The 230,123-nt window shown below is 41.9% G+C and overlaps 1 protein-coding gene and 2 non-coding genes across 4 annotated transcripts; 1 reads left to right on the top strand and 2 right to left on the bottom strand.

Annotated features, from left to right (window-relative positions):
* Window positions 1–2,623: 2,623 nt before the first annotated feature.
* On the bottom strand, window positions 2,624–178,879 carry GRB10 (growth factor receptor bound protein 10). Of its 2 annotated transcripts, XM_049777476.1 has the most exons (17): window positions 178,756–178,879; window positions 154,876–154,973; window positions 126,227–126,320; window positions 80,659–80,875; window positions 71,616–71,757; window positions 54,982–55,138; window positions 45,333–45,448; window positions 43,379–43,447; window positions 39,273–39,410; window positions 37,001–37,111; window positions 35,090–35,188; window positions 22,768–22,845; window positions 21,126–21,242; window positions 19,428–19,494; window positions 19,135–19,222; window positions 8,092–8,185; window positions 2,624–5,574 (listed from the first exon to the last, which is right to left on the bottom strand). In XM_049777476.1, the coding sequence occupies exons 2-17, from the start codon at window positions 154,924–154,926 to the stop codon at window positions 5,428–5,430; spliced, it is 1,785 nt and encodes a 594-aa protein (XP_049633433.1). In that variant the 5' UTR covers window positions 154,927–154,973; window positions 178,756–178,879; the 3' UTR covers window positions 2,624–5,427. The 2 variants fall into 2 exon arrangements, with proteins under 2 accessions (XP_049633433.1, XP_049633434.1); XM_049777477.1 differs by lacking the exon at window positions 178,756–178,879 and having other exon boundaries at window positions 154,809–154,967.
* On the bottom strand, window positions 125,350–125,456 carry LOC126015151 (U6 spliceosomal RNA). Its single transcript, XR_007498044.1, has one exon. It is a non-coding gene; the product is annotated as a U6 spliceosomal RNA (small nuclear RNA).
* Window positions 178,880–182,927: 4,048 nt separating the features above from the next.
* On the top strand, window positions 182,928–183,034 carry LOC126015064 (U6 spliceosomal RNA). The gene has a single exon (XR_007497966.1). It is a non-coding gene; the product is annotated as a U6 spliceosomal RNA (small nuclear RNA).
* Window positions 183,035–230,123: the final 47,089 nt, after the last annotated feature.

The raw sequence follows: 230,123 nt of genomic DNA, 5'->3' as shown, positions 1-230,123 counted from the left end.
TGAGAGAAGTAGAATGTCTATCCTGAAAACAATCAGTGGGGAGGGAAGAAGAAGGTGGGAGACATTGGTGGTGGGAAGGTTGTACTGGTGAAGGAGGCTGTTCTTTTTTATAGCCAAAATCCAACTACATACATGTTTGTAATCATGGTACCTAAATAAAGATATTAATTCAAAAAAGGTGTTTCTGAAAAGCTTGTTTTAATTGTGTTTGTATATCACCACATTATAACATTCATTTCATACTGTAAAGTATGGAATGAAATAATTCAAAAGCCAGTATGGACACTTATTCATAGAAATATTTATAGCATCAAAAGGATTGTAAAATAAAAAATAATGACTACCAAAAATAGAAGGCAAAACTTATTAGGAACCAAATACTTCTAGATTTACTTTTCATCTAAAAAACAATACTTTTATGCCTATTTTCAATTGTAATGCTTTATCTGAGTTTCTTGGTTTCAATTCCCTTGTTCTTGTTTTTAAAGTCAGGAGTGAAAAGAACCCTGTCTGCACAGTGATGAGAGCTATTGATACACCAATGGAGATGGATCCCTATAAGGAGACCTGCTGGCCGATTGCTTCATTCAACTACATTTGATATGTGATCAGAGACCAAGTGATCTGCTCATCCACTCTTAAACTAATTCTAATTAAGCTAAAGTGTTTCACTTACATTGCACATGTATTCTGGTTTGTGCCTTCCTGGAAAATAGGCAGAGATGGCCCTGCTTCACCACTGAGGAATGGGTAGAGACAGAAAAGGCTGGCAGGCTGGAGTGTGCAGCTTGGAAAGAGGGAAAGCTGGTGCCACAGAGAACGGTGTGAGAATCTGTCTGTCTACCCACCTCACTACAGGTTCCATTGAACAGTTGGGTCACTGTGAGACCCAGGATCAGGGCAGATCCCATATGCAGAGAGAATGACTATAAGGGCTGAGAATTGGGGGACTAGGGTCCTACCTGTGCAGATCCTGCTGTGACTCCTGTGAACAAGACCAGGGAGTAATTTGCCCCTCTGTGAGGGCCTGGTGTGCAGTGGTGTTCAAAGGCTGGTGACACAGCATGGGCTGCACTGCCTGTCATCTGGTGGTACCTATCTTCACAGAAGGGTCAAATGTGTCTGGGATCAGGCAGCAAGGGGCTGGTTCTGCCAGGGCCAGATGAGGCCACACTGTGCTCATTTGAACTGCTTTTACCACTTTGAATCGAATCCTCAGTCTTTCCAACCTTAGTCTCCTACTACCACTAGATGGAGAACCTGAACATTCCTGATGTCTTGGGAAGAGAATCTCATGGTTACCTAAATTGCTTTAGGTTTTAAGTTTGATGCATACTTGGACCAAATGAAAACTCAAAAAGAATTTTCTTTTTGAAATCTCCATTTTTTTTCCCCTCCAAAGGCTGAACCAATAATATTCCCACCAGGTGAATGAGGGAAGGTTATTACACCACATCCCTGTTAACACCTGGGGTTTCCATTTTTCCCCCTATATGCCACTATCAATGATATAAGATGGTGTTATTGTCATTTTGAACTGTACTTCTCTGACAAACAACTTTCAACATGTCTATTGACTATACATGTCCTAATCTTAAAAGTTCATCTCTTCTTTCCATTTAAAAAATGTGATTAATAGATTTTTTTTTGTTTACTAAGCTTTATCAGCATTCTTTGTATTTTTGACACTAGCCCTTCATCTGATATTCTGTGTATATCAGATACTGTGTACATATATTTTCTCCTATTCGGTAATTGTTAGGTCACACCTTGCCTTTACCCAAAATAACGGCAGTCCCCCATCTTCCTCTTTCTATTCACCTATCCCTTTGATGTGTCAATGTCCTCCAAGACTGGAGTAGCTTGATATAGTTACCTTTGTCACTCACTCGACCCTCCTCCTCCTGGTTGAGAAATAAAGGGGTTTTGATTTTCGGCTTGGAGCATGGAGGGAGGCCATGAGGAGAGAAGCCAACCAGACTCCAGGATTCTCCCGGACTGGCTTGGTTTATTAATTCTCTGTGGCTATTCTGCATCAGGCTAGTCCACCTGGAATTGGAGATATGGTGCATGGGCCGATTTTCCAAGTAATGTGTTTATATTTTAGCCAGAATTTTTTTATGTCGGTGAACTTCTCCCATTCCCTCTCCTCCCATCCATTTGACAAACTTCTAAGTTAATGTTCTGTTTAACTAGAAAACTCAGGGAAGAATCTGGGCCACTTTAATCATTCCACTGTAGTGGGAAAAACTGAACTTTTCTGAATTTCTTAATTTATTTATTAACCCCAGAGAACTCTGAGTGAAATTCTGGGTCCCTCTGGCACATGTGGGTCTGTGGATCTTCCAGTACAGGAGCAAGAAGGGGCCAAGGTACAGGTGGGTCTCTTGAGGGCACCAAGGCAGGGCAGAGCAGCAATACTAGCAAGTCTGGTTGGGAGGAGGACCCATGTGTCGGCAGGCTCATGCAAGACCCAAGTCACACAGCAATTCCTTTTCAGTCGGTTTCTACCCAGCGGAAAGAGGCATGTTATTAATATTCAAATTTATTTCCAAAGGCTCTCAGTGGCTGGCTAACAGGAGCATTGTACAATTTATAAAGAGACAGAAAAAGCAATAGAAAATGAATAACACTGTATTTATGTTTATTTCTAATGACAAGAAACAGAACATCAGTCCCTTATTTGTACAAAAATACCGGAAAGTTTACAATTAAGTACACAAGTCCAAGAGTTATGTACAGAATAAAGCAAAGCACATGGAATAAAGGTTTTGTCTCTGAAGTTAATACCTGCTGCGTTCCCTGAACATTTTTACATGGTCGCTGTGGCTTTGCTGTGACATTATAAATTCCACCCTTAAACAATGTGCTGATTGGTCAAACTGTCAGGTATTAAGTGCAGATAAGAGAAGACAAAACATCTAGACTGAGGCACGTATTTTTTCAAGGTTTAGCAAATGAAACAAACGTTCTGGAACTCAAATTCCTAAGGTAACAGAGTTCATCTATCAAACCCCAATACCGAAATTATTTGGTGTTTTCCTTCTTAACATATTCCAGACTGCTGGAGTTTTCACTTGAGAGAAAATCACAGGCAACGATTAAAAAAAAAAGTCAACAGGCTCCAAAAAACGACCCTGAGCTGTCCCATTTACATTCATAGCATTAAAATACAAAAATAAAAGTTGAATGTCCTTCGGCCCCTGGTTGATTGGGTTGGAAGCCTGCACCCTAGAGGTACTGTTTCCGGCGGAATTCCCAGCTGCCCATCGTAAGGGCAGCAGCAGGGGTTATGGGAACTTGTGGGAAGTTTACACTCTCAAAACAATTCACTTCAGCTGGAAGGTACAAAACACTACATCAAACCAGCTACATATAAAAACTGTGACCCAGAGTCAATCTTTTGTTCTATTAAATAAAATGTGTATCTATAAATATGAAATACTGCAATACTAGCTGTCTATTGGAGAGGGCAGGAGAGTCTCGCCTCACTGGTGAATGGTCTATGTAAACAGAAAAAAAGAAATGAGAGGTCTTTTATTTTTTTTTTCCTAAAGTTTTACTTCCAACCAGTGAAGAGGGAAAAGATACAACAGTGTCTCTAGAGCATCAATCCCCAAGAGAAGTTCAGTGAAAGCATGCTAGGTGTGATGACCTAATTAATATTCAATGGTTTGAAAGACTGGCTATGAAAAGCAGAAAATGCGATGGGATTTTTATGGTTGAAAACGTGTCCTATTGAAAGATCCTTCATTGAATGGAAATCAGCTAGTGTGGTCTGTAAACGAAAATACAGTGTTTCTAAACCCTAGCTATGACTTGTCGCAAAGATGCATCACTAAACCTATTATGATGGTTCTAAACTATGTGTATACGCTCCTTGAGGGGCGTTGAAGCAGACAGGAATTTAGGCAGTTCAGTTAGCACACCTTTAGGCTAGTTCAGGCGAGCACACCTTCAGGGCCAAAGTTGACTTGAATCTCAGAACTAAGAAGAACTAATTTCTCAGCATAGTCAAGTATGCTGCTTAGGGAGCCCTTTCTGCTTTGCGGAATTCAAAGGCAAAGACATGGCAACTCTCATGCTTGGAAACTCAGCTAAGGGGACAGGGTTGGAGGGGCCAAGGGAATAATAATAGCTCAAGCCCCATTCTGACTCAGCTCCTAGAGTAGGTAGCAGTGTTGGGTTTATACAAGTCTTCAATGTCTACACTGCTGTGAGGTACTTGTGATTGTAGGCCAAAAAGAGGAGGAGCCTCAGCTGCCTCATGGGTCACTGGCCTACAGGGGGTTTTCAGCAGGACAGAGGTCATCGAGCAAAGACCTTTTCAAGGTCTTTAGAAAGCTGCAGAAGTGCCCTTTTCAATTATTCATCGTCACCACCATAGAAACCCATGGGACACCGAAGGAGGGCCAAGCATTCAAGTGCCACTTTTAATATTTTTTAGATTCTTTCGTCCCCAGGAGGGAGAATAGCCAAGAAAGGACTCACACCACTGCAGGGAAGGGCAGTGATTATTCCTGAATGGGCTGAAAGGTATCCCAGGTGGGCAATGCAGCGTGGCATCCACATCAGACAGTGGGCTGTGGGTGCCTCTTAAGAAGGCTGGTCTGCATTCCACCAGAGCCAGGACTCTCGGTCCTATTGGGTTTTCAACAGCGAAGAAATGTTTTCCAAAGAAATCAAGTGTCCGAAACTGTGGAAGACGAGACACGTGAGAGGATAGGATATCTGTGCATATGGAACTGATCGACAGACTGTCATCACTGATGGGGCCGCAAAACATGCCAAATGCCTACCACAGGTGACACCTTTGACTTTAAAGGAGCTCTTCAAGTATATTTGTTGGGAAGGACTGGGGGTGCTTCATCATTGGGGAGTGGAATCCACCCATGGAACCCACAGAGGGTCGGGTCCCCTCTGGAAACAGCTGGGGGGGCCCATGTTCAATCTCTTAAGGCTGCCCATTCTTTCTGCCTTAGATGTGCTGAAAAGCCACACCCCTCCTACCATAGGCTGAATACAATTTTAAACATCAAGAAGGAGTGCAAAAAAGTGATCAATACAAAAAGTAAACATATCAGTTTTAATTGTCAAGATTATTCCAGGGCAATAGTTCATTTCCAATGACTTCTCTCCGGTTCTTTTTCCTACGTGGCCCAGCCAAGATGATCATTCCAGTTTATTATCAAATTTGCGCTTGCTCTTCTTTTCTTGCCCTCCCTGATTTGGTCAGCCAAGAGGAAGCCATCCTGTTGGATACGAAGCAGCAAATCGTCGTTAGGTCCAACTAGTCAAATCTTGGTCAGGTTGGCACCAAATGAACCGAGCGCATTCCAACGTCCAAGGTGCAGAACAGATGCATGGATTCTTCTTCATTCCAGTGTCAACTTTCTCCAGTCTTCGGCCGAGAGTAGAAGTGTGAGGTCATAAGGCCACGCGAATGCAGTGGTGCTTGAGTTTGCAAGGCAGTACTCCTTTGTTTAGCTGGTAAAAGTCCACCAGCTGGATCAGGTCAGAGAATTTGGTATTTCCATCGTCAAGGCTGAAAAACATTTGTCCGTCATCCTCGCACTGGGGGGAGAGACAAGAACCAGTCAACTTAGGGGTCACAGTTCAGGGACCAAAGTAGGACTCATGGTCAGAATTAACTTGATCTGCCCCTAATGTGGCTTTTCAGGATTACGTGTGGAGTTAACAAGGTGACCTAGAAGACAGTGGGGGATGATAGAGGTGAGCTAAGAGATGGGGAGTTGTTTGTGCTGGGGCACAGCTAAGCTACTAAGTTCTACCAGGGACTGCTAGCCGTCAGTTCCTGTAGTGCTGGTTCTCTCTGCATACGAGGCTGTGGTTGATTGCCTCTGAATTGATGACCTCTGAATATCCACGTATACAGCATGCTCCATGGATGAGGGTGAGGTGGAACAGTTAACCTGTTGTGTATCCAGCTGGGTCCTATGAGAGAGTATAAATTCTGGATCCTTACTTGGGGAAATTGCCTTAGCCACAAATTCATCCCCAAGTATATTTTGCTCTCTTGTGAAGCAAATGTTGGATTACTATGATAACTTAATAAACTCTTGATTTTGGTAGCTATTTCTATTAAGACAGAAGCACTCCATAATAACCTACCAGAAAAAAAAAACTCTACTCCCAATGTCTATTTTTTTAATCTATCTTCCATTCTCTGCTCTTATTCCTCTTTAATTACAGGATAAACACATATGTCAATTTTACACAATAATTTTTTTAATCCAATTACTTTAATACAAAGCAGGGTGGGGGAGTTCACATGGAAAGGCAGCTTTAAATCTTAAATAAACTTAGCCCTGCTGGAATTATAAGCACTACCCAGGGTCATTTTTGGACACAGAAATCAGTCTTGTTGCTGGAAGCTTTGAATTACAATCCTTATAGTACTCCTAGGAGTGGAGGGACTTAAGAGATGACAATTCATATTCTCATGCCCACCACATAGTACTCTTTAAGAAAAAGAAAAAGTGGAAACATCCCTGTCAATAAGAAAATACAGGGCAAAAACAAATACAGTCCTGAACAAAGTACCTTCTCTCTGAAAACAATTTACGGGTTTATATAGGATCTGGGAAGACTATTCTCAGTCCACACTTCATCTTTGATCTTGGCCCAGGGCAAGAGCCTGAGGGCCATGGGTGAGCCATCCAAATGCAGGAGGCAGCCAGTACACACAGACGGTGGTCAGCATGTTTCCTCTTAGTTCACAAAAGTTAACTAAGACCACTCTCTGTAGCCTACACTGTGCAGTTCCCATCAGTACAGTTCTTGAGGAGTCAGGCTGAAGCCTTACGCTTCAAGTCCATTTGGAGAATACCATGTTCAACTACTGAGGCAGATGGATACACTCAATGCATCAAGAGTTCTTACAGCTTCATTCCATGCACAGACAGACTGAGTTTCTGAGTGGAAAGTTTGGGCCTCACAGAAACAATTCATACAATGTGTACTGATTCATGGAGAAAATATTTGAGATTAATTTGGAATCTCTCCTCTCAATTCTTAAACTCTTGGAGATAACTCCCCCATAACAACCAAACTAGGAAGTAGAATCTGAACTTCCGAAACAACAGTCTTCAGTTTGGTAATATTGTGACTCCACTTCATGAAAAAGACTGGTACTGATTGATAATAATGATGATAAATAAATAAAAATGATGATAGCATCATTGGTAATGATTTTTTGGGGGAAGAATTCAAAGGTAGAATCTGTTCTCTCATTCAAGGATAAAGATAAGGAAGCAACAATTCTCTTTGGGGCAATACATCACTGCTGGCTAGTTCCTGAAACCTTTCTTGGTCTGAACTTGGTACAAACTAATCCAATCATACACTTCCATGCAGGCAGGTACCCAATAGTACATCTCACCATCCAATGCCTATTTTCATAAAAGTTAGGAGTAAAGTTCTAACAATTGAGTCTACTATGCAAAAATTATATTCATCATAATTATGAAGCTGTAACAGTTGAACCTGCTGTACCTTTCTTCTCCAAAACACTTCTGCATAAAGTCACAAGAGCTAATCCAACTCTATGCTTGTCTATCTAGGCACACTACTGGTGTTGGCTTCTGGCTATCTAATGCTCACCCACATCATATGACACTCCTGGTTTCCATGAGACTATAACCATGTAGAACAATGTTCCCATTTTCAGTCATTATACCAAGCAAAACCCCATTTCCAATTTTAAATCACAAATCTTTAAAGAAATTTCTAAAGCGATCTCATATGAGAGCTTGGAACTGTTAGTTAATGATATGTACTCATATAATTAATAATTCATAAATGGCAAAAAACAAAATAGGAGGGTTATGGGCCAAAGAGACTTGTAGATGGTAAGACCTGGAAGGGCCTATCAGGCCAAAGAAATTTAGAGGTGGGAAGGCCTGGAACACCAAAGAGTTTTGTAGGGGGTAAGCCTTGCACACAACTGCTTTGGGGAGGGTCCAGGTTCTATTACTGGCAAGACATAAGGTCAGAATTAGCCCCTTAATGCTGTGGAGTGTCTTAACCCCCCCCTTTCCCCAATAGGCATATTAATATGAAAATACGTACTGGCAAGATCTGGAAGTTTTTAATTTTCTGGTGATGACACAGTGTGAGTACAAATGCCTTTGGATTACTCTGACTGTCACGAAGAAGAAAAAGTCTGGGGAGAGAAAATAATTTCATCGTTAATTTAAGAGCTAGATGTGTGTGTGTGTGTGTGTGTGTGTGTGTGTGTGTGTATGTGTGTGTGTGTGTGTGTGTGTGATATTTCCCTTTTCTGCCCTTTTAAGAAATAAGCTAAAACCCATAACAGTTCTGTGCACAGCAAATGGTAGTTTCTCCCTGTCCGAAGATTGTGATCACTGACTGACTGTGATTTCCATTAATCAAAACCTAGGCCCGGTGAAGTTCTGGCTAAAACAAAGGCCAAACAGGAAAAGATTAAGGTGGATTATTTTGTAACAGAATTATGTAAGCAATTAACAAATGACAGTCCTGCAAGTCACTCTGTTTGACATAAAATCAAAGAGTATGGTACAGGGTGTTATAACAAAATAGAGTGAAATAAAAGAGGAGACTAAGAGTTCTTTCCTTAGGGCAGAAGGTTAAACAAATAGAAAAGGAAGCAGGAAACAGAAAACCATCCCTGGGAGATTGCCACAAATTCTCATTCAAAAGAAGTCTCTCCAATGGACGCCAACACCAGTGGATCAAAGTTGGATAAAAAATGAATTATTCTCATTGTCCCTTAGTATCTTCCAAAGAGAAAAATCAAAGCTCTACAGTAAAGAAATTGGTGCATACCTTCTCTATAAAGTAATCAAGCCAGCCTGAGTGTATCCAGAGAGGACATGTACTAAAAACCACACAGTAGCACCCCAGGGGAGTTCCTGGTAAAAGGGGAGCAGGTGGAGGCTGGAGTGATAGCACAGCGATAGAGTATTTGCCTTGCATGCAGATGACATGGGACAGACCTGGATTCGATCCCTGGCATCCCATGATTCCCCGAACTTGCTAGGAGTGGATTTCTGAGCACAGAGCAAGGAGTAAACCCTGGGCATGGCCAAGTGTGACCCCCAAAAAAACAAAAACAAACAACAGACAAAAAAAAATAAATGTGAGCAACTGAAATCCTGTCACGAATAAACAGATTCAACCTAATGAGATACTTCCCCAGGGACTTCTACTCAGTACAAAGGAAGGCAAGATGACAAAGAGATACTATATTCAATATATATTGATATATATATGATATTGGCATAAAGAATATTTAGGATCAAGACATTTTTCTCATTTGCATAAAGGACCACTGGTAACATTTGACTGTGTAAACTTGAGGCTAGAATTCATGGTTAATTGTTTGAGTTCAAGTAGTGCTGTTTGCTTATCTGTTTGTATGTTTATTTATTTATTTATTGGTTTTGGGCTCCATTCCCACAGTGCTCAGATCTTATTCCTGGTGGGCCTAAGGGAACATATAGGGTTTGAGGGATTGAATCTGGGTCAGTCTTGTGCAAGGAAAGTGTCTTACCTGTTGTACTATAGGTCCATCCCAAGTACTGTGTTTATTAATTGAGGTTCTTGCTCAGAGAAATTTTATGCTTGAAATAAACCTAATCCCAAATAGTTCAGAACAAAAGACGGAGGAGGAGTAATTGATTTCTGAGCACAGAGACAGAAATCAATCCTGAGCAGTAAGAATTGCCCAAAAAGAAAAAAAATAAAGTGAGTATGTACATGAGTGGATATGCTGGAGCAGAAATATTAAATATACCTACAATGTTTACAACTGGAATACTCAGAAAAAATATAACCAAGTCCATTGTATTATTCTTATAAATTTTCTATAATTTGAATTTTTTTCAAAATTAAAAAATGTCTGGAAACAACCAAGATGCCCTTCAACAGACGAATGGCTAAAGAAACTGTGGTACATATACACAATGGAGTATTATGCAGCCATCAGGAGAGATGAAGTCATGAAATTTTCCTATACATGGATGTACACGAAATCTATCATGCTGAGTGAAATAAGTCAGAGGGAGAGAGAGAGAGATGCAGAATAGTCTCACTCATCTATGGGTTTTAAGAAAAATAAAAGTCATTTTTGCAACAATCCTCAGAGACAATGAGAGGAGGGCTGGAATTTCCAGCTCACTTCATGAAACTCACCACAAAGAGTGGTGAGTGCAGTTATAGAAATAACTACACAGAGAACTACCATAATCATGTGAATGAACGAGGGAACTGGAAAGCCTGTCTGGAGTACAGGTGGGGGTGGGGTGGGGAAAAGTGTATTGAAACTAGACAAGCATATGGGCCAAAGAGAGAGTCCATAGATCTTGCATGGGCTGACCAGGTTCGATTCTCAAGCACTATCAGGTGAGATCCTGAACATAGATAGCTGTGTGTATCTAACACAATCCCATCCATCAGAAAAAAAAGAAAATAAAAAATAAAAACACCATACCCAACCAAAGAAGAAAACAACAACATACCAAAACCAGCCTAAGCACAAAAAAAAACCAAATCACTGCTGCTACTTGTAACATGCACAAACCTAGAACTTGCTAGCAATTCCTTCATAATTATACACTAGAAAGATAGAGAAAAAAGAGTCCCATACAAACCAAGTCATAAGTAAGAAAGAGAGGAGGAGACGTTTTCTGGAATCAGAAACCATCACCTGTTTCTAGAATTGCAATCTGAAGAAAGAAAACAAGAGTGGACAGGCCCGTTTTAAAGGGGTAGGTAAAGTTTTACTTTCTCCTGTGAATACCCATCATTACTCCAGCAGACATTTTCCAGTTCACTGTAAGCCATATCGACCCTTTATGTATGAAGACAAATATTCTTCAAAATATGCTCATGGAGGCAGCAACCAGAGTGGAGCTATCTGTGCAGCACAGTAGGAAATTATAATCTGGAGTGGAAAGTGTTCCCTGTAGCAAAGCAACAAGTTGAGAAGGGTCCTACAATTCCTGGACGGAGCTGGGTTGGGTTTCCAGCCGGGCTGGACCTCGATCAGCAAGCAACTTGGGAGTTTAGAGGACCCAAATGTTCCTGGGAAGAGTGGATGGTAGCGGGAGAGGGTTGATTGTATTTCTCACTGGTTACTTTTGCGATGTCACCTCTATCTCTGTCTAGAAGGGGAAGCCATGTGGCCCGGATCATGTTCTTCCCTAAGAAGCTGGAGAAATGGTCAAGTTTGAGGAAAGAGTCTTGGAAAATGTGGAGGTTATCCCAAAGGCCCAAATGTGTAAGAAAAACATTCTGAAATCTGGGCCGGAGTGGTAGCACAGTGATAGGGGCACTGGCCTCGCTCATGGCTGACACGAATGGACACAGGTTCGATCCCTGGCATCCAAGATGGTCCCCTGAGCCAGGAGTGATTTCTGAGCACAAAGCCAGGAGTAACCCCTGAATGCCATTGGGTACAGCCCCCCAAAACAAACAAAAATCACAAAAACAAAAATTCTGAAATCTTTACTAATAGAAAAGGGCCTAGGGGTCTGCAGGATTCCTGAATTTCTTTCTCTTCTCTTTTTTTTTTTGGGGGGGGGGGAAGTACACCTGGTGACGCTTAAGGGTTACTCCTGGCTCTGTGCGCAAAATCACTCCTGGCTTGGGAGACCATCTGGGACGCCGAGGGATCGAACCGGGCTCAATCCTAGGTTAGTGCCTGCAAGGCAAATGCCCTACCGCTTGCACCACTACTCTGGACCCAGGATTCCTATATTTCTATAATGTAGCTTTCTACAGGACTGCAGGACTTTCTGCAGGACTGGCTAGAGAGCACTAAGCTGGAGTAGACAGCACTCTGCCCATAGTCCAAAATACACAGTGGTGAAAGAAGAAAGGTGTCCCAAGCTGTCTAAGAAATGGACTCCAAGCAGCTTCAGCGTGCCAAAGAAATAGCCACTAGCCTGAGAAACTCCAATTGGAACTCCAAGAAGAGAGCAGCAGGGTTAAGAAAGCCCTCACCTTTCTCCAGACTGAAGTCACTAGTAGGAAGGAATCTTCCAGTGTGGTCCCTAGCTCACCCCAGAGAGAGAAGAGCCACCGGTACTGGAGATTGAGAATAATCAGAAGAAACCATTCAGCTCAGACTTGCACCAGAAACAGTGCTTGAAGAGGTGTTAACTCAGTTCCTACAGCGACTCTATCATTTGCCCACATATGGCGGAGGCGGAACGAGAGTAGAAAAATAAAGCAAACTCCGCGAGTCCACATAGCCAGCAGAAGCCAAAGATAAATCTTTGGTAAAGTAGAAGAAAATGTTTAAGAATATATGGACAGATGTTTCTTGGCATAAGAAAGGGTGATATTGGGGCCCGAGAGGTGGCGCTAGAGGTAAGGTGTCTGCCTTGCAAGTGCTAGCGTAGGGCGAACTGCGGTTCGATCCCCCGGCATCCCATATGGTCCCCCCAAGCCAGGGGCAATTTCTGAGCACTTAGCCAGGAATAACCCCTGAGGATCAAACAGGTGTGGCCCAAAACAAAACAAAACAAAAAAGGGTGATATTGTGCTAAATCAATTTTAAGTTGAAAACCAAAAGGGTGTATTTAATATACCTAACCTTCCAAAACAACAAATGTAGCTTATTGTTTCATTATCTTGGCACCTTCAAAACATGCCTCACACACCTGAACATCTGGGTAAAATCTTCTAGCACAAAGCTGATTTTATTATCAAGTACTGCCTAAGCTTAGAGACAAGATGTGTTCTTTAGACACACAGAGGGGTGTGCAAAAAAAGACAGAGCCAAGTATCTTAAGAAAAACTGCTTATAAACAATCCTGCAGGGACAATACCATACCTGAGGCTTAGAATATTAAGAATATTGGTTATTTACTCTGGCTTATAGGAAGGAGCTGAGGTTGGCTGCTGCCATCCACTGTCCAGAAAAAGGATCGTGCAGCCCATTAACCAAACAGTGGGGAGATGTGAAATCCCCAAGGCAAACACGACTTTCATCTGGATGTGTACAGCTGTTTAAATCACTGTCTAGGGAAATATTCAGCTAAACCATCATAGGTTTAATCCTTGGCCTGGGAGCTCTGTTTTGGCCTTTTCTGGGTCTCCTGTTCAGGCCAGAACAGCAGCCTTCTCTCTGTCCAGCTGGAAGGAAAGTTAAAAAAAAATTGAAGCTTTGAGGTGCCAGAGCAATAGCACCGTGGGTAGAGCATTTGCTTTGCATATGGTCAACCTGGGACTAACCCAGGTTAGATCCCCTCCCCCCCCCCCCCCCCGCATCCCATATAATCCTCTGAACCTGCCAGGAGCGATTTCTGGGCTCAGAATTAGGAGTAAGTCCTGAGCGCCACTGGGTGTGACCCAGAAGCCAAAAATAAAATAAATAAAGCAAACAAATAAATAACAAGCCACGTTTAAAAAATGATTGAAGCTTTGAACAGTTTCCGATCAACCACTGGAGTACAAGCAGAGGGTCCAGAACTCGCAGCGGGCACAGAGGTTGAGGTGGGATAGCAGAAGGGGAACATGGAAAACATTGTAAAGGCTGGATAGGCCAAGTCATCTTTCCGGGCCCTGGAGGCGATGCCAGCGCTTTATTTGTAGCTTGAGGGAACTCTTTAGGCTCTAGAAGGGGCAGTGGGTGGCAAAAGGAAGAGGAAGCAGGGGCACGGGATCAGTGTTCAGCAGGAATTCCAGACGGAATAGAAATGCAGGAACCTGTGTGTGGGCTGCCCAGAAAGGGAACTCTATGTAGAGCCCTCTAGGCTTTTCTCAAACATGTTGCCTGTCTCTTTTTGGACTGTCTCTCTCCCATATTAAATTTGAGAATTTGAGCTAAGAACTCTTCTTTTTTTTTTTTTTTTGGTTTTGGGTCACACCCGACGGTGCTCAGGGGTTACTCCTGGCTCTGTGCTCAAACAACAACAACAACAACAACAACAACAAATAGCTCCTGGCAGGCTCAGGGGACCATATGCGATGCTGGAGATGGAACCACCCTCAGTCCTGGGTCAGCTGTATGCAAGGCAAATGCCCTATAGCTGTGCTACCTCTCCAGCCCTGAGGTAAGAACTCTAAAGGGCATGCTCTACAGTATACCTAAACTCACCAAACTTTGCAACTTTACAATTCAATAAAGAAAAAATTCAGTGGATTTCATGAGCTAGCCAGCCCATCACCAAGGCCCCAACCATCAAGGTAACCCCTTTACTGCAAAGTGACCATGGATCTCCTCCAGGGTTCTGAGGAAGCTTCTTTAACGCACACGTGGCCTTCTCTGGGGCTGACACGTAAGCACTACATATACCTACAGCCTTGGATCCCAAGGACAACAGCGATGGCCAGGTATTGACTAAATGCCCGGTTGATGGTATAATTAGCAGTGATGTTTCTTGAGCATTCTAGGGCTTATTTCTGACGCAGCTCAAAAGCTGAAAATGGGTCACACCCGGATTTGAAGCCTATTTTCAACGGCCAAGAAAAAACACACACATACAGAAGTCACGACAAATACAGACGACTAACTGCAGAAAAGGAGGCTTGCAAATGAAAAATAAAAAACAACCACCACTAATTTTGAACACTGGGGAAAGGAAATAAATAGGTCAGAATTGCAGTGAGAGAGAGGAGAGAGAGAAAGGACAGAGAGGAGAGAGAAAAAGAGAGAGGAGAGAGAAAGGAGAGAGAGAGGAAAGAGAGAGAGAGAGAGAGAGAGAGAGAGAGAGAGAGAGAGAGAGAGAGAGAGAGAGAGAGAGAAAATAGGAGATAAGGCGTTTTCCTTGCACTAATCAGCCAGGACTGCATTCAGTTCCCTGAGCTAAGTATTCATTAAAAACATATGGAAAGAGGCATTAGGCCCCTTCCAGAAACACAAATTGCAGTTTCACTCTCAACTTAAGTCCAAAAGGCAATAGAAAAGAAGAGCAGCAGAATTTCTCCTGTTCTTTAATAGAAAGCTTGCCACTGGATTACTGAGGGGGATTAACTGGGGGTGGGAACACTATGGCAATGGTGGAGGGGAAAAGTGTTGGTTCTAGAGGCAGGCTGGGAAATGGGGGAGAAATTGGGGATACTGGTAGAAGGAAGTGGACAATGGTGAAGAGATGGGTGTTGAAACTGTGTGTGCTTAAAAATTAATAATGAATGACTTTGTACTGTTGTGATAAAAAAAAAAAAAAAGGGACCGGAGAGATTGCATGGAGGTAAGGCGTTTGCCATTCATGCAGAAGGTTGATGGTTCGAATCCCGGCATTCAAGATGGTCCCGAGCCTGCCAGGAGTGATTTCTGAGCATAGAGCCAGGAGTAACCCCTGAGCGCTGCCAGGTGTGACCCCCTAACCCCCCCCAAATTAAATAAATACACTAAAAAGTTGTGGGCACATGGACTCACTCTAGTGGATTTGGGGTTCACTCTGGCCACACAACGTACTGCTGCATCTGGCAGTTCTTTGCACGGGGCAAGTCTTTGTTGTTGTGCTGCTCACAAGATCCATCAATAACACCAGGAAGTGATGGAGCCGGGAAATGTTGGCACAGCCTAGAAATGATGAACATGTAGCCCTGCAGAGCAGCCCTCCGGGTAGCTGAGTGATGGATGGTAGAGTTCAGAGCACTGCGAGAAGAGTGCTGAGGCTGTGTGTGACCCACCAGCATGAGTTCAGAGCACTGCTTGAGAGGCTCTGAGACTGCCATGCGAGACATATCGCTTGACCTGGACAGCTGGAGACTTATGGCTCAGCCTCCATCTTTGTAATGAGGGTTCATCTGACCCTCCCCAACTCCCAGAAACAGCATAAAGGACAATACCTGGAGCTACATTGGTAAAACGGCCCATGATATCAATAATATCCTTGAATGTTAATAGACTAAACTCTCCCCATCAAATGGCATCAGAATAGAACAGGAAACAAAACCTATCCATTTGCTGCTTACAGGAAACACACCTAAAATCTCAGTATAGCACAGGCTCAGAGTAAAAGGATGGAAAACAATTATACACTCATTGGAAAATATATAAACAAAAAAAAGCTGAAATAGACATACTTACAAAGCGACAAATATGGATACTTAATTTTGGTAAAGGGTATGATAGCCCAAGAAATACTAACTCTAATTAACATGTACACACTCAATGTTGGATCAGCCAGGTTTCTAAGGTATTTCCTCACAAAATCTAGAAAAACACATGGATGGAAATGTAATAGTAGTGGGAGATTTCAACATGCCTCTCACCACTGAATAGATCCACTAGGCTGAGTAGCATACAAGAGTATAAAATGTGAAATTAAAAGAGCCAGGACTAATGGATTTATACAGGATCTTACATTCTCTAAAGGCTGAAACATGTTCTTTTCTAGTACATATGGAGCATTATCCAGGATAAATCACATTTTAGGACATAAGTCTAACTTATGTAAATTCACAAATGATAAGAATCACACCAAGTAGTCTATCAGACCACAATGCCACAGAGATAGAACTGACCATAAAGAGATGTGGAGAAACTATAATACCTGAAGGCTGAACAACATGTTGCTTAATAATAGCTGGAACAAAGAGGAAACCAAGACTCCTTGAGACTAATGATAATGAAGAAACAATTTACCAAAACCTATGGGTCACAGCAAAAGCAGTAATTTTGGGAAAACTCATAGTAATATAGGCACACATAAGGAAAGAAGAAAAAGACAGAACCAACAACCTAAAAGCACACCTCAAATATCTGGAAAACAAACAACGAAGAAACCCACACATTAGTAGCAGAAAGGGAATAATAAAAACCAGAAGAGAAATCACTGATAAAGTAATAAGTTTACAATAAAGTAATAAAAAGAAATGATGAAATCAGGAGCTGGTTCTTTGAAATAAGCAAGTTAAACACACTACTGGTAAAACTCACAAGGAAATAAATAAAAGAGAGAAAGTGCTCAAATTAATCAGATGAGAAATGAAAGGGGAAGAAGTATAACGGGACCTCCAGAAATCTAAGACCTCATGAGAGCTTATTATGAACAATTTTACTTTGGGAACCTAGAGAGCTGAGAAAAAGTGGACAGATTTCTTGAAACCCATAATTTCCAAAATTGAATGCAGAGGAAGTAGATAGCCTGATCAAATCAATCACAACCACAAACACAGAAATAGAAACAGTAATTAAGACTCTTCCAAGAAAGTTCAGGCCCAAATAGATTTATTGTGAGTTTTATCAAATATTCAAAGATTTACCACCATCGATCCTTAAACTCTTCCAAAATATAAAAGAAATGGGAACTCTCCTTAATACCTTCTACAAGCTAAGATTATAGTGATACCCAAAGCTGATAGAAATACTACCAAAAGAAAAAATTTCAGACCAATCTTTTTGATGAACATTGATGCAAATATCCTCCATAAAATCTTAGCAAACCAAATCCAACAGCAGATCAGTAAAAGTTGTACATCATGAACTCACTGTTTTCACTTAAAAAAAAAAAAAACCAACACATGTTCCAGTTTTGTTGACCAAAAAGACTTATAATAGATGCTACTGCAAGATATATGATCCTTTAGAGAAAACTAATGCTCCTGAGTGACATGTTTTCACATGTGACTCAATGCATCTTGTTATACCTGAGAACAGTGTCCAAATAAATCACGCAGGAATTAACAGGAAAGCCCAATGATTGATGCAGGCAGAAGGAAGGGAGGGAATAAGGAAGGAAATTGAAAGATTAATGACCTCCTTTTCTCACATGTAAATTTGAAAATTCCTATAAAAAAGCTTTTTATAAAAGAAGGGCAAAAGGATAAAGTTTCAGGAACCTGAGTGGACAATTCCAAGAAAGGAATGGACTGGTCCAAAGTCTCTCTGTTGCCATATTAGCACTAGTATCAGCATTTATGTTTCTATTCTGGGTCATGGAAGATGCTAGAGATTTCATGGCTGTTGCGATTTGCATCTCCCTGATAACCAGTGATAAAAAGTTTTTTTCCAGAATCTAAGGTTCAAGTGGATGAGGGAGGGGAGGTTATCATGGAATAAAGGTGGAGGGATCTAGGCATTTTGGTGCAGGCCAAGGTATAGTAACACTGCAGGTATAAAACAGCAACATTGGTTGGATTGTTAAAAATTAACAGACTGGGCCCGGAGAGATAGCACAGCGGCGTTTGCCTTGCAAGCTGCCGATCCAGGACCAAAGGTGGTTGGTTCGAATCCCGGTGTCCCATATGGTCCCCCGTGCCTGCCAGGAGCTATTTCTGAACAGACAGCCAGGAGTAACCCCTGAGCACCGCCGGGTGTGGCCCAAAAACCAAAAAAAAAAAAAAAAAAAAAAAAAATTAACAGACTGGTCTCAAGGTAATACTGACTGTATTAAGGATGAAACCAGAGAGTTTCCAAGATCATGGCAAGCTGAGCAATGTTGGATTGTAATAGCTACCCTGAACTCACCCCTGGGACAGAGCCCTCCCACACTGATGCTTAGGTGAGCTTTGCCATTGGATTTGTCACAGATAAGCAAACAAATGTGATGCAAGGTGGCTAGAGTTGATTTGAGGCGTGTGTTTGTGTGTGTGTGTGTGTGTGTGTGTGTGTGTGTGTTTTAACAATCCTCTTCTGGAGATCCTGTTATGGTTCCAAGCAAACACCCCAGCCAAGGCTGCTGAAAATGAGTGCCTAGCCACCCCTTCACTATTGCCAACAGCTACTGGACATGTACACATAAAGGATGCCATTCCAGCTTCATAGAGCTGACCCAGATGGAAGATACTTCAACTGCAAAAAGTCAGAGATTTGTTAAATTTGAACCCACTGAGAATTTGGGGTTGTTTGTTTCTTCAGACCAAAGAAAACTGTTGGAATTAACAAATCAGAATGTGGGGTTATATGTAGACATCTATATAATCAAAGATTAATTAGCTTATGTTCCTTGTTCAAAATTTCCTAAGAGATAGGAAACAATTATAGAGTTGTCAAAAGTGGAATGTCATTTTTCTTCAACCAATTCTGAGCCATGCCAGCTTGTCAACCTTACCATCTCCCAGCCAGATTGTTTTCTTTGAGATGAGGCCCGAAGTCTTGCCTCATATACCAAATCCAGCATGCAACCCCCTGTCCGGTCTCCCCTTTGTAAAACAGCACGAGACATCTCTTACCCATCTACCAGCCCTTGCTGCTTAATGATCCTGTGCGCCTCTTCCCTGGAAATCCTGCCGTGGAACCAGTGCTGAGTCTTATGAATCACTGGGAGAGAAAAAAAGGAGAATGGTCTTGATTCCTATGCAGAGGGGAGTCCTTGGAACCACAGCTAGCCTGTGAAAGTGGGGCCCCAATTCCCACAGCCACACGCATCATGGTACGTTCTGGGCCCAGGCAACTGTGAAGCTGGGGGAGAATTTGGAACTGTGTCCATCACATAGACAAAGAGAGCAGGCCCCAAAATGTTTACCTGTGCTTAGGGTAGAAGGGTGGAGGGGACTTTGGCTACCTAGGATGTTCATCCGCGTGCTTCGCTTCTGCAAAAGAAATCCCCACGTTAGCATTCTAGATAGTAACCTGACATAACCCATTAAGTCACACATACACACACACACACACACACACCTCTCTCTCTCTCTCTCTCTCTCTCTCTCTCTCTCTCTCTCTCTCTCTCTCTCTCTCTCGGAAGTAGCCTGGGGTGGGTGAGGGGAAACTACCTAAGATAACAACCCTAAATATACTACAGATGCCTGAGCCCCCTATCATACTATATGAAACAATTCATAGGCGACAGTTGTCAAAAATAGAAATGATGGCTGGAGGAATAGTTCAAGGGGTGGAGTTCATGCCTAACATACATGAGGTGGTGTCCAATCTTAAGTGTCACTAAGTAATAAATAGCTCAGGTGGTCTGCAAACACTGTTGGGTATGGTCAAAAGACCCAGTATCATGAGTTTGAGTAGCCCAAGTATGAGAACATTAAAACACACAGTCAGGGCAGATACTAAAAGGAGGATTGCAGACACTCAAAGTCCCTCAAGGGAGGTCTTATAAAACAACCCCAAACAGACTGGAGAGACAGCACAGCAGTAAGGCATTTGCCTTAGACACAGAAGGACGGTGGTTCAAATCCCGGAATCCCCTATGGTCCCTGAGCCTGCCAGGAGCGATATCTGAGCACAGAGCCAGGAGAAACCCCTGAACGCTGCGGGTGTGACCCAAAAACCAAAAAAAAAAAAAAAAAAACCAGCCCCAAACAGGAAAGTTATCTTTGTGCAGTCTGAATGATTCCAGGATTAAAGCAGACACTTTTGCTTATCATACAGAATATATGAATAGCTGTATTCATGTATACAGAATAGAATCAAAATGCCTGGTTCTTCTTAGAGGAGGAAAGAATGAGTTTTTCACGGAATTGAGAACAATCTGAGGGGCTGGAGAGACAACACAGTGGTAGAGCATTTGCCTTGCATGCATGGCCTACCCAGGACAAAACTGAGTTCAATTCCCAGCATCCTATATGGTTCCCTGAGCCTGCCAGGGGCAATTTCTGAGTGCAGAGCCAGGACAACCCCTGAGTGCCACCGGGTGTGGCCCCCAAACTAAAAAAGAACCAGAAAAAAGAAGAAAAATCTTCAAATATTGTCCTTGCTGTCCAGTATCCAGTGCTAGAAGGGGTTTTCTCATCTTTCATTCATTTGGAAGCTGAAGCCTAGTTTTGAGCCAGAGCTGAGTGTTCATGTTTGCTACACTTTCTTAAAATCTAAAACCATCTTCAAAGCAGGATTAATATTCTTCCTGGCTAGGAATTAATGAGAGTAAGAAGTGAAGGGATCGTCAAAGGCTACAAAGATGTGGGCTGATCTATGGTGTGAATGCTTGTGGCCTAAATCTTCTCAGACCTAGAGGCTGAGATGCAGAGACACCAGGAACACCCAGCAACAGGAAATTCAGTGTGACCTGAAAGGTAGGCTGAGCATTTATTTTCTTCTACTCCTTCCACGAAGCCAATGGCACAGACTGGGCTGGGTGTGGGAAGGAGGCGTCCATGAGACCTCTGGCTTCCTGCAGGGAGACCTCAGATGTCCCTGTCCAGGGTCCCTGTCCTACCCCCTTGCCAACAACTACAGAGACGGTCATCCTTGCAGCTCTCAGCAGATTTCTTACCCTCCAGGCATGGCCTTCTTCCAGGGCCGCACTCTGAGCTTCGGCCGGGTTTTCGATCACTCTGCCTGTCTGCCCAGAAAAATCCATCGCCACCAGAGAATTCTCAGAGACACTGCGCTAGAAAGCAAAGTCTGGGTTTGGATAATGATTCTTTTAAGGTTGCAAATAAGCTGCAGCAGCAGAGGGGGAACTCTTGGAGGAAACCTTCATAAAGGTCAGGCAACTTTCTAAGGTTCAGGCTTGAAAGCCCTTCGGTGGCTTTGGATGTTCTTAAGATAGGAAACCCAACGATGAATAACTTTGTAATTTTCTGTTTGTTTGTTTTTTTGTATTTTGGCCACACCCGGTGACGCTCAGGGGTTACTCCCGGCTATGCGCTCAGAAATCACTCCTGGCTTGGGGAACCATATGAGACACTGGGGGATCAAACTATGATCCGTGCTCCGCACCTCTGTGCAGGCCCCATAACTTGGTAATTTAATGGTGACTAAATTTAAAAAATTGAAAAAAATAAAAGAGAAAACAAGCCATTTTTATTTTCATAATTTTCAAAGAGTGTGGGATGAAGACCAAATGTGCTGACCAGATGGAGAGCTGTGGCCCTTCTCATGGTCTGTAACTTGGGCTGCACATCTGAGACATCATATTGGACCCAGTCTTCTGCAGGCATCTGGTCCTTCCCGCAATAGCTAGTTCAAAACAGGGCAAGAGTGATAGCATAGCGGTAGGGTGTTTGCCTTGCACGTAGCCAACCCCGACGAACCTGGGTTCAATTCCCGGCATCCCATATAGTAAGTCCCTCAACCTGCCAGGAGTGATTTCTGACCACAGAGCCAGGAGTAACCCCTGAGGGCTGTCAGACCTGACCCTCCCCACCACCAACACCACCACCACCACCCCAACAACAACAAGGAAAACTCCACGGATTCTCTTGTGGCCAACTGTCACTTCTCAAAGTCAAGGTTTCTAATGAAATTCTATTTGAAAGAATAGTGTCCCTTGACCTTTATGAAAAAAAAAAAAGTACATCTTAAAAACATAAGAGGATGCATTATGATCTCTAAATGCATACAAATGATTCAAACAAAATAGTCAAAAGCATCAAGGATGCCATGGGCAAAAGGGACAAAGTCAAAACTGGGAAAGGGAGCTCTTTCATAGAGTAGATAAATACTGCTTGAGGTTTTGAGCATTTAAAAGGAGCCATCTGGGAGCCAGACTGGTATCAAAGTGGTGGGGCATTTGCCTTGAGTGTAGCCAACCCAGGACGGACACAAGTTCGATCCCTGGCATCCCATATGGTCCCCTGAGCTTGCCAGGAGCGATATCTGAGTGCAGAGCCAGGAATAACCCCTGAGTGTCACCAGGGCCCAATACCAATAAAATAAATATCAATACCAATAAAGTAAAATAAAATAAAAGGAGCCATCTACCTAAGGGGTGGAGCAGGGATAGGGAGAAAGGCAGGCATAGAAACTTGTTCCCAGCTATGAAACAAAATCCCCTCTGAGGAAGTATGATTTTTCAAAACAGTGGTGTCTTTGAGACCCACATTCTCATCTAAGCTTCTTAGGTGACCTTGTCAGAAATAAGACACCAAGGGCATTACTGAGGTAGCAGCCTATATTGCAGCTTTACTTACCACTGGAGTTGAGAAGGGGGAGAGCAAGGGCTTCCTCTGCTGAGGGATTCGGTAGTTCTGGTAGAGAAGCATTCCATACTGAAGGGGAAAGCCAGAATCAGAGATAAGGATCTGAGCAGGTGCTCACAAAAATCCCAGGACAGGCAAACCAGTGGATGCCAAATGGTAATAGTTTGCTAGCAATTCTGGACTGTAGTGAAATGCCCAACACTGCACATTCGCTCAGTTCTACCATAGATGGAAACAAATGACTGGCTTTGGAGTTCTGAGTGAACAGGGCAATAAAATAATAATGAAAATTAACAATCATATAAATCTATCATTTGTATAACACATTATACATAATGTATAAGACACAATATTCTACTATCATTTACTGTTAATTTTACTTATATATTATATAATTATATTGCATTATATTATACTATAATAACAATATAATCACAATATAATAAAATTAATAATGAAAAATCAAGCATATCAATAAATATTACTGAATATTGCTGAAACTTTTGTTTATGACTGAACCCTCCCCGTTTTATGGACCATGTGCTTTTATCTTCACTTTACAAACAAAAGTGAACACAGATTAGTGCAAGTAGGTTTGTCTAGTTCTAATGTATGTAGCACTCATAATTTCCATGGATGAGCCTATTCCCAAATCAGTGCTCACTAGCTGATCAGTTTAGTCATCATACTTTGTTGTTACTTTTGCTAGGTTCTGTTTGTACTCCAACAATAAATTCTAAGAGTTCTCCAAAATTGAGTACACTTTCAACATGCCTAGTATCGTATCTTTTGTACCATAAGACACACTTTTCTACCCCTCAAAAGATGGGGGAAATGTCTGTGTATCTTATGGAGTGAATGCTAACTCTAGTGATGAGGAGTTCTTGGGGTTCCAAGAAAACTATAAGAGTCCTCGAAACTTAAACTCTCTCCACTTGTTAATGACAGTCATTAATGTCACGCTGACTTCTGTTCACTTAACATGGTTGAAATATTATTCTGTTATAGTTTATTAAATTTAGAATATTTTTTCTAGTTTTCCTCATCTAAAAACTATGTGCATCTTATGGTTGGAGCATCTTATAGAGCAAAAAATATGGGACCCTATTTTTAGATATATAGGTAGTTAAAATGAAAGTTGAGTATAATAAACAAGAAGTGGCTTAAGGTATGTAGAGAATAAAAATATAGTTAAAGAATATTTACAAAAAAGCGATGAGATTAATGTCTGTATATTTACCTGAAGATGGCAAAAATACTAGAGCACATGAAATTTTAATAAATAAAAGATGCACCTACAACCTCTAAGGTAGCCACTAAAATTAATACTAGAATGCACAAGCAAAAGATTAACAGCAGTGAAAAATAAAAAAATATTTAATAAATTTATTTTGGGGAGGGCTGGAAAGAGATAGAATGAGTGAGAAAGGAAGAAGCAAAGGATAAGAGGGAGAAGGAGAACTGGGACACAGGTAGGAAAAGCTAAAAGCAAAAAAAAACAAAACACAACTGTAGGTGACAATTCATCAAATCATGACAAATACTCCAATGAAAGGGGTGAAGATAATCAGAGGGGAACTCAGACAATTATATTTTGCTTATATTATCTTTTCTGAATATAAAATGCAGATGATAAAAAGGATGAAAAGAGAAAAACCATGGGGCTGGAGCAGTGGCGCAGAGTGGTAAGGCAATCTGCCTTGTAGGCTCTAGGCTAGGATGGACTGTGGTTAGATCCCCTGGCGTCCCCCAAGCCAGGATTGATTTCTGAGCGCATAGTCAGGAGTAATACCTGAGTATCACTGGGTATGGCCCAACAAAACAAAAAACTCCAAAAAAACAAAAAAGACAAAAACCAGGCATGCCCTGGGTATAAACATATAGTGCTGTAAGCAAATTGTTATAGGACAAGCTTGACTTTAAGGCAAGTTACACTGGTACACATAAGGAAGAGTATTTCAGAGAAATAGCATATTGAAAGGATATGTAAGAATAATAAAACTAGGCACACACTTATGCGCTATCACATGAATGTAAATATAGTGTATGTTGATATAGTGTGTATATGTACTACACACTGTCTATAGTTCTATGTAAACATCTATCTTGCCAAAGAAAGGATTGGCCCATGTCCTGGAAGGGAAATTTAAGGGCTCTTGAAATGTTCATTTTAGTATGTCTGCTGGTTTCTAACAGAAGGCCAAGAGGCACGCGAAAAAATGCTTTCAAATGTCCTTGAAATCCAAATCAAGACAACAATGAGGTATCATCTTACACCAGTGAGGATGGCATATATCAAACAATCTCTATTGCTGGGGATGTGGTGAAAAAGAAACTCTCATCCACTGCTGGTGGGAATGCTGCCTGGTTCAACCCCCATAGAAGACAGTAGGGAGGGTTCTCAGTAAATTCAGAATCGATCTGCCATATGACCCAACAATGCCACTTTTGGTTATTTTTCCCCAAGACAGAAAAATACTGATCCAAAAAGATGTATACACACTGCTATTCATTGCAGCACTCAATCTAATAGCTAGAGAGCTGGAAATCAACCTACATACCCAAGAACAGATGAGTGGATCATGAAGATGCAGTACAATGGACTATAACATAGCTGTAAGGAATGATGTAATCATGCAATTTGCTGCAACATGGATGGAACTGGAAGATAGTAAGTTAAATGACGTAAGCCAGAAGAAGGATCAATACAGAATGATTTCACTTATTTGTGGTATTTAGAATAACTGCATGAAGAAATGCAATGGTTTAAATGGAAGTAGTCTTAACATTCTTGGCCCCAGAATAGAGTGAGGAGAAAGAAAGAAATTGAATGGAGGAGGAAAAACACAAATATGAAAGGCTGGGGGTCAGGGGCTAAGTGGCCTTAAGTGCACTGACAGTGATAAAATAGGACAGAAATAAATATCCAAGCCAAAGTCAATAACAATGAAGTCAAGAGACCCAAACTTTAACAATCAAAACTTAAAATGATCCTGTTATGATGGCAGACTGGGGGGGATGGGATACATTCTGCGAACATTGGTGGAGGAAAGTCAACACTGGTGATGGGATTGGCCCTGATTTATTGTACATTTAAAACCCAAATATGAAGGACTTTGTAATTCATAATGGTTTCAATAAAATATTTTTTAAAAAGAGGGTCTACTGGTTTCCGAGTCTCCAACTAGGTCTCATGGTCTGAGACAAATGTCTTGGTTTAGTTCTGAAATGTTACTTCTTACCTACAGTAGTGAGCTCTCTAGAGCCTGGAAAAAATACAAATTATGTGGCTGGACTCCAGTAAGAAGAAGTCAAGAAAACCTCCCTGCTTGGTGATACTCTGTCTTGCTAAAGAACAGTATGTGGGGAATGGCCCGGAGAGATAGCACAGCGGCGTTTGCCTTGCAAGCAGCCGATCCAGGACCAAAGGTGGTTGGTTCAAATCCCGGTGTCCCATATGGTCCCCCGTGCCTGACAGGAGCTATTTCTGAGCAGACAGCCAGGAGTAACCCCTGAGCAACGCCGGGTGTGGCCCAAAAACCAAAAAAAAAAAAAAAAAAAAGAACAGTATGTGGGGAATAATGGCTATTCACAAGACCCCAACAGGAGGGCAAGACATGAAGCTCACAACTGCCCTTCTGTTGGGATCCGCCATGTTGACTTTAATTTGTGGCCTTTCCCCCCATCCCGAAGCCTACCCTACGTCCTGAGAGGCTACTTTGGTTGTCTGGTTTTGGTTTGGGGCTGTACCTGGCTGTGCTCAGTCATTCTCATGCTGCATTTCAGGGATCATGTCTGGTGGAGCTTGGAAAACCATATGTGGTGCCAAGTATGGAACCTGGTAGGCAAGTACACTACCTGCTGCATGGTGATCTCTTTGGCCCCTCCTGGCACTGTTTGGAGTACCAATGTGCCAGGATCAGACCCAGCACTACCATATGCAAAGTATGTTCTCCTGTGCTCTGAGCTTCAGCCTGTATTTCTTTGATTATCTGAGCGCCTCACAGAGTTCTGAGTAATTTGAAGGAAATTACTGAAGCTACAGTTGGTCTTAAAGACTTCAAGAAACCCTTGTGTATGGAGATGTATATTTATCCTTTTCTTTCATTAACAATAATAGGAAGCTCACTGATTTTTGTCTTAAATTTATTTTTGCTAATCAAGACAAACTTTGCTTTATACATTACTTGAAACTTGTCACATTTTTATAATTATTTGATTAGAAAAAATCTATATATATTTAGTTTGGGGGCCACACTTGGCAGTGCTGGGGGTTACTCCTGGCTCTGTGCTCAGAAATCACTCCTCGTGGGAGCAGGGGACTATATGGGATCCTGGGGATCGAACATGGGTAGGTTGTGTGCAAGGCAAAACACCCTACCAGGTGTGCTACTGCTCCAGCTCCTTGATTTAAGGAGCTTGTTTTCTTACTGCTTAACTAATTTGTCCTCTAAGTCATTATAAAATTGTGTACAACTTAGATTGTACTTTTAAAGTTATGACTTTAATTTTCCTTAATTTTTCTTTCTCATTTCAAAATTTATGCCATCTAGGTACAAACCTGCCTAATTTAAGGTGCAATCATTACTAATTTCACAGATCAATAAATAGCTGATTAGAAATTTAGTATTTTCTACATTATCTACAGTTCTATTACTATGATTTCATGTTTCTTTTTTTTAGCATTTACAAATATTAGTGCTTTCAAAATGGCAGTTCAGTTTTTTTTTTTCGTTAGTTCGTTTGGGATGCTACTCAGAGCTTACTCCTGGTTTTGTGCTCAGGGATCATTCCTGGTGGTGCTTGGTGAATATGGTACTGGGGATAGAACCAAATTGTAAGAGTACAAGGTAAGTAATCCACTGTACTATATTTCTGTCACTAACAGTTCAGTATATCTGTACTTTTCTCATTGCATTCCTTTTATTTTATTTTTTAAAGGCTATATTTATTTATTTATTTTTGGAGGGTGGGGTTTTGGGCCACCTGGCTCTGCGCTCAGAAATCGCCCTTGGCAGGCTCGAAAGACCATATGGGATGCTGGGACTCGAACCCAATTCCATTCTGGGTCAACTGAATGCAAGGCAAATGCCCTTGAGCTGTGCTAAATGCTCAGGCCCCTGCATTCCCTTTAATTTCATTGCTGCTTATGCAGGCTATGGTGAGGGCTAGCAATTGCACACATTCTTTTTTTAGTTTGTCACAATTATGTAAATTATAATACTATGAAATAAAAGATAACAAAATTGTTTTCCAAAATGTTGTTCTAAGTTCAGTTGGGAAGCACACCTTGGCTTACTCTTGTGACATTCCACTATGGTAATTGCTTTCCCTAAGGTTATCTTCCTCATTTCACACTGCCTAGCCCTGTCCTAATCGCCACTTCTACTTCTTTTTCTTCTTTATTTGAACATCTTGATTACATAAATGATTGTGATTAGGTTTCAGTCATGTAAAGAACACCCCCTTCACCAGTGCAACATTCCTACCACCAATGTCCCCGATCTCCCTCCATCCCATCCCACCCCCACCTGTACTCCAGACAGGCTTTCCAGTTCCCTCATTCATTCACATGATTATGGTAGTTCTCTGTGTAGTTATTTCTATAGCTGTACTCACCACTCTTTGTGGTGAGCTTCATGGAGTGAGCTGGTGTTCCAGCCCTCCTCTCATTGTCTCTGAGGATTGTTACAAAAATGACTTTTATTTTTTTTAAAACCCATAGATGAGTGAGACTATTCTGCGTCTCTCTCTCTCTCTCCCCCTCTGACTTATTTCACTCAGCATGATAGATTCCATGTACATCCATGTATAGGAAAATTTCATGACTTCATCTCTCCTGGCCTGTCTTTATTCCAATGCCATGCTATTTTGATAACTATTGCTTTGTAGTAAAGCTTAAAGTTGGGGAAAGTAATTCCTCCCATATTCTTTTTCCCAATGATTGCTTTAGCTATTCTAGGGTGTTTATTGTTCCAAACAAATTTCAAAAGTGCCTGATCTACCTCTTTGAAGAATGTCATAGGTATCTTTAGAGGGATAGCGTTGAATCTGTATAACGCCTTGGGGAGTATTGCCATTTTGATGATGTTAATCCTGCCAATCCATGAGCAGGGTATGTGTTTCCATTTCTGCGTGTCCTCTCTTATTTCTTTTTTTTTTAATTTATTTTTATTTTTTTATATATTTTGTTTAAATACCTTGATTACATACATGATTGTGTTTGGGTTTCAGTCATGTAAAGAACACCACCCATCACCAGTGATGGGTGAGAAAGTCAGTCTTTAAGAAGTTAAAAAACAAATCTCCTCACTGCCATATGATATGCTAACATAAATAAACCAACATATATATATGCCCATTCCTTTACCTTGAAACTAATACATCATTGAATTTTTTTGTTCTTCAGCGAGAGGGGGTATAAATTTATTTTTAAATAAAACTGGCACAAATATTTAGGATCACTGGTAAGAGAATAATTTTCATTATGGGCTCAGCTGCAGGGACAAAAGTTAAATGAATGGCTGGAATGATAGCACAACAGTAAGGGATAAGGAATTTGCCTTGCATGTGGTCAGCCTGGGAAGAACCCAGATTTGATTCCTGGATCCCATATGGTTCCCTGAACCTGCCAGGGGCAAATTCTGAGCACAAACCCCTGTGCACTGATAGATGTGGTCCAAAACAAACAAAAACAAACAAACAAAATCCTAGCTTTTATGTGCTTTCTTCTCTACTCTTGATCTATGATAATCCCTTTTTATTTCATCTGCTAACAGAAAAGACAAAGGTATCTCTGTGTGTTCACTGTCGATGCAGTCAAGATGGCCATGTACCCTCCATGTGGAACATCAAGATGGTCAGAGACAGACAAGGGTAGTACAGGCAGGATTGACTTTTCAAACCACTTTACAACAGAAGTGCTTATATTCATTGCAGTGCTATTTACAATAGCCAGTATCTGGAAACAGCCCAGATGCCCGACAACAGATGAGTGGCTAAAGAAACGGTGGTACATCTACACGATGGAATACTATACAGCTGTCAGGGAAATAATGAAGTCATAAAATTTTCTTATAGGTGGATGCATATGGAAACTATTATGCTGAGTTTATATAAGTCAGAAGAAGACAGATAGATACAGAATAGTCTCACTCATCTATGCGATTAAAAAAAATAAAAGACAGTATTGTAATAACAGCCAAACTCAACAGAGGGCTTAGAGGACTGGCCAGGAATGAAGATCACCACAAAGAGTGGTGAATGCAGTTAGAGAAATAACTACACTGACAACTTCATGACAATGGGAGTGAGTGAGAAATAGAATGCTATCTCAAAGACAGGCAGGGGGTGAAGGAGGAGGAAGATGGGTACAGTGATTGTGGGAAGGTTGCATTGGTGAAGGGGGGTTTTCCTTTTTCTGACTGAAACCCAACTACAAACATATCTGTAACCATGGTGCTTAAATAAAGATATGCATTTAAATAAAATAAAAATAGAACAGAGGTGTTCTGATGACCATACCGCTGGGGCTTGTCTCTGAACAAAAATCTAAACTACACAGAGAATGCGAACACTGGAGAGAGTGCCACGTATTTCTGCTTCTTTGGTTTCAGCTAAGCAGGGGCAAGGGGCTGCAAAGGGCAACATGCCCAGTCTTGTCTCATGATGGGGACATGGATCTCATGTCACTGACCTGTGGCTATCTAGCCTGACTCTTCCTCCCTTCCCTTCCCTATACTGAGAGAGACTGACAACATCTGGAATGGCATTGCTTTCATAGCCAGTTCCAGGAGCAGCACAGAATTGTATTTGTTGCAGCCATTAAGATTGGTGATTACTTGTCATTAAAGACAAACTGCTACAGCATAGAATTTGCACAATTTTCCCCTTTGTTCTAAATATTTGTTTTGTTTTTGTTTTGGGGGCCACACCGGGCAGTGCACAGGGGTTATTCCTGGCTCTGCACTTAGAAATCACTGGGATACTGGAGATTAAACCCAAGTCCATCCCAGGTCGTTTGCATGCAAGGCAAATGCCCTACCGCTATGCTAGAGCTCTGGCCCTCTGTTCCACATATGAAAGAATTAGTAAAGACTTTTCCTGGAAATCTGAGAAAAGAGCTGAGAAGCACTACATTGAAAAATATCTAAAAAGGTACAAATCGGTGATTTTCATGCTTTCATAGTTTACAAAGGGAAAAATATGGGGGAAAATTGGTAAATGCTTTAAACCCAATCGGATGAAAAGATAAATTCATTTACAATAATAAATTTATAATAATACTGATAATAATAAACAAAACCAGAGCCCTGGCCAGCTTACAATGTGCTTATTGGTTTCACTATGCTGTCGAAGAGAGCAAAGTTCTTTTTTAGCCCTCAACAAAGGCCCATTGGGGACCACAGTTCTGAATTCTGGCATCCAAGGAGGCTATGGCAGTGGACAGTCAGTGGTAAAGTGCAGGTCAGTAGGCATCACCCTCTGAACAGGCTGGCACCCCACTGCGCCCTCTGCAGGTCCCACAAGGAATTCTAGGCAGCCATTTTGTGACCTGTCCCAGGGTGTTATCTCACTCTCTCTTCCTTTGTGGCCACCACCAAGTGTTTTTGAGGATGCTTTGAAGACCCATGACATGAGACAACACAAGTTTCCAGTGCTGAGGTGCTTTGCTCTGCACAATCTTTTCATTCCCAATGACTATGTTCTTCTGAAGAGCACTAAACAGTGCTTGTAAAGGAGGCCCAATTCACACCTCAGACAAAGGTCCAACTGAACATCTATTTTAATTGCATTATCAAAATCAGGTTGTTTGGAACCTAAATAAGTGCACAGTATAGAATCTTGCATCAATGAGGCAACACTTCCCTCTAAAATAGTTTGGTTTTAGGGGCCATTTCCAGCAGTGCTCAGGCAGTGGCTTACTCTTGGCTCTGTGTTCCAGGACCACTCCTGATTAGCTCGAGAGAATCATGGGATGCTGAGGATCAACCCCAGGTTGGCCGTGAGCCAGGCAAGTACTATAGCCACTGTGTTATCTCACTGGGCCCCTCTACAGTAGTTTAAGAACATTCTATAGATACCTAAAACTCTTTTGGAAGTTTTAAGATGAATGTTAAGTTGTCAGGGGACAACAGCTAATGAAAGGAAACACTACAGTATCTACAGAGTTAGGTAACAAATATTAGCAAAGTGTGAGAAACAGAAGCAGGTATCATCTAAAAACACCCATAAAGTTGAGCCCACCACAATGTTTTCCTTTTACACATTTTCAAGCTATGGTTTTGTTTTATTTTTTATTTTTATTTATTTATTTTCTTTGGTTTTTGGGTCACACCCGTTAGTGCTCAGGGGTTACTCCTGGCTCTATGCTCAGAAATTGCTCCTCGCAGGCTCAGGGGGACCATATGGGATGCTGGGATTTGAACCACCATCCTTCTGCATGCAAGGCAAATGTTTACTCTATCTCCATGCTATCTCTCCGGCCCCCTTGTTTTATTTTTTAAAGTGACTGTGGCAAAGTAGGAGAGACTGGATGGTGGAGAGAGAAAGAAGGAGGGGAAGAGAGAGACTGAGAGAAAACCAGAGTGAAAAGAATCGAGTACATGCCTTACGCATGAAAGACCCTGAGTTTGATCCCTAGTATCACAGGCACAACTCTCGTTGGGCACTGTCATGGAGAGCCTTGGTGACCCTCAAGTAATACGGTCAGGTCCAATTAATACCAGAATCATCCTTGGGTCCCTAAGCACAGCAAGGGACGATTCCCCCACCCCCAAACAAAGCATATTTGTATGTCACTGAAAGACACAAAAGGCCCAAGATGAATGACAAACCCAGTGCTCCTCTGAATAAATCAATGGGATGTTTCTTTTCTTTCCTTTTTATTTTTGTTTTTTGGGCCACACCCAGTGGCGTTCAGGGCTTACTCCTGGCTTAACACTCAGAAACCGCTCCTGATTCAGGGGACCATATGGGATGTTGGGGACCAAACCTGGGTCCATCCTGGGTCAGCAAAAAGGCAATTGCCCTACCACTGTGCTACCCACTGGCCCCACAATGTGATTTTTCTACATTCCCAAGTCCAAAGTGCTATTATCACCGTTATCTACCATACAAAGATAATGGCTAGATAGTTAGGGATAGAAGAAGCAAAACTTGATAGTTCAAGGTCCTGGGTTTTCCAGGCTAATGTTAACCATGGCATAAGAAATCATCTTTGTTCTTTAAGATAAAGAGATAGAGAACACAATGATCTCACACTGGGGAAGAGAGGTTCTCTGGGGCTAGTACTGGAGGAGCCTCTTTCTACTACATTTTTGATTACTAATAAAATGATTCAGCCTGATATTTTCTGTGCCAACAAAAAACACTACCACTTAAAAACTGGACCCTGCAGATGTTCCAGCCCTAAGCAACATAGGCTGGTCTGCCAGTCCCATACAGGTCATTCTCAGTATGAGACCAACATTTCTCAGGGCACTTACAAGGCAAGGGGGATCAGGTTTCAGGAAAAGAAAGACCAAAGCTAGTCATTACATTTGGGCTGGCTTCCACTTTCATTCCGGCTTTCTGAGCAACTCACTAAATTCAGAGCATGAAGCAGTTGCAAATCTCAATCCCATTAAAAAAATCAACAACAACTTAGAATCAGAACAGTTTCCTAAGTAAAACAAGCTTAGCTTGGTTTAGATAATGGGAGCTAGTTAACATGTAGCCAAGCAGAAAACATTATGCTATGGTCCCTCTTAACAGGTTAATTTTTCTTCAATGCTATATATTAAAATTGCTTCCTGATTTCCTACTGCCCATGGCCACAGCTATGTAAATGTTCCAGGGTTCTGTCTTTTTATTAATTTCTAAAAATGTCTAAGTTAGATTCTATGATGTAAAATGCTATTAATAATCATTTTGCATGCAATAATTCCATGGGTTTACCACTAGTGTACCACTCTCTGGGATCTTAACCAACATCTCTGTCTCAATCCTTCCCAAGTCAATTGTGTGGATATGTTCTTCCATCATGTTGCCTTTGGACCCTTTGTTACTACCTTGCTATTTCCCTTTGTCCTACTTATGAGATCTTTTTTTCTTTTATTTTTATTGAGATCAATGTGAATTACAAGTCTTTCACAGTTTCAGGTACATAGTGACAGTGAATTAGGGCCTTTCCCTTCAGTGATGACCTCCCTCCACCATTTGTCATGGGGACTTGACTCAGACCTCATGTGATATGACATCGACTGTCCAAACCTGAACCTCAGATCCTAACCTTTAAACTGGCACAGTTCCCTGCACCAGCACCAGGAATCAAACATTCCAGGGGGTGGTGGGGGGAGGCCCTAATACTGCTCTGGTACAAACTTGCACCATAGTAGGTTCATATGATATCCTGATGAGGAAACAGCAACAACTTGATCTAAGGGCAGGTTGCCCTACCTCAACCTAACGGTGAGATGAAATCAGAAGTCCCTCTGTCCTAGGACCTGTGCAAAAACCAAGATCATTTTTGTACATATTTCTTTCCTTCTAACTAACTTCACTTGGTATGATATCCTCTAGTTCCATACATGTTGCTGCAAGTTGCATTTTTCTTTTGTCTTTTTGGGCCATATCTGGCAGCACTCAGGGGTGACTCCTGGCTCTGTGTTCAAATGTTTTTGGGCCCCACATGGTAATGCTCAGGGTTTTTTGTTTGTTTTTTGTTTTGGGGCCACACCTGGTGAGCTCAGTGGTTACTCCTGGCTATGCTCTCAGAAATCTCAGAAATAGATTGGAGGGACCATATGGGATGCCAGGGGATTGAACTGCAGTCCATTCTTGCACCACCACTCTGGTCCCTCAGCAATTCTTCTTAACTATACATTCAGCCATTATATCTGGTGGTGCTTGGGGAATCATATGGAATTCAGTCACATGCAAGGCAAGGACCCTACCCAACCATAAGACTTACTAACAATTTCTGTTGACTCAACTAGTATGGGGTGTTTTGGCATCTAGCAGGGAGATTGGGGATCCACTCTCAACTCTCTGACACTCAGCACAGTCCATAGCAAGCCAAATGATAGAGATCTGAGGTAGGAAGTGATTCTCTGGTCGAATTGTCCTGCATGCAACCAATCTGGGAAAATCGCAGGTTTGTTAATCCCCAGCACTGCATAAGACCCTGAGCACAGAGCCAGTCGTGAGCCTTGAGCACAGTTATAAATGTCCCCTCCCACACACACACAAAAAAATAACAGAAATTGATGTGATAGAAAATGAATGTGGACATGCAGATTATTGAGGCATAACATAGGGGAGAGCAAGATACCTTGATCAGTCTGAACGCCATCAGCCAGCATGTCCGGCCATGCTCATCTTCTGCACACAGCAGTCGCATCTCTTTTGTGTCACTCCTCACTTTATTTGGCTGTAAAGAATGAAGAAGGCCAGTCAGTGGGACACAGTGGCTCAGAGGCATACTCAGGTTAAAGATCTCCTTATTAGACACAACAGAGGTAGGGACAGGTAACATCATAGGGAGTTTCTCTTCCTTCCTCCTCCACTTGACCAGGCAATCAGGAACCAGCCCCTGGGATGCATTCCATGATCGTTGTGTGACTGAATGACTGGCCGTCTTCTGATCAGGGTGTCCCAAGGAGAAAATGAAAAGGCAATGGACTGAACAAAGGTCACTGGTAGGACAAGAGTTGGTGTGAGGAACTAAAGGAAGTATCTCTGGGGCTGTCGAAGAACAGCTGGTTCAATGATATAAGACAAGATTTCTGGGAAGACCAAGAAAGCAGGTGGAGGGAAGGTACTTTAGAGACTCCAAGTTTAGACACTATCTCTATGGCCTCAAGCGAAAGGCCCAGAGGGGGACTTAATCCAGAGAAAGGAGAATGATGAAGCTATGGAAGCTAGATTCATGTGGTAAGAGTAAAATCAGTGAAGGATTAAGCTTAGCTGGGATTCAGCATGGGTCTCTGATCCAGAAAGCACCAGAAAGCTTGCCAACTTGGAATCTACAAGGGCAGCTAAGCGGTGTTGACAACTTTTCTTTGAGAGACCAACACTGAAGGAGAAGCAGAACCCACTGAGTAGCAGTCATATGAGCACACGCATGCAAGCAGTGGGAAGACATGGCAGCCTCATCCGTAGCTATGTTTCCATAACCTTAAGAGGCTGTGAATGGGAGTTGCTCACACTTGTTACCCAAGAACCATAGCCAAGTGATAGAGTCTGACAGAGTTAAGACCTGTCTTGTCCTGTCCTGTCCTATCCATGCTGCCTAGCCTCTTCCAAGAGTGGGTGGATTCCTGACCCAGAGGGCAGCTGGAAGCCTGATCACTCCATGATACTGACAATAAAGATGCTAGAACATTCAGTCCGCGCCCTCTGAACACCTGGGAAAGCTAAGATGATGGAAGTGTAGTGACACCAACAACTTCCATGACAATGGTAGTGAGAGAGAATGCCTGTCTCGAATACAGGCAGGAGGTGGGGGAGGATGGAGATGGGGGCATTGGCAGTCAGAAGGTTGCACTGGTTAAGGGGGGTGTTCTTTTTTAATGACTGAAACCCCCTACAAACATGTTTGTAATCATGATGCTTAAATAAAGATATTAATAAGCACAGACAAAAAAAAGAAGTGTAACTGTCAGCAGGGGAGCTAGATTGAGGTGACATTCAATAACAGACTAGAATGAGGATAAAGATTACAAAAGCACAAACAAAAATGAGAAGAGAGAGAGGAGAGAGAGATGGGTCCTTCCCGTTGGCATGTGGACATATGCATGTCCATGTATCCGTGTACATATGTATTTATACTGGCATGTACATTCACGTGGCGCAGGTGTCTATCAATATATGTATCTATGTTGGTGTAGGTGAGAGTGTGTCTCATATGTATATGGTTGAAGGGAGGAAAGCAAGCACTGTGCTCCACACGTAGCTCACTTGGCAAGTTTGTTGGAAAAGAACCTGGGAGTCTACTGCCAGACACCATCTATTCATCCTCTGCTCAGCTTCCCCTAGGCTCATAAGTCACTTGAAGACCAATCCACCCAAATGTTTAAGAAAATACTTTTACATCCATGGGAGGTGCCAGTGTTAGGCCTAGGCCTTTGCTGGTCTTTTAAAAAATTATAAAAATAAAAATGGCGATAATAAAGAGTAACTTGCTGAAATAATCCCCAAGTTCCCAGTGGATGTCAACTGTGAGCTGCAGCTCTAGCTGTACCTTTATGCAGAAGCCGAAGTCCGTGGGGGCGCCATACTGTTTCTTGCCAGCAATCAGGGTGAAGACGCTGCTGTCCTCCAAGTCTGCCAGCAACTGTAGGTGTCGGGGTTCCTGGAAAGGAAGGTGACACTTCCTGAAGAGAAGTCACTGAAGAGCAAAACATACGCATTTCCAAGCCATCTCAGTGGCCTATGAGGCTGAAGCAATAGCACAGCAGTAGGGCATTTGCCTGCATGTGGATGACCCAGGACAGAACTAGGTTCTATTTCCAGCATCCCTGACAAGAGTGGTGGCACAGAGAATGGGCGTTTGCCTTGCACACGCTAACCTAGGATGGACCACGATTCGATCTCTGGCTTCCCATATGGTCCCCCAAGCCAGGAGCGATTTCTGAGCGCATAGCCAGGAATAACCTCTGAGCATCACTGGGTGTGCCCCCCCCCCAAAAAAAAATTCTCCAGCATCCACACGCCAACCCCAGGTGAACAAGCCAGAATCAGGGTTGCAGCATAAAATAATTCAGACCAGGCTGATGGTGAAACACGTGTAGTCTGGCAGTCTTCTACCTCCTATCTCCACTAGGCTGCCTGCCAGAACTGCCATTTTCATTGAGTCCAGAGACCATCCCTGAGTGGGGCAGTAAGGACAGAGTAAGGACAGATAGCTCAGGATATCCTGAGCCAGTCCCACCCAGGTTTACAAGCAAGACAATCTCTGTTTTGGGGTCAATCCAAGTTGTAAACAAACATACAAAGGAACCAGGGTTGCAATTTGTTTTAGTTAAAATAAGGTGTAACCTAACAAGGCAGACTACTCATGCATTTAACACATCCCTGACATCCCACTCATAACTGAATTACAAAAAAGTGGTCTGATGCCAAAATCCACCTGTCAACTCTCAGACGCAAGATATAGACAGTATGTGACATGACTGTCAAGCCACAATTCTACGTAAAATATTCAGAAAGAAAAACAAAACAAAACAAACAAACACACACACAAAAAAATAAAACAGGAGAAAGGCTGACACTCTCAGGTCAAAGTTGAGAACGCACTTTCCAATGCAGCACCCAATCCTTGTTTGCCAGGTGACCTGCTTGGCATACAATGGGGTCCACAATTACCACCCAGCATGGAACATTGCTGTCTTCACCTCTGTTTAGTCTTGGTGCCTGCTCTGTTCTGAAGATGTCCCTGGACTCAGGAGCCACATGGGCAGTGACTAAACTAAGGCTCTGCATGGGAAATGACAAAGTCCCCCATGCAGAAACTGTAGCATAGAATCTACCTACTCTACCCACACAGAGCAAGCTGGCACCTCTGACATACCATACAACATCACTAAGACATCACCCTCTGCCTGACTCCCACCTACTCTTCCTTCCTCTCTTGTCAAGAGAAAAAGAGAGACCAGCTTTCAGAAGGTGAAGGCATAGGATAAATACGTTGACTGGGTTCCTCTTGTGACATTAGAAGAAAATGAGAGCGCCAAGGCACTGAGCCAAGGCAGGCCTGAAACTCCCTCCTAAATGGAAGGAAGCCTTAGCTGTTCCCACATCTCATCCCTTTTGTCATTCCAGATACAAGGTACCATATTTTTGGTACTATAAGATGCACCTGACCATAAGATGCATAGTTTTTAGATGCCCTTCTCCCCTGCACTCAGGTTTCAGCTGCAGGTGGCATCTGCTACATAAGACACACTTTTGTGGGGGGTGTTGGAAGGACTGCGTCTTATGGTATGAAAAATATGGTATGTGAAAAACTGCCATTTAATTCATTAAATATTAAAGGTAATACTTAATAGAATATGGCGATAATCTCTCCAACATCTTTAGCATGAACCTTCCAAATTAAGGAAAGTAACTCAGCTTCTTTTAAGTGACTCTGGTAGCACTGAAGGCTATAGCCCCTGGTTCTAGGTAGTGTGGCCTAGGATGGTAAACATGGGAATGGAAGAGGAAGCAGCCAGAATACAGCCATGTGTGAAAGCCCTCGTTTCTGAGTCTTAAGATGGATTTAGAAATAAAACCAGTGTTCACTTCAAAACTTCCATGCCAGTGGGGAATGGAGATAGAACAGGGCACTTGCTTTTTTTGCATGCAGCTGAACTGGGTTTAATCCCCTGCACACCATATATTTCCCAAGACCTGCGAAGAGTGATCCCTGAGTGAGGAGCCTGGAGTAAACCCCACACAACGCTAGGTCGAGTCCCCAAACCAAAACAACCCCTGAGCCCAAAAGACGAGTGGTGGTGGGTTTAGAAACTTACCTTAGAAACTCCTTTGGTGGAGCAATAGAGGCCTGATCGCCGCAAACACACATACAGCTTCTTCCAGGACTTCCTTCCCAGCTCTTTCACGTGCAAAAACCCTTGAATTTCAGGACAACTACTGGAGTTCAGGAAATTCTGTTAAAGAATAAATTCTAAAGTAAGACCTGGCCCACACAGTGCAATGAAAGCAGAGAAGACTATTCAGCATCATGACATTTTCTGAATTACTCAAAGACCTTCTTTTGGTCAGTTTTCAAAAGATAATTACTTATGAAAACTTAAAAAAAATCCAGTAACTTTGGCATTGCATGGAGCATATTTTGTGCCAAATACACACACACACACACACACACACACACACACACACACACACACACACACACATACAAATACATTTTTAACACTGTTGAGAATCCAAGTCATAAAATGTCTCCTAAGGCAGTATGTTTAGAGATCCTGCCATTTAGTCTAGTTTTCCAGTTTCCCCAAAAATGTCTGACTGGTTTGTTAGAGTGAGAAAGAACAGAAAACCCTGAGCAGGTACATGTGGGCTGACAACAGATTTGCCTGTCTGAATGCCCAGTGTCTTCCAATTGGAAGGGGTGAAGGGCCTCCTTAGTGGCCTTGAATTTTTATGTATGTATGTATGTATGTATGTATGTATGTATGTATGTATGTATGTATGTATGTATGCTCTGGTCTATACAAAAAAACCCAAACAAACCAATAACTAAAAACATAAAGCATAGTAATAAAATACTGCCAGATTCCTCCCTCACAACACTGGTGATGTGTCTGAAACAGGAGGGGAAGATAATGCCCTCACTGCACACCAGAAGGGTCAGCCAAGAGCACTTCTCAGGGGGCAGCTAGGTTAGCTGTGGCAGAAAGGGATGAAGAACTGTCCCCAGACCACCCCAGAGGGGACCCTGTCTGACTGTGTCCACTAGAGACAGGTCTCATGTCCTGGTGTGCGTGTATATGTATGTGTGTGTGTGTGTGTGTGTCTGTGTGTGTGTGTGAGAGAGAGAGAGAGAGAGAGAGAGAGAAAGAGAGAGAAAGAAAGAAAGAGAGAGAGAGAAGGAGAGAGAAAGAGAGAGAGAGTGTAGCTGAGGACAGAATCAGCATTCAAGTGTAAAACTTGGTGGCCAGGCCAGGGGCTGGAGGAATGTGGGGTGTAGAACCCCAGGCCAGAACAAAATGCAAGAACTGGGAGCTGACAGCTCTGTTCCAAACAAGGCCCTGGTAGCCTCTTGGAGGTCCAGGGCAGGGTGGGACAGGGGTCTCTGCTCCCCAGTGCAGGCACTTCTGTCTCTGGGAGACCCTCTCAGAGGAGAAGGGACAGAGAGGCCTGACCCCCCCTCCCAGGCTAGAACCACTCCCACAAGCCCGCCTACACCCTCTCCCTCACCCGTGACTTGGCCAGTTCTGTCCCAACTGACTCCTCTCAGAGGCAGACATGTCTTAGGAGCAAGAGGTGAGAGCTCAGTGGGTCCAAGCCCCTGGTTGGAGCAAGGACACAGGTCCTCCAGCAGGTACCGTGGGGACAGGGACAGTGTGATGGGAGCTGATACCCCCATTCAGGAGGCTTGGAGGACACCGGATGGTAAACCATCTCAAACCATCTCAAAGTAGACAGCTGAAGAGTGATTAGTGACTAATACCACAGTGCAGGCTGCCATGATTAAACAGACACTTTCACGCTAGAAGAGATGGTGGTACTGCCATGCAGGTTTCACTGAAGCTCAGCAGCACAGAACCCACAAGTGACCCCCACCCATTTAAATCTTTATTTTTTGGAGGGGTCCACATCCAGTGATGCTCAGGGGTTATTCCGGCTATACACTCAGGAATCACTCCTGGCTTGGGGGACCATATGTGATGCCCGGGGATAGAACCATGGTCCAGCCTAGGTTAGTGCATGCAAGGCAAATGTCCTACTACTGGCACCATCACTTAGGTCCCTTAAAAAGAATTGTTTTTTTAACATTCTCAATGTTTTCTTTTGTTGCACATGACGCAGACAACGTTGCGTAAACACTTTTACAAAAGGAGAAAAGACTGAAGCAAGATTACTTCCCACAGAAAAATAATCTATGGGCTGCCCCATGAACTTATTCAGGGCACCATTGCTACTTGCTCCTCTGGTACCTGGATTTAGAGTTAAAGTTTCCTGAAATCCAACGACATGTTTTTAATCATGGTGCTTATAAAAAGATATTTAAAAAAAAATAAAGTTTCCTCCATGCCTCTAATGAGACAAGTCCAACTCCTTCCTTTCTTCAAAGGATGGACCAACTTGATACTGTTTAGGGGCCTTCTTGCTCAGGTTGGTGAGTTCCTGGTCAAACACAGATTTCTTCCCCTGCCTTTGCTTCTTGTGGGGGACCTCTAAAAGTCTCCTCCTCAGGCACTGCACAGGCTGGCTTGGCTCTGTGATTCCTCTTGGCCAACAGCTCCACCAACATCTGTGCCTTGAGAATTCTGAACTGGGACCTTTCTTCTGCTGTCATCTTGCCCTTTGTCTTGGCATCCTTCATAAACGTCTTCCTTTACTTCTTTCTTCTTAAGGCCAAGGCAAACTCCTGCAGAGCCTTGGCAAATGTTTCCTTCTTTCTGCTTTGGTCTAAAACCAACTCTTCTCAGGCTCTTGGTTTCATGTCTCCTTCCCTTTTGTCAGGAGTAGCTAGTCGGGCTGATCTGGAGCACAAAGCACCCACAGAGCACCTGTGCTGGAAGCAGAATTGCCTGAGAACAGATTTAATGTTGCTTTTCTCTTAGATGGCCCTGGAGGGTAGCCTCTGCCTTGGTGAGGGGGCTGCTTTCTCATGGAACATGCTATAAACACATCTATTTTTAGGTGCAAGGAATCACTCAACTTAGGTAAGAGGGACCTTACCTAAGGAACTCTTCTATAGAAAGGAGCACGGTCAAGGCCATCTTTTCTTGGAACAGACTTTAGAAAGCAGGCTTCCTTATTTCCTTTTGGGACAATTTAATGGAAATCTTTTTTTTTTTAATTTATTTAAACACCTTGATTACATACATGATTGTGTTTGGGTTTCAGTCATATAAAGAACACCACCCATCACCAGTGCAACATTCCCATCACCAATGTCCCAAGTCTCCCTCCTTCCCACCCGACCCCCGCCTGTACTCTAGACAGGCTCTCCATTTTCCTCATACATTCTCATTATTAGGACAGTTCAAAATGTAGTTATTTCTCTAACTAAACTCATCACTCTGTGGTGAGCTTCCTGAGGTGAGCTGGAACTTCCAGCTCTTTTCTCTTTTGTGTCTGAAAATTATTATTACAAGGGTGTCTTTCATTTTAAAGCTTTTTTTTTTTGTTGTTTTTTGTTTTTTGTTTTTTTTGGGCCACACCCGTTTGATGCTCAGGGGTTACTCCTGGCTAAGGTCTCAGAAATTGCCCCTGGCTTGGGGGGACCATATGGGATGCTGGGGATCGAACTGCAGTCCTGATTCTTGGCTAGCGCTTGTAAGGCAGACACCTTATCTCTAGCGCCACCTCGCCGGCCCCTTGGAAATCTTTTTATATAAATCACACTCAGTGTTTCCACAGGCAGGCAGAGGCCTAGTGCAGAGGCCTAGACTGGGCCCAGTGCATGACAGAAACATTATGAGAGCTTCCAAGTCTTCCCATACTCTGGAAAAACCCTAGGTCAGGGGTCTCAAACTTGCAGCCCGTGGGCCGTTTGCGGCCCTCTGTACAACATTTTGTGGCCCTGCCCTAGAGGAATCTTTTTTTGTTTTGTTTTGTTTTGTTTTAGTTGTTTGGGTCACACCCCCCAATGTTCAAGGCTTACTACTGACTTTGCACTCAAGGATCACCACGACTTTGCCTCCTGCAGCCCCTAGGTAAATTGAGTGTGAGATCCCTGCTAGATGCAGATGAGTGAATCCTGGGTTAACATGATTTCCCAGTTAAACACTCTTGCCAATTACTCTCAACTTTACTGGAAATCTAGGTGCATATGCAGTTCAAGTGGAATAACTTCAAGTTTTTTATACCATCATCAATAGAATACACAAGGATTTCTACCCAGAAACTCTAGCTGAGTGAGTCCAGGAAGGCCCCGTACCTGTAGAAGCTGACTCTGACCGCCGTTGGAGTGCTGGCACCAAGTCACCATCTGTTCTGGAAAGAAATTCTATAGAAATGGAGAAACAGAAGTCATTAAAGATTAGCACTAAAGTGGGGGAAACATATATGGAGAGCCATGGTTAAAGCCATTTAAAAATTAATAAGCATTTTAATGGAACCTCTGTGAGAGACACAGTTGTTCATAACTGAGATTCAAGCATACAATGTCCAACACCCATCCCTTAACCTGTGCACAGTTCTCTCCATCATGCCACCAGTTTCTATATGCCTCTCTTCCTCTTTTTTCCTTTTACACATTGTGATTTGCCATACGGTACTGAAGGGGTATCATAAATATCATCTGACCTCCTTTTAACACCCATTCTTGTTCAGAGTGATCATTTCCAACTATCATTATCATAGTGATCCCCTCTCTGCCCTAATGGCACTTCCCTACTTTTATTCGTTGTACGTTTTCTACCACAGACTGGTCCTCGTGGCCTTCATTGCTATAGTCCTTGAACATTACAACCACAGTGCCTATTTTTTTTTTAAATATATTCCCATCTGGTCCTTCAGCCTGCCAACAGGTGATTTCTGAGTGCAGAGGCAGGTGTGACCCTTGAACACCACTAGGTGTGGCCCCCAAACCAATCAATCAATCAATCAACAAAGTTTAATAAAAATTAAATATATTCCACAAATGAGGTGTGATTATTCTATGTCTAGCCTCTTCCTCTGATTCATTTCACTCAGGATAATATTCTCTATATCCATCACATGTAAGTGAATTTCATGACTTCATCTTTCCTAACAGCTATATGGTAGCTAAAATGATACTTAATATGATTATGTACAACTTAATGTGAGGTTATGGCCCCTTTATTGCCCTTCCACTGCAGCAGACATTCCTATTCTAGAAAGTTCTGGTCAAAACCAGAAATGCTGGATTCCAGTTTGGCATGCCTGCTGCTTTATGAAAGTTCTACCTCCCTAATGCACTAGGTCAAAGAAGTACAGCCATAGTGTTGACCTGGGTCAAAGCCATGGTGGTAACATGTCGAAGATTATGAGACAGAGTCCTTGGAAATTAAATGTTGAACACAGGAGCATGAGTCTTTTGTGATATGCTGCCCAGAACCAGTTTTTTCCTTTCTTATTTTCAAATAAAAGGAAAATGTAATTAAGATAAAAGAGTAAGAGTGAGCCCCGAGTCTTGCTCCTAAGTCTCTGGAGCTCACTTCAGGATTCAGAAAGACTTGTCAAAATAGAAATCCAAGAAACTTAACTCAGTATAAATGGGTATGACTTCTCTTCTCATTCTTCTATAAATAATCAAAAAATAACATATGCTACTTATATGTTATTCTACTACTCATATAATAATATAATCTTTGCTATCTGCAGTTCTTATTCTGCTGAGCAGGATCAAAACATTTTCTTTTTAAACTTTATTGATTGATTGATTGGGATTCGGGTCACACCCAGTGGCATTCAGGGGTTACTCCTGGCTTTGCACTTAGAAATCGCCCTTGGCTGATTGGGGAACCATATAGGTGCTGGGAATCAAACTGGGTCCCTCCCGGGTTGACCGTATACAAGGCAAACGCCCTACCACTGTGCTATGTCTCCGGACTCAAGACCAAAACCTTTTCACTTTATTAAGAAACATTAAAATAGCTGAAAAGGCCAGGCCTTGCCTCTCTTGGGACTTCGGGCTAAAATGCCATTCTCACTGTTACCAGCACAGAGGGCAGTATTACCAAAACCCTTAAGCTTAAAGGAAATGGGTTTTAAGCAAGGATCACTAAATTAAAGAGGATCCCAGAGTCGTTAACTCACAGGCTTCCCCACATCTGTAGCACCTACCAAATGCTACTTCTTAAACCCAGGTGAACACTGCAAGATTCCCAGAGGCTTACATACCTCAAGCACAAAGAGAAAGGGCTTACCACTGGGTTTTTGAAAAACTCGTACTTTGCATAATTCTTCCGGAATAAGAATTTACTTTCACTCGCCATCGTGCTCTCCACCTGTGCCACCAGTTCATGATCTTCTAAGCACCTTTCTGCAGAAAAATTAATTCACATGAAAACAGGCAGAACATTCAAGATGGTTCTAGAACCAGTTACCAAACCCTGGCTGGCTCTGCTCTTTCAACACTGTACCAAAGTCGACATGAAAAGAGCTCGTTTATTGAAGGCACAATGCAACCCGAGAGAGAGGTCTTCGTAGACACAAAGCAAGGGCTAATCCTTTCCTTCACAAGGTGTTTCAATTTGGCATATACAAAATAGAAAGGAGAGTATTTTGGGGGGGAGCACACCCCATGATGCTCAGGGGTTACTCCTGGCAATGCGCTCAGAAATCGCTCCAGGCTTGGGGGACCTCATGGGACGCCGGGAGATCGAACCATGGTCCTTCCTGGGTCAGCTGCTTACAAAGCAAACACCCTACCGCTGCGCCACCACTCCAGCTCCAGAAAGGTGAGTATTTGATCAAGAAGCCAGAACACTGTTTGTTCTTAAGTTAAGGAAGTTTACCTCTTGGAAAGAACCTGGACACAGAGGACTGGGAGACCATTCAGGGGCAGAGCAGAGGGAGGCCCTGAATGAGGAGGTGCTGATAGGTAGCTTGGAGAGAGAAAGCAAAAGCCATAACAGACAGGTGTGGTGGCCCCTATGACCGGGGACCTTGTGCTTGAACTGTGCTATGTAAACAAACAATGTGAGATGAGAAAAGCTACAACCAGACAGTGACTGAAGTCCGAAACAACTAGATTTCATAATGTTCTCATGGTGGACAAGGGAGGAAACTGGCGTGACCTAGCATTTGTTAACTCACGTGTGTGTGCACAGGAAGACATGTGTTCACACACTCACACAAGCAGACCCACTCCAGAGCAGGCCAGTAAGTGCTATGATCATCCCCATAAAGAAGAGCTCCTGGCACCAAGCCCTCTGGCTCCAATGCAGCAGGAAGCTCTCGAGGTGGCATGCTTCTGCTTCTGTGCTGTGTTCCAGTGCCCTGGTGAATCTCCCCAGACTTGATTACTGTGTGTTGATCATATTAAATAGTGGAACCAGCACAACAAGGAAACCCACAGCAGCTTCAACCTCTGAGGTAGCAAGAGGGTCGAGACTGAGATGCTACAGCATCAATAAAACCATACAACATGAATGATCTGGTTCTGCCTCACATTTATATGTCTTCATACAAAATGAGAAAAAGAAAAAAAAAGTAGATGGGACCCAGGGGCCAAATGGTCCCAGGAGCACAGAGTGGAAATGAAAAAAATGCTCATACCAAAATACCAAACCAAAGTCAATGACAACAGAATCAAGATACCCAATCTGCAACAAGCTATACAGGAAAGGGACCTGATACACTGGCAGTCCAGGGGGCAAAGGGTGGAGGTAAAAGGTGCATGCTGGGAACTAAGGCGGAAAGAGGTCAACACTGGTTGTGGGAATGACCCTATTCACTGTTACTATGTGCCTGAAATACAACTGTGAAAGACTTGTAAAAACTTAAAAAAAATTAATTGAAAAAAAAATGGCACTCAAATCCTCTTTTTTTCCCATGCCCGGATTAAAATCCCTGGGATAGAATCAACCTGGGTGTCCAATGATTGATGAATGAATTAGGCAGATGTGTATAAATTCACACCTGAGATACTACACAGTGGCAAGGAATGATGAAATTATGTAATTTGCTGCAACCTAGTAAAAATTCACAAATATCACATTGAAATAAGCCAGAAGAAGAAAGACAAATGATGATCCAGTTTATCTGTGGTATATATAATAAATGGATGAGGAAATGTAATGTAGTAAAGAGAAGATACCTAGATTATCCTTGGCCCCAGAGTTTGGGGGGGGGGGGGGACAGAAGGACAGAGAAGGAAAGGAATCAAGTTGAGAGGAAAAAAATAAGAAAGGGAAATACCCAACCAAAAAAGAAGAAGAAAGGGAAATACCAAAGGAAGAGGGGCCAGGCCTTTGGTTAGACCAGTTATATGGGAAAGGACACAGCTGTCTATCCAAAGCAAAGACCCAACAACATTGAAAACATGAGATCTGGGGCCGGGCGGTGGCGCTAAAGGTAAGGTGCCTGCCTTGCCTGCGCTAGCCTTGGATGGACCGCGGTTCGATCCCCTGGTGTCCCATATGATCCCCCAAGCCAGGAGTAACTTCTGAGCATATAGCCAGGAGTAACCCCTGAGCGTTACCGGGTGTGGCCCAAAAACCAAAAACCAAAAAAAAAAAAAAAAAAGAAAACGAGATCTAAGCTGCAACCACTGAACTCTGTAATGGGCTTTTCAAGGTGGCAGGCAGCTGATGGGGTGGGGTGACGGATGACAGAGTATGGGAATACCTATGGTAGGAGTTGACATTGGTGGTGAGATTGATGTTGAAATATTATATACTTAAAAATCAAATATTAGTCATTTTATCTTTTAATTTTATCGAAACCATTGTGATCTACAGGGGCCTTCGTAGTTGAATTTCAGACATACATGCCTCAGGGCCCTTCCCACCACCAGTGTCAACCTCTGTCCACCAATGGTCCCAGAGTGCATCCTATCCCACCACCTTTTGCCCCCTGGCCTGCCAGTGTAACAGGCCCCTTTGAGTTTAGATTGTTAAAGTTTAGGTCCCTTGATTCTATTATTATTGACTTCGGCTTGGATGTTTAGTTCTGTCCTTATTTATTTCCCCACCAAAGAACACTGATCCCTGGCCACCAGCCTTTCTTTATTCCTTTCTTCTTAGTTTTATAGAAAAATGCAGAAATATGTGGTAAAATCAAATAATCCGTGTGCCAAAGTTCTATGAAAAAATGGGAGCCCCATTTAAAAATAGAGATAATTTCATCTTAAAAGATCTCTTATCTTTTAAATGTTAGTAATTTTTTTTTTTTGGTTTTATTTTTTGGGTCACACCTGGTGGCACTCAGGGGTTACTCCTGGGTCTGCACACAGAAATCGCTCCTGGCAGGCTCAGGAGACCATATGGGATGCCAGGGTTCAAACCACCATCAGTCTTGTATCGGCTGTGTGCAAGGCAAATGCCCTACTGCTGTGCTATCTCACTGGCCCAAATATTAATAAATTTTAAATCATGATTCTTCATTTAACTAAAAAATTATTTTATACATCCCTAAAAAGATTACTGAGTTTAGATACTAAGATAAAGTCAAAATGTTCCTTAGTCAAAGTGATCTCAGAATAAGGAAGAATTCACCTCTATGAAGGGTGACTGTTCCTATGAATTTACTCCTCAGAGAGGTCACTCAGCATGTGCTGAACACACAGCTCCCTCTGGCTTTCCTAAACCCTCTTCATGTTTCTCTGGACACAGAATGACTTTTGATTTCAAATTAGACTTTTCTTATCCTCAACCAGGTAGTTACCACCCTGATATTTCACTTCTCGTTTTCCTAATAAAATTGGGCAGTGTTGAAGAGACCAAAATGTTAGAGCCATCAGGTATTAAGGAGGCTGGACCAAACTTGGGGCTTCCACATACAAACCCTCTGAGCTACTTATCCTAGTTCCGATCTGTTAAAAATCTTATAATTGGGGCCGGAGAGATGGCATGGAGGTTAGGCATTTGCCCTGCACGCAGAAGGATGATGGTTTGAATCCTCGTACCCCATAAGGTCCCCTGAGCCTGTCAGGAGCGATTTCTAAGTATAGAGCCAGGAGTAATCCCTGAGTGCTGCCGAGTGTGACTCAAAAAAAAACAAACAGAACAAAAATCTTATAATTGATAAACTAATCTCCAGCAGGTTATTGGTTCTTGGCTTTTCCCTATAACTACAGGAATTGTGGCCAACCACAGGTAGGGGAGTTTTCTACAACAATCCTTCTTTCTTTTCTTCTCAGCCTTCACAAGACTGAAAGTGTGCATAAAGCTTCAATAGAAAGGAAGCATCCTGTCAGTTATGCCCTAGGACAGAAGGGAAGAGAGTAGTAAGTGAACGTATGACTCTTCAAAGGGTGTGTGTCCCAGTCTCCAAGAGACTCCTGGAGCTGCAGGATGTCAAACCCCGACATTGAGAGCACTGGTCATATGATGTCCATGTACTGGGAGACCCAGGGTTCGCCATCTATGTCCAACCACCATTAGATCCAAACTCTCTGCTCTACTTTTTAAACTACTCCAGGATTTTAAAGATATACATTCAAAAGACCTTGGGTGGTGATAGTAAATACTGTGTGATTATAGTAAACTTGCATAAAACTGGAATGCTAGGTTTCTCCAAACAGGCTATTTGTATGAATGGAAGTATTGAACAATCCTGGACATGTCACTGGACTTTTTACATTTACGGAAGCAGGTTCAGAATTTATCTACCCTGGTTTACTTAAAATAATCTTTTGAAAGCAGATGACTCAAAGTAGCGCATCTTCCTTCTGTGCCTTAACATAAAAACTCACGATTAAGTAGGCAAGCTGAGACCCTACACTGGCAGGATGAATGGCATCATCTTAGTGTAAGCCACACAGGCTTGCACTGCCCAATGCAGTGTGAGCACTGGCCATTAAGTCGAGGACATATGATGTCTTTCAGATGGAGCATCAGGAGCAAAACAGAGAGAATATATCTGCCAGGCCTCTATAGGCAGGCATGGATACATGCAGCCAGCTTCCTCCTCATATCTTCTGTATTCATGATTCATAAACATGTCTGTGCTCAAGCTAGCAGGTGGCAGGGTAGGGCTGTCCCTGCCTTGTTACACTGAATCACCATGCAAGTCCCAATAGCCCAAAGAAGTCTGTGTGTACTTCAAAGAGCCAGTTGGGACCTCCTGCCCAACTGTGTCCATTCAAGGCTCTTCAAAACTTCAAAAATAAAGTCTCGGTGGCAGTGCAAGGCTGTAATTTCTTATGCAAGGGGAGCCTTCACTAAAGCCTTAGCACATATTCTCAGGACAGATGGAGGCAACGCTTTCCAAAATGGCACCCACTCCATTGGCAAAAGTGACAACTGCCAAGTGTCTTGGTCAGGGATATGAGGAGTTAGCAGACAAATACTGAGTCCAGGGGCCAGTGAGAGCAAAGCAGTAGGGCATTTGTCTTGCACGCAGACAACGTGGGATGGACCCGGGTTTGATTCTGGCATCCCATATGGTCCCCCAAGCCTGCCAAGAGTGATCTCTGAGTACAGAGCAGGAGATCTGCTGGTGTGGCCCAAAAACAAACAAACAAACAAAACCAACCAAATACTGAGTTTAAAATCCATGACAACAGAAATTGGGGAACTCACCAACACAGAAAGAGATAAGAGAAAGGGATATTGTCCCTGAGATTCAACCCTAGTAATCCCATATATGAGCAAGCCTACCAATGACCCAGACCACTAAGTATTTACATACCAACCTACCAGACCAAGGTTTATGCACCAACGTTTTCTAAATGATCTAGGAGCAGAATGCTGGGATTAAGAAGGACCAGTTGACTTAGTCCTGGCAATAGACACTATGCAGAGTGAGGGCAGGGAAATCGTACTAGCTTAGACGTGTGGCATTGCAAAGTGCCCGCATGCTGACACTGTCCTGCCTACTGTGGAAGTCCAGTCACAAAAGGAAGTCTTGGGAAGCTTAGGACACTCCTATGCAAGAGTGGTCCCAGAATGTCACCTCATAATGGTCTTCTTGGGAACTGGCCCACCTTTTCTTTTTCTTTTTTTTTTTTTTAGTTTTTGAACCACACTCAGCACTGCTCAGGGGTTACTTCTGGCTTTGGGCTCAGAAATCACTCCTGGCAGGCTCAGGGAACCACATGGGATGCCAGGAATCAAACCCGGGTCCATCCTGGGCCCTACCGCTGTGCTAACTCTATGGCCCTTGACCCACCTTTTCTAAATCATCACATTTTTCTGTGTGTGTAGAAAGGAGTTTTGTAAAAATAATCAGTAGAAGCTTTAGTTTTGAATTCTCCATTTTTGACTCTAAGAGCTACTAAGAGCTGCTGGCTCACTTATGTACTGAGTTATTGGGAGTCCTGTAACTGTTTGCCTCTACTGTCTCCCAAATCTTCAACCATTTTCTACCTTCTGCCCAACTCACCAGCCTCATGGTAGGTCCCAATCGCATCCTCATCATAGGGCATTCCAGTGACTTTCTGAAAGGACTGAGAACAGAGAACGACTGTGTGTGCCAGGTCCCAGGAAAGCGCTGGCACATCACCCATCACTTAGGAGTCAAGAGGTGAAAGGACCAATGGACCCAACCCCAAAGTATTTAGTATGGAAACTTCAAGGGGATCTCAGAAAGGTGCACCCACAGCTCCCCCTACAGGTGGCAGCAAAAGAATCCATACTCCAATTTCTCCCCATGAGGATGTTTGACCACCAAATGCAGGTAAGTGAGAGCAAAACACCTGAATTTTCACCATAACAGCCACTCATTTAACTTTTTAAGGCCAGAGAGATAGTACAGGAGATAAGGTGCTTGATTTTCATGCAGCCTATTCTGGTTTGATGCCCAACACTCTGAGAACCACCAGGAGGAAGCCTTAAGTACCACTGGGGTGTTGCCACCCTCTACTCTGATTCCCAAAAGATCACAAATGAAAAAAGACACAGATATGGGTGGATGCAGAACTCACTTTTAAAGCTGTAGATGGTTTGTCTGGGAGTTGACCTAAATAAAAGGGAGGTGGGCCTCAGTGTTTCTAATAACTTGTGAATTACTCTATTAAAAAAAAAATAAGGCATAAGGAAGTATGCCCAGACACAAACTCTGGCGGGAGGAGGGATCCAAAATTTGATTCACATAGTTTTCTCCCCCTATAATTCCACTACACCTAACCTTTCATTTTTCCTTCACTCAATTTTATAGTGGAGACTGTCCTTAAGAAGAAACACTAAGAGATACCCTATTCCTAAAACCAGTGCACAGGTCCTTCTTTCTACATCCTCAGAATCAACTGACCTTTATTCAGAATAACTGGACAAGAGAATGCAATGTTTGACTTTGGCCCTAATATCGGGGGAGAAGGTGAGAGAAAGAAAGAATTTGAGTGGGGACAAGATATTGATGGGAAGTATGGGGAAGCAGGGGTCAAGGGACTGCGTACACACCGTATTTTTTTTTCTATAAGACACACCTGACCATAGACGCACATAGTTTTTAGATGAGGAAAACAAGGAAACATAAAAGTCGCAGCAGCAATCAAATAGTCTTAAACAAAAGTTCTATATGTCACGGTGAAAGTGCCTTAACCTGATTGCTCATACTACTGTACGTCTATGCAAAGGCGTGTAACACTTTTCCCCTATCTTTTTTTGGGGAAAAATGCATCTTATGTATGAAAAATATGGTAAGTGATATAAAACAATGGGAGAGATAAAAAAAATCAGTCAACTAAAGTAAAAGTACCAACTAAAAGCATAAACTTAAATATATGTTTGTCAACGTGATGTGCAGGCGTGGGGTGATGGGCCTGGGTGGGGTGAATGTGGGGTTGATTAGGAGGAAACCTAGAAATTCTGGTGGAAGAAGACACTGGTGGTGAGATTGGAGATGGAACATGGTATGTCTAAAACCGAACAATGAAAAAGTTTGTATACCACGGTGCTTTAATCAAATATTAAGACAAAGCATAAACTGTCATTCCTATGTTTGATCACTTCCAAAAATTAATGTGATCGACATGTGACTGAGAAAATAAAATGGGATCAGAATTAAAATAGACCCTGAATTAAAATTAAAATATTAAATTTTCTGTGTATCTAAGCATGTACAAGTCTATTAGTGTAGCTTATCTCCCATAATAAATCTTAAATTAAATTGGAATGGGCTTTCAATAATAATTATATTTGGAATATGTATGCAGACACTTAGTAAAAAAAAAGCTCATTATATATGCATGATTAAGTTTATGGACACATTCAGACACATGTATGAGTCCATAATGTGTACAGACATGTGGACACATATACCGATATTCAATCTCTACGCTACTTATGAATCAACAGACGCTTTGGAGGGCTCCATCAGACCACAGTCAAATCCATCTATAAATGTTTTCCCCAGGATTTGTCAGGCCAGTGTCCAAGGAACAGTGGTACCACCTGTCACTGCAATGAAACACAGAGGTAGCAAGTGAGGAAAGTGTCTGCTAGAACACAGTACATAAAAATGGACCAAAGTGGGAAATAAATGAGTGAATTCTGATGCTTCCTTCAACTAAGCACCGCGCATCAGAAAATAAAGGGCAATGGCTGGATGTCAACTCACGCTTAGCTTAAAGCACTAAAACTTAGGGGCCAGAGTGGTGGCACAAGACGCAGGGCATATGCCTTGCATGCGCTGACCTAGGACAGACTGTGGTTCGATCCCCCGGTGTCCCATATGGTCCCCCAAGCCAGGAGCGATTTCTTAGTGCAGAGTCAGGAGTACTGTGTATGGCTCAAAATAATAATAATAAAAAACTTAGTGGACATAGCATCATTGAGAGGATACTACCCAGTCAAACAAATATTCTAGACCTAAAGATTTAGGTTCCATGTCCTTTCGTGCACAAAGATTGCTGTGAGAAATTTAGTATCGTAGGAAGAAGTATGCTGTTGTATGAAGTTTTGCTCTTTCAAAAGACATGGAAGACAGTGTGAGCAAGCTGGAAACTAAGAAAAGTAATCTGGTTTTGGGGCTGAAGCAATAGTACAGCAGTAAGCCATTTATTTGCTTTGCATGTAGTCAACCTGGGACAGACCTGGGTTTGATCTCCAGCATCCCATATGGTCCCTTGAAGCTGCCAGGAGCAATTTTTGAACACAGAGAGGCAGGAGAAACCCCTGAGCACTGCCAGGTGTGACCCAACCCCCCCCCCCCAAAAAAAAAGGAAAAGAGAGAGATAAGTATCTGTTTTGAACTAAGAATACTATGATAAAGGTGAGGTGGGAAGGCACTGTTATTGTGTTGGAGTATCTTATGTATAAAAATTTATCAGAAATAATACTGATCTGTAGTATTAATGCCTACAATAAAAAATAATAAATACCAGGATAATAGCATTAATGTTTAACATTTAGAGGAAAAAAAGAAAGATTTTTATGCATGTATCCCTGGATATGTAAGCACCATCCTTTATGCAATCATTAACACAAAAGTTTGAAAAGTTTCTTTCCTAAAATAAGACTACTGGAGCAAAAGGTCCACAACCACCCAAAGCCTTCCTAAAGTTCTAAAAACAGAACAAGCTTCACATTGTTCTCTTGTCCTTTTTCTCCCAGTAAGATCTGCTCCCTCCTTGCACCCAAATGAAAGACAGCAAGTGTTAACTAAAGTGCTGCTTTCTGGGCCTCTTTTAGCTCCCCTGAAGCCTGTCCCAGGCTACCCCAGTGCCTTCTGTCAGCAACTTTTGCACAACCAGATCTTCCAGACAACTCACTGCCCCTCTCCCATAGCCCCCTGCAAGGCCCTAAGCTTCATCTTCACAGTTCCAAAGGAATAAACAGTGGGTAGATGGCAAGAGGAGGCAGGCGTGAAGGGGAGTGTGCAGAGGCTGGCAGCTGCAGGGCAGGGGGTAAGGGGGTTAAGTGTGAACACCCGTGCCACAGAGGTTCCCAACTGACTTCCAAACCCTACCGAGTCCCAGGTGTGGGTGGTGCTCCACCAGCGTCCAGCTGTTGTCATCCACACAATGACTTCTGTACACCAGCAACTGGCACAGGTCCCTGGCTGTCATGTCGGCTAAAATCTCCACCACTTTGCTCGTCCCATCTTCACTAAAGACTTTAACATCCTGCAACATACAAAGGGGATATTATTGGAGGGGCGCCTTGGATTTTTCATAAGTCAGAATGGAGGCAAAGGTAATCATGAAAGGCACAGACAGCAGAGCTCTGGCAGGAAGACTTGAGCAAGTACAGCAGCAGGGAACTGGCAGCAGCAGATAGAGTGACAGACAGAGGGACTGCCTCCCCCCTCAGACCTGGGCAGAGATGAAGGTGACAGTGGGACTTTCTCAGCCAGTCTAGGACAAGGTACAAAAGACAGAAAATAGAAGCAGAATGTGCAGAATGCTTACAAAAACCTGGTCTCAAGTCGGAGAACTTGGTATTAAACTTTGGCAAAAGCTAAAGAACCAGGAACCAGATTCCTAACCATTCATGCTGCCACCTGCTTTGCTGTCAGGGATTTGGGGGTGCCGAAGCAGCACCCTCACCACCTTTCCTATCCCCCCTCTCCCACCCCAAAGGCATCTGAGCTCTGGAAGAAGCTGAGAAACATTCTTGTGTCTCTACTGCAACATCAACTAGCAGAATGCAGGGCACAGAGAGAAGAGTGCCACAAATATTCTGGCCCCGACTCACTACCAAACTTACAAGCAAGTTGCCGGTGTCCAGATAGAAAGGAAAGTGAAGGAAAAAAAAAAAACTCCAGAGAATGCACAATATATTCTGCCGTGGCTCTAAAAACCAGCAGGGATACGATCTTCGGGAGAATTCCAGACACTGTTTATTCAAGAGCTTACCTCGATGGCTCGGAAAAAGCAGTCCGAGGAACACAGAGGCATTTTAAATCATAACTGCCTTTGGAAAGGAATGTAGTCCCAAGGAAAACTGGGACCCCCTCAGGCACTCAGTGTGCCCTGGCAGGACATGAGAACTCAGTGCTGGCTGGCAGGGGTCTGTGCCCAGTATTCTAGGTAGTAGAGTAGGCCACCAATCAGGTCCTTCCCTGCGCCTAATGCAATCGCCACCCCACCCCCCTGGACCCACATCCCTGGCTCCACTCCTGGAGTGGAGGTGATAACACCATCAAAACAACAGACCCACAAGCCAGACAGATCCCGGCTGATGTTTTCCTGTGGCAGGGAAATCGCATGCCAGGACACAGCCCCCAGCACGTGTCCTGTGTCCTCTGCACCCAGCCTGGCTGCCAAGTCTCTTAGAAAACCCTGCCCTCCCTCCCTCGCAAGGCTGGCATCAGAGGGGCTGCTGGGAACAGGCTTCAGCTGGCACCTTCCACGGGCTCCTGTACCCTGCTCTCGGGTTGCTGCCCAAGTATTTCTGTTTTGAACACTGACTTTCTGCAAAGAGGAGTCCAGCAGGACAGCGAGGAAGCAAGAAGGGGCTCTCCGGTGAAGATTTTTCGCATGCTTGCCTGGCACCATTCAGGTTTCCCAGCCCAGGAGCTGGGTAAGGACTGAGAACCCACATTCACTTAGTTTCCAAATCTAGGATTCCAAAATCAGGAATGTGCATTTTACCCAATGAAAAGAGGATACTTGTATAAAACAACAAAATATTTATATGTGGTGGCTAGGATGGACCAGACATTTTAATTAAAATTATCTCTATCGAGGGGCCAGAGCAATAGCACAGTGGTAGGGCATTTGCTTGGCATGTGGCCACCCAGGACAGACCCAGGTTCGATCCCGGCATCCCATATGGTCCCCTGTACCTGCCAGGAGCAATTTCTGAGTGCAGAGCGAGGAGTAGCCCCTGAGCGCTGCCATGTGACACCAAAACCAAAACAAAACAGAACCAAAACAAAAAAAAGTTATCTCTATCTACAGGTTAAAAAAACTTTACAAGACAAAGGCAGAAAACATAAGCAATAAAAATTGAAAATGTATGAGGCCCGAGCGATGGTGCAGCATTAGAGTGTTTGCCTTGCACGTGGCTGACCCAGGAAGAACAGCGGTTCAATCCCCTAGTGTCCTTAAGCCAGGAGCAAGTTCTGAGCGCAGAGCTAGGAGTAACTCCTGAGCATCACAGGGTGTGACCCAACCCCCCTCCCAAAAAAAAGAAAAGAAAATGCATCCATAACATATTTGCATTTCTTAAAGATAGGCTAGCCACACACCCGCCATGTTTTCTCTGCCAGGATCTGCTTTCAACTACACAAATCTGCATGGAGCTAATTTTACCTTCTCCCCTTTCTAAATGTGTTGGTCTGCTCTTACCAGAAACACGATCTTTTCTAGAAAATTCAACTCATGTTTTGTGTCCATATATAATGGTCACTTTTCCAATCTTAAATCAGCAGGCAGCAGCTTCTAAGTTATCTTTTCAGCCCTCGAGCACTTACCCCCCCAAAGTTCTATCTGTAGTCTGAGCAAGATGTGCTTTGTCATACGGCCACATCCACTACTTTCACATTCCCAGAGCAGGGCCTGGCAGGGCCAGGAGAAGAGGGGGCAGCTTAATGGCAGCACTGCAGGCTGCACGCACTTGTGCCTAGAATAGTCCCTCAAATCCTTGGCGCCCCTCCAGCCACCTCTTCACACTCTCCAGATAAAACAAAGCTCCAAGATAGAAAACTGAAAACAAGAAGAAAAAGAAAAAGCTTGTTGGCTTTATTGAGTTGCCAGCAATTGTCCAACTGGGTACTTGTCTACAAATAATATTTGTCACGCTTACTATACCTGGGCCACCAAGGAAAATGGGACCCCCAAACACCCTACAAACTAGCACCAAGCCTCCTTAAAACAGATGTTCTAGGACATTTTGCAAGATGCCATCTGAACTTTTAGTGACGGCCTGGGGAGTTCTGGGTACTCATTCTAAGGTTTATAAGACTAAGGTTTATATCTCAGCCTTCCAGCAGGGGGCCAGGGAAATAGCTCGAGTACAGACAGGCCCCTAGTCTGACTCCGAAGGCTCCACAAGTAATCTCGGTTGTAGCTCTGGATGTTTCCAGGCACCTTTGTGGATGGCTTCCTTGGAACTCAGTAGCATTGCTTGGCTGTCGCAGCTTTGAATTATCACTCCTGTTGCCAGGAATAGGCCCTGGGCCTCCTAGGTATTGCTTGAGAACCCCCCATCATACACACAAATCTAACAACAAAAACAATAACAGGGGCCGGAGAGAGCACAGCAGTAGGGCGTTTGTCTTGCATGTAGCTGTTCTGTTCCCAGCATCTCATGTGGTCCCCGAGTCTGTCAGGAGCAACTTCTGAGCACAGAGCCAGGAGTAACCTCTGAGCGGTGCCACTGGGTGTGGTCCTTCCTCACCCCCCCCCCAAAAAAAAACCACTCCAAAACCCCCCAAAACAAAGGAAGTCCAAAGGGTACAGGGATTTAAGACGCTAGTTCAATCCCTGAGCACTAAGAGTGACCCTGAACGCAGATGTAGTAACTGGCCTGGAGGACTGAAGACCATGCTCACCCTCACCATCCTCCCTATTCCAAAGAACCAAAAGAACAGAATCAATAACCAAGCCCTCAAGTAACAGGCCTGGTACACCAAGGTCATGCAGCGGTGGGGGTGGAGGACACACTCCTTTTGAACCTGATGCCTGAATTATCTTGCCCCGGGCAATACACTGGTTCCACCAAGGACGATGCCACAGTTCCACTGAGGCAGCCAAGGCCTCCTCCTGCTATGACTCATACACTTCAGCTGGGAGAAAATCTCTCCAGGGTTATTTTTTCCCCAAGGTGTAGCCTGTGGTTAGGAATATATGAAGCTAGGGTATAGCAGAATGGGAAAGAACTAGGAGCATGGAATTACAGAACCAGCCATGTACAACCACCTGTTGGCTCTGAGATATGAAGGTTTTTATTTTTGTTTTTGTTTTGGTTTTGGTTTGTGGGCCACACCCAGTTGCTCAGAAATCATTCCAGGCTCAGGGGACCATCTGGGATGCCAGGGGATCAAACCATGGTCCCTCTTAGGTCAGCTGCATGCAAGATAAACGCCCTACCACTGCACCACTACTCCGGCCCCTGTGTTATTACTGCTGCTAATATCTGCAGCAACCTGGTTGCAATCCTAACCAGCACAAGGTTGGGGAGGGCCTATGCCTCATCTGTACAATGGGAATAAGAAGCAGTATTAGCCTCGAGCACTCGCCTGGCCTACACTAATGAGACCTTCTCCGGGAGAGCCAGACAGCAGCAGATCCTGCTGAAAGCCTCTGATAGAAAGACCCTAGAAACAGCTTCAAGCAGAGGTTCAAAGTTTCCTAAGAAAGCAAAAGCGAGGCCTGATGATTCAGCTGCAAATGCCCGGCCCTGAACTTTTTAGCAATTTTAGTTTTTCTCTACTGCAAAGTAAATAAAGTAAATGCCTTTAAGAATCAATTGTACCATTAGAGGTCAGAGTGGTAGCACAGGGGTAGGGCGTTTGCCTTGCACGTGGCTGACCCAGGCTGGACCTCGGTTCGATCCCGGGCATCGCATATGGTCTGAGTGCAAAGCCAGGAGGAACCCCTGAGCACTGCCACGTGTGGTCAAAAATCTAAAAAAATAAAATAAAAAAAAATAAAAAATGTACTATTAAAGAGACATAATCACGTTTCCTTTTAGGAATCACCTCAGAGTTAGAACAGGTGAGGAAAGCCTTGGAACACTGCTCTTGAATGAGGTTGGCACTGAAGTCTCTTCTCAAGTCCCAGGATTCAAGTCTCTGGCATTGCATTTTGTGCCTTCCCTGGGCAGAGTGAGAAGCAAACTTGAAGCAAGGTGCTTGGGAGCAACTGGGGCTGAGGGAACTACCCATGTCTCATTCTTTGGGGGAATCCTGGATTTTTGTCTCGGTGCTCTTGACAGGCAATGAAATGTCACCTCCTGCTGTCTCTTCACCTCAGCTCTGCACTAAAAACACCATTTCAGGTCAAAAAAATCTCACACACTCCGAAAGACGTCTTGGTTTGGGTTATCTCCTTGTGAAAACAGAGGACTCAGCAGAGCAAAAAATGGCCCTCCAAACCTCTGACTAGACACCAAGTGAGCTTAGAGGACTGGTTTATTGAGTTTTGTTTTGTTTTTAAATATATTCAGGCACCACACATTTGTAGTTGGGTTTCAGTTATAAATAAGAGCACCCTTCTTCACCAGTGTAACCTTCCCCCCCACTAATGCCCCTCATTTCCCTCCTCCCCACCCCTGCCTGTATTCAAAGCAGGTACTCTCTTTCTCTCACCCACTACAATTGTCATGGTAGTTGTCAGTGTAGTTATTTCTTAACTGCACTCACCACTCTTGTGGTGAGTTTCATACCATGAGTAGGTCCTTTCAGCCCTCATCTCTATTGTCTGGGTATTATTACAATAATGTCTTTAATTTTTCTTAAAACCCATAGATGAGTGAGACTATTTTGTGTCTATCTCTCTCCCTCTGACTTATTTGACTCAGCAAAATAGTTCCCATTTCCATCCACGTAGAGGAAAATTTCATGACTTCATTTTTGCTGATGGCTGCATAGCATTCCATTATGTATATGTACCACAGTTTTTACATTCATTCATCTGTAATCGGGCATCTGGGTTCTTTCCAGATTCAACCAATGAGTTCTTCTTCATCAGGGTCCAATTAAATTCTTAGTCAAAAGTCCTCTTACATCCATCCTAAATCCATTTTTCAAATGACTGAGGAAAGCTGGACTTCAGCAACTCTCAGACGCGGAAAAAAAAAAAAAAAGAGGAGGGTTCACTGTATGGACAAATCAGGCCATATTTCATAGGAAGTCAGGGGTCATATAATTGGAGATGGTCATTATATGAGATTATTCAATATATTATATAAATTATAATATATCATACATGTTACACAATATAAATTATTATACGAATATGCATTATATAATTATATAATATAATAAAATGATTACATATTGTATATGAATATATATGTGTGTGTTCACTGTATGGACAAGCAAGGTCATGTTTCATGGGAAGTCAGGGGTCACTATCATTGGGAATGGTCAATATTATAGTATTCAATATTACTGAAGGCAGCATAAGAATGAAGGGCACGAGGCAAGGCAATGCTGCTGTGATTCTGTTCCCATTCTGACCGGCAAGTTCATGGCAGCTGGCCAGGCAGGGGCATCACTGCTGAGAACCACATCCCACAATGGCATTCCAGTCAGGAGGGGAAACTCTACTAAGAGCCACAGCTGCTGTCATGAGGACCAGTAGCAACAGTTAGATTACTGAGACGAAGAGCCATGCCAAGATTACTGGAACCAACTTCTAGGAAGGCATCACTTAAGGAGATGGCAGCCCCTGAGGTAGGAATTGAGCCAGCTGTCCCCTTTCTTGTCTGACAGCTAAATACTTGCCTGCCAGAAGTTCTCTTGGAAACACAAGAGTCAACTTCTCACACAAATCAGAGGGAATTCTATAGTGTGCTCATTTAAAAGATATCTCCCCTCACCCTGTAAAAACCACTTATGTAACCCCTACACAAGATAATCTCTTAGAAGAAGCAAAGGCTCTGCTGAGATCTCCCTGGCAGTGGGGAAGACTGACAGTGACTTAGGAAAAAGGCACCTTGGGATGACAAAAGGAACCATGGTAAAGTCCAGCACAACTCCACCAGTCAGTAGTTATATATCCTGCCTAAAATGCAGTTCAGAGACTACATTAGAAATGCTTATGAAGTTCAACAAGTTCAAAGAAGCAAAGGGATGTCCTGCCAATAAAACACAAGAGGATACAAGAAAAATAAAAATAAAAATGTCACAACTACAAAGGTGAAATGAAAAATTTATTGGAAGGCCTCACCAGCAGAGCAATAGCTGCAGACGACCTAATCGGTGAGCTCAAAGACTAAGTACAGAAATCCTTTAGACAACAACAGAAGATGGAAGAAAGCTTCAACACAGAGAAACTCGCGGCAACAGAATGTTGGGATAAACACAACAGAAACAATGTAAGAATCATTGGGTCCCAGGAGAGACAGGAAGAAAATCTCTATAGATAGGCAACAGTCAAAGACATTATTGCTGAGTGAGAAGTTCGCAGAGCTAACAAATGAATGTACCCGCATCCTAAACACTTGAGTGGTACCAAAAGAGACTCAAGTAAAAACACCCCAAGGCCCACCCTAGTCACAATGATGAGAAATCATGGAGACACAACAATGAAAGCAGCAAGATCAATAAATGAAGTTACATACAAAAGAGTATCCTTATATTTACAGATTTGCCATAGCAAGGCACTGGTATAATATAATGAAGAAATACACTATATACAAAATGATTGCCTCACCAAGAAGAAAGATTTAAAGGCACAATACGTAGTTTCATGGGTAAACAGCTCAGAAACTTTTAAAGACTCAAAATCAACTTTAATAGAAGAATTAATTAATTAATTAATTTTAAAAAGATGGCACAAAATCTTTATGGATTTTGTACAAAACTTTATCATAGTTTCTTCTGTAGCCCAAAATAATAAAAGATTATGACAATCTCTTTGATTGTCAATGGACTAAATGCAGCAATTAAGAGACAGAGTGGCTGCCCACAAAAATATATCTGAATAGTTAGCAAAAAGAGACACAGTCAAATGTTGGAAGACAATACTTCAAGCAAACAACTCCTTTAAAAATGTTGGGGTGACCATATGACAGACTTTAGATGACATAGACTTCAGAGTCAAAAAGCTTATAATTAGCTCTCAATGGAAAGGACATGAGTAACTTCCTGGGTGGGATACCTCTGGCTTAGAGTCAGGGCTCAGAACTCTGGAAGCTCACTCAAGTTTGCAAGAACACTGACCCAATAAGTTACGACAGAACTGTACAACAGCCATGTGTGCATAGTATCTGGAGTTAGTTCAGGGACTAACTCTGAAGGTAAAATATTAAAATTAGACAAAAATGGCATAACAGTGGTCAAAAAGAACCACTAATAGCCATAAGTCATGCAACCAGGAGGCATATGGTTTCACTGTGGTGTCCCAGAATATTTTAAGAGAGAAATAAGTGAAAATCAAAAGAATGGAATCTATGGCACAAGGCAAGGGGCCAAAAGATAGTACAGTAGTAACAGAAATGAAACAAGGCCATAAGGGTGATAAGAAACACTGATTTATAGTTCTGACAACTTAAGCAGCCACAACAAAGCATGTAAGTTTAACATAAATCCTTGTCCATAGTGCTATCAATCTGTTAAGAGTGCTCTTCAGAAGACCATGCTAGAAAATAAAAGAAATATTAAATAGAAAAGTACCATATTTTTCCTACACACACACGCACACACACACACACACACACACACACACACACACACAAACAGAGTAGTGTGTCTTACAAAGCAAATGAGGCCTGGAGCTGAAACCTGAGTGCAGCGGAGAAGAGCATCTGAAAACTATGTGCGTCTTATGGTCAGGTGCATCCTATAGAATAAAAAATATAGTACCTAAAATTATATATTTTGACCGACATCAGAGGACTTGGAACTACACGAAACTGTAGATAAATAGAAATAGCCGAGATTTGTCCTTTAATATTGCTCAACGATGTGTGGGTAAAGTTCAATGATGAGAGCAGAAAGGAGGTCAAATTAATATTCCAAGGTTTAGAATGTAAATGGCCATTTGCTTGTTTATCTGAGTGTTTTCCTGACACAGAGGCAGAACCATGTCCTCTTCCTCCTCCTTCCTGGTATTAAAAAATAAACAGATATATTAAAAATTTGAATTTCTCTGTGCAAAAATCAAATGGTGAATGGGAAAGAATCCAAGGAATTGAGACAAGGGAAGACTGTCACAGGACAAAGAAGATCATCACAAGGCATCAGGTAAAAAGTAGATGGTTGGTTTGAAGTCACTTTCTTTTAGGGGAGGGCTCCGTCAGGTGAGCACTAAGCTCAGCTGAGTTGGAAGAGGCCCTTGGATCGGTCATCATATTGCTTTCTAATTAGATGTCTCTCAATTGGTTCCTTTGGTTTTCTTGTTAAAAAGATGTTTTCCCATTGTCTCCTCATCTGGCTTTTCCCCATCCCCTTGGGGTGGGCTTTGTGTTTTCCCTATAAGGGCTGCTTTGAAGGTCTGGAGGAGGAGCTGCCATCTTGGCTCGTGGTTCCACGTGATGGAGCAACTGGCTTGTGGGTGAACAGCTTGCGGTGTGAGTTCCTGGCCTGCTATTTCTTCTCAACTGCGCATAGAGTTGGAATTGCTGCTGGACCTGTGTCTCTTGTCCTACCTGGACTAGGGGAGTGGGTTTCTGTCTCCCTCTCTGAGAATTGTGGAATACAAGATCCACCATTTCACACAGCTGGTCAGTTAACTCCTGAGTAACAGACTCAAAGACTCTGCTTCTGGAAGAGCTGATGTTGCTGACTGATATGAATTGTCATCTACCTATATTTGCACAGAGTTTCTCTAGAAAGAGGAGGCCAAGGCTCCAAGTTTTTGTTAAAAGGCAAAGGATTCTTGGTACTGATGCAAGGGTGAGTATGAGAAAGCAAGTATTTGGGAGTAGAGTGAAATGTAAAACCTCTTGTCATGAGCATATGGCTCTCAATTGGGGAACTAAAATAAAAATACACAGTAGAGATTTTGCACTTAGAATCCTTTCTCAAGGGGCCAATGTCTATGTTCTCCTTTATAGAAACTGTTTTTCATGCTGGCTGTCAAGGAGTGAAGTGAGAGAATAGTGCACAGAGAACAGTAACTCTAAGAAGCAGAGAGAGGGATGGTGTATGGGGGACACGAAGGATTCCGCAGGAAAGAGAGCAACTCTAGAGCCCAAGAGGTGATTAAGTCCACTATGGCCAGTGAACTCCAGCTTCAGTTCCTAGAGGAGGTCTGTGGTGGTGTGGAAGTAGCTCCTGAGGTGAAAACAAGGACAGGAAGAAGAAAGGAAAGAAAGGGGCAGAAAAGGTTGGGGCAGAGAAGGGCAGGGGTTGAGGGGAAAGGACGGAAGCAGAAGGGAAAGGAAAGGAATGGAAGGGAGGAAAAGGAAGAGAAAGAACTGGAGAAGAGAGGAAGAGAAAAGGAGAAAAAGATAAGAAAGAAGAGGGAAAGTGAAAGAAGGAAAGGAAGTCAGATAAGGAAAAAGAAGGGAAGTGTTAGAGAGAGAAGAAGAGAGGGTAGAGGAGAAAAGGGAAAACAATAGAAGGAGGGGTAGGGAAAAAGGAAGGAAGAAGGAAGGAAGGAAGGAAGGAAGGAAGGAAGGAAGGAAGGAAGGAAGGAAGGAAGGAAGGAAGGAAGGAATCTCCTGAATACAGAAGAGACTATAAAAGGTGATGATGAGCTAACAGGTCTTCAGGACCTTTGATAAAGCCACAAGCGGCCAGCACACCACAGCCATCTCCTGTTCTGATGGGAAAGACCACTCTCTGGTTCTGGTACTTCCTGTCCCATGGCTATGCTCCTTGAACACAGTAGCCACAGTTGTCTGGCCTGGCACCAGTGTGGGAAACATCTGAGCAGCCCCGGCTCTGTGTCTGACTTTGGGGTGCTTCCATAAAAGATAAATGGACACACTCTGGAGGAACTGGGCAGAGAACTAATGCAATTGCTAGAAAAGAGTTCCTGCAGGCTCCATCCATGCCACACAGAACAGAAGCCGTGCCCCACCCCTGCTGCCAACCGCCTCAAACACGCATGCACAGCACTTGCCACAAACTGCCAAGGGGGTCTGAGGCCTCTGCACATTCACTGGGGCTCAGTGAAACTCCATAAGCCCCAATCTGGATCATCAGCTAAGCGCATGTGCAGAACCCTATACAAGAAGGTAATTATGTTCCAGAAAATTAAGCTTAAAGAGGATAGTAGAGCTGGCTGGAACTAAGGAAGTCTTTGTGCCCATTTATATCAGGGTTACAATGTGTGACTAATTGTGTCACTGCGTTACATGATAATGTTTACAGCTGAGTGAATGCAGCCAGCCAAAACTACCCTGAACCAACTACAGAACCCCTAGAGCATCCCCCCCCCTCACATACACAGACACACTGCAGAAATGGAGCCCAGGCCAGGAAAGAATGGGGCCTATGTTGTAAAATCACCCCCACATGCCTTATCTCCAAGCCCAGGTGAACGAGTCTGAATCAGAATCATGCATGAAACAATTCAAACCAGGCTGAGGGTGAAACACATATAGTCTGGCCATCTTCTACCTCGTATCTCTGACATGTGGCCTGCCGAACTGCCATTTTTATTGAGTACAGTTGAGTCCAATAAATGGATGGGCCTTAGTACCCAAGTAGGGAAATGAACTCTTCCGTGGAGCATATGAAGGCTCTGGAAGTATATGGAAGTAGTAACTGCCACACAACAGAAGTTAAAAAGAAAGGTACTTTCCTGAGAAGATTCTGCTGGGCCTGTGTGTGACGGGTGCAAAATGATCCCATTCACTTTCAGCCTTTTCCTTGTCTTTTCTGAGAAAGCAGAGAAGTTGATCCTTCTACATTCTGGTGATTTTCCTAGACCCAAAGATGTTAGACCCTGAAGAGAAACTAACCAACCTTGGTGACACCCCACCTACAATCGTTTGTGCAGTTTCTTTTGTTTAGTCTTTGTTGTTGTTGTTGTTGTTTTTGGGCCACATTCAGCAGCATTCAGGGGTTACTCCTGGTTCTGTGCTCAGAAAATCCCTCCTGGCAGGCTCTGGGGATCATATGGAATGCTAGGGGATCAAACCTGTGTCCATCTGGGTTAGCCACATGCAAGTCCTACAGCTGTGCTATGGCTCCAGGCCCCCTACAGTTTCCAATATGTGCTTGCACAGAGTTTCCTTCAAGGTCTGTCCATGGAAGGATGAGGATGAAGAAGGCTGGGCACAACCATTCTGCAGTGGATTCCAGGACACAGGAAGCTTCGCTTGGAAGGGCTGAGGACATGTATAGTGGTAGCAGGACAGAGAAGCCGGAGCAGCCCCTCCATCGGGGCTCTGACAAACCTGCACCACCAGAATCCTGTTAGGATCCAGAAAAGACATGTTCCTGACCTGCGTACATATGTCCTGCTAAGAACAGTCTACATGCCCCCTAAGACCTTCAGCACTTTGTAGCATCTCCTCACCCTGCTTGCCCGTACACCTCTGTCCTTGGCCCTGGGGGTGGATTTCACATGTTGAGTCCTGCTCATAGTAACAGGGACCAAGACAGAAAATAGGACAGCAACAGGCTATAAAAAAAAAAAAACCAATTCTGGTTGGAGCAGAGAGCAGATCTGCTTTTGGGGGAAAGCACACTGACCTTCTGGCTCCAGAGAACTATCCTCCAAACCGCCCTTCTTCCCCAGAGCAACGAGTGAGCAGAGGCCACACTCACACCTGTTTCTGCCCCTTCTCCAGCTGCCAGTGCACAACGTTATTTTTAAACCCAACTACATGTAGAAAGCTCTTTGTGGATCCGGGCTGTTCCTATTTAAGAAACTCTTTGAATTCCTGGTTCCTATAACCTACCACTGAGCACCTACTCTGTGCCAGAATAAAACTGACTCACCAGCGGAAGTGATAAGTTCTAGCTGAACCCAGGAATAGGAGTAAGAAAATTAAAACTGTAGGGTCAGAGAGATAGTCCAGTGGTTAGGCATTTGCCTTGTGTGTAGTCAACATGGGTTCACGACCTGGCGTTCCAAATGGTCCCCCAAGCACTATTAGTAGTGATGTTTGAGCAGAGAGCCAAGAGTAAGCCCAAAGCTTTCTTGGCTGTGGAGAGAGGAGAGGAAGGAAATGGAAGAGAGGGGAGGAGAGGTGAAGGGGGAGAAGGAAGGAGAGGAGTGAAGAGAAGATTGGACATTGCTAAGGAGAATTTTTATTTTAAAAGTGCAAATAAGGGGCTGGAGAGAGAGCACAGCATAGAGCATTTGCACACAGCCAATCCAGGACAGACCCAGGTTTGATTCCTGGCTTCCTATATGGTCCCCCCTGAGTTTGCCAGGAACGATTTCTGAGCACAGAGCCAGGAGCAACCCCTAACCACATCTGGGTGTGGCCTAAAAACAAAAACAACAACAACAACAAAAGAAATTCTGCACTCAAACAAGTAACTTTTCTATCTGCTTTTCTGACCAGTCACAATGCAGGCTTGACAGCAGTTGTAGTGTTTTACTACAAAAACACACTTTCCCGGCATCAATTGACTTCATTCTTCAGAAACAAAATTACTATTGGGGAAAAAAAAACAGATGAAATGATATTCAACAAAAAAATCAACTTATTAGATACCTTTTCATAAATGATGGAAAGATCTGAACCTTCAGATGAGAGTCGGGACTGTATCTAAAACAGTTCAGGAACATCGTGTGCCGGCAACATGTGGATGGAGAATTACTAGGTCACTGTCCCTATGCTCTCTAGGGCCAGGGAGAGAGGAAGCACACCGCCTTCTCTCTCCAAACACATCCAGACACAAGTGAGATCGTTCACACAGAACATAGAACCTATGTTCGCTGCATAGTCCAAGCTCTGATTTAAATTATTAGCAAACCAAACAGTGCCGCTAAAATTTCATATATTAAAAGGAATAGTGCAAAGCCTAAGAAACCTGCATCACAGACAGAAGACCCCCTGGAACAGGCACATAGGACTCTGGTATCACTTAAGAGGAATCCTGTAAAATCACCCCTTGCAGTGTATCTCCAAGCCCAGGTGAACGAGTCTGAATCAGGTTCGTGCATGAAATAATCCAGACCAGGCTGAAGGTGAAACACATATAGTATGGCCGTCTTCTACCTTGCATCTCCACCCAACTGCCTGCCAGAACTGCCATTGTTATTGAGTGCAAAGACCACCCCTGGGTGGGGCCGAAAGGACATATTAAGGGCAGATACCTCAGACTATCCAGAGCCAGTCCCACCTAGGTTTACAAGAAGTCAATCCAAGCTATAAGCAAACAAACAAAGGAACCAGGGATCATCTTGGTTTTAGGTAAAATAAGGGGGAAAGTAATAATTTATTGGGTGAAAAGATTCTGTATGGATGTAACACTTCTAGAACCTTCTGCAGGGCACCCACTTGGCAGGCTTACTGAATCAGTCATGGCAAAGAAATAGATGGGGATTGTGCCAAAGGTTTGGGCCAAAGGATGGGGTCCAGAGCTTGGGAGGCCTGAGAAGGTGAGATCCAAGGCAGGTGACACTTTGGAGCCTGGAGTGCACCATCACTCTTGGAATTTCTCCTGTCCCCAAGGCTGCTGCAGTAGGCCAAGGAAAAAGCAATTCAGAGAGGTGAAAAGAGTTTTCCAAAGTCTCCAGAGTCTTGAGAAATGACTATCAGAATGTCTCCTCCCTCTATTCTCTCCCCACCCCACCCTGCTGCCTGCTCTCCCCCTCCCATTTCTTGCCAAAGAGGTTTTACATACACTATTCCATTGTACAAGCATTCTCACTGATGTATGTGCAGTGAGGGGCCCCACACATCAAGTTCATGCCACCAAATTTTACAACCACTTAGACTCCTACGTGAACATTCCTGTGGCTTCCTGGAACTTTGCACGCAAGGGAAAAAACCTCCAAATTTTTCTTCCTCCAAGTAGATGGAAAGGCCAGTGGTAGCACAATGGAAGGGCGTTTGTATTGCACGTGGCTGACTCGGAACAGATGCAGGATCAATCCCCGGCATCCCATATGGTCCCCCAAGCCAGGAGTGATTTCTGAGCGCAGAGCCAGGAGGAACCCCTGAGTATGGCTAGGTATGGACCCACCCACTCCCCCTAAAAGAAAGACCAAGCACAAAACCTTCTACAGCTCCCAGAAGGCCAAGGTATGGCAGCTGCCTAGAATTGCCTGCTAAACACTACCAGCAAAACACAATGAATGGGGACTGTGAAGATAAAATGTCAAATTGAGAGTCCAGAAGACAACTTAGAGGGCATGTGGGCAACCAATGTATAGTCTTGGGTACAAAAGTCTTCCTAGCATGGCTAGTAGTAGTCCCCAAGGACTGCTGATTGTCCTCCCCATAACAACAAAAAAGCAAAAGCAAAATCAGACCTTAGAGTGGATAAAGAAATGGCCTTTATGCCAGTAGAAACAACAGACATGCTCAGCTCTGTACATCAGTACTAAGGGGGATCATTCTCCATGATCCCGCCCATGAGAGCAGCCCACGGGCAGAAGACACTAATGCCACATGTTCAAGGAGAGCAAAGTCAGGATTCCAAGAATTTCTGGGTTCCTGATTCTGATTACAAAATAGGGACCATTCATGGGGCCTGGAGGCCCCTGTTGTGGCCAAATGCTGGGAAGTCCAGATAAGCTTTTCACGGTCTTATTTTAGGATGGCCGCTTCAGAAATAGCTCAGTGACCAATCCACAGCTTGTCTGGTCCCTTGAGCAGAAGGTCACACAGAGGCACACAGCCCACATGGACTTCAGGCATGTGACAATGGCACCCAGACAGGGAACACATCCCTCACCTCCAGGTGCTGCTGCTGATGGACAACAGGGCTGGTAGCCTGCTCCAGAGACAGGGGTGTGAAGTGAGAAAGGGAGTGGGGCTGGGAGGTGGGAGTGCTTAGAGGGAAGAGTCTCTCTCTGAGGAACAAAGACCCTGTGTGGCAAAGGCCAGGCAGACTTGCAGAGCAGGGGGGATTGGTGAGGGCAGACATGGGGGAAATACAGAGAGAAAAGCAATTCCAGGCATTCTAGAAAGAATACTGCTGAATGTCAACCATGTGAACTTTTTTTTTTTTTTTTTTTGGTTTTGGTTTTTTTGGGCCACACCCGTTTGACGCTCAGGGGTTACTCCTGGCTATGTGCTCAGAAATCGCCCCTGGCTTGGGCGGACCATATGGGACGCCGGGGGATCGAACCGCGGTCCTGATCCTTGGCTAGCGTTTGCAAGGCAGACACCTTACTTCCAGCGCCACCTACCCGGCCCCAACCATGTGAACTTTTATGTGAAAATTAAATATTGTTCATGAAATGAATGGCATTCATATGTAAGCGCCAAGTCATTGTCTGGTGCATGAGATTCTTTCAAAAACTATAGGTCCGTCATGAAATTCCGCACAATAAATTCAAAAGCCAAGTAAAGCAAGAAGCAAAGAAGTATGAGGTAAAGAATAAAAAGTCCCACAACTTTCTCCCCTTTTCTCCCAGTATAATGAGCCAGCCCATTTTTCCTAATCCCACAGTCAAGCCAGCCAAGGCTAAACTCAGCAAGGAACTCACCTGTTTGTTTGTTTGTTTTTGTATAATATATCTTTTTAAAAATATTTTATTGAGACCATTGTGAACTACAAGTCTTTCAAAGTTTATTACAGGCATATAGTGACAGTGAATTAGGGCCATTCCCACGACCAATGTTGACCTTCTGCCACTCTTCCCAGCATGCCTCCCACATGTCCACCCCTAGCCCCCTGGACTACTAGTATAACAAGTCCATTTTATGTGCAGCTTGTTGTTGTTTGGGTCTCTTGATAGTATCGTTGTTGGCTTTGGTTTGGGTATTTAGGTCTGACCAATGGTGTTGAGACCTTTTGGTCCATGGGCCTCATACACTTTTTTTTTTTTCCTTTTCTCAATTTGTAGGAAGAGATAGAAATATGAGGCTGGAAAAAAAAAAAAAAGATTCAAAGGAACTCACCCGTTTTGCAGCTCCCTGGATGGGAGATAGGGAGCCATGTGAAAGTCCAGTGGGGCTTCCTGGGCCACAGAGCTCAGGGAAAGGGTTCGGGATGGCTGGCAGAGATGAGGTTCGAAACTGCTGGTCTTCTTCTTGTAGGCGCCTGGAAAGAGAGAGAGAGAGAAGAGCTTTGAAAATCTGCCAGCCAATGCATGATCCAGCTTACACTTTGAGAACTGCCCAACAGAAGCACAAATGGGACTCAGATACGTGTACCTAGTTAGAAAAGTGATTATTCTGGACAGCTTAAAAAGGAGACCCAAGCCCAACTATTACATATTCTATATAAAATGGGCTCCATTTATGCAATGGAATATTATTTAGCCTTAACAAGGCAAGAATCTCACATTTGCTATAGCATGCAAGAAATTGAAGACAATCTGATGAGTAAAATAAAGAAGATACAAAAAGACAGATCTTGTATGATCCCACATTGTTCTATAAAGTACCATGACTATGAATTCAATCCATAGGAAACAGGATGGTAGATGCCAGCGTTGGGTTTGGATGAAGTTAATTGAGGGGGATTTTAGTTCGAATTCTGCCTGGTTAAAATTTCCTAGAGTGGGGCTGAGAGAGAGAATACAACAAGTAAGGTAGGTTTGCTTAACACTAAGTTAACCTAGGTTGATCCCTGACATCAGTGTTGGGAGTGATCCCTGAGCACTGCTGGATGTGGCTCAAAATCAAAACACGTAAAAATGTTCTAGAGATTGGTTGTAACAACCAAGTGATAATGAGACACTATAAAATAGTATTAATGGTTGAAATGATAAATGCATTTTGTGTTATGCATATTTCACCACAATTAAACAATTTCAAGAATCTAGAATCTGTCATTCACAAAAAAGGTAAAATGCCTACATATCATAAATGATTTTCAGCATAAAGCATGTACTTGTCATTTTCTGGAGTTTATGAGTTCTTTTTTTTTTTTTTTTTTTTTTTTTTTAGTTTTTGGGTCACACCCGGCGGTGCTCAGGGGTTACTCCTGGCTGTCTGCTCAGAAATAGCTCCTGGCAGGCATGGGGGACCATATGGGACACTGGGATTCGAACCAACCACCTTTGGTCCTGGATCACTGCTTGCAAGGCAAACGCCACTGTTCTATCACTCCAGGCCCGAGTTTATGAGTTCTATTCAAGCAATAGTTTTTGAGGGTTGTGAAATACTAGGATACATTTCTATTAAACTTCCTTCCTTCCTTCCTTCCTTCCTTCCTTCCTTCCTCCCTGCCTCCCTCCCTTCCTCCCATCCTTCCTTCCTTCCTTCCTTCCTTCCTTCCTTCCTTCCCTCCTTCCCTTCTTCCTTCCTCCTTCATCCCCCCTTCCCTCCCTCCTTTCCTTCTTCCTTCCTCCTTCATCCCCCCTTCCCTCCCTCCTTTCCTTCTTCCTTCCTCCTTCATCCCCCCTTCCCTCCCTCCTTTCCTTCTTCCTTCCTCCTTCCCTCCCTCCCTTCCTTCCTCCCTCCCTCCCTCCCTCCCTTCCTTCCTTCCTCCCTTCCTCCCTCCCTCCCTCCCTTCCTTCCTTCCTCCCTCCCTCCCTCCCTCCCTCCCTCCCTCCCTCCCTCCCTCCCCTCCCTCCCTTCCTTCCTTCCTTCCTCCCTCCCTCCCTCCCTCCCTCCCTCCCTCCCTTCCTCCCTCCCTTCCTTCCTTCCTTCCTCCCTTCCTTCCTCCCTCCCTCCCTCCCTCCCTCCCTCCCTCCCTCCCTCCCTTCCTTCCTTCCTTCCTTCCTTCCTTCCTTCTTTCCTTCCTTCTTTCCTTCCTTCATCCCTCCCTCCCTCCCTCCTTCCTTTCCCCTCCCCTTCCCTCCCTTCCTTATGTTTTCTCTCTCCCTCCTCTCCCTCATCCAAGGGTACTCAGTTCTGGTTCTGACTTCAGAAGTCACTCTTGTCAGGCTTGGAGAACCATATGGGGTGTCAGGAATTAAACCTGGGTTGGTAGCATGCAAGGTAAACACTTAGCTACTCTAGAGGGCCCAGAACTACAATTCTCAATGACTTTGAAATGAATACATATTCCAACACACAGAAATAATGAGTCTACACCAGGAGAGTCTCATCTGAATTCTGGAATGAATGCTAATTTATACACAAAGATTCTTGACAATGAGTTACTGAAAATAAATGCTTCATGTAATGATCCTCCTTGGAGTACATATCCCTATGTTTATGTCATTTCAAAACTATCCCTTTGTCTCTGCTCAGAGTACTAAAAGCCATGTGTAACTCTGCACTCTTGTCCCTTCGCAGACACCTCAGTAAAGCCGTCAACTTTCTCCACTCATTTGTGATAGAATAAAAAAAAATTATAGGCTGATGAACCAGATGCAAAAATAAATAAATAAAATCCAATGTCAAAGCCTAAACAAGGCAAGATGCCTTGTTTTCTTTTCTTTCTCTTTTTTTTTTTTGTGTGTGTGTGGGTGGTGCAGGGATTTATTGGCAGTTTTCTGTCTACACCCTAGGGTTTTCCAAGAAATGAGATCCCATCCCGAAAGACTAAAACTACATGTGAAAAGGATTATACCTCCAAAATCCAGGTTGATACCATGCCAGAAAGTGTAATTTTTTTTTTATCCTGGTGGTGCTTAGAAGGCTCAGAACCACTCCATACAATGCTCAAAAACCACCAACGGTCCCAAGAGGTGCTTTGAGGTCATGGAGGCCACATTCTGGGATGCAGAAGAGGCCCATAGGGCTGTACAAGTTAGGCACATACTTTACCACTTCAGCTATTCTATAGCCCTCAAATGTATAACAATGAAAAAATTTCCACTTGGGCCAGGGGTCTGGTTCAGCAACAAAGCATGTGCCTTGCATGAAAGAAAGCTGGGTTTGACTTCCAACATCACAAACAAACAAAATATAAAACCCCAAGCTGATTTTTCAGGGAGGGACTTCAGAGCATAAAAACCGGCTAACCTTTGCAAAAGCTGGCTCCCTGTGTGTGACACCAGGCGGGGAAAATCCGCGAGTGTACACCGGCCCAGTGGGGCTCAGCTGTGAAAGACTGTGAGTGTGACCTGTCTATGTCTGTCTACTGTCCTCTTGCGTGAAACTCTTGCGAGTGGGGCAAAAAGAGGCTCAGAGGAGCACGGCCGCTCCGCTTCGCTACGCGGCCGTGCACTCTTTCTAAGGAAAGAACTCCATTGCAACAAGAAGGAAAAATCACACTAAGAACGGCGCTATATCACAGAAGCAAACATTTCTCTCTGGACTGTCTTCTCTGTTGCATGCTCGGGCCTAAGATTTGACCCAGTGTGAGGCTTCATCCACGGAGGACTCCCCTCCCTTAGAGGCAAGTCAGCCCATCCAGAAAGGGAGGAGCCAGAGGAGTGTGCTGCCTACATCATATAGACAATGAATACCACTACAACACGTAGAAAAACCCACAATACAAGTGTGACAATGGGGAAACAACGCAGGCCAGCATCAGACATAGAGAATGAAGATGACAATTCTGAGGACCAGATAATGACTGAACAACTAATCAACCTCTCAGATAAGGACTTTAGACTAGCAATATGGAAGGTGCTCAACAGACTCCAAGAAACCATGGATCGAGTTGAACAGAACACTAATAAGAACCAAGAAAATATGAAGACAGAAATCACAAAACTCCAAACTGAAATAACATGTCAACTAACAGGACTGAAAAAGTCAGTAAACGAAGTGAATGACAAAATGGATAAGCTCTGGGACAGGGTATCAGAAGCTGAGAATAGACTTGGTGCTGTGGAAGATGAGATACATAACAATTCCATACAGCAGGAGAGATTGGACAAAAAACTTAAAGCAAATGAGCAGACAATGGAAAAATTAGTCAAAGAATGGGAACAGACGAAAATAGAAGTCTATGATAAGATCAACAGAAACAACTTAAGAATCATTGGAGTCCCAGAGACCCAGGAAGAAAATTTCCAGGAAGAATCAATGGTCAAGAACATCATTAAAGAGAAATTCCCAGAGCTAAAGAATATATGTGATCAAATCCTGCATGCCCGAAGAGTACCAACCAAAAGAGACCCCAGAAAAACCACCCCAAGACACATCCTAGTCACAATGACAAATCCCACAGATAGAGACAGAATTCTGAAAACAGCAAGATCAAAAGGGGAAATCATGTTCAAGCAAGCTTCCCTGAGATTTACAGCAGACCTGTCACCAGAAACGCTCAATGCCAGAAAGCAGTGGTGGGATATTGTGACAAGACTGAATGAAATGAAGGCTTCACCCAGAATACTATACCCAGCAAAACTCACTTTCCGGTTTGATGGAAGAATACATGGTTTCACAGACAAAAAACAGCTCAGAAACTTCACAGACACAAAACCAGTCTTAAGAGAAAAACTGAAAGACCTAATCTAAGACAAGACTACCCAAAAGACACACCAAATTTTGAAATAAAGATGGCGTTAAATCCCAGGACAATTCTTTCTCTCAACGTCAATGGACTAAATGCACCAGTTAAGAGACACAGAGTGGCTAAATGGATCAAAAAACTCAATCCAACCTTCTGCTGCCTACAAGAAACGCACCTGAATAGTCAGAACAAACATAGACTCAAAATAAAAGGCTGGAGAAAAGTTATCCAAGCAAACAACACCCATAAAAAAGCTGGAGTGGCCATACTAATATCAGATAATGCAAACTTTATACTCAGGAAGGTGGTAAGGGACAAAGACGGACATTTTATATTAATCAAGGGGTACGTAGAGCAGGAAGAATTCACTCTCCTAAACATATATGCACCGAATGAGGGGCCAGCAAAATATTTAATACAACTGTTGACAAATCTGAAAAATAATATCAACAACAACACAATAATTGTGGGGGACCTTAACACGGCTTTGTCAACACTGGATAGGTCAACCAGACTGAAACCCAACAAGAATATACTAGACCTGAGGAGAGAAATGGAAGAAAGAGGCCTAGTGGATATATATAGGACACTCCATCCCCAGAAACCTGGATACATATTCTTCTCCAATGTACATGGGACATTCTCCAGGATAGACTACATGCTGGCACATAAAACATACCTCCATAAGATCAAGAGGATAGAAATTTTGCAGACTACCTTCGCTGACCACAAGGCTCTGAAATTATTTGTGAACTCCAAAGGGTCTCAGAAGAAACACTTTAACACCTGGAAGTTAAACAGCCTCATGCTCAATAACCAGTGGGTCCGAGATGAAATCAAGGAGGAAATAAAAAGATTCCTAGAAACAAATGACAATAAAGACACAAACTATCAGAACTTATGGGACACAGCAAAAGCAGTACTGAGAGGAAAATTTATAGCTTTGCAAGCACACATCAGGAAGGAAGAAGGAGCTTACCTGAGTAGCTTAATGACACAGCTAATAGAACTAGAAAATGCTCAACAAAAGGACCCAAGAATAGGAAGACAGAAGGAAATAACAAAGCTGAGAGCAGAAATCAACGAAGTGGAAACTCAAAAAACAATCCGAAAGATCAAAGAAAGCAGAAGTTGGTTCTTTGAAAAAATAAACAAGATTGATAGACCACTGGCAAACCTAACAAAGAAAGAGAGAGAGAGAAACTTGATAACTCGTATCAGGAATGAAAAAGGAGAGATCACTACTGATATGACAGAGATTCAAAGGGTAATCAGAAACTACTTTGAAAAACTCTACGCCACTAAAAATGAGAACCTGGAAGAAATGGATAAATTCTTGGACTCTTATAATCTTCCACGGTTGAAGGAAGAGGATGTAGCATATCTAAACACCCCCATCACCATTGATGAAATTAAAACAGTAATCAAATGTCTGCCGAAAAACAAAAGCCCAGGTCCAGATGGATTCACTAATGAATTCTATCAAACTTTCCAAGAGGAACTACTGCCAATCTTGGCAAGACTCTTTCATGAAATTGAACAAACAGAAACACTTCCAAATAGCTTTTATGAAGCCAACATCACCTTGATACCTAAACCAGACAGAGACGCTACCAAAAAAGAAAATTACAGACCAATATCACTGATGAATGCAGATGCAAAGATCCTCAACAAAATCCTGGCAAATAGGATTCAATGCCTCGTTAAGAAGATCATCCACTACGATCAAGTAGGTTTCATCCCAGGAATGCAAGGCTGGTTTAACATCCGTAAATCTATCAACATAATACACAACATCAATAACAAGAAAAATAAAAACCACATGATCATATCAATAGATGCAGAGAAAGCATTTGATAAGGTCCAACACCCATTCTTGATCAAAACTCTCAGCAAGATGGGAATGGAGGGAACCTTTCTCAATATAGTGAAGGCCATCTACCACAAGCCAGTGGCAAATATTATCCTCAATGGAGAAAAACTGAAAGCCTTCCCTCTAAATTCTGGCACAAGACAAGGCTGTCCTCTCTCACCACTCCTATTCAACATAGCACTGGAAGTACTTGCTATAGCGATTAGGCAAGAAAAGGATATCAAGGGAATCCAGATAGGAAAGGAAGAAGTCAAGCTCTCACTGTTTGCAGATGACATGATACTCTACTTAGAAAACCCTAAAGACTCTATCAAAAAGCTTCTAGAAACAATAGACTCATATAGCAAGGTGGCAGGCTACAAAATTAACACACAAAAATCAATGGCCTTTCTATATACCAATAGTAATAAGGATGAAATGGACATTAAGAAAACAACCCCATTCACAATAGTACCACACAAACTCAAATATCTTGGAATCAACTTGACTAAATATGTGAAGGACCTATACAAAGAAAACTATAAAACTCTGCTCCAAGAAATAAGAGAGGACACACGGAAATGGAAACAAATACCCTGCTCATGGATTGGCAGGATTAACATCATCAAAATGTCAATACTCCCCAAGGCATTATACAGATTTAATGCCATCCCTCTAAAGATACCCATGACATTCTTCAAAGAAGTGGATCAGACACTTTTGAAATTCATTTGGAACAATAAACACCCTCGAATAGCTAAAGCAATCATTGGGAAAAAGAATATGGGAGGAATTACTTTTCCCAACTTTAAACTGTACTACAAAGCAACAGTTATCAAAACAGCATGGTATTGGAATAAGGATAGGTCCTCAGATCAGTGGAATAGGCTTGAATACTCAGAAAATGTTCCCCAGAGATACAACCATCTAATTTTTGATAAAGGAGCAGGAAATCCTAAATGGAGCAGGGAAAGCCTCTTCAACAAGTGGTGTTGGCACAATTGGATAGCCACTTGCAAAAAATTAAACTTAGACCCCCAGCTAACATCATGTACAAAGTTAAAATCCAAATGGATTATAGACCTCGATATCAGCCCCAAAACCATAAGATATATAGAACAGCACATAGGCAAAACACTCCAGGACATTACAGGCATCTTCAAGGAGGAAACTGCACTCTCCAAGCAAGTGAAAGCAGAGATTAACAGATGGGAATATATTAAGCTGAGAAGCTTCTGCACCTCAAAGGAAATAGTGCCCAGGATACAAGAGCCACCCACTGAGTGGGAGAAACTATTCACCCAATACCCATCAGATAAGGGGCTAATCTCCAAAATATACAAGGCACTGACAGAACTTTACAAGAAAAAAACATCTAACCCCATCAAAAAATGGGGAGAAGAAATGAACAGACACTTTGACAAAGAAGAAATACGCATGGCCAAAAGACACATGAAAAAATGTTCCACATCACTAATCATCAGGGAGATGCAAATCAAAACAACGATGAGATACCACCTCACACCCCAGAGAATGGCACACATCACAAAGAATGAGAATAAACAGTGTTGGCGGGGATGTGGAGAGAAAGGAACTCTTATCCACTGCTGGTGGGAATGCTGTCTAGTTCAACCTTTATGGAAAGCGATATGGAGATTCCTCCAAAAACTGGAAATCGAGCTCCCATACGATCCAGCTATACCACTCCTAGGAATATACCCTAGGAACACAAAAATACAATACAAAAACCCCTTCCTTACACCTATATTCATTGCAGCTCTATTTACCATAGCAAGACTCTGGAAACAACCAAGATGCCCTTCAACAAACGAATGGCTAAAGAAACTGTGGTACATATACACAATGGAATATTATGCAGCTGTCAGGAGAGATGAAGTCATGAAATTTTCCTATACATGGATGTACATGGAATCTATTATGCTGAGTGAAATAAGTCAGAGAGAGAGAGAAAAACGCAGAATGGTCTCACTCATCTATGGGTTTTAAGAAAAATGAAAGACACCCTTGTAATAATAATTTTCAGACACAAAAGAGAAAAGAGCTAGAAGTTCCAGCTCACCTCAGGAAGCTCACCACAAAGAGTGATGAGTTTAGTTAGAGAAATAACTACATTTTGAACTGTCCTAATATTGAGAATGTATGAGGGAAATGTAGAGCCTGTTTAGGGTACAGGCGGGGGTTGGGTGGGGAGGAGGGAGATTTGGGACTTGGGTGATGGGAATGTTGCACTGGTGATGGGTGGTGTTCCTTTTATGACTGAAACCCAAACACAATCATGTATGTAATCAAGGTGTTTAAATAAAAAAAAAAAAAAAAAAAAAACCCAAGCCTTACCACAATAGCTCCTCCCATGGCAAAGTGCCCGGTTGATGCAGGAGCCATTGGCTTACAGAAAAGAATTCTGTATGTGTTCTGTATGTATGAATTCCGATGTAGCTTGGTCGAGTGTCAGTATACCCCAGCCCATTATCAACAACCCAACCAACCCAGAGGAGTTTAGGTGTTTGTTTTAACTTGCTGCCACCCTGAAGCTGTTCTCACAATTTCACAATTGCCTCTCAATGCGCATTTAAGAAAGTCCTGTGTTTGGCACAGTCTGGTATCAAACAGGTCCTCCCTCAACATTATTGGAATCTAACCAGGTACCATATTCAACCCACCACTGCCTGCTGGCAGAGACAGGCAAGGCCCGAATTGCAAGTGGTGACCACTCCAGCCTCATTCCTGCCACAGATCCTTTCCCCCCAAGAAGCCCCCCGGGGCCGCACCTGACAGCGAGGATGTGCACAGGCTGGGAGCGCTGCAGCTTCTGTCGTGGGGATGCCAGTGGGTGGAAGGGCCTGGGTCCTGCGGGCTGCTGGCTGCGGGCCTGTGGGCTGCTCTGCAGAAGGGGCACGGTCTCCGACTGCATGCTACAGGAGGCGTACAAGCTTTCCAACGACGCATTCATGTCGTTCACCAGGGCCTCTAGGTCCACATCATCCTCTGGACATTCAAAAGCAAGAGCCAAAACAAAAACAAAAAGACAAAGACATTTGAGTAGCAGCAAAGAATCACAATCCAATTTAAGTATCATTTAATGGCATCTCAATAACTATGTTTTATCTATAATGCAAATTCACTTTTTGTTTGTTTGTTTTGGGGCCACACTTGGTGACACTCAGGGGTTACTCCTGGCTCTATGCTCTGAAATTGCTACTGGCTTGGGGGATCATATGGGACGCCGGGGATCGAACCAAGGTCCGTCCTAAGTCAGCCGGGTGCAAGTCAAACACTACTGCTACACTATCACTCTGCCTCCCCCTCCCCAATGCAAACTCACTTTTTAAGTTAGGTGAGGGTAGAAAAGCACAACGGAGAACAGTATCATCTTGACAGACATCTATGCTGTCTTCATGAATATTTTCTGACATTTGCGGCAATTCAAGTCCAGCTACATAACTGTCTGCAGAAGAGATAGCCCTCAGAGCCTCTGCTCAGTTCCCTGTGCCAATCACAGTTAGTGTGACATGTAGTCACAGCTACATAGCCCTAAGGCTCCTATGTGTGCCACTGCACTCAGGTCAGGGGTGAGTTGAACTCTGAGCCCCTTGTCTACTTCTAAACTCCCTGAAAAATGGGGTAAGCAAAAACAAAATAGTGGTTATAGCCATAGTTGAATGGACTGAGTGCCTGCAATGCAGGCTTCACATATTGGAGGCTCAAGTTTGATCCTTGGCACTGGGAAGGGCCCCTTCCAACAACCCCTAGTACTAAACAAGTGGGCCCTGAGCATAGATTTGACAGCCCATGAACATTGAATGTGGCCTAAAGAAAAAAAATAAATAAAATAAAATAGAGATTGAAACAGAACCCAATACTAACAGCAGTCTTGGCCCACTAAAGCCTCTATGAGGAGCCCAGGATTGCCCAAAGCATCCTGGGCTATGGATAGACAATTTATCTGTAGTCCACAACAAGCCCCTCCCTGCCCTGTACTGGCCTGAGAACAAGGAAACCAAAAAGCTTCTTGTTCTTCAAAGGATAGAAGACAATACAGAGAATGTCAGAGAAAGACAGAAGTGACCAAAAAGAAAAAAGTGTGTAAAAACCAATGGACAATTTTATTTGCTAGTCAGTTGAGGTCTTGCATCACAAAGAGGCCAACTCATTGAGATAGTTCCAAAAGGTGTTTTGTTGTTGTTGTCATTTGTTTTGGGGCCATACCCACTGGCATTCAGGGGTTACTCCTGGCTCTGTGCTCAGAAATCACTCCTGGCAGGCTCAGGGGACCATATGGGATGTCAGGGATGGAACGTAGGTTCATTCCAGGTCATCTGCATGCAAGGCGAACAGCCGACCACTATGCTTTCGCTCTGGCCCTCAAAAGTGTTTTTTTTTTTTTTTTTTTTTTTTTTTTTTTGTGGTTTTTGGGTCACACCCGGCAGTGCTCAGGGGTTATTCCTGGCTCCAGGCTCAGAAATTGCTCCTGGCAGGCACGGGAGGACCATATATGGGACGCCGGGATTCGAACCGATGACCTCCTGCATGAGAGGCAAACGCCTTACCTCCATGCTATCTCTCCGGCCCCTCAAAAGTGTTTTTTAAATCATGAAACACACTTCAGTTGGAATGAAGCAGATCTCTCTCCATTACCAGAGATGGCCCTCATCCAATCAGTGGGGAAAAAAACTGATATTCTCTCCAGGAAGAGGGCCTCTAGCTCTCTGTCTGCCTCTTACGTCTCTGAAGAATCCTGACCAATAAACAATTCATGATGTAACTCAAACACAGCGCTAAGAGGTGTGAAAGGGAGAGAGGAAAGGAAATTAAATCATAAATTGGGTCCTGGGCCTGAGTCTGGGTGGCAAAGCACAGGTCAGCTTCCTCTCAGGCCTGGCTGTACCCAGGTGGGAGAACTCTGCGAAGCCTTTCTATACCCTACAATAAATAATAAATATCAAATGTGCTAGGATTGATGTTCATTGCAGTGCCAGTCCAATAGATGAAACACAGAAACAACCCAAATGTCCGCCTATGGATGAATGAATTAAGAGGTGCGGTATACTATGCAGTTGTAAGAAAAGAGGGGGTCATGCATTTGCTGTCAATTGGAGACAGCTCAATGGCACCAGAATTGAAACCAGTTAGGAGAGGGCCAGATACAGAATGATCTCTGTCGTGTGGATATAAAGACTCGTTGTAAAGGGGTAGCAAATGACTAGACATCAAAAAGAACATGAGGGCAATATGGTGGGTTATAGGTGTGGTGGTGGAGATGTATGCACAGAATTATCATAAACAGTACTGTAAATAAATCACGGTTCCACAATTAAGTCATTTTGGCTTAGATTCTATCTGTACTATTATTGGTATCAGTATGTAGTGATAAGACAAATTCCATTTTTTCTGTTTCGTGTGTTTTTACCAACCTGGCACAAGTAGGCGAGATTCATATTGATGCAGTGTTTTGCATTTCACATAATTCGTAGTCCCATTTCTCATCAGGCTATCTCCAACTGAGAGCTAATGTTATTTAACAAACACCAGATCCAGGGCCTAAGACAGCCTGGCCCTCACTGAACCCAAGCCACATGCTCCTGCAGATGGGACTAGAAACAGGACACAGGAGAACTGGCTGCCATCAACTCGCCCTCCTCCTGTTGGCTCTGGGCCTGGGGCAAAGGTTCCAGATCTCTGACTCTGATTTCTACAACTCTCAAGAGTAATAAGAGCAGTGATCCCATACTGTGGGTCTGTGAAGGGAAAGCTATCATCTGTTCTCTAGCAGAGATATGGCACATGGGAGACACCCAAGAAAGGGGTACTGGCTCTATTTCATTTCTGCCTCACAAGACCATATAAAATGGGGCCAATTAGTTGGCTTAAGAGCTTAAAAAAAAAGAATGACTAAATGTGTCTACAATACTAAGAAGCAAAATTTGAACTTGAAAAAGTATTTTGTAGCTACCGGTTTGCTCTCACACGTGTGCATTCAAGGAATGAGTTCATAATCTTTCCAGAAACCTTGCTGTTCCTTCTCTCTTACCACCCCCACATTCTAAAACTGATATGAGGTGAGGGGATACCAGCCAGTTGTGCCAAGGGGCTGCTCCTGGATCTGGGGACTATGGGAGCATAACTCAAATCAAGGCAATCTATAGACAAGGCAAGCACCATAAATCTATACAATCACTCTGGCCCTATCTCCAACCTTTTAAATACCCTATTTTTCACTCTATAAGATGCACTTGACCATAAGACAGATGTAGTTTTTAGATGAGGAAATCAAGAAAAAAAATTCTAAACAAATGGTGTGCTAAAATATTTAATAAACTATAACAGAATAATATTTCAACCATGTTAAGTGAACAGCATGCAGATGACCTGGGACGGACCAATGTTCAATCCCTGGCCTCCCCCAAGCCTGACAGTGACATTAAGAATCATGATGACTGTCAAGAACAAACTGAGAGAGTTTAAGTTTCGAGGACTCTTCTAGTTTTCTGAGAACTCCAAAAACTCCTCATTGTATTCTCTACATAAGACACACAGACATTTTCCCCCATCTTTTGGGGGCAGAAAAATGTGCCTTATGGCATGAAATATGGTAATTCTTCACTAAGTTATTTCTGAAATAACACTAAGTTCTTGCAAATATTTCACATGGTTCCCATTCCATGGACTTTCTCAGAGAGGTGGCGCTTGCATATATTCCTGGTGATCAATTTATGCAATGGTGAGAAGCTTTCTCAGGGTCTTACAGGTGGCAGCAGGGCATTAACAAAGCAGATGTTTCAGGCCACGAGCATTAAGGTTCCGTTCCTATTCCAGGCTACTTGATGCTAAACTATTTGCCTTCTGAAAGAAATACGGGAAGTCAAGGGCCACTTATTTTAAGCATCAAATTTCACTTCACGCAGACTGATGGGGATACAGTTACTGAATAAATAGAAGTCAGACAACACAGTTGTAAATCAACTTATTAATAGCGATTTTCCTTCCTAAAATAACTGCATCTGAGACTGGGCACTGACTTTTTGTCCCGTTTCTGAATAGCTCAGCTGATCTCAAACTCACAAGTGGATTCAATCTCTCTCTCTCTCTCTCTCTCTCTCTCTCTCTCTCTCTCTCTCTCTCTCTCTCACACACACACACACACACACACACACACACACACACACATATATCAGGGCAACTTCAGTTCTAAAATAGACAGCAATGCAGCTCAATGCATTCCTGCTTGGTTCATATATTAATCTGGGCAAATGCCATATTAACCAGGACTGGAAGAGGCCTCTTAGTAATAGGACAGCTTCCGCCAGGTCAAGAAAGGGAAAATCAACGGGGACCGCTGGACTTCCTTTTGACACTGTCTTGTGCAGGTCTGTGGCACCACCTAGTGTCTCCTTGGATTAAATGTCGAAGCTTCATCAAATTCTACTGGCACCTCAGAGAAATGCTATTTGCAGTAGGGGCTCAAGATAGATAGATCAGCATTACTGTCCTTTCTTTACAAATCCAAAAGGAGGCAATGTTTTCCATTTCCTCCCCTTTTTGATATAAAAGCTACATTTTATTTTATTTTATTTTACTTTACTTTACTTTACTTTGTTTGGTTTGGTTTGGTTCGGTTTGGTTTTCTGGGCCACACCGGCAGCACTCACTCATGGCAGGTTCAGGGAATCATATGGGATGCTGGGATCGAACCTGGGTCCATACTGGGTTAGTCACGTGCAAGGCAAATGCTCTACTGCTGTACTTCATTCTGGCCCCAAAAGCCACATTTTAAAGTACAGATGACAGTGAAGAAGAGAGTAAATCCTAGGAAGATCAATTAAAAATAGATTTTATTCCTGATAAAAAAAAGTAAATAATACTTGTAGAGGTGATGTGAGAAGAAACAATTTTTTTTATAATGTACTTTATATTGCTTTGTTTGTTTGGGCCACACTCAACTTGGCTCAGCACTCAGAAATTGCTCCTGGCAGACTCGAGGGACCTTATGGGATGCCAGAAACCGAACCCAGGTCCGTCCTGGGTCGGCTGCATGCAAGGCAAATACTCTGCCGCTGTGCTCTCGCTCGGGTCTAAGAAACATTTAGGTCTTCATCTTGGGCACACAGTTCCTACACCACCATTTTTACTTTTCTAAGATATCAGCGTAATGAGAGCACCTTTTAGCATAGTTGTTGTTCATAAATAACTCCAGAGTTATTGTAAAGTGAAAAAGAGGTTTGTGGGGTTGTTGTTGTTGTAATTCCTAACAAGCCCCTTTCACCCACATCAGAGTTACAGTGTTTAAGGTGCTTTTTGGAGAGCACCCAGATAGCCATAGAAGGCAAACTGGTTGCCAGAGAGACCAACCGTGTGCTTAAAGGGCCAGAAATTTCAGCCCCATACAGGCAGAAGAAGGGAAAGATTGGAATTGCATTCCTGTCCAATGGTTTCATCATGCATGACTATGTCACAGGGCTTCCAGACAGTGAACACAGAAATGTGATGGGAGATGAGCATACCTGGGAAGAAAAAGGAAGCCTTGCCCCACCCCTCCACTCTGTGTCATTTCCATATGGCTGTTTCTCAGCTATGTTCTTTATAAGAAATAGAATGGCAACAGTTTTTTAAAAATTCAAAACTTTGCACCTCCTTTCCTTCTTGTCAAAAGTGAATTAGACTCCCTAAAAGCCAAACTAAGCAAAACAAAAATACCAAAGATAATAGGCTTATTGTCTGAATATGGTGACAATAAACCCCTTACTGAGAACAATTAACATTGCATCCTAAACTCCTGGCTGAATAGGATTGGACCATAGAGGATGCACCATTAAGCTCTTCTTGAAGTTCTTCTTTTCCATGGCAATAGTGGGTTGGGAGGAGAAGAGGATGACAATTCTCCGCCATTTTCCATACATTCCATATATGATTCTGTGTGTTCACTGTCTACCTCGAGACTGTGATACTCAACTCATTGTTCCTTTCAGAGCTGTACATGAATTTTCCCTGGGAAACTGCTAACTGCAAACAGACTATCATGTCATCTTCAACCTACTAGACCATAAAATCAAAGTGAATTCTTCTTTCCCTTTTTGAAATTCGTACTTCCCAACATTCAAGCTGTCTTCTTGCCAACAACACTCAAAAATTTTGGACAAAACAGTAATTTGGAGACGCCGGCCCGGGTCCCTGCTCCTTTACACGGGCGCCTAGCCCGCCACATCCCCCGGAGACCCCAGACGCCGGCCCGGGAGGCCTGGGTGAGTCCCTCCTGCCTCACGCGGGAGCCTAGCTGGGCACATCCCCCGGAGACCCCAGACGCCGGCCGAAAGGCCTGCGCGGGTCCCTGTCCTTTACACGGGCGCCTAGCCCGCCACATCCCGCGGAGACCCCAGACGCCGGCCCGAGAGGCCTGCGCGGGTCCCTGCTCCTTTACAAGGGCGCCTAGCCCGCCACATCCCGCGGAGACTCCAGACGCCGGCCCGGGAGGCCTGCGCGGGTCCTTGCCCTTTCACACGGGCGCCTAGCCCGCCACATCCCGCGGAGACCCCAGACGCCGGCCCGAGAGGCCTGCGCGGGTCCTTGCCCTTTCACACGGGCGCCTAGCCCGCCACATCCCGCGGAGACCCCAGACGCCGGCCCGAGAGGCCTGCGCGGGTCCTTGCCCTTTCACACGGGCGCCTAGCCCGCCACATCCCCCGGAGACCCCAGACGCTGGCCCGGGAGGCCTGCGCGGGTCCCTGCTCCTTTACAAGGGCGCCTAGCCCGCCACATCCCGCGGAGACTCCAGACGCCGGCCCGGGAGGCCTGCGCGGGTCCTTGCCCTTTCACACGGGCGCCTAGCCCGCCACATCCCGTGGAGACCCCAGACGCCGGCCCGAGAGGCCTGCGCGGGTCCTTGCCCTTTCACACGGGCGCCTAGCCCGCCACATCCCGCGGAGACCCCAGACGCCGGCCCGAGAGGCCTGCGCGGGTCCTTGCCCTTTCACACGGGCGCCTAGCCCGCCACATCCCCCGGAGACCCCAGACGCCGGCCCGGGAGGCCTGTGCGGGTCCCTGCTCCTTCACGCGGGCGCCTAGCCCACCACATCCCCGGAGACCCCAGACGCCAGCCTGGGAGGCCTGGGTGAGTCCCTGCAGCCTCACACGGGAGCCTAGCCCAGCACATCCCAGGGACCACGAGCGCCTGCGAGAGTGATTTGGGCAAGTCCCTTCCCCCAGGTGGGTACCTGGAACGGCAACTTGAGCAACCCAAATAGACGGGGGGAGATAGGGCCACCCTTCTGGACTCGCAGGTGACCTAGAGCAGTCCACCCCCCTGGACCCTAGAGTGGACCAGGGACTCCCCAAGGGCGAGGGCAGAGCCTGAAGGGTCGGACTGAGGGAACTCCTTCAAGGGAAACTTGGAGGGGGCAGAGCTCCATTGACTCCCAGAGAAAGGAGGGGGGATTGGGAGCTAGGCTCAATAGCGCCAGCAACCAGTGTGGCCAGGAGTGGAACTGCACCGCCGACAGAAATAAGGAGTAGAAAAGCAATAATACCCACTGCAGGAGGGCCGAACTCTAGGTAGCAAAGGGGAGGAGAAAGAGCCAGGTTCAACAAGCCCACCCAACAGCATCCTCTAGAATCACCTTCAGGAAGGGGACCAAAGCAGGCCGAAATTAGAAGCCACAGCACTCCAAAACACACCATTAAATACAAAGAATTATGCGTAAATCAAGGAAATCCCTAATATCTGGAGACAACATGACAAACCCTATTAAAGTTCCAAGTCCACCAAAACGCACAGATCCATGGGAAGAAGACCTAAAAGCGGTCATGAGGAAGGAAATGCAAGAATTACTAAAACAGATGAAAGAAACCCTAGCAACCGAGTATAAGAAAGCCATGGATGAAAGAATCAGCCAAATTAAAGAAGAAATGTCAAAGAACATGAGAGATTCCATACAAAAAGAAGTGAAGGATTTAAAAGACAAAGTAACAAGCCTTACAAGCAGAAACACAGAGTTGGAGAAGCACATCAAAGAACTCGAAGGAAAACTGCAATCAAAAAATGATCAAGAAACCAACAAAGAAATAAAAGGCAAAGCACTGGAAGGAAAAGTCCAATATCTAATGAATAAAGACAAAAGAAACAATCTAAGAATTGTAGGTATACCAGAAGGGGAGGAAATAGGGAAGGGGGAAGAACAGGTAGTCAGGGAGATAATAACAGAGAACTTTCCCACCCTCTGGAAAGACAATTCAGGACAAATCCAGGAAGTCAAGAGAGTCCCTAATAAAATAGACCCTAATAAACCCACACCAAGACACATAATAATCCAAATGGCAAAAAACAAAGAGAAAGAGGAACTCCTGAAAGCAATAAGGGAGAAAAAAAACCTCAAGTACAAAGGAAAAGACATAAGAATCAAACCAGATCTCCCATTTGAAATAATTCAAGCAAGAAGACAGTGGAATGACATATTTAAACGACTGAATGAAAGAAATTTCCAACCCAGGGTCCAATACCCAGCAAAACTATCATTCATATGGGAGGGCAGACTAAAAACATTCTCAAATATGAACGAACTTGAACTATTTGTGCAAACTAAGCCGATACTAAGCGATTTACTCAGAGACGAATTACACAATCCAAACCCCCGATTGTAACAACAACCACCCCACACAATACAACTGCACAACAGTCCTCTCTATCAATAATTTCCCTAAATGTAAACGGACTAAACTCTCCAATCAAAAGACACATAGTAGAGAACTGGGTTAGGAAAAATAAACCGGACTTCTGCTGTCTACAAGAAACACACCTACAGTTACAGGATAAGCACAGGCTTAGAATAAAAGGATGGAAAGTAATCATCCAGGCCAATGGAAAACAAAAAAGAGCAGGGACAGCAATTCTTATATCAGATCAAATTGTATTCAACCTCAAGAAAGTGATCAGAGACAAAGAGGGTCACTACTTACTGATCAGGGGAACATTAGATCAAGAAACACTAACCCTGGTCAATATATATGCACCTAATCTAGAGTCAGCAAAATATGTGAGGCAACTACTGGCAAACCTGGAGAAACACATGAAGGGAAATGTGATAATAGTAGGGGACCTGAATACTCCACTATCACCACTGGACAGATCCACCAAACAGAAAAATAGCAAAGAAATAAGAGCTCTAAATGAAAAATTAGAAGATTTAGGGCTGATAGACTTATATAGAGCCCTCCATCCCCAGAAAGCAGAATACACATTCTTCTCAAGCCCACATGGAACCTTCTCCAGAATAGACCATGTCTTGGGATACAAAGCCAACCTATATAAGACCACAAAGGTAAGGATCATTAGAAGTACCCTTTCAGATCACTATGCAACAGAGGTTAAAATTGATATCAAGAAGAAGCAATGGAGAAAAACTAATACCTGGAGATTAAATAACATGCTGCTCAACAACACCTGGATCAAAGAACAACTCAAGGAAGAAATAAAAAGATTCCTTGAGACAAATGACAATGAAGAGACAACATGTCAAAATTTATGGGACACAGCAAAAGCAGTAATTAGGGGGAAACTCATAGCAATACAGGCCTATGTCAAGAAACAGGAAAATAACAAAACCAACAGTTTAAAAGATCACCTCAAAGAATTGGAGCAACAGCAACAGAGAAATCCAACCACAACCAGAAGGCAAGAAATAATAAAAACCAGAGCAGAAATAAACAACATCGAAACTAAGAAAACAATACAAAAAATCAATGAGACCAGGAGTTGGTTTTTCGAAAAAATAAACAAGATAGACAAACCATTGGCAAAACTCACCAAAAAAAAAGAGGGAAAACACCCAAATCAGTAGGATCACAAATGAAAGGGGTGAGATTACAACAGAACCCCATGAAATACAACATATCATGAGATCATATTATGAACAACTATACTCAACTAGGCTAGAGAACCCAGTAGAAATCGACAGATTCTTGGACAAACACCCTCTTCCAAAGCTGGAAAAGGAAGATCTAGAAAGTCTAAACAGTCCAATCACCTCAGAGGAAATTGAAGATGTAATTAAAAAACTCCCTAAGAACAAAAGCCCAGGCCCAGATGGATTTACAGGTGAATTCTATCAAACATTTCAAGAAGACTTACTACCACTTTTCCATAGGCTTTTCCAAACCATAGAAAAAACAGGAATCCTCCCCAACTCCTTTTATGAGGCTAATATCACACTCATTCCCAAAGAAGGCAAAGACACCACTAAGAAAGAAAACTACAGACCAATCTCACTAATGAACATAGATGCAAAAATTCTCAACAAAATCTTAGCAAACCGAATCCAACACTTCATCAAAAAGATCATTCATCACGACCAAGTGGGATTCATACCAGGAATGCAAGGTTGGTTCAACATACGCAAATCAATCAATATGATACATCACATCAACAACATGAAAGACCAAAACCACATGATCATATCAATTGACGCAGAGAAGGCGTTTGACAAAATCCAACATCCTTTCATGCTAAAGACACTCAGCAAAATAGGATTAGAAGGAACCTTCCTCAAGATAGTTACAGCTATATATGAAAAGCCTATAGCCAACATTATACTTAACGGCGAGAAACTAGAAGCATTCCCACTAAGGTCAGGAACTAGACAAGGCTGTCCACTCTCTCCACTCTTATTCAATATAACTTTAGAAGTCCTAGCAATAGCAATCCGACAAGAGAAGGGAATCAAAGGAATTCAAGTAGGGAAAGAGGAACACAAGCTATCTCTATTTGCCGACGATATGATGATCTACATCAAAAACCCTAAAGAGTCCACAGTAAAACTCCTAGAAACAATCAACCAATACAGCAAAGTGGCTGGATACAAAGTAAATACACAAAAGACAGTAGCGTTTCTATATACAAACAATGAAGTTGAGGAGAGAGAGATTAAAAATACAATTCCATTCAAGATAGTATCAAAAAATATCAAGTATCTAGGAATCAACCTTACAAGAGAAGTGAAAGACCTATACCAGGAAAACTTCAAAACACTTCAGAAAGAAATTGAAGACGATCTAAAGAAATGGAAGAACATCCCATGCTCATGGATAGGTAGAATTAACATAGTCAAAATGACTATCTTACCCAAACTTTTATATAGATTTAATGCAATCCCTATCCAAATCCAGACACAATTCTTTAAAGAAATAGAACAATCAATCACAAAATTCATCTGGAACCACAAAGACCCAGGATAGCCAAACACATATTGAAAAACAAGAAGCTGGGAGGCATCTCCTTACCTAACTTGAAACTATACTATAAAGCCATAGTAATTAAAACAGCATGGTACTGGAACAGAGACAGGACCTCAGACCAGTGGGTCAGAACAGAATTCCCTGACATAAACCCCCAGATATACAGCCAACTAATATTTGATAAAAGAGGCAAGAATCTGAAATGGAACAAAGAAAGCCTATTCAACAAATGGTGTTGGTACAACTGGAAAACCACATGTAAGAAAGTGAAAATCGACCCATATCTCACCCCTTATACAAAAGTCAACTCAAAATGGATCAAAGACCTTGAAATCAGACCCGAATCTATAAAGTTTATCGAGAATAAAATAGGCAGAACACTCGAAGACCTATATATCAAAAAGGTCTTTGAGAATGGAGCACCAATGGCAAGAACTTTAGCATGTAATATAAACAAATGGGACTACATCAAACTAAAAAGCTTCTGCATGGCAAAACAAACCCTACTTAACGCAAGAAGACAGCTAACAGAATGGGAAAAAATCTTTTCACTCGACATATCAGATAAAGGCCTGATATCTAGAACATACAAAGCACTCAGAAAGCTGAGACCCTCAAAACCAAATAAAGCCATAAAAAAATGGGGAGATGAAATGAATAGACACTTCTCTGAGGAAGACAGAAGGATGGCCAACAAACACATGAAAACATGCTCACCTTCACTCATCATCAGGGAGATCCAAATCAAGACAACAATGAGATACCACCTTACACCAGTGAGGATGGCTCACATCAAAAATAATGGAAACAACCTTTGTTGGCGGGGATGCGGTATGAAAGGAACTCTCATTCACTGCTGGTGGGAATGCCCCCTAGTCCAACATCTATGGAGAAAAGTCTGGAGAGTGCTCAAAGAACTCAGAATTGAGCTGCCATTTGACCCAGCAATTGCTCTCCTAGGCATATACCCCCAAGATGGAAGGGCATTCATTCCAAAATACGTATGCACCCCACTATTTATTGCAGCACTCAGTATAATAGCCAAATCGTGGAACCAACCTCGATGTCCAACAACAGATGAATGGATCATTAAGATGTGGTACATATACACAATGGAATATTACATGGCAGTCAGAAACGATACAATCACAGACTTTGCAGCAACATGGATGGACTTAGATCATGTTATGTTAAACGAAGTAAGTCAGAAGACAAAAGATAAACACAGAATGGTGGCACTATTCTGAAACACCTAGAACATATAGTTTAAACACAACTAATACCTAACAATCAAATAACAGGGTTTAACAGGGTAGAAACTTCGAACACTGTAATACTCAACATATACGTGGGAGCAGTGTCCAAAATTCATGAAAAAGGAGCAACACAAACACTTGACAACACATTATACCACAAAGAAAGCAGCAACAACAGAAACAACAGCATTAAGAGAACAGGTAAGTAATCAGACTTCCAAAACAAAGGCCCACAATAATCCCTTAGAGTTCGTATACAGGAACACAAGTATAGAACACCAAGGGAAATCACGACTGCAATGGCAGCATACCATAGCACTATGTTTTAATGCCTTTATCTTACTATATTTTAAATAACCTCTCAGCTTTTCTGTCCACAGGCGCCCTTGGATACAAAGGGCGGACAAACTAAGATGGCAACTCGGGATACCACACGAGATACCATACATAGCATGCACTACGAGAGGGCCACGAGAAAACTCTCTAACATATACTTTATCTCTAGGTTATTCCTTCTTTTAGGAATTGAAGCAAGTGACCAGTCAGACCACCGAAACAGTGCCTGTGAGGTACAGACTTAAACTACAGGCTCTATTCTTCGAACACATTCAACCTAACCAGCATTCCCTTGCTATTCTCCCCTCTCTTCTCACTACTTTTTTTTTTAATTCTATTCCTCTCTTTACTTTTTCCCCTTTCTCTTCTCCTTTTCTTTCTAAGGTATTTTCTCTTTCCTCTCACTGCATACCCCTCCCATATACCTTCCCCTGTCTCCCCTCTGGAAATCCAACTATCCCTTCACCCCTCAATTCCATCCAGATCTCCCACCATATTAAAACTCTTCACCCTCAATCCTTAATCTATTAGGCATCAAGGCCGACCTCCTACCCAACGAAACAGTACCCAGCACCCAGGCGAGGGGACACCCAGTCAAACCCACACCTCGTCTCCTGCAAGAAAAGACAGCCAACTCCCTGCGGACTCATGCTGTGCGGCCTTCCCTACCAACTCCCCCTAACGTGGACTGTTTCTTGAAACCGGATCTAGGTCCAAAAGTATCCCCAACGCAAGAACTCTTCCAAGACCTCCCTGCCACAAATTTTTACCAATCTGAAGAAGGTCAGGGGGTGGGATAGGAAGATGCCTGGGAACCCACACACCACAGGAAACACCCAAAAGACAATGGGAAAAAACTGTACCTCCAACATAGGCATAAGACTGGTAATACACCACCTCTTTACCTACTCTCCCCCAAATGTAAGGTAGTCTTTTGCACCACTTTGGTCCCTTAAAAAACCTCACTAACTCACCTTAAATTTTTTTTTAATTTTTTAATTTTTTTTTTAATTAATTAATTTATTTTTTAAATGTTTGTCCTACATATACATTTGTGAGCGCATACATTTTTATTTCTTTTTTTTTTTTCTTTTCCTCGCTTTTGGGTATGTGACCTGTTTCTGTTATCCCCTCTGTCCACCCACAAATACACAGACATTATAATGTAGCACCACTTCCCCCTGCAAAGGCACACCAAATAAAGGGGAAATCTTACATATAAAAAAAAAAGAGCTCTTGTCTACTAGAGATGGGAACTCATAGTTGTTTACAAAACAGGGATATCTCCTACCTTGAAAATATGTCATGTGGAATCAACTTAGACCTCAGGTGATCAGATACCATTCATCCAGCCTTGAACCCTGGATCCCAGACATAGAAACGGCACAGTTCCTCACAACAGTGGCAAGAAACAAATCCCAGCCGGGACTGCCTTAATACTGCGGGGTCAACAACAAGGGCCAACTCTAACATGATTTCCTGACAATGAGGAAAATCTGAACATCCTGACCTCAGAGCAGATTAACCTACCTTACCAGCTAACGACAAGACACAACCAGAAGTCTCGGCACCCTTTGGTAGGTCCAAAAGCCAAGATCGTGATTTATAGTTGACTGGCTGCTAGAACTACGACCAGACGGTATACATCTTGGGACCAAAAAAAAAAAAAAAAAAGCCCTAGTTTAGGGTTTGAACTATGACCTGCACAATAACCAGGATCCCCAGTCCCAAAGGTCCGGCAGAGAAAATTGTAACGGAACAGGGCTTTTGGAAGCACAAAGAAAGATGCTATCCTAGGTGCCACCCTAGGATCAGGGCAAAGACCAAGATCACCAACCACAGAAGATGGTTTAAAATGATACGGAGGTAACAGAACCTCTAGAACCACAAAGACTGACTTCATCATAAGTCCCACCTCAGGAGCTGTGCAGATACTGAGACCTCTAAACACAGAACAGAAGTCTTCCACACACCAAAAAAAAAAAAAAAAAAAAAAAAACCACCACCGGGAGAGTAAAGGCTCCTGAGCAAAGTCTAGTGTTGATCCCATGACAGTATGCTCCAAGGACGGAGAAACCCCATATCTCTTAGGCCAAGTGAATTCCTTTTCGAATGACCCCAATATTTACTGTGCCAGGGCAGGAGGGAAAAAATAAAAATACAAAAAGCACAAAACCTTGGTTATTATCTATATATTTTTTACCTCCATTTATTATTGTCGTTATTATTTTTATTCACCTATCTATTTTGGTCGATTTCTCTGTTTGGGAGTGATTATTGAAACTGTCCCCAACCATACTTATATTTTCTCTTCCTTTCTTTTCTTTCGTTATGTGCTATGCCATGTTTCTCATTTCAAGACCATGGTGTGTTTTTTTTGTTTGTTTGTTTTTGCTTGTTTTGCTTTTTGTTGTTTGTTTGTTTGCCTGTTTTTTTTTTTTTTTTTGTGGTGCTTATCGATACAGCTCAAGCCCTCACTAGATATTTGACACTTCTTTTGGTACTGGTGGAGTGTTTCACCTTCTTTTTCTCCATCTCTCAAAACGATGATGAGAGCCTCTAGAAGGATTCCGCCCAGTTTCGGGGTATTAGATCCTTACCCCAGTTTATTACTTTTCTCTTTTTCAAACAAAACCACGCAACTTGAACTAGCTAGTCCTGCCTCCAGTTAGAGGGGGGAACTAAGGGAGGCATCAAGACCAAACAGGTGCAAGACTACTAAGTTGTGGGTTAGATAAAGAGGGGACCACATATTCAAGCCGACCTGGGATGAGGGAAGAGGAAATGGGAGGTAGGACAGAAATGGAGGTGTAGGGAGGACAATTTGGTGATGGGAATCCCCCCTGATTTTATGTAAATATGTACCTAAAATATTATTGTCAACACTATGTAAACCATTATGATCAAAATAAAAATTAAAAAAAAAAAAAAAAAAAAAAAAAAAAAAAAAAAAAAACAGTAATTTATTTAAGTTGTCCCTGAGATGTGTAGGTTGCCAAAAGAGAGATTGAATTGATCCTGTCAGGACCGAGCTGAGATGTAGGATACCCAGTTCATGTTGGGAATATTGATGGGGGAAAAAGCTTTAAGTTTTCATACTTCTAGGAAGTACGGAAATTTTCGATCAGAGAAGGAGAAGAAAGTGGTTCTAATAATAACATACCTAAAATGTTGCAAATCGATGTGAAATGTCAAAGGTCTTAAACATTTGTATTTGGCAAGAACTAAAAAGTTTAGCCTCAAATATTTAATCTTAAACTGTGTTTCTTTGTAAGCTTTTTAGCTGAACTTTAAACAATTTAATGTTGTGCAAATATAACTCAACATTTAATAAATACCATATTGCATACCAAATGATCTTCCATTCTTATGCATTCCAGTTACATGAATGTAATTTTTGATATGTAGATGTTTGGATATAAGAAAGCAAAAAGTATTCATTTATTGGATGACAATATTCCTTTCTATTCTATTCATGATATTTAAGTATATTCAGCAAATATAAGAACAAGTCACCTAATCAGAACTCCAAAAGCAAATTATAATTAAAGTCACTAAAAAAATACTAATCAATGGAGCTGATGCAAGTAGCAGGCTTGCCTTCCACACAGTCAATCTTGGTATGACCCATGATATCCCGTATTATCCCTGAGTCCTACCAACAGTTATTCCTAAGTACAGAGCCAGAAGTAACCCTGAACACTACTGGGTGTAGCCCCCCCCCCCAAAAAAAAAAAAAAAAAAACAAAGCAAAATAACAGAAACTCAATGCTTTAGTTTACTGGGTAAAGGCCAGCAGTTTGGGACAAGAAAGTAAAACACTTCACAATTAGTAATTTAGCATAGAAATATAAATACATACATCTACTGTGGAACATGGCATTTTCCCTGTTTCATCCAACTCTCAGACAATAGAAACTGTCACTTTCGATGTCTTTTAACTGAGAAAATGTGTAACAAACTGATTAATAATCTATTAAGAACTGGGCTGGAGAAAATAGCACAGTGGGTAGGACATTTGCCTTACATGTGGCTGACCTGGCATCTCATTTGGTCCCAGAGGGTGCCAGGAATATCTTCTGAGCACAAAACCAGAAGTAACCCCTGAGAGTCACTGGGTGTGGCCCAAAAACCAACACACACACACACACACACACACACACACACACACACACACACACCAATCTATTAAAGAATTGGGCCATTGGTGGTGGAAAAGTTGACTGATGAAGGGGTGGAGGTATTCTTTTTTATGACTAAAACCCAACTACAAACATGTTTGTAATCATGGTGCTTAAATAAAGATATTATTTTTTGTAAAAAATTAAAGAATTGGGCCAGACTGGTTCCCCACTATGATTACATATATTAGAGGAGTCACACAAACATTCACACTTTGTGTATAGTTACAGGAGTTCCCGAGGCATCTGATGCACAAGGAGATACCCCACAGCTCCAGACCCTGCATTCTCTGGTTACAAGGGCAGAATCATCATTTGAAGCATCTTTTGGGTTAGTTAAGTGGTGACCTGAAAGTGGATGGAGACACACAAACACACACACACAAACACAAACACACACACTCATATACTACACTTAGAGCTAAAATCAAAATAAACTTCTCAATTTGTCAGAAAGGTCAGTTTGTTCCTTGTCTCACCTTTACTGATGGCATATTAATTATTTATCTTGGTACACCTATCCTACCCCAATTGAAATACAAAGCAAATATTCTCTGAAAGACTACATTCATATTTTGTCATGCATCTAATTCCATGAGAAGACTAGCATTTATTTTCCCCTGCATTTTAGAACTCCATACATAGAAAATCAGATGAAGACCAGAAGGGTCCTACCTGTAGGTCATACAAATTATAAAGTCCTCTATGGCTTTGCTTTCAACAAATCTGTAACTTGCTTTCCATAAAGTTCCCTAAGTCTATATTTTGAGTAAATATCATATTTTTTCATACCATAACATGCACACACCCCCTCCCCAAAGTGCATCTTACAGAACAAATGCTGCCTGGAGCCGAAGCCTGAGTGTAGGGGAGGAGAGCATCTAAAAACTACGTCTTATGATCAGGTGCATCTTATAGAGTGAAAAATACATTAAGTACTCTTCCTTAAGAGTACTTAAATTCCTATAGCTTTCTCTCATATTCAGAACAACCAAGAGACTTAGAATCAAGTCTTTATCTGTGGTTAGCTACACAGAGTACTTGAAATGGTACTTTTCCAGACTAGTATGTATGCAGAGTCAGGGATAGAAAGATGAAGAAGACATGCCACTTTCTTTAAAAACCTCATACTCTTTACCCAATACTATTTATTCTGTAGAAGATCAGGCTTGACTTTGGACAAAATGCCTATATTCAGCCTTCCTCTGTGCCCACAAAACTCCTAAGGTGCTGATGAATCTGGTACTCTCTAAATTCCTTCACTCTTTTGCTGATCTCTGAGGGTCTAACAACAGATAGAAAGTCAGTACTTTACAGAAGAGTTACTAAAACCCTGTCTCCCTCATGGAAGGTAAGAAGCCCAACAATTCAAAACTCAGAAATCAGAAAGTACTAAAGTTACAATCAGTCCCCTTTGTCCATGTGCACACAGAGTGAACCATAAAGACAGTACTATAGGTGCAAGTATTATAAAGTTCGTTCAAAATGTCCAAATAAACGATGGACAGTGATTCTGTAGGGTCCCGTTTCCAGAACATTCTCTTTGCACAAGTACATAGATGAAACTTCCCATTAAATTACTTTGTGCCTTCTGTATACCTGGTAAAAAGAAGTGTAGCCCTATGTTTAGGAAAGTTAAAAGTCAGAGGTGATCATGAATAATCTACAAACTCTTATGGCAGTCAGGTCAAAGAGGAAAAGCTCTACATGCAATACCACGAAGGTTTAATGATTCAACAACTTCTTAGAAATTAAGAGGTACTCCTGGACATGGGGAGAAAGGAACTGTCATTCACTGCTAGTGGAAATGCCATCTAGTCCAGCCTTTGTGGAAAACTATATGAATATTCCTCAAAAATCTGAACAATGAGCTCCTATATAATCCAGCAATATCACTCCTAGGGTATATTCTAGGAACACAAAAACACAATACATTACTTTCCTCTGCACTCGTATAATCATAGCAGCATTATTTACAATAGCCAGAATCTGGAAACAACCCAGACGCCCAATAAGAGATGAGTGGCTAAAGAAACTGTGGTACATCGATACAATGGAATTCTATGCAGCTGATAGAAGATATGAAGTTGTGTAATTTGCTTATACATGAATAGATTTGCAGACTATTATGTTGAGTGAAATAAGTGATAGGAAGAGAGATGGGTACAGAATAGTTTCACTCATCTGTGGGATTTAAGACATATAAAAGACAATATAATAATAACACCCAGAGACAATAGAGATGAGGGCTAGAAGGACCAGACCAGGATAACAAGCTTATCACAAAGAGTGGTAAGTGCAGACAGAGATATAACTACACTAACAGCCACTATGACAAAGACTGAGATAGAAATACAATGCCTGTCTTGAAGAGAGGCAGGGAGTGTTGAAAGGTGGGAAATGGGGCGACAGTGGTGGTAGGAAAGTTGCACTGGTGAAGGGGGGTGTGCATTTATAGCTGAAACCCAATTACAAACATGTTTGTAATTGTTATACTTAAAAATGAAATTATTCAAAAAATTAAGAGGTCCAGGCCAGAAGGTTTTGTGCTACACCATCCCAGGCTATGCTTTCCTCTGCCTGACCTCACTGGACCTAATCAAGAATGGGAGGCAGAGCTGCTCCCTTCCGGCTGGATTCCAGCAGACTCCAAACCTGACCTGAACCATGAAAATTGGCTCATGTCACAGTTCCTGCAGTGAGAGATCTACTCAACAATTATACTCTGCTTAGTTATTTTTTTCCTGTAATTTGATGAAGATAAACAAAAAAGAAAGAGAGCATCCCCAACCTAATCCCTCAGCAGTTTCCTGGGAAAAGAGAGACCAAAATATAACTACTCATCCCAAGCATGGTAAGAATACTAGAAAATCAAAGGGAAAATTTTACATAGAAGTTCAAGAAGCTCAAGAGCAAAATCTGTATCAGTGAAGGCAAAACTACTCTAGTCAATCATCAGACAATATTTTTATTGACACCATGATGAGGATGCTCAAAAATTCAAAGAAATGGTAGCACAGGTAGTCAGCAAAGCACATGTTAAGAATGAGGGTATTTTTGTTTTTAAGACCACAACAGGTGACACTCAGGAATTATTCCTGACTATTCACTCAGAAATCGCTCCTGGCTTGGGGGACCATATAGAATGCTGAGGGATCGAACCACGGTCTGTCCTAGGCTAGTGCAGGCAAGGCAGACGCATTACCACTTGTGCCACTGCTCCAGCTCCTGGTATAAGGGTTGAAATGAAATGCCTACTACAATCAGAAGTAGGAGAAATGAAGATTCAAAAATCAATAGACACTCTGAATACCAGAATAATAGAAGCTGAGAAAAAGATCACAAAGCTCCATGATGAGGGGTTGGAGTGGTGGCGCAGCAGTAGGGCATTGGCCTTGTACATGGCTGATCTAGGACTGACTGCAATTTGATCCCCCGGCATCCCATAAGGTCCCCCAAGCCAAGATCAATTTTTGAGCGCAGAGTCAGGAGTAACCCCTGAGCGACATAGGGTGTGGCCCAAAAACCGAAAACCAAAAAAAAAAAAAAAAAAAAAACCTCCAAGATGAGAGGAGGAGGAAATAGCCAAAGGTAGAAAATAGTCTAAGAAAAAAAAAGAAAGAAAGTATACCATATAAGAGGAACACTATGAGAATCATCAGAACCCTGAAGAACAGGAAAGCAAATGTGATGAAGAAACAAGAGTTAAAGAAATCATAAGACTTTTCCAGACAGGCATCAAGTCTAAGAGATCTAAAGGTTGTTTAAATAAAGATATAATTAAAAATATAAGATATATAAATATATAAATATAAATGAAAATAAAAATTCCATCTTAAATACAGGCAGGGGGTGGGGGAGAAGTGAGATGGGGGCAATGATGATGGGAATGCTGCACTGGTAAAGGGGGGGTGTTCTTTTTATAACTGAAACCCAACTACAAACATGTTTGTAATCATGGTGCTTAAATCAAGATATTATTAAGAGAGCTAAGGGGTCCAAGAGAAAAAAGTTCGAAGACACATTGTACTCAAAATGTAAAAATTCAAGATAAAGTCAAAACACTGAAAGCAGCAAGAACAAAAAAAAAAAAAAAAAAGGAAGTTATATACAGAGGAAAATCTATAAAATGTACAGCAGATCTATCAAATAAAACTCTATGAGCCAGAAAACTAGGACTCAAAAAGCCAATAAAATGAACCAGCTATCCATTTCTATCCAGCTAGAAATGTTCAGAGTTGAAGGAATGATACAGAGCTTCATGAAGAAAAAAACAGCTTAGGGAATTCAGTCTTGAAACGAGTTTTACAAGCAGCGTTATTAAAAGAGCTTCTCATAGGACAGAAAAAACTTTATAAGAAATGGCAGAGTATATACGGCTGCCATGAACTATATTAAGAGAAAGCTATGGTTACTCCTATCTTGCTAAGGGATTTTATCAATTTTTAATAATGAATTGATGTTAGGCTTATATTGGTTAAACCACTTAAAATTATTCATCACAAGCTGACTTCTATAGGTATAAGTCTAATATTGTCATTTGCCATTCCTTTAAGACTTGTTGGATTAAGTAATATTAAATATGTTACCATATTTTTCGTATCAAAGAACGGGGGAAATGTCTGTGCATCTTATGGAGCAAATGCTGACTCCAGCGATGAGGAGTTCTTGGGGTTCCCAGAAAACTAGAAGAGTCCTCGAAACTTAAACTCTCTCCATTTGTTCATGACAGTCATAATAATTCTTTTTTTTTTTTTTTTTTTGGTTTTTGGGCCACACCCGGTAACGCTTAGGGGTTACTCCTGGCTATGTGCTCAGAAGTTGCTCCTGGCTTGGGGGACCATATGGGACACCGGGGGATCGAACTGCGGTCAGTCCAAGGCTAGTGCAGGCAAGGCAGGCACCTTACCTTTAGCGCCACCGCCCGGCCCCCATAATGATTCTTAATGTCAGGTTGACTGTGTTTATTTAACAAGGTTGAAATATTATTCTGTGATAGCTTATTAAATATTTTTGTACATCATTTGCTTTAGAACAACTTTTTTCTTGTTTTCCTCATCTCAAACTGTGTGCATCTTATGGTCAGGTCCATCTTATAGAGCAAAAAATATGGTAATATGCCCATCAAGGGAGCAGGCTGTGGGGGTGAGAGGGAACTTGGGGAAGAAACTAGTGATGGGCCTGGTGTTGGAATGGTGAATGTCTGAAACAATTCTATTATGAACAGCTTTGCAAATTACGGGTCTTAATAGAAGTTCAAAGAAAAACAAGAAAACTAAAAGATACGAAGTAAAAATCTCAATTAGGCAAATAAAGTCTAAAGAAGAAGCAGTCAGTTGTGCCACAAGGGAGACTGATGACATCACCAAGGGCTGGTATCGGAGCTGTGAGTCTTGAAGAGTTCTGCCTACATTTTCCTCTCAGTATCTTCTGGATTCAGGTCTGATATCAAGGTGTTTAATCCATTTTCAGTTTACTTTTGTGCACGGTATTAAAAAGGGATTGGAGGTCATTGTTTTTGCTTGTAGCTGACCAGTTATCTCAGCATCGTTTGTGGAAGAGGCTTTCCTTGCTGCACTTTCTATTTTTTTTGCTGCTTTATCAAAGATCAACAGATTATATGCCTGAGAGTCTATTTCAGGATATTAAATTATTTCCTTTTTCATTTTATTTTATTGAATTAATTGTGATCAACGGAATACTTCATAGGTTAATTTCAGATATACAATAAGTCAAGGCCCTTCCCACCACCACTGTCAACCTCTCTCCACCAATACACCCAGAGTGTATCCTATACTACTAATCTTTGCCCCTGGCCTGCCAGAATAATGGGTCCATTTGCATTTAAATAGTTAACATTTAGGTCCTTTGATACTATTATCATTGACTTTGGCTTGGATATTTAGATCCATCCTTCTTTATTTCCCCACCAATGCATCTGAGACCACTTGGCCCCTGGCCCCAGCCTTTCTTTAATCCTGTCTTCTTAGTTTTATAGAAAAATGTGGAAATGTGGTAAAATAAAGTAATCTGTGTCCCAAAGTTCTATGAAAAAGGCAGTAGCCCAATTTAAAAGATAAGAGATTTTATAAAAGTCTTAGGATATTAAATTCTAATCCACTAATTAAAGAGTCTGTCTTTATTCTAATATCATGTTGTTTTCAGTATTACCACTTTGCAGTACAGTTTAAAGTTAGGGAAAGTGATGTAGCTCATCTTTTTTTTCCCCCTAAGGACTGCTGAAAATATTTGATGGGGGGGGTATTGTTCCATATGGATTTCAGGAGTGTCTGATCTATTTATAGATAGATCCCTATGCGTACCCATACAGAGGTTGTACTGAATTTGTACTATGTTTTGGGGAATGTTGTCATTTTACGTACGTTAATCCTTCTAGCCCAAGAGCAGGGGATGTGTTTCCATTTCCTGTGTCATCTTACTTCTTTTTTTTTTTTCATCTTATTTCTTGAAGTAGAGTTTTGTAGTTTTCTTTGTATAGGATATTAAAAAAATGCTCCAATCACTAATTATGAGGAAGATGAAAATCAGAAAGATAATGCCATGTCATAACATGCCACCGATACTGGCACATACCAAACAGAACAAGAGCTATTAGTGCTGATACAGGCACGGGGAGAAAGGGACTGTCATTCACTGCTGGTGGGGATATTAACTGGGGCAGTCTCTTTGGAAATCAATATGGGCATTCCTCAAAACTTAGTAAATGAACTCCTATTGATCCAGCAATACCATTCCTGGGAATATACTAGAAACCCAATGCAGAAATGATATCTGTATGACTATGCTCATTACAGAACTATGTATAAGAGTCAGAATTTGCTAATAACCCAAGTGCCTGGGAACAGATGAGTGCATAAAGAAGCTATGGTACATCTACATAAGAGAATACTACACAGCCATTAAGAAAAAAATGAAAGTAATGAAATGTGCTTATATGTGGATGGACCCGGAGAGTATAATGGCGAGTGAAATGAGCCAGAGGGAGATGGACAGAAAGAATGATCACATTCACTTGTGGGCTAAAAAAAGAAAATCAGAGTATAATAATAATAATACTCAAAGATGAGAGAAACAAGAGGCAAGATGACTGATCCACAGTAAAAAGTCTGCCAGAAGGAAGAACGGGAATATAGTTAGGAGACAAAGACAATGATAGCTGGACATGATCCCTCTGGACAAGATGAGGATGCTGAAAGGATATGAATGAGACCCTTTTATGACAATATTGCAAACCACAGTGTCTAAAATGGAAAGAGCAAGAGAGAGAAAATAAATGCTTGCCATAAGGACAGGATAGGCGTAGGGTGGGGGAGGGGGAACTGGTAGCAGGAAATGTGTCCTGGGGAAGGGTTGGGTGTTGGAACACTGTACGACTGAAACTTAATCGTGACCAACTGTGTAACACCATGATTCAATTTTTTAAAAAAAATGTTAAAAAACAATTTTCCAGAGAACAGTACAATAAAGAAATAAAGGACAAAGGACGTCAATATTTCACTCAAAGAGAAACTATGCACGCATCTGCATTAGGCACAAAGCAAGAAACATCCCTCCAGTCCCCGGTCTGTTCTAAGAAGGGTTTCACTTCATTAATAATGCTATGGTGGAATCACTGTCTAATGAAATAGTCAATAATAAAACAATTAAAAATTAAAAACAAATTACAAAGAAGGGCATCACAACTCATACCCGTACTTGGATGAACCGAGAGGACATTCTGTTCTGTGAAATAAGCCAGGAACTAAAATTATGATGTGATCCCACTTCTGTGAGGTCCTTCAAACAGTCAAACAGCTGACAAAAATAGAATTGGTGGGTGCTAGGGGTGGGGGACGGCCAAAGGGGAGGGAGCTACTGTTTAAGGAAAATAAAGTTTCACAAATCTCACACAGAATTGTTTTAGCAAAGGAGTAAGAGGCAAAGGAGGAGAAAGAAAGAAGAGGAGGGAGTGGGAACAAAGAAGGAAATAGTGGTAGCAAACGAAGGAAAGAAGTTGAAGTACCACAGAAAAACTGTTTAAAAAGTTGAGAATGTTGGGCCAGAGAGATAGCACAGCCAGTTCAATCCCTGGCATCCCATATGGTCGCCTGAGCCTGCCAGGAGCGATTTCTGAGCACAGAGCCAGGAGTAACCCAAGTGCCTCTGGGTGTGGCCAAAAACCAAACAAAGAACAACAGCAGCAGCAACAAAAAATCCAAAAAGTTGAGGCTGTATCAGACAGGAACACAAAAGCTCTCTGGCTAGTAGACTAAGACGTAGATAGCTTGTGAAAACGCGAACAAGCAGCCAAGGCAGGTGCAGTGTGTCCCTACAGAGCTGTACGTGGTGTCCCCCATGTCCCAGCAGCAGACTGGCAAAGGCTGAAAGTGGCCCAGATGCTGACTAGTCTGGGCTGGGTTCCAGTCCCGGCAAATTCCTCATTCTCGGTGCTGGCACAGTGTGACAACAGAGACCTGCAAACCCTCCGGGGATAAGCAAGTCCCTGAGTCCAGGACAGAGCTCAGAATCAAATGCAGAAACCTGGCAGCGGGCGACATGGTCTCCACACGGCCTCCTCCACCAACATACACGACCAGCCAAGGGAGCTAAGAGTCGACTTGCCACTCTGGACTCTGGATTCCAGCAAACTTAATTCAGTGAATCTATATTCTAGAGAACTACAGATTATTTATAGCAACAAGAAAAAAAAAATAGGGAAATCACTCTTTGGGCTTTATGATTCTATACAATGAAATTATAAACTAAGATCCAACATCAAAGAACAGAATCTCGCATTAAGATATGCTCCACTTTGGACTTTTCTGCTTCCGGAAGCACACAGACATCATTTCCCTTTCCTTCAGTTCTGTTTTGGTTTGTTTTTATTTTTGTTTTTGTTCTTCTGGGACACACTCAGGGATCATTCCTGGCAGAGCTTAAGGAACCATATGCGATGCCAGCTGGGCCACGTGCGAGGCAAGCAACCCTACCCACTGTCCGACTACTCCAGTCCCTCCTTTGGGTCTCTAAGACTATTTTTACTCCACACCATAAACACAATAATTCAGGAATTTTCCACAACCAAAAAGTTAGAGCCTGACAGGCGAGAATGTACAACCTAATAAGCAACCAATTACCTTAAAAGCAGAGTCAGCTGTGCAATCTCTAAGTAACTCTATCTGTATTGTTTCTAGCTGCACTATTAGAAGATCGTTGGGGAAGTTAAAAGAAACACCCACAAAATAGCACAGAAAAAGAGCCTGAAGATTAACAGCATCTTTGTCAGATCTTCCTTAGCAATTTTGTATTTCATACTCTCAACCTAAATACAATTCCCAATTCTTCTATTATATCTTATGGTAGAAACCTGGATGTAAGACGCTATATAAATAGCACATTTTTCTGGAAGGTTCTCAACCCTAAAAATATTAGCCCAAGAACAGTGGACTTGAAGAGGGAAAATTTCTTTATTCCAAAAGTTCACTACTGGCCAGCACTGTGCTCCTGGAAAGGCAATGCTTTTATTCTTATTTGTTTGTTTTTGAAAGGCAATATTTTAAAAGTAAGATATATTTTAAATAAATATATTTAAATAAAAATAAAAATAAATATTTGTTTATAATAAATATTGATATATTTATAAATATAACTACATGTATAATGAATATATTTATTTTAATTTAGAAAAAAATTAGAAATATTTTACATTTATTTAGCCATTTAACATTAGCAATCCGTGGTTTCATGTATTTAATTCCATAAATTTAAAATCTATATACACAGCCAATTTTTTTTCTTCTCTCAGCGAGCATGCACTAAGAACAAATACATATCTGACATGTTAAGAGACTAGAGAAGAATTTCTGCTGCCTGAATGTAATTAAGTCTTAGGCAATAAGCTCTGGATATGGGTCACGTTGCTAAATATAAAAGAAGCAGGGAAAGACAAAGAACTTCTTTTACTACCTCTGGAAAAATAATCACCCCCTACAAAGAAATCAGAGCTTATTCTGGTTGAGGGGAACATATCCCGTAAGAAATAAAGTGTATTCTCATTACAGGAAAGAACACTTCAAAACTCATGGAAGAGATCCCAAAACTGTCCCATATGAATGGTCAGAGAACTTAGGGTAACAGAGGGGTGAAAGGTGGTGCAGGGTACATGTGTCTTCGGAGGAAAACAAACCCTGGCAGTGTCCAGGAAATGCCCAAAGCAGGAAAGTATCCCAGAGGCCAGAACTGTACCAGGAGGTTTTGCTCAGGAGCTGGCAGAAGGGAAAATTTTAAAACTGCCTTTTCCAAGCAAGACAGTCGAGGAGTAAGCATTCAGCTCTCAGAGAAGGGTCCGATTTCTAACATCTCAGGATGTGAAAAGCCATTCCAGGAGGAAAGTACTCAGCTTTTCCAAGAAATGGCTCCTCTCCCAGAACTGAGGAGCCCAGGGGACAGAAGTTGGCTTCCCAGGATGCAGCGGGAAACGGGGTTTAAACAGAAAAACATGGCACTGGGATGGGACAAGTAGGGCCAGGAATGTAGACTTGTTCCATCTTACTTAGAAGCAAGATCCCCTGAGAGGCATCAGTTGGTTAAATAAGTCTCTGACAACTCACCAGGGTCTATGCAGAATCGTAGAATCCAAATCTCTGGAGCTGAATAAGGGAAACTGGAGAGTTTTTCCCTTCAGTGCCCCAAACAAGAGAAATAGCAGCACAGGAGTAAGTGGTTCCTTCTGAAATGTGTCCTAGAAAAAGAGAGGCTATGACAGGCACTCAGAACCAGGTTGTTTGTTTGTTTGTTTGTTTAGGGTTTTTGTTTTGTTTTGGTCTTTGGGCCACACCTGGTGGCGCTCAGGAGTTACTCCAGGCTCTGCTCCTGGCAAGCTTGGAGACCTGCCAGGGATCGAACCCAGGTCCATCCTGGTCAACTGCATGCAAGGCAAATGCCCTACCTCTGTGCTACCTACCACTCTGGCCCCTCAGAAGTAAGTTTTGAGGGAACTGTGTGTGTTATGAAGGATCAAGTCCAAAGGAAGACATCTGCAGGAGGTCCCAAGGGGAAGAGGAAAAAGCAAGCTTGGATTTTTTATTCATTTTGTTATATTGTGCAATGATCAATGTTATATGTACAATGATCATAAACAACAGCTGCCCTTTTTTTTGGAACCCATATCAGACAAACTTCACAGCTTAAGCTATTTAGGATCTTTCCACCAAACCCACCAAGCGACCAATTTAACAGATTTCCAATGACACAATTCAGATCACTCAGCCAATGTGACACAGGGTCTCAAATCCAGGTCTGTTTGACTCTACATATGGGACACGCTACTGGCCCTTAATGTTTTCTTTGAACTTTCTCTTTCTATTTCATTCTCTGTCACTCAATTTGAATTTCTGGGAGACTGTGAGTTCAAGCTCTACCGCCTCATCTCACGCCTCGCATGTAGTAGTTGTGTCAGTTGCATAAACAGAAGGTGGACACACTGACTTCCGTATATCAATCAAGATGCAGAATTTTCTAGATAGAGTGCTAAGCAGAATTCCCATATTCTTTGGAGGCTGTGAGGTTCCAAACTTTTTCACTTGGGGGGAAAAAAGCCTGGTAAGGTCACACACAGGCCACCACACAAATGAATGCTAGAGTGAGTCATTCTAATGACAGATGGCAGGTGTCCAAAAACGACTTCCTAAACACATGCAGCTCTTAGTAGAAAGCATCACCTAACACTCACAAGGGCAGCTCATGCAAAGCTGACCCCACACCAAACACTCTAGCTCTTACCAGAAATCCACGACTCGCAGGAATTATCCTACTTTTTGTACCATAAGATGCACTCTCCTCCCCCCGCCAAAGATGGGGGAAATGTCTGTGCTTTTTATGGAATGAATGCTGAGTCTAGTGATGAGGCGTCCTTGGGGTTCCCAGAAAACTAGAAGAGTCCTCAAAAATGAAGCTCCATTTGTTAATGACAGTCAGAATAATTCTTAATGTCACATTGACTGCTCTTCACTTAACATGATTATTGTTTATCAAGTATTTTAGTACACCATTTGCTTTAGGATATTTTTTCTTGCTCTCCTCGTCTAAAAACTATGTGCATCTTATGGTCAGGTATGTCTTACAGAGCAAAAAAGACAGTAACTGCTGGCCAACAAACCACAACTATTCTGAAAGTCTCAATTCCGACTCCCACGTTTTTTTTTTTTTTGGGGGGGGGCGTCAAACCCAGCAGTGCTCAGGGATTACTCCTGGCTCTGTGCTCAGAAATTAATCCTGGCAGGCTCAGGGGACCATATGGGATGCCAGGATTAGAACCACCATTCATCCTGGACCAGCTGCATGCAAGGCAAACTCCCTACTGCTGTGCTATCTCTCCGACACCCTCCACCCAACTCCCACCTTTTTCAGAGAACCTTAGGACACAGATTACTTTATTTTACCATATATCCCCACATTTTTCTATCAGAGTAAGAGGAAAGAAATAAAGGTAACTTCTTCATATGGGTGTCTTCGTTGTCCTCCAGGGAAAACCTATGATTCTTATGGTATTCTTATGGTGTTACTCTTAAATTCATCCTAAAGTTCAACTTTCCTTTAGATTAAAGGAATCACGACCACTGGATAGCTTCCAGGAAACTAGAAAAAGAGTGGAGCAAGAATGTACATACTATATTGTGAGCAAAGACAAGGTGCGGCTTCTTTTTTAGAAGTCAAAAACACAGGAGCCCCAAGAAAGTAACTGAAGTCGTGGATTAAAGAGAAGGAAGCCATAGGGGAGGCAGCATCAAAGTCAGACTGACAAGAGCAACAGGACACATTGTGATTGATTAGAGAGAGCTAAGAGGAGGGCATGCACACATCTTCTTAGAGAGTTCAGAAGAGAAAGCAGTCTGTGCAGTTGGTAACCAAATGATGCGGGAGGAATGTGAAAAGAAGCCAGTGGGTAGAGGAATACATAAAATTCAGAGCCCACTTGCAGAGCTGGATATTCATCTATAGCAGGTAGTAGGACCTCAGGTATTTAAGAAAGAAAATGGAGCTCCCAGGCTCTTTTAAGAAAAACGGGTTGCTTCCTTTTTTCCTCCCCCCCCCCTTTTTTTTTGTTTTTTGGGCCACACCCTGTGACGCTCAGGAATTACTCCTGACTACGCCCTCAGAAATCGGTCCTGGCTTGGGCAACCATCAGGGAACCTGGGGATCGAACCAAGATCTATACTAGATTGACCACTTGCAAGGCAAAAGCCTTCCACTGTGCTATTGCTCTGGCCCCTCTTCTTCATTTAATTTTATTTATATTTTCTAGATTGGGGCTCCTGCCTTTTTCATAGAACCTTAGAACTTGAATCAATTTGTTCTCATATTTCTATGTCTTCCTACAAATCGAGAAAACAAAAAAAAAAGTGGATGGGACCCTTGGGCAAAGTGGTCTCAGGGCCATTGAGTGAAAAAAAAAAAAAAAAAAGATCAGATCAAATACCCAAGCCAAAGAAGTCAATGACAATAGAATCAAGAGGCCCAAACTACAACCAGCTAAACTGCTACATTAGCAGTCCAGGGGGCTAAGGGTGGAGGAATGGGAGGCATGCTGGGAAGAGTGGCCGAGGAAGGTCGACACTGGTGATGGGAATTGCCCTAAGTCACTGTCATTGTATGCCTAAATACAATTGTGAATAAAAGAAGAGTTCAAAGAACTGTCATTAGTTGGGGGAGGTTAAAGTTAATCACTGGCAACACCAGGTGGTCCCTTGAGGACCACTAGGATCAGTCCCTGGGCCTGAGCATCTCAGAGTGTGATTACCAAATGAGAAGAGAGAAGAGGAGAGAGAGAGAGAGAGAGAGAGAGAGAGAGAGAGACAGAGAGAGACAGAGAGAGACAGAGAGAGACAGAGAGAGACAGAGAGAGAGACAGAGAGAGACAGAGAGACAGAGAGACAGAAGAGAGACAGAGAGGGAGACAAAGATGGAGAGAAAAGGGAAGAGGAGAGGAGAGGAGTTAAGGGAGGGGAGGCAAGAGAACCTTTGGCTAAGGCAGAGATACTGGCCAGAAGATATAACTCATATGAACATGGAAGAGAACTGGGGGCACAAGTTGACTGTCCCTAGGGCAACCTGCCCATTCTGTGTGAGAGCTGAACACTGAGAAAAGGAAAGTTGTTTCTGTGCAGGAGGGAATGCACCCAGGCTATTAGGTTTGGAGACTGTGAGGTTCCAAATATTTTCATTTTTGAAAATAAGGCCTGGTAAGGTCACACACAGGCCACCACACAAACAAATGTAGAGTGAGTCATTCCAGTGGCAGGTGGCAGGTGTCCAAAAATGACTTCCTAGACACATGGGGCTCTTAGCAGAAAGCATCACCTGTGCAGGAGGGAATGCACCCAGGCTGTATTAGAGGCGACCACTTTAAGTGATCCCAGTGGAGGACAGCTGCCCATGCACGTGACCAGGCAATGTCCAGATAGGAACTCACCTTTAGGTTATAGGCTGTGCCTTGCTCTGAAGATGCACAGGAAAGAATGTCAGTCCACGTTAAGACTCAATGCCTTGGGTACTCAGATCCTTTGCTTCATGGGAAGTAAAATCATTTCACTGTGATAGGATGGATTCTGGGAACATGGGTGGAGGGAGGGAGATTAACACCCCATGGCACTTTGCAGGCGTGGGCCCAACCTCTTCAACAGAACGCAGTCCTAGTGCAGAGGTGACTTATGCAAGCCAACTAGGGGTCCTGCGCTCACTCAGATTATTATTTTGCATGGTTACAGTACAGCCTATGTTCCATCACTTACGACCCTGTCCGTCCACAGCCCTTACAAATATCAAAAACAGTATTAAAATCTTTGTCAGAACCAGATTGAGGGTCTAGAGGGTGTCCCTCATCCTGACCTTTCACACAAGAAATAGAAGCCATATGACCCTCACTCAGACACTGATGCTCAATCACTTAACTGAGAAATCTACCCTTCTGGGTAGTAAAGAGGATCCACTGGAAAAGTGACAAACATGCAGGACATACCTGCCCACACACAAGGGGCAGGACTGCTGCTGACATTTACCTGGAGAGAGGTCAGCTTCACGGTATGGGACAGGTATTAGCCATAGGTGTGATGAACAGTGATTTTAGAAGCACTAAAATGTTCATGACTTTTTAAATTAAATTTTATATTGAATCACAAGGATACACAGATAAAAAGATGTCCATCATTTATTAGGTTACCCCTTATTTTATCTGAAAACAAGATCACCCCTGGTTCCTTTTTATGTTTGTTTACAACTTGGTTTTACCCCCAAAACAGAGATGGACTTGCTTGTAAACCTGAGTGGGACTGGCTCAGGATAGCCTAAGCTATCTGCCCTTACTGAGTCCTCACTGCCCACCTGGGGATGGTCTCCATACTCAATAAAAACAGTTCTGGCAGGCAGCATGGAGGAGATACTCGTTAGAAGACTCTCAGACTCTACCTGTTTCACCCTCAGCCTGGTTTGGATGAATGATCCTGATTCAGCTTTCTTCACCTGGGGTTGGAGATACAGTTCGTGGGGGTGATTTTATAATGATTAAATTTCAGTCACATAATGTCCACCACCCATCCCTTCACCAGCATACATTTTCTGCCACTAACGTCCTAGTTTTTCTCTTGCCCTCCCCAAGGTCTTCCTCTATGAAAGACAGATTCTTTCATTTCCTTCCTTCCTTCCTTCCTTCCTTCCTTCCTTCCTTCCTTCCTTCCTTCCTTCCTTCCTTCCTTCCTTCCTTCCTTCCTTCCTTCCTTCCTTCCTTCCTTCCTTCCTTCCTTCCTTCTTCCTTTCTTCCTTCCTTCTTCCTTTCTTCCTTCCTTCTTCCTTTCTTCCTTCCTTCTTCCTTCCTTCCTTCTTCCTTCCTTCCTTCTTTCTTCCTTCCTTCTTTCTTCCTTCTTTCTTTATCTTTCTCTTTCCTCCCTCATTTATTACTCCTCATTTTTCCCTTATTAACATGTGAATTGCATTATTGTTAATGGAGGAGTATCATGCATATCACTTTACCTATTTTCATCACCCATTTCTCATCCAGAGTGATCATTTCCAACTATCACTATCACATTGGTCCCTTGTCTGTACTAACTACACCTACCCTAACTCTTTGTGGCAAGCTTCCTATCATAGAACAGTCATCCTGGCCCTTACCTTTATTATCTTTGGGTATTATTACTGCAAATATATATTTCTTAAAATATCCTACAAATGACTGCCATCATTCTGCCTATCCCTCTCACTCTGACTCATTCTGCTCAGCATAACACCCTCCATATCTATCCAAATATAAGCAAATTTCATGACTTCTTTTTTTCCTAACAGCTGCATAGTATTCCATTGTATAGATCACTACGGTTTCTTTATTCCACTGTGTTCTCAGGCATTTGCACTGTTTCCAGAATCTGGCTCTTGTGAATAGTTCTGCAATAAACAAAAAAATGCAGAGGGTTTGTCTTTGTGTCTCTAGGATATATTCCCAGGAGAGGTATTGCTGGGTCATATGGAAGTTCAATTTCTAGATTTTTCTTTTTTTGAGAACTATATCTACTGTTTTCAAAAATGTAAGGACCAGTCTACAATCACACCAGTAGTAAATGAGAGTAACTTTCTCCCTGTCCGCACTGGTTGCTCTTGTTCTTTGTGATGTGTGCCATTCTCTATGATGTGAGATGGTACCTCATTGTTGTTTTGATCTGCATCTCCCTGATGATTAGTGAAGTGGAGCATTTTTTCATGGGCCTTTGGCCATCTATAATCCTTCTTTGAGAAAGTTTTTGCTCATTTTTTCTACCAAATTTTTGATAGGGTTAGTAGGCTTTATTTATTTATTTATTCTTTATTTATTCTTGTTAAGTTCTACTAGTGCCTTACATATTTTAGATATTAATCCTTTATAAGATGGGTAATGAGTGGACAGTTTCTCCCAATAAAAGACAAGTCTTTATATCCTAGTCACCATTTTAATTTAATGGCCCATTTGTTTATCACTGCTTCCACTTGACTGGTAAGTGGTCTTTCACCTTGAGGATAGTGTGTTGCTTCAATGTCAAAGATTCCTGCCTACATTTTCCTGTATGTAGGAAACCTTGAAACCAGGTCTTTAATCCTTTTTGAATTGACTTTTGCACTTGGCATTTAAGGGCCATTTTATTATTTAATTCAACAGAGGTCCAAATTCTTTTTCTTTTTTTAAATTTAGATGACCAGTTTTCCCAACACCATTTGTTAAAGTGGCTTTCCATAGTAAATTTTGGATTTCTTGTTCCTTTGAATGATCAAAATTTTGAGTGAACAAAGATTATCTGATCATATACCTGAGGATATTCAAGGATATTCACGTCTATTTCACTGGTCTGAGGTTCTGTCTTTATTTAAATATTGCCTGTTTTAATTACTACCTCTTTATAGTACCATTTAATATTAGGAAAAGTGATGCCTATAATCACCTTTTTCCCAAGGACTGCTTAAGCTATTTATGGAAGTTTATTGTTCTATGAATTTCAGGAGTGTTTGATCTATTTCTTTAAAAAATGTAAAGTATATTTTTAGGAATTGCATTATGTATACAATAATTTGAGGAGTATTGCTATTTAAATGATGTATTCCTCCGAATCCATGAGCAAGAGATGTGTTACATTTCTGTCTATCCTCTGTTATTTTTTGAAAGGAATGTTTTATACATTTATGTTTTGGTGTAGGTCTTTTACCTCTGAAGTTAAATTGATTCTAAGGTACTTAATTTTCTGAGGTCCATTATGTGGTCTGTCTTGGAGAATGTTCCATGTACATGTGAGAAGAATGTGGGAAAGAATGAATAGCTCTCTCTATCTACCAACTCCCTGTCTTCCAATTCTTCCTTTAAAGCAGTATTTTCTTGTTAAATTTTAGCCTGGTGGATCAAGAGGTAGAAGTGTTTAAGTCTCCAACCAGTATTGTGGTGCTAGTAATATCTACTAGCAAATGTTTTAAGTATTTTTATGGCCCCCTCATTGAGTGCCTATGTTTAGGAATGTGATTCCTTCCTGATGAGCATATCCTTTGATTATTTAAAAAATGACCTTCTCTTCGGTCCGGAGAGATGACAAGGAGGTAGGATGTTTGCCTTTCATGCAGGAGGACAGTGGTTCGAATTCTAGCATCCCATATGGTCCCCTGAGCCTGCCAGGAGCAATTTCTGAGCATAAAGCCAGTAGTAACCCCTGAGCGCTGCCGGGTGTGACCCCCCCAAAAAATGACCTTCCCTGTCTCTTATAACCTTTCTGATTCTAAAAGCCTATGTCACCTGATACTGGTATGGCACCCATCTTTGTTAGAGTTGTTTCCTTAAAGGACTGCCTTCCAACCTTTGACTTTGAATCCATGTTTTCTCTGTTAAAATGTGTTCTTGTACACAGCAGAATGTAGGGTTCAATTTTCTAATTCATTTTGCCACTCTGTGTCTCTTAAGTTGATGTCTTTAGTCCATTGACAATGACAAAAATTGTCATGGAATTCTGTCCAATCTTATTATAGAAGTTTGATGTGTTTGTAGACTTTATCTTGTTTAAAGTGCTTCCTTTAGTTCTTTTTAAGTGACTTTGAGTCTATGAAATTCCTGAGCTGTTCTTTATCTGTAAATTTGTGTATTGTTCTTTTGAATCTGAATGAGAATCTTGCTAGATAAACTATTCTTGGCGAGGCAATTAATTTCATTGGGTTTCTTTTCCCCCACTATATTCAACCATTGCCTTCAGGTCTGGAAGGTTGACTGTGGTAAATCTTCTATAACTCTTAAGGACTCTCCTTGGCATGTGATTTCTTTCTTTGATGTTGGTGCTTTCAATATTCTGTGTCAATATATTTTTCATCATTCTGATTAAGATATGCCTTGGAGTATTCTGATTTGAATTTCTTTTAGCTGGTACTATTTTGGCATCCAGGGTGAAAGTGCACACACTTGCAGTTCTGGGAACTTCTCAGCAATAACTCTGACAACTTCTTCATACAGTGTCTTCATTGCCCTCCAGGGAAAACCTATGATTTTTATGATGTTACTCTCGAATTCATCCTCAAGTTCTCTTTTCAGTTGTCTGTTTCAATACTCTTTCCATCTCCTTGTTTTGTCTGGCACTATTAGGCAGCTCATCTTCAAATTCACTGATTCTATCCTCGACATCTTGACTCTGCTGGTGAGGCCTTCCAGTGAGTTTTTCATTTTCTCTACCAAGTTTTTCAGTTTTCTCATTTTTGTCTGAAGTTTGCTCATATCCTGTTGAGCTTACAGGCTCTCTATTCCTTGGTTTGAATTTCTAGAAAACTTCATCCCTAAAGTTCTTATCTAAGAGGCTACATACATAGCTGTCTGATACTGTTTGCGTCTTCGGAATCACCGTCTTTGCTGGCTGAGCAAGGTGATGTCCTGGGTTGATTTTCCATTATGACCTTTCCAGTCTGATGGGGTTTGCTATGTGTTGTGGTGTGCTTTACTGGATGAAAAAAATATGTGCATCTGAGGCTTTGAAAAGACTGTTAAGAGAAATAACTAGAACAAAAGGAATATTCTATCTTTTCTGTCAGTTTTTGGGACATAGATGATGTTGCTCAGGGATCATGACTCCAAGGCAGACTAGAGTGACCATATGTGATGTCGGGGACTGAACTCGAGTCAGCCACATGCAAAGGCAGGCAGCCTACCCACTGTACCGTCGCTTCTGCTCCCAAAACAATCTGTCTTGACTTCTTTCGACTTCCCTAACAGCTGACATTCTTTACTAATTTGGTCTTTTCCACTTGGCAAGCAGACCATCCAATAATATACTAAAATAGTCTCTTCCCATTCCACTTTCTGTTTCTCTCCTCTCACACTGTTACCAGGAAGAAACACACTCATCAAACATACTTCTACATGTTAAGATGCATAGTGACAATTGTAATTTTGTTTGGGGAAAAAAAATCAGGAGAAGGTACTAAAATCAGAAGAGAGGCGTTGGGTTTAGAAGCACTGTCAAAAATCAGAACCAGACAGCTTCTCCTGATTCTTGATGTCAAATGCTAGAGCAGCTGTCTTCATTTGAACCCAGAAGTTTTCCAGGGAGTACAGTGTTTTTTGCTCTATAAGATGCACCTGACCATAAGAAGCACATAGTTTTAGACAAGAAAAACAAGAAAAAATAATGCAAAGCAAATGGTGTATTAAAATATTTAATAAACTATAACAGAATAATAAGTCAATCATGTTAAGTGAACAGCAGTCAACATGACATTAAGAATCATTGTGACTGTCATTAATAAGTGGAGAGAGTTTAAGTTTTGAGGACTCTTCTAGTTTTCTGGGAAACCCAAGAACTCCTCATTGCTAGTGTCAGCATTCGCTCCATGAGACACACAGACATTTTAAATCCCTCATCTTTTGTGTGTGTCTTATGGTATGAAAAATACAGTAGGTTCAAAGAATTGAAAAGATTTGACTGTAATATATCCCCTTTCCACACAGATGTAGCCATGAAAACATGCATAAGTGAAGACTTTTGGAACCTGAATGACTTGAAACTTCTAGTTTCTTCGTACACCTGATCTCAGAAGTACAGGCTCAACTGGTCTAAGTTAAAAAAAAATAAAACTGCTAAACTCACAGAAACCTCACCCGAATCTCCTGTCTCAAAAATACTGTCAAGAAAAAAACTAAATTTAGAATCACAAAATTATTGAGCAATTCCACTGCTCAGCATGTATCTGAAATAATTGAAAGCAGGAACTCACAAAGTTGTGCTCATCCATATTTTTGTTTGTTTGTTTGTTTTTGAGTCACACCCAGCAGTGCTCAGGGGTTACTCCTGGCTCTGTGCTCAAAAATTACTCTTGGCAGGCACAGGGGAGCATATGGAATGCTGGGATTCGAACCACCATCTTTACTGGATCAGCTGCATATTAGGCAAATGCCCTACTGCCATACTATCTCTCCAGCCCCAGGCTCACCCATATAAATTAGAGCAATCGTCACAGGGACCAAAAGTAGCATAGATGGAGGGATAAACAGAATATGCTATAGATGTACAATCGAGTTATTATCCAGACATAGATATTATATGCTACAATCATGATAACATCTGAAAACAGTATATTAAGTGAAACAAGTCAGATACAAAAGGAAAACATGATTCCACTCATAGGAAGTAACTAGAAAGAGAAAAATTCATAAAGACAGAGTAGAATAGAGATTATTAGAAGTTAGAATATTATTGCTCAACAGGCAAAGAGTTTCCATTCAGGAGGATAAACACAATTTTTTTAAATGCTACAGATGGGTATACTTATATAATACTGGGAATTAAATTAATGACACTAAATCATACTCATAAAATGATTAAAATGGCAAAATTTCATAGCATTCCTATTTTTCCACAATGAAACATTTTTTAAATGTTAAAAGTTATTCCAACTCATACAAAGCCACCTAATCCCAAAGGAAAGCAAATCCCTTCCTGCAGTGTGTGCTAGAAAATGTGTGAGGCGTTTTTAGCAACTGTCACATAAATAAGCTGCTTATATTAGGGTCCAGGTTTCTTTAAAAGAAATAAATAATGGAGAGACATAAATCCTCTTTGTCAGACAGAAGCAACAGGTTAAGGAAAGTCACAGCTAATCTTGTATTCTAAATATCAGATCCCTTGTAAAGAACCAGGTCAATCCAAGTCAAATGCACCATGTAAACCTGAGACTTAAAATGCCTGAAAACAAGGATGCAACCAAGAACAGCACTTTGTTCTTTTCAGTCCCAAACTATTTTGTTTAGAAGAGGCCCTGTGTTGAATATTGACTGAGTCTAGGCCTGTACAATAAGGCCTAACAATGTAGGGAGGACATGCACCCAAAACTTAGGTGCCCATGGGCCATGTAGATTCTGGCCTGGACAGTGGCTAAGAAACCCTGGAAAGTCAGGACGTTAATTTGCATGCATTTCAATCTATTCATTTTCTTAAATTTTTTTAAATAAGTGGTACTACTCACATATTCCCACATTTTTCTAAAAAACTAAGAGGAAAGGACTAAAGAAAGGCCAGGGGCCAAGTGGTCTCGAATGCACTGGCAGGGAAATAAATAAGGACAGAACTAAATATCCAAGCTGAAGTCAAAGACAACAGAATCAAGGGACCTAAACGTTAACCATCTAAACTCAAAAGGGCCTGTTACACTGGCAGGCCAGGAGGCAACAGGTGATGGGACAGGATGCACTTTGGGGCCATTGGTGGAGGGAGGGTTCAGAAGGACCCTGTAAATCACAATTGTCTCAATAAAATAATATTTATAAACAAAGTGGTAATACTGGATCTAGAGAGTACAAAAGTTAAGGTGCTAGTCATGCACACAGCTAACCTTGGCTTGACTCCTAAAAACTGCTAGGAAAGACCCCTTAGCATATCACCAGGAATAAACCTGAGGTGTCCCTTAAAATCTACACCCACTCCCAAAATAAATAAATGACAATACTAATATTTTGCGTGTTATAGGCATTCCAATATTTTTCCCGTGTCAACATGTGTCTGTTTTGAGACTTGTATTCATGATGTACCATAGCATCATTTTTCCTCTATTATTTCCCTAACCCTAACCCTAAGACTGAATTAGGCAATTCTTAATGGAGATCATGGTCTCATGACTCAATTATTATCATTCAAATAAAATGCTTATTGAAATTTATGGAAATGATTTTAAGCAAATGAGGTTTATTATTCAAATGAACTGTCACTATTCTTGACATAATTGTTTAATGCATGTTTACCACTTTTGCTGATGGATGAGTGAAATCAGTGGCTGTGGGTCCCAGTCAGAATCTAGGCCACCCTGTGCTGGAAGACCTTGGGTCTTGTCTCTTTGGAGTTTGCCTGACTTTCTCTGCGGAATTTAGATCCCTAAATGAGTGTGTGGCTTTCTTTGTGGAGCATCTACTCTGGTTTCTTGAGCTTTTTTTAATTTTTTTCTGTATTTTTTTTCCGTATTTTAACAATAACATATATGCTTTCTCATGAGAGACCTCATAAGACATCTTGCTTCTGACAAAACCAAGGCTTCTGCTCAGTTTGTTCTTCCAATCTGCCTCAACTGTTACTAGGTTAGGGACCAACTGGTAAGACACACACAAAAGTTGGGAGATATTTGGTTGTACCTGTATTATATTTAAAAAAATAAAACAAAATACTATGCTCACTATTTCAGTATGGAATCCATGAAGATGAAACAGCATTCCACTTAATATATAACTTTAGTAACTTCTTTTATTATTGTTGTTGTTGTTGTTTGTTTGTTTGTTTTGGGTCCACATCCGGCAACACTCAGGGGTTACTCCTGGCTCTGCACTCAGAAATTGCTCCTGGCAGGCTCGGGGGACCATATGGGATGCCGGTGATCAAACCAGTGTCCATCCCGGGTTGACAGCATGCTACTGTGCTACCACTCTGGCCCCTATGTTTTTGGTTTTGGGGCCATACCTGGTGGTACTCATGAATAATTCATTGCTCTGTGTTCAAGAATCATTCCTGAGGTTCATGGGGATGAGAGCCTGGTTGGCAGTGTATAAAGCAAACACACTACCCACTGTGCTACCACTGACCCCCAGCTATCTTTTATAGTGTTAAGCAATTAACTGAATTTAGTCCTACATTCCTTTCCTTTTTTTTTTTCATTATTATTCCTGTTTTCCATTGTACAAGAGTAGAGTTGAATGTTAAATGTTGGTTTCAAATTACTTCTGCCAGTTTGAAGGAACGTGGGTTCATTTAAAACTTTTCTATACAATCACATCTTTTACTTATTAGCAAAGATTCAATTTATTAATTTATTATTAAATTAATTATTTAATTAATAGTTATTGATTTAATTTCTTGATACATGTTTCTTGCCTTGTTTGCTCCCATGTTCTAATGACGATGGAATTTTATCCAGACCTGAATAACATTTCCCCATATATGGTGCCTGCTTTGATACCTTTTTGATAAATACATTCTGCCAGTTAACAAGTTTATTTTAATACCGAATTTATAAGAGCTTTATTGTTCCACATTTTTTGTATTATACGTGCAATTATTGTATTTATTTTTATCTCCATTCACAAGAACATTATTTTCCTACTGTCTGTCTGGGTTGTCTGTCTAGGATAGCCATCACCACAGATATTCTGGCATTTTCAGTTTGGGTAGTATGAGAAAAGTTATAAACATCAAGCGGCAGGATTTTATGAAAACTTAGGTTTTCAATTCCTCTAGAAAATCCAAGGAGGAGTAGGACTGCTGAATTATTGGGGGGGGGGGAATGCTCAGTATTTTATTTTTATTTGTTTTGGGGGGGGGGTCTTTTTGGCCATACCCAGTGATGTTCAGTGGTTACTCCTGGTTATGGCTCAGAAATTGCTCCTGGCTTGAGGGACCATATGGGACTCCGGGTATCAAACCCAAGTTCGTCCTGGGTCAGCCGCATGCAAGGCAAACACCCTACCACTGTGCTATCCTGCTGGCCCCTGTGTTCTGTGTTTCAAGAAAGGACCGAACCATCTTACAAAGTGGCCTTATTATTGTTTCACATTCCAACCAGAAATGGGAGTTTCTGTTGCTCCACTTCTCCAAGCAGCTGGTGTTGCAACTCTGTTTTTTATATTCTGGCAATACATTACCTTCTTCCCTCATATTTTCACTTTACTGGCAGAAAGGTATTCACAGTTTTCCTGTTTAATTTTTTCAGCACCCAAAAGTGGTTTTTCCATGAGCCTTTTCCTCTTTATGTTTGATGTGGCTGATTTTGCAAAGGACTGAATTTCTAGTTGTCTTACTTCCCTCACTTCCATTTACTGAAACTTTATCAGCCCAATAATTCTGGGTCATAATTTTTATAATTACTTTCCTCTAATTTCTTGGTCTTTACTTTTTGCTTTTATAATTTTGATTTTTTTCTTTAAAATTTAGAAAAGATTTTAAATGTCATATTTAACATTATATAACCTTTTATTTTTTTTCTTTTTTCCTTTTTATTTTCTCAAACTCAAGAGTGGACTAAGGGTGGTGTATTTGAAAATTTCCACACATGTGTTTACATGTTTTGTTTTGAATTTTTCTGCTAACTTCTGATTTAATCACACTAGGTCAAAGATCATGGCTTGCATGAAGTAGATTGCTTAAATCAGTGCAGCATTCCATATATGGGCAACGTTTCTAGAAGTTACACTAATTTTAGAAAACAATAAAAAAAATGTTGGGTACAGGGGATTTTGTCTATTAACTCAAACCTGTTAAAACTATTAAAAATACTCATAGTATACTATTTGCTATGTTATTTGACATCCATTTATGGCTATATCCTATTTTTCTGATTAATTTTGTGCCACTAAGTATATACCATTTTAGATTTTTATCTGCTAGGTTTGAGTAAAGACTATAGGAAAACTAGTTTAATAAATTAATCGCTATCACAGTTACACAAATATTTTAAATATCTAATAATTATGCATTTTTCCAAGATATTTTCCCAAGTTATATTATGTTTTTCCTTTGAGTGGGGATGACTGAACTCAGTGAATAACCTCAATCTTCAAAATACACATACTCTGGATATCTTGTTATTTTGTTTTATATAAGCCTTATTTGAACAATTCATATGGAATAAAAATAAAGACATTTTGCTTATTTCCTTGCACATTTTTGTTAAAGTTCTTTTCATTCTCACATTTCTTTCTATAGCAGAACTTATTAATTCCCTTATTGAGAATTTCTGTTAACAATTTTCTCAACCTTTTAAAGTTTTATTTTACTTTCCCTAATAATTGATGTGTTGGTATAGTTTTAATGAGCAGTTATTTTGCACTTTGAAATACCAATATTACCAAGCGTTCTGGCATTCGCGGAGCTTAAGTCTGTTCCCAGTTCATTGGTTGTTACTATGGTAAAAAATGTTTTCTCCCTTCAGATTTTCACTTTGTTGCTATCTGGACCAAAGTGAAATGCCTTTAGATATAAGTTGATATTCATCTTTCCTTTCATTTTTCAGGGTATAGTTTGTGTGCATGTCCTTCTTCAGAACTGGTCAATTCTCTGAGCATCTCCTCAAAATAAGCCATTCTAATCTCATCTATCCATCTCTCCTCTGGATTAATTAAGTGTGGGTACTTAATACCTTGTCTGTATTTTTCCACTTATCTTTATGCTGTAACCAAGGAGCTCGAGTCTATTATTTTTTTCAAAATGCCAGTAACTTCATCAAAGTTCAAGTTCACCATGTCTAAGGGACTCTTTCTCAGTCTACCTGATGTGGCCTAAATTCTTCCCACTGCTTTGAATAATTTCTCCAAATTACCTAAACTTTAATAATAATAATAATAACAATAATTTCTCACCCTTTCATGGATATTATGGGTTCACTAATCCCCTTGAGGAACACACACACACACACACACACCATCCTCCCACACCTCTTCATTGTGTGGTGGTCAGGTGGCTTGCCTCACTGGCTGCCTCACCAAAAAGATAAGCTTCAGTCCTGTCAATCATCTCCACTGTCTGGTCACACATCCACACACACTACTCTCCGGGACCTTCCAGAGCACTGGAACACTCCTCCTGCTCCCGGGTCAACTCATTAACTATGTCCCCAACCAGAGTTGCCAACCACTGTGGAATGGTGGATCTATAGCCTAGTAGGTGTGGAGCAGGCACTGCTTGGTTGTCAATGGCTAAATCAGTCCAAGCCATCATGGAATTAACTTTTGTCATGGTAGTGGAAGGTATTTAGTATTATGGGAGTTATGAACATGAACTGGAAGACTGAGTCCGGAGTGCAGACGCGTTCACACCTTCCTTCAAGTCCTGTTCACCTGTTGATAGATCTTAGACATACGTTTCCATTTCCTCAGTCAAAATAGGAACTCACTTTCTTCCAATAAAGCTTGCTCAGTCTTGTGCACCCCAAATTACCCATAGTGACACTGATTAGTATGATAGCAAAGAAATAGCTGGCCATATGACACAAAGACACAAGAGATACTTTTAGAAGTCCTTTTACTGAAAATTTTTCCTTTTGGTTATAGGTATTAATAAATCTTCCTAGGAACCACAAACAGATTATTTTAGTTTTACACAGAGGCCATTTGTAAGCAGTAATGTGTAGTAAGTTTAAGCTTTATTTTGTTTGTTTCTTTTCATGCCACAACATCCGAAATGCTCAGGGCCTTAATTATAGTTCAGGTATGACTGCTGATGATGTTTATGGGCTCATGTATAGGACCAGGGATCAAACTTTGGTCAACCATGTGAAAGGCAAGTACTCTAACTTCGGTATTATGTCTCCACCGTAAGTTTAAGATTTCTAAGTCTTAAAGCCAGTAACAACAACAACAATGAAGATCCTCTTTCCCATGTATCATCACACTAAAATTTTCTGAAGATCCTAAAATGATGCTTTGTTTCATGAATATTCACATCTTTTTTTTAAATATCTCTTTAATATGGAACACTTCGTGAATTTGTGTGTCATCCTTGCGCAGGGGCCATGCTAAACTTCTCTGTATTGTTCCAATTTTAGTATATGTGCTGCCGAAGCGAGCACGAATATTCACATCTTGAGAAGACTTTTCATAGCTGGTCCCATGTTCTATTTTAACTGAACATCCTCTTACTCACTAAGCCATTGGAAAAGAAAACCCAATTCCTACTAATTAAAACCTAATTCCTACTAATTTCAATCCTACAAACTTTTGTACATAAATTCTAAAACCATAACACATAGCCATGGGGTCTGTTTTGGTTCCATCTCTTGGTCAATCCATTTCCTTTCCTCCATTAAAGCTTGCATTCAGAGAGACATTAGAGTAGGGAGGATGCTTGACTTGCATGCTATTGACCAAGGTTCAATCCCCAGCACCAGAAATGTTTGTCCGAGCATGGCCAGGAGTAATCCCTTAGAACTGAACCAGAAGTACCCTGAGCACCATTAGGTATAGCCCCAAAACCAAACAACAACAAATAGACTTAAATAACCAATACTGGCATCCACTTGAGTCCCTAGCTTTTTCTTTCTATCATAATCCCGTAAATACGTAACACAAGGAATCTTAAAAAATTATTAGTACACTGAGAATCACACTCTACACTCACCAATTCTACCACCTTTGAGACTTTCTCTCCACCAATGTCCCCAAGTTCCTTCCCACTCTACACCCCAGTCTGCCTCTATAGAATTTGTTCTCAAAGGGGAAAGACAGGCCAACATTAGAGTCTTATTAAACCTAGAGACCTAGAACAATTTTCAAGAACAGTTCTGGCATAGCTGCAAGGATGGGAGGCTACAGAGTCACTGGGCTTCCTGAAATCTCTTACCTTGCTGATTTGCCAGGCGGACGCCCGGCTGTCCTTGGAAGCCAGGTCCTGCCAGGTCACATGGACTATGGGGCGAGGTTTGTTCCACCTGGTCCTACAAAAGAGTGGAAGAATCCTGGTCAGAAAAGAATTTCTATCAGTGTTTCTACACAAGCCCATCCCAACATCACCCTTCTCTCGCATCCTTCACTCTCTTCCAATTGACTTTGGAGATTTTTAAATGATAGCTTCTTTCAAGAACTATGCAAAAAAAAAAGTGCATCACGTAAAATACATACAACATGCTTGGCAATGGAGAAAAAAGAATTATATTGCTTTGCCTGAATGGCATCTCAAAAGAAATTATTCACCACTGCTTCGGTCGCTAGACATAATTAGCACTCCATGACATACATGCAATTTTCTGTAGCAAATACACATAAAGTCTTAGGTGGACTTCATCAAACTTGGTGTTGAAAACTCCCAAAGACTATTTGATAATTTGCATTTCCTCCCACACACTCAAAGTATAAGGAGTTCAATGACTTTTTTAGACATGGTAAAGACAACAACTTAGGCAACAGGTAAAAACAACAATATTGCAAACCAAACTCTACAACGTCTAGAAAAATACTTTCATGGGATTATAAGAAATCAAGAAAGGTAGGGCTGGAGCGGCAGCACAGCTGTAGGGCATTTGCACATGGCTGACTCAGGTTCGATCCAGCATCCCATATGGTACCCCTATCCTGCAAGAAGCAATTTCTGAGAACAGACAAGGAGTAACCCCTGAGCACCACTGGGTGTGGCCCAAACTCAAACAAACAAAAAAAAATCAAGAAAGGTATTTTAAAACATGGTGCTTTAAATATGACTGTGCTTTGAATCAAAAGTTACAAGTGAGATAGAGTTCTCTAACCAAGTCAAGAAATCACTGAATTTTTCTAATGTATATCTATTACCTCTGACATTAGAAATACTTAAGAACTGTTCCAAGATATAAGATTTCCAAGTGAAACCTATTATAATTATTAAGAATTCATCATTACTGGGCCAGAGAGATAGCATGGAAGTAGGGTGTTTGCCTTGCATGCAGAAGGATGGTGGTTCGAATCCTGACATCCCATATGATCCTCCGAGTCTGCCAGGAGCGATTTCTGAGCATAGAGCTAGGAATAACTCATGGGGGCTGCATGGTGTGACCCGAAAACCAAAAACAAACAAACAAAAAAAGAATTCATCATTACAAATCGCAGTACAACATCTTCCCTAATCTACACACAAAAAATCTCTGGGTATTGCCACTCTATGTAAAACATTGCACATTCATCAGTGTTGGGGAGGATGCTAATCTCCTCTCCTCTATCTCTCTAGTCCTTACAACTGAAAAATAACCCAAAAGTGATTAGTAAGAGAATATCAACATATAGGAAAACAAAACTTTTCATTTGCTTATCCCAGGTAGGTTACACAAGTCTCTGGAAAGGAGAAAATTAATCTAAGAGAGAAAAACAGAATAAAAACTTATGCATACCTGGAACAGACTATGCAAACTGTAATGTACCAAGGCTTCCCCCTACTTTCTGACTTCCACAGACAAGACCTATTATATTTTTCATACCATAAGAAACACTTTTTCCCCTCAAAAGATGCATCTCACGCAGAGAATGCCTCCTGGAGCTGAAGCCTGAGTGCAGGGGAGGAGAGTCATAATGTCATAATGATTCTTAATGTCATGTTGACTGTTCACTTAGCATGTTGAAATACTATTCTGTTAGAGTTTATTAAATATCTTAGTACATCATTTGCTTTAGAATATTTTTTTCTCTTTTTTTTCACCTAAAAACTATGTGTGTCTTATGGTCAGGTGCATCTTATAGAGCAAAAAATACGGTATCTCTTCTCTTCAGTGAGAGAGAAAATCAAGTAAAAACAAATAAAACATATTCTTGGGTTTCTATTTTTTAATTCACTTTCATTCAAAATCATGACACAACAATCAGGTTGCCTTTCTGTGACTCAGCTATGCCCAGTACATGGACTTGCCAGCTGAGTTTCTCATTCATCCATGAGCTCATCACACCCCAGCAAGGTTGTATGCAACCTCCTAGCACCTCGCAGGGCACCTCAAGGTTTAGAGTCGCATATATTAAAACTCAACAGTCCCACAAACTTGAAGAAGCCTATGGACTTCAATTAGCAGTTGACTGCCTGTCCCTACTCAGAGGCTTCATTAGGCACTGTTTATGAGAGTACAGGAGATTGATCTGCTTTGTGGAGACAGCCCACTTGAAGTAGGCCTGAGCTACATGCGTAGGGTTGGTGGGGTTATGAAACGTGAGGAGCACTGTATGGATTCCAGCCAATTCTGATCAAACACATCCCAGAAAGATGGTGCTCACTAGCATGGCACTGGGGATATAGTGTTTTTCACTTGGTTTTTTCCTTAATGAGTTACTTTTTTGAATGGTCAGATCTAATACCCAAACCAACGTCAACAACAATAGAATCAAGAGACCCAAACTGCAACAAGCTAGACACAAAAGGGACCTGTTACACTAGCAGTTCTGGAGGCTAAGGGTGGAGATACGAAATGCATGCTGGGAAGAGTGGCGGAAGAAAGTCAACACTAGTGGTGGGAATGGCCCTAATTTACTGTTACTATGTGCCTGAAATTCAACCTTGACAGACTTGTAATTCACATTGGTTTCTATAAAAATATTTTCTTAAAAAGTTACTTTTTTGGTTTCTTAATCAGAAATCTCACACTTTCCAATCACAAAGCTCCCCTAGTAAAGAAGACTGTAGACAAACAAATATGAAGTAGGGAAGGAAATGAGCAAACAAAACCCTATTATCTTGGGCACAGAAAAGGTCCGTGTAGGCTGAATCAGCTGGAACAGACAGCCACAGAGATTCTACATTCTCTTTTCCAAACAACGTTATGTTGATGTCACAGAAAGGATAAACAACAGAAGGCCTGACCAGCCCCAGATGTCCACAGATACCCTGTGCTACCAAAGATTTTATGGCCAAGTTATTGCATTTATCGAACATATATTGTATCTGATCATAGGTAATGATGCCCTAAATGCCTGAAATACACTTTGCTAGATCTTAACTTTACCCTAAAAATGACAGGTCACCCAATAACCACTTCTTTTTTTTTTAAATTAAATTTCTTGTATAACACTGTAATTTACCAAGTTTTTCATAATACAGTTGTTGCAGACAAGAAATGTTCAAACACCAATTCCGAAGCTGCTTCCACATTCTATTGTCAGTCATGGCCTCCCAGCTGTCTCTCGCCCCATCTCAGGTTCATCGGCCAAGAGAGGGACTCTCTGGTCCCTCCTACCAACACTACTTTTCCCAAACAGTGTAGATGGGTTAGCCTACAGTGAAAGACATTTCAATTTATATCAGATATTTCTAGGCAGATTGGACCAAGCACTCAATTGAACAAATCAGTGAATTATTTGGCAATATTTCTATCATACACATATAACTTTGCATGTTTAGGAAACTAACCTCTAAAGCAGATATCTATAGCCAACTTGTATAAAATCAACTTAATAGATCACTTTTTTTTTCAGGCCACACCCATTTGATACTCAGGGGTTACTTCTGGCTAAGCGCTCAGGAATTGCCCTGGCTTGGGAAGACCATATGGGACACCGGGGGATGGAACCGCGGTCCTTCCTTGGCTAGCGCTTGCAAGGCAGACACCTTACCTCTAGCGCCACCTCGCCAGCCCCAATAGATCACTTTTTTAAAACCACCTGAAACTCCAGCATTCCCGCCCACCAAATACAAATAACAATGAGAGAGATAAGAGAACTAGACCACAAAAACTTCCAAATACTTAAGAAAAAAAATTGAAGAAGGCCTAAGGATATGGAAGAACATTCCATGCTCATGATTGAAAAATCAATATCATCAAAATGACCATCTTACCTATACTACTATACAGATTCATTGTAATACTATTCCAATTCAGATAACATTCTTTAAGGACTTAGAACAGCCGATTGTAATGTTTGTTTGGAACCATAAAAGACAGAATAGCCAGATCAATACTTAAAAACAAGAAACTAGAAGGCATCTCATTACCTAATTTTTAACTCTACTACAAATCCATAGTGATCAAAACAGCACACTACTGGAACAAAGACAGACTTTAAGACCACTGGGTCAGAATAGAATATCCAATGACAACCCCCTAAATATATGCTCAATTAATCTTTGACAAAAGAGCCAAGAGCTTGAAATGGAACATAGACAGTCTCTTCAATATATGGTGTTGGAGCAATTAGATAATCATGTATAAGAAATTAAAGATTGATCCATATTTCATTCTTACACAAAAGTCAATTTAAAGTGGATTAAAGACCTTGAGATTAGACCTGAATCCATAAACTTCACTGAGGAAAACATAGGCAGAACACTCCAAGACTTAGACCTCAAAGAAGTCTTTGATGATAGGTTGCCTATGGCAAGAGCTATAGCACCAACCCTGAATAAATGGGACTACATCAAACTAAAAGGTTTCTATATGGCAAAAGAAACACAGGATAAAATTAGAAGACAGATAACAGAACAGGAGAAGATTTTTGCACTTAACACATGAGATAAAGATTTGGTATTTAGGATATATAAAGTAGTCAAAAGATTAACTCCACAAAACATAAAAAGCTCATAAAAATGGAAAAGAAAATGAAAAAATACTTCTCTAAGGAAGACGAACAGACATATGAAAATTACTTATTATTAGGGAAATCCAAACCAAGACAACAATAAAATATTGTATACCAGTGAGGATGACACATATCAAAAATAATGAGAACAATCTGTTGGTAGGCATGCAGCAAGAAAGGAACTCTCATCTACTCCTGCCCAACTCCTATGGAAAACAGTATGCAGGGCTCTCAGTATACTCAAAACTGAGCTGATATGACCAAGCATTTTTCCTTTAGGTTTTCTATCCCCAGGACAGACAAATATCATCCAAGAAGATATAGGTACACCCCTACTCATTGCAGCACTCAGTACAATGGCCAAGACTTGGAATTAACCCTAGTCCAACAACAGACGAGACGAATGGAATACTACATAGCTGTAAGCAATGATGTAATCCTGTGACTTGCAGCAACATGGATGGAACTGGAAGATATTATATTAAATGAAGTAAGAATAAGGATAAACACAGAATGATACAACTTATAGGTGGTATTTAGAATAACAGCATGAAGAAATGCAAAGATCTAAATGGTAGCTGTCTCGAATACCATTGGCTCCAGAAAATGAAAGATACTGAATTGAAGAGAATCACAAATAAGGACAGGGGCCAGGGGTCAAGTGGTCTCAGGTGCACTGATAATGTTAAAAAAAAAGAAAGGACTGAGCAATATTTCTTCAACACCCCCTTGTAATTGATTCTTTACCATGTTACCCCTTTCCCTACTTAACAAACTCAGATGTAATTTTGGAAATGTAAATCATAAAGAAATATATATTAGCCTAAATTTTTTGATAACAAGGCAACAACATTCTCTTGAATGTGACCCTCTTATACAGAGAGAACTAAACACATTAGAAGTCATTTGGTAAACTATTTTAGGGGTTTTGTTTCCAAGTGAAAATACAAGAGATTATTTTAATACCTCAATAAATATTTTTTTTCAGATCTAAACTTTACTAACAGGGACAGAGCATATAGTAGAATGGGTAAGGCACTTGCTTTGCATGTAGCCAACCCAGTTCAATCCCCACATCTCATATGGTCTTCTGAGCCAGTGACTTCTTTTGTTTGTTTGTTTTGTTTTTGTTTTTGTTTTTGTTTTTTGGGACACACCTGGCCACGCTCAGGGGTTACTCCTGGCTGTCTGCTCAGAAATAGCTCCTGGCAGGCACTGGGGACCATATGGGATGCTAGGATTCAAACCAACCACCTTAGGTCCTGGATCGGCTGCTTACAAGGCAAACACCGCTGTGCTATCTCTCCGGCCCCCAGCCAGTGACTTCTGAGTGCAGTGGCAGGAGTAACTCCTGAGCATCACCAGGTGTGACGTTAAAACAAACAAAAAAATTTAAAAACCAACAAATATTAAACCTATGCTGGTAGACCTCTCCAATTATCGGCAAATCTCATATATCAGTTTTACCCTTTTGTGCATTAAATTTAGTTCACATTTCTAATGACTTGCTTTGGATCCCTAGAAACTAAATAACTAAGCCAAAGGTTAGGTGAATTTTGTCAAACTTCTTGACCTAGTTTACCCTTCCACACAAATAGCACAAAACTGTCTATTGCATAATCTCCAAGGCAAGGAGTTTAACTGTTTTTTTGTTTGTTTGTTTTAAATTGCATTTTTTTTTCTTTCCAAACCCAGAAGTAAACAGCAGCCTTACCCTGTGGCTTCCACTTGCAGGTCTTAAACACAGAGATGCAACTTTTTTTTTTAACTTTGACAATCTTTGAGTTTGTCTTTCTTCTTTTTCATTATCCCCCTTGACAGCCAGCTACACCTTGATCTGGTGCTCAAGGCTGGAGGACTTTTGCAACCAAACTTCTCTATGAATGAAGACTCCACAAGGAAGCAACAAAATATGTGGGCCAGCAAGTGGGTAATGATCCATAACAGACTGCTGTGGGATGGATTAAAAAATGTGGGATGGATTAATAAAAATCAACCATGAAGGATAAAGCAAAATGTGAAGTTTAAGGATGTGTAGCATCCCATCAAAGCCATCATCCTGACGGATGTGACCTTCTGAGACACTGGGCTTGCTTCTTAAGACCTTCATGATAAGCTCTTTATAGGAAATCAAGTTAGGTGCATACCTACAATTGATACCTCCAGCATATTTATCTTTTGATCTAATTATATTCTTCTTTGATAACCAAATTTTTTAAAATTTAATCATTATGAGATACGCAATTACAAAGTTGGTGGTTGCGTTTCAGTAATAAATGTTCCAACAGTCATCTCTTTCTTCACAAAAGTGTAACTCCTATCATCAATGTCTCCAGCTTCCATCTGTCCTGTTGCCTGATCCATGGTAGAATCTCTTCTCTCTCTCTCTCTCTCTCTCTCTCTCTCTCTCCTCTCTCTCTCTCTCTCTCTCTCTCTCTCTCTCTCTCTCTCCCCCCCCCACCATTATTTTTTCCTTTTAAGGGCACTGACATTTGCAATACATTACTGAAAAGGGTATCATGCATATGACTTTACCTAAACTTCCTAACATGGGCAAGCCCATTCTTGTCTTTGGGTATTAGCCTCATACAATAATTGTATATTGATATATACATATTATAACCTATCTGTTCTCAGGAACTTTGGTTGTTTCCAAATTCTGAATATTGTGTACAGTGCTGAAATAAACAAGGAGTGTAGAAGCCTGTCCTACACTGTGTTTGGGGGCATAAACTAACAAAAGTAAGCTTTCCTCTAAAGTTGAGTGAGAACATCACTATTTGGTGGGTTTGTTTTTTTCTTTTGGTTGAACTTTTTGTATTGATTAAGGTTCTGTGATTTACAATATTGTAAATGGTTGTTTCCTGTATTTCCCCCACTTACCAACTCCCTTCTTGAAGAACCCAAATGCCCCACTCTTTCAACACTCTCCCCCAAAAAATCAGTTGAGAAGATCAGGAAATACATAGTAAGGAGGGTTCTTGCTAGGTTGTTTTCCCTGGTATTTTCCCTCCAGAAACAGTTCCTGCTTTTCTTTTTTCTTACTGACCCCACCACCAAGTGGAATCACACCAAAGGCAGGAGGCCAATGTGTTGGTAAGACCCTTAGATTGGTCCTCATATTGCCTTCTAATTAGAGGTCTCTTGATTGGTTCCTTTGGTTTTCCTGTTAAAAAGATGTTTCCCCAGTGCCTCCTCATCTGTTTTTTTCCCCTCCCCTTGGGAATGGGCTTGGTTTAATCTCAATAAAAGTTACTCAGAAGACCTGGAGGAGAAGCTGCCATCTTGGATCGTGTTCCACAAGGTGGAGCGACTGGCTTGTGGGTGAACTGCTTGTGGTGTGAGTCTCTGGCCTGCTATTCCTTTCCAACCATGTGTGGATTATCTCCTGCGTCAGAGTTGCTGCCGGACCTGCGTCTCTTGTCCTACCCGGACAGGGGCCATGGGAATCCCTCTTCCTCTCTGTGAATTATGGAATGCACATCACACCCATTTCAGACCCACTGCTTCCCAAAACATGAAGGCTCCAGAGAAGAATGGCACAGAAAATGTCACCAGGTGCACCACCAACTGGTGCTCTAATTTGAAGCAAAAATAGGCACTTTCGATAAAAAGCATTGCAAGGTAGTGCAATAAAATTAATAAAATAAGAAAATTACACCCACTAACATCCCATGCATGTAGAACATCTAATAAATTCTGGCGTAAACTGCTGACACAAAGGCTAGAAAGCGCAGAGGCCTAAGAGGATTACAGCTCAAGAGACCACAGAGTGTTCCCTGGGCAGTCTGAACACTCATCCATATCCAAAATGAAATAAGGCATGTCTGGGGAAGAAGTAGCTATTTGGACAAGAGGAGAGTGTAACAGGAAGCACACACTGCTGGGTAACAAAGGGACCACAAACCTAGAGCAGACCTGGGCCTACCCCTACCTCATCTCCTATCTGTAGCAACTTTTGTATCTTGTGCTTACTAAAGCAAAGTGGCAGTTTCGTGTCTGAGAGGTTTTATAGCAAATTGCCCTAAAAGAAAATCAGAAACTTGGCTTTACTTCCCCATCTTTAATTACTTGTTGTTTAGGGCCACTCCTGGAAGTGCTCAGGATTTACTTGCTGGTTCAGTGCTCAGGTATCAACTTGTGGTGTGGCTCAGGGGGTTGATTATACAGGGTTCTAGAATTCATGTGCCACGAATGCCAACACCTTAATGCTGTACTATATCTGTGTCAAGCTAAACTTCATGAACTATTTTCAAGCCCAAGAAGACAGAAGGAAAAAAGCTCCTTCCTAAAGAGCCATCAGTCTTAACAAATGAAGGTACTGGTTTCTATTTATGTGAATTAATGTTAATTGTAATTAGCACGAAAGAGCCTGGGCCACCTCTTATCTAAGAATAGAAAATTCTCTTAAAAGAAGAAAGCAAAGGACTGGAGAAACGACAGCAGGTGAGGCACATGTTTTAAATGCAGCCAATCTAGGTTTGATGCATATGATGCCCCTGAAGTTCTGCCGGAAGTTATCCCTGAGTCCAGAGTCAAGTGTAGGCCCTGACCCAAAACCAAACCAAAATAAACCAAATGGATGATGTTTTCCTATATAAAGAAAATCACCAAGTTGTCTCAGTTTGACTAAACTTGAATTTGAGGAAACTTGAGTTCTATGTAACTGGGGCATCGAAACATCCATTTCCATTTTTTCCAAGGGGAAGAGAAGTTGTCTAACCTTTCATTTTTTTTTTAAATAATGTGATTGAGATCAAAGTAACACAAAAATCATCTTAGTCTACAACTCAGTAAATAAAAGTATAATTGCATATTTAAACAACTATTCCCGTCTACATTTAGAACATTTCCATCACCCTACTGAAAAATACTTAATGCCCAGAATCTATCAATCTTGAGAAATAGTTTTCCCATAATAAAATGCCTTCCCCGAGTAAATATTACTCCCATCTTATACTGAGCATTCCCACATCAATGGCACAGGTCAGACTAATTGCAATGTGATTGCAAGCTCTAGAGTTTCTACAAAACAACTTGCTAAGTGACTTAGGAGAAAACACTTAAACCGTATTAGTCACCTCATAAGACAGTTTTTGTATGATCAAGCACAGAAAATAGTGGTCAGTAGATATTAATTGCTACTTTATGACTAATTGTACCATCAGCTCTCCCTCCTCCTACATCAACTCTACCTCCACCACTACCTCTGTTGTGTCCCACTATCACCCTTTTCCAACTCTACCACTTCCTCTTCCTGAATCAGCTCAGCCCTCCAGTACTGCCCCCTCACAAAACACGAATTAGGAGAAAAAACATGGTAGTCTTGTAGGGACAGTGGTTTTCAAAAGCAGGTTACAAAGACCAAAGGTCTCTTATTTTTTTAAAAATATCTTTAAGCACCATGATTACAAACATGTTTGTAATTAGATTTCATCCATAAAAAAAAAAAAAACCTTCACCAGTGCAACATTCCCACCACCAATATCCCATCGCCCTCTGTCCCACCCTTTGCCTGTATTTGAGACAGGCATTCTACTTCTCTCACTCACTGTCATTGTCATGATAGTTATTAGTGCATGCCCTCATCTCTATTATCAGTGGATATTATTACCATTCTGTCCTATTTTTTTTTAAACCCATAGATGAGTGAGACTATTCTGCATCTATCTCTCTCCCTTTGACTTATTTCACTCAGCATAAAGATTCCATGTTGGGGCCGGTGAGGTGGCGCTAGAGGTAAGGTGTCTGCCTTGCAAGCGCTAGCCAAGGAAAGGACCACGGTTCGATCCCCCGGCGTCCCATATGGTCCCCCAAGCCAGGGGCAATTTCTGAGTGCTTAGCCAGGAGTAACCCCTGTGCATCAAATAGGTGTGGCCCAAACCCCTCCCCCCCAAAAAAGATTCCATGTACATTCATGTATAGGAAAATTTCATGACTTCATCTCTGACAGCTACATAATATTCCACTGTGTATGTGTACCAGTTTCTTTAGCCATTCATCTGTTGAAGGGCATCTTGGTTGTTTCCAAAGTCTGGCTATTGTAAATAGCTCTGCAATGAATATAGATGTTGCAGAAGGTATTTTTGTATTATGTGTTTGTGTTCCCAGAGTATGTCCCTAAGAGTGGCTGGATCATATGGGAGCTCAATTTTCAGTCTTTTGAGGAATCCCCACATTATTTTTCAGAAAGGCTGATGGCATTCCCATTAGCAGTAAATGTGAGTTCCTTTCTCCCCACATCCCAGCCAACACTGATTGTTCTTGTTCTTTGGGATGTGTGCCAGGTCATACCACCCAAAACATGCCCAATCTTGTCTGATCTCAGAAGCTAAGCAGGGTGGGGCCTGCTTAGTACTTAAATGGGAGATAAAGATTTCTTAATATATTAAGCACATCTTTAGAAAGCACATTTGAGGCCCTGTTGTTCTCAAATACCTAGTCCTCCACACTCCAGAGGACCCTGGAGAGAGACCCTTAAGAAATCCATATAAAAACTAACCTGAGAGAGATGGCAATGGGGACAAACATGTCAGCAGGAGGAGCCATGCAAAGCAAAATTGGCTCCTAGACCCCCCCTATAAAAAATAAAGCCTTTTTCTCACTACCCCACTTAGCCTGTTTTTTTTTATTTAAAAATACTATGATTTATAGTTATTCATAGTTAAGATTTAGACATACGATGTTTCAGCACCCATCCCACCACCAGTGTCAATCTCCCTCCACCCATGTTCCCAGAATCCATCCTATCACCTAGCGCCTATCATGACGGGCACCTTTATAAGTTTGGTTGTTACAGTTTGGGCCTTAAGGACTTCATTGCTGTAGGCTCTGTGTCTTGGATATTTAGTTCTGTCCTTTCTTAATACCACCAATGCATCTGAGTGCCCTTGGTCCCTATCCCCTATTATTTCTCATCTGTCTTTCTTCTTTTCCACTCAATTTCTTTCCTTATCCATCACTATATTCTGGGGCCAAGAGTGTTTTAGACAATCCACATGTCATGCAAACCCTGGAATCCAAATGCAAACCCTGCATTCCTTCATACAGTTATTCCCACTCAGCTTCTTATCCAAACCCCTCTTCCTCAGAAAAAGGGCAATAAGCGGAAACCAAAATAACCACATGTATACATATAATAGCAATTTGTTCAAAACCTAGACAGCTTTAAGCTGTTCCATGATTTCGTTTGGAAAATGGAAGCAGAATCTCATATTCCGTGAATAATGCTGACAATCATACTATCTTCAAAGTGCTCCCAGATGAACACTTTTAAAAAAATAAAGAGTGAACATGGGAACAATTTGTAAGTATACTACAAACTTTCAGATGCAATAAGATGTATTCAGATTTGTACTCTGTAAGTGAAAACAGCCATGAATGACTTAAAGCTCTGAGGCAAGGTGCAAAAATGGAAGACGGCCTCCCATGGGATTCCTTCTCTAGTACCTTGTCCTGTCACAGGAGGTAAAATTTCCTGAGCTCCAGGAAAGTCCCAAAGGACCAGACCAAAATGCCATCAACAGTCTGAACTTGTGACAAAGGGAAACAAGTCATCATAGCCACGTGCGCCCCAAATAAAGTGGAGTGAATGAAATTAATAATTAAATTAATAAATTACCATATTTGTCGTACCAAAAGATGCAGCACTTTCCCCCACCCCAAAAATAAATGCATGTGATGGAGCAAATGCTACTTGAAGCTGAAACCTGAGTGCAGGGGGAGGAGAGCATATAAAAACAATGTCCATCTTATTTTCAGATGCTTCTTACAGAGTGAAAAATACAGTAAATGAATTAAACCAAGGGCAATATGTCAAGTGAACTAAGCCTAGTCCTTGAAGCTGGGAAATCTGTTTGCAATCTTAATACAGCTCTCATGGCTACCATCATCCCTTAGTTATCTCTGAGCTGAAGCTTTCCCCTTCACAACAGAGTATTATCACACTAAGACATCCCCTAATGAACTCACAAAACAATAAAAAAAATTCAGCCCCTTCAGATAAAACCACTCCTCCTCCCCCTAGTACCTGTTCCCCAAGACATCAACGTACAAGCCAGGGCCACCAACCACAGCTGTTGGAAATAACAGGCAGACTTGGCGTGTCTAAATCCACCCACATTCAGTCCCCAGTTAGCAGAAGAAAAAAGGTGTCTCTGCCCTGAACTTCCTCAAAACTCATTTCAGAATCTGGAAAGGTTCTCACTGTCCTTGCTGACCAGGAAACAGTCTTGGGGCTATAGATGATGTAATCCTTCCTAAGGTGCTTCCTCATTTATCCATCCCCCAGGCAGGCACCAGGCAAAAAGCCAGAGGTGAATGGCAGTACAGGGCCTAGAATCTGGAAGGGGAAGATTTGCTCTGATCTGGCCAGTGCTCCAGCCTGGGTCTGAATAGGCTATGTCTTAGCCCACACCTGAGCCATGTCAAATAGCTCATTAGACACAGGTGCAAAATGGCATCATGGAGCAGAGAAACATGGAGCAGTTCCAACAGTGTGCTGAAGGGCACAGACATCAGGTCACAGTGATTCACCCTCACCAATTGTTTATATTTCCACAAAGTGTGGTGTAAAACAAGTGGTCAAGAGAAAATTAAATGAGCAGCTTAGAAGCACAAGCATAACCGACTCAGCCAGCTGCCCAAGATCCCTTAGCGCCTGAGATCAGATCTGGTCACCAAGTAGGACTGTCGGGGACTAAATTTGATGTAGGCACAAGAAATTGCTCTTTGCATTTTTCACAGATGAAAAAACTTATGGCCTTTTGAGTCAAGTGTTCTTAAACTGTTGGTATATTACTAGAGTATCTTCACTCTGCTCTTTTTTCATCTATGAAATAAAACCTTTTAACTACAAGGCTTCTGCATTGATTTTTTTATAATATATATATATATATACACACAATGGAACACTATGTAGTTATAAGAAATGTATATACACACACAATGGAACACTAGTTGTAAGAAATGAAGAAATCATGCAAGTCCCTGCAACTTGGATGGAATTAAGAGGATATCATGAAGAAGGCCAAAAGCCCAATGTTCTCACCTGTTTTATATAAAATAGCATGGAAAGGGAATGCAAGGTATCAAAATGGGGCAAACTGTTGGCTTTAGATTACTTTAATCACAAAGACAACAAAGGAAAGAAGAAGCAGACATGAGGCAACATAGGGCAGAGATTCAAGGGCCTTGGGACACATCAGTAGGGTAGAGGTGATGTATATAAATAGTATCTAAGTCACAGAGTCAACAAAATAAAATCGAGACCCAAACAATAATAGATAACCCAGAAAATGTCCTTTTTAAGGAGTCAGATGGGTGTCAGGAAAGTTAACATTGCACATTGGTGGCGGGAGGCTGACACTAAAAGTAGGTGTGTAGAAACATTATATACCAGAAAATCTAGCATAGGCACAGCTATAAGCCATTTAAAAAAAAACTTTAAAAAAATAACAGTGAATGAAAGCAAACTGCAAACAGATCCAATCATTTTCAAGAAACCAAACTGTTATCATAACAAGTTCTCCAAATATTTAAAGGAATAAACTTTCTTTAACCCCCACCCCAACCCAAAGAAAGCAAGCATTCAAACACCTACAATTCACAATGTCTGGTAGATACTCAAAAACCACTTGAAGAGAATTTAAGAGAAATTGACCAAGAAAAAGTCAAAAATGACATAATTAGAACAAAGGCATATTCAGATATCTAGAATAATAAACCTGATGTAAGGATTAAAGAAGCTAACAGAAGGCATGATCCTGAGAATAAAAAAAAAAACATTCGATACACACCAGCCTCCTGAGATGGAACATTCTAATAAAATCAGCAGGGCCTTGAGAAGATGAGACATTCCACCCCCAACCTGCCGTCCCTTCATTCTAGTGTCCTGTTCACAGGCACCACAGCCCAAAAGTTTCCTCTCTGACTTTGGTGGCCTGGCAAGACCTGGCTGGAAGTGGCCTAATAAAGACAGAAGAGAAACCATCCTGCATGATGAATATCTTTCAACCTGGTTGGAAACACAGTATTGAAAGGCTTTGCTGGTAAGATGTAAATTAGTAAAAAAAGTGCCTCAAAAAAAAAAAAAAAAAAAAGCTTGTTTCTTTCTCAATCCTCACAGGACATCCCACCATTGCTGAAGTTGAGGTGGAGTGCGTGTGTGTGTGTGTGTGTGGTGTGTGTGTGTGGTGGTGTGTGTGTGTGTGTGTGTGTAGGGTGTGTAATGTGTGTGCATGCCTGTTGGGGGAATGGGGGAATTTACAGTTTATTTCAGGTCACAGGACATCCCACCATTGCTTAAGTTGAGGGTGGAGGGTGTGTGGTGTGTGTGTGTGTGGGTGTGTGTGGGTGTGTGTGTGTAGGGTTTGTGTATACATGCCTGTTTGGGGGGAATGGAGAATTTTCCAGTTATTTCAGGTTAGTGTATAGTTGAGGATGAGAGAGAGAGAGAGAGAGAGAGAGAGAGAGAGAGAGAGAGAGAGAGAGAGAGAGAGAGTGTAGATTGTGTAGTGTGTCTATTCGTGTTGGAGAATGGGAATTTCAGTTATCTTTGGGGGGGTTGTATAGGGCTCACACATACACACACACACACACACACCAAAGTTGAACACAACAATACATACATGAGCAATGCCTGGAGAATGTGAAAACAAAGGCATCTGGCGCTGGCCTTGCCACAGAAGAGCCAAGTGCCAGATAGAATGGATTCAGTCCTGTCATGCAGAGAGTACTCCAAGAAAAAGCTATAACTAGTTCCCGGGGGGCATGAGTGGGCGGGAGTCTTGAGTGTCACAGTGACCTGTCACAGGCGCCACTTATTTCCACAGAACAGATTTAAAGTGTTCACAGGCCTGGGGAAGATACTGGAACAAGTCCTTCCTCTTTCTACCACTGAAATTATATAATATCTTTTCACTCAGGAACTCACCCGCTGAGTTCAAGCAAGAACTTGGTCACATCAGCAGGTCTCAGAAGATGGTGTTTCCCTAGCAGTGAAACCCCACCAGGTGATTAAGGAAAGAGACTTGCTGGCACTGCCACTCAAGGCCTCATCTCCGATGATAACGAATTCCAGGGCTAACTGAAGTCTGGATCTGCTTATGATACATCCGTCTATAGCCATGCCATGTCACCAGTCCCCAGGAGGAGTTGTTGGGAGCAAGAACAAGGTCATGGCACAGGATTCGCATGAGTCAACTCCAAATTGCTCAAAACAGAACTGCAGAGAACAAAATGGATCCAGTCACAATCATGCCAGACTCTCCAGTCTGCTGTAGCTCAATAAAAGTCAAGTCGTTAGTTAAGGAATCCAAGGGGAACAGAAAGACTTCAGATTTGCCCACACAGACGCACGGTCCAGGATGCATAGGAAAACAGACCAGGGGATGAGTGTACACTAACATTCAACCCAGGGATTCAGTCTAGGGAGTTGGGCTTCAAAATATACAGACCAGGTGCTTAGCATGAACAAATATGCAGCCTGAAGGCTTGGTCTGCACTAATACACAATCCAGAAACTCAACGTATATAAATGCACAGGCCAGGGGTTCAGTCTGCACTAATACACAAGGTCAGCATGCTGACGATAGCATGCAAGCACAGCAAGAATACACAGTATGCACACCACAGCACGCATACATCGACCATATACTAACTGTTTATGGTTCAGGCTGCTGAGACAGGTTGAGGTTTCCAGGACAAGAACTAAAGGCACATCCAACTGTGATGCAGGTGCATAAAAAAGTCAAGTATGACTGACAGACATAGTAAGAAAATAGAGACCAGCCACACTTTCCCCACAGCTGTACATCTACATAGACAATATAGAATGATGGCCAATACAAGGCTGAGGAATGTAAGACTACTATAGAGAACTGAAAGATGTATTGGAAGTGAAACGTCCATACTTTAATATCCAACAGTTGATCAATACTTCAGTACCACAGCTTGCAAGCCTGCAATTCACCCCAACCTAAAGAAGTCTGCTTCGACCAACTTTCTTATCCCCACTGCAATTGGAGTGATCTGAGTCTCCTGATGCACCGATGGTCACAACACCACACTGAGAATAGCTTCTCACCTGAGGTTTTCCCCCTGAACTACTAACTTCGAAATAAGTCCCCAAATCCTTCAGTCCAAACCTACAGGGCTCCACAGATAGTGCCAATGATCCATTAAGTCTGCAACTTAAGTCCTGAAAATCAGGTCGAGCATGGGAACAGATACACCATGAAATATGGTTCCACGGAAAATCTGAAGTCAGCCATGTTTCCCAAAGCAGGAGTCTACCAAGAGGCTATGAAGCTATTCTCCTTCCCTCCATAAAATTTCCCCCAGAGACCTCCTTGTGTGTGTGTCGGGGAGGGGGGAGAGTTTACACTAATAGTGAAATGGAAAAGATGCACCTCCAAACTACAAATGGAACCATGGAAAAGTAGCAAAGAACCCGTCTATGAGTTCCTCCCTCGCAGGTAAGAGCCTTATGAACCAACAATCCTACTGACATATGTTTTGATGTTCTTGTGTTATGTCCTCAGAGGACAAAAATTCCTAACAGGTGACAAAGTTGTAAGATAACCAATAGCACTTCAGAAATTTGGCTACTGTACCGGTGGCTTAAAAACAGAAATAAAGACTTCTTCAAAGAGACTCACCAACTCAACTGTATCCACCCAGTACCTACTCAATGGCTAACATCTTAGTGATAAAAGCTAAGACCCAACTTTCATAGTGTTTATATTTTATCTGAGGAACACAGAAAATTAAAAGAATGCTAGACAATTTACTAATGTATACTTTCCAAGAGATGCCAGCTTATGCTCCTTTTCTGCTTTTTTGTATAATATCTATTTAAGCACCATGATTACAACCACATTTGTAGTTGGGTTTCAGTGATAAAAAAGAACACTCTCCTTCACAGTGCAACCTTCCCACCACCAATGCCCCCATCTCCCTCCTTTTCTACCCCCTGTCTGTCTTCGAGAAAGGCATTCTATTTCTCTCACTCACTACCATTGTCAGGATAGTTATTGGTGTAGTTATTTCTCTAACTGCACTCACCACTCTTTGTGGTGAGCTTCATATCATGGCTTGTCCTTCTAGCCCTCATCTCTATTGTCTTTGGGCATTATTATAATAATATCTTTTATTTTTCTTAAAACCCATAGATGAGTGAGACTATTCTGTGCTATCTCTCTCCCTCTGACATATTTCACTCAGCATAATAGTTTTCATGTCCATTCATGTGTGGGAAAATTTCATGACTTCATTTTTTCCTGACGACTGCGTAGTATTCCATTGTGTACATGTACCACAGTTTCTTTAGCCATTCATCTGTTGAAGAACATCTGGGTTGTTTCCAGATTCTGGCTATGGTAAACAGTGCTGTGATGAACAAAGGCTGCATTTAAAACCCTGCTGTCTGTGGTGAAAGACCAATCCCATTATCCTCAACAGGTTCCCAAGGTCCCTGGAGACATCCCTATTAGAAACGTGTCTCTCCATTCTCTTCCCAGCAGAGCTAAAACACTTCACAAAATTTTCCTGCATCTCAGCAAGTCTGGGAAGATTCAGCATAATGCAACGGAAGACAGAAAATCCATATTCAGAGGAAAATTTTCTATTACTTTCCAAAAATCACTATCCAACATAAACAGAAAAACAAATTCACAGGAAGAAAAGTTTGACTTCAGCTTTCCACTTTTCTTATCTTATTTTAGGATCTCATGAAATTATTTTCATTAATAATATTTCCACTAAAATTTTAATCATCATCATTATACTTTGGTTTTCCTTGTTGAGAATGAACAGTATGATTTTTTAAAGGTAACAGCAGTTTATAGCCATACCACCTTAGAAGAGCCAGACCTCGTCGGAACAATTCTAGTAGCCACTTCTCAGGGTTTCCCTCAAGCATACATAAATAATGAACATGTTGCAAGAAAACTACCATAGATATGTTTGCTGTATGACAAAAATACCATAAACACAGGAAGGTTGTCCTCTATGCTAGGGCATCTAATTGTCAGGGCCTAAGTATGACAGACACTTGCCAATTTTCAGACATGCTGTAAAGGGGGAGAAAAAAATAAGCTATGATAGGACATAGTTCTGTTTTTATCATAATTTGATTTAGTATGTACTGTGAAATAAATATAAAAATATAATTTAACTGCAATCTGAACACCTAATATGAAATTAATGCATATAAAAAGTCAAGTTTATGGGGCCGGAGAGATAGCATGGAGGTAAGGAATTTGCCTTTCATGCAGAAGGTCGGTGGTTTGAATCTCAGCATCCCATATGGTCCCCTGTGCCTGCCAGGGGCGATTTCTGAGCATAGAGTCAGGAATAACCCCTGAGCAATGCCAATGCCGGGTGTGACCCAAAAACAAAACAAAAAAAATAAAGTCAAGTTTATGTCAAATTTTGTTTGGTTTTTGTTTTGTTTGGTTTTGTGGGCCACACCGGCAGTTTTCAGGGCTTACTACTGGCTATGCACTCAGAAATTGCTCCTGGCAGGCTTGGGAAACCACATGGGATACTGGGGATCAAACCCAAGTTTGTCCTGGGTTGGCCACGTGCAAGGCAAAATGCTCTACCGCTGAGCTATCTCTCCAGCCCCAAGGTCTGCAACTTTTTTTTTTTTTTTTTTTTTGTGGTTTTTGGGTCACACCCGGCAGTGCTCTGGGGTTATTCCTGGCTCCAGGCTCAGAAATTGCTCCTGGCAGGCACGGGGGACCATATGGGACGCCGGGATTCGAACCGATGACCTCCTGCATGAAAGGCAAACACCTTACCTCCATGCTATCTCTCCGGCCCAGGTCTGCAACTTTTAATGAAGGGGGTAAAAAAGGGTTTTTTCCTCTCCCCAAAACTGAACTACTTTTTTAGTCATTTCAATGTTACACTTATTAGCAAATGAATTTACTGTTCATTAAAACACTGTAATTGTTCTCTGCCTGATAACTAAGGTGCTTGCCTTCAAACCAAAACGTCAGCCCTTCGAGCAGGAGCACTGAGAAGCACTCCCACACCAAAATCTAGCAGAGAAACTGCAATATTCACCAGAGAGCCTCCCCTCCTGACAGGAAGGAGGCGCAATGTCCGGCTTGGAAAAGTTTGGCAGCTGGTTAATAGGAAAACCCACATGGATCATTTGTCACATTCAAAATGCTCTAACACGGTAAATTGTCGTCCACCGTTTGACCTCGTCCTCAACTCTGCTTGAGAAGCTTTTTCTTGGGCCTTAACCCCTCACCGGGCCACCGTCCACCACCAGAGCCACAGGAAGACAAGCACCTCCTCGTACTCCCCAGTCTAGAACACCAAGGACACAGAGGCCGAAGCTACTTTCAAAACACAAACTGTCAGTCTGGGGAGGAAGAAGGGTGAACCCCAAGCCACAAGAGCACAATGTAGTTATTGACCGCCAACACCAGGAAGCTGTGAAAGTGTGGAGGACATGATGTCATAACAACAGGGTAACAGGGTAACATTGGGGTCCTCTATAGGTCAGTCCAGGCCATGGTTAGCCGTCCCCTGACCCCAAGCTCTACTCCCGGCCAAGCTGGGGTCTATAGGAAAGTGAAAAAGATCCTGAAAACTGTAGAAGACTGTGAAAGGCCAGGCCCTGGGGCACCCATGTTTGCAGGGGTGGAGCCCCCAAAGACCAGAAGCCTGTGGGCTGGTAGGTAGTGAGGAAAAAGGCCTCGGAATAAGCACAGCAACATCTGGGAACCCCACCAACACACAAAAGTCATACCAGAGGGCCAAAATCAGGGGAGTCAAGTGCTCTGATGCACAAGGTAGACTTGGTCCAAGCTAGCCCCCCGACAGGTGCGAGGTGAATGATTGAAGATGACCTTTAAGGAAAGACACCCCTAAAGTAGTTTACTAGGAACCTCATCACAATTTTGCAAATAAGGATTCCCCCATTTTTTTCTGCTTGGTTGGTTATTTTCGGGGGCCACATCCAGTTGGTACTACGGGTTTACACCTGGCTCTGTCGCAGAAATCACTCCTGACAGGCTCAGAGACCATATGGGGATGTCAGGGATCGAATTTAAGTCAGCCACAGTGCAAGGCAAACACCCTATCTCTGTGCTATCACTCAGGCCCCAATTCCCCATTTCTTTGTCAGCTCTTATAACCTACCTACAGTTCTATCTGGCTAAGCTGCCTCTATAGATCTAGGCCTGAGTCATTCTACGAAGTCAGATTTCACTGTACAAGTGTGGATCCACCCCCATTCCCATTCTATTGTCCTCAAGGGCTCAAGTCCAAGGTAAACAATCTGAGGACTGAAAACAGCAGAAAACTTCTCAAGTTTTCGCAAGGTCTGGGCAGGGTGTGGAAAGATGCAGAGCTCCGTGTGTACGTAGGCAAGGGGTGAAAGGCCACAGAAAATCAGTGTTTTAATTAAGGAATGACGTTTATGAAGGAAAGGAGACAGACGCAGACAGAGGTAGGTGGAGACCCAGGGACAGAGTCCCAACGGAGCTGGTGAGTGATGTCAGCACGGAAGCTTGGCATGGCAGAGCTCAAGGGATCTGACAGGGCCAACGAAGACACACCAGGCCGGTGCAATGTCTTGGCCCCCTGTTTCTCAACTTCCCACATCCCACTGAAAGGGTCTTAGCCCCCGCCTCATAAATCATCGGTTCTCACCTACAACCTGCCTCCTACGACAGGCTGAAAGTCGGGTTCTCCAGGGGACAGGCTGGCTTTTGGAGAGCCCCAGAAGACCAGCTCCCTCTAAAATGAACCATCAACCTCAGACCTCAGGACACTCAACCTCTTTTATCAAGAGCATTTGTCAAAGAATCCAAGAGGGCAAATGTCGCTGTCTGGGGACACAAAGCTTGAGTACATGTAGCCCGCATGTCCCCTCTTGAGATGTGGACTTTCACTCTGGGGATATGTACTGGACCCCTCTACTGCCCCTGGTAGAGAGCAGTGCATACATGCTTTCTGAGATCATGTACATGTCTCCTGCATGTCTCCTCTTGAGATGTGGATTCTCCTATTTTCAGCTGGTCGTCTCTCTCTCTCTCTTCTCTCTCTCTCTCTCTCTCTGGTGTGTGTGTGTGTGTGTGTCTCTCTCTGTCTCTCTCTCTGTCTCTCTCTCTTTCTCTCTCATCCTCTTCCTCCCCCTTCCTCAATACCTCCAAATAAAACCTGTTTTTTACTTTTAAAAAAATACAAGAGTCAATTGGGAGAGGAAGGGTCTATCTTTCATGAATAAGAGCAATAAATTCAGGGAGATGGGTGGGTCCCCTGACAAGCCAGATTCGGCAACATGTACCAAACAGTATGCTGGCACTCTGAGGAAGGGACTGTGAGGGGTGGGGAAGATGCCATCTTTGTGACATGCCAGGTATCAATGTGCAAATCAAAAATTCAATTTATTTGTTTCTACATTCATTTAGAGATGCATTTCAAGGGGCTGGAGAGATAGCACAGTGATAGGGCAATTGCCTTGCATGCAGCCAACTCAGGATAGACATAGGTTCGATCCCCGCCATCCCAAATAGTCCCCCCGAGCCTGCAGCGGTGATTTCTGAGTACAGAAGATTGGGAGTAACCTGCTGAGACCACCAGGTGTGCCCAAAAAAAAAAGAAAGAAAGAAATTTCTAATAAGAATAAAATAAGATGAATTCTTCTTTTCTAATTTTTTCAGCTCAACCAAGAAACCTTTCCAACTTGGGGACAAGTGGGACACCCTCAGAGGTTGCAGAGAAATACCAGGGTCAAATGCTACTTACTGACCTTTCTCCTTTCCCCTTTCCCTTGCCCCTTTCCCCATGTCCCCCCCACCTCCTGCACTTCAGAGCCCCTATTACTTTCAGCAGGGTTGGTTGCTGTCCTGACAGGTAAAATAAACTTTAAGACCTTATAACTCGCAAATGCATGATCCGATCTCAAAAGGCCAACATTACTTTTGAAGAGAGCGATCCCTAACTGCCATGGGCACAGGGAAACATAGGAAGGTAATTAAAGTTCAATATTCATCAGAGGAGAAAGAAAGAAAAGTCAATAAATTTTCTGTGCAATCTGAACTTCCGGAATGAGTAGAAAGAAAACAAAACAGAGCCCAATTCCTTGTTCGCTCCCCAACTATGAAATCTTTTATTTTTTTAAACCTACAAAGCAAGCCATATTTAACGTACCATTATTTTCACTCTATAAAATAACACATAGGTTTTTAGGATGTTCTCTTCCTCTGTACTTAGGTATTTAGCTTCAGGTGGCATTTGCTCCATAAGATGCACTTTTGGGGGAAAAAAGTGCATCTTATGGTATGGAAAAATAATGTAGTTCTGTGCTAAGTTCCTCCCCCACATGGGAATTCATTCTTCCTTTTCTCCTCTTCTTTTCTTTTTTTTATAATAAACTTTATTTATTTTAAATGCTATCTTTATTTAAGGCACCATGATTACAAACATGTTTTTTGTAACAGACGATTACTGACCGTAAGACCAATCTACAGTGCACGGAGAAGCAGAAAGCATTAAGTAAAAGAGATGCACTTTCATTCAGTCATAAGCCACGTAATTTAGGGAGTTATATCACATTTCATACAGTGGAGTCTTCTAACTGAAAAAGAAAACAATATATATGTGGCACAATGTGGCACTCTTTACACAGAATTAAGAAAAAGAGCAATAACAAAAGCATTCAATGAAAAGCTACCTGCATTATTAATAACAAAGCTAAAAATATAAGACTTTAGGCCCATATTGAAGAATGACATTTTTGAAAAAATGAAATTTCGACAAAGGAGGAAGAAAAACAAAAAATCATAGCTCCCTTAAAGGTTAGTTGGCCTTCTCTTATAAAAAACAAAGTTAAATGGGACTTCAGAGCTTTTGCTTAGACTCAGTTTTAGCATTTCTCGATTCCACTTTACATCTTTACAACTAAAACGTCTTCCAATCAATCCATCTGTCTTTCTCTATTTTGTCTGAAGAGCTGTTATTAAAATTGACGCTTCAATACATATTTTAGGATTGAAGGAATTCAATCATGGTATGCGTCTACATAGCAATCACAGAAACTAAATAAAGAATAATTAAATCCATTATTCTGGCATTTTTACCTTCCTTCTCACGAACAGCCACCCCTCCCTCTTTTTCTCTCTCTTCCAGTAAAATTAAGAAGAAAATCTCTATTCAGTGGAAAGGAAAGGTATTATCTGTACTCTGCCTTATTCTTCTCACATACAAAAGTGAGATCATGAAGTTCCCAACAGAAGAGGATGATAAGAGATTTAAACAGAGCATTCGATCTTTGGCCTATCCCACGAGTCTACTTATCTTCCCCGAAGGCAGGTCAGCATCCTGCCTAAATGCCAACATCCAGCTGTGGCCTGCCAATCACTTAGAGATTAGTCAGTGAAATGAGTGTATCGAACATATTATTCCCAACATTTTAAAAAGGTATTCTCTATTTTTCTTAAATCCCACAGATGAGTGCGACTATTCTATGTTGTCTCTGTCCTCTGACTAATTTCACTCAGCACAATAGTTTCCATGTCCATCCATGTACAGAAAATTTCATGGACTTCATTTTTCCTGATGGCTACATAGCATTCCATTATATAGATGTACCAGTTTCTTTAGCCATCATCTGTTTGTCGGGCATCTAGTTTGTTTCCAGAGTCTAGCTATTGTAATTAGCACTGCAATGATAGAGGTATGCAGAAGGCATTTTTTGTGTTGTGTTTGTGTCCCATAGGGTATATCCCTAGAAGTGTATAACTGGATCAGGTGGGAGCTCAATTTTCAGTTTTTTGAGGAATCTCCATACTGGTTTTCTATAAAGGCTGAACTACCAGGCATTCAGACTAACCCACAATACAAAAGGTAACACATATTTCACTTGTCAATTGTCACAATCATGACAATTGATAGTGAGAGAGAAGTAAAAAATTGTCTGTCTCAAATACAGGTAGGGGTTAGAGGAGGAGGGGAAATGGGGCCTGTGGGGGTGGGAAGGTTGCATTGGTGAAGGGGGGGGTGTTCTTTTTCATAACTGAAACCCAACTACAAAAATGTTGTAATTATGGGTGCTTAAATATATTACTTAAAATTTTTTAAAAAATGTGGGCCGGGTGAGGGTGGCGCTAGAGTAAGGTGTCTGCGTTGCAAAGCGCTAGCCAAGGAAGGACCGCGGTTCCATCCCCTGGTGTCCCATATGGTCCCCACAAGCCAGGGGCAATTTCTGAGTGCTTAGCCAGGAGTAACCCCTGAAACATCAAATGGGTGTGGCCCCCCCAAAAAACAAAAAAAACAAACAAAAAATTTTTTAAAAAATAATAAAATAAGTATCCTCTTGATTCCATATAACTATGATATACAATATAAAGCATAAAGGTCCAGGCTATTTTCTAACACATCATTAATATCCCAGTATAACAATAAAGTATTTTTTCCCAGTCAGTTCGTGAAACACCTGGGCCACTAGCCCACGACTGTTGGAACTCACACTTCTGCAGAAAACACTGCAAAACTAAAACTTGCAGGATGCGGGCAGAAGTATGTCTTCTTTCCTTCCCACAGCCAGCTTTCCTCTATCCCTGGAAGCCCCCTTTCTCTTTCAAGGCTGCCCAGGGCTCTCTAATCCATGGAGCACACAATCTTCCAAGGATCTAAGAAAAACATGAACAGGCCAATCCCAAGCAAGTAAGTTAAAACAAAAAGGAAAAGACTTAATATTAAGAGCAGGACCGGCTGACTTCATCAGTCATCTCTAGCAACACATCCAATCAAACATGATATCCATCTTTTAAAGCTCTTCCAAAGAAGAAAACAATAGATAACATTTTCCAAACATGCTCTATGAGGCCAAAGAAGAACATTATGGGAAAAAAAAAAGAAAGCTATAGGAACTATCTCTGATGAACAAAAAAAAATTTTTTAAATCCTTCACAAATCTTAGTACATTAAACCCAACAATACATAAAATGAATCCCTGTTCACGAACAAGTAGATATATTTTAGGAAAGCCAAGATTGTCAGAACATACAAATATGTTAACAAAATATACCTTAATCAACAAAAAGAAATCTCTCTAAATATATGTATATCAGAATCAATGTCATATTTAGCAAAAAAAAATCATTTTTCCCTTGAAGACCAAATGTAAGACAAGAATTTCCACTCACAATTATTCAATATAGAGAGTCTAGCCGGAACAATCAGACAGACAAAAATAAAAAAAAAGTAGTTTAAATTTGAGAGGAAAAATTACTAAACTATAATTATCTGCAGATTATATAATACACAGAAATTTTTAAACACAAGTAATAAACTATTAGAAATAATAAAGAGTAAAGTGAATGCTACTTTAAAATATTAAAACATCGTATTTCTCTAAAGAGTAATAAACAAGAAAACAATTCCATATAACAATGAGTTTATTGTTAATTAGCACCCAAAGAGTTAAGTTAAACTAGGATAAAACAACAAAGGAGATAAAAGTTTTGTATAATAAAATCTACAGACAGTATCAGAATAAATAAAAGACATAAAGAAATGAAAAGCTATTCTGTGCCTGTGTGGACTGGAAAAATTAGTACTTCTACAATGCCCAGCTTTCCAAAAATAATATATAAATTCAGTGCAATCTGTCCTAAAAGGTCTAGAAGCATTCCTCCAGAAAAAAGCATACTTTACTAAAATTTGTGTAAACACAAAAAGCCCCAATGATTTAGCAAGTGACAGTAATCATACTCCTTGGCTTAAAACTATACTACAAATTGACAGAATCCAAACAGTAAGGGATTAGTATAAATATATACTATACATATGTATGTAACATATACATATTGCATACTAGATGATATTTATGACAAAGGAAAAAAATAAGACACAAGTGAAAAAGGAAAGTTTCCTCCATACCTGAGAAAACTGAACAGTGAAATTAGAAACTCACATTAAACTTGCCATGAGCCCACATAAAAATCTGAAATTGGGGCTGGAGATATACAGTGCGAATGGAACTTGCCTTGCATTGTAGTACTCTGTGCACATTAAATACCCGATATATAGATAATTTGTAGAACCTAGCCACAACTATTAGTGAATTACTCTTTATTAACAGTGGCTAAGATGCTGGAGATCTTAAGAAGCCTTTTTGTTTTCTTTCTAAAAAAAAAAGTGGAGATATATCGAACTGTTATAACTGCAGATCTCTCATGATTAGAATTTATCATAAATCACCCAATTTCCTGAGAAATCCTAGAACTGTCATTGAATTTCCTGAGAAGAGGGGCCAGATGCAAACAATATTAGCAGCTAGGTTTTTTTTTTTTAATTTTATTTTATCAACTTGCTCCAGAGTTCCTTTGACACCCTGATGACTTGGAAACAGCAACAACCTGCTTTCAAGGCAGGGTTCTCTGCATTGCCACCTAAACCAGAAGAAGCTCCGTGTCACCCTGACTTCAACATGGCAGCTAGGTTTTTACAAGAATTAGAGGATGCCTTTAAAGCCATTAAGTGAGGTGACAAGGTGGCTGGGAATGAAACTTATGGTCTAGCTGCAAGCAGCATGTCGCATGCAACAACCAAAATTAATCTGCCATATGAGAATTGACCTATGTAACTAGGGAATAAAGCAGAAAGCTTCACTCAGTGGGGTAAGGCAACCCCATCTCTTTGCAAACAAGACAATCAGACACACAAAAATTCTTTTAAGTATATATAAAATGTTATGATCTAAAGGAACTGAATAAATAATGAGAATACATACACTTTGGGGCCAACTGTTTAATAGTAACTTTCTGACCTACAGCCCACCCCTATAGTCATCTAATTGTTCTAAGTGCAGTTCCTGCCCCCATGCTTTCGTGCTCAAGCAGAATTTGACCCAGATGTAGACAACAAAAAACAAAAATAAAATTGAAGGGAAAAAATGCCTAAATGGCAGGCAGCAGCTAATGCTGGGACCAACCTGACCCAGTAAACAGCCTTCACTAGCAAAGTTTACAGTTCTAAGAATTTTAGCTTTGTTTCAAAATCAGTAGTTACATTAAATGGTATTCGTAATTAAATTTAAGTCTTCCTTCTTTGCTTTTTTTTTCTTTTTGGGTCACACTCAGGAGCACTCAGGGGTTACTCCTGGCTCTGTGCTCATAAATCGCTCCTGGCAGGCTCAAGAGATCATATGGTATGCCAGAAATCGAACTGGGGTCTGTCTTGTGTTGGCCACATGCAAGGAAAATGCCCTATCGCTGTGTTGTGGCTCCGGCACCCAAATTTAAGCCTTCTTTCAAAGATTTGCTTCACTCTGTCTGATGCCAAATATATTAAGTGTTTCTGCAGTAAAAATTACACTACAGGCTATATCTCATCATGATAATTAAAATAAGACTTCCCATATTAATAAGGAAGAAAAAACAAATTCAGAGAAAGGTGAAAACAGATCAAGCATAGATAATGTGAAGTAGCTTGGGGATTCACTACAAGGATGGTGTCTGACAGTATGTTAATAATATCCAGACACCATAGAGAGGAGGGCTGGAAGGACTGGCCCACGATATGAAGCTTACCATAAAGAGTGGTAAGCTCAGTTAAGAAAAATAACTACACTAACAACTATCATGGCATTGGTAGTGAGTGAGAAAAATAGAATGACTGTCTTGAACACTGGTAGGGGAAGAGCGGAGAAAGGAAATGCGGGAGGTTGGTGGTGAAAGGTTGCAATGGTGAAGGAGGGCGTTCTTTTTTATGACTGAAACCCAACTACAAACATGTTTATAATCATGATGCTTAAGTAAAGATATAATTTAAAAAAAATTTAAAGAAAATAAACAAAGACAAAATGATTCATCCACAATGTAGCCCAAGAACTTCCCTGGTGGCTGCCAGAAATAGGACAATTCATGGACAACTACCTTTATGCTGTGGCCCACTCTTGGTCAATACCTTTGTGCAGATTCAGGCACCCATGCTCACCCATACCTGGTAGTACGGATGGTGCAAGAAGGAGTCTGGGCCACCAGCTAGAGCCATCTGTTCCTTCTTGCCGTCTTCAAATTACATTGACTGCACCACAGCACCTGGAATAAAGACAGAGCGTGAGAAACTGAGCCAGAAAGAAAACTACTGCACATCTCATTCAAGAGCAATCTGTTTTAGCGGGTAATGCTTGGACACCCCTTTAACTCTGGTTCAGAGGTCTGCTTTAAGGGCACCAACTTGCCCTCTAACACCAGAGACTGTCACCAACCCCAGATCATGAGAAGGTGCATGGTCTCCAAGCCCTCAAACGAGTGAATTTCTCTGCCATGTTCTCAGCAATTCCCATAAACCGATGTCTCCTCTTAACATTTATCACATACTGAAGATTTAATCATACTTAGAAAAATACGGATTTAGCCTTATTTCATAGAAGTATTTAAGGGGTATGAAAATATGGGGAGATATGAAAGTATGGGGGTACTACTGCTTTTGCAAATTTGGCACAAACAGGAGCAAACACAATTCTCAGAGGGGATCCACCATGATGTACTGAACTAATTTGTTTTTTGTTTTTGTTTTTCAGGCCACACCCGTTTGATGCTCAGGGGTTACTCCTGGCTAAGCGCTCAGAAATTGCCCCTAGCTCGGGGGGGACCATATAGATGCCGGGGGATCAAACCAAAGTCCTTCCTTGGCTAGCGCTTGCAAGGCAGACACCTTACCTCTAGCGCCACCTCGCCGGCCCCATGATGTACTGATCTAATGCTCTCACTTCAGGTCACAACTTCCTAAATGACAACACTCCCCCTAAATAGTCACATAAATGATCTTATTTCTACTCCTGTGTGAGCTCTAGGGAATCTGAGCTGAATTAAAGTCTACCCCAGCTCTCACAAGGAGCTTCCAATGGGCAGAAAACAGAAGGGGGTGACTTCTCCTTCTTTCACTGAGGCACAAGCTACATTCCTGATAGCCACAAAGCTATCTCTGTGTGTTGAGAGATGCCTCTGGCCAAGACCCCAGCCCAAGTTCCCCCTGAAGTTGCAGAGAATCAGGGTGCAAGACAGCTGGGGGCAACCAAACCAGCAGCCTGACCAGTATCTAGAGGGATCGCCTGTTTGGCTTTGCAGATAACAGAAAGGTGCTGTGCCGAAGTACCACAGAAAAGAGACATACTGAGATAAATATCTCTCAAATAGGTCCTCTTTTCTAAACTGCTGGCTGCCGACAGATTTCAGACCCTTGACCCCATAGCTGCATGAACCCATCCCATAAAATAAATATTTTTATATATACACAGATAAATTCAGTTTCATTTGAGAATGTGAATGGTCACTCTTCAAACCATTTGTTCCCAGATCTCATGAGAAGCTGTGACGCTTCCAATCAGTCCACACAAACACAATCTCAGGTCTGCCTAAGCTACCTCTCAGTCTTCCTGCACCTTCTGTAAACCTTCAATCCCACCTCAGATTTCCTCAGGGTACTTATTTTCCCTTACAAACAACCTGGAAGACCTCTAGAGGGGTCAGTGTATGCCTGCTCCTCTCTAGTGTATGCCTTATGTCTCTAAACCACTTTCTCCTCCTGGTCCTTTATGTACCCATCTTGTGCCCATATCATCAGACTTTCTCATGCCTTTTCTGGTACTATCTGACTTTTCCATTGGTTAATGTCATATATGCAGCTTTTCTGGAACTCTGATGTGGGTTCAGTGTAAAGAAATATAAATCCCCATACTGAAGTTTCCAACCAAGTGAGTTCTAAGAGCGTCAATATTATCATTTAAATATACCCTTTTTTGAAAATCTAAGTATCAAATTTGAAAGATTTTGAAAACTGAGATAATTTCTCACACGAAAAAAATGTATATCTCAGAGCGTTCTTAAGTAGATTCTCTCAGGAGGTAGAATTCTGATCACCAAAAGAATATGAAAAATTCAATCAACCCATACTCAATTATTAAACATGAAAAAATAGAATTATGTGTTTTACCAAACCTGGTGTTATCTTAGAAATACATACACACAATTCAGCAAGATTAGAGGGTACAAAAAACAACTGTTTCCATATATCAACAAAATTTGGAAAATAGCTTTAAGAATAATAAAACAAGTAATTGAAGTTTATTAAGAATAAAGCCAGTTCACAGTGTGAACTGATCTAAAAACACAAAACTTGTATGCTGAAAATCACAAAATGCTGCTTTAATATAAATAAGATATCAAATTTTAAATGATCCAATGTTCTTAAACTAGAATATTTAATAGCTAACTTTTAATTCGAATCAAAGTAATCTAAATTCAATGTACTCCCTGGCATTTCACACAGAAGTAGATTAAAAAGACGCCAATTAACCCCTACAAAAAAACTCTTGAAAAGAACAAAATTGGAAAATTGAAACTTCCTGATTTCTAAAGTTGCTATAAAGCCATGATAATAAAGATACGTTGAGTTGGCATGAGGACAGATATCAGATATGCATACAGACAAAATAAGTATACTACAGAACTCAATAATAAGCCCTCATATATATTTGCATGGTAAATCTAGTAAATACAAATAAATAAAATAAATAAAGACATTTTCTTGATCCTTTATCAGTTCATAAGCAGACAGCTGATATGTGATATGGGTCTCCTTAAAACCTTGTGACAGACAACATCAGTATATTAACCATCTGACATAAAAAAAGGGCAAGATATTTTTTCAATAAATGATTTAAGAAAATTGGACCTTAAACACCAATAAATTTAATTCAAAAATGGACCAAACCATAATGAGCTCTAACTCTTAAACTCTTAGAAGAAAGATAGTACAGTGAGGAAGGCACTTGCCTTGCATGTGGTGAACCTGGGTTTGATCCCCAGCACCTAACATGGTCCCTCCAAATCATACCAAAACTTGCTGAATCAGGAGTAAACCCTGAGCACCACCAGGTATGGCTCAAAAATAAATTTAAAAGATTCTTAGAAGAAAATATAAGAGAAAAATTTCCTGACACACAGATTTTGAATGGCTGTAATACCCATGTATGATACCAAAAGCACAACTACAAAAAATAGGATTGAATCAAAAATTCAAACGTTTGTGACTTAAGACATTACATCAAGTTAAAAACATTAACTATAGGGCCCGGAGAGATAGCACAGCGGCGTTTGCCTTGCAAGCAGCCAATCCAGGGCCAAAGGTGGTTGGTTCGAATCCCGGTGTCCCATATGGTCCCCCTTGCCTGCCAGAAGCTATTTCTGAGCAGGCAGGCAGGAGTAACCCCTGAGCACCGCTGGGTGTGGCCCAAAAACAACAACAAAAAAAAAACATTAACTATAGAAATATAAAAAGCATGGAGGTAAGCATGGAGGTAAGGTGTATGTCTTGCATGCAGAAGGATGGTGGTTTGAATCCCGGCATCTTATATGGTCCCCCAAGCCTGCCAGGAGCCATTTCTGAACGTAAAGCCAGGAGTAACCCAAGTGCTGCCAGGTGTGACCCAAAAACCAAAAAAAAAAAAAAAGGAAATATAAAAAGACTAAATTACTATAAATTACTAGCAGTTAATTAACTAAAACATTAATTTCTAGCTAGTGGGAATAATATATACAATATATAAAAGAAAACTAAAATTCAACAGCAAAAAAAAATAAAAAACATGCAAAGGATTTGACAGCTACTTCTACAAAGAATATATATATATATAAGTAGTACCCATATGAAAAGATGATCAGTTCACTGAGGAAACATAAATATTTAGAGAGAAAGGTGGAGAAATGCCTCAGATATTGTTGACATATGTAATAAACTACAGCTTCTATGGAAAATATGAAAACTTAGCACACACAAAATAACTTATGATCTATCAATTGCATTTCTAGGCATATTCCAAACAAATAAAAAAAAAAAAACAAGAGAATCAAGCAAACACCCTGCTTCTAACATTACTTGCAAAAGGAGAAACAATCCAAATGTTCATAGCTAGATGAATAAAAAAGCAACTGCAATAAATACATACAAAATAACATTCATCCTAAAGAAATGAGCTTTTTAAAATATGCCACTTCATAAGTAAATCTTAAATATATTCTATGGCACCAAACAAACCAGCCACAAAAAATCAAATGTTGCATAGTTTCATTAAAAGAGTACAGACAAGTCCTGACCACAACTAGAAGTATAGACAAATTTACACAAATCCATATACAAATTCATATATTCAACAAGCAGAACAGGCAAATTCCTGACCAAACTAGAAGTAGATATATCATCAGGGATCAAGGGACATGAAAAACTGTCTAATGGTATAGAAATTCAGTTCAGAATGATAAAAATATTTTGGAAAAAACAGAAATATTTAATAACACTGAATATCAAGAATGGCATGCTTCAGAAGGACTGAGGGAGAGCTTCATTAGGTAGGAAGTGAAAAGATTGAAGCTTTATAACAGTACATCTCATTAACAATTATAAAATGAATCAGAAAATATGTCAGTTAACTATTGGTCTTTTTTTTTTCTCTTCTTCTGATGAGGGCTCATCAGAAGTTCTGCTTGTTAGATGGTTTTCTCACATCCTTTCAAGTATGAAGGATACAGCTTCCTGTGCAAGAATGCCATTATAAATAATGGATTGGAAGCTGTCTATTTGAATTGTGTTCTCAACTTGAGATGAAAATTGAAGCAATCTTGTTCGTAAAGCTGTCATCTCGTCTTAAAGTTCTTTATCACAACAGAGTTCAGAAAAAGAGTTCAGACAAAGTCCTAAGTTTGCTGAATCTTAAGTGGACATTTTTCTTATTGTCATTATTTACACTTCTAGATTCAGAAACTGAACTTGCACAGTCCATTACTCTTTTCATGTTGTTTAATTTTTTTTCTTTATATTTTAAGGCAATTTTTACTAGTTATAAAAAAATAACCAACCATCAGAAACTTGAAAAAGTGCTGCACCCAGGAATATATTTTCAGAAAGGTATACTGGAAACCAGAGAGGGTAGGCAGAGCAGGTAACACACACATCCAACTACATAATGTGTTTATGATGGATTTAAACTACATAACATCCCCCCTAGCATAAGATGATGAAGTGACTTTAGCTAGTGATCCCTGCAAACACACAAGTGAACCAACTCATTCATTTTCATCACAACTGGTACATTTCTCAGGGTCTGCTAAGTTATTTGCAAACACTCCTATTCTCTCCTACTTTTTGCATGAAGAAACATAGAATATGAAGCATGCTTTTCATATTGCATGGCACAATGAGGTTAAAGATTAGAACAGAAAAAAATAGAATCCGAACAGAGCTCTGGAGTTTAAATTACAGTTAGACCAGTTACATCATGGCCTTCCTGTTCTGAACAGGTCTCATACACTCAGCAGGTAAAGAATAGTCCCAGGGGCCAGAGCGGTGGCACAAGCAGTAAGGAGTCTTCCTTGCCCACGCTAGCCTAGGAGGAACCTTGGTGGATCCCTCAGCATTCCATATGATTCCCCAAGCCAGGAGTGATTTCTGAGCGCATAGCCAGGAGTAACTCCTGGGCATCACCGGGTGTAGCCCTTCCTTCCCCCTCATAAAAAAAAAAAAAAAATAGTCCCTACTCGCTCAGACACTTCTAGCCTCATTTCATCCCCGAGTTTCATCCTTACCTTTCTGGCACTTACTTTTCCTTAGTCTTCAGTTCACAAAAGACTTTTCCTAGTGAACTTAGGGCCTTTAGGTGCCATATCCTGGACCAACTCTTAGAAAAAGCCAACTCCTCCTTTTCAGAACCAGCATGATAAAATAGAAACCCATAGATGAAGAGTTACCCAGAAAACTTAACAAGGAATATTGACCTACATAATCTCTTTTAGAGGAAATGTAAAGATGTTTGATGAGTTCAGATAAACAATGGAACACATAGCTAATAAAACACAGAAGAATCTGATAGCAGAAGGTTAAAACTACAAATAGAAATGTCAGAACTTGGGGCTGGAGAGATAGCATGGAGGTAAGGCTTTTGCCTTTCACGCAGAAGTATGATGGTTCAAATCCCAGCATCCCATATGGTCCCCTGTGCCTGCCAGGGGTGATTTCTGAGCATAGAGCCAGGAGTAACCCCTGAGTGCTGCCGGGTGTGACACAAAAAACAAAAAAAGAAAAAAAAAAGTCAGAACTTGGGCCAGAATGGGGTAGCACAGTGGGAGGGTGTTTGCCTTGCATGTGGCTTACCCCAAGTCTGGTCCAGGTTCAGTCCCTGGCATCCCATATGGTGCCCAAGCTAGGAGCAATTTTTAAATGCAGAGCCAGGAGTAACCCTGAGTGCTGCCAGGTGTAGCTCAAAAACAAAGAAAGAGAAGGGAAGGGAAGGGAAGGGAAGGGAAGGGAAGGGAAGGGGAAGGGAGGGGAGGGGAGGGAGGGGAGGGGAGGGGAGGGAAGGGAAGGAGAGGGGAGGGGAGGGGAGGGAAGGGAAGGGGAGGGAAGGGGAGGGGAGGGGAGGGGAGGGAAGGGGAGGGGAGGGAAGGGAGGGGAGGGGAGGGAAGGGGAGGGGAGGGGAGGGAAGGGAAGGAGAGGGGAGGGGAGGGGAGGGAAGGGAAGGGGAGGGAAGGGGAGGGGAGGGGAGGGGAGGGAAGGGGAGGGGAGGGAAGGGAGGGGAGGGGAGGGAAGGGGAGGGGAGGAAAGGGAGGGGAGGGAAGGGAAGGGGAGGGGAGGGAAGGGAAGGGGAGGGGAAGGAGAGGGGAGGGGAGGGGGAGGGAGGGAAGGGAGGGGAGGGGAGGGAAGGGGAGGGGAGGGGAGGGAAGGGGAGGGGAGGGGAGGGGAGGGGAGGGGAAGGGGAGGGGAGGGAGGGGAGGGGAAGGGAGGGGAGGGGAGGGGAGGGGAGGGGAGGGAAGGAAGGAGAGGGGAGGGGAGGGAAGGGGAGGGGAGGGAAGGGAAGGGAGGGGAAGGAGAGGGGAGGGGAGGGGAGGGAAGGGGAGGGGAGGGGGGGGGAGGGAAGGGAAGGGAAGGGAGGGGAGGGGAGGGGAGGGAAGGGAAGGGGAGTGGAGGGGAGGGGAAAGGAGGGGAGGGAAGGGGAGGGGAGGGGGAGGGGAGGGGAGGGGAGGGGAGGGGAGGGGAGGGGAGGGAAGGAAGGAGAGGGGAGGGAAGGGGAGGGGAGGGGAGGGGAGGGGAAGGGAGGGGAGGGGAGGGAAGGGGAGGGAAGGAAGGAGAGGGGAGGGGAGGGAAGGGGAGGGGAGGGAAGGGAAGGGAGGGGAAGGAGAGGGGAGGGGAGGGGAGGGAAGGGAAGGGAAGGGAAGGGGAGGGGAGGGGAGGGAAGGGAAGGGGAGGGGAGGGGAGGGAAGGGAAGGGAAGGAGAGGGGAGGGGAGGGAAGGGGAGGGGAGGGAAGGGAGGGGAGGGGAGGGGAGGAGAGGGAAGGGAAGGGGAGGAAAGGAAGGGGAGGGAAGGAAGGAAGGAAGGAAGGAAGGAAGGAAGGAAGGAAGGAAGGAAGGAAGGAAGGAAGGAAGGAAGGAAGGAAGGAAGGAAGGAAGGAAGGAAGGAAGGAAGGAAGGAAATTTTCAGAACTATAAAACCTGATAGGTAAAATATAAAAGTCAACCGAAAGCCTCAAAATTAAAGTCTAGTAGCTGAGGACAGAATCAGAGAATTCCTAAAATGAAAAGGAGAAAACCACCAGTCAACCACAGAATGTGAAAAAGAAAATAAAAAACAACCTCAAAAACAAAGAATAGCAGAAAAGAAAACTTTTATAGGAGGAAGAACATAACAATCACCATAGTGCCTAGAGGCCAGAAAGGCAACCTTGATGAAGAAGCAACAGCCAAAGATATCATTGCTAAGAAGTTCTCAGAGAGGGAGAATGAGAACATGTGTACCCAAATCTGGGAGGCCCAAAGGATGTCAACTGAAGAGACCCAAATAAAAAGACTCCATGATACATCTTAACTAGAATGATGAGAGCTATAGAAAGAGATAAAATACTGAAAACATCAAGACCAAAAAAAAATTATATAAAAAGTAGTGTCCCTAATGTTTATAGCATCCATCAAAGCCCAAACTCAATGGAGGGAGGCAGAGTTAATGGAAGGAACAGAGAAATAGTACAGTGGGTAAGGTGCTTGCTTGATTTACATGCAGCCAACCTAGGTTCAATCCCAGATAGTCAGTGCCCTGAGCATGGCCATGAGTAATTCCTGGGCTCACACTGCTCTTGTGACCAAAAAACTAGCAAAAACCTCAATGCTTTCAGACAAAATAAATCCCAAAATGTCTACAGAAAGATAGAGCAAGACTTCATAACAATAATTTCTCTTAATATCAGTGTTGTAAAATCACCAATTAAGAAAAATTTGAGGCAAAATATATTGAAAAATTGAACCCAACATTCTGCAGTTTGCTAGAAAAACACCTAAATCACTAGAATAAACAGACTCAAAATTAAAAAAACAATTCCCTCAAAAAGGATGGGGTGGCCATAGTAATATACAAAAAAGATACTGGGGCGGGAGCAGTGGCACAGCGGTAGGGTGTTTGCCTTGCACACTGCTGACCTAGGATGAAGCTTGGTTCGATCCCCCAGCATCCCATGTGGTCCCCCAAGCCATGAGAGATTTCTGAGCGCAGAGCCAGGAGTAATACCTGAGCGTCACCAGGTGTGGTCCCAAAAAATACAAAACAAAAACAAAAGATAGTAAGAGACAGAGGCAGTTATTCCTTAAATGATCAAAAGATATATAAAACTAGAAGAAATCACTTCCTAAACATTGTCATGTTTAATGAGGGAATAGCAAAATACTTACAACTGCTAATAGATTTCAAGAAGGATTTTGGTAGCTACACAATAGAAGTTGTAGACTTCAGCAGAACTGTTCACTTCTTGATAGATCTATAACAGTACAAGAAAATGGGGCTGGAGAGATAGCACAGCAGTAGGGCAGTTGCCTTGCACGTAGCCAATTCAGAACAGGTGGTGGCTCGAATCCTGGCATCCCATATGGTCCCCTGAGCCTGCCAGGAATGATTTCTGAAAGCAGAGCCAGGAGTAAACCCTGAGCGCCACTGGGTATGGCCCAAAACCCCCCCCCCCCCAAAAAAATACAAAAAAAGACTACAAGAAAATAATTTTTCTTAAAGAAAGAGAGATAGGTTTAATGGGTATGTATAATACATAGATATAAATGTAATATGTGGCTTTTCATTCTCCAAATGTCAAATACATATTCATCTTCAATACACGTTGGACATTTTTGAAGATAGCCACATGTTGGAGCACCAAACATACCTCCATAAAATCAAGAAAAAAAATTGTATCTATTATCTTTTCAGACTTAAAATAGAAGTTAAGTTTAAGCACTTAAAATAGAAGCTACTGACAAATAAAAATGGACAAATAACTGAAACACTGAAAATTAAACAGTTTACAACTGAACACACTGTAGGTCAGAGATGAAATCACAGAAGAAATAAAAAGATTCCTGGAAAAACACAAAAATGAGGACAAAAGCTACCAGAATGTCTAGACAGAATTGTGGGACATGTGGGACAGAGAAAATGCAGTGTTAAGTGTAAGCATTCAACAGGAAGTATAAAGGGGTCCACATAAATAACTTGATTGTATAGCTTAAAAATTGGGGTGGAGAGGACGGAAACTTGGGACATTGGTGATGGGAATGTTGCACTGGTGAAGAGGGGTGTTCTTTACATGACTGAAACCTAACTACCATCATGTTTGTAATCCAGGGGTTTAAATAAAGATATCAAAAAGAAAAAGAAAAAAGAAATTGGAAATGAAAACAAAAGGAACCCAAAGCATGCAGGAGGAAAAAATAAGAAAACTTAGAGCAGACCTCAACAAGTTGGAATTCATAAGAATAAGCCAAAAGATTAATAAAATCAAAAATGGTTATTTGACAAAAAAGATAATAAGAGACAGAAGATAGAAGATAAACAAGATTGATAAATTACTAATAAAACACGAAGAGCCTCCTAATAAAGTAAATCAGAAATCAAAAGGGAGAGAAGCCTAAGTGATAACACAGCAAAAAGATTTTTGCCTTGCACTTGGGACTGACCCAGGTTCAATCCCAGGCATCCCATATGGTCCCCTGAGCCTGCCAGGAGCGATTTATGAGCACAGAGTCAGATGGAGCAAAAAAAAAAAAAAAAAAAAAAAAAACAGTGTCAAGGGGGAAATCACAACAGATACCACAAAGTCAAATAACATCAGAGATTACTTTGAAAATCTATACCATGCAACAAGAGAGCCTAGAAGTGAATAAATTCTTGAAGTTGTTCAATATTGCACTGCAAGTATAGGCCAGACTAGTAGGCTACAAAATTAACATGCAGAAGCCCATAACTTTCCCTTATATTCAAGTAATAATATAGAAGAAAAAATTTAAATCCCATTTAAAATTATGCATCAGAAAATCAAGTACCTAGGAATTAACTTGAGTACCTAAGGGGCCAAAGTAGGACACAGCGGTAGGATATTTGCTTGCAGAGGCTGACCTAGTATGGACCAGGTTTTGATCCCCAACACCCCATATGGTCCCCTGAGTCTGCCAAGAGTGTATTCTGAACACAGAGCCAGGAGTACCCCGAGTGCCAACAGATGTGGCCCAAAAACTAACAAACAAAAAAACTTGAGTACTTAGTACTTAAAAAAACACAAAGGGGTCCAGCAATAACACAGTAGGTAGGGGATTTTCCTTGTGTGCAGCCAACCAGGTGTGGTCTCCAGCAGCCCATATGGTTCCCCAAGCACCATCAGGAAGAACCCTTCATGCAGAGTCAGGAGTAACCCTTGAGCATTGCCAGGTGTGGCCCAAAAACAAAAAACAAAAGAAAGAAGAAAAACCCATAAAGAAAGGTATAAAACACAACTTCAAGAAATAAAAGATGACACAAGAAAATGGAAACACATACCTTGCTCATGGATTGACAGAAGTAATATCATTAAAATGGCAATTCTCCACAAAACATTAAATAATCCCTATAAAGTTATCCATGACATTTTTCAAAAAAAAAATTGACCACACACACACACACACACACACACACACACACACACACAAATAGCCAAAGCAATTTTTGGGAAAAGGAAACCAGAGGCATCACTGTTCCCAATTTCCAACTGTCCTACAAAGTGATAGTATTTTAAAAAGCACAAAACTGGGATAAAGACTTTCAGATCAATAAACAGAATTGAAAATCCACAGGCAGACACTCAGATATAGGGTCAGCTAACCTTCAGTAAAGAAGCAAAAAATATGATATGGGGCAAAGAAAGCCTCTTTTAACAAGTGATGCGAGGAAAACTTGTCAGGCACATGCAAAAAAAAAAATGAACGTAGACCTACCTATTACTAATAATATCCACAAATGTCAAATCAAAATGGATTAAAGGCCTCGATAAAAGAACTGAACCTATAAAGTACATAGAGTAAACCTAAGCAGACCTCCCCATGATACTGAAACAAGAGGCATTTTGAACAATAAAATGCCATTGACCCAGCAAGCAAAAGCAAACATACACAAATGAAACTACAACAAATTAGGAAGCTTCTGCACCTCAAAGGAAATGAAGACCAGAAAACAAATGTAAAATAAAATTAAAAAAAAATTAACTCCACAAGTTGGGTGAGACCGTCCCAGGCACCGTGTTTCTTTTTTTTTTTTTTTTTTTTTTTTTTGGTTTTTTTGGGCCACACCCGTTTAACGCTCAGGGGTTACTCCTGGCTATGTGCTCAGAAATCGCCCCTGGCTTGGGGGGACCATATGGGACGCCGGGGGATCGAACCGTGGTCCTTCCTTGGCTAGCACTTGCAAGGCAGACACCTTACCTCCAGCGCCACCTACCCGGCCCCAGGCACCGTGTTTCTAACCCCTTAGGCGGAGGGGTCTGATGAAGCAGGATAGTGGAGGAGAAATAATACACAGCAATCAGAATAGGCATTCATTAGAGCCAGTTCACTTCATTCCTCACGGCCTTTCTCTGCCATGTCCTTTACTAGCTGCTATTTGCTCTCAGGGTCCTGTGCTGCCTATGTCATGTGCTTTCTCTCTTGTACCCAAAACCAGCACGTTTTCTGTATTACCCAGAACTTGACCTACCAGGGTGGAGAAGGCCCTATAAACCAGGTGGGTTTTAACATACCAAAAGAAGAGGTTAGGGAAACAGGAATTTGGGGGAAGAGTTACATACAAAGACAGCCACAAAATGGGAGAAATTCTTACTCCAACAACTGATCCAATAAAGAGTTAATATCCATAATATATAAACTACTAGTACAAGAAAAATAAAACCCAAATGGAGAAAAGAGGATTAGTATAGCATCTAGGAAGCTTGACTTGCCTGCAGATGACCTGAGTTCAACTCAGAGCATCCCACATGGACCCTTGAGCCCGACAAGTGAAATTCCTGAGCTCAAAGCCAGAAGTAACCCTGATCTTTGCAGAGTATGAACCCAAAACAAACAACAACAAAAGGAAACCTAAATGGCAAAAAAGTCCTATGAAAAACTCTTCTGCATCAATCATCATTAGAGACATGCAAAACAAACAACAACAAAAGGAAACCTAAATGGCAAAAAAGTCCCATGAAAAACTGTTCTGCATCAATCATCATTAGAGAAATGCAAATGAAAACAAGAGTGAGATACCAACTTACAACAAAGACACACAAAGAACAAAGGCAACCAGTGTTGATGCAGATGTGAGCGGGAAAGGACCTCATTCACTGCTGGCGGGAATGTCAACTGGTCTCACCTTCTTTGAAAACAATATGTTCATTCTCAACAAACTAGGCATTGAACTTAAAATTCCACTCGTGGGAACATATTGTAATGCCCCCAAAACACAATGGAGAAAAGGCACCTGCACTCCAGTGTTCATTGTGGCGCTATTCACAACAGTCCAAATCTCAAAACAATCCAAGTGACCAAGAACAGACAAGTGGATCAATAAGGTATGCCACATCTCCACAATGAAACGTTAGAAAGAATTAGAAAGAAAGCCATTAGAAAAAAATGAAGTCATAAAATTGGCTGATATATGAATGATACAAGGAGAGTACAGTGCTGAATGAATAAGTGAGAGAAATAGAGTGAGAGAGAATGATCATTTGCAGGATAGAAAGAAATACCTTAGTAGAATAATAGCTAAAGACAATAAAAATGAAGGCCAGAGGACAGACAATTAATGAAAAGCTTGCCACACTGGGGAGGACAGTTAGGTCAGAGAAGACAATACTATGACAATGATAATGGAAAAGTAATCACTCTAGACCAGAATCAGATGCAGAGAAGGGATATGGGAATGATGCCCTTTTCAGTTAACAGTACTGAAAACCACAGCGCCTAAAAGCAAAAGGGAAAAAGAAACGTGTGTACTATAGAGGTAGGTAGGCTGAGGGACAGGAGGGAAATAAGGAGGAGGAGGTGGTGGGCTGGTGAAGGGATGGGTGCTTGAACTCTGCATGGCTGGTATGACTGAATTCAATCATGAACAACTTTGTAACTTTCCAAAAATAAAATATTGTCTTCAGTATTGCTATCATTCCTATAGAGCCTTGGTCCTTCAGTTCCATCTATGAATTGTCAGTGACTAAATGCTGTTGGGCACTTTTTCAGGGATTTGGATCTCTGCACATTCAAGTGATAAAAAGTGAAATAAGAATCAAAATATGGAATCCATTAAACTTTATTCTTTTCAGAATTTTGTTTAGTTGGTTTGGAGGTCACAGCCAGTGATGTTCAGGATTTACTCCTGCTCTGCACTCAGGAATTACTCTTAATGGTACTTGGGGGAGTATATGGAATGACAGGGATTGAACCCTGGTTGCCACATGCAAGGCAAGCACCTACTCACTGTATGATGGAAGTCTGGCTTCTTCTGACCCCTACAAAGCAGTGAAAAGCAAAAATTTAACACCCAAGTACATTTTAAGGAGGGTCAGAATCTAGCCATGGAAAACAAGTTTGATGGGCTAGTCATGTGTCCTGTATTTATGTGCTTAGAAATTTCCAAGCTTTCATCAGTATGCGTAAGACCTTTCAACATGGGCCCGGAGAGATAGCACAGCGGCGTTTGCCTTGCAAGCAGCCGATCCAGGACCAAAGGTGGTTGGTTCGAATCCCGGTGTCCATATGGTCCCCCGTGCCTGCCAGAAGCTATTTCTGAGCAGGCAGCCAGGAGTAACCCCTGAGCATCGCCGGGTGTGGCCCAAAAACAAAAAAAAAACAAAAAAAAGACCTTTCAACATATCAGGCTATAGAAAGTATGTAATCCTGTTAACTACATCCGTCCCAACTCCTACCTCCACCTTCCTCATCCATCAATGTGATTATTGGGGGTGGGGGGGAGACATAAATCTTATTGCTAATATCATCAATTGAGTGTCTCGCAGATTTACCATTGGCCAAAAGTTTAGACATGTGAAACCCTTTTAAGCGCTTGCCAGAGGTCAAGAAACATGGCCTAGAAACATTTCAGAGGTGTTGTAATATATTTGCACCTTAGTCATCAAAAAACTTCAGGACCTTGGGGCCAGAGCATTGACACAGCAGTAGGGCATTTGTTTTGCCTGCGCTAGCCTAGGATGGACCACAGTTCTATCTCCCAGCGTCCCATATGGTCCCCCAAGCCAGGAGCGATTTCTGAGCGCATAGCCAGGAATGACCACTGAGCATCACCAGTTGCGGCAAAAAAACAGAAAAATTTCAGGACCAACAACAATTTGTTCCTAAACTCTGCTAGCACAACAGTCTACCCAACTCTAAGATAAAATATTTTACAAATACTCTCAGATAACTAGGATACTCATACAGATGAATTGATTAAGTATTCACTTCATTTGTTCTAAATGTGCAGTCTCAATGACTGCTGGCAGAAAACACATAATCCATAACATACCTTACCAGCACCATGGCAGCCAGGTAAGTGGATTAAAAATGTCAGAGCTTGGGGCTGGAGCAACAGAACAGTGGTAGGCTGTTTGCCTTACACGTGGAAAACCTGGGACAGATGCTAGTTCGATCCCTGGCATCCCATCTGGTCCTCCAAACCTGCCAGGCGCGAATTCTGAATAAGCATGTGTGGCCCTCAAACCAAATAATAATAATAAAATTAAAAAATAAAATAAAATGAAATAAAAATGTCAGAGCTGACCACCTTTGTCCACAATGTCAACAAAAAAATATTCAAAGTTGAGAACGGTTTCACTTTCCTTTTTGGCTAGAAGACCAAGAGTAAAAACCACCAGAACACAAAAGCTAACAATCAAACAGAGATCATCCTCTTAGCTAACTTTATGCCACATACCAGGGTTCCTATATCACTGGGAGGCATCATTGTCCCGAGCCGAATTTCACAACAGTCATCTTGGAATTTAAGTTTTCACTAAGAAGTATGTGCTCACTGCTTTGTCATTTTTTTCAGCACTTTTTTAAATTATAAATGAGGTCATGTGTTTACCCTAGATTGGATATAACAATTTCTCTTCCCAAGGGGTCAATCTGCAAGAGATTGATCTAAAAGGAGACGTACAACTTAGAGGAAACAGGACAAATTAAGATGTCTTACTTCTGTTCAAGTATTTCAGTGAAGAGCATAAAGGTTCTTCATTAACAAGGGAAGTTAATCACCCACTCTTCCTTGGCGGGAACCCCAAAAGAGGCCCAGGGAAAGCTCTGCTTCCAGTTTGGAAGGCAGCCCTGGCAGACATAGGCTGGTGGGGGCAAACAGGGGCTGCCCTGTGTAGCACCAAGTGTGAATTGGATAGACCAGGAGGGAGAGACCACACCCACCCACCCACACTGCTCCCTGGAGCTTTACCATCATTTGGCAGAGACTGGCCAGACCAAGTTTCCCTGGGGAAAGGGAACAACACTTACCAACAAACACATAAGGCTCTGGAGGTGTTGAGCCTCAGGAACCTAAATCCACAATCACAAGCACCTCAGGAACAGTGTTGGTACAGAGTCAGCCTGATTGGTGTAACTAAAACTTCTTGGCAGGGCCAAGTTTTGCAGATGGGCATGAGCAGGACCATAGGAGTTGAGGAGTGGAAATTTCCTAGTGGAAAAGGAAGTCAGCTTGGAAAACTGATTTAAAAAAATGCAGAGCAATGGAGAAATCTCAGAGAAGAAACGACATAGACTATTTGGGCCTAGGTACAGATGGAGCCCACTGCTCGGCTGGGAAGGTTGGGAGAGAGGGGAATGAATGGGGTATCAAAAACAAGTCAGGCTACCATAAAAGAAGACATTGAGGTTCAACAACTAACATGCCTGGAGTCTGTAATCTATCTTAGGGCAGTATGCTTCAAGGGTAAAGATGCCTATTTCTCTTAGGCCAAGGGAATTTAAAAAAATAATAATCACCTTGTGAAATTGCCTGTATCCATCATACATACAACCAGGCTTTCTAAAACCAATTTGATTGTCTAGGGAGTTTTATCAAAATAACCCTGAATTGTGCAGAGTAAAGCCACATCTGAAATTTCACCCTCTCGGGCTCTCTCCATCCTTATTTCTTCAACTAGAACTATTCAATCATAGTTGTACTTAATTGTAAATCTCATCGTGAATTATTATATTCCTCCATCTTCACTTGAGACTCCTCCTTTGAACTCAATGGATCCACACAGCCTGTGGGTCCTGCTTCTCCTTCACTAATACTTCCCAGGCTGTCCCACTCTCAGCAATCAAAAATAAAAACCTATTCTTTGAAAACAATCAAAATGTTTGTCCTATAAGATTAAATAATGAAGTGACTGTAACTTAAGCATGAACAACTTTATCTCTGTGTGTGCGCAATAGAGGGAAACTGTATTATGAACAACCTTTAAATTAAAAAAAATAAATCATATTAAAAAAGTCTCCATAGGAACCCAAAGGCAGTGCTCCACAGGAAAGCACCCTGTGCTCCCTCAGAATTTTCAGGTCTTGGGGACAAACCATGGCAATACAGTTTTTGGCAAAATGTCAAAGACAGCCAGAAGCAACAACTTATTAATAGACACTGCTCTCCCAATTCACATATAAAACACATTAGAAAGGCGAAATGAGTTGCCAACACTGGATAAGGAATTGTAGAAAAATAACTACACCAACAACTATCATAACAAGGGTAGTAAATGAGAGAAGTACAATGCCCGTCTCAAATACAGGTGGGGTTGGGGAGGAAGAAAATGGGGGGCATTGGTGGTGAGAAGATTGCACTGGTAAAGAGGGGTATTCTTTTTATGACTGAAATTCAACTACAAACATGTTTGTAATCATGGGGCTTAACTAAAGATATTATAAAAAAACAAAAATATTGTAGAAAAAGATTATTTGCTGCATATTTTCTTTTTTTTTTTTTTTTTGGTTTTTGGGCCACACCCGGTGACGCTCAGGGGTTACTCCTGGCTATGCTCAGAAGTTGCTCCTGGCTTGGGGGACCATATGGGACGCCGGGGGATCGAACCGCAGTCCGTCCTAGGCTAGCACAGGCAAGGCAGGCACCTTACCTTTAGCGCCACCGCCCGGCCCCTGCATATTTTCTTTTTACAAAACATATGACATGCCCACTGTCACTTTTTCCCATATTGACATTTTAAGGTAGAGAATACTTAGTAAGGGTCACTCTTGGGACAAGACATGTAAAAGCCCCAATGTATTGTGTCTAGAAAGTAGGGTGCTTGCCTTGGATACTGATGACCTGTATTTAATCCCCAGGATTCCATATGTCCCCTGAGCATTACCAGGAGTGACCCCCGAGGATAGAACCAAGAATAAGCCCTGAGCACAAGTTCCTGTAGCCAAAACAAACAAAACAAGACGTGCTAGTGTATACTATCCCTAATATTAAATCAGCCACAGAAGATACAAATATGCAGATAATAATCCTGTTGAGGCTTCTCACACCTATCTGAAGTCTGATTATAGGCACTGTCAACAGCAAAAAAAAAATTATGTTTTTACTTTTCAAATATACAATAGTGCTCACTTTAACAGTTTGCTATTACACTGTTAACTAACTACACTGATAGGAAAGCAAGGATGGCAAGCTCCTTGCATTATGATTACATCAAATTCAGCCCCCAACGTATCTCCAAAGACCAAAGTAGCTCACTGCTGAACAGAGAAAGGAATCTTTTAGATCACAACAATTATTATTCTTTCAATAATCACCCTTAATCCTGAGTAAAATAAAGATTATCTAGGGTCTATGGCAAGCAAGACATAGGTGCTGAACTTATTCATGCCTGAAGCTCTGACCTAAATTATTTATGTTATTTATGCTTCAGAAAGCACCTTGGCTTGCTCAGACAACTCCTGATTAGTCCTGCTCTCTGTCAACCAAAAGGCAATTAGACCCTCAATCACAACCAAAATTGGAGGTCTACAACATTTGCATGATGAGATGAAATCCATCATGTTGAGTTAACCAGTCTTTACCCTAAACAAAGATGGCCTCCTGTATCCATGGCAAAGACCCACCTAGGCTGGAAGAGGTTCTAGATAGTTTCTTGGCCTTCGCTTCCTCCCCCATCCATGGGGTTGTCTCTATGTCCCAATAAATACTGCAGTGTCATCTGGATTCTTCCTCTTGCTTCACGAGGTGGAAATGTTCTCAGTCATGTGTTTCACTCTCATCAGTCTGGTTTGGATTATTTCCTGTGGAAGCCCCTGCTCCAGACCCTCTCTGGTGGTATGAGATAAAGAGCTTACAGACATACACACACACACACACACACACACACACACACACACACACACACACACACATAAAGAAAGCATTGGATAGTAGTCCCAATAAAATGACAGAAAACCAGAAATAACTCAAATATCCAACAGGGAGCTACAGATCAGCAACACATAATTGGCCAGTTCAACATTCTTTACAGAGGTGGCCCCCAACTATGCTGTTCTGTGGAAGAGATCAAACACACACTAATTTTATGGAATGCTTTAGAATTCCATGGAGATAAACACAATAAAAAAAATCACTATGTATCCCCATATCATGAACGCTTATAATTAAACAAGATTGCCCACACTTCGGCAACACAGATCATATCTATCTGACAGGGAAGCCAGAAAAAAATCCCTGGCTAGTGTGATTCTCCCAGAGATACACATACTCAAAGCAAAGAACTAGATCTCTGAGAAACTTCGACCATAGTGATCATTCACTCTCTTCCTTCTATCTTGGCTGAGTGGCTTGGTTGCTATACCAGTGAATAATTTGTTAAGACCCAGACACACTTGAGTACAATATAGCAAGCTCTTCAGCAGATATTATTGGGATCCTGCCATGTTCAAGGTGTCCTGGAGGCAGGTGTGTTGAGGTCACTGGAACCTTGCTTTCCAATACAATCTAGTGATCAAGGGACTCAGACAAAATTAAGTGAAATCAGGCATGATGATGAAAGTCTATGAAGAAATAAAAGAAGTCTATACACTGGAAGTCTACCAAAAGAATGTAAGTAGAATTTCAGTATGGCAAGGATAGCAGATACACAGTTAATAGCATGAAGTGAGGAAAAGTGAAAGAAAACCATGAATAAAAGGGAACAAGGGAGAATGTTCTAGAAGCCAAAAGAAATAAAGACAAAGACAGGACAGGAGCCTGTAAAACCTAAGCCCACAAAAGCACTTCAGTATTAACCTACAGGGCCAGAGCGATGGGTAGGACAATTGCCTTGCCAGCCTTGACCTGGGTTCAATTTCTGAAATCCCACATGGTCCCAGAGACTCATCAGGAAGAATTCCTAAGAGTAGATGCAGGAATAACTCCTGAGAACTACCAGTATGCCCCCCCCCCCACTCCAAAATTCAAAACCTACATATGAGTTGGGAATGTGACTCAGGAGTGAAGCTTGTGCTTGAATTCAATCCCTGACACCACCTTCAAAATATAGATAAATAAATCTGTCCATAATGAGCTTAGGGATCAAATAGCTGGGCATATAATCAAGAACTCAGAAAATCCTTAAGAGTGATTCTAAGAATACTTTCCTTTCAACTCTGCTATACAATGGCAAAGAGCATCTGGCCCATGTAACTCTAGCTAGACTGGACCATGACAGACTGGCTTTCCAATGTCAAGTCCTTTCACCTTGAACTTCTCCTTGGAGAATCATGTCATGAAACTCTCATGGTTAGCTCAAGGAAGGGACCTCATTGTTGCCATCTCTCAGCTGAACGGCGACTCCCAGAACCTCAGCTGAACCAACAGGTCTTACACTTGGTCATTGAGAAGGGACCCCTGGGAGAGTCCAGGTCTCCCTGCTTTTGAGTTCCATGATTAAAAGTGATTTTGAAATTCCCTTCCCAGAGGAATGGTTAAAGTAACTGCTTGTTTGAGATAAGCAGTGGTAGCTCTTGAGAATGAAAACAAACAAACAAACAAAAACCCACATCAACCTGGGGATAAATAAAATGTCACCGAGCTGCTGTTTCAGCTGAAAGACTGAGGTAGTCCAAGGGGCACAGGCCTGCATTTTAACCCCCATCCTCCAGCACACATGCCTCACTGGCTGTTCCTGCATTGTGTTCTCACAGGGAGCAAAGACAAGGTCAAGTACTTGTCCCTGACAGCAGGCACTTTTCTCAGAAACTGTGGAGTGGGGGACAGGAATCAACCTTCTCGAACCACTTGTCCCTGGCAACTGGCAACTGTTCTCTTGATGCTATGAGGTGGGAGTCTTCTCCAAAGAACTTTACTTTCTACAGTTTCTATTAAAAAAAAAAAAACCAACAACAAACAAAGTGAGAATTTTCTATCACCATCTCATCTAGGCTGACAGAATGAGGGTAAAGAGCCTTTCAAGAGAAACAACACAGCCAGTACTCCAGTGAGAGCCTGTGAAGAGATCATGGCTCTGAAATAATCAGCTGTACTTTATGACACTAGGTGGGAACAGCAGAAGCTGCAGCTACTCTAACTCCAGAAGTAACTGGTTGTTTGTACTCTGGGGCACCCTCAGGAGAAAACAGGCCTAGCCCTGACAACTGTGTACCCACACCCCAAGCCACCACTAAATAGACCATGCAAATGGCCCAACTTCAGGACTAATCTCTGCAGAAGCTCTAAGCTAATGAAAAATTCCAGGTACATGGGTTTACAGGATGAGAACTCTGGGGGTATTCTTGGACTGGTGGCAGGCATCCTCCCGCTGAACTTACTCATGCCTGAAGTGCTGACCTAAATGATTTATGTTATTTATGCCTCAGAAAGCACCTTAGCTTGCTCAGACAACTCCTGATTAGTCCTGCTCTCTGTCAACCAAAACGCAATTAGACCCTCAATCACATCCAAAACTGAGGTCTACAACATTTGCATGATGAGATGAAATCCAGAATGGAAAATAAAAAAAGGCAGGTATACACATGTTGAGTTAACCAGTCTTTACCCTAAACAAAGATGGCTTCCTGTATCCATGGCAAAGACCCACCTAGGCTGGAAGAGGTTCTAGATAGTTTCTTGGCCTTCGCTTCCTCCCCCATTCATGGGGTCGTCTTTATGTCCCAATAAATACTGCAGTGTCATCTGGATTCTTCCTCTTGCTCCACGAGGTGGAAATGTTCTCAGTCATGTGTTTCACTTTCATCAGTCTGGTTTGGATTATTTCCTGTGGCAGCCCCTGCTCCAGACCCTCACTGGTGGAATGAGATAAAGAGCTTACAGACAGACAGACACACACACACACACACACACACACACACACACACAAAATGTCTGGGAAGAAATGCAGGTACACTAAAGAAAGCATCGGATAGTAGTCACACTAAAATGACAGAAAACCAGAAATAACTCAAATATCCAATAGGGAGCTACAGATCAGCAACACATAATTGACCAGTTCAACATTCTTTACAGAGGTGGCCCCCAACTATGCTGTTCTGTGGAAGAGATCAAACACACACTAATTTTATGGAATGCTTTAGAATTCCAGGGAGATAAACACAATAAAAAAATATCACAATGGCACAGCTTTATGGCTTCACCACTAATCTCAGAGAAGCAAACCAGCCAGCCAACCAACCAACCAACCAACCAACCAACCAACCAACCAACAACTAACCCAATAAAACTGACTGACCCATTTCTAAGGATACAGGAACCCACTGAATTAGGTGGGAACATAGCATCTCAGCATAGGAGCCAATTAAGCACGATAAACAAAACCAATAACAAAATTTCTAAGCTGTAATAAGCAGTTTAGTAAACCCTCAGACAATGACTTTAATGATCTCCTTTGTGAGATATCGTCAATTTTCACAAATTTTCTTTTACTGAAATATTTTTCGATTATTTGTTAGCCATTTTGTTCTAACAAGCAATATAAAATAAATTATTTCGTGTCTGATAAAGGGGCAGGCTTGGGGATTGGGTGGGAAACTGAAGACAATGGTGGAGGGAAGGTCACACTGGAGGTGGGACTGATGTCAGAACACTGAATGGCTGAACCAACTGTATGATTATAAAACATTCTGTAAACCAGTATTTAAAGTTAAAAATAAAAAAATTTTAAGTTGTTAGCTACCTGAGGGGAAAATAGCTTCTAGGAAAGAGAATAACCTGAATGTTAACTCTCTATAGAGAAACACAAAAACTTCCATTGTGTGGTGTTTGGACTTGGAACAGAGTATGCACATGTTACTAAGCCTCTTGTGGAGTATCAGCTAAACGCATCCAATTACTTCCAAGATGAAAATGCTTCTGGAAGACACTGTGGCTAGTAAGAAAAAACTGTGATGAGTAAGGATTATAAAAGAAAAAGGGAAATAGAACAGAAGAGGCAAGAACATGCCCAGAACTCTTATTTAAGGACTACAAATCCCCAATTCTTTCCTCTCCCCCTTAAGTCACTTGACCTGGGTGGCCAGCCCTGCGTTGCTGGAGACAAATGCAGAATTCCACACTCTGAAATGTCATGCCTGTAGGATCTCAGAATGTGAACACAAAGCTTGGCCTTCAAAGAGTGGAGAAGGGAATTAAAAAAAAAAACTGGGTAAGATGGAGCTAGTCCTCCTGCCTGGTGTCTTGGCAAGCAGGAGACATGAGGACACAGAAGCACAGGGGAAAGGCCACATGATGACACAGGGAGAAAATATCAAAGAGAGCCTTGGAGACACCGTGATCTTGGAATTATGTTCCAGGATTGTGAGAAAAGGCTTTTCTGTTATGATTAAGCTCCATTCTGTGGTATCTAGTTATACCCTTTCCACTCAACAGAACCCACCAACTTCCCTGGTGGAGTCCCTCCTGTTTACAACTGCTAGCAGACCCTCTGTCCTCAGTTCTCCAAGAGCATGGAGTGACATGCCCACAGTCAATATGGGCAAAAGAGACGGCCACTCCCCAGTAAAGACCAATTCAAGGGAGACACCAAGGAGAGGAAGTGCTGACACCCTCCCCTAATATTCTTAGGGGGGGGGGTTTCAATCTTAGTGCTGTAGGGGGAAGAAGAAGGACATACAACAGACCACCCAGGCCAAAAACCACCACCTTCTCCTGCTCTGCTACATCTCTGTAAGTAAAAAAAAAAAAAAAACCATAAACTTTTAAAGGCTCAGTATGCTATTTTCCAGCAGAAAGTCACCCCTTTACAGGAAACCAGGATTGAACAGCAGAAGAGGGAGGACCAGTCTATGTGAAGACAGTATACAAAGTCCAGGTAAGCTCAGTCCCTTCCTCTATTCTATGCATTTCTGTCCAATATGCAAACACAGAGAGGGGGTACACTAACCCTATGATAGCAGAACTCCCTACCAAAACACTGGCATCAAGAACATACTGTTAGGCCTCTGCATACAGGGACTCAAATTTACTGATCTCTCTTTAATCAAAGCTGAATAAACAAGTATTCTGCCAGGAAGAGCACCACCTATAAGTAAAAACTAAATAAAACATACCTGTCAGGTGCTTTCTCTGAGAGAGTCCACTGGGTTTGATGGGGGGCCCCAGGTTAAAACAGGCTGCCAGTCACAGGTCCACTGATCCCCACAACTCTCTCCTCCAGCTCTGCATCATGCCCAGCTCTAAAGCTGCAAAGTCAGAAAGACAATCACTGAGCAGGTGAAACCTGTAAAAACACACACACGCAGGGCTGTGCACAATATAATGATGTTTCATGCAGATAAGCAGAGTTATCCTGGCACTCTGGGGAAATCCTATTAGAATTGATGTTTCAAGTCCAGATCAGAACTTGTCATTTCCCAGGGTCCTCCCAGACTATAAACCTCATTCAAATCCTATATCCACAGAACATTCTCTGCTGAACCAGAGTCCATCCCCACAAGCTGGTCTACGTGTGGTCCAAGGGAGGGAGCCAGAACATGCTGATCTGGAGTTTGTCACTAGGTATTATTTCCTTTGGTTCTTCACTCAACACAATTTTTCTAAGTCCAAAGATGCTACTGGCCACAGAGGCAAACTGAATGAGATTAGACACCAACATAGGATGGAAAGACAGTCCATTAGGGAAGGGGCTTTCCTTCTATGCAACCATCCTAGATCAACTTAGGATCCCATATGTTTCTCTAAGCCTATTAGGACTTGGATTCTGAACAAGGAGGGACGCCATTTTGAAAAGGCCACACGGCAGGCTTCTTCTTGGGTTCTGAGCAGGGAAAGATTCCATTTGGAAGAACCAAATAGTGTCGATCTTCTCAAGCCTATTTCCATAGACACCGCCCCAAGCTACCTGGCATACCAGGTCGCCTATCAGGGAAAGACAAGGGAACAGTAGGAAGGTACCCCTATGCAACAGCCAATCAATTTAAAGATCATCAGAAAGTAGAACCTCCCTATATCCCTTCCCTATATAATCTTCCTCATGATATTGTGGGGGTCTCATCTCCTTTGAAAATGGCCCTGGCTTGCCAGTGAGGGGGGGCCTTTTTAGCAGACAGTTTAAAGTATTAAACTTTATTCCAGTTGTGTGGCCTCCTCCTTTGATTACAGACCCGACCAGCCCTACCAGAAGTGATGGAGTCAGAATTAAGCCCTGAGTAATATCAGGTATGGCCCCCAACCCAAATACAATAATAACAACAAAACAAACTAACAAATCAGAGAATAACTCAAATCTTGTTCCTAATAAGGTGTTTAATGAGCCAGGAAACTTCCTAGTGGTTCCTGGACTGGAGGTCTTCAGCCAGACCAGGGATAAGTAACCTGAGGACTAGAACTCAAAATGTCTATAAGGTGGTCCACGTTCCTATGCCTATAGAAAACACTCCCAAGGCAGCCTCACAGAGAGATCATTCCAGGGCAAGGGCTCCAACTCATAGAGGCCACATCATTGTTGGCTTTGTTCTTTCTGCCTGCCCTTAGGGTTGGAGGAGAACAGCTCACTCAATGGAATACACATAAATGAACCTTTGTATTGATCCTCAAATGAAAATAAAACCTCCGGCCTGACCAGGAAGAGGTCTTGAGCCTGGAACTTTAAAATAAACACCACAGCAGGTCCCTCTGGGCCTTAACCCTGAAAATGCTCAAGGGTTACTATTGGTATTGCAAGCAATAATCACTCCTGGCAACACTTGGGTGACTATATGGGATGCTAGGGATTGAACCTGACTGGGTCAAGTGTAAGGTAAGCATACTACCTGCTGTATTACCTCGCCAACCCTTATGGGAGCTATATATGTGTGAGCAACAATAGCCAAAAGTTTATTTAGGATAGAGCGTGCCCACATAGGAGCCAATTAACACAGTTGCTCTAAGGCTATTTCTGCCAAACTGAGAGGGAGGTCCTCCAAGATTAACCTTGGAATTGGGTACACACTGGCCTTGCAGTAAAAGCACTCTCCAATCTACCCTTCTCTTGTTTTGTTTCAAGCCCTACTTGTTTTGGAAATAACTTAATTCTGTTTGAGATCAACACACAAAACATGCTAATTTGCTAGCTCAAGGCTGAATTTCACCTATAAAGGTATGCAAAGGCATTAAGAGTACCTGATTCCACTTCTAAAATAACCATACCTGAGAAGTATGCAATTATGTCAAGTAAGACATTTCTAAAGTCAAGGTTAAGAAAAGAAAAAGTATGAAGGCCTTTGAAACTTTAATTGGGCCAGAGAAGAACGACTGAGAATTGCCATAACTGCTTCATATACTGTTGTTTTACTTTAAATTCTTGTTGAGACATTTCTCAACTCCTCTCTAGAGAATAGAACTTTTTCAATTTTCAATTTTGAAGTGAAATTGGAACACTTCCAAATGCAACCTTCATACTCATATCATCAAATTTATAACATATGCTAATAAGGTTTGCTTTCTTATAATGGTTACAATAATCTGTAAAGAAAATGGTATACAGTTATTAGCCAAGCTGGTCACCACCATTTTTATTCATTTTTTTTAAGAGAGGTGAATCTTGAACTCCATAGTTGATGAAATGAAGAAATAATTATTTTTGTTTTTGTTAGGTCTAGGTTTAGAGTTAAGGTCAGAGGTATGGGTAGGATTAGGGGTAGGATTCAGGTTAGGTTTAGCTTTTTTAATTCAATCACTGTATTTACAAAACTTTTCATACTGTGTTTTCAGTCATAGAATATATACCACCCGCCTTAATGTGATCATGTTATCACAGCATCCCCAAATTTCCCTCCTGCATCCCAACCTTCTACCTGTCTCTGAGACAGGCTCTCAGATAACCTCTCTCCCTCAGCTAACATTGTCATGGTAATTGTCGTTGTGATTAGTGCTCTAGCTGCACTCACTGCCTTTTGTGACAAGCTTCATGTCATGAGCTGGTCCTCCCGACCAACTCCAACTTGTTACTACCACATGTCTTTTTTATTTTCTCATATCCTGCAGATGAGTGAGACTATTCTATGTCTATCCCTCTCCCTCTGGCTCATTTCATTCAGCATAATAGTCTCCATGTCCATCCATGTATAGGCTAATTTGAAATAATTATTTTTGCTTGTTTTGGGGTTACACTGGCAGTGCTCAAGGGTTACTCCTGGTTGTATACTCAGGTATTACTTGTGGTGGGCTTGGGGACCATATGAGGTGCTGGGGATCAAACCAGGTGAGCCATGTGCAAGGCAAATGCCCTAACCACCGTACTATTGCTACACCCCACAAAATACTGTAAGCGCCAATCTATAAGGAGAACATGTTGCAAACAGTTTTGTCTCATTGTTTACTACCCTTCAAGACATCACAAGAGTGCCTCAAATACTCCAGAATGTAAAGCATGACCTATTACATGCGGGATTGGGGAGAGGACTACATGGAGTCTGCTCAGCGCTATTCCCTATAAATTCATGTTCTTCATGCAGTTTTACATGATATGACTTATATCTTCCCAAAATATTTCTCAAGGGCCTCCTGAGTTCTGTTTAGTGTCTTCAATATCTTCCACAAATCCCTGAGTTAAAAGTTTTCTGTCTCGCTTTCTTACACTCAATAATCGGAGTAACAATAGCAACAACTATTAAGACAATCAACAAGGCTCAACCTCCATGACTAAGAATCTGAGCCTCTCAGCAAGAGAGTAATGGAGAAAGGAGGTTGCCTTCTCAAAATGGGGTGGGGCATTTTTAATCACACAAATGCAAAACCCAATATTGTGGTGGTATTAGGGCCATTGCACATTCATGAAAGAGGAAGGCACACACAGAACAATGGGAAAGAACATGGGAAAGAAACAATTGAAAGAAAGGTGAGTTTTGAAGACATGATTACAAAACCTCAGAATGCACTCTCAGAAACTTCTGACAGCTTTTAGCAGGACTAATCACACTTCCCTTTAATAGCAGACAGAACCACTATTTCTGCAATGGCAGTATTTTCCTGGTTGGAGACAACAGAAAACAAAGGCAAAGGAAACTAGCATTAAAAAGATGAGTCCAGGACTATGCCATGAAAATGCCAACGTAACATTTTTAAGTCACAAAAACTGAGTAATCATGCAACTGAAGTAACTTAGCAGCCAATATTCTGGACCAAACACAAGGCCTGCCTCTCCCTCAGTGGGCTCCACAGAGGTAAGATACATTGCCCAAGCAGGTGATTACAACTAAGAAAGGGCCACTCAACTGTCTGCCCTTAAAAACACCAAAATATCGTGCTCGCTTCGGCAGCACATATACTAAAATTGGAACGATACAGAGAAGATTAGCATGGCCCCTGCGCAAGGATGACACGCAAATTCGTGAAGCGTTCCATATTAAAAAAAAAAAAAAAAAAAAAAAAAACACCAAAATATCTAAAATATCTAGGTCTCACTTGGTTGGCAATTCCAGGATCCGTCTGAACCTTAACCTCAAAGAGTTCTCCTTCTGGGTTGCTCAAGAACCACAAGTATGCAGAGAGAGATTATCCAAAGTAAAATGACCACATCACACGAACTAAAAGCACAAAAGTGACCTCCTGGTTTAAGACAGAACTCTCTCCAAAACTCTAGCCCTATTAACAGAAGGACACAAAATCTCATCAAAGCCTTTCACCAAGTGAAGTTGGGAGTTGCGGAAAGCCCAAACAGAGAAATACATTAAGTTCCCATATGAGAAGATTAAACAAAACCATTTCATTTCCAAAAATCTTACCAGCTTACAAATTAAAATCTGCTTTGCAAAGGAAATGTAGTCTTCAACTTAAATATTAACATCATGGAATATTAAAAGATTCAGTCACGTAACATAGGAAAACATAAAATGACAGGATTGTGGTGATGTCTTGAAACTAATATTGATCAGAAAGAGTTGGGTCTTCAAATAAGAATGTCAATATTTTCTTTGCAGCACAATACACTTTAATTAATCCAAGAATATGTGTGGATCATGGACCATCCAATATCTGATTCACAAGATTCATGAAGGCAGGCTCCCAGGTAGTCTGTTTCTTCTAACAAACCCAACTAAGACAAAAGCAACTTCTTTTCTTTTGGTTTTGGGCCACACCCAGTGACGCTCAGGGGTTACTCCTGACTATACCCTCAGAAATCGCTCCTGGCTTGGGCACCATATGGGGTCCCGGGGATAGAACCATGGTCTGTCCTGGATCAGCCGCAGGCAAGGCAAATACCCTACCATTGTGCTATCTCTCTGGCCCCAAGAGAAAAGCAACTTTTTAAAGATCAATTCAAAACATAAATGAAGGTGAGATGCAAAAGGAAACATTCAAATGCCAGTGGCTCTTAATAACACTTATATACATATAATCAATCCTTTGCTCTAGAATTATCATCCCATTTTTCAGATGTAAAAACTGAGGCCAGTAATCAATTGTTACAATAAGTACAAATGGAAGAGCCAGGAATAAAATCAAAGATTGCTTGTTTTTTGTCTCATTTATTTATCTATCTATTCCAGCAGGATCAGGAAATCAGGACCTCAGATATGAATCAATGCTTAAATCTACCCCAACCACTTTTAATTTTTTTTAAATAAAATATCATTTGTAGGATAAAAGAATGGAAAACTTTTAACATGAATTTGTAACGATTCTTTTCACGTTTATTCTTTCCACCACAATGTGTAATATCACAGTTTAACACTTTCTTTTAGAGAGAAATAAAAAAAAAAAAAAACCTGCTGAAAGAAAAGAGCCTAAAATTTAAATTACAAAGGCAGTAAGGGAGGAAATTCCCTGCTAACCAGCAACTGAAAATTTTAAGGATGCATTGTAATAAAAGAACTCTCTTAACCTGATAAAAAGGCATCTACTTAAAATTTCCTGCAGGCCTCCATAACAAAGAAGAACCAATAATCTCCAGATTAAACTAGAGCCAGAAAGCCCAAATAAAAGAATTAGCCACAACTGTTCTAAGCAGTCTGGTAAGATAAGAAGAGAAATAAGGTGTAAGTGTGGCCCAGAAAAAAGATAAAACACAGCATTATTTATAGATAAAATGCAACCAGCTGGAAAAAAAAAAAACGGTCAGAATTCATGTTAGCATGTAAGTAGGTCTCACTCCCAGATAACCCACTCCTCTCAGCCTTCTGTATGTACACCAGGCACCATGACAGTTAGAAGACTAATGATAAATGGCTTATTCTCAAAAGCCACAAAAATAACCTAATTAAGAAATATGTACCAGATCCTTTTGAAGAAATGAAAAACTTATGGTGAGCAATTTCAAAAAAGACACAGAAAAGCAGGAACATTGTTGGGCCATGGGTTTTGAACAAGGAAGGGCACCATTTTGTAAAAACTACATATTGTAGACATCTTAGGCTTCTCTTTCTCAAGACTAAATTTCCCTGCCCCAAGCTTTCTGGCCATACTCAGTAGCCTATCTGGAAAGGACATGGGGAAGCAGTACCCTAGACAACAGCCAATCAGATCATCAGAATCTAGAACGCTCATCATTCCCCTCCCTATATAAATTGGTTTACAATCTTGAGGGGGGTTGTCTCCTTTGGGAGATGACCCTGGCTGGTCAGTATGGGGCTTGTGGCTGACAGAATCAAGTTTTGTTTTGCTTTTTTCCAATTATGTGGTCTTGTCCTTTGACTCTGGACCCTAATACACTGCTTCTGGGCAGAAAGTCCCCCATAGAGCCAAAATGTCATTCTTTCCCCCATCAGATGATAAGCCCAGAGTTCCAAAGGCAAGTCTGGTCTGACCTCAGTACTGAACAGCTGTGGGGCACAATAAGAGCACCTAGATGAAAAATGACAACTTAGAAATGAAAAATAAAAATCCAAGTTCTACATAAATAGACATTATCTCAGTGCTCACCTCCCACCATTCCTGATAGATTCATATAGATTCATACTTTAAACCTCATAAAACATGCCAAGAGAAAATAGAAAGAATACTGTTCAAACTGCTTCAAAGGGATCTTCCAAAGACTCTAAACCTAAACCTTATGAAGGAAAGCCAATCTTTTTTCACAGCAAAAAGCATCTATGCAAAGAGCAAAGAGGCTGGAGTAATAGCACAGCAGGTAGGGTGTTTGCACCCATGGTGGTCCAGAGTTTAATCCCTCCATCCCATCTGGTCCTCCCAGCACCACCAGGAGTGATTCCTGAGCACAGAGCTAGGACTAAGGCCCGACATTGTGGGGTGTAACAAAAAGAAAAAAGGAAACAGAGCAGAAATCCTTGGGAGAAAATATGCCATACAACAAACTGCATTAAAATATGCCACACAGCAAACTGTCTTGTTTATTAAAGAAATGGGATAAGTAACTCAATATAAAACACTAAAAAGTGAAGTTATTTCCAAAATACATAAAATAACATCAATTTTATCAGTAACAAGGGAAAAAAAAACACAGGGACAGGGAATTGGAAGGATGAATCAGAAAACTGAAGACTGGGTGTCCCTGAGATTTGGGATCACAGAGGGGCGGGGAGTCTCCTAAGCAGTTGACTGGGTGGCACCAGACACGAAGACAGCATCTCCAAACTTTCAGTCTTGGATACTGGAACCTTCTCACTTACCCTACTTGAGGCACACACACATGGAAATACACAGGTCACACTATTAACGTGTAAGTGTTGTGTAAGCAACCAACAATGCATCCCACGAGTCCCTCCTCCATGGTTCTATTCATACTTCAACCCACCAACTCTAGAGGAAATAGCCTACCATTTCTATAGCCACTCATCTGTTGTCAGGCATCTGGGTTGTTTCCAGATTCTGCTTATTGTAAATAGTGCTGCTATGAGTAGAGGTGTGCAGAAGGCATTTTTATGTTGTGTTTTTGCATATCCTAGGATATTCACCCAAGGAGTGAACCTCAACTTTTTGTCTTTCCTCTAGAAGGCAATGCACTTTCACTCTGCAGGACTCACTGACAACACTCACCCAGCCCCTCCTTCTTTCCTTGGACTCCCCCAGTTCTGCAGATAGAGGCAAGTAGGCGGTGTCTCTTTCTTCACAATAAAAAGGAGCTCTGTGGCCAGGGACCTCATATCCCAACTATGACCTCACTTTACATCACAGGCTAAGCAGTCAGATCAAAGTCAAATTGGTTTTTCAAATACAGAAGGAAAAACACCCAGTGGGAGTCTGGGAAGCCTATCCAGTGCAGACCAGAGAGTAGTGGCAGAAAACATACCCACAGCCACCTACAATGAGTCAGTGAGAAACAGTTCTAACCTGGGCGATGCAGTCACAACCCCACTCAGCCTAGCTCCAGGGGCCTTAATTTTCTTTACTGTAAAATGACAGTGAGCCATCCTGACCTCATGCAATGGTTAAGTAATGCAATTTCCATATAGCATTGCTCACAGACCTGGCAGAAGATATAGCTGACAAGGGCTATTTGCTCAGATAAAAATGGATAGTGAGACATGTACAAAAAAAAAAGAGGATAATGAGACCTAAGTGTGTTCCTCAGTGTACATGAATTCTGTGCAAAGGAGAACCAGAAGAACATGGTACAAGAATTCTGAACAGGGGCCTGGAAGGTGGCGCTAGAGGTAAGGTGTCTGCCTTGCAAGCACTAGCGTAGGACGGACCAGAGTTCAATCCCCTGGTGTCCCATATTGTCCCCCCAAGCCAGGGGCAATTTCTGAGCGCATAGCCAGAAGTAACCCCTGAGCGTCAAACGGGTGTGCCCCCCAAAAAAATTCTGAACAATATTCTAGAATTTTCTTTTTAAAGAAAAGTGCACAACTTTAGTACGTCTACACACCTAGGATTTGTGAAAGCCAAAAGAGTAAAAACTCATTACTCCTGAGAGAATCCAACTACACTACAAATGTCTTCAGGTAACTCAATGCAATGAATGACAACATACAAGAAAGGGATGCTCTGGCCTCCTTCCTTCAAGCTAGCCAAGTAAAGAGCCTAGAGGAAATTCTACAAACAATGTGGAAAAATCTGTAGGAAGTCAGAAATAGTGAGATTAGGCAATTAAGTTTGTCTTCACCTGGCTCTGGTAATTTATGTAGAAAGAAATATAAAGACTTTGTATTGCTACCTCCTCAGAACCCCCAAAGGATTCAACTTAGAATGACCCTAAATGAGAATAATCCTCCACTAATTTAAAAGGCTGCTTTGCTGTGGGGTCCAGGGACATTATCTCATCAATAGCTCCAGCTCTGGATTTGAAAGGGTCTGAGTTCTAGAACAAGCACCACCCAAATAAATAAATACATTAACAGCTGTTGCTGTTAGGTCTGGAAATCACAGTGTCTGTCCCCCTCCTTGTTCCTTTTTGGCTTTAGGGCCATAGCTGGTGGTGTTCAGAGGTTACTCCTGGCTCTGTGCTCAGAAATCACTACTGGCAGGCTCAGGGGACCATATGGGACTCTGGGGATTGAACCCGGGTCTGTCTTGGGTCAGCCACCGAGTGCAAGGCAAACACCCTATTGCTGTGCTACCTACCATGCCGGCTCCCCTCCTTGGTCTTCTATTAATTCCAATTCACTCAACAAATATTTATTGCTCATTTTCTATGTTCTCAATTCTGCCACAGTCTGTTACGGAGATATGTAGAATCTGGTCTCTAAACCCATTCATTCCCATAGTCCCCAGAATAAGAGAAATTAAGAAGCTAGAATGTAATCAAATCTTGGTCAAAGAACCATACAGAGTACAGAATGAGAAATCACTTGTGGTATGTATGCAGGATCTGCACATGTTTAAGGAGCTTTGTCTGGGTATCCCGAAAGGTTGCTTAGGACCCTCAGCTTTGTCTAGAAGCCCCAAAAGAAACAACACTCAACAGCATTTAACTTCTCTAAGACTGGACATAGAGCTCTGTCACTGACCGAAGAGTAGGCTCTCCTCCTATATGGGGAACTTTAACCACTGGACTGCAAGCAAGTCAGTGAGATGGGTCCGACTTGGTAACTCAAATTGCCATGACACTCCACACTGCACTCAAAGCACTTTCTGTTCTCCAAATAACATGTAATGGGATGTGACTGGAGTCCACAGCACAGCCTTAGCTCTGCCATGCAGGCCCACGAAGGATTTCAGGAATCAGCTCTCCTCCCTGAGACTTTGCTATCCCCCTCTGCCATGACACACAAACCAATTCGAATGGTCTTCTCAAAAGCTTCCTGCAGTTCATCTAAAGTCTTGTTAGAATTCTATCCTCCACCATGTTTTTTGACCAGAACGTTCAAGAAAGTTTCAGAACTTTCTCTCACCAAGACAGAAAAGCAACACTTGCAGTGGTGTGCTCTGAGAAGTCTGCTGCCTTTCTTGTCACCAGAGCCACCTGTTCACCTTCCAGCTTCTCTGCAAACATACAAACAGCACATGTTCTGCAGTTTTGCTGCTTTCCACTCAACCCTCCCGATGTTTGCTGACTCTCAGTAACTCGCCATGACCTCTGGATATGCTTCATGCTTCATTTGGGTTCTTTTGTTTGTTTGTTTTTGGTGAGGGGTTTCTCGGGGTGACACAGTGCTTAGGACTTACTTCTGGCTCTGGGCTTGGGTCTTAACTCCTGGCAGGACTTTTCAGAAGAGTATGTGAGGCTAGGTATTGAACCTAGCTGTATGCAGAGCAAGTGTCTTCCCTGCTGTCCTCTGGCCCCAGTTTTATTTGCATAATAAAAATAAAAAGCCAGGTATTTGGTCTCAAAACAAGGTGCCAGGCACAGGGTGCCTAACCAAAAAAATTTTTAAAATCCTTGGCTTCTCCAGCACAGTGGAAAAGCTTTTGGATGCTAAGGACTTTAGATCTTGATGGCTGGTAGTAGGAAGCTACTTAGCATGCTCCCCTTTCTGGGCCCTCTCCCCCAGTGACTGACAGACAGAGTTCAAGTTTGGAAACCCTCTTGGTGCTGGCATACCTGGAAAGAATAGGAAGGAGTCCCATGCTTGAATATGCTCCACCCCATCTCTACACAACCCTTCCTTAGGTTGCTCCTGAACTGTACCTTTATACTGAAATGAGAAGTGTAGTTAAAATAATAATGTGGGGCCAGAGTGATAGTACAGCAAGGTAGGTCATTTGCCTTGCACGCGATGGACCCAGGTTCAATTCCCACTATCCCATAAGGTCCCCCAAGCCTGCCAGAAGTGATTCCTAAGTGCAGAACCAGGAGTAACCCCTGAACACCACCAGCTGTGGCCCCAACACCAAAAATAAAATTAAATAAATTAAACCTTAATGAGTGCTGTGAACCATCCCTGACAATTTACTGAGTTAGAAAAGGGAGCAGCAGAAACCCTTCTACTTCTAGTTTTTGCACCTCAAGTAGAAGCAGCCTTGAGCTCTTCTTGTGTTGTTTTGTTTTCATTTTAATTTTTTTCACTTTGATTTCTTTGTTGTTTTTTTGCTTGCTTGTTTTGGGGGCACACCCAGGGGTGTTCAGGGCTGACTCCTAGTTTTGCATTTAGGAATCACTCTTGGTGGACTCAGGGAACCATATTGGATGCTGGGATTGAACCCAGGTCAGCCATGTGCAAAGCAACCTACCTGCTGTAATATGGCTCCAGCCCCTTTTTTAAATGTTTGTTTCTTTGGTAGACCCAGTAGTGTTCAGGGCTCACTCCTGGCTCTGCTCAAGTATCACTCCTGTCAATGCTTGGGGGACCATATGGGATATATAAAATGGAACCCGGAGTGGTCATTAGCAGAGCAAACACCCTGTCTTCTCCACTGTGCTATATTTCCAACCCAGCTTTGGACTCTCGCAACCGATCTGACATTAACTCCAGGGAGTGTGCCAGAATCAGTGGCATTATAAGCCATCTACTTGAGTGTCAGGAGGAATAAAGACCTTACACATCTAGTGTCTGAAATGCTGTAAGTGAAAATAGTTTAAGCTGGCAGACAGAACAAAGTAGGTCCCATAAATGGCCAAGACTATCTGTCCGTCCACATGGTGAGCCCTGGCCAGCTGGCGAAGCCCAGATTTAATGTTGTGCTGGGGCATCTCAGCCCCTGAAGGCAAAGGCTCTCATTTAACCCTTGTTACCCACCTCTCTGTTGTCAGGTCAAAGTCCTTCCCATCCCATCTCCCTGTCTCAACAAAGAATTCTCCTCGAGTTTAAAGAATCCTTGGTGAGCACTCAGCATGCTACACCAACCATATTTTCCAAGTCTTTTGATGTTAACCCTCCAGTTAACAGGGACCAGAGGACAGGAACTCTTCCATATAGAACCCAGAAAACAACAGTGGGCAGTGGACACAACAGCACAAGCTCAACTCCCTAAAAACATGAGCTATGAAATGGTACAGGCTCACCAATCAGGCCCGGCTTGGGATGTGAAGTTTGTCCCCTTCCACCCACTCTGCCAGACTCAGGCATAAGGAAGCCAATCAGCTCAGCCAATTCAGAGCAAGGTGGCAGCATATCTTCTGGAGTTATCGATCTCACTTCAGAGCCATAAGTAAGACCAAACAGGATGGGTATATAGAAGCCTGTCACTTCTGACAGCAACCAAAGGCCAGTGACAGAGGGCCTGGAATGGTCCTGTGTGCTGGCATCCCCATGTTGGAGGTCTCTCATTCGGAATCCCAGCTGCCTGGGCTCTGCATACTCCCTGGCAAGGGGGCAGAGTACTTGCACACAGAATATATGAGCGGAGTTCCGTCACTCTCTCCTAATGCATGCAAGAATTTTCTAGATGTCCATACAATGCAGAAGTCTCTGAAGGACTAGCCCAATGTCACAGAACTTCAATCCTCTTGGGAATTTTTCTAATTTGGAAACGTTATTTTTTTTTAAATCGAGTGAAATTGGAAGTCATCCTACATTGTTAACAAATAACAAATATTTTTAGGTTAAAGAATATAAATATTATTTAAAAATAAATACAAATATTATTTGAAAAAACAGTATTTACTTATAAATAAAATACATCTTATTTAAAATAAATATATTTAAAATAGCTGCCTTATCTTTCTAGTAGAAATACTAAGTATTATGACCATGCAAAAACAAGCCTTGTTGGTCATAAGATCCTGAGGACAAAAAGTGTGAGAGCAGTTGCACTCTGCCCATCTGGAGGTGGTTCGAGATAGCAAGTCAAATGCAAACCTAAGCAACTGTCCACCTGGCTGTGCAGAGAAAGCTGCATCCCTCCCGAGAAAGAACCGAAGTGATGTCTCCAATTACAAAACAGCTTCGTAGAAAGTGCTATGTATGGCATCTTAGAATGTGTCCCCTGTGCCACAGCCACAGAACTTAAAAGTCCTCCACTTGCACAGTAAAGGAGGTTGCAATGTTCCCCTTGCAGTTGGAATGGAATGAAAGGGGTGCCTCATCTCTGAAAGGCTATGCCCTGAAAAAGCCACTTCTGGGGGAAGCTTCTAGTGGCTCTCGGCATATAGAACATCTTTTTTCCTCTGTCTCCTGAGTCATTCAACAGGGGACAGGTTAAAAAATTATAATACTCACAGGACCATTATTCACAGTTCTAGCCGTTTAATTTCTGGCCTGGAAGAGAGAGAGGAGCTAATGAGATAGAAAGGGCAGACAGTTTCCAAGCCATCTAAGGCCATCTTACCTGACCAGAAATCTGGGGGCTTAAAAGAAATAGTGTAGACACATCAGCAAGTGAAGCATATCCATCCCCCTGGATTCAGGAAATGCAGATCCTCTCAAGTCCAAGTCCAGTTGATCCAGTCTGACTGCTGCTGCCTTCTGTTTGTTCTGACACAGGAGACTAAGAGGCCAGCAACCGAGCTGTGCCAAGAACAGTATTGGGACACAAAGTCTCCCAGAGTTTCCAGACAGCACCCCACAGTCTCTTGGCTACAGGATTACACTCCCAGAACTGAGCACATGCTTGGTGGGAAGAAAGAAGATCTATTTCTAACCTGAGAAGGTGAGATTTACTCTTTCTAAATGGAACACCGCCTTCGAGAGAGCTGTTATTTTGGTCCAGAAAGAGTTCGTATACACCAAGGGGAAAGGGGACAACGACAGTGCCCTGATCGTGAAATCTGCCCCTTTGATAATTCAAAATCCACCTCCAGAAGACTTTCAGTCAAACTTAGATGGTACATGGTTACCCCTAAAACTAGTTCTAAATTAACAGAGCCAAAGCTGTTACAGGGATACAGTTAACAATGACAATAACACCAGATCCATGAAGTATAGAGTATGAAATCATGTCCTGACAATGATACAAGTCAACTCAGACAAGTATTCTAAGTGGCCAACCATGGCCTTCCGACTGTATTATGTGACCTGCAAATAATGTTCTAAATGCCAAATAACCAAACAAAGGTTCTCCACCTCGGCTCTAGATCAATCTAACCATCCTACAGTTGGCAACAGCAGGAAAAAGAAATGTTATACCCTCACTACCTTTTGCTTAAGTATGTGAAATGAATTTACTAAAAATTTTCCTTGAGTATTTACAAACTCAGAGAGCAAAGAATCAACATCCAAAAATGGGAGTTTTCTTAGTGCCCTCTTCATTCATATTGGCTAAGCTTTTAGTGAAAATACATCACCTCTCCCTTGTTCCATCATGACATTTAGGGATCAAAAGACCTGAAAATGTGATTCCAACTCTTCCACTTATGTCTATGACCATATTTTCTCATCCAAAGACATCAGTCCTGGTAAATAGCACTAAACAGAATAAGGACATCACCACCATTCAGTCACACTCTTATCCAAGCAAGTTTGAAGTGATGTGGAAAACTTAATTATCGCCATAGCAATGACAAAACTAGGATATCAAAAAACTCCGTAACAACCCAGATAATCTTCTGTGCAAATTTCTACAAAATATAATTTACTCTGTGAATATTCACATGTGAACAGTGTTCTTAAAGCAAAGGACATGTGGAAGAAAAGATTCTAAAGAAAGGGCACACGGACACACATCAGTACGACAAACTAGCAATAACAGTGCAAGTGGTTCCTGATTCACCAGGTGTCAATTTAGGACTTTTTCATTTGATACAGTAGGAAAGTAATATCCATTCATTAAAAAATGTACTTCAAATTCAGTCATTTTTTACTTTCACTGGAGAATTTCAGGAAACTGTCTGAGGCAGTCGACACTTTATTTTTCTTTGTATCCCAATCATTTTGTCCTGCTCTCAACTAGTATACATGTTCTGAGTGTTCCAGAGTTAGTACAGGCTAAGCTGTAATGTTCAGGTTAGATGTATTAAGGGCGTTTTCAACTTGAAATATTTTCAACTGACTATGGGTTCATCAGGCTGTAGCACCATTGTTAGTCATGGAAGATCTGTATTTACTTTAAAAGCAAAACAGAGTTAACCTTTCAATCAAAAGTCAAAATGAAAGGAAAATAAATAACACCAAAATGTTATCTACAAGAGTTTCACTCACTTTGGGGGCTGGACAGATAATACAGCATGTCCGCAGGGCACTTGCCTTACACACTTGCAATTAGAGTTTGATCTACAACATTCCCTATTGTCGTCAAGCACTGCTGGAGTGATTCCTAAGTGCAAAAGCAAGGAGTAATTCCCGAGGATTGCTGGGTGTGCCCCAAAACGAAACAAAACTGAGTCTTACTTTCAAGTTGAAAGTTAAGACAAAAGGGGGAAAGAGAGTCTAAGTTGATATTAGCAAAAAAGAAATCTTGGGTAGCTGAACAAAATATCATTCAAATTACTTCAAGCCAAAACTATTACGAGAGGTTAAGAAAAAGCATTATACACTAAAAAAAAGTATTAAGTCAATTCACCCAAAAGATATATTAAACACAAAACATCAGAGCCCCAAAATATATAAAGCCATAATAAAATGGAGGACTTAAAAAGTACATTAGACCCCCTTTCTGCATGAACTGTAACAACCCAACATTCAAATAGAAACTGCCCAGATCCATGACTGAAATCAAATAATATGAGCATATTACATCCTCTCAGGGGAAATTGGACTACAGAGCTAAAAACTCTGGGTGTTTCTTTCTGAAATGGATTCAGGCCGAGACACACACACTACACCACACACACACACACACACACACACACACACACACACACACACGAAGAAAATAATGACCATAAATACACACACACACTAGAAGAAAATAATGACCACGAATACACCCCCCAACACACACACACACACACACACACACACACACACACACACACACTAGAAAAAAATAATGACCACGAATACACCCCAAGTTATCTGGTCTTGGTTGATATGGTTGATATCTATATGACATTCTCAGAAAGGGAGGTGAGACAAAGTCTCCTTTCTTCCTTTTTTTTTTTTTTTTTTTTTTTTTGATTTTGGGTCACACCCAGCAGCGCTCAGGGGTTACTCCTGGCTCTATGCTCAGAAATTGCCCCTGGCAGGCACAGAGGACCATATGGAATGCCAGGATTTGAACCACCAACCTTCTGCATGAAGATATGCTATATCTCTGGCCCCCAGAGTCTCCTTTCTATGCAAACTACAGCAGCCCAGCACTACATCCTATACACTCTGGCATAAATAGCCCAGCCTCTCAACTTAACCTTATCACACTTCCAAGCCACCAAACTTGCTAGAGATCTTTGTAAATTCTGGACTTTGTAGCCTCATGACTTAGAACCTAAAATAGGGCCAGCCTAGTAGTATCACGGGAAAACTGATGGCAATGTTGCATAATAATCCATCAACCTCAGTCAATCTAAACAGCAACGCTGAAAGCTCAGCTAGCATCAACCACAGCCCAGTAAATCTTTAGACACTGACTTTAGTCTAAACACCATGGAGATATAGAACAATAATTTCAAATTGACCTGTGTTGATTTAAATTTTGATAAGAGACTGGTAGAGGGAAGGTCACATTGGATGAGGAAAGTGTTTGAAAGTTTAATACCTGAAATGACTGTATTATGAATTTGGTAAATGATGGCGTTATAATAAAAATAAAGGGGGGGTCCATTAAACCAAATGGACATTACGGACATATAAAAAGCATGCCCCCAACACATTCTTCCAAGAAATATGGAATATCCTCAAGGACAGATAAATGTTAAGTTAAAAAAAGCAGCGTTTTTTTACACATGAAAAACGAAAAGCTAACGATACTTGACAGTAATTCAGTAGGACTTTTTCCTTGGAAATGAGTCAAACAAGAATGTCCACTTTTTTCCACTTCTAGAACCACTGTGAGAAGTTCTAACCATAGCAACCAAATACGAAAAATAAACAGCATGAAGTCTGGACAGGGATAACTAAAATTATTTCTATTCATAGAGAACATTACGGAGAAATCCTCACACACACAATTGTGGATGGATTCAAAGTTAGAGTAGACAAAATTTTCATGCAGAAGTCAGTTGAGATTCTATAGTTTAATAATGAGCAATCTAAAAATAAAATAAAATTAGAAAAACTCCATTTATAATTATAAAATCACATAATTTAATTATATATAATAAAATAATTGTTTTATATATAAAAATAATAGAGAATAACAAAATAAACAAGCACAAATAGACAAGGCAAAAGACTTATACCATAAAACTATACAATATTACTAAAGGAACCTAAAGCAAATGTAATTAAAAATGTGTATTTCATGTTGCTCAGTGATAGATTCTCTGCCTTGAATGAATGAGGGATCACATGTACACATTTATACCACCTTGTGTTCATGGATTAGCAGACTTAATACTTTTTTATTTTGGTTTTGGGGCCACACCCAGTGATGCGCAGGAGTTACTTACTCCTGGCTATGCACTCAAAAATCGCTCCTGGCTTGCGAGACCATATGGGATGCCGGGGATCAATCCCAGGTTTGTCCTGGGTCAGCCACATGGCAAGGCAAATGCCCTACCACTGCGCGATTGCTCCAGCCCCAAGACTTAATACTTTTAAGTCAAAAACAATCTATAGATTTTATGGATTCCTTAAATTAATAAAAAAAATTCATATGAATTCTCAAGTGGCTCTGGAAAGTCAAAAAATGTGGGGGGAAAAAGAACTAAGTTGGAAGTCTAACGTTTCCTGATTTCAAAACATAATATAAAACTACTATTAAATAAAAATAAAATCTATGGTACCAGAGTGAGGACCAAGATACCAACTGATGTAATAGAATAGGAAAAACCCTCAATAACCATGCACAAACGTAATGGATTGATTTCCAACAAAAGTGCTAAGACTATATTCAATAAGGAAAGGAGTAACTGAACAAAAAGATTCTTGGGCCAGAAGGCACTTGCTTAGCAAGTAGCTGACCTGGGTTTGATTCTTAGCACTCGTATGAACCCTAAGTCTGCCAAGTGTTAACTCCTGAGCACAAAACCAGGAGTAATCCCTGAGCACTGCCAGATGTAGCCCTAAACGAACAAAAATGTTTCTTAAAAAACTAGCTACCTACCAGCAACAGAATAAACTAACCCATACACCATATGCAAAAATTAACTTAAAAAAAAAAAACTAACCCAAAGATTTAAAACAGAGCCAAACACTAGAAAATTCTTGAAGGAACATGGAAAATTTTCCTGTGACTAGATCTGTCAATGATGTCTTAGATATGACATCAAAAATAAAGGAAACAAGGTAAAATAGTTAAGTTAAATTTCATTAAAAAAATTAACTTATGGGGCCGGAGAGATAGCACAGCAGTAGGCTTAGATGCAGAAGGATGGTGGTTCAAATCCCAGCATCCCATAGGGTCCCCCAAGCCTGCCAGGCGCGATTTCTGAGCATAGAGTTAAGAGTAACCCCTGAGTGCTGCCGGGTGTGACCCAAAACAAACAAAAAATATTTTAACTTCTGGGTACGGGATAAATAGTATAACAAGAAGGGTGTTTGGAATAATAGTTATGCTAATACATCACATGCCAATCTGGATTTCATTTCTGTCTTCCCATATGATCCCCACATCATGGCAGAAGTGAACCCTAAGCAGAGTTAGGAGCAATCCCTGAGCACCATCAGGTGTGCCCAAAACAAACAAAACTATTTTTCATTTATTTTTTTAACTTTTTTAATTAATTGATTGGTTTTTGGGTTACTCCTGGCTCTGCACACAGAAATCACCCCTGGCAGGCTGGGTGACCATATGGGATGCCGGAAATTGAACTGGGTCCCTCCCATGTCAGCCATATGCAAGGCAAACGCCCTAACACTGTGCTATCTCTCCAGCCCCCAAAAAATATATATTTAAAACAACTTAGGGGGCCAGAGACACAAAACAGTAAGTAAGGCACTTGCCTTGTATGCAGCCCACTCAGGTATGATCCATATCATACCATATTGTCCCCAAGCCTGTCCACAGAGTCAGGAGTAAGCCGTGAGGACCCCAGGTGTAACCTAAAAATTAAAACAAAAACAACTTGTGTGTCACTGAAAAAGTGAATATGTAACTCACAGAAACGAGCAAACTGAGTACCAATCACATATCTAATAAGGGATTAATAGTCTGAAGAATGCCCACAACTCAGCAGCAAAGTAGAATGAAAACCACAATGACATTGGAAAGGTGCAATTTACAGGGCCAGGATAAAAGACACCAGCATTGGCAGATGTGACCCACTGCTTATATATATATATATATATATATATATATATATATATATATATATATATATTTGCACACCAAGGAGTTGGATAACATGAAACACTTAGGCATTCTTGATGGAAATGCAAAATGGTGTAGACACTGAAAAACAGTAAGGCAATTTCTCAAAGAGCTAGAAATAGGATTGTCATTGTATGATCTAGCAAGTCTACCTCTAGGCAAATATCCCCCAAATCCAGAAAATAAAAACTGAAATGGACACTTACACGCCAACACTCATAAATGCATCACTTGTAATAGTGTAAAGGTGACAAATATTAAAGTGATACTTATAAATTTAATGTATGCATAGATACATGTATGCTACGGAATAGTTAGCCATCAATAGGAAATGAATAAACCTTGAAAGTAAGCGATGTGACAGAATCTAGGCAAGAAAACTACCAGTAAGTTTCTCAGGACAGCTCAGTGGTAGAATACCTGCCTTGCAGAAAAGAGGCTGAGAGTTCAATCCCTGGCACCACCCCACATACCCTAGTGTTATCATATGATAATCAAGGTGGACACACACACCACAACTACAATGTGCAAGCCCCTGACCAATTCCATTGCAAGAAATACAACCGAAGCATATAAACAACACACCAAGTACACAAACCCTGGCAAGTACAACCACAGTCCTGTGCAATGCCTAGTTATTTCAACACACTTAACAATATTCAAAGATAAGGGGTAACAGCTATAGTAGGATCATGTTCACAGTTCTATCACAAACACTGTTATATCACAAATGCAGCACAGAGTACTTTTGTAAATGCTCAGAATGTGGAGATGCTGGAATGAGAGACAGACTAGCTGGTACAAGTTTCTTTTTGCTGTCGTGAGTTGTTCTAATTGGCTTTGGTGCTGTGTACATTTATAAAAATATTAACTGAACACTATCTAAAAGAATCACCACCTACTATCAGTAGAGAACTGATCCACCATTGTAAAAAAAAAAAACTACACATGCACAACTCTTCATGGGCTAACTACACATATCTGTGACTATTTAAACTGTAATTGAGTTATCTAGATTTAATTAGACACATTGTGTAGTTTCATAAGATTAAGTTTCACTTAACTTTTATCTAATCCAGCATTTCTAAGTACTTTTTGGTTACAGGCTATTAGCTTGGTTATCTAGAAAATAACTATGTTGTCCAGTATCACCAGCCTAGTAAGATGACTGATACAAGATCACGAAGAAATGCCATCAAAACCCCATGGGTACCATCAATGAGTGTGTTGAGAAAGAAGAATAGGTAAGAATACAAACATTGAAAAGGGTCCCTGTTATCCAAAGCAAGATGTAGAGTTCCTTTTCCAAAAAGTGGAAGAAAGGTTACATGGAACTTGACGCCTGAAACACTGAATATGGAACTTGACGCCTGAAACACTGAATATGGAACTTGGTGCCTGAAACACTAAACATGGACCCACAGGTAAAAGGAAGGAAAAGAAGCCTTGAGGCACCCACCACCCATGTGAAATTCCTAAAACATCAAATCCCATCTCCCAGCAGGACAAAACTTATGCTGACCAAATCAGGCAGAGCAGCCTCCCAGGGCTTCTTTGCTGCAACAGGTCATTCTGGGCTCTCGCCTAGAATTCTGATACTGGAAGCAAAAGCTCAGAGAAGTGAGTGAGGCACTTGAGTGAATAAGCTACATGGAAAAACAATTCTCCTCTCCTAACGGGATTCATGAAGAAAGGGCTTTGAGTCCACTCAAGATTTATAGAATCAAGAGACCCAAACTACAACAAGCTAGACACAAAGGGGACCTGTTACAGCAGTCCAGGGAAGTAAGGGTGGAGGTACAGAATGCATCCTGGGAACTCTGATGGAGGGAGGTCAACACTGGTGGTGGGAATGGCCCTAAATCACTGTCACTATGTGCCTGAAATACAACTGTGAAAGACTGGTACTTCACATTGGTATCAATAAAAATTAAAAAAAAAGAAAAGAAAAGGTCAGATCTAAATAACCAAGCCAAAGTCAATGACAATAGAATCAAGAGACCTAAACTATATACTAAGATAAACACAACATGGACCTGTTACATTAGCACTCCAGGGCCTAACGGTGGACGTATAGGATGCATGCTGGGATGAGTGGCAGATGGAGGTCAACACTGGTGGTGGGAATGGCCCCAATTCACTGTCACTATGTGCCTTAAATATAGCTGTGAAAAACTTGTAATTCACATGGGTCTCAATAAAAATTATAAAATAAAATATTCAATACTCACAGCAATAGATTAGCCAATCTCTGAAAAAGCTTCTAGAACACAAATCAGATAAAATGGGCTGCAACAGGAGATCTGGAAATCGTTTGAAGTCGTAGAACACAAGCCCAGCCTGAGTAGACCGGCAGCACATAGTCTGTGACCTACGGAAATTCAGAATCTTAGCCACCCCCAACTCGGCCATGGGAACTTGCAATTTCACAAGATCCCTTAGTGATTCGTGTACATATTAATGTTTTAAAAAATGCTGCTTCAGACATATTTAATTTGTGTCAACACTGAAATTTTCTAACTCCCTTCAGGAAATCTGAAAGTAAAAAGTATATTTATATCTTTTACTTTTGGCTGAGTCAAGCCAAATTATTCAATAACCCCTGGCCCCCTGATTTGAGTAGCTGCTCCCCGTCTTCTCCTTTTTCTTTAATTTAATCTCTACCTTGGGATGAGCAAAGTCCACTCCACATGGTTTAGAAGGAAGAATGTTTTTCCTCAATAAACCTGAATTAGCTTCATGGAAGGAAACCTTGTAAGGTCTGGGATGGGTAAGGGCACATGGGTCATTGCCAAGCAGTAAATTCTTAGAAATATGAGTAAATACGGTAGAGCACACCAGTTCTGGACTTAGCGCATGGCCGTGCCAACCACTAGGCATGTTTGTATGTCGCCTTGGGTGGAGCTGGGTAAGCCTTGGGGACTAGGCCAATGTTTTTAAGGCCGATGGAAAAGATAAAACAAGAAGGGCCACGCAACAGTCTCTTTCCCTACAATCTCCCAGTCTCTGTGTCCACAGGGTTGGGACTGCCCTAAGCCACTCTTCGTCCTGCCCTTGACCTGCCAGTTAGGCAATGGCTCTGGGACGCAGCCACTGCCAAGTTTCCAATCCCACAACCAGAAATCCAAGTGGTTACACAGCCCAGCACACAGCCCAGCCCCTCAGCTGAGTGACTTCTGAACAACGCAGTACTTCTTAAGTATATCTGGCCACTTCCCCAAAATGTGGGATTCTAGGGCCCCAGCCCAGAAAGTCGGTTTTAGAGACGGAAGCAAGGCCTCAGCTATGTACTGAGGAGGAGGATCAAGGAGCTCAGAGGCCAGGACCTGAAAAGTCTGGTCTTTCCCGTCCAGTCCTCCAGCAGGCATTAACGGAGTGGAGGGACAGGGGGGAAGGGACCTGTCAAGCATGTGCTTTCCCCAAGACACCCTTACCAAGTCACAAATACAAACCCCAAAGGCGCTTGTGGGACCACAGTGTTGAGCATTGGGGAATTCAACAAGTCACAGAAATGTGACCACATTTCCAAAATTCACAAGATGCATTGTGTTCTGGATTCAAAACCCAGTCCTGAGGCAATTAATTAAGGCATGGATTCAAACTCAATGAGTAAAGGCGACTCTTCAAAAATACTAAAAATAAATAATGCATCGTCTGTAATTTCCCTAAATCTCAAAAAAGGTGAGAGTGAAATGACCAGTGATTCTGTTAGCTCCTTGACAGCGGTCAACAGCACCTTTTACCCTACTAGGAAGCACCCCACTTCCCTATTCCAGAGCAGTCAGACCACTTCCGAACACCCCACAGTATAAGTAAGCCAGGTCTAGACCCCACTTTTTTAACTGTTTATCTGTGGTTTTGTAGTAGCTTGATGCTATAGGGGCTCGGAGAGGAAAACTTCACAATATTACTGTCCCCGGAGCACCTCCCTATATCCAGCAAGGTGGAGGAAGCTGCTAACATACATAGGAACACCACCAAAAACAAACAAACAAACAACAACAACAAAAGCAATTCCACAGCCAGCCAGCCTCTTAAACTCAGTACTATAGGTCTGCATGCATCAAAACTTCAGGCATTCACTGTGAAGACTATAACTCACTTTCTCCCACTCCATTTGGAACCATTCACCAGGCAGCCCCAACACATCCCCCTGGACAACAACTCCATGTGTCCCTCCAAAAGGACCGCTATCCTGGGTCCACTGGTGGAGGGAGGTTGACACTGGTGGTGGAAAGGGCCCTGACTCATTGTATAGCTGAAATGGAACTATGAAGGACACTGTAGATCACAATGGTTTCAATAAAAATAAAAAATAAAGATGGAGTCTAAATATCCAAACCAAAGTCTATGATAATAGAATCAAGGGACCTAAATTTAAAACAATCTAAACTCAAATGGGCCTGTTACACTGGCAGAACAGGGGACAAAGGGTGGTGGTACAGGATGCACTCTGGTGCCATTGGTGGAGAGAAGTTGACACTGGCGGTGGGAAGGGCCCGACTCATTGTATTACTGAAATGCAACTGGGAAGGGCTCTGTAGATCACAATGGTTTCAATAAAACAAAATTTAAACATAAAAAAGGACCATTATCAGGATTTCAGCAGAGAGTACTGCCATCGACCAGCCATCCACAGCAGGTCATCAGAGGAACAATCAACATGTAAACAGATGATATAATTTCTGGAGAGGCCAATTCTACCTGCCTGTGGAGCAATCCATGGAACCCTAGCCAGGGTGCTATTCTCCCCAGATTTCATCTCTCACCTCTTCCCACATTCTCATCACTAGCCTGCCTCTCAGAATCACTGTCCTCAGAAGAATGTGGGTAGTAGGGAAAGATGCAACATGACCCGAAAGTACTGATCCCAGACTCTATATTCCACAGCAAGTTCAGGTTGGAAAGCAAAGCAGAAGGCCTTCAGCTATAGGGAAGGTCCAGTGCTCCTGGGAGCCGCTATGTTTGTTTACCCAACAGGCACCACACCCAACTGCCCACAACCTGCCTGAGAGATAAGGACAGGTCGATTTGGGTGCTGCTATTTCTTGTTACACATTAAACAAGTATTGCATAACATATCCTCAATGTAACGCCACAGAGACCTGGCGGGGACTATGAGGAGAGACTATGTGAGGCTGTGAGGTTGGAGTGTTTTTGCTCATGCCTGAAACACACCGAGCACCTGTATCTGCGCCCAAAAACTGATAACTTCACCAACAGCATGAGTGCATGGAGTTCCATGGAGCAGGAAGGCTAGACTCACCAATGCCACCCAACCCACAGACTTTGATGCAGAAAATTAGCCTCCTAAGCCATAAGCACCAGTGCACAGTCAGTCCCCCAAGCTCGATTGAGTCGAAGCAGGCCTCCATCCCAGTCAGACTCTGACAAAGCCCTGGGCTCCCCAGAAGCAAAGGGCAGAGTACCTGCAGACTCCCACCACCTCCCACCTCACTCCTTAATTTAGGGAATGGCACTTCTGCAGGAAAAAGAGCACATGACCTCACCTGCATGCAGTGCAGGAACTGAGGCCCAAAGTCTCATGATGCAATGACACCCCCAGGCTACATATACCTGAGGCCTCAAGACACCGGATCCTAGGGGCCAGAGCTATGGCGCAGTGGTAGAGCATATGCCTTGCACATGGTTGACCCAGGATGGACCTTGGTGGATCCCGGCCTATATGGTCCCCCAAGCCAGGAGCAACTTCTGAGTCCAGAGCCAGGAGTAACCCTTGAGCAGCACTGGGTGTGACCCCCCCCCCCCAAAAAAAAGACACTAGACCCTGTTTCAGGATGATCCCAAATACCTTTACCCTTCACTGCCCTGTCCTCTTCCAAGTTCACTTTCCCCCAACAAACAAGGAGGACACACAAACTCAGACACACACACACACACACACACACACACACACACACACACACACACACACACACGCACGCACATGAATGCCACCCAAAGTTATGAAACCAGTGACCCAGGTAGTACCCACAGTGGACCCAGGTAGAGTACTGGGCTGGGTTGTCAGTTTACCATGAGATGGAGAAGTGGCTGGTCTCTATTCTTTCCTCCCAGCCTAGCGGGCTTGTGTGAGAGAGAGCCAAGGCCAATTCATTATGGTTTTTCCGGCTATCAAAACATACACCCGAAAATGTTGGGATAAGAGCATGCAGGAGACTTCAGCTTGAAGCCATGGGCCTAAAAATATGTAAAGAAGAGTTTCTCTATTTTTTTTATAAATGTTTTAATTGTTAGTCACGAAAACACAGGTATAAACAGGGAACTCCTACCACAGGCCACTTACTTTCTGAAAACGTGCCACATACGTTTATAAATATAAATGCTTACGCACATACAATCCAGAACCACAAAGGGGGGAAAAGGCTTGGAGATGCCCAGTGGCTTGAACAGGTTGGTACCAGGTATGGCAAGAAGTTGATGCCACCCTGTCTCTCAGAGGACAGGAAGAGTTGAAAGATAGGGGACTATCTACTCACAACAAGAATTTTAATACTGAGCTGGAGAGATAGCATGGAGGTAGGGCGTTTGCCTTGCATGCAGGTCGGTGGTTTGAATCCCGGCATTCCATATGGTCCCCTGAGCCTGTCAGGAGCGGTTTCTGAGCTTAGAGCCAGGAGGAACCCTGGGTGTGACCCAAAAAAAAAAAACAAACAAAAAAATTCTAATACTGACAGTGTCCATGCAAGGCAAGGTGTTGTGAAGCCCTACTGGATTTTGAACTTTTAGTTCCAATTCCAAAGGCTTTTTCAATATTTTATTAAAGACATTTTTAATAATTTATAAAAAATAATTGTATATTTATAGTTTATGTATAATTTATAATTATTTGTAATTTATTATAAAAAATAAAGTCCAGAAGAACTGGACCTTCTCTGCTGAAGGCCTTCTCTGCATCTCTCTGCCACCTGAACTTGCTGTGAATAAATAGACATTATTTAATAGACATTTGGAGCGGCTTTCAAGTCCAGGCAAAACGGAACAGAAAAAGAATTTTTCATCATCTCTTGCTCCTTTTTTCCTCCCAACTGCTACCAACATCAACAACAACTCATCCCACTGCTGAGCTGGATGGTCACTTTTTAGGCAGGCCTCCGTGGACAGAACTTTGGCCCAAATGATTTATTTACATAGCACACTTTCATTTCTGGACTCTCTCTTGTCTCATATTCTAATTCTGCAGTATTTCTTTTTCATCTATATTTTTCAGCGTTTGTATCTGGCTTACCCGGAGAGCAGAGAGCCTGCTGCAGGCAAGCACTTTGCATGTATGTGCTCTGCTCTGGGTCAGAAGCCAAAGGAAGCAGGGGTGGGGTAGGAAAGGGGAGCAAGAGGCACCGCTCCCGGGCTGCCTGGAACTTGGACAAGCTCACGGAGCAGGGCTGTGCCTCTCCACGGTCCTTTGGCTGCCGTTTTGGGGTGTTCTCCAAGCTTCCGGAGGACGGTTTTACCGTCCTCCAAACTTCCAGACAAGAACAACAACAAACCACACAGGTTACACCCACAGGATCGAGAATCAGATGGGGAATCTTTTTCCAATCTCTTTCCTGCATGAACATTGAAGCAGTCTAACTAATTTTTTTTGAACAGAAAACAATCTCTCTCCAGTTCAGACATCTATCACCAAACTATTGGCACTGAAAGTAAAGGAAGGAAGGGCAACTTCAGACCACAAAGTCTCAAATAAAAAGCTTGCATGTTCCTCATTGTTGGGAACTATGAAATTTGGGGAGAAACCAGCAAAGACAGGAAGTGAAGTCAAGAGCATGGGCAGATGGTGGAGAAGAAAGAGGGGATAATAGTTGAGCAAGGAACTAGAGGGCAAGCAGGTCCCACAATTGGCTAAAAGATACTTGAAAACACTGTGTCCAAAGGCTCTAAATGGTAGGGGTGAAAAAAAAGAGTTTAGGAAAGAATAAGTTTAGGTGTGTTTGAAGCAAGAGTGTGACAACAGCGATAAGTACATTGCTTACTAAGAAAATTGGGAAGAAAAAAATAAAAAACCAGCTCCAGAAGAAAACAAAATAGCCTATGAGACAGAAAAAAGTACCAGAGTATAACAAAATTGCATGCACTTAAAAGTGCTGACCACAAGCAAACTCCTCACCTTTCCAGGGGTTAGAAATCAGGAGGATCAAACGTGGAGGTGGGAGAATAAGGTAGGAGGCACAGAAACATGGTACATTACATAAGCATCTACTTTGAACTATAGAGGCATATAGAGAAACATTATCAGCCAATCCAGGATGGATGGTGGTTCAAATCCCTGCATCCCATATTGTCCCCCGTGCCTACCAGGAGAGATTTCTGAGAGCAGAGCCAGGAGTAACCCCTGAGCCCCGCCAGATATGACCCAAAAACTCAAACAGAACAACAAAAAAAAAAAGAACAAAAACCATTATACAATCACCTAGTTACTTATGGAGAATTCTTTGACTCGTAAACATTGTAACTGAAAAATCAAACTATATTTAAAAACATAAAATAAAAGGCTGGAGTGATAGCATAGTGGCAGGGTGGCAGGGAGTTTGCCTTGCACAGAGCCAACCCAGGATGGACCCGGATTCTATCCCTGGCATCCCATATGGTCCCTCAATCCTACCAGGCATAGCGATAGGGCGTTTGCTGGCACATAGCCAACCAATGACAGACCCAGGTTCAATCTCCTGCATCTCATACGGTTCCCCAAGCCTGTCAGGAATGATTTCTGAGTGCAGAGCCAGAAGTAACCCCTGAGCACTGCTGGGTATGGCCCCAAAACCAAAATAAAGTAAAATAATTGTTCAGGAGAAATCTAAGAAACCCCAGGTAACATCTTAAAGGTATACAAGTTGTGTTATAGCCAGGAGGGCTGGCAGGCAGCACCCACTTGGGGGGAAGAGGTTAACCATGCCAGAAACTATGTCCATTGTGGACCCATAGGCCTCAAGAATGGGAGAGGGTCAAATCATACACCCAATTGTAAAATGATCTATACAGAAGCAAGAGTCCGTCCATCCATCCATCTTCCCACACCTACCTACTATACTCGCACATTTGATCACAATGCTGGAAGCCTATTAGGGTTCTCAGTTCTCTAGAAATGTTCAAAAGAGCTACACACAGTTCAGAAAAGAACAGCATCCTAGGAAAAACCAACTGGAGGCTCTTGGAAAACACACGCCAGGCTGTGCTGGCCCAGCAGAACATGAGGCAATAGATACGCTCCTGATCCTGTCCAACCTCCCACTCAGGGAGAAGTCAGTGCCAGGGGATGGAAAAAGTTTAAAAAGCTTAAAAAGTAAGTAAACCAAAGCACCAGCAGCTCATCAGGAAAGAGGATCTGCTGGGACTTTTCTCTCAAGAAACATCTCCAGAGGATTCAAGTGGCTTGAAGTGAGTGGTTTGGGCAGTGTCTGCTCTTGACCCCCACATGAGTTTTTCGGGTGGCCTTCTGCTCCTCTTCACTGACTTCCCTTTTTATTTATTTATTTTTTTATTTATTTGGTTTTTGGGCCACACTCAGCGATGCTCAGAGGTTACTCCTGGTTCTGTGCTCAGAAATCACCCTAGGCAGACTTGGGGGACCATATAGGATCCTGGGGATCCAACCCGAGTCTTTCCTGAGTCAGCCACAACCAAGGCAAACACCCTACCATTGTGCTATCATTCCAGCCCCACTGACTTCTTTTCTTTCAGACAGCCCCCTGATCTCCCTGAGTGGCACATCTGAAAGTACCCAGACAAGGGTGACATAAAATGTTCTACTTGTAGTCAAAAGGGCGGGTGAAGATCCTGGCTGCCAAGCTTGCTACAAGTTTAAGGAATAAGATTCATTTGATGCCAGGAGATCCCACGGGGTTCTAGCACTTTCGGTGCCCACCTTAAGACTGGAATGTCTGCTCTCTAGCCCTGCAGATGTTTCTGGAAATCCCACATGACTTCAGAGAGAAGCAACTGGCCCAGCAGAGCCATCTCAGACTGGTGACCACTTCTCTAGGCCACAACCCGCAGGTCACAACCAGCTGTCCACATTCACAGTTCAATCCCGGCCAGACTGCGCCTCCAACGCCCACCCCCAGAAACCAATACTCTGAAAAACCTGAAGACAAATAGCCAGATCTACTCGTGACATGATCCAGAGTCCCTGCAACCATGGTGCTGTAGCTGATCTGAGTTTTGAGCAGCTCGGTGGCCTCCTGTCTCTTGCTCCTGGTCACCAGGAACCCGGCTCTGATGCCCTCCATTTGCTATCTTGTGATTCAGGGATTTGCAATCTGGAGGGTTTCATTCATCTCAAAAACCATCTGCGTTCTCTGAATGCACTCTGGGAAGAGAATTCACACTCAAGGACTGGCGCAAGGAGAAAGTTATGGCCATTCAACACGGTTTCATGCTACTGACACAATGAATGCAGAGGCAAAATATAAACAGAATCTGAGATGAGGAGAAAGTAGGAGAAGGAAGCACAAAGCCAATCTGACAGTGACAGGAATGTCCCTTTAATGCTCCCTTTACTGATGCGTCTGGTCACCCCATTGGGCATGTTGAATGTGTCGTACACAACCAGGGGTTCTGTCACACTGGAATAATCAGAACTGGTCATTGCCCTGGTTTAAAAATAAAAAATAATTTACCATATTTTTCTCTCTATAAGGCACACCTAACCATAAGACAGACATAGTTATTCAATGCTCTCCTCCCCTGCACTTAGGTTTCAGCTCCAGGTGCCATTTGCTCCATATGATGCACTTTGGGGGGGACGGGGACATGCATCTTATGATACGAAAAATACGGTAACCCAAAGACAACAGAGATGAGGTAGGAAGCCTGCAGTAAAGGGTCTGGGAGTGCAGTAATGCAGTTATGGCAGAGAAGGGAGCACTAGGACAGTAATAGTTGGGAATGATCATCCCCAGCTGAGTGCTTAAAGGAGGTGAAGTGATATGCATGATATCCCTTTAGTAACCATATTGCAAACCAGTGTTTCAAAGGGGAAATAAGGGAAGAGCAAAAGAGAGCCAGAGCATGCACAGGAGAGAAAGAGAGGAAAAGAGGAGGAAGTAGTAGAGAAAAAGAGAGAGAGAAAGAGGAAATAGCATCACCAGGGCATCACATAGTGGGGAGAACAGGGAGAGGGGCAGGAAGCAAAGTGGGGATACTGGTGGTGGGAAACGTACACTGGTGAAGGGCTGGGGTTTGATCCCTGTGAAACTGCAACTCAATCACAAATAACTTTGTGACCATATCTCGCAGTGATTCCAAATAAATTAAAAAAAAGAAAAACTAAAATCTTAAAAAATAAATACAGAAACAAAAAAAAAGGGAAACAGAATAGGTGAGATTCCCATATAGCATCCCTTCGTGCCAGTCAACCATAGTTGACTTGGATGGTTCCATCAAAATATTAAGATTCTCAAGTTAAGGATCCAAACAATCGAGAAAACACTCCTAAATTCATATGAAAACTCAATGACTGAACATAGAAAGACTAGTTTGTGCAGTGGCCTTTACTCATGACCAATTCACCTCAGCTCAGATGTTTTGGGTAAGACCTTCATCCCAGGGGCTCCATCCAGTCTGAAGCTGGATCCTGAGGCCTAGCCCAGCTTTCACAGATGGGCAGAACTTCGAGAGGCCAGGAAGGCCTCATCCACCCTCCAAACCATCTCTTCCACCAACAGGCAAGAAGTAAATCTCCACACGGACAGATGTCCCTCCATGAGCAAAGTCGAAACCACTTGTTTCTGCCATGAAGGTATGTAAGATAACCTGATGACAGGGTGAATTTCGTTCCCAGCTCAAGAACGAACTCTTTGTCCCTTCCATCATTAGAAAGAGATTTCAAGCTTGAAGGCTTGAACAGGCTTCCCCTGTTGTAAACTTCCCTAACTAAAAACAAGACCACTAGAAACAAGACAGAGGATCTTTCCAGAAAGCCTTCCTAGCCATGAAGTTGTAGAAAGTGGATGGGAGAAGATTCAAGTATCTCTACTGCAAGAGAGAAGAAGGAAAGGCAAACACAGCTGCCTGGAAGTGTGCACTCCAAACACAAATGCAATAGCAGTGAGCTGGCACATATGATCAATCATACACTCATTAGGTCTGGACATACAAGCCCAGTAAGCACAAGGAGCCCTCTCAAGGACCCCAAGAGACCCGTAGACCACCTAATAAGGCGTCTGACCACCTTTATTTCTTCCATATTCTCCTATCCTTAAATTTTCTGTAAAATTTAGTAGGCTTTTCTAATAATCACTATAAAAAAAATAGTTCTCGTTAAACTTTGAACATACAAATGATTGCTTCAATGAAAGCCAAGGCAAGTACCATATTTTTCACTCTACAAGACGCACCTGACCATAAGACGCACCTAGCTTTTAGATGAGGAAAACAAGAAAAAAAAGTATTCTAAAGTGAATGGTGTACTAACATATTTAATAAACTATAACAGAACAATATTTTCAACTATGTTAAGTGAATAGCAGTCAATATGACATTAAGAATCATGACTGTCTCTCCTCCCCGGCACTCAGGCTTCAGCTCCAGGAGGCATTCGCTCTGTAAGAAGCACTTTTGGGAGGTGAGGGAATAAAAGTGTGTCTTATGGTATGAAAAATATGGAATTTGGGGCCGGGAAGGTGGCACTAGAGGTAAGGTGTCTGGCTTGCAAGCGCTAGCGTAGGACGGACCACGGTTCGATCCCCTGGCGTCTCATATGGTCCCCCCAAGCCAGGGGTGATTTCTGAGCGTATAGCCAGGAGTAACCCCTGAGCATCAAACGGGTGTGCCCAAAAACCAAAAAAAAAAAAAAAAGAAAAAGAAAAATATGGAATTTCTCCTGGATACTTCTACTGTGCAATGTCCTACCCCTGTGTTTAATATTGGTGGAAGTAAAGCTTTTACATTACACCTTTAAATTTTACAAGATATACCAACTCAGAATTTCTACAGCTCTAAGATGAAACCCAAAATCCAACCCATGTCTTTGTTCAAACTAGTGTTTGGTTTCTGTAAGTTAAAACATTACTTAGATCAATTCAATCATTCAAATAAAAACTCTGCGCTAGAGCCTTGGTTCTATCTTTGCTCTTCTCTCCCACTGGTGGCTGATGGGCTAGAGTAATCAACACTATCAGTAGCCAAGGATACCCCCGAGTTCCAATCCTGGAGCCAGCACCATACAAAGCCCTGGAAAAATGATGGCCATTAAATGGCAGAGGGTTTGGTTTCCTGGTCCACAAACAAAAGCATTTTGCCAGTCCAAAGCTATTCCAAAGCAGCATAGTCCAGGATGATATACAATTATCTGTATTTCTTCCCAAATTCCCCATACTTATAAAGTTAAGAATAACTTGAGGGGCCGGAGAGATAACATGGAGATAAAGCATTTGCCTTGCATGCAGAAGGATGGTGGTTCGAATCCCGGCATCCTATATGGTCCCCCAAGCCTGCCAGGGGCGATTTCTGAGCGTGTAGCCAGGAGTAACCCCTGAGCGCTGTCGGGTGTGACCCCAAAACAAAACAAAGCAAAACAAAAAACAAAAACAAAAAAATTAAGATCACTAAAAGACTATACTGAGAATGACCTGGAGGAGCCGTGTGTGTGTGTGTGTGTGTGTGTGTGTGTGTGTGTGTGTGTGTGTGTGTAAAAATCTAAACTGAGTCTTTCCAAGGTTTGTCAGTTGGTGTGTGTGTGTGTGTGTGTGTGTGTACGTGTGTGTGTGTGCATGTGTGTGTGTGTGTGTGTGTGTGTGTGTGTGTGTGTGTGTGTGGTTTGTCAGTTGCTGACCCTGCACATGCCAACTCCCCTCCCTGTCCTGGCTTTTCATGCCTGCCTGTGAAAGGGGGGACCGGGGTCTGCAGAGGATAACAGGCAAAGAGGCCTGAGAACATTCCACTCTCTGGTAAAATGACATGCAGCAGAAAGCTAAGTGCTGACTTCTCAGTTACACGGGCTCTCTTGCTGGGGACTAACCCAGTCTGTCCTCAAATCCCCTGCCTTGAACCTGGGCATGGGCTGCTGGGGCCCTCTCTCTGCTCTTTCAAAATCTCCCACTAATGCTCAAATTCTACACAATAATCCCAGAGTTTCAATTTTATTTTTCAGCAGAATAATCTCATCTGAATCATTCCTGGAAACCTATTTGGTTTCATGGCTTTGCTTGAAAAAAATAATAAAATTCTTCCTTAAAAGACTCTGTCCCCACCAAGTCCACCTATTAATTTGGTGATGGGAATCCCCCCTGATTTTATGTAAATATGTACCTAAAATATTATTGTCAACACTATGTAAACCACTATGATCAAAATAAAAATTAAAAAAAAATTAAAAAAAATCATAAATGAAAAAAAATAAAGAGAGAGGGATCTAGAGCACCCCTTGTAAAAAAGAAAACTGCTAGTTTCATGTGTGTTTAAACCCTCAGCACGCCTGTTGCTGAGCTGACAACATATGTTCTGAGTAAAAACCGAAGTAAAAGTTAAACAGAGACCCATTTTTTTTTTTTCCGTTTTTGGAAACTCAGGGGCTGCAGAGAGCTGAATCAGCATTTTCACAGGCAGAGTGTTCCGGGCCTGGCCTTTCAAACAGCAGCGAGAGAAAGTTGTGCAACCCGGCCTATTTATTTACCCGCTCGCAGACAGACGCTACTTATTTGGGTCTTTTCTTTGCATCCCTTCCATGAAACCAGAGTCAATCATCTCTCCAAGAAAAGAAGGGGAAAAAGCATTCTTTTGGATGCATCAGCCTAAAAAGATAAAAAATCTGCATATATATGTATGAAAAGAAAAAGTCACTTGTGGCTTTCCCCACTGGAGCCAGCAACGGGCTGGGTCAAGAAGGCAAAGGACAAAGAAGACGACTTAGGGAAAGTGAGGGGGAGAAAATAAAAGTCAAGAAGCCCCTGATACCCCTTATTTCCATCCTGCAGGAGCTGGAGGGCCTGATTTTGGAGTCAAGGCCCGGCAGACTTTTTAGAGAGAGGTGATGAGTGTGTGTAGGAGAGAGAGAGTTGCAGACCTTTTAGAGAGAGGCTGATGAGTAGAAACAGAGAGTGAGTGAGGAGAGGAGAGAGTTGCAGGCCTTTCAGAGAGGGGATGAGCAGAAAAGAGAAAGAGAGAGGAGAGTTGCAGGCTTTCTAGAGAGAGGCAATGAGCAGAAGAGAGAGAGAGTTGCAGGCCTGTTAGAGAGAGGCAATGAGTAGAAAAAGAGAGAGAGGAGAGGAGAGAGCTGCAGGCCTTTCAGAGAGGAGAGTTGCAGGCTTTCTAGAGAGAGACAATGAGCAGAAAAGAGAGAAAGAGAGAGGAGAGCTGCCGGCTTTCTAGAGAGAGGCAATGAGCAGAAGAGAGAGAGAGAGAGAGAGAGAGAAAGAGAGAGAGAGAGAGAGAGAGAGAGAGAGAGAGTTGCAGGCCTTTCAGAGAGAGGGGGAAAAGCAGAAAAGAGAGAGGAGAGTTGCAGGCTTTCTCGAGAGAGACAATGAGCAGAGAAGAGACAGAGAGAGTTGCAGGCTTTGTAGAGAGAGGTGATGTCGGAAAAGAGAGGAGAGGATTAGAGAGAGAGGAGAGAGAGGAGAGAGTTGCAAGCTTTCAAGAGAGAGGCAAAGGGCAGGAGAGAGAGAGGGAGGTCTGCAGAGGACAGGACAGTTGCATCAGCAAACCCCTCTGCAAACCCGTTGGCTCCTTCTCTGCCCCTCGCCGTCCCAGTCCCCGAGCCTGGGGCTGGCCAGGCCAGGCCAGGGCGGTGGGTCTGGCCCCCCTGACCCCCTGGAGCGGGTGCCCAAGAGACCCAAGGGGCGCAGAAGTGGCCGGGGGGGAGCCGCCGCCCCGCCGGACAATGCGCCGGGTCCCCGCGCCCGGCCCGCCCGAACCCGAGCCCCGAGTCCCGCCCTACCTGCGCCGCCCGCGCCCGGCCGCCTCCCTCCCTCGCTGGCCGGTGGCGGAGGGCGGCCGGGCGGGCTGGGCGCGGGGTCCCGGGCCTCCTCGCCGCCCGTCGCCTCGCCTCGCCTGGCCTCGCCTCGCTCCCTCCCGCGCTCGGAGCTGGCTGGCTGCGGGCCTGCGGGTCCCTCGGCGCCCACACCAGGAGACAGCGGCCGGACGCACCAGGGCCAGCCCGGCCTCGCCCAGGCGCAAGCCCGGCCCTGGGCTTTAAAGGCGCTCCGCCTGCCGCTCCTCCTCTCCCTCCTCCTCCTCCTCCTCCTCCTCCTCCTTTCTCTTTCCCTCCTCCGCCCCCTCCTCCTTTCTCTTTCCCTCCTCCTCCTCCTCCTCCTCCTCCTCCTCCTCCTCCTCCTCCTTTCTCTTTCCCTCCTCCTCCTCCTCCTCCAGCTTCTGCCAGCCAACCAGACCCACCCGCTCCAAGTTGCAACCGTGGGCAAGGCTTGCGCGCAGGGAGTGGCGCGCGCGTCCCAGGGCGCACGGCTGCTGCTGTCCGACACCCCGGTGGTGTTCGCTCTCCAGAGGCACCGCGGACCAGGCACAGCACCAAGGGTCATCTATCTACGTCGGGTTTCTTGGAATCGGGTATATACCCAGCAGGGAGGATGCCCTGCCCTGCCCAGCTCTGGCCGCCTCTGGAGGGGTGGCATGCCACCGTGATGCACTCGGCAGTCTTCGGAGTCTTTGACGCTTCTGGAAGCTCACTTGGGGTTGACCCAACTGCAAGGCCTTCTGGAGGGTTGGGCGGTTGGAGGTTGGAAGCAGGACTTGGATGTGAGGCCTTGCCTGGATGGATGGATGGATGGATGGATGGATGGATGGATGGATGGATGGATGGATGGATTGGTGGGTGGGTGGATGGATGGACGGACGGACGGACGGGTGGGTGGATGGATGGATGGATGGATGGATGGGTGGATAGATGGATGGATGAGTGGGTGGGTGGGTGGATGGGTGGGTAGGTGGGTGGGTAGATGATGAGTGGATGGATGGGTGGGTGGGTGGGTGGATAATTGGGTGGATGGATGGATGGATGGATGGATGGATGGATGGATGGATGGATGGATGGATGGGTGTGTGGATGGGTGGGTGAGTAGTTGGATGGGTGGATAGATCGATGCATGGATGCATGGATGGATGGATGGATGGATGGATGGATGGATGGATGGATGGATGGATGGATGGATGGATGGGTGGGTGGGTAATTGGATGCTTGCCAAGATGACGAGACCTGGGTGTCCTGGTTTTTGAAATATTCAGGCCGATGAGCCACTATGAACAGTCAAATCTTGGGGCTTCAGAACAGATAACAAAAAGGGACTGAACTTAGAGAATCCACGAATTCATGGAAAGTATCATTATTAATAAGAGTTATATATCTATAGTCAGATGATTGTATTACTATTGTAACAATGATGTTAAACAGTGAGAGAAGTATCACCTTAGTTTGTACATTTGGACCCAGGATTCATTCATCTTTTATGTGACCTCACTCTGACTCTGAGGTTGTTGCTGGAAATACCTACTCAGACGGACTCAGAAGTTCAGTTCCCCAGAGGTTGGATGATTTAACCAAAGTCCATTATTAGCTGTCCATGCAGAAGGTGCATTCAGATGGAGCTGTTGTGCCAAAGTTCATTTTACAATGTTTCGTAGCTCTGGCTCTGCCCCCTTGGACAGATGTAATCAATGAAAGAATGTCCTTCCTTGAAATTGAAATAGTCCTTCTGTCTTAAGATACAAATAGAGACAATGACTTAAAGGATCGTAGAAGAAAAGATGAAAAAAAAAATTAAATTGTTGTAGACAAGGACTGGAGGAAACAATCATAGAGAAAACTGAATTTTAGTCAGCTTTGCTGAAGTCTTCCATTACCAATAAACACCTCCATAAACCAGAAAACCCAATAAGCAGGTGGCTGCTATAGATGTTAGAAAAGTAATTTCACCAATTTATACAAGTAATAATGCCCAAAGACAATAGAGATGAGGGCCGGAAGGACTGGCCCACAATATGAAGCTTACCACAAAGAGTGGTGAGTGCAGTTAGAGAAATACCTACACCAACAACTAGCATGACAGTGGTAGTGAATGAAAGAAGTAGATTGTCTGTATACAGGTAAGGGAGAGGGAGGGGAAAGATGGGGGCACTGGTGGTGGAAATGTTGCACTGGTGAAGGGAGATGATCTTTTTATGACTGAAACCCAACTACAAACATGTTTATAATCATGGTGCTTAAATAAAGATATTATTATGGAAAAAGAAAAGTACCTATTTATACGACCATTTTTCTTGTGGATACAAATGTGATACCATTGCCCCCTTATAACCTGGTACATTTTTCCTAAGATATGGGTATATATAACTATAGTTCAGTTTCAAATTCTTAAAATGACATGGCAGATTGATTTGGTAATGAGGCCGTGATGGTATTTCTTTCCTTTCCATCAGCAGTTTCAGCCTCGGGTCAGCTATGACATTTAGCAGTCTGGAAACATGGGCTTCCAGACATTGTTCATCACTGAGGCGGGAGCCTAGTAGATGGCCTCAAGTATTTGCATGCTGACATCAAACCCCAGAATTCCTGAGACAGGCCCTCATTCCCCACATTTCCCACTCTTCAGGAGCATCTATGCAGGCCCCGCCTTTCTGGCAGGGCTTATCTGGTGCCATTTGACAGGTCAAGTTCACCAGCGTGTCACTCTTGTTGTGACTGCTGAAGCTGCAGCTGTCCTCTGCATGGTGATCCTGGCAGACCCAGGATCTGGGTAGTGTTGTGTCTTGCTCTGCTTCAAATTCCAAGTGCCCACTGCCCTCTTGTCCCTTTCTCAGCTGGAATACCACTGCACAGCATATGAGCAACCTAAAGAATCCAGCCTTCCAAGGCCAACTTAATCATTTTTTTATAATATAATTTTTATTTTGATCATAGTGGTTTACATGATGACAATAATATTTTAGTTAAATATTTACATAACATCAGGGGGGATTCCCATCACCAAATTGTCTTCCCTTCACCTCCGTTTTTGTCCTGTTTCCCATATCCACTTCCCTCACCCCCAGGGCTGCTAGAATATGTGGTCCCCTATGTACCTATCCTACCACATAGTAGTCTTGCATCTGATTGGTCTAGGTGTCTCCCTAATTTCCCCTTCTAACTGGGAGGTAGGCCTAGCTAGTTAAGTTTGCGTGGTTTGGTCTGAAGAAGAGAAAAGTAGTAAACTGGGGTAAAAGTCTAATACTCCAAAAGTGGGCAGAGTCCTTCTAGAGGCTCTCATCATCGATTTGGGGGGCGATGGAGAAAAAAGAAAATGAAACATTCCATCAGTACAAAAAAAAAAAAAGTGTCCATTATCCAGTGAGGACTCCAACAATAATGGTAAGCACCACACATGCACAAAACAAAAACAAAAACAAAAAACAAACAAACAAAACAAAACAAAACAAACAAAAAAAAAGCAAAAACCGCCATGGTCTTGATATAAGAAACATGACTTAGCCCATAAAGAAAGAAAAGAAAAGAGGAGAAAAAACTAGGAATATCTGGGGACAACAGCTTCAATAACCACACCTACACAGAGAAATCGACCAAAAAATAGTTATGTAAGTAAAAATAATAATAATAATAAATGAAGGTACAAAATAATATATATATATACATATATACATATATAACAATGCTTTTTTCCTCCTGCCCTGGCACAGTAAATGTTGAGGTCTGTTTGTACCACCCAGAACAGAACGGAAGTTTCCCAAACACGACAAAGGACCACCGGGAGAGTAAATGATCCTGAACAGAGTCTATAGTTGATCCCATGACAATATACTCCAAGGGCGGAGAAACCCATAACTCTTAGGCCAAGTGAATTCCTTTTCGAATGACCCCAACTTAATCATTTTTGTGTTGAAGCACTTCACCAAAGGGTGCTGACCCGGTTGTCAGGAAGACAAGACATGAGTGATAGTGGTAAATTCAATTATCCAAACATAACAAGAGTAAAAGGTTCCTTCCACTGAAGAGAAACCAACTGGGGTCAGCGAGATGGAACAACATCAGGTAAGGAAGGGACTTACCTTACATGCCACTGACCTGGGTTTGATTCCTAGTACTGCATATAGTCCCTTGATCATAGAAAGAGACATCCCTGAGCGTTGCCATTGTGGACCCCAAAATAATAAAAAGAAATGAATATTTTTAAGTTTAAAAAATTAATTAAAAATAATTTAAGGAGGGCCCAGAGAGATAGCACAGCAGTGTTTGCCTTGCAAGTAGCCGATCCAGAACCAATGGTGGTTGGTTCTAATCCCGGTGTCCCATAGGGTCCCCCGTGCCTGCCAGGAGCTATTTCTGAGCAGACAGCCAGGAGTAACACCTGAGCATCGCCGGGTGTGGCCCCAAAACCAAAAAAAACTAATAATAATAAGTTAAGGAGTCATTAATTCTGTTTGGTTTTTTTTTTTTTTTTGGCCACACGCCGTGGTGCTTAGGAGTTACTCCTGGCTTTGTGCTCAGAAATTGCTCCTGGCAGGATGGGAGAGGGAGGACCATATGGGATGCCTGGACTCAAACCCTGGCCCCAGTCATCATTAATTCTATGATTCCACAGAGAATTGCTAATGATTCATATCTGTGTCCCCTGCAGATTGCAAGTATGTGCCAGAGGCAACTGGTGCTGCCCACTGGAGTTATCCGGCAAAGGGAGTGCCTGACAACAAGAGGGATTGGATTATAAAATATATTATATCTATGTTAAGCACCATGTTTGTAGCTGGGTTTCAGTCATAAGAAAAAGAACATCCCCCTTCACCAGTGCAACCTTCCCATCACTGATGCCCCCATCTCCCTCATCCCCCACCCCTACCTATATTCGAGACAGGCGTTCTACTTCTCTCACTCACTATCATTGTCGTGACTGTTGTCGGTGTAGTGATTTCTCTAACTGCACTCACCACTCTTTGTGGTAAACTTCATATCGGGGCCGGTCCTCCCAGCTTTCACTCTATTGCCTCTGGGTATTAATTGCAGCACATTTACAATAGTCAGAATCTGGAATCAACCCAGATGCCTGACAACAGACAAGTGGCTAAAGAAACTGTGGTATGTCTACACAATGGAATACTATGCAGCAGTCAGGGAAAAGTGAAGTGATAAAATTTTCCTTGCCTCAATCTTGGCAAAGGAAAGGAGAGCAGAGTAAGAGTGTGTTGCCCTTCCAGAAAGAATTTGCCTTCCCTTCTTCTCTGGAACAAAACAATGTCACTTGTTTGGACCCGCTTGCATCCTTTGACCTAGGAGGAAGAGAGCCCAGATCAGCGGTTTGCAGCACTGAGCACCACCCACCCGCCTATCCTCTGGGGACAGGCTTGATCTTCAGTCAAGATACAATCCTAGAGCTCCTTGAATCCCTGAGGCTGTCCAAGGCAGAGTTTATCCACCCAGGAAATGTTTACATGAACAGAATGACCTACTTTACACAATGGATAAGAAGCATTCCAAGCACTGCAGTTCTTTTAAGCATTGCTTAAGCAAGAGAAACACAGACTGTCCTGGAGCACAGTGGAGGGATTTGGGAAAGGCTTCCTGGTGGTGGTAAGCAAAGTTCTGGAGCATCTCTAGCAGATAACATGTTCTGTTAATTGGGACCTAAGGAAAAAGTGTGCGTCTCAGCACAGCTAGTAAAGAGTTGATCCATCAAGTAGTTGTGTTTCCTCTTTGAATGTTGGGCCGAGATTTGAGTCACAAGGTCAGGGAGGCATTAGGAAGAGGGTTGACAAAACTCAGGCTGAGGTACTCAAAAGAAATTTATTTGACATGGTCCTTTGTTTCTTGTTTATCCCAGGTGATATGAGATCTGTCTTTCCTGTCTTTGACCAGCAGTTTTCCCCCAAAGTGTAAGTCCTTGAAGTCTTCCAACAACTCAACTCCATTGATCCCCAGATAACACATGGTTTTCAGGGTGGAGGCTAACACTTAACCCAAGGATTCTCATTGGAAATAGAAAGATGGTCAGAGTGTAACAACAGATGAGTGACCAAAGTAACTGTGGTATGGGTTCGAAGAGATAGCACAATAATAGGGTGTTTGCCTTCATGCAGCAGATTCAGGACAGAAGGTGGTTCGAATCCCAGCATCTCATATGGTCTCCCATGCCTGCCAGGAGTGATTTCTGAGTGCAGAGCCAGGAATAACCCCTGAACGTAGCCAGGTGTAGTCCCTCCAAAAAAAAATATTTTTTGAGGGCAGGAAAATTAGCACAGTCGTAGGGTGTTTGCCTTGCATGCAGCCAATCCAGGACAGACTGTGGTTCCAATCCCAGCATCCCATATGGTCTCCTGTGCCTGCCAGGAGTTATTTCTGAGTTCAGAGCCAGAAGTAACCCCTGAACACAGCCAGTCGTAGCTCCCCACCCCACCCAAAAAAAAAAAACCATTTGGGGCAGGAGAAATAGCACTGTGGTAGGGTGTTTGCCTTGCATGCAGCCGATCCAGGACAGACGGTGGTTTGAATCCAGGCATCCCACAGGATCCCCCAGCCTGCCAGGGGTGTTTTTCTGAGTGTAGAGCCAGGAATAATCCCTCAGCTCCACTGTGTGTGGCCCAAAAACAAACAACTAAAGTTTAAAAATGAAACTGTGGTACTTATACAATGGAATACTATGCAGTCATCAGGAAAAATAAAGTCCTGAAAATTTCCTGTCCATGGATGGACATGAAAACTATTATGCTGAGTGAAATGAGTCAGAGAGAGACATAGACACAGAAAAGACATTATTGTAATAATCCCCGGAGACAATAGAGATGAGGACTGGAAGGACCGGCCCACGATATAAAGCCTACCACAGAGTGGTGAGTGCAATTAGAGAAAGAACTACACCAACAGCCATCATGACAATGGTAGTGAGTGAGATAAGTAGAATGCCTGTCTCAAATACAGGCAGAGGAAGGGGGAGGGGGGAAGGAGCAGTGGTGATGGGAAGGTTGCACTGGTGAAGGGGGGGGGTGTTCTTTTTCATAACTGAAACCCAACTACAAACATGTTTGTAATCATGATGCTTAATAAAGCTATTATTATTATTATTATTATTGTTATTATTATTGTTTGTTTGTTTTTTGGGCCACACCCGGTGATGCTCAGGGGTTACTCCTGGCTGTCTGCTCAGAAATAGCTCCTGGCAGGCACGGGGGACCACATGGGACACTGGGATTCAAACCAACCACCTTTGGTCCTGACCGGCTGCTTGCAAGGCAAATGCCGCTGTGCTATCTCTCCGGGCCCAGATATTATTTTTTTTTAAAAAGATGGACATTAACCACGCAGCCTTCAACGTAGGCCCTGTACAGAAACCAGGACTAGAACTACAGAAACCCGACAGCAACAAATGTGATGATGAAGAACTGTTTCTGGTACCCAGAGAATGTCGAAGGGGCCGGACAACCTAGTAGGCCTGGGGTTATGCCAAACACTTCAGGGATGAGGTTTCCCTGTTTTTAGGTCAAAGGTTTCTCCTTCCAATTTCTCCCATATTTTGCTGTGCCTAGCAAACAACAACAACTGCCACACACAAACACACACACACACACACACACGTCTTTCTTTTCTTCTAGTCATCTGAATTAAAAAAAAAAGAGTGTACTAAAGCTTCTGCTATTGTATTAATTACTTTATTGGTGATATAGTAATTGTCAGGAATATAACTGCTAAAAAACTCTCCTTTACTTTTTCCAATTCTCTATTTTTTTATTTTAGATCTCCTATTTTCTTTACATTTTTGATAACTTTGCTTCCTGTTATCCTGAAACAAATGTATTATGATCAGTTATGTCAACTATGATACATTTCTTTTAATAAATTTAATAAATTTATTAATCCCACACACACACAAGAAAAAGATGGACTGAGTAAATGAATGCACCTGGGGCATAGAAATATTGGAGAAAACATCTGGATGAGCTGCCAGGTCATCTGTGAATGGTGACATCAAAAGTGAGTCAGGAGTTTATGTCCTTTCTCCCCTTCTGCCTGGACTTCTGCCCTACTCCTTGTTTTGGATGTGCATGGAAATCCATTTTCTTATGCTGTCCCATACTCATCTTTTATTTCTGTAATTTAAATCAAGATGACTTTATAACACAAAACAGAACTCCATGAATGTTCCTGGCTTTATTTTCTTTCTATATTTAAATTTTTAATTATAGAGTCACTTATGCAAAGTTACCTCTAAATGAATTTTAGGCATACAATACTCCAACACCAATTCTGCCACTGTCAACTTTCCTCCACAAGAGTTCCTGTGCTCTCTTCTGTCTTCCCTGGTACCCCAGCCTGGCCCCCTGCCTGACACCTTGTCAGGCACACTTCAAAGTGTCATGACTGTTGTTTAGGTCTCATGATTACCATGTTTTTGAGCTTAGATTTGTGTAGATAGCAATACTACTGTCCCACATTAGCAATCTGCTCGAGCCTTCTGACTCCTGTTCCCCCTTTATTTCTCTTTCTCATCTTCTTCCGTCTTGCCTTGATTTCTTTCCTTCTCTGTCCTCCTTTCTATACTCTGGGGTCAAGGGGAATCTAGGCGTCCCTTGTTTGGTGCAGTGCATTTCCTCATCCAGTTACTCTATATGACAGAGATAAGTAAGATTATCCTGTATTTGTCCTTCTTCTTACTTCTCTCACCTTGGTAGCTTCCAGTTCCAACAAGAGTACATCAAATTGTATCATTCTACACAGCTGCATAGTATTTTACATTGTGGATATGTTCCACATCTTCATGATCCATTCATTTGTTATTGGGCATCTATGTTGATTGCACATCTTAGCTCTGTAGTGAATAATGGCAAAGGTTTCTGATGTCTGCTTTATTGACATTTAAGTAGTCTTCAGGACAAAAAATTCACATTTTGTGGAGTTAGTGGGAAAGAATACAATTGTGTAATATCAATGTCTGTGACGATGCAGAACCTTGACAAGTTTTCTTTATACCCCCCTTGGATTCACTCCTTTGCTTTTTGTTTTCCTGGTTTAGACTTTTCAAAATAAACCTATGAACGAGTCATCTTGTATAATCTCATTCAATATAATGTATATGAGATACATCCCAGTGCTGTGAATCAAAGTCTATTCCTATTTTGTGCTGATAACTATTTCATGTATGACATCCTTCCATCTGTTCATGTGTTCACTGTCTGAAGAAAACGTGGCCTAGTCCCAGTTTGAGACAATTGTGGTTGCACAAGTTTTGCTGGGAACTTAAGGCTTTTTTTTTCTTAATTTCTCCTAGGTTAATAACTAGGAGTAAGATCTCTGGGTTACATGAAGTGTACTTAACCTTACATAAAAAACTACTTTCAAAGACTGCCATTTATATCTTTACTAAAAATGTGTGAATTCCAGTTTTTCTGTGTTTGGTCAACACTTGGATATTGTCAATCTTTATATGTTTTCCTATCAGTTTTTATATAATGTCATCTTGTTCTTAGTGTATGTTTCTTTAGTCTATTGACATTGAGAGAGATTTGTCATGGGATTTAGTGTCATCTTCATATAGGAGTTTGGTGTGTCTGTTGGTAGGGTTTGTCTTAAAGTAGACCTTTCAGTTTTTCTTTTAAGGCTGGTTTTGAGTCTGTAAAGTTTCTGAGTTATTGTTTATCTGTGTAGCTATATATATTTTCCTCGAATCTGAAAGTGAATCTAGCTCAGTGCAGTATTCTAGGAGAAACATTCATTTCATTTCGTTGAGTTTTGTCACTGTATCCCATGACTGCCTTCAGGCCTTGAGGGTGTCTTGTGACAGGTCTGCTATAAATCTTAAGGATGCTCCTTTGAATGCAATTTCCCTTATTGATCTTGCTGCTTTCAGTATTCTGTCTCTATCTGTGGGATTTGTCATTGTGACTAGGATGTGTCTTGGGGTGCTTTTATTTGGGTCTCTTTTTGCTGGAACTCTTCAGGTATGCAGTATTTGGTTGCATGCAGTCTTTAGCTCAGGGAGTTTCTCTGTAACGATGTTCTTCCTGGGGATTTCTTCCTGGGTCTCTGGGGTTCCAATAATTTTTATGTTGTTTCTGTTTAGTTTATCAAAGACTTCTATTTTCATCTGTTCACATTCATTGAGTATTTTTTGCATAGTCTGATCATTTGCTTTAAGGCTGTTGTCCAATCTCTTCTGTTGTATGGAGTTGTTATGTATCTCATCTTCCTGCTCACCGATTCTATCCTCAGCTGCTGTTACCCTGTTGGAGAGGCTTTTCATTGAGATTTTCATTTTGTCTACTGAGTTTTTCAGTCCTATTACTTCAGTTTGGAGTTTTCTGATTTCTATCTTCATATCCTCTTGATTTTTATTTGTGGTCTGTTCAGTGCAATCTATGCTTTCTTTGAGTTCTATGAACATCCTCCATATTTCTTCTCTAAACTCCTTATCTGAGAGGCTAACTAGGTGATTGACACTTTTCATGTCCTCGGAGCTGCCATCTTCTTTTTCTATGCATGGTATTGGCCTTAGTTGTTTCCCCATTGTCACACTTGTAGTATGGTTTTTTCCTATGTGTTATGGTGTATTATGGTTATGTCATTGGCTAGAAGATGTGTGCAGCAAAAATCAGGGAACCGGAAACCAAGCAGGCTTAAAGCAGTGGCCATTTAAAATGTCTCCTTTGTGCCAAAGTGCATGGCAGGAATCTTATCGTTTTTCTTGATGATGATTGTTAATATTGGGCATGATTTCATGCACTCACTTGTTCACATATACTCTTTTCTGAAATATATATATATAATGACTTTTTTCTTTTTAATTTTTTTGGCCATATCTCTTAATGTTCAGGACTTACTCCTGGATTTTTTTGCTCAGGAATCACTCCCGGGAGAGCTCAGGGGATCCGGGACCAATCCTAGATCTGCTGCATGCAAGGAAAGTACTGTACTGTCATTCAGGTCCCTGATAACTTTATGTTTTTAGCTTACAATACTATTAATAATGGTTTCTTGTGGACATAATTCTAACATCATGCCCAACACCAGTGTATTTTTCTCTTTCCCAAGTATCCCAGTCTCGTCTTTTTCACTGCTCCCTCAACTAAATTGTGTGGATTAGTTCCCCAATTATGTTGACTTTGGATCTTTGCTGCTATTTCTCTGTGAAGCTTTAAGTCCATGAATAAGAGAGATCATGCTGTCTCTGTTCCATTCTAACCAACTTAATTCAGCATTACACCCTCTAGCTCTATTCATGTTGCTTCAAATTAAATGATTTGGGTCTTTCTTAGAGCTTCACATTATTTCATTGTATACATATGCCACAACTTCGTGATCCATTTATGTGCAGTTGAGCATTTGGGTTGTTTTGTGTCTTGCTTATTATTCTAAGTGCAACAATGAACATAGCTGTACATACATCCTTTTTAATTAATGTTTTTCTGTTTGGGGTTAGATGTAAAGACACAGATGATCAACAAGTGTGGGATTAATCGGATCCCATCTCACTCAGTATTTACCTTTTTACTCATTGGTTGTAAACATCTTTGAATGTAGCACCCTGGATTAGTGTTTAGACCATCTAATCCCACTTCTAGTGTGCTCTGTTCCTTCCCAATGAACACATCGGGTTGCAGGAAGATGCTCTCTTGCATTTCTAGACTTCCTCCTAAGATTCTGCTTCTTAAGAGCTGAAGGCTTACATGTTGGAATTCCTGAACCCTGTTTCTCCCTCTTTAATGTGTGTGTGTATGTGTGTGTATGTTATTTTCCAACATCGACATTTGCTTCCAAACCCATGTCTCTCCACTGTCTTGGCTTTTGAAACTTGGGTATAATTCTAGCAAACAAGCATTTGAAAAAGTGCTCATTGTGTCTGTCATAGCTAGAGATATTCCAATCAAAACATCAAGAAACCATCTCAGACCTGTGAAAATGGCACATATCAAAAACTCTTCAAATAGCTAGTGTTGGCAGGTTGTGGTGAGAAAGAACTCTCATTTACGGTTGGTGGAAATATGGTCTCTAGTTCAACCTCTTTGGAAAGCAATATGAATATTTTTCCCAAAATATCTTGGGTTTCATCTAAGTATTTCTTTTGAGGATACACCCAGTGGTACTCAAGGCTTACTCATGACTCTGCACTTAAGAATTATTAAAGACATTGAAATAATTCCTAGAGTTGAGGGCCAGAAGGACTGGCTCAATATATGAATCTCACCACAAAGAGTGGTGAGTCCTGTTAGAGAAATAACTAAGCCTAGGACTGTCATAACAATGTCAGTAAGTAAGGGATGTAAAAAGCCTGTCTCGAATACAGGCGGGGATTGGGAGAGGGAAGAGATGGGGGTATTGGTGGTGGGAATGTTGCACTGGTGAAGGGGGTGTTATTTTTATGACTGAAACCCAACTATAATTATGTTTGTGATCACAGTGTTTATATTGTATATTTTTTGTTATTTTTGGGTCACACCCGGCAGCACTCAGGGGTTACTCCTGGCTCTTTGCTCAGAAATCACTCCTGGTAGGCTCTGGGGAAACCATATGGGATGCAGGGGTTCAAACCAACTTCCTTTTGCATGCAAGGCCAACACTGTAGCTCCATGCTATCTCTCCAGCCCCTGATCACGGTGTTTAAATAAAAATATCTAAAAAAATTAAAACAAGTGAAAGAGGTCTTGCCAAGAAAAGTACAGTTGCCAGCGTTTCCATGGAAACTTAAAAAAAAAAGAATTATGGTGGTTCTTAAGGGACCTCTTGGGATTCAAGGATCAAATCCACATTGGCTGTGTGCAATACAAGTGTTCTACATGCTGAACTATTTCTCCTTCCCTCTTTTTTACTTTTTAACAGTGTCTTCAAAAAACAGAAGCTTGATATTGTGTATGCATAATAACCTATTTATTCTCTTATGGTTTGTTTCTTGTATCACATCTAAAAATTTCTTGACTAGCCAAAGACCATACTCATTTCTTTGTATTCTTCCTTTTAGAAGAAGGGTTTAGCTCTTATTTTTTTATCTATAATTCCACTGAAGTTAGTTTTTATAGATAAGGTGAGGTCAAGGTTTGATGTTGTTGCATATGGCTGTTTGCTTCATCCTTACGTGACTGGAAGGCATTAGAAAATACTAGTCATGCTATAGAAAGAGTTACCTGGTTTCACTAAGCAACTGGAAGACCAAATGGAGAATATTATGGTAGGGATGATGGTGAGTTATGGCAGAGAGGTTTAAACATTGAAGACCAGAGTTTGAGGAACTTGGGTAGAATTGGAGATGCCTGGTAGACATGGCATTAAGGATAGGCATATCTCTGAATAAGAAAGTAACTCCAGAAACACAAAACTCATATCTTGTTCCCTGAGTCAATTATAATCAACATATTTTGGGTTGGCTTTGGGGTGGAAAGAAAGAAAAGGAATATTTTCTATCAATGGTTTTCACCTGCATATCTGCACCCATACAATTGGTGGTTGTAAACTTCTGATTTAGACACAGAAAGGTGAGTTGTGTGAGAATATGTGTTTGGTACTTTTAAACCCCATATTGAAAGAATGGATTGTCTGCCAGCAAGGAAAAAAGATGACAGGGAAGACCCTTATTAACAGACAAAGCTGAGAAAACCCTCATTTCACCGACTTCTCCTCCTTCAGAAATAGCTTTCTACTACTTATAAAGTAGGAATTTGAGTTCACTGAATGAATCACAATTCTTAATCTCCAGTGACCCAAGTTACCTCTTAAATATAACTCCTTATACAACAATTTTTATGTCGATTTAACCCCTTAACTCTATTTGAAACTGATAAACCAATAATATACAAATTTTACCTAGTAAAGTATATTTTCAGTGCAAGATTTCATAGTTTTAATAAAAATCTCAGACTTAACAGTAAGAATCCAAAATGCTACACTGGTGAAATAAGTTACTTAAGATCTAGAATATGTATGACTTCCAAGCTGTGTGAAGTTAGGTGATGAATGGATTTAAGGCAGTATCTTAAAGTTAATATATTTTTTTAAATTATAAATTAATTTTTTTAATTTTCTTACAAGACTTTCACAGTTTTTAAGGCACATATTGACAGTGAATTAGGGCCATTCCCACCACCAGTGTTGACCTCCCTCCGCCATAGTTCCCAGCATGCATTCCATACTTCCACTCAGAACCCCCCGGACTGCTAGTGTAACTAGTTCATTTTGTGTATAGCTTGTTAGAGTCTGGGTCTCTTCTTTCTACTGCTGTTGACATTGGTTTGAGTTTTTAGGGCTGACCATTTTTTATTTTCACGCTATGCTTCTAGGACCATTTGGCCCTTGGGTCTATCCACTGGTTTTTTTGTTTTTTTTTTTTTTTGTTTTGTTTTGTTTTTTGTTTTGTTTTGTTTTTATCTTTTCTCAGTTTGGAGGGAGACATATGAATGTGAGGCAGAAACAGATGATTCGTGTTCTACAGTTCTGAAGAAAATAAAGTCGGGGCCCTTATCTAAAAGCTGTAAGTATAAAAATTGGAAACAAAAAAGAAGCCAGAAGAAAAAGAAAAAAGGGGGCAGATGTGGCAAGTGTTTTTGTTTGAGTGTTTGTTTAAAGTTAATGTTTTAACTGTTAAAATCAGGAACTAATTTCCTTAGCATGTATTTTTCCAAGCAAACTGATGTGTGGCAAGCTGTGTCATATTGCACAGAACAGCTGATCCTGGAGAAAAGCTTGACAGAAGATGGTACAACAGAAATTCACAGTATGCCCTGTATGCTGAGAATTTTTTACTGAAGGTTGGCATCCAGACCAGGCCTGATATTTTTGTTTGACAAATATTGACTCTTTACAAGAATTATATTCTATGACAATGTGTACATTGTTTTGCTTGTTCAGATAGACATGTAACCCATCCATATAGTTTAAAAATTGAGTGGCTATATTGACAGTTTCCTGGAAAAACTCAACATTTTTCTCTTCTTCAGGTGACATTTTATTTCATCTTCTTTGATCCTTTATCTTCTCTTTCTCTTCTTATTTCTCCTTCATCCTCAAAATAAGTCTCATTTCTTACATATATATGATACATTATATATTTGATATGCACTTTGGTTATACACAATGCTAGGTTTTTTATTTCAGTTCTAGTAGTTCATTTTGAGGTAAATATTATTAACTTTGTTTTATTTATTTTTTTTAAATTTCAGGTACATTTATTCTTTTGATTATTATAATAGCCCATTAAGGCAATGCTAATATAATTAGTGTATCTTACAGATGAAAACGCAGAAGTCATTAGGTTTAAAGTGATAACTGAAATTGGAATTTGTCTCTTCTTTCTAGCTTTGATTTTTTAAAATTATTTATTTATTTTAATTATGAGAACAATGATGCAAAAAAAGAGGACAAGGTAAAGTTACCGTGGAAGGACAATCACCAATAAACAGAGTTTTCAGAAGAAATCCTCTTGCTGACACCTTAATTTTGAACATAAAGTCAAGGAACATTAAGAAGAAATAAAACAGAACCCATGTACAATTACTTTGTCCCTCAAGTATCCAGATATTACATTATAACATTTCTTAGTGGTACACAAAGCAATTTAAAGCCATGATATTTGTGTAACTCCTAAAACATTGAAGGCATAGTATTTTTTAATTGCCATGCATATGCATATTAGTTTATGTTAACCTCAAAAGTTTAAGTAGGTTTTTTTTTATTTAAGGTTTAGAGTCAAAGGAGCAAAGTAAAAACGGTGTTAGAGTGGCAATTATTGTTTGCATAGGCCCACCAAAATATGGGTGACATGGAAAGGAAAAGCCTTGGCATAAATACAAGGATACCCTACCCCTGAAGTTTCCTGGCATAAGACCAGCTCTAGGTACCGGCAGAATAGTTTGTCTAATCCAAGTCCTTGTCTGTAGTGCCAATACAGTCTCTGTTGTTGGCAAAAGATCCTGGAATCTGCTTTTCCTACATTGAAGTCAGGCTGGT

This window comes from Suncus etruscus, chromosome 7 (assembly GCF_024139225.1).
Source record: "Suncus etruscus isolate mSunEtr1 chromosome 7, mSunEtr1.pri.cur, whole genome shotgun sequence".
In the NCBI taxonomy this organism is placed as follows: domain Eukaryota; kingdom Metazoa; phylum Chordata; class Mammalia; order Eulipotyphla; family Soricidae; genus Suncus; species Suncus etruscus.
This window is presented reverse-complemented; position numbering and strand designations above follow the sequence as displayed.

Bases quoted from the DNA above. Each gene is read 5' to 3' on its own strand.
- GRB10 (XM_049777476.1), bottom strand. From the start codon at position 154,926: ATGGCTCTAGCTGGTGGCCCAGACTCCTTCTTGCACCATCCGTACTAC. The intron at 43,448-45,332 runs GTAAGCCCTTTC...CCATTTCTATAG, and splicing joins AGTTTTTCAAAAACCCAGTG to AATTTCTTTCCAGAACAGAT. The intron at 37,112-39,272 runs GTAAGTTTCTAA...CTTCCTTTCCAG, and splicing joins CCACCAAAGGAGTTTCTAAG to GAACCCCGACACCTACAGTT.